This window comes from Nuphar pumila, chromosome 13 (genome assembly GCF_984573655.1).
Source record: "Nuphar pumila chromosome 13, dmNupPumi1.hap1.1, whole genome shotgun sequence".
NCBI classification, from domain to species: domain Eukaryota; kingdom Viridiplantae; phylum Streptophyta; class Magnoliopsida; order Nymphaeales; family Nymphaeaceae; genus Nuphar; species Nuphar pumila.
In genome coordinates, this window is record NC_143261.1 from 72,290,187 (window position 1) to 72,544,661 (window position 254,475).

Below are 254,475 nucleotides of genomic sequence, written 5' to 3' on the forward strand. Positions count from 1 at the left end.
ACGACTGGACCTCCCTGAGCGAGGCTGGGCTAATAATGCCACTAATAAAACAATGATATATATATATATATATATAATGTTGTGTGTGAGTGGCATGCATCGTGAGCTTGCAAGAGCATGACATAATAATAATAATAATGCAATGGAAACTCCTCCTTTGGGGATTTCTAATCCTTTTCGCTTCCAAACATTTCATAAAATGCTATGGAGCTCGACATCATGCTTAAACTCATGTTTTTCTTCAAAAAGGAGTGGCAGCGAGGGAGTCTTTCTCACCTTGCGATTTTACCAGAACGATGGAGAAGAGATGTTCTCCTCTTGCTTGGGGGTGTAGAGAGGAGTCCCACGGGGTACCAGCCCGACTCTACACTCTAGCAAGTAAGAGAGGAATATGAGGGATGTACAGTCAGCTAGGGTGAGAGAGAGCCCACGGTTGGGAGAGATAGGAGAGAGAGGAGAGAGAGGAGAGAGAAGGAAGAGAGAAAGAGAAAGGAGAGAAATGAGTTCTTTCTCTCTCTTTCTTAGTGTTTTATAGTTTTAGGGTTTTAATCCGATAGTTGGGACTTAATTTGAAAAATAAAGACTTGTAGTTCATTCACTTAAGTGTCACACCCGTATAGGTAGTGGCACTTTCGTAAATAAACCCTTCAGCCCAAAAACGCCTCTATAGGCTTCTTTCTTTTGATTTTTTTTGAAACTTCTTTCAAAAATACCCCTTACACAACCTACACGCCCCTCTAGGGTTGAAAATCTTTCAAAAATGCCCTTGAGTCCCATGCCCTCCCTATAGATCACTATTTTATACATTTCATCATATATTTTTTGAAATTACACTTCAGGTTTTTTGGAAATAATCTTTCTAAACTCTGGTAAAACTTAAAAATTTCTTAAGCCTCGATTCTTGTCCAAATTTCCTAGAATACATTGAGTTTAGGCATTTAAAATTTTCAGTGGTTTAATTAAAATGATTATATATATATTTTAAATAGAACTTAGAGACTCGATATAAAATTATTAAGACATATATATATTTGTTCTAGGGATCCGTGTCTATATACGAATATGTATATATATAGATCTACATAAGTATTTTTTTTTTGAAATGCCATCATGTTTTAGATTTTTTCAGAAAATTCATGGGTCTTACATCCTACCCTTCTTAAAAAGAATTTCGTCCGCAAAATCACATACCTCAATTGATAAAAAGGCCAGAGTATTTCTCCATCATACTCGCTTCAGGCTCCCATGTGAATTCTTCAATGGCATGATGTCGCCAACACACTTTGACCAACAGAATGGTCTTCGTATGCAAAACTTGATCTCGGTGATCAACGATCTTGATAGGTTTCTCGGTTATCGTCACGTCTTCTTGTACTTCTATGTCCTCATATCAGATGATGTGTGATGGATCAGAAATGTACTTCCTTAGCATCGATACAAGAAAAATGTTATAAATTTGGGCATATTGCTGAGGTAGCTCAACCCGATATGTTGCTTCCCCGATTCGTTCGAGAATCTTGAACGGTCCAACGTATTTAAGACTCAATTTTCTCTTCTTTCCAAATCAAAAAACACTCTTTGTCAGTGACACCTTCACGAAGACCATATCACCAACGTCAAAATGAAGATCTCATCGTCTCTGGTTGGCGTAACTCTTTTGTCTATCTTAAGGTGCCTTTAAATGCTCTTGAATCTTCTGCACTTGCTGAGTGTAGTGTTGAAGAATAATTGGTGATTCGCTGGATCTTTCAATGATATCATCCTAATATGACGGTGATTGGCAAGACCTCTCATACAAAGCTTCATACAGAGCCATTCTAATACTGGCGTGATAACTATTATCATAGGCAAACTTGACTAAACACAGGTGCATATCCTATTCACCTTTCCAATCGAGCATACAAGCTCGTAACATGTCTTCTAACGTCTGAATCGTTCTTCCAAATTGTCCATCAGTCTGAGGGTGAAAGACAATACTAAACTTCAACCTTGTCCCCAAAGCTGACTGCAATTGTCCCCAAGGTTGCAACGTAAATCTCTGATCATGATCCAAAATGATCGACATTGGTACACAATGCAGCCTTACGATCTCTCGAACATACAACTCGGCCAAACTCTCAAGCGATTAACTGACCCGGATAGTCGGGTCAGGTAGGGTTTTACATAGAATAGGGTTTTACACGGATCTATATTAGGGTTTTACATATACTAGGGTTTTATGCACGTGTACAGAAACCGATACGATGTTTAGACTTAGTAAATACAAATCGAGGTAACTTCATAAATACAAATCAATTTATAACTTGAGACCGATTTAAGTAATAGTTGCAAATCAATTTTATTGTTTCGTTCATAATATTTTAGTAACAGTTGCAAACCAATATAAGTAAATCACAATAGTTTAGGGTTTAGGGTTTAAGTTTTGCATCTATCTAAATTTCAAATGGATCCTATTTAATATAATATATGTGTGTGTGTGTGTGTGTGTATAAATGTGTCTCTCTCTATATATACATAGTAGTTTAGATTGTGTTTGGATTTGATGAGAGCTAAATGGGACCCATCCCACCAAATCTATTTGAATATTCTATTTGATCTTTGTCTATATGAACAATATGTTTGCTTTTACAGACTACCTATCACGATTTACACAATGATTGATAAAAAGTTTAAACAATTTGTACGTATGAAGGCTACGTGCTATCACGATTTGCTTTTATGGGCTATGCCTATGTGAACGATATGTTCTATCGTGATAGGTTTAGGTTTAGGGTTTTAGGCTTTTAGGGTTTAGGGTTTAGGGTTTTAAGTGTTTAGGGTTTTAGAATTTAGTGTTTAGGGTATATGGTTTATAGTTTAGGGTTTAGGGTTTAGGGTTCAGGGTTTTGGGTTTGTGGTTTAGGGATTAGGGATTTTGGGTTTAAGGTTTAGGGTTTAGGGTTTAGGGTTTAGGGTTTAGGTTTTGGGGTTCGGGCTTTATGGGTTTATGATTTAGGGATTTAGAATTTAGGGTTTAGGATTTAGGGTTTAGGGTTTTATGTTGTAGGGATTAGGGTTTGGGGTTTAGGTTTTAGGTTTAAGGATTTTGGGTTTTACGGGTTTATGATTTAGGGATTTAGAATTTAGGGTTTAGGGTTTAGGATTTAGGGTTTAGGATTTAGGGTTTAGGGTTTATGGTTTATGGTTTATGGTTTTAGGGTTTAGGTTTTGGGGTTTGGAGTTTAGGTTTTAGGTTTAAGGATTTTGGGTTTTACGGGTTTATGGTTTAGGGATTTAGAACTTAGGGTTTAGGATTTAGGCTTTAGGGTTTTATGTTGTAGGGATTAGGGTTTAGGGTTTATGGTTTTAGGGTTTAGGTTTTGGGGTTTGGGGTTTAGGTTTTAGGTTTAAGGATTTTAGGATTTTTGGGTTTATGGTTTAGGGATTTAGAATTTAGGGTTTAGGGTTTAGGGTTTAGTTGTAAATTGAGACGATATGTAAACTAGATAAAGTAAAAATCGAGGTAACTTCATAAATACAAATCGATTTACAACTTGATACTGATTTAAGTAACAGTTTCAAATCAATTTCAATCTAATGATTTGTCATATAGCGATTTACGTTGATGAGCTTTGTCTATGTTAACGATTTGTCCTATCGCAATTTACACAATGATTGCTAAAAATGAAAAAGAGAAAGAAAAAACAAATTGACAAGATGTTTATTGGAAAACTACAAATCTAGTTAACTTGATAAATATAAATCGACTTATAAGCAAAAGTTTTAAGTTTCATAATATAACAATATTTATCCTATCGCGATTTTTTGTTACGAGCTTTGTCAATGTGAACGATATGTCAAGAAAAACATGGGACAAATCGACATGATGTTTAGACTTAGTAAACTATAAATCGAGACCTAGTTGCAAATCGATTTCACTGTAACAATATGTGATATCACGATTTGCTTGATACATCCTATCATGTTGACTAGTTCTGTAAAAGGCAGATGAAACAATATTTTTTAATTTAGTTAATGCGCAATGTAATTTATTTGCGCATGGTTTTTTAAAAAGGGCAGTATGTGAAATGACATTTCCTTTATATATGAATGTCACATTGCACAAGTTTAGGAGGGTGTCACTTCGCTTTGCTTCATGATTAAGGAACAGATGAACCGACATTTCCTTTATAAATGACGTATTCGTGAATTGAGCATAAAACCTAAGTTGTATTTTGAAAAGGGGGTATCGATGTCGAGGTAGGAGACAACGATAACTACATAGCCAGTGATGACGAGAAAGTAGACAACGACAACTACACGGCCAACGATGGTGAGGAAAGAGACGACGACAACTACATGACCAACGATGGAGAGGAAGGCATATATTGTCTAAACCTAATGACGAGTTTCTTCAAAATTTATCTCTTTTATGGCATAAATTTGATTTGTGTTGTGTACTGTAGAAAGGAATTTTAATATAGTTTATTAAATATTTTGCTAATGTTAGTGAAACATCCAAAAAAATTGGTGTCCGAAAACTCAGCAAAGAGCTCAAAGATAACATCAAACAACTGCAAGATGAATTTACGGAAGGTAACACTATCAGTAATTTTGTATGTATGAAACCACTATCAGTTATATATTTACGTATGTCATGGGTATGTATGTTAACACATGCATATTTGTTGCAAACAAACTATATTCAATTTCATCATGTATATTCAAAGCAACACAAAAACCAATACTAGACGCATCATCACCCCTTATTTCATGGTATATCAGTTCTCTTATATGTTTATTTTCTTTTTTATTTACTCTTGTTGCTTTGTGTTTTAACCTTACTATTATCACTGTTTCGTTCAACAGAGTTTCGTCCACCGAATGCCATAATCCATTGAATTTCAAGATGGACTACCATGTTGGGGTAACGATGATCACTGCGGAAACCTTTTGTCAAGTCAAAAGGTAAGTGAAGAAACCTGTTGTCCAAGGTTTAGGCATAACAGTCCTAACACGATTTGTACTATCAATTTGTAAGATATTGTATTGGTTTACAGATATTGATTCATATACTCTGGCAAACTGCTCAACATTGGGTCTTATAGGTGATGGATTTATGAAAAAAACAATTATGGTGCTACAACGCATTGGACTTTCACACTGGTGTACAACGTAACGTTATACATTTGGTAAGTTTCCATCTATAAGTGTATCATATCTTGTACGGTAGCCCAGAATTTACTTGCTTTTGTATTAACCATAGAAGGGATTCGTCAAAGATGCTTTGGATGTCGACATTGGCGAGTGAACGTTTTTTTCAGCACAAAATAATGACGTCGATTATGATGTATTTGTAATGAAGTATATTGAAGCAATATATAATGGACGAGAACCTGATTTCGACGCTATATGCTCTACATTTAAACATGTTTTATTATCCTCTATTATTGGGAACCCAATTTATATATTGGTGTCACATTACCTTTTTGTTGCAGGATGATATACTTGGATTCTGCACAGAACTATGCAAAAAATTGACCGAGTTTTTAATTGCGAAAGAGAAAAAAACTCAGCCAACAAGAATACCTAGAAGGCAATGAACAACGCGACCCCCTAGGAGTAACATGATGTACAAAGACTTCTAACGTATTTTGTAGACTGTATATACAAATTTTGTAAGACTGTATATACAAATTATGTAAATCTCTCTGGGTTGAAATAAAATTTCAATTTTACTAAACACGCCAATAAGTTGGAACCATACAATTATAGCATATTTGTCATTGTTATATTCTGCGTAAACTTCGATATATTTCATGATAAATACACCACAGTCGTGGTCCCCTTGTTTGTTTTAGATTGAGCACATATAAGGCTTCGCATGTGTTCATGCCTGCGGGCTAGTGCAAAAAACTTTGAGGCAGAGCTGACAAAGCTGCATAAGGTATGGATCCCAATAGGCAGAGAAGATGAAGCCCGCATGACTGTATCATATTTCTTATAAAGTATATCAAAGAAAAGAGGAAGAGAGGTTAAATATATTAGGGTTTTAGGCCTGAAAAATGGGTCGGGTCGGTGATGGACAACCTGGACAATGTATTATTTTTTTAAAAAGCGTAAAATACTAGTACCACTGAACAAATCATTGTAATATTTGGCCTTCGTAAATGATAATCATAAAAGCGATTAATAAAAATTATAAAAGCGATTAACATTGTGTACAGTGTAAATTATGATTTGCTTTTACGATTTTCCTATCGCGATTTACACAATGATTGATTAAAGGTTGAAACAATTTGTACGTATGAAGGCTACATGCTATCACGATTTGCTTGACACTGATTGGCTTACAACCAATTGTAATTTATTGTCACGTAACATTCTATGATTATATAATTATTTCTATAATAGATCGCGAATTGTTTTTTATAGAGGAAGTGTTCGATCATGACATGTACATCCATGAACATAAAGCAGAAAAGATTTGTCCTATCGCGATTTGTTGTTACGGGCTTTGTCTATATCAATGATATGTTTTATAGTGATTTACACAATGACTGCTTCAATGGTACAAATCGATGTCCCGTTTGGAATTAACATACAAATCGAGCCAACTTCAACGATACAATTCAAGTTAACTTCTTAAATACAAATCGATTTCATTCACAAAGATAAACAAGGATATATCATTCTCGCTGTAACTTCGTAACTACAAATCCACATGATTTACAACCACATTCATATACAAAAAATATTAGTATTTAGTTATAATACATCATGACCAATGGTTTGACTTAGATACAATATATGACCATCATCATCAAAGAAAACAACTATCATCACCAGTATGAAACCCACGTCCAAATAGTGATATGCTTCTAATGCAATCCACGTCCAAATAGTGTTGTGCTTCTAATGCAATCCACATCCAAATAGTGATGTGATTCTTAGAGACTCTAGAAATGGTGCACTCTTACGAATATGCTTCATAAACTTTAGCTCAGGTACTGTCTCCTTAAAGGAGCCGATGGGCTACATGATAAATCACTTTTACAATGTAGGAACGAAGCTGCAGAATGTATGAGATACGAATATGTGGAAAAGATGAAGCTTGCACGACTATAGCATATTTGTCATGAAGTATATCGAAGATTAGGCAAATATTTTTCTAACTATGAAGTATAGTTTGCAAACGATGGAGGGTCCGACAGTAGGAATACATCAAATAGATGGTCATCAACATCACCCTCTGTCTATCATGCAAAATATTTGTGCTTGCTCTAATAAGCTTCGATATACTTCACAACAAATACGCTACAGTCATATGTGTCACAAATATATTGATGTATACACAAAAGATAACCAACATGATCATTACCAAATGAACACTATCTGTACAACAACGGACGAAGGCAGAGAAAAAGAAGAATACAAAGGTGGAGGAGAAAGAAGAAGAAGAAGAAGAAGAAGAAGAAGAAGAAGAAGAAAAAGTTGCGCTGCTGCAGAAAAGAGGAAGAGAGGTTAAATAGATTAGGGTTTTAGACTTGGACAACGGGTCAGGTAGGGTTTTACATAGATCTATATAAGGGTTTTACATTTGCAAGGTTTTATATTTGCAGAGTTTTATGCACGTGTACACAAATCAACACGATGTTTAAATTTAGTAAAGTACAAATCGATTTAGGTAGCAGTTGCAAACCGATATAAGTAAATCATTTTACGTATTTGTCCTATCGCGATTTGCTTTTACAAGCTTTGTCTATGTGAACAAATCGTTGTTATGTTCGCGGTAACTTCGTATTAGGGTTTACACAGATATTAGGATTTTACAAACATATCGATATCGTTGTCACAGTAACTTCATAAGTACAAATCGACGTCCTGATAATTATTTTTGGGATTCTATAATTCTTTATTGTAATTTTATATTTCTTTTCTGTAACATGACATTCTATAAGTATATAAATCTATTTTAATAAGTGTAGAACACAAATGCCACTAAACAAATCGTTGTAATGATCGACCTTCATAAAAAAAAATTGAACAAGTGTTTACCGTTGTGTATTGTGAAAATGCCACTGATTTGCTCTTATGAGTTGTGTTTCTATCATGATTTGTACAATGATTGATAAACAATTGAAACAATTTGCACTTGTAGTAAATGTAACAACTTTTTGCTTTTAAGACAGTTTATTTACATAATGACTTTTTGTGCAATGATTCAACTACAATATATGTATAACGATTTATATATGTGAAGGCTAGATGAGATAACGATTTTCACTAATTATATAAGAACTAAGCAACGACGATTTACCTACGGTATCAAAATTATAGCTCTATAGGCTAGATGAGACAACGATTTATACATGTGAATGATACATATTACAACGATTTATACATGTGAAGGATACATTATTAAACAGAATTCACACGCCATTCATATGTTTCATAGCTTTTTGGATGAAGCCATTTTCATGAATGGTGATATGCAAAAATACTAACAATTCTATTTTTGTGGCTCATGATTCATGAAAATGACTTCATCCAAAAACCCTTTCTTAATAAGATCATCCAGTGTATAAGCATATTCACCTTCTGTTTTGTTAAACTCTTAACAAATCTGTCAATGTGAAAATTTGGTCATGCAAAGAGACATAACAACTAACTTTATGGTAAGACTTAAATAGAATTCACATGCGATTCTTGTGTTTCATAACTCGCTTTCGAATTGATCTGAGCCTGTCATGAAACAGAACAATATAAGACATTATATTTAGTTTTACAAGAAATGCAAACATTCTCCCAACATTGATTATATACCAAAAGACAAGTAAAACTGAAGTTATCGTTCCAGAAAAACTAGTCGGGAGGATTGAAGGTTACAACATTATAGTACACGTATGTAGGGTATTGTTGCATGTTGAAAATTATACAAGTTAGATATTAATAAGCTGCACATAATACAATTTACATGAGAAACAATATAATGTATTACATACCTGTTCATGTGAAGGGTTTGGTTGCTTTTGCTTAGAGATTGGTTGTTTCTTAGACCTTTTTTTGCCAACCAATTCTAGTGCACTCTTTGTCCTCCGACGACTGTGATCAAAGGCAGATTTTCTTTTGATACCCTTCGCTAGGTGATTTTTTTATCATAATCTACAACGTTGACTTTTGATTTGTTGAAGATGATGTTTACGCTTTGGCACAACTTCTCATGAGTGTCAAGGAAAGCATGGTTTTCACCTTCGTTGTTCGCTCTCATTTTCTTGAACTGGTCTTCATGAGCTGCAACAAACTAATGGTAAATTAAATGCATGTTTTCAAGTAACTCCCTTGACACTTTTCTCATGCATACATAGGCTTCTTCACTTTTTGATGCCAAATCTGCAACATGCATAAGTGACCTACATAGTTGTTGGTAATGGGAGACTATGTGGCACTTTTCATCAATATCAGATTGACTAACATTATCTATATCCAGTAGTTCAATCTTTTCTTGTCTCATCCATCTTCGCATTAAATATGACTCAGGTATTTCTTGTATCTTCTCTTGATTAAATGCCTTTAATGCATGATGACATAAAATACCTTTGAATTCATATATTTTGCACGTACATTCAAATGTTTTGTTGTCAACATTATATGTAACATGTGTTTCTTGCCTTTTTGGATGTTTTTCACCCTCCCATACAATATGGTATTTGTGCATATTCTCGGTTTGCATGTGTCCTTTTATGTTGCAATTCATGACGTATATAACCTCCTTAATACATTAAAATACAGTTAGTGTATACATATCTGCAGGTTGCATCAATATTTTTACACCCAAAGTTACAAGGCATGTATTGAAGCATTTTAAATCTTGTTCAAGATCATTCTTTTTAAAACCGTATACAAATAATTCATATTGTTCTATGAAGCAAAACATTGTTAAACATGAATAAAAGGTTTTCTTCAGTGTGACATGCATAGATTCAACTCTTTGTGTGCTTATCATACCTGCATAAAAGTATTGTCTTTCATATACCAATGCCCACTTCTCTTTTTCTGTATATAAATTTTGTAACCACACACAATCTTCAAGGTCGTATATCTAATTCATTTCCTCTTAATCAGACATAAAAGTGACCTTGTCTACACTCTCAAGTACACACCTTATAAACTTTTTGTCAAATCTTGTCTTCTGATTAAATATGTGTCATATGTTCTTTGCTGCATTTTGAAAGATATGCCACAAACATCGACAATAAGGTGCATCTGGCCATACATGAGACACTGCAGTCGCAATTGCGTGATTACCATCTATAAGTACAACTTCAGGTTGCTTCCCATTTATTTCCTGTGTAAATACTCTGAACAATCACTCAAAGCTTTCCTTGGTCTGGTCATACAAAAAAGTGTTGCCTAATATACAACTCTGTGAGTGATGGTTCACTCTGACAAACTGCATAAATGGTCACTATTCAGTATTAATCTTCACTGTCGTATAAAAAATAAGCACATCATTGAAGCATTCATAATCAATTATTGACTTTGAATCTGCCCAAAACATATTCACAGTATATTCATCTTCATTCAATTGCATTACACTAAAGAAACCAGAGTCAATACTTGATTTCTTCTGTAAGTAATAAACCAAAGAATATATTTCTCCATTCTTTATGTTATCTGTCATCTTCTTTCTCAAGTTGTTTCTTAGATCTATAGGTGTAAATGGCACATTCTTGCGACCACCATCTATGTGCATAAACAAATTGTATGTCTTCCTTGGTGCAATGTCGGCATTATTAGTTATTTCAATAATTGTAGCATGTGCTTCAATTACTTTACGATGTGACCTTAATATATGAGTCATAAATGAAGCTTCTAAATCATGGTTATGATCACTGATTAAAGTACAAACTACATATTTCCCATTCAGAAGTCTTTTTAACAACATTCTCGTTGGACATTCATATCTTGAATCTGGCTTGCTCCTTGTTGGATTTCCACTTGACTTCTTCCAACCTTCCGTAGAACAAACATATGTCTTTCTCACCATGACACCATATGCATTTTTTGACCAAGAATACCTTCTAACACTGAAGCCAAGTTTTAAGGCATAATTATTGTAAAATTTATATGCACCTTCCTCATTATTAAACGACATTCCTTCTACGGGAACAAAGTCAAGTGTACTATCAAATACATTCTCAGTGCCTGCACCTTTATCAAGTATACTATCATGATCGTCTACCTCATTATCAAATTACATTTCTTTTGCTGGAACATTCAAGTCAAGAGTGAATCCAATGCCTGCACCCTTCTTATTATGTGCATCATTAGTGCACATGTTCACTTCTTCAGGTGCGTCATTAGTACAGGTGTTCACTTTTTCATAACTTTCCAATGATTGAGATAGATCATCTTCATTGTAACCAAATGATAAGCTCACCACTGTTATAAGCAAGATATCAATTTGTTTTAGCTAGCGCATACGTTTACTACGATTTAATCAAGATGCATATAACAACGGATACCGATAAGGTTAAGCAAGTCAAAGAGATGATTGAATGAATCACAGTATAAAAGCAACATCAATTTATTATTTGCTTATACTATGCATCGATTTGTTATTTACCATGCCAATAAAAGAAATGATTTGTCGTATATATGTGTTGACGATAGCGATTCATGTGACAACGATTTAATTATATCTACGACACTGTGAAGTGATTTCAATAGAAATCGCTAAATGAGCAACAATTTGAATACAAAAATCAGCACCACAAGCATGCAATAATGTATTTCCGCACACACACATTTTAAAATTCTTTCTATAAATATCTTACAAATCGATACTAGAAAATACATAATATCTTACAAATCGATATACATATCGCATAATATATTACAAATTGATACAACAATTCAACATAATAGCTTACAAATTGACACTACAAAATGCATAATATCTTATAAATCGATATACATATCACAAAATATATTACAAATCGATACAGAAAAACAGCATAATAGCTTACAAATTGATATTAACAAACAAATCAATATCTTATAAATCGATAGTATGTTACTACAACCGCGATTTGCGACACATTGCATATACTGAGTGAATGGACGATACCGGATGGGGTAGAGGCCCTTCTTCGCAAATGTAAACAAGCATTCTTGTCAATAGGTCCCAGCGTCTTACAAATATCTTTAATTTTCAAACCGTTGAAAATACAAGATCCATCTGCAATAACAAAATAACACCTTAATGGCACTCACGATGACATACGTTTTTCAACAATAGCATGATGACATGGAAAGGAACTCACAATGCCTTAATAATGGCACTTGCTGGAATGTTTGTGCATCATTGTTTTTTTTCATACTGCCTAACGAAAATGAAAAAGAAGAGAAGACTGTAAAAAGAGATGGCCAACAAATGCTCCTATGACGCCCACCAATGATCGAACCAGTCGATTGATTTATAGTTATCTCCAGGAGGTAGGAACGAACCCTGGAATGTTTTGTAACACAAGGCATGAACGAGAAGGCAACAATGTGTTGTAACACAAGCTGAAAACCAAGGCGAGAACCTGGACTTGAGACAACGACAAAGGGTGCTCCGGCAGCAGCAAACGACGGTAAAGAGTGCATCGTCAAAGGGAGCTCCTGTTACAGCAGATGGTGCAAACGAAACATTTGGACTTTGAAGAGTTAACATCATCCTCGACTTTCTGGATGAAAGACATTTTTGTCCTTTTCTCGAACCATCATTTCCCTTTTTTGGATGGAGGACATTTTTATCCTTTTCTTGAACCATCGTTTCATGGCAAAAATGGCGGGAAAGGGTACTTAAGTCTTTGCAACTGCACTAGACTCTGATGCTAAGTGATGCCGACACACACGGGGATAAGTTGGAAGCCATGATAGGATGAGAGAGTTTTCTTTGAAATTTAATATGAAGTGTATATTTTTTTTCTTATCACTCAAAGAATCGAAGATCGCGGTGTCTCAGTCTGCCATACATACGACTGTCATCCCAAAGGTGTAGGCTAGGAGCCTTATCCTCAGTACCCAGGGCTGGTAAACGAACAAAGCTCGTGTCTCGACTCGGTTTGGCTTGTCACAAACTCGTTCAAGATCGGTATGTATAGTTTGCGACCCGAGCCATGAGCAACTCGTTTAACTTAAACTAGTCGAGCCCGAACACAAGGTGTTCAACTCGGCTCGATAGTGTTCGTACAGATAATATATATATGGATAATATATATTTCGTGTAATATATAAAAGAAAGAATGCATAAAATATCTATAAAAAGAAGGATGAATAAAAAATATATACATAAAATATGGATTATTAAGTGTAATTTATAAAAAGTTATATATATTTTCAAGTATAATATATAAAAATATATATACTATGTATAAATAACATTAAATATTTTTACACAAGCCAGCTTGTGTTTTGCTCATCTCATTCAAGGATGAGCCAAGCTCGGGCTCGGCTCAGCCAGAAACAAACACGAGTCGAGCAACGAGCTCAATCCACTAGTAAATGAACTGAGCCTGAACATGCCCTATTCAGTTTGTTCGGTTCGTTTACCAGCCCTACCAGTACCTATTCTGGACGTTGCTTTGCACAAGGAAGTAACACTCTCAAAAATTGAACCTTAACCTCCCGTCTAACATCCTAGCCCCCCACCCTCACTACGCCAAACGACCTCGGGGTTAAGCATATGAAGTTTCTTGAAAAGAGAATTCTAATTTAGGGATGGCAGTGGATCAGGACGGGGACGGGGGACAAAGTCTCCACCCCCATCCCGTCTCAAAATTCTGCCCTCCATCCCCGCCTCCATTCCTGCACGGGTATTGATTTTAACCTCCATTCTTGTTTCATGTCCTCCATTCTCGGTACAAATGAGCTGAGGCAGGGCAGGGTCCTGTTTCCCTTCGGTCCACTGTCATTCTTAAAGAAGGAGAAGAAGAAGAAGAAGAAGGTTTACTATCGATGACCAGAGATGGGGCGGGGCGGGGAAAAGCTTAAGTCTATCCCCACCTCCATCCCCTCACAGGTTTTGATTTTAAACTCCATTCCCGTTTTATGTCCTCCATCTCCCGTCCAAACTGGGCGAGGTGGGGCGGGACCTGTTTACCTCAAGTCCACTGCCATCCCTATTATAATTGATGTGCATGGGATTCTTTTCTTTTTCAGCAAGTGGCCAATCGGGAAGACTTCACAAAACAAGTCACCAACTTCATTGTAGAGCCCACTTGGCTGTCACACATGCAAAGATGAATGCTCATTGGTCAAAAAATATTTGATCTCCTGTCCCTGCCCATTATCTAAAAATACAACAGGCAGGCTTTGCTTCTCACAAAGGAAAAAAAAGGAGGGTGAGACACACTTTATGATGGCTTTGCTTACAGTGAAAGGCTTGCTTTCTCTTTTAGTTTTGTTTTGGCTTGGCAAATCCTTGTCATGTTTTGTTTTCAACATAAAGTGCCTTTTGATTGCTTATGATGGAGGCGCTTTACTTTATGGTTACATTTATATCATGTTTATGTTATGTCAGGTTGGTGGTTTTATATGGATTCCATCCTTTCTTATCGGGTCGGGCTTTCAGAGCAAGGCATCGCTGTCCATATATATCCAAATTTCAAAATTTTTGGTTCACAACTTTTTTTTGTTCTGGTAAGTGCTGACCAGTCACAGATGTCAGCTGTGTTTCGAATTTATCGTGAGTTAATTGCAATAAATTCATAAAACATGTAAATATTGATAAAATCAAGATGGAAATTTATTGTCTGTTCCCGTGATATTTTGAAAAAATGAGAAAATTTTGAAAAAAAATACACATAGAGAGTATATAAGATATCTATAAAAATAAGAATAAAATATGAAAAATTATAAAAAATTACCTTAAAGTGTTCTTATCATGTTAATAATGTGATATTGAAGAAAAAAAGTTTTTTTTTTGTATAGACAAGCTGTGGTTATGCAGACTCCTAGTCATCTAACAAGGGGACCAATCAGAAAACTTAATTATCACATTATTCGGCATATCAGAGTTTGAAAACATTGTGCTAAAATCATTATATTTCGAAAGAGAAATTTGTGACTATGTTTCATTGAATGGACTTCTAGGAGAAGTTTCAGCTCAAGCCCATGCCATTCATAAAATGAATTAAGAGATACACAAAGGTGAAATAGCCAAGGTTATATATTACTCAGTTGAGTAACAGGACTGCAATTTTTTGAAGTAAAAATAAAAGAATATTTTAAGGTTCTTATTTTAAAAACCAGTCCTAGAATCCATAAAAAAACAGAGGAAATATTGTTATCAAGGGTCATGCTGTCTGCGAAAATATTACCAACTTTATATATATATATATATATATATATATATATATATATATATATATATATATATATATATATTGCAAGGAATGTAAACTAGGGTGGGCACAAATGCACAGTAAAAAAAATCAAAACCCTAAATTCTAACAACATGATTCATGGATATGTTAATTGAAAAAAAATATAAAACCTTTAAAATTTTAATCAAAATCAAACATGCATTCATGGAATCATGTTTAATGTTGATTAAAAAACAAAAATACCTAAGTAAATATTTATGACATTTAAGAAACCAAATAAAAAACTTAAATTCTAACAAAAATCAAAGATTTAGGGGTTTGATAAGTAATAACCAAAATCAAGCATTAATTAATAAAATATTGCTTAATGATATATAAAAGGAAAAAATAACACAAAAAGCTAAAAATTGTAATTAAACATTTGCTTTATTTAGAAAAATGCAAACCAATACCCTATTCTCTAAAAAAACATGAATTTACATTCATTAAAAAAAACACTGATATTCTAACCAAAATCAAACACTTATTATGTGCCTAATGCTAATTAAAAACCATACAAAGAAACCTTAAAATTCTAATTAAACATTTATACCATTTAAAACTAAACTAAATAAAAAAACAAAAAAACATATCATACATTATGCTTAAAAAAGCAAATAAAACCCTTAAAATCAAAGCATTCATGCTATTACCAGATAAATCCTAAGAAAAAGAACACAAACAAACTTAAACCCTTAATTAAACATTTTTGTCATTTGGAAAAGTCCAAATCAATACCTTAATTTCTTAAAAAAACTATAAATTTATGCTAACTAAAAACAAAAAAAAAACTACGTGTCTAACCAAAATCAAAGGAATAGAGAGTGAAAGAGCAGGGTGGGTATGTACTCCCCACTCTGCTAGGGGTTGCAAGAATGGTGCCCACCTAGACCCAGGGTACTGTCCACCTGCATTCTGGGTCATGGTGGGGACTTCCCACCTATGGTCTAGGTCAGGGTGCCCTGACCCATTATCCCTTGGAGTTTTTTTCTAGGTCAAGGTGGCAGGTGCCCACCTTACCTAGATCGTGGCTCCGCCCCTATATATATATATATATATATATATATATATATATATATATATATATATATATATATATATATATATATATATATATATATATATATATATATGGAAGTATGCACCTTCTTGGTCGCAAGCTGGAAAGTGAGGCCCCCCCTTTAGATTGTGGATGCCTCCACAGCGCCCTTGCTTTTGGATGACTTGGTGCGCGTCGGTGTGATTGAGATGATTTCCTCCTCAAAGAGGACTTGTGTTGCCTGCTGATGAGTCTTTGTTTGGTACTCTTTGAAAATAATTCTATTGTCTGGTTTGGATTTAGTTAACTTCAGGCAAATGAAAAAGTCCCATAAACCTAAGAGGAAAGAAGTTGAGATGTTAAATTTATAAATGAGTTGGAAGTTTAATTGGCTTGACCTTATGATTAGGGCTGGTAAACAAGCTGAACGAGCCAAGCTTGAAGTGTTTAAGCTTGGTTTATTCTTGTAGTGAGCCAAGCCAAGTTCGAGCTTATAAGAAGCCCGAGTTAGACAAGACGAGTTTGAGCTGTCTTGTTTATAGAAAAAATTCATTGGTTTAGAGATGGAAGAAATAAGATTAAAAAAAATACATGTAAAATATATTTTTTAATACCAAATGAGCTTATACAAGTCTAGCTGAGCCTACTGCCTATATTCATATTCAGCTCATCGAGCCTATTTTATGAGCCGAGCATTAGCGAAGTCACGAGCGGCTTGGCTTGTTTCCCAGCCCTACTTATATCTAAGCTATATACTCTATTTGGAGGGGTTTGTGGGGTGATTGCTTGCCCTCATGACACATTACACACTCTTTTTTTAATATAATGTTTCTGTTCGAAAAATAGAACAAAAGTTAACCTTGATGCGGAAACCCTAAGAACCATCTATCACCAAGATTTTAGAAATAAATTAAAATGCAATTTTACAAAACAAAAGACTTTTTTTTAAATAAATACAATTTAATGATTTTTGGTTACTTTTGCGTTCACAAATATGTGTTTAAATAGTGACCTAGGCAATAATAAAAGTATTCACAGTATACTCCAACGCTGCATGGTGGGCATGCAGCAAACTTTGAGCCAGATCCGATGATGTAAGATTCAGTAATGCCCAGATCCGAACCCAATCCAACACATTGACCTATACCCTGGCAAAAGCCACATATACCCAATTCAAACACCTTTCTGGTTTTGGTGCCCCGAAAGGGATTGGTGCAATAGATTGTGGCTTTGGCTGCTAGACGGACAGTCAAGGTTCGATTCTCATGAGTGTTGCCTTTCTGCGCAAGCCAACATGTAGCATAGGCTTTGGAGGCAAGGGGTCCTAGCCTCGGAGTTTTATGCTGCCGGCATGACAATCATAGGTATGGCAGGTTGAGCCGGAGTGACCCGGTATTCGTGTTAGGTGCGGGTTATAAATTAAAAAAACAAACAACAAACACCTTTTTGGTATAATAAAAGGGGAGGTGATTTTGAAAAAAAAAAAATCCATGCTTTAAGTGGTAGGAGGTGATTTTGAAAAAAAAATCATGCTTTAAGTGGTAGCAATGAACTTTCAAGAACCTCCTCTTTTTTAAAGAAAATTAAATATATACAAGATCAAGCAATCGATTGTCAACAAAAGAAAAAAAATTGAGATGCTCTGTTTTGATAAAGTTTCCTTGAAAGGACACGATTAGACCAACCACATTACTCGCTCACTGTGAGCCGTTCATTTTAAACCATTTTGATGCCGTACATCTGAAACACTAACAACATCAAAGCAAATTGTGGGACCCATCCAAGTGATGGTCATCTCATTCGTACAAGTTTTGGATGTTGTTCATCTTGAGATCAACGGCATCCAGATAAAATGCTGTCAAAGCACACTTTCACCTGATCTTGTCTCTTACTCTTTGTTGAGTGATCTGTTACATGCTTCCTTAAAAAAAAAAAAAACTGTGACATGCAATCCAATTTCCAAACAAACACACAAAAAGAAGAAGAAAAAAAAAGACTTATTTATCAAAAAAACTAAACTTGTTTTCTTTTCGACAGAGAAAGTTGGGTTAGGCATACCCCTACAAGTTATACAATCGTACCATTTTGGGGTTCAAACTTGCAACATCCCAACTTGCAACATCCCAACACAAGGTGACATGCACTAACTGCTCTTACCAGACAAGCGGAGTGCCCCGTTTTCCAAATATGGAAAACTCAGTTCCCAGCTGGTACCACTTTCGCTAGGCAGTACCAAGCTAACCATTTTCTAGCCGAAAATGGTCCATAAAACAGGAGCAAATGTGGGGGAAGAGGTCTCTACCCTTGCCCTGTCTCAAAATTCTGCCCTCCATCTTTGCCTTCATTTTTGCACGGGTTTTGATTTTAACCTCTATCACGTGTCCAAACTGGGCAAGGAGGGACGAAACCCCATTTTTTCCCGATTCACTACCATCCCTGAAAAAGGTCAAACTATCGAAAAATATTTTAATTAATTTACTAAATGAGATCGGGGACAAAGAGGGGCGAGGAAACACGTAAGTTCATCCCCACCCCCATCCTTGCACGGGTTTGGATTTTAACCTCCATCCCCATTTCATGTCCTTCATCCCCAGTCTAAATGGGGTGAGGCGGGGCGGGACCCCATTTTTCCCCAGTCTACTGCCATCCCTAGGCTTAGGCTCATTTGGCCTTCAATGGGCCGGGTTTGGGTAGCTGCAGCCCAAAGTAATAGTACCCAATTCAATTTAGGCTATGTTTGGGAGTCTTTCATTGGGATGGAAACACCGTTTCAAATGAATGGAAAACCAGATGCCCAAGGGCGTCACTGGTTTGGGTCAGTCATCTGACTGACCTAAATCCATTGAGTCAGGGTCCAATATAGATATCTGGATTCAATCGGTATTTACCGCAACAATCTAAATCTGACACTATTTTCAGATATGGATCCTCCAAATAAGATTTGAAATTTCATTCAACAAGTTTGGAGTTCGGGTCTGTTGCATAAGATTCTGATTCATGTTGGGATCAGACATGATCCAGACTGGACGTGATCCGTTTGCACCATGTCACACAAAAGTTTGGTTCTAAAGTTAGTATCCAATTCGAATCTAAAATCCCAACCCAATTGAAATCTGTTATGATTATGAACTAAAGAAGCTTCTAGATAAAGCGGGATAGATCCTTGTTAGTTTAGCCGTGATTGGGTTGGACTTGGATCTTGTGCAACAGAAGTTGGACCCCTATCCATGTCCGGAAAAGATGGCATCACGGACCTGTACCAATATTCCGATTCGAACACTGGCCGATCCGGGTCAGAACCGGCGGGCATTGCGCGCCCACAGTAAATGACTAAAACACCTATGCCTTAGCTGCATCAGTGTGGCGATTTGAAAAGGGTATTATGGTCATTTAGTCTTAGGAGGAAGACAAGACCTAACCTAGATTGCGTGTATAAATATCTCCCTTTGGGGGCAGCAGCTGGCCACCGAAGCAATCGGCAATCGGCAATCGCCAATCGCCAATCGCCATTGAAAGAGCTCTTCTTCTTCCTCCTCGCGGTAAGCCTCCCCCACTCTCTCCGAAATCCTGATTTCTTTCCCATCATGTTTTTAATCTGTCCATCGTTTCGGAGATCGCGATTAATCCGTCGATTGGCCGATTGGTGGTTGAAGATTGTTATCCGATGGCTCTGATTTTGATGATGAAGTCATCATGGATATCTTTTCTTTTCTTTATTTTTTGCTTTTTGATTGATTGTGTTGATTTTGGGCTTGAATATTTAGATCGATTGATGTGAATTGATGTTTGATGTTACGATATGGAAATCGGTGCTTTTTCTTTTCCATTGATGTTTGATTCATGCGATGATCGTGTTTTCCTTGATATCGGGATGTCAGTTCCCGATCGGTTCTATTATTTGGACTTTCTAAGGCTTTTGTATTTTCTGATATATGTTCTATGCTCGGTTAATTCCTGTTTAGATTGTTTTTCGGTTCTATAAATTGTTTGATCGTGTCTATGATTTTGCTAATCGTGTATTGGATTAGTATTTCTTGAGTTCGTTTATTTGATCCATTAATTTTCCCTTTATGTAATTCATATGATCACGTCTCAGTTGGTATCAGATAATCTTATGTTCCTATATATATATATATATATATATATATATATATATATATATATATATATATATATATATATATAGAGAGAGAGAGAGAGAGAGAGAGAGAGAGAGAGAGAGAGAGATCCATGGGGTCAGAATCACAAAAAAAGCATCGGGAAGCCAAAAAACCCATTAAGCACGTTTGCATCTCTCTCTCTATATACATACATACAATCGAGGTAGCTTTGATTAGATGAGCTTTGTGCTAATAGAAATGGTAGTTGATAGATGGGTTAGATAATTGTGGTGTAATTATTAGGTGCAGTTCAGAAGTAATATGGTTTGCGTTTTGAGATGGTTTTTTTGGGTAGAACTTTCTGGTATGGTAGTTTAGACAGACTTATTTTGGTATAAATTGTCCCTTAGGGCTATTGAATTTCAGGTAGCATGTTATCTACTCATAGATTTAGTAGGGTGAGGATGTCGTAGAACTTATCTTTTCATGAATTTTGCATCTAAATGATTGCCTTTATTGATCCTTTGGATATATTTTCTTTTCCTTGTCCTTTTTTTCTCCCTTGTCAAGTGTGCCTTAGCATTTAGATTTTAGTTGAATAAAAAAATGTGAATTGATCCTTCCAAAAAGAAAAAGAATACAGTAATGATATCTACTTTATTGCTAATTTTTTCACTAAATTAAGATGGAAATACACTATTATGAACAAGTCATGATGCACGTGATTTTCATGTCATCAATGACATAAGAAGGCACCAATTTTAGATTTTAGCTAATGGCACTAAATTTGGTGATGATAAATTTAGGGCTTATAAACTATCAGAATACTTCAATCTGCTGACATTAAAAATTATCAAAGAGAAAGGAGAAGGTTTACAGTCATGCTAGATCTCGCATTATTGACGCCCCCCAGGGGCGGCCCCCTGGACCCCACTCGCTGACTGTGCATCAGGACCCGTGCCCCCGGACCCCCTTCTCTCTCTCTCTCTCTCTCTCTCTCTATCTATATATATATATATATATATATATATATATATATATATATATATATATATATATATATATATATATATATATATATATATATATATATATGCTTTTTTGCTGCACCCCCGCACCCAAGGTTTTTGAAAGTGCCCCGCACCTGCACGTAACTGTGCTTCCTTCTTTACATAGCGAACTGGAGAAATGGCAAAAACTTCTATCCTTTTGTCCTGAGGGGGGCTAAAAATTGCAGCCAAAGCCACATTGGTTGCTTCATTTTTACACAACTGAACAGTGTGACTTAATGAGCTGCAGGAATGCCTCAAATGTTAGGATTCAGACTTTGAGTTAAGCAGGGTTATCTGTGTTGCACGATAGCTCTACTCAAGTTTCTAATATTCGTTGTGCAATATGAGTCAAAGGTGCCTGTCAAGGAATATAAATTTCCTTTAGGATAGTGATATAGATGAGCTGGTGAAGATTCAGGGCATGCAGACATATTTAATTTAGAACTTCATTATTATTTTGTCAAGATAGTATTGTTGTTAAGATCACCTTTTTATTCTTTAGTTTGTAAAGTTGGGAATATTGTTTTGAGGTTAAATTTATAAGTTTCAAACTGCACAGCCATGAAGATCTGAGTGAGGTTTATTGATTTTGGCTGGAGTAGAACTGTAGAAGTATGTTTGTTCTCTATAGTTTGGGTTGCTTGATATGGCTATGTTTCAAAAGGCGCTTATTCTTGCTAACAGCTTAGAACTGAACATTTTCTTTGGTATGTTTAAAAAATTAAATGCCAACATGCAGACCAAGATCAGGTTTATTAGGCACATCTTTAGTCTTCTTTCTTATCATGTTCTGGATGAGATTGTCATCTAGATGAAGTCCAAACTATGGTTAGTGATGGACTGCAGCATGGTGCTCTCATCTAAATGAAGCCCAAAAAATGGTTAGTGATAGACTTTTTGTTTGAATACGCTGCAGTTCGGAGACACATGCTTTATCAATAAGCAGGTAGCCAGTGCAAGTTCCCACTGGCTACCTACGAGGCTTTGTTATGTAAGCTGACCATGTTTGTAACATGTGATAGTCAAGACAGCCGGCAGCTTTGTAAGTGCCATATCTGAGGATACCTCTTTCCGCATGTTCTATGTTTGAACCAAGGTTACCGGAAGTGCCATAGGGCATGGGGAAGTGCATTTTGGAAATGTGAAACGTGACACTTTTGAAACGTGTTGGGAAGTGCCAAAAAAATTGAGAAGTGTGCTTCCCAATTTAGGGAAAGCTGACTTCCCTTTTTTTTTATTTTTTTTTTGTTTTTATTTTTATTTTGCTTTCTTTTTTCTCTTTTTTTGCTTCTTAAGTCGCCTCCGGTTTTCTTTTTAGATCGCTTCCGGTCTTAGTTCGCTTCTGGTTCACTTTCGAGATGATTCTTGGTTCGCTTCGGAGTCGTCTCGCGGTTTCCGCTTCCTAAAAATTTGAAAGTGTCTCGCTTCCTGCTTTTTCTCCTTGAATTGCTTCCCCACTCCTACTTTCTCGACTGGCTACTCTAGTTTGAACCGGAGTTACCGGAAGCTTCTTAGATAGGTCGGAAGCTCGCTTCCCAGAAACTCGATTTGGAAGCGTGATACTCCTCACTTCCGAAACATGATGAGAACCTCGATTCCCCCACACTTCTCTTATGCTTTCCCCACACTTTATCTATTCTTATTATACGTTTTCTTACTCAACTTTTCATATTTTTTGTGTTTTCTCTCTCTTCTTTCTCAGTGTCATGCCTTTTCTCTAAATTGGTAGTCATCATTTTTAGATTTTGTTAAAAATTTAATTCTTACGCTAAAAACCATGAAATTTATAATATTGGTCACTTTTATTTTAGTTTTTTTTGTGTTTCATTTTGATTCCCATTCAATTCTTATATTTTGTTTTTATTCTTTGCTTTCCGCTTTTTGTACATCTTAAAATGCATCACTTCTCGCTTCCAGTTCCTAGACTGACGACCTTGGTTTGAACACAACTAGGAGTAGCGATTCATTAGTTGCTTTACCCAAAATACCAATGTAATGAAGGAATGGCTATCTTGCAAAATATTTAGTTGTGTTCATTGTTTGTAGCTCATATTGATGAATGCTTGTCTTGGTTGTGTTATCAGTTTTTCTGAAAAGGATTTTTATTATAGGCATTGTGCAGTTTTGGCCTTTTTTGTTTTTAATTTTTTTCTTTTCGATCTTAGTTTTGGCATGTTGTCTTCCCTCGTTATTTGGTTTGCCCTTGATCCTGTTATCTAATGACTTCAAACTGAGAACTTCCATAAATTTATCAGTTTGTAGATGGAAATGCATGAAAAATATCTTGGGTTCTTGTAGTATTAGTTCTATCTCTATAATATCATAATTTGTGAAAAGTTGGCATTGAAGTAATATGTGCTTGGAGGTGCAATATCTGGTGTATTAATAGACAATGCCCAATATGCCATTATAGAAGCCTATAATCAAATATTTGAGGGGGAGGGGAAAGAGGTTGTGACCATATGGACTTGGGAAGCGTGCTTCTCTGAAATGCGTTTCGGAAGTGCGAAACACGGCACTTTTGAAATGCGCGGGGAAACACCCATTTTGATTGGGAAGCTCGCTTCCCACTTGCTTCCCCGATTGCTTCCCACTTGCTTTCCAATCGATTCTCACTCACTTCCCAATATTAAGACACATTTTTTTTCTTTATTTGGGGTTTGGAGCCTTTAACATTTTTTTGCTCAATATTAGGAAAATTCAATTCCTAGGTCGCTTCTTACTCGAATCTTAGGTCGTTTCTCTCTTCGTTTCTGGTTCGTTTCATAGGTCACTTCTGGTTTGCTTCTTTCTGCCACAATTCTCGGTTTGCTTCCTTATGAGACGATTTCCTGTCTGTTTTTAAGTTGCCTTTTGCTTCCCGCTTTCTAAAATTTTAGAAGTGCCTCGCTTTCTGCCTTCGTTTCCTGAATTGCTTCTCGCTCCCATTTTCTCAATTGACAACTCAGGTTGTGACAACTTGTTCTGGCTAAGTCTGTCACCTTCTCTGTTTTATGTTTGGTTTTTATTAATGAATTATGTTGATTCTCTTTTTTTCTCAAAAAAGATCGAATATGGGAAGCAAGAACTATGATAATTGATTGATGTCCCATACTTGGGAACTGCCTTGATTTCTGAATTTGATTTTGTTTTAATTTGTATTTTATTACCGTCTTGTTTATCTGTGTAGGGATTATATTTGGTTGGGCGGCTTGCTTTCCTTTCTACCCGGTTAAAAGTTGAGGGCGTTAAGCTTACAACTACTTTTATGTCTGAGGACGTTCTTTCCTATCTTGAATCAATTGGGTTGCCAAAGTTGAGGGCAAAGTACAAGCCTCATCGTCTACTTTTGCTTAGAGAACCTCGGTGGTTCTTGTGTTGCACTCTGTTGCCACCTCTCTTTGATGGTGATCCACTAAAAGTTGCTGGATGAAATTTCCTGTTTGTTGATTTCTGGCTTGTTTCATCGGAATAGAATCTTTTGTTGAAGAGTAGGAAAAGATGGCTTTGCAGAATATCGGTGCTGGAAACAGAGATGATGCCTTCTACCGTTATAAGATGCCAAAGATGATTACCAAGGTTGAAGGTCGGGGAAATGGCATCAAGACCAACATTGTCAATATGGTAGATGTAGCAAAGGCACTTGCCAGACCTGCTGCTTACACCACAAAGTACTTTGGTTGTGAACTTGGTGCTCAGTCCAGATTTGATGACAAGACAGGGGTCTCCCTTGTCAATGGGGCTCACGACACTGCTAAACTTGCAGGTCTTCTTGAGAATTTCATCAAGAAGTACGTGCAGTGCTATGGTTGTGGGAACCCTGAAACTGAGATTGTCATCACCAAGACACAGGTTATCAATTTGAAGTGTGCTGCTTGCGGGTTTGTGTCGGATGTTGATATGAGAGACAAGCTCACCACCTTCATTCTGAAGAACCCCCCTGAATCAAAGAAAGGAGGGAAGGATAAGAAGGCAATGAGGAGAGCGGAGAAGGAGCGGTTGAAAGAAGGGGAAGCTGCTGATGAGGTGCAGAAGGCAAAGAAAGATACCAAGAAGAAGGTGACCTCCAAGATTGCTGCTGCAAAAAAGAAGGCTGCTGGTTCTGATGAGGATCATGGTTCTCCCACGGGAAGTCATGCTGATGAAGAGGATGGTGATGAAGATGATGTCCAGTGGCAGACTGATACCTCCGCTGAGGCAGCACGACAGCGAATCCAGGAGCAGTTGAGTGCTGTGACTGCTGAAATGGTGATGCTCAATACCGATGACCCGAAGGAGAAGCCCAAGCATGCCAAAAAATCTGAAAGGCAGCCGGAGTCGCCTAAAAAAGGAAGCGATAAAGAGAATGGCACTGCAACAACTCATGAATCGTTGGTTTCAGAGATAAAGGGCAATCTGAAAAAGGGCTGCACTCCAAGCCAGTTGTACTCCTTCCTTGCATCACTCTCTGGTGATCGGCAGGATATCATGAACGCACTGTTTGAGGCCTTGTTTGAGGGTGCGGGTAAGGGTTTTGCAAAGGAGGTCGGCACAAAGAAGGCCTATCTTGCTGCTGTAACACAGGAGACTGGCTTGCAGCAGCTGATGCTGCTCCGAGCGTTGGAGTTCTGGGGCAAGTCTAGTGCTGATGTGTTGAAAAATGTGGCTCTGGCCCTGAAGTCCCTTTATGATGAAGATGTGGTGGAGGAAGAGTACGTGATGCAGTGGTACGAGGAAGGTCTGAAGAGGAGTGACGGCAACAATTCGGAAATATGGAAGAAGGTGAAGCCGTTCATAGAGTGGCTCCAGAGTGCAGAGTCCGAGTCAGATGAATAGAGGTAGTCACAGACTCACAGGCTCGGTCATTTAAGTTTTCTGTTGGGGCTGTTTGTGTGTGCTTACAGTCTGCGTACAATCTGTCCGTTTGGTATGTTTGTGTTCTAACGAAATGTAATGCTTTGGTGGTTTGCATATCCTATGTTGTTTGAGAACCGAAAAAAACAACTATGGTATTTGTTTTGGTGTTCTAAAAAATAAATTTGTCGGGTGTTAACGGTAGCATACTTGGTATTTAACCTGTGTGTGTGCTCACTCCTGCGCATAAACGTGCACTTGACTCACCGAGGGGTATCTAGCTCTTTGAGCGAGAAACAAGCTGCCTCTATACGGCTGGTGTTTGGGAACACTGCATCGGAGGTATTGGAGCTGGGTTGCTGGATACCTGATGCCCAGCTCCGTTTGGAAGCAGTGTTTTACCAAAAGGCTCGCAATGGGGAGGGTGTTAGGAGCTCCAACACCCTCCCCAATGCACAAGTTTGACTCCCACCTCGGGAGGTGGCTTTTGGGAACTCAATGGCCAATGCCTGCCTCTAAACACCAAGGAATCAGATCCCTCTTGGGCCCAACCACCCGTTGCTTAGTACAAGGAAATCAATCCAGCAACAACAAGAATGCCAACTTTTGTAGTTGCTCCCATTTGATTTTGAGATATCTAACCTCTCTATTAGGATATGTCCGACTCCCTATATGGTGATCAGATCCACCATTTTGCAACTGTCTTTTACATTCTCTATTCGAGAACGCCCTATCATGCGACATGTATTGTATTACTCATTTCAACATAGTGGATTGGTGTGTTGAGCCTTCGTTGACGTAGACGTTAACGGCCGAACCAAATTCAAATTCCTTATCTATGTGGCCCCATAGAGGGTTGGCCTAGTGGGGTTGGGCTTTAGCTATTAGATGGTGGTCAATGTTCCAATCGTGTGGGTGTCACCCTCTTGTACAATCAGACATCCAACATAGGCTCTAGGAGTGAGGGTCCTAGCCATGGAGTTTTTCTTTCTTTTTCTTGATGGGGTTCTATAATTTACTTGGTACTGGACTTTGGGATATTCTCCATGTAACTAAACCAAAAAAAAAAATCCTTATCTATGTTATGCCTTGTTTTTTATGCGTCACGCATGTCCGAATAGGGCATAATTGTTGTTACTGTCCCTTTTTCCAACTTCTTTGCTTTATTGGTCCTAGAGTTGTTGCTCAATTTATTGGGAAAGGATTCCACAGAGCCACTTGGTCTTGGAGGTCTTGTTCACTTTATTGGGGAAGGATGAAAAGGAACCGAAGAGAGAGAAAGAGAGAGAGAGTGAAAACTGGTCCTGTGAGTTGGACGGTGATCGGTGACCACAATTGAGATACAAAATCGAAAATCGTGCTGCAGCTTAACGGTTTTTGTCATCCACGGACTGTCACTGCAGTGCTGTTTGTGATGGTGGGCAACGGGCCAGGTTAGGCTGGGCCCGATATATATATATATATATATTATACAAAGTAGGTGGTAGCTGTCTAATACATTTCGAGCCTATCGCCAACTTACCAGGCTTTGAAACGATTTTTTTTTTATTTTTTCTAAAATCTGACCATACAGATGTGAATCGATTCTTTGATCACCTGATTCTGATAGGTTTTTATAAGATTTAAAAATCTACGGTCTAAAGTTTTTAAAAATATTCATTGCTGAAAAATCATCTTTTTTATCAAAAGATCTTGATGCAAATGTCATTTCCTATCAAATGGACCATGCCAAACACATCTAAATGGTCAGATTTGAGAAAAAACAACCAGAAAACTCTTATTCACCGGTGGTAGGCTCACGATAAACTCAAAAAGGATTACTTTTTCATATATATAGGCTGGGCTGGCAAGTGCCGAGCCAGGGTCAAATTTACCGGCACATGGCGACCAGTGCCCACCTTTAAACCTAAACAATTAAATCGTAATAATTTTTTTTTATGAATCAAAGACCTATTCGTATTGACTATGCCTACCGTACTTCGGATTTGTCCCGACGGTGTAAATCCATGCCTCCCGAGAGTAGCCTTGCGTGAACTCCAAGATATCAAGTTTGGTAAAAAAAATACTGCATATTCTCTTGTAGATTTCCGGTCGTCTGGGCACCCGACCCAATTGACATGAGAGGGTTGTGTATGTTCGCCCCCGATGATTCACTGAATCCCACGTCCATGTTCGGGGGATCGAATGAGCGCCACATATTCATGCACATGGGGCTCGTATTCCCGTGTATGTTGACATAACTTTGCATCGGACTCTGGTGCTGTTGCAAAGACTTAATCACCCTTACTTGCTTTTCTTGCCCTGAAATGACGGTTCGAGGAAATGACAAAAATATCCTCCATTCAAAAGTTGTGAAACGACGGGTGGGGAAAAGGACAAAAAAGTCCTCCTTCCAGAAAGTTTGATGTTAACCATTTAAAGTGGAGACGTTCGCCTGCACCATCTGCTGTAACAGTGCTCCCATTATCAACGTTCCAGTGTTACAAAACATTCCAGTGTCTTCTCTTCATTACTGCTGTCGTTAGGCATCATGGAAGAAAGCAATGATTCACAAACATTCCAACCAGTGCCATCAAGGCACAGTGAGTAGCTTTTCATCTCATCATGCTATCGATGAAGAAGGCATGTCGTCTTGTGTGCCATTAAGGCATTGTTTGGTTATTGCAGGTAGATCTTATTATTACGAATGTTGGAAACTTATCGATATTTGTAAGACGCTGGGACCTGTTGACAAGAACGCTTGTTTGCAGATGCTAGGAAGGGCCTCTACCCCATCAGGTATCCTACAGTCACTCATCATATGCATTGTATCTCAAACCGCTGTATTAGTAACAGACTCTCGTTTTTGTGAGATACATTTTTGTTAGTTAATATCGATTTGTTTGCTATTATGTTCAAGTTCTTCCTTATCGATTTGTAATTTATTGTGCGATATATTTATCGACCTTTTAGATAGTATGTTTTTGTATCGTCGAGTTATAAGTTATAAAAACTGAACTGCCGTATCGATTTTCAATATCTGACAAATCACTATATATATCGTTTTGTAAGATATTATATGTTTTGTAATATGTATTTGTAAGATATTTGTACATAGACTTTGAAAACGTTTGGGTGCAGAAACACATTTTGACACGCATGGCGGGGCGATTTTCGCATGCATATCGTTGCTCTCTCAGCGACTTCTATTGAACTCGCTTTAGAGCCTCGTGGATATTATGAGAGCGTTATCGTCAACACACATGTACGACATGTTTATTTTATTGGCATGGTAAGCAACACGTCGATGCTCAGCACAAGCAAACATCAAACCGCACTTGCTTTGATACTTTCATTCATTAAATCATTGCTTTGACTTGCGTAACCCTAGTGGTATCCGTTCTTATATGCATCCTGATTAAATCATAGTAAACCTATGCCGCTTGCTAACGGAAATTGATATATTGCTTACAAAACATTCCACTGTCTTCTTTTATTTGTCGTTGTTGTTAGGCATTAAGGAAGAAAGCAATGATGCACAAACATTCCAACCAGTTCCATCAAGGCGACATGAGTAGCTTCCCAGCATCATGCTATCGATGAAGAAGGCATGTCGTCTTGTGTGTCATTAAGGCTTTGTTTGGTTATTGCAGGTAGATCTTGTTCTTACAAAGGTTGGAAACTTATCGATATTTGTAAGACGCTGGGACCTGTTGACAGGAATGCTTGTTTGCAGATGCTAGGAAGGGCCTCTACCCCATCAGGTATCCTACATTCACTCATCATATGCATTGTATCTCAAACCGCTGTATTAGTAACAGACTCTCGTTTTTGTGAGATAATATCGACTTGTTTGCCATGTTACTGCAAACACAAATTGATATATTGCTTAAAACATTATTGAGCTTATCATCAGGTTGTAATAAAGACGATGTAGCTCAATCAATAGAAAGATCTGGAGAATTGAATATCTATACTTATGACCCAACTGAAGAATTGAACATCTGCACTAATGATGCACATGAAAAGAATGGTGCAGGCATTAGACCCACTATTGACTTGAATGTTCCAGTGGAAGAAATGCAATTCAATGATAAGGTAGACTACCATGACAGCGCACATAATAAAAGTGTATGTACCGGGAATGTACACGGAAGTACACCTGACTTCAATGTTCCAGGAGAAGAAATGCAATTCAATAATGATCCTGATTTTGATGTCAGTACACTTAATAAAACCGTAGGAACTGGGAATGTACATGGAATTGCACTTGATTATGTTCCTGTAGAAGGAATGCATTTTAATAACGAAGAAGATGCATATAAATTTTACAATGATTATGCCTTAAAAGTTGGCATCAGTGTGAGAAGGTTTTCTTGGTCAAAAAATGCACAGGGTGTCTTGGTTAGAAAGACATATGTCTGTTCCAAGCAAGGTTGGAAGAAATCAATGGGAAATCCAACTAGGAGCACGCCAAAATCAAGATGTGGATGTCAGGCGAGATTGGTTTTGAGAAGACATCCGAATGGGAAATTTGTCGTGCGTACTTTAACCAGTGATCATAATCATGATTTATCTGCATCATTTATGACTCCTATGCTAAGGTCACATCGTAAAGTAACTGTAGCTCATGCTACAATGGCTGAAATAGCCGATAGCGCCGGCATTGCACCAAGGAAGACATACAATTTGTTTACCCGCATAGATGGTGGTCGCGAATATGTGTCATTCACACCTTTGGATCTTAGAAACCACTTGAGCAGGAAGATGACAGATAACATGAAGAACGGAGAAATATGTTGTTTGGTTCGTTACTTACAGAATAAATCAAGCAATGAACATGGTTTCTTTAGTGCAATGCAAGTGGACGCAGATGGATATGCCGTGAATATGTTTTGGTCAGATTCAAGGTCTAGATTAGATTATGAATGCTTCAATGATGTGCTTGTGTTTGATACTACAGTAAAGATTAACACTGAACAGTGGGCATTTGCGCAGTTTGTGGGAGTGAACCATCACGCACAGAGTTGTATATTAGGCGGTGCTTTTGTGTATGACCAGACCAAGAAAATCTTTGAGTGGTTGTTCAGAGTATTTACACAGGCAATGAACGGGAAGCATCCTGAAACTGTACTCACAGATGGTGATCACGCAATTGCGGCTGCAGTGCTTCATGTGTGGCCAGATGCACATCATCGCCTGTGTTTGTGGCATATCTTTCAAAATGCAGCAAAGAACATAGGACACATATTTAATCAGAATACAGGGTTTGACAAACATTTTACAAGGTGTGTACTTCGTAGCGTAGACGAGGTCACCTTTAAGTCAGATTGGGACAAAATGATTAAGACATACGACCTTGCTGACTGTCTGTGGTTACAAAATTTATATGCAAAAAAAGAGAAGTGGGCATTGGCATATGAAAGACAATACTTTTGTGCAGGTATGATAAGCACACAAAGAGCCGAATCTATGCATGCCACGCTGAAGAAAACCCTGTATTCATGTTTAACAATATGAATTATTTGTAGACGGTCTAAGACAGAATGAGCTTGAACAAGACGTGAAATGCTTCAATACACGACCTCTAACTTTTGGCATGAAAATATTGATGCGACCTGCAGCTCTGTATACACTAACTGTATTTGAATAGATCAAGAAAGAGGTGTTGCATGTCATGAATTGCAGAATAGAAGAACTGGTGCAAACCGAGAATATGCACAAATACCATATTTTTTGTCAGGGCGAAAAGCATCAGGAAAGGCAAGAAGCGCATGTCACGTACAATGTCGACAACGGAAGGGTAGAATGTTCGTGCAAAATGTATGAATTCAAAGGTATCCTATGTTGTCATGCATTAAAGGCACTCAATCAAGAGAAGATACAAGAAATACTTGAGTCTTACGTAATGCGAAGATGGACGAGACGCGCGAAGATTGAAATGCTCGTTATGGACAATGTGAGTAAATCTGGTGTTGAAGAGAAGTGCCACATAGCCTCCCGTTACCAACAACTGTGTAGGTCATTCATGCATGTTGCTGATTTGGCATCGAGAAGCGAAGAAGGCTATGCATGTGCGAGAAAAGCTGCAACGGAGTTACTTGAAAACGTGAAGTTAATTCACATTAAGTCTTTTGCAGCGAATGAATACCAGCCGAAGATAATGGGATCGAACAACGTAGGTCAAAATCATGTCTCGCTTGACACTCCCGAGAAGTTGCGCCGAAGCGTAAACATTATCTTCAACAAGTCAGTAGTGAACGTTGTTGATTATGATGGACATATTCATGAAGCAAAGGGTATCAAAAGAAAACCTGCCTCTGATCGCAGTCGTCGGAGGGCAAAGGGTGCACTAGAATTGGTTGGCAAGAAAAGGACTAAGAAACAACCAACCTGTAATAAAAAACAACAAAGCCCTTCGAATGAACAGGTATGTAAAACATTATATTGCTCCCCATTGCGTGAAGCTTGTCAATTAGCTAACTCGTCTAATGTCCATCATGCAGCAATACCCTGCAGAAGTACCAGCAAACGTTCAAACCTACATTCCTCCCGACCAGATTTCCGGCAACGATCGCTACAGTTTTACAAGGCTTTTGGTATGTAATCGATGTTGCGAGGAGGTAGGCATTTCTTGTGAAACTTAATTCAGTGTCTAATATTTTCTCTTTCATGACAGACTACGATGCAGTCGACAAATAGGTTTGGGACACAGGAATCTCGTGTGGGCTATTAACTTAGTTGGCATGCCTCTTTGCATGACCCGATCTCCACAATGCCGGATTTTTGGAGAGTTTATAGTCGTTTGTCATTGACGACTTGCGGTTCGTGGTTGAATTTGTTCAAATCGATAGATAGCGGGTTTTTGCTTCTAGTTGTTTCAATAATATACCTATGTTTTCTTTCAGCTAGACTGTTTTTTTATGGTGTTTTTGGACAAGATCTATGATGAACTATTCTATGGTTTTCAAGATAGTTTTTAAAATCATTTGAAAGATACTCTCCTCCGGAATCAACTCTAAAGATTTTTGAAATTTTCATTAAATTGATTTTTAATCATCATATGATATGTCTTAAACGATGCAAAGACTTCATGCTTATATTTAAGGAAGTATATCCAACAAAATCTTGAATAATCATAAAAAAAATAACATAGTAAGCAAATCCTTCCTTAGATACTACGGGTGTCTTCGCCTCGAAAGAATAGCGCACAAAGTATTGGCGAAGACAAATACAGCGATTGTTTGCCATCGCTGATTACAGCGATGCAAATAATCAATAGATAAGGAAAGGATTTGTTGCCATCGCTGGATACTTCGTGCTTTGAGTCAGAGAGCGATCTGTGGCATCGCAGCATAAATCCGAGTGCACAAGTTCAAAAGATTTGTTTGTAAACGTAGATCTTTGTTCAAAAGTCAAGCTTCTCATTTTTCCAAAAATGCAATGATTACAATTGAAATTACTATTACAGAGATCTTTGTCTTCGCAATCGCTGTATTTGTCTTCGCCTCGAAAGAATAGCGCACAAAGTATTGGCAAAGACAAATACAGCGATTGTTTGCCATCGCTGATTACAGCGATGCAAATAATCAATAGATAAGGAAATGATTTGTTGCCATCGCTGGATACTTCGTGCTTTGAGTCGGAGAGCGATTTGTGGCATCGCAGCATAGTGATTTGTGGGTATTGTTCGAATGTCAAATCACACGTGGAAAACGTATTTTTGAATATTTAAAACTTAATGAGCGGCATGGAAAGACGTATTTTTGAATACTTCGAACGCAAACATTTAATTTGGCGCGATTATCAAAAAAAGGCGGCATGCGAAAAGCCGTATTTATATTTTTTTTAAACGCAATCAATTAATTAGCTTCGTGCTTTGAGTCGGAGAGCGATCTGTGGCATCGCAGCATGGTGATTTTTGGGTATTGTTCAAATGTCTAATCACACGTGGATAGCGATATGTGGCATCGCAGCGTAGAACGTTGTTGATTATTGTTGGACTGTCAATCTTAGCGTGATGCGAAGGATTGTTCAAGTGTGCTGCGATGTGTGGCATCGCAGCGTAGGACTGTCAATCACTGTGCTGCGATGCCACAGATCGCTATTCAACGATAACCACAAATCGCCATACACCTCAAGTGAACTTCTTCTCCAGCAAATCTTTCGCGTTCCCGACACCTCCACTTGCCTTTTGAAATCATTATTGTCAGTTCTCTATTTGAAAGCATTAGAACACATATATGCATGATTGAATCACTATGAAGTTTTTTTGACAAACTTAGAACATATATATGCTTGATTAAATCACTATGATTTTTTTTTGACAACCTTAGAAGACATATATGCTTGATTGAATCACTATGATTTTTTTTTGACAACATTACAACAAATATATGCAAGATTGAATCACTAGAATTTTTTTGACAACCGTAGAACACATATATGCATGATTCAATCACTATAATTTTTTTTTACAAACTTAGAACACATATATGCATAATTAAATCACTATAAATTTTTTTTGCAGCGGTAAAACACATATATGCATGATTGAATCACTATAAATTTTTTTTTCAAAAGCTTAGAACATATTTATGCATGATTGAATCACTATTATTTTTTTTTGACAACCTCAGAACACATATATTCAATATTGAACCACTATGATCAGAATAATGAACAAAACAATAAATTTCATATGATCAACTCACACGAGGAGTTGGCAAAACCCGAGCAGGACAAGTAGCAAGCGCATTAGAAACACTGATACTGAACTCCTTCGCATATTTGTCATTATTATAATCATTTAAAGAAACAACCTGCAAATGTAAAGAGTTAGCAGCAAGGACTACGGATCTTACTGGAGAAATCTCAACCCTCTAACTCTCTCTCTCTCCCTTCTATTTCTGCTTCTGTGCACATCCATCAGAAGATCCTACGTTGCTCCATCAAGCACCGACTGATCTGCACATTGACTGTTGTGGGTCCTTACTGATGAGCTGCCTCTAAATTTATTCAACTCTGGGTCCTTACTGCACTTGAAGTTGAGTCATTGTATTTTTTGTTATTCGGTGGGTGGTGATGCCCTCCTCTACTCTCTCAAGACTCTTAGCTTGGGCAATCTTTCTTTTGATGATTACATCAAAAGAAAGATTGCCCAAGCTAAGAGTCTTGAGAGAGTAGAGGAGGGCATCACCACCCACCGAATAACAAAAAATACAACGACTCAACTTCAAGTGCAGTAAGGACCCAGAGTCGAATAAATTTAGAGGCAGCTCATCAGTAAGGACCCACAACAGTCAATGTGCAGGTCAGTCGGTGCTTGATGGAGCAATGTATGATCTTCTGTTGGATGTGCATAGAAGCAGAAATAGAAGGGAGAGAGTGTGTGAAAGGGTTGATTTCTTTCTCGGATAATCCTGTAGTGCAGAGACTGGGTCTTAAATAATCATCTTCGGGGCACTTAAGTCTTTACAACCACTCCTTTTCAAGAACCGTCATTTTTTTTGCACCAATGGAGGAGAGGGTACTTAAGTCTTTGCAATCGCATCAAACTCCAACGCTAATTAATGCTGACAAACATGGGGATACGAGACGCACATGCTTACATACGTGGTGCTCTTTGGGACCCCCGATCATGAGATGTAGCTAACTACCCTGTTCGGGGGGGGGGGAACATATAACCTGCTTCGAATTGACATCTATGTAAACTGACAGAATAGGAACAATCATTTTCTTTAACTAGAGTCCACGATCTAGTGTGCTTTTAAGATATCTGAGAATCCTTTTTACTGCTGACCAGTGAAGATCTGTTGGAGCATGCACAAACTGACACACACGATTAACTTCAAATAATATATCAGGCTTAATCATAGTGATATACTGGAGTGCTCCTACTGTATTCCTGTACAAGGTAGGGTCCTTGAAGGCAAAACCCTGTTTAATGGATAGCTCAGAAGAAGTGGCCATAGGCGTGAAAATAGGTTTTGAACCTTCCATAGAAACACATAAACGTCTATCAATTATATGTTTTCTCCGGGATAGAAAAACTTCTTTTGAAAATGCTTCAATGCCAAGGAAATAATGAAGAGACCCTAAGTCTTTTATTGCAAATTCACAACCAAGTTTGTCATTCAATGTATGAACCTGCTTTTCAGAACTTTCAGTGACTATTATATCATATACATAAACCAAAACCATCACCACATAATGAGTCATTTTTAAGACAAATAAAGAAGCATTTGTTTTGGCCCCTTCAAAACCTATTGTTTGCAAAAATGAACTTAATTTGGAGTATTGAGCTCTTGGAGCCTATTTAAGGCCATAGAAGGCCTTCTTCAACTTACACACATGATTTGGATGCCATATACACATCTTCTTATAGAAATCCATGTAAAAAGACATTCACCAATTGTCTAATATCCCAATTTTTGAAACTGCTATAGATAACATTGTTCGAATAGTTATGGGTTTGACTACAGGACTGAAGATTTCGAAGTAATCTATACCTTTCATATGATTCTAACTTTAGCTACAAGATGTGCTTAATGCCGTTCAAGAGTACCATCAACCCTTCTTTTAATTTTGAAAATTCATTTGTAACCCACAACATGTGAAGCTTGTTTGATTGTGACTAATGACCATGTTTGATTCTTGATGAGAGCATCATACTTAGATTTCATGGTTGTACACCAATTTTGGTCTTGACATGCTTCCTTGAAATTAACGGGTTCACTATCTTAGAGGATCATAACTAAATAAACCATAGGTATGGGATATTTGGACGCGGTTATATTGTACACTTTTGGTTTTCAAGTTCCATTCTGATATCTAGTGGCCATATGGGGAGTTTTAGTGATTTGGGGAATACAGCCTATGGAGTAGAGTCACACAATAGCTATGTTTCCCTACAATTGGGATGATTAGGACAATGACTATTTTCAGTGGCTAGATCTTGCACGGTTTCTTGGTTAGACACTACGGGTTCACATGAGTCATGATGGTTCACAGGCAAAGTATGGATTGGTGTAGAGCAGTGTTATAAAAAATGTGCCTTGAGGCGTGGCCCTCTGTGCCTCAAGGCGCAATTTTTTTTTTACAACAAGACTTTTGAGACAATAAAAAATATTTTTGTAGGTTAATCTCATATATTTTCCAGTTATTTCAGTTATGCAATAAGTTTCTTAGTATATTACTATATTTTAACTTTTGTTGGTTAATCTCATATATTTTTCAGTTATTTCAATCATGTAATTAGTTTCTTAATATATTTTAACTTTTGTTGGTTAATCTCATATATATTTTCAGTTATGTAATCAGTTTTTTAGTTACTTTTATATGTTAATCTCATATTTTTTAGAATAATCTCATATATTTTAACTTTTGTAGGTTAATCTCATATATTTTTCAGTTATTTCAGTTATGTAATCAGTTTTTTAGTATATTTTAACTTTTGTTGGTTAATCTCATATATTTTCCAGTTATGTAATCAGTTTTTTTGTTACTTTTATATGTTAATCTCAAAATTTTTAGAATAATCTCATATGTTTTAACTTTTGTTGGTTAATTTCATATATTTTTCAGTTATTTCAGTTATGTAATAAGTTTCTTAGTATATTTTAACTTGTTTTGATTAATCTCATATATTTTCCAATTATATAATCAGTTTTTAGTTACCTTTATATGTTAATCTCATATTTTTAGTACTTATTTGAGATTTTCTATTTCTTATTGGTTATTATTTCATCAATAAAGCATTTCTTTATTTATTTGTATTTTTAGATATTTTTATAATTTTTTTAAAATTTTCAAATTTTTTTTGAGGCTTATGCTTTACGCCTCTCCTCGGTTTTTGGTGGAGCTCCTCGTTACGCCTCAATGCTTTTCACAATACTGGTGTAGATGTTATCCACACTTGGTTTGGGACTTTTTGAGACTCTTGAATTTTTGAAAACTAAGATTCACTTGTAGTTTTGAAAGGAAAATTTCTCTCATAAAAAATAACATGTCGAGATATATGTATTTTTCCAGTCTCCAAATGAAGGCAACAATATCCACAATGTTGTGAAGCATATCCCCAAAACACACATTTTCTTGACTTGTAATCCAATTTATGTAACATGTAGGCTCACAAATTTGGAAAGCATGCACACCCAAATACTTTTAAAAACAAATAATCTGGTATTTCCTTCAACAATATTTTTGTAGGAGTTTTAAAATTCCACACTTTAGTAGGTGTGCGATTTATCAAGAGCATTGTTGTACTAAACACATATAACCAATAAAGATAAGGTATATTGGCTTGTGCCATCATGGACAACCCTATATCCACAATATGTTTATGCCTTTGTTCTATCGTGCCATTCTGCTAATGCGTATGGAGGCACATTACATGATGCCCTATACCATGTTCAATCAAAAACTTTGAAAGAGCCTGAAACTCTCCTCCCCAGTCGGAATGATTTTTTTTAATGTTGTGACCCATAATATTTTCAACATATTTTTTAAATGCTTGAAATACTTGAAATACATCTGATTTTCTTTTGATTAAATAGATCTAGATGTATTTCGAGTAGGCATCTACAAAGGTCACATAATATCGAAAACCATTTTCACGTAACACAGATGTATAATCTTTAAAGGATTAATAATCATATAAAAGGACTTTTCAAAAGGTAAACTATGAGCTTTACCCTTTTGACAAGCCTCACACACACCATAATCTGCGTTCTTATAAAAAGGTAAATCATAAAAGTAAAGAGTCTTTTGAACTACTTTCAATGCAGGATGACCCAAGCGTTGATGCCACTTCTCCACTGAAGTCCATTATCCAAGATGTGCCTCTTTATTCTATGATTCAAGGTCCAATTTATAAAGCTCCTTGTCACTTGTTCCTTGCAGGAATACCTTCTCTATATGTTGATCCTTAACAAAGTAGTCATGACAGTGAAATTCAAACATGACATCATTATCAGAAGATTTTTTTTTAACAAATAACAAGTTCTTGGCAATCTTAGGTAAATGCAATATATTTTCAAGTAAAAAACCATTCTGTAGAGTAGTGGAACCAATATTTTTTATATTCAAACATGTTTCATCACCAATTTTTACTGCATTTGGTCCTTGATATTCGACATGAATAGAGAGATTATTGATGTCATTGGTCATATGATGGGTAGCCCTCGAGTCAAGATACCAACTTTCATCATTATAATTGACCTCTGACCCAAACTAACTTGCATGATACGCTTGAGGAGACACATTTTTTCAAGCAGAAGATTATTATACTATTAACATATTTTTGTTGTATACCCGTCTTCCCACATATTTGACATATCAGTATTTTCGATCTTTCACCTTGATTGTTATTTTTATTATTGAATCTACTTTTGCCATGGTTCTGACCTTTAGGTTGATTTAACCCACTGAAAGCACGACCACCACGACCCCTATTATTATCAAAGTATTGTCTGAATGCAAAATTGGCAGCAGGGGCAATCTGATCTGATTTGGATTCTTCTTCATCATTAAACTGTGTTTCTTGGATCAAGAGGAGACCATGAAGTTGATTCAAAAAAATTGGATCTTGACGTATCTCAATAGATGTTTTGAAAGCTGAGTACTCGATAGGAAAGCCCTTAAGAATTTGCATAATCATATATATCTTCTTTGAGAATTAGTTTCCCGACAATAACAAGTTGGTAAGCTATGTCCCTAGCTCTTTGAAAGAAGTCATCAATGGACTTTGACCCTTTTTTAAGATCTTGAAAATGAGATTTTAACTGCATGAGCCTTGATCTTGAATCAGGAAATGGCCTGATCATTGTTTGACTCATTGGTGGTTGTCTTCACTCATAGATCAACTTGCATACAACAAGGAGGCTAAGGACAAGGGAAAGTGCTGCAATCTCTTGACAGCATTAGCCAAGTGCTTGGGTATGGCTGCAAGAGCAATCAAAGTTGAGATGGTTTCCTATGCAAAGGATCTCATTGGTGACAAAATATCAAACTTGAATGTTGAGTGGTCAAAAAGGGCTGCAGCCACTTACATGCTAGGCTGTGTTTTGGCGCTTTCATTATCGTAAGAGGTTTGTTCTATCATCTGTTCTAATCTCCATCTCGCTCTCGATGCTGCAAAAGATGAGAATGTTCATATGAAGGAAGTCACTTTATGGACACTAGGGAGAACCATCAAGTACTATTTCGTGGCACCAGATGTGAAGGTCCTGAAGATTAAGGAGTGCTTTGATTCTGTGTTGCATGCATTGACAATTTGTACAGAAGACCGTACTATTGGCATTGCTATAAAAGTCTGTTACACACTAAGTCTCCTTGCACAAAGTCATCATGAACTAAATGATGACTCTGAATCCATCACCACTCTTATTGGAATTGTTTTTGCTCTTGTTCGTGCTGCTCGTAACAGAGGAGGACACACATGTGTGTAAGGGTGGTTGCTTGTGATGCACTGGATGCGGTTTTTTGCATTTACGCCAGTGCTTCCTCATGCTGATGGTGTAGTCATGTTGGTTAAGAACAATCTATTGGCAGATCTGAAAGAGGCCCTTGAGAAGGAGGTAGAAGCCTCTGAGAGTGAATCAACAACAAACATTATTTTTCGGTGTGTGTGGACTTGCTTTGAGAAGATTTCAGGATCCTATCCACATCATGTGCTACATTTGATTGCTATGCTTGCATTGTCATTGTCACTCTTCCAAAAGGCCTTTGCCTGTGAAAGAGGTGATGCAGTTCGCAAGGAGGCAATGCTTGAAATGGTTCCTTTGGCAAGAGGACTAGGATCTGATTTTAGCTTTTATAAGTAGGAAATCTTAGAGTACGTGGAACAATATCTTACAGAAATTGAACAACATAAAGTGTATGACTCAACGGTTCATTTAGTTCATGAGTTTTGCAGATCGCTGGTTGACGAAAGAAGCTTTGCGGGCGATGAAATCTATGTGGATGACAAATGCTTTGGTTAGTGTTCTACACAAGGATCATGAATAATCTTATCAACAACTTGGAGGATGGCTATTTGCATCATCCATCTTTCACGCCTTTGATATACTCATGCCTTGGAGACATTGTCTTGTTCGTAGGCAGTTATCTAAGTGCATATCATCACAGCTTTATGCCCCATGCGAAGTGGCTAGCATCAATATCCTTACATTCTCCATGAGATGATGATGAAACAGTCAGGTACAAAATTAAGCCAAGGGTTGGAGCCTGTGAAGCATATTATAAGTTATTGCAGGGGTACTTGATCTGTTGGTGTGATGAGGACTGCCAGAGGTGCAGTGCCAGAGACATCTTTCAAGTTCCGGATTATATGTATCAAGAAGAGGAGATGTGAGTTTGGGTTGAGATTGTCCTTCTGCCCTTTTCATTGCTTCATGCGCAATCTTGTAACATTCAGATTGTAATGCATCCTGCTATTATCATGCTTTATCATACATGAGTTACATGGTGCCAGATGTTGCAAATGATCTTGTGTGACTCTTAGTTCGGAATTTAGGAGAAAAAGATGTCCTTGATCTACACTATTTCTCTCGAGGTGTCTACCAGGTGCGAGCCTTATCGATCAAATATTACTCAAAGGAGGAGAGGGCTAAGTGGCTCGGCAAAATTCTAGAAGAGGTGGATTTAGTTTTAACAATCATTTCACATTCTATACATCTATCCATCTACTGTATGCTCATATTTGAGTGTATGTATTTGTTTTGCCTTATATCAGTAATTTGAGAAACATATATGAGATTAAGTTTTTATTTAATACAATGTTTGAAACATAATTTTTTTGATTATTTTAGAAAAGTTTTTCAAAGTCTCAAAACATTTGATTTTTAAAGATGTCCCATTAGCGGTTGAAACATATGAATAATTTGGGTTAATGTGGCATTCAGATGGAACAGACTCATTAGGAGTCATATGGAAAGAAGCACCGAAGTCAAGAATCCAAGTGGTCTTATCGAAATCTATGCATGTAGAAATGGCTGCACCGGAGAGAGAAGAGGTTCGATTATTGAGTAGTGGTTGTAGAGCTTTCACAAGTTGAGCAAGTGACATGTCTCCAATGCTTTTGCATCTTCTATCTACACTACCTTTCTCGAATGATTGCCTCATGAAAACCACTCTCTTTTCTTTTTTTCAATCTTCTCTTTTTTCTCTTTGGGCAAAATGGCTTGATGTAACTCGATTCATTACAAAAATGACAGTTTTCTTTTTGAAAACATAGTCATTTGTATTTCTTTCAAAATGAGGAGGCTTGTAGACTATTGTGTGATTTTTAAACCTTGACATAGCAAGTACCGATTCTTCATCTTTGGTGGTGGAGGATTTCTTCAATCTATTATCTTTTATAGTTCATTCTTCTAAGGTTTCTACTATGAAAGAAACACATCCTCTATGAATGAGGGCCGACTTGGTCTCCTCAAACTCAGGTCTAAGTTCATTTACAGATTGATAAAAATGTTTTTTTTTTAACTTGTTCCTCACGGTGCTTTATGTTTAAAGAACAATGACACTTAGACTCTAAAATGACTAACTCATCTCAAAGGATAGAAATAACATTATAATATTCTTTTATACTCATGTCTCCTTTGGTCATGGTTTTCACTTTATTTTGGAGGTTATATACATGGGCTATATCTTTTAAAGAATACATATTTTGGAGATATTTTCAAGCATCATCAATAAAATCAAAATTTGCCAAACTAGAGCACTTCTTTATGTCAACACTATTGATGAGTCATCCAATGATTTTAAAATGACTCATATTTCACTCTTTTCGTAGTCGACAATGACTTTATTAATATATTCTCCTTGAAACACTACTTCCTTGCCATTTTCATTCCTTATAAGCACAAGCTTAGGTTCTTTCTCGATGCCATCCACCAAACCCTATAGACTTTTTTTTTCAAAATGTGTGCTTTACTATGGATACCCACATCACATAGTTAGTGTCATTGAACCGCATAGGAATGAAAGCGATGACTTGTTCTCTTTCATAAATATAATAGAAGAGATAGAAAAAGAGGAGATATAAAGAAAAAATGAGAAAAAAGAAGCGGAGTTCTTTTAGATACCATGAGCCAACAATCACACGATTCACAATCTCATGTCCAGACGAACATGCTTCAACAAAGGTCACAACATTGATGACTCTGATACCATGTAATAAAATCAAGAAGTTTCCACACACATCAAATAAGAGGCAAATACAAACCCACAAAGGGTCTAAGCACAATAACTTCTTAAGGGCTTAGAAAAACACTCAAAACACATAAAAATTTATAGGCTTTATTGAGAAACACATGCACGTAAAAATGCATGAGATATAAGGAACAAGAGGTCCCATTTATAGAGAATACAAAAGAGAGAGAGAACACCTATAACTCCCCAAAACTAGAAACCTAGCTATTGGGGGACCTCCCAATGGCTATATGGCCAAGGGCTGCCCTTGGCCAAAACCTAAAACTACTAAAAAAAAAAACATAAATGGAAAAGAAAAATAAATTTGTCCTTAGTGGACAGTTCCCTATTACAAAGGAACATTTATGAAAATACCCCTTTTGGGTATTCCTATTGCATACATGAAAAAATACATATATAACATATATATGTATATATGAGAAGAACTATAACTATAACTATAACTATATATATATTCTAACAACATTGGCTAATTCTTCTTTTGTTCTTGGAAAAGTATTTTTGTGTGAGCAGGTATTTGTTATATCATTGTATTTATTACTGCTACCATCATCATGGTATACACTAGTTGGCTACAACATCAAGACTACTAGCACTTCCATTGTTGTTACAGTTTGAGGAGTTGGTATTTATAGCACACTCTTGTGTTGATAGTATTCATTTTCTCGTAAGACCACATTTCTTAACCAGATATATCTGACCAGTTTAGACTATTTAGTAGCTAACATGCCGCCCCAGAAGATGAAGGAAGGAGAGGAAAGAGGCTGAGGAAGGAGCAAAAGTTGATTGCAGAACATGGAGTAACAACTTCATCAAATGGATCTATTTATGCGAATGGGTTTTTTGGGTTTAACTTATTTTGATGGGTAGTCATATTTATGTGGAATAGGTTTTGTAGGGGGGCAGAGCTAGATGGGCTGCCCTCCCCCCCCCCCCCTAAATATTTACATTTTCATGCATTTTGTGTACCGCAAGGATGAAACTCTTTAGATGAAGATGAAACGGGTTCTGTTTTGCCCTTTTGGGCGTTTATGATTTTAAGCTCAGACTTTTGAATGCAGAATTAGCCACGATTTCATGAGTTTCGAGTGTGAGTTGGCTACTGAAATAAAGCTTCAGGTCCACAATGGCTCGAGTGTAATTTATTTTTCATTCATACATGATTTAGTTTGAACCAGGGTTACCGAAAGTGCCATAGCATATGAGGAAGTGTGTTTCTGAAGCGCGAAACATGGTGCTTTTGAAACATGCAGGAAAGCACCAAAACATTTGAAAAGCATGCTTTTCATTTAGGGAAAGCACACTTTTCATTTTTGGGGAAGCGTGCTTCCTCCCATTTAAGAGAAGCTCACTTTCCCCTCGCTTTTCATTATTTTTTTGTATTTTTGTATTTTCTTTACTTTTTTTTTCTTTTTTTGCTTCTCCCTCGCTTTTTAGGTCGCTTTCGGTTTGCTTATTAGGTCACTTTCAAGACGATTTCTTGTTCGCTTATAAGTCATCCCACACTTCCCACTTTCTAAAATTTTGAAAGTGCCTCACTTCTAGCTTCAGCTACTGAATCGCTTCCCCTTCTCCCATTGGCAACTCTGGTTTGGATGCGATTTTATTGGTGAGAAAAACAAAATTAAATATAGGAGTTTTGGAATTCATGGAATCATGAGGAATTGGAACCCATATTCTCTTTTTTGGATTCATAATCTAAAGCTGGAATCCTGGTCACACTTGGTGAGGGCTAGGCCTCCATGATTTATGGTGTCTGACACTGATTCACAATTGACTAAATTCATTGAAGATCCAATCTTAATAAGGTTTTGGTTCCAGTTGTAGATACTCATGTAACTATGTATAATGTTGACATACAACCTATTTATGCATTACAACAAAATCTTATTATAAATTACTAAAGACTTCACATTATATGTTGCATTGTGGGCATGCAGTGACCTATCCATCTTTGCATAACGTATTTATACATTGCAACAAAACCTTATTATAAATTACTAAAGACTTCAAATTATATGCAGCGTTGCTGCATGACAGGCATGCAGTAACCTACCCGACAGTCATCCATCTTTGCATTGCTTGAGATGGGTGCAATGTCCATCTTGAGAAATGTTGAGATAGATGGTTAGTAGAAGGGAGGTTGCATGTTAAGCATACAGTGCCTCTGCATGAAAAATGAATTGATCATTAAAATAATTGTTTGCCCTATTCCTGTATAGGAGACAGACCCAGGGATTTCAGTTCAGATGTATGCATTACTGAATCTGACATAATCAAGTGTGTCCTAAGAGGATATAGGGTTTACATTTATAACACAGTTGGAAGAAAAAAAAAACAACGGAAAATGATCATAATGTTCTTATAAAATTTTGCGATTTCAGAAATGCCTCACAATTTGTTAAAATTTTTCTCATATTCAAATTGTTCAATTCTAGACTTTTTTTTAGGACATTTTTACCTTTCACACAAGTGAACCTACTGAGGTTCATGCGATATATAGGTACACCATCCAAAGCTCACAATTACTCAATAAATAGGAGGTTCACATGAACATTTTGCAGAACTGATGATATTCAAATAAATAAATTTGAGAACTTAGCTAATTTTCATCCCAACAAAAGAGTTTCACATATCAAATGCACACATCTTCTCATGTTCGTAAGTCATATGCGAACCTTTCTTAATTAAAAGGTTCTAACTCAACAGGTTCGCCTGATACATTGTGGCAGTCTTGACATTCACGTAAACGTCATGTGAAGCTCCTTTAAGCAAAAACTCGCTACTTAGGTTCACAAATATTAAACTACCTTGGCAAATGATCTTTGTGAATGTCCCCAATGTTTGCATGTTTTCTGTTTTAAGCTCTTCAAGTTCATGTCTCATATTTGCAAACCTCACGACCTTTGTGTAGATACCATGCAAAACTCCTTTAATTATATACTCTTGACATACATATGCAAATGTGTTCTGACATTCTCAAATACATGTGAATGTTCTTACCTTCACATGTTTTCTGATTGAAGTTTGGCAAGTTTGCGTCACACATTTGTGGACCTCATGATCTTCGCTTATATACCATGTGAACCTCTTGTAATTAAAATCATATATGTTTTAGACGTATATCCGCAAAAGCCAGATATTAACAAAAGTCCCATATTCACAACCGTAATATGTGAAACTCTTGTTAATGCAAAACAAATATAAATAAGATGTGAATGTTTTGACCTTTGCATGCAAATGTCCTCACACATTTGCGGATGTCCTCTTGATGTTCGCTGGATGATTCATGAACATCTTCTGTATATGCGAAACTTCTAACCTCATTTGTGGATATTCTGAACATTTGCATATTCAACATGAGATTGACAAATATTCTCATGACTTTACTGTGAATCTTCTCATCCTCGCACGTAAAATTTGTGAATCTCAGTACGAACATTAAATGCGTTGAGCGCAATCATAAATCACTTCCTTTAAAGATTTTCCAGGACTATTTATCCTCTTGCCAACATTCTTAGGAATAGTGGGAAGTGAAGAAGATTAAAACGATATGCATACTATAACATGTTTTCATATCCTGCTTGATGGAACCATTAAGAAATGGAAATGACTTACAAAAATCAAGCTTTGGGAAGAGGAAACTTAAAGTATTTTGTTTCTTCTTCCTTACATATGCCCTGTATATTTGTAATTTGCACTTATTTTAGTTTAGTCGATATAAATGCGAGAAAAAATAAGATATTCAAAATCTCACAAGAAAAAAAGAACAAGTGATAAATTGTTGTCTTAAACTTTCGTAACTAGGGTAACGATTGGTTAATTAGATTTGCAGGACATATTTTCCAGATGCATGCTCAGGCCTTGTTGGGCTTGGATGTTAATCCAGGTTTTTGTATAATATCAGTTTCAGGTCAGAGTTGTCACCAAACAAACCTGCTTAAAACCCAAAGAATCATATAGATGTACTATCAATGGGGGCTCGGTTGTCTGGCAGGAGCAGCCAGTGCACATCACCTTGTGTTGGAAGTTGGAACGTTGCATGTTCGAATCCCAATGGTATCATTGTATAATTAGTAGGTGTCAGCCTAACCCCAGCTTGCCTTTCATATATATATATATATATATATATATATATATATATATATATATATATATATATATATATATATATATATATATATATATATATATATAAGTGTACTCGCTCTGGCATCACATATCATGCTAGATCAAGATATGCTTATTTTACCACCGATGGTATTCCATGTGGTAAGCGGGGTTCTGTGTCAAACTAAAGGCCCAGGATCGAATCCCTCTGCCATATGGGATTGTTGTTCTGGTAGGGGTCCCCCTAACCCCAGCTTGCCTTTCAAAAAAAAGATATGCTTATTTAACGAGAATAGTGACAAAAGTTAAAAATGGCAAAATCTCGGCAGGCAAAAAGCTCGGGTTGAAAATTTTCATGAATCTTGCATTTTTTCATCCAAATCAAGGGAATAAAAAATAATTTTAAAAATATAATTTTTTTTTTAAGAAAATATAAATAAAACACATTTAAAAATAAAAATATCTGAGGTTTTCATGATAAATATTTTTAAAAAATATAAATATCTCGATATTTGTCACGGTTTGAAAATCTCGCTAGAAATTGCCGTTTTAAACTTTCAGGCAAATTTCTCGCGATATATCAGCGATATTTTTATAAATATCATGATATTTGTCACAAAGCGAGAGAGACTAACACATATGCTAGATTTTAAGGTTGTAAACCATATCTATCTCCAGCATCTCTACACTTTTCTCTTCACTTTAAGTTAGTTTGAGGGGGAATTCTGCCAGAAGAAATTACCCACGTAAACACAACTATTACTGAGTTTGGTTAATGGGCCTGCACCCCTTAGATGGCGAGGCCCGAAATAGGGAGTGAATACAAGATTTGGTAAAAAACTACCAGAAGTTGGAATTCTAGAGATTGACCTATCCATGGTTGTCCATATTGATGGGGTCTAGTAGCCTGGCTCTTCTAATCCTCTGAAGTCAGCTTTCTTCACAGAATGATGCCCACCTAAAACCAGCTATGCTAATAAGAAAGCCCACCCACCATGTATTCTCAGAAGCCACCTCTACTTGCCTTTTTAAGGCATCCTACGAAATGTCCAATCTTTGAATTTTCCATACCACCTATTTGCAAAGGTAATAAGACAGGTTAAAAGTCACCCAATTCATTTTGAGCACAGTCAAGGTCTCTATTTATCCTCTTGTTTAACATTCTTAGGCATAGTGAAAAGGGAAGAAGATTAAAACGATATGCATACTAGAACATGTTTTCATATCCTGACTGGTGGAAAGATCTCTATGCCTAACAACTGTCTTACCTACTCTGTCCTCAATTGCATAGTGTGGTTTTTTTTTGAACGTTTATATGACGGAAACTAACACGTATTTTATGGGTATCTGTTAGACCATTTGGAATTTCTGAGGTAGGTGGTTCAGTAGAAGACCTCGAAGGTAGGTTTAGATCTTTAACTGATATAAATTGCAATTTGAGTTCAAAGGACTCAAAAGGATCAAACCTGTGATTTTTGAATTGTGAGACTTGTTGTACACTTGTTGGGGGAGCTGAACCCTTCTGGACACGGTGCAAAAGATGTTTGAGGTTTCTCATGGTTGTGGTTTGGCCGAAAGAGTGAAAACAAGGTCAAACAGTTAAACCTGGTAGGTGCAATTCGGGCTCAGTAAGTAATCATGCATAATTTCTATGCGTAATTTCATATATTTTCATGCATGATCATGTACGCTAATTGATTAAAGATGCTTGTTTGTGAAGGTTTTCATGATTTTTATCAAAAATATAATTTGAGTAAAGTGAGCTTTTTTGGAGTAATTTGGGAAAACTAATTAGGTTCTTAGAAAATATTTTTTAGAAAGAGGACTTTTGAAATATTGAAAATTTACAGACTCTTTTTGAAAGATTTTCTGAAAACCTAATTAGAAGACTATAAATAATTGTTTTTTAGAAAGATGGGACATTTTTTTTCTCTTGGATCCTACGCCCCCTTTCTCTCTCCTCTTCTTTTCCCCTTTTCTCATCTCAAACTGGTTTTCTTTCTTGTTCTTCCTTCTTCTTCTTTCTTTTCTTTTCTTTGTACCCTCATCATCGCCGATTCGTCTTGCCTTCATCATCAAAGAGATTGGAGGTTCGTATGATTGCAATGGAAAATCTACCTTCTTCTTCTCAACTCTTCTATCGAAGGTAAGCCACAAGGTATACTTCTTCTCCCCCTTCTCCGTAGTATTTAGGATCATGACATGCATTGTTTTTAATTTTTATTCATCTTCATTGCATATAGCATGAGTTGATTCCTATATTATATATATATTTTTTGCATATCAGAACTTATACATAAAAAAGAAAAGAGAAAAAAATTTAAATTTGTTTTGCTGATTTTTATTCAATTCTTGTGTGCTAGTTTTGTTTAGCATAGGATAAAAGTCGAAGTCTTGTGGAGTTAATATTATTTTATATAATTCATTTGTTGTTTTTTGCTTGCTTCGTCGTGTCAGCGATGCTGTGTTTTGATCGGGTCACACTCAGTGTGAGAAATAGCTGCAGGTCGTGAGCCAATGTTGCTGCATCATAATTTTTTATTGGGCATTAGCGTCACCCATAACCTGTGCGATTGATGTTAAACCTGATCTTCTTTCAACAAGTGTGACCCAGATTGATTACATCCCATGAGTGCATATTGTGCTGAATGACATGTGTTTTTATTTTAGTTTGTAATTAGGTTAGTGAAGTTTTTATTGTTATTATTCAGCATGTTTCATTCTAGTTAGTTTATGTTAAATTTTCAGTTGTCTTTCTTTATAGTTAATTAGCATTGCATTCACGTTTTCATTAGAATTAGTTTAGTTTATGTCATGCTAGAGATTGTTCACATTTTTTCTGGTGATTAATTAGACTAGTTTGTTTCATTCTTTTATTTGATCATAGCAGTATATAATATTTTATTAGTTAGTTCATATTTGATCTTAGTTTGTTTCATAATCTGTTTCTTGTTAATTGGTTAGTTTGTTTTGTTAATATGTCTTTTGGTTAGTCATTTTCATATTAGTTCATGTTAGTTACATAGTAAGTTATACTATTTTGTCTTGTAGTGGAGTCTGTCTTTTATGTTAGTTTATTTAGTGTTTTGTGATTTTTCTTCAAACTAACCTTTGATTTTCTCCTAATTTTCCTTCGTGTTTTTGTGTTTTGTATTTTTATTTTTATAGGAGAGCGTTTGGACGTGCGATGAACTCTCAAAAGTATCCTCGAAGTGCTCTCTAAAGTTTCCTCAAAAGGCCCTTCAAGTCCCTCAAAGAAACCAAGCAACCCTCCAAAGAAAGAGAAGGGCACAACCAAATGCAAGGAAGGGACTAAAAGCTCAAGCACTGAAGGCCTTTTCTTTTATTTTTAGATTAAGATTTATTTTATTTTATTTGATTCAATTCATTGGGTTTGTAATAAAGCCATTTTATTTTTATTTGTTTAAGCCCTATGCATAGGGCCATACTCTCATTTATTTAATTAATTATTTTTTATTTTCAAGGCAATAAAGAGTAGTTTAGCTTTTATGAAATATAAAGTGTTTCTCCCGTTCCCTGAGATTGACCCCAACTCCACCACTCGTGCGAGCCCGTTTTTATTATTTGGTGTCTGGCTTTCACATTGTTTTTATTTAAAATATTGTTTTAAAATCTATTTTATAAAAACTTACACCAATAAGCATTTCGGTTTAGAACTGAAAATACCTGGTCCAAAGGTTCTAAGGTCACATAATAACATGTGTAAGAGTCTGGTATATGTTTTAAACATAGGGAGAGGTTGTTGACGGTCAGGGGTTACTAGTTTAGGAAAATTAGGTATTTCAAATACCTAACAGGATGCAATTTTGGGTTTCCGGATCTAATAAATCAATAAAAGTTATTCTAAAGCTAAAGAAGGGTTGTAGGGTTACCTTGCAGGTCTTTAGCAGGTTGAGATAGAGTTCCTTACATTCTAAAACTCAAACACATGATATACAACACGGAGATGCCTCTTGGCTCGTTGAAGAGACAAAAATGCACAATCCAGGACACTGGGTGAGCTTGGGCTCCTAAAGGGGGATGGATGTCCAACCCTAGAAGGTCTAGTCCGCTAATAACCAGAGTGGTCGTGAGAGAGGAGAGAAGTAGAGAAAGAGAGGAGAGAGAGAAGGAGACGACTAGAGAGAGAAGTTATGAGAAACTCAATATTATTTCATGCATAAAAGAAAAACCCCATATCTCTATTTATAGATGAGAGGCTTGAAATAATCCATATTCAATCACCTAATCCATAAGCCATAAAGAATCTTACTGTGAAATAAAGACTAAACTAGATAAATGATTTCAGAGTCTGCTAACATGACTCATTCTCTAATTGGAAGTCCTAATTAATTAAGAGAGACAAGTGTAAGACTCTCATTTCTTCTAGTATGGAAACTTGTCCCTTGACTTTTTCACATGTGAGGAAGACACAACAACTGCCATATCATCCTTCTGAGACCCACCTAGGCCTGGATGACCCTCACTGCCTGCAGGAAAAGACATGTGAATCCTTGAGCTCGGATCTGCACCATCTTCTGAAATTCAGACAGTAACAGACCACCACGCTCCGCACCACTTTGCCCCCAAAGTAGAGACTACAACCCTTTGATTTTCTGTACCACTTGGGTCAAAAAGGATCGCCTATACATCCCCTAGTGAGTATTTGGGTCTTTGGCAACCAGAACACTCATCCCAATCAGTAGAGACGTCGATGAAATTTAGAGCAGAATGTGGTCCATCACTTGGGCGATAAAAAATAGGCACTTTGGGCATCTCACAATGACTTCAATACTCCTCTTGGTTGTACATTTTTTGTTGTTGGAGGTTTGATTATAGCAAGTACAACCTCCTTTCCATCTATACAGAATGATATATCCTTTGAGGGTAAGTTATAAGCTACTTCGCCCAATATCTGTAGCCACTGCATACCTAGGACTACGTTCACACCATGGATGGGCAGGATGTATATATTCAGTACGAACCTTGCTCCTTAGAGCTACAGACACGCACTCAAGGTGTGATCTATTTTTAACCATCACATCAAAATTGGGGTGCTCTTTAATTTGACACTTGATTTTTTGAACTGTACCCTTACGGATGATGTTGTGGGTGGTTCTAGTATCAATAAACATGACTATCTTCTGGGTGCCTAGCAAGCCATGTATCCATATAGTGTTGGGCATAGAGGCGCCCAAAAGTATAAGGTAGGATATGATGTGGCAATCCCCTTCCTCATCGAACAGATGGTCTTTTGATGGCTCATCTCCTTCAGAATACGATTCTACCACTTAGAAGATGTGGTATCACTTGCATGTGTGGCTCTTGAACCACTTCTCCTTGCAGTTGACGCATAAACCTTTCTTAAAGTGTTCTTCATGCTTGTGCACTCATGATTTTAAGAGTTGACATGACCTCCTTGGGTGGCTCGAGCTCAGACGATCCATCTAGAGAGTGATCACAGGAATCACTTGGCAGATTTGGCTTCTGTATCACTTGAAGCCAGCATTGATTTTCTTCATGGAGCTTGGCCACCTTATAAGCCTCCTCCAGACTTCTCATGGTTTTAGCTAAAACCTCTATACGAAGGTCCTCATGCAACTCATCGATGCAAGCCTCGAGCAAGGTCTCATTATCGACTTGGGGCAAAAGCGTGTATAAATTCTCAAATTTCGCTTGGTACTCATCCAAGTTGCCCCATTGCTTGAGATTTTTGAGTTCCACATGGTGATTAACCAACATTGTGAGCTCAAACCTCTCTATAATGCGCTTGACAAAGACCTTTCAAGAAGGCTTCCCGTGTACGATGTCCAACTATTCATATCATCTAAAGGTTACCTTCAAGGCGGTTGACCAGTTCAGCAAAGCATGCCTCAAGGAGCATGTTGTAATATGTAAAAAAGTATTTAAGCTTGAAAACGCACCCATACATGTTCTCACCAACAAAAGAAAGGACTTCAAATCAAGGTTTCTCACCTATGCCCCATCGGAAGTCATGAGGCAGATTCCCGAGAATTGAGTTATTTGGTCCCTCCATGCATCCACTGGCAAAAATAAGGCCCTGGTTGCCTCAGTGTATTAAGTGAGAGGGCATCAATGCAATCTACAAGGTCTACAATAGACCGCTCTATATGTTCCAAGTGGTTTCCTTGCTCTGTGCTCGCTTGCCATTCTAAAAAAAGTTTGCCTTGCATCTGTTCGACAATCACCTGAGCCTGTTCTGCATGCTTGCAGATTTCTTTTGTCTTATCAATGTAGGAGGGCAGCAACTGCTTCATTTGGACAAGTTCACTCTGATACAAATTTGTTAGACCCTCCAAAATTTATGAGGTAGGTGGTTTGGAAGAAGGCCTGAAAGGTTGGTTCATATTTTCAACAGACGAGAATTATAATTTGAGCCCGAAGGACTCAAGATGATCAAAATTGTGATTCTTAAATTGCGAGACTTGTGGTACAAGTGTTGGGAGTGTTGAACCCCATTGTTTATGGTGGAAAAGCGGTATGAGGTTTTTTGTGATTACAATTTTGGCAAAACAATGAAAGAACCTGGTCTAGGGGATTTAGGGTCACCTAAGAACATGTATAAGGGTTTGATATATATTTTAAACATAAGTTGAGGTTGTTGACAGTCAAGGGCTACCAGTTTAGGAAAATTAGGTATTTCGAGTACCCGACAAGAAGCGATTTTGGGTTTCAGGGTCTATTAAATCAATAAAAGTTATTCTAAGGCTAAGGAAGGGTTGTGGGGTACTTTGAAGGTTTGTAGTAGGTTGAGATGAAGTTTCCCACATTCTAAAACTCGGACACACAATCTGCAATGCGAAGATGCCTCTTGCCTCACTGGAGAAATGAAAATGCACAGTCCAGGACACTAGGGAGCTTGGGCTTCTCAAGGGGGATGGACGTTCAACCATAGAAGATTTGGTCCACTGAGAGCCAGAGAGGTCGTGAGAGAGGAGTGAGTAGAGAGAGGAGGGGATGACTAAAGAGAGAAGTTTTGAGAAACTCAATATTATTCCATGCATAAAAGGAGAACCTGATACCTCTATTCATAGATAGGAGGTCTGGGATAGAGTCCCTACTCAATCACCTAATCCATAAGCCATGAAAAATCTTACTGTAAAATAAAGATTGAACTTGAGAAAGGATTTTAGAGCCCTTCTTTTGACGTGACTCATTCTCTAATTGAAAGTCCTAATTAATTAAGAGTTAATAATTAATTAAAAGCTTCTTAATTAATCATGAGATACTTCTAGAGATAGGGGACATCCCACTATGCTCCTCCAGTGAACCCAGTGAGCCCCGTCAGGTGACTCTTTGGTTCTGGTACAGACAAGTGTCAAACTCTACTTCCTTCTGATAGACACGTGTCCCTTAAATTTTTCACATGCTGCCACATCATCCTCTTGGCTCCCACCTTGGCTTGGACGACCTGCACTACTGCAGCTCGGATCTACACCATCTTCTAAAATTTGGGTTGTAAGAGTATCCTAGAAGAAGATGGTGAATGCTAATTGCTTGCTATCTTCTTCAACAAAAAGCGAGACTACTTCACCGTCATTCTTGATTAATATCAGTTTTGTATCCGAGATCGGGTCAGATGTAAGATTTGAATTTTGATTTCAGTGAATCCGAGAAATAAATGAAAATTTATCAGAGATTAACCCAATTTATTCAAAAGCTGGAGGTCAGGGGCAAAAAGAGAATTTTTAGATTTTTTGAAAAATTTGGGGTGTTTACACTCCTCCATTGTTGGATTACCAAAATTTGTATCGTTTCGAGGGCAGTGTCAGTGGCCAAAATTTGAGGTGTTCACACTCCTTCACTGTTGGATTGCACACTTGTATAATCAACTTTGTCGTGCAAGTAAGGGTACAAAAGCCATCGCAGGGTTTTGGCCATTTGTTCACGTAATTGTTTATTACATATTTTGTAGTTGTAGACTAAGGTCGTTGAAGGTTATAGTCTTACTAATATATTGATTTTGTAGGCCGGGTTGTGGGAGCATATTGTCGCCTTACGTCCTCAGTGTGGCCCTGCGATTTGTGGTTTTCCAAAGATCGGTCGATGGGCTAGAATAAATGTCAAGGAAGATAATACTAAGTTCATTTTAGGTGGTCTGCAATTAAATAAGGTAAATGATTTAAAATCGTTTAAAATCGTTTCATCATTTATCATTCATTAGTATAAATCGTTGAAATGTTTATCATTCTTAAGTAGTCATCGCTGCAGGATTTTGTCTTCTTTAGTATAAATCATTCTAATGTTTAACATTCTTAAGTAATGATCGTTGTGGGATTTTATATTCCTTAGTACAAATCGTTATCGCTTTAGCATTTAACTTTCATTAGTGTAAATCATTGTAATCGTTAGCATTCTTAAGTAGTGATCATTGCGGAATTTTGTATTCTTTAATACAAATCGTTATCGCATGTAAATCATTGTAATTGTTAGCATTCTTAAGTAATTATCATTGCAGGATTTTTTTTCCATTAGTACAAAGCGTTATCGTTTTAGCATTTAGCATTCGTTATTGTAAATCGTTGTAATATGTAGCATTCATTAGTGTAAATCATTTTAATACAAAGCTCTCATTAGTAACAATCATTGTAATATATTTAGCACTCATTATTATAAATTATTTTAATATTTAGCATTCATTAACATGAATAATTATGTCTATACCTAAACCATAATCTCCAATGTGCAGGTTGTGTGGAGACTGTATGGAGATGGGGAGGATGAGGACCAAGAGGTTGTTGCTCAGGCTACGATATTTGGCTGTTTAGCAATTATGAAGCTGAGTTGTAGCATGGTAGTCGAGATCTCCTACAAGCTGGCTTGGGACAGTCTACCCCAAAGCAGTCTATAGAAGTGAGAAGGAAGATGAATAGTGGTGGGGACAGGAACGTGAATTGGCATGAACACTTCAGGGAACAATTGGATAGCTAAACATTCTATAAGTGTATAAATCTATTTTAATAAGTGTAGCACACAAATGCCACTGAACAAATCATTATAATGATCGGCCTTCATAAATAAAAATTGAACAAGCATTTAGCATTGTGTATTGTGAAAATTATGATTTGCTTTTATGAGTTGTGTTCCTATTGCGATTTACACATTGATTGATAAAAGACTGAAATGATTTGCACAAACATTGATAAAATGCTGAAACAATTTGTGCGTATAAAGGCTACGTGCTATCGTGATTTGCTTGATATAGTTTGGCTTGCAACCAGTTCTATAAGAGATCTCAATTTGTTTTTTATAGAAGGTGTTCTATCACGATCTGTACACCCATTTTTTATAGAATTTGGGGTTTAGGGTTTAGGGTTTAAAGTTTTAGGGGTTTATGTTGTAGAGATTAGGGTTTAGGGTTTAGGGTTTAGGGTTTAGGGTTTAGGGTTTAGGGTTTAGGGTTTGGGCTTTAGGTTTTAGGTTTTTTGGGTTTTATAGGTTTATGGTTTAGGGATTTAGAATTTAGGGTTTAGGGTTTAGTGTTTAGGTTTTTGGGTTTTACAGGTTTAGGGTTTAGAGATTTAGAATTTAGGGTTTAGGGTTTAGGTTTAAGGTTTTTGGGTTTAGAATTTAGGGTTTAGGGTTTAGATTGGGTTTGGATTTCATGAGAGCTAAATGGGTCTCATAACCAACCCAATCCAATCACCCCCACCTAAACCCATCACACAATCAGGATTTACGTTGATGAGCTTTATCTATGTGAACGATATATCCTATCGCGATTTACACAATGACTGATTCATAAAAGGAAGAAAATAAAAACAATAAACAAATCAAGACGATGTTTAGACTAGATAAAGTAAAAATCAAGGTAACTTTATAAATCTAAATCAATTTATAACTTGATACCAATTTAAGTAACAGTTGCAAATCGTTTTCACTATAACGATTTATCCTATCGCAATTTGTGTTGATGAGCTTTGTCTATGTTAACGATTTGTCCTATCACGATTTACACAATGACTGCTAAAAGATGAAAAAGAGAAAGAAAAAATAAATTGACACAATGTTTATTAGTAAACTACAAATCTAGCTAACTTGATAAATACAAATAAACTTATAACCAAAAGACTTTAAGTTTCATAATATAACAATATTTATCCTATCGTGATTTGCTATTACGAGCTTTGTCAATGTGAACGATATGTCCTATCGCGATTTACACAATGACTAATTCATAAAAGGCAGAAAAGAAAAACAATAAACAAATTAACATGATGTTTAGACTTAGTAAACTACAAATCGAGACTTAGTTGCAAATTGATTTTCATTGTAACAATACGTGCTATCGCGATTTGCTTGATACGTCCTATCACGTTGACTAGTTTTGTAAAAGGCAGATGAAGTGACATTTTTTTATTCAATTAATGCGTAATGCAATTTATTTCTGCATGGTTTTTGAAAATGGGTGGTATATGAAACAATGTTTCTTCTATATATGAATGACATATCGCACAAGTTCAGGAGGGTGTCGCTTCGCTTTGCTTCGTGATTAAAGAACAGACAAACCAACATTACCTTTGTAAACGATGTGTTCATGAATCGAACATATAACCTGCTCCATTGCAAAGGGGGTATTGATGTCGAGGAAGAAGACAATGATAGCTACATGGCCAGCGATGGCGAGGAAGGAGACGACAACAACTACATGACCAACGATGGCGAGGAAGGAAACGACGATAGCTACACGACCAGTGATAGCGAATCAGGCATATGTTGTCTAAATCTTATGACGAGTTTCTTCAAAATTTGTCTCTTTTATGGCGTATATTCGATTTGTGTTGTATACTATAGAAAGGAATTTCAATATCGTTTATTGAATATTTTGCTAATGTCAGTGGAACGTCCATAAAAAGCAGTGCCCGAAAACTCAACAAAGAGCTCCAAGATAACATCAATCGACTGTAAGATGAATTTGCAGAAGGAAACACTATGAGTAATTTTGTACGTATGAAATCACTATCAGTTATATATTTATGAATGACATGGGTATGTATGTTAACACATGCATATTTGTTGTAAACAGACTATATCTGATTTCGTCATGTATATTCAAAGCAACGCAACAACCAATACTAGATGCGTCGTCACCCCTTATTTCATGGTATATCAGTTCTCTTATATGTTTATTTTCTTTTTTGATTTACTCTTGTTACTTCGTGTTTTAACCTTACTATTATCACTATTTCGTTCAGCAGAGTTTCATTCGCCGAATGCCATACTTCATTGGATTTCAAGATGGACTACCATGCCGGGGTAATGATGATCACTGTGGAGACTTTCGATCAAGTGAAAAGATAAGTGAAGAAACCTCTTGTTCAAGGTTTAGGCATAACAGTCCTAACACGATTTGTACTATTGATTTGTAAGATATTGTATCAATTTATAGATATTGATTCCTACACTCTGGCAAACTTCTGAGCATTGGGTCTTATACGTGATGGATTTACGGAAAAAACAGCTATGATGTTACAACTCATTGAACTTTCACACTAGTATACAACATGACATTATGCATCTGGTAAGTTTCTATCTTTAAGTGTATCGTATCTTGTACGATGACCCAGAATTTACTTGCTTCTGCATTAACCACATGAGGGATTCGTCAAAGATGTTTTGGGTGTCGACATTGATAAGTGGAGGTTTCACTCAGCACACGATGCTCCTTTATAAATTAATGACATGATTGTGGCGTATTTGTAATGAAGTATATTGAAGCAATATATAATAGACAAGGACCTACTTTCGACGTTGTATGCTCTACATTTAAACATGTTTTATTATCCTCTATTATTGGGGACTCAATTTATATATTAGTGTCACATTACCTTTTTGTTGCAGGATGATATACCTAGATTCCGCACAAAACTATGCAAAAAATTAATGGAGTTTCTAATTGTGGAAGAGAAAAAAACTCAACCGTCAAGAATATCTAGAAGGCAACGAACTATGCGACCTCCCCAAGAGTAATATAATGTAAAGAGATTTGTAACAAATTTTGTAAACTGTATATATAAATTTTGTAAGACTGTGTATACAAATTATGTAAATCTCTCTGGGTTGAAATAAAATTTTAGTTTTACTAAACGCACCAATAAGTTGGACTATTATTTGTAGCAAAGGCAAATCGTTGTCTCTGACATAGACGTCATTTTGTAAATCGCTATAGGACACTATCTTGTATAACGATTCAAATAAAATATATGTACAAGGATTTGTCTTATTGCAATTTACACAATGACTGATAAAAGGCGAAAAAGATAAAGAAAAACTAATCGACATGATGTTTATTGATGAACTACAAATCTAGGTAACTTCATAAATACAATTCGACTTACAACCAATATTATTTAAGTTTCATAGAATAACAACATTTGTTCTATCACGATTTGCTTTTACAAGCTTTGTCTATGTGAACAAATTGTTGTTATATTCTTCCTTTATAAATGAAAATCTTAAAAGCGATTAGCGTTATGTATAGTAGAAATTATGATTTGCTTTTACGGTCTTCCTGTCATGATTTGCACAAAAATTGATAAAAGGCTTAAATGATTTATATGTATGAAGGCTACGTGCTATAGCAATTTGTACAATATGTTCTATAGTGATTTACACAATGACTGATTCAATGGTACAAATCGATGTCCCATTTAGAATTAGTAAAGTACAAATCAAGATAACTTCAATGATACAAATCAAGTTAACTTCTTAAATACAAATCGATTTCATTCACAAAGACATATCGTTGTCGCGATAACTTCATAACTACAAATCCACATGATTTACAACCATATTCATTTACAAGAAATATTAGTATTTAGTTACAATACATCATGACCAATGGTTTGGCTTAGATACAATACATGACCATCATCATCAAAGAAGACAAATATCATCACCAACATGAAACTCACGTCCAAATAGTGATGTGCTTCTAATGCAATCCAGGTGTGGAAAGTTATTTACAGGATACTCTCATTTTTACAGAAGAGATCACCAAAACATTCATATCGTTCATCGTCGAGTTCATTTTCTGCTGCAAAGCGATTCTATGTGCAGCTAATGATACATTCTCTCCAAGCAAATGAGCTCATTAATAATGGCAGCCCACTACACCATTTGGCAAATATTTTTTCAACTGTGAACTGTTGTGCACTACTTTAGAGAGAAGTATGGACCCCATCTATCAAGCACAGGTAAAAAGAACATAGAAGAACAAAAGAAGAAAGAAAAATACAAGGAATAAGAAGAAGAAGAAGTTGTGCTGCCACAGAAAAGAGGAAGAGAGGTTAAACAGATTAGGGTTTTAGACTTGAACAACGGGTCGGGTAGAATCAGGTCGGGTAGGATTTTACATAGAATAAGGTTTTACACAGATCTATATTAGGGTTTTACAAACATATCGATATCGTTATCGCGGTAACTTCATAAATACAAATTGACATCCTGATAATTATTTATTGGGATTCTATAATTCTTTATTGTAATTCTATAATTCTTTTCTGTAATATGACATTCTATAAGTGTATAAATCTATTTTAATAAGTGTAGCACACAAATGCCACTGAAAAAATCATTATAATGATCGACCTTCGTAAATAAAAATCGAACAAGCGTTTAGCGTTGTGTACTATGAAAATTATGATTTGCTTTTATGAGTTGTATTCTTATCGCAATTTATATAATGATTAATAAATGGCTGAAATGATTTGCACAAACATTGATAAAAGGCTGAAATGATTTATACGTATAAAGATTACGTACTATCACGATTTGCTTGTTTCTGATTGCCTTTTAACCAGTTTTTATAAGAGATTGCGATTTGTTTTTTATAGAAGGTGTTCCATCACGATCTGTACAACCATCCCACCAAAAACCATCAAATAATCGAACCAAATCCGTTTGAATATCCTATTGTGATTTTCTTTAATGAGCTTTGTCTAAGTGAACAATACCTACCATCGTGATTTACACAATGATTAATTCAAAAAAGGCAAAAAAGAAAAATAATAAACAAATGAAGACGATGTTTAGACTTAGTAAAGTACAAATTGACTTACAACCACAAGTCTTTAAGTTTTATAGTATAACAATATTTATCCTATCGTGATTTGCTTTTATGAGCTTTATCTATGTGAACGATATGTTTTATCACGATTTACACAATTCTGATTCATAAATAAGTAACCTTGATTTTTACTTTATCTATTCTAAACATTGTCTCAATTTTTTTATTGTTTTAGTTTTCCACCTTTTATTAATCAGTCATTGTGTAAATCGCGATAGGATATATCATTCAAATAGACAAAGCTCGTCAACCCTAAACCCTAAACCCCAATCCCTAAAACATAAAATCCTAAACCCTAAACCCCTAAAACCCTAGACCTAAACCCTAAACCCTAAACCCCTAAACCCCTAAACCTAAACCCTAAACCCTAAACCCCAATCCCTAAAACATAAAACCCAAAAACCTAAACCCTAAACCCCAATCCCTAAAACATAAAACCCAAAATCCTAAACCCTAAACCCTACACCCTACACCCTAAACCCTAAACCCTAAAACCCTAAAACCCTAAATCCTAAACTCTAAAATCTAAACCCTAAAACCTAAAACATAAACCCTAAACCCCTAAAACCCTAGACCCTAAACCCTAAACCCTAAACCCTAAAACCCTAAACCCTAAACCCTAAACCCCAAACCGCAAACCCCAAACCCCAAACCCCAAACCCTGAATCCTAAACCACAAAGCCTAACCCCCTAAAATCCTAAACCCTAATCGCGATTGGGCATATGATGATGTCTGTTTTCTTTGATGATGATGGACATATATTATATCTAAGCCAAACCATTGGTCATGATATATTGTAACTAAATACTCATATATTTTGTAAATGAATGTGGTTGTAAATCACGTCGATTTGTAATTATGAAGTTACCGCAGCAATGATATTCTTTGTTTGTCTTTATGAACGATGTCGATTTGTATTAATGAAGTTACGTCGATTTGTATTTATGAAGTTACCTCAATTTATAGTTTACTAGTCTAAACATCATGTCAATTTGTTTATTATTTTTCCTTTCTGCCTTTTATGAATCAGTTATTGTGTAAATCGTGATACAACATATCATTCATGTAGAAAATGCTTGTAAAAGCAAATCACGATAGGACAACAAACCCTAATCCTGATTCTTACTAATATAGCATTATTGTGTAAATCGCAATTTTTATTTATGAGTGCTAAACGTGAGATGACGATTTATAGTAACGGGTTCTTACTAATATAGCATTGTGTAAATCACGTTAGGACATCGTTCACATAGATAAAGCTCATAAACACAAATCACAATAGGACAAATCATTTCCGCTTTATGTCTATTGTTGTACAAATCATGATAAAACACCTTCTATAAAACAGTGATAGTGATTTGCAACTTTTACTTAAATATTTATATCAAGTTGTAAATCGATTTATACTTTACTAAATCTAAACGTTGTGTCAATTTGTGTATATGTGAGTAAAACCCTATTCTATGTAAAACCCTAATATAGATCTATGTAAAACTTTATTCTATGTAAAACCCTACCCGACCCAACCTGACCCGTTGTCCATGTCTAAAATCCTAATCTATTTAACCTCTCTTTCTCTTTTCTGCGACAAGACAACTTCTTCTTCTTCTTCTTCTTTTTTCTCCTCTGTCTTCTTCTTCTTCTTCTCTGTCCTTGTATTTTTCTTTCTTCTTTGTTCTTATGTGTTCCTTCTACCTGTGCTTGATAAATGGGGTTTGATGCTGACAACGTAGTTGTTTCACGCTGTGAGGAAAGATCTGTATAATCTTCGATGATGATTATGGTTGTTATCTTCTATGTATACATCAATATATTTATGACACATACAACTGTGACATATTTGTCATGAAGTATATCGAAGCTTATGTAGAATATAATGACCATAATCATCTTCAATTGTTGTCGGCATACCAGAGCAAGCACAAATATTCTGCATGATAGACACAGAGTGATGCTGATGTCCATCTATTTAATCTATTCTTACTGTCGGTCCCTCTATTGTTCGCAAACCATACTTTGCAATTGGAAAAATATTTGCCTAATCTTCGGTATACTTTATGACAAAATGGTGCAGTGGGAGTATCCTCAGCTGCACATAGAATCATTTTGAGCTCATTTTCTTGGAGAAGATGTATCCGCAGCTGCACATAGAATCATTTTGCAGTAGGAAATGAACTCGATGATGAACGATATGGATGTTTGGTGATCTCTTCTGTAAAAATGGGAGTCTTTAAAAGATAGATATACGTTTGACAGAAATGTCCTCCTATAAGTAGCCTTCCATGATGTATTGTAACTAAATACTCATTTGTTTTGATTGTTCTATGTGGGGTTCTATATGGGATAAGAATTTGGGAACTTTTGGAATAATTTGATTGAGTGTAAAATTCCCCCTTGGCTAGTGATAAATGCATGACCTGAAAGACCATTTGCTTTTGCAGTACATTCCTCCATCCTTTGCAAGGCGTATCAAGTTAGATAAATGTGCTAATGTCACCTTAAACAACCATACAAGTAGCCCTTGGCGTGTGAAATTGCACGGTAAAGATGGTGCCATGTTTCTCAAGAATGGTTGGCCAGCATTTGTCGCATGTCATTCCTTGCAATTTGGAGAACTTTTGGTGTTCAAGTATAATGGTAATTTTGATTTTGATGTTAAGATATTTGGTAGAAGTGGATGTCAAAAGGCAGCTGCATATCTTGGTATAAGTCTATGCATGGGAAAAGTCAAGCAACTCTTATACGTTAGGCGAAACACATGGGAACAAGTCTATGCATAATCAAGTGGTACAAATGTGCTGCAAAAAAAACTTACAAAGAGATAAGGACCTCCATTGGTAGATAGATTTGGTTGTAATGTATCGTTGAAGTTAATTCGATTTATAGTTTACTAAGTCTAAACATCGTGTCGATTTGTTTATTGTTTTTCCCTTCTGTCTTTTATGAATCAGTCATTGTATAAATCATGGTAGGACATGTTGTTCACATATACAAAGCTCGTAAAATTAATTCGCGAGAGGACAATTGGTATCAAGCAAATCGCTATAGCAAGTATCATTACAGTGAAATTGATTTGCTACTATTTCAGGATTTATAGTTTACTAAGTCTAAACATCGTGTCAATTTGTTTATTATTTTTCTTTCCCACCTTTTATGAATCAGTCATTGTGTAAATCGCGATAGACATATAGTTCACATAGACATAGCTCGTAAAAGCAAATCGCTAGAAAAAATATTATTATATCATGATACTTAAAAAATTGTGGTTCCAAGTAGATTTGTATTTATTCGCCTTTTATCAGTCAATGTAAATCGCGATAAGACAAATTGTTGTATATATAATGTATCTGAATCATTATATCAGATATTGTCTCAGAGCAATTTACATAATGATGCCTGTATCTTTGAAGTTAACTCGATTTGTTCTTTACTAAGTCTAAACATTGTGTCAATTTATGTAAATCGCGATGGAACATATCATTCGCTTAGACAAAGCTCGTAAAGGCAAATCGCAATAGGATATTCAAACAGATTTGGTTCGATTATTTGATGGGTTTTGGTGGCATGGCTATACAGATCATGATGTAGCAAATCGCGATAGTACATAATCTTTATACATACAAATCATTTCATCATTTTATCAATGTTTGTATAAATCACAATATGAAGAATACTCGTAAAAGCAATTCATAATTTGCGCAGTACACAATGCTAAATGCTTCTTCGATTTTTTTTTATGAAGGCTGGACATTACAATGATTTGTGCAGTGGTACTTATATATTACACTTATTAAAAAAAGAATTATATATTTATAGAATGTCACTTTACAAAAAAGAATTATAGAATTACAACAAAGAATTATAGAATTACAACAAATAAATATTGAGATAAAAAAATCATATAATATTTATTTAGTGGCACTTGACGACTCAGATGGACTTTGACATATAAATTGTCTCTTTCTTTTTCTTGGTGAACTCTCTTTCCTCGGTGGTTTCTTGGTTCCTGCGATCTTATTAAAACTACTGGTAATCAGCTCTACTAGTGACCGCATTTGTCTCTCCAAATTCTTCACCTGCTTTTGTAACTCCTTATTCTCCCCCTCCAGCATCTCAAACCTTGTGGTGGAGACTACCTTTTTTTTGTGAGTTGTGTTTGCTCCTCATCATGTACTGCAACTAAGAAAATCGTTGTTGTAGCTGGAGGGACATGATGAACATGTTTTCTATGCTGGGAGACGACATAATGGGGGACAGGAGGGATGCATGGGTTCCCAACATTTCCACATTGCTTATTCTCAATCTCTAGATTTTGACGCATGGGTTTCCAATATTTTTTGAAATAGTTGGGGTCATTATATCATTTTTTTTAATCATACGCTATGGCATTGAACATCTCCTTTGTTTCAGCTATCCAATTATTCTCTGAAGTGATCATGTCAATTCACATTCCTGGCCCCACCACTTTTCATCTTCCTTCTCACTTTCACATGCTGCTTTGGGGTAGACTGTCCCAAGCCAGCTTGTAGGAGAACTCGACTACCATGCTGCAACTCAGCTTCATAATTGCTAAATAGCTAAATATCACAGGTAGACAGTCTCACAGCCTTAGCAACAATCTTTTGGTCCTTGTCCTCCCCATCTTCATACGGTCTACACACAACCTGTACATTAGAGATTATGGTTTAGGTATAGACATAATTATTCATGCTAATGAATGCTAAATATTAAAATGATTTATAATATCGAGTGCTAAATATATTACGACTGTTACTAATGAGATCTTTGTATTAAAATGATTTACACTAATGAATGCTACATATTACTATGATTTACAATAACGAATGCTAAATGCTAAATGTTAAAAAGATAACGCTTTATACTAACGAAGAAATAATCCTGCAACAATCATTACTTAAGAAAGCTAACGATTACAATGATTTACACACGACAACAATTTGTACAAAGGAATACAAAATCCTGCAATGATCATTACTTAAGAATGCTAACAATTACAATGATTTACACTAATGAAAGTTAAATGCTAAGACAATAAAGATTTGTACTAAGGAATACAAAATCCTACAATGATCATTACTTAAGAATGCTAACAATTGCAACGACTTACACTAATGAAAGTTAAATGCTAAAGCGATAATGATTTGTACTAAGGAATACAAAATTTTGCAACGATCATTACTTAAGAATGCTAATGATTTACACTAACAAAAGTTAAATGCTAAAGCGATAACGATTTGTACTAAAGAATACAAAATCCTGCAATGATCATTACTTAAGAATGTCAAACATTAGAACGATTTGTACTAACGAAGTGAAAATCCTGTAGCGATGATTACTTAAGAATGCTAAACATTTCAATGATTTATACTAATAAATGATAAATGTTGAAACAATTATAAATGATTTTAAACCATTTACCTCATTTAATTGCAGACCATCTAAAATGAACTTAGCATTATCTTGCTTTACATTTATTCTTGCCCACCAACCAATCTTTGGAAAACTACAAATCGTAGGGTCACACTGAGGATGCAAGGCGACAATATGCTCCCACAACCATGCCTACAAAAACATATATATTAGTAAGACTCTAACCTTCAACTATTCTAGTCTACAACTACAAAATATGTAATAAACAATTACCTGGACAAATGGCCAAAACCCTGCGACAATTTTTGTACCATTACTTGCACAATAAAGTTGATTGTATAAGTGTGCGAGCATAGCAACACCCCATGCATAGTTGTCGACTTTATCTAAGTCTTCCAAGAATTGCAGCCACAGGTAACTTATTCTTGAACTAGACAAATCAGAAAATAAAGTAATTCCAAAAAAATAAAGAAGGAAGTCACGCAACTCTTGGTCAGCTCTTTCAGATGCACATATAGCGGACCGACCTTCCCATTTATTACAGAAAGAATAAACTTTCATCAATGTAGAATTTCTTCCACCAGAAATACATTGTCTCCATTCCTCCATCGACATTCCTAGAAGGGCCATGCACTTGTCCTTTATGGTATAGTTTGAATCCCGTAAAAGAACAAAAAATTCATGGCACTTAAGGCTCATAATTTACGTCATATCTTCTAGGGTCATGGTGATCTCAAAAGAATCAAACTAGAATGTGTTTATCTTATTATTTCACATATTTACCACGTAGGTCATGGTGTTCCAGCATGTTTCAAAAGAATGCTGGTCCAAAAGGCCGCCGAAGTGCATATTTCGTAATTGATCATTCTGATATTCACTTAGTTGTTCATACCATGACAGAACTATAGGCCACTGACACTGCCCTCTGAACTTTTCACCTGGTTCTTTACTCTTGTGACCTCCCTGTAAAACAAAATAGCATATTATTCGTATCAAATCAAAATTAGTCTCACGTATACTTCTACACGTCGATGTACACAGTAATCGCTATAAATAATAATTGTTGCACACTAGCTATACATAGTAATCACTATCACAATAATTGCTATACATAATCATACCTATAACAGTAAATTATTCACAGTAATCATTATCATAGTAAATCGTTCATAGTAATCGCTATCACAGTAATCGTTATACATAATCATACCTATAACAGTAAATCGTTCATAGTAATCGCTATCACATTAATTGTTATACATAGTAATAACTCTCACAGTAAATCGTGACAGACAAGATCAATTTACGTACCTTGGTCACACTTTTCTCCTATTCATCCTCTCCCTCCATCCTCTAACTTTCTTCTTCCGTCCTTCGCTCCTTCGGCTCCCTACTCTGCTTTTCAATTACCTTTCCATTTCCTTCTCTTCATCCTCCTGCTTTTTCCTTTCCCTTTCCTTCTCTCCCTCCTCCTGCTTCTTTATTTCCCTTTTTTTCTCTTCCTCCTGCTTTTTCCTTTTCCTTTTCCTTTTCCTTTCTTTCTTCTCATGCTTTTTCCTTTTCCTTTCTTTCTCTTCCTCCTCCTTTTTCCTTTCTCTTTCCTTCTCTTCCTTTTGCTTCTTCCTTTCTCTTTCCTTATCTTCCTCGTCATCTTTCTCCTTCCTTTGCCTTTCCTTTTCTTCCTCGTCCTCCTTCTCCTTCCTTTACCTTTCCTTATCTTCCTCGTCCTCCTTCTCCTTCCTTCTCCTTTCCTTCTCTTCCTCATCTTGATGCTTCTTCCTTTGTCTTTCCTCTTCCATCTTCATCATTTGTCTTTCCTTCTTTTCCTCCTCCTTCTTCTTCTTTAATTGCCTTTCTTTCTCTTCATTCTCCTCCTTATTCTTTCTTTGCCTTTCCCTCTCCTCCTTCTTCCTTTGCCTTTCTCTCTCCCTCTCCTCCTTCTTCTTCATTTGCCTTTGCTTTTCATTCTCCTCCTCCTTCTCTTGTTTTTCCTTCTCTTCGTCTTCAGTGATCGTTCTTCCTCATGCTTCCTTTGATCTTCATCCTCAATATCTGATGGATATTGCTCCGCATAATACAATTCCAACGCTTTGTCCCTTTCTTTATCATTCTCAATCTTTATTATATTTTGATACCCTTCTTAACGGTCATATAGATGGGAATGACGGATCATTTCATTAAGTCTTATGAAATCGAACGACAGAAGATTTTTTGTCTAACGAGCTTTAGACATTGCTAACCTGCACAACACATAAATTTAATTGTATCATTATATGTTACAATTGTCTTCCCAAGTATATAATATTACAAATTATCTCATTCGTTAAACAATCACCAACATTACATATCATCGCAATATTTGGCTTCATAAGTAAACATCGTTGTAAGATTTAGCAAACTTAAGTACAAATCGAGGTAACTTCATAAATATACATCGCTACTGCTTTAAATGTATAAATCATTGTTGCTTCAAACTTATAAATCGTTGTAGAAATCACAACCTTCATAAGTAAGTACATATCGTTGTAATGTTTGGGCTTCATGCATAAATATTGATGTACGATTTATCAAACTAAAGTACAAATCGTGGTAATTTTATTAAATCGTTACTGCTTTAAACGTATAAATCATTGCTGCTTCATAACAAATCGTGCTAACTATTTTTCGACGCCCAGAAGGTGGATAGGTACAAATTGATTTGTTTGAGTATGAAAATAAGTGTTATTTAGCATGAATAGTACAATCAGTTGTAAGATTTAGCATTCAGATTTACAAATCGATTTGTTTGCATAACGAAATCTTACGAAACTCACTGAAACAATACGAGTTTTGGTAACCTGACAGTGGAGGAGAAACACCTAGAAGGTAGACGCAGTCGATGGTGGCAACGATGCTACCACTGCGAAATTGTTGTCTCAAGGATGCTCCGGCGGTAGCAGACGATGGCAAAGGGTGCTCTGACGATAGTAGACGAAGACAAAGGTTGCTCTGACGGCAACAGACGACGGCAAATGGTGCTCTGGTGGCAGCAGACGATGGCAAAGGGTGCTTCGATAGAAGCAAACGACGGCAAAAGAGGGTCCAGTGGCAGCAGACGATGACAAAGGGTGCGTCGTCAAAGGGAGCTCTTGTTACAGCAGATGGTGCAAAAGTTTACTGCTTAGGGCAAAAATGAAACGTTTGGACTTTAAAGAGTTAACATCATTCTTGAACCGGCGTTTCACTTTTCTAGATGGAGGATCTCAAACCGTCGTTTCACATTTCTAGATGGAGGATATTTTTGTCCTTTTCTCGAACCATCGTTTCTTGGCGAAGATGGCGGAAAAGGGTACTTAAGTCTTTGCAATCACACCGAACTTTGATGCTAAGTGATGCCAACACAAATGGGGATACGAGCCCCATGAGCTTATAGCTTATATACGTGGCGCTCATTCAGACCCCCGAACATGCACTATAGCAAACAGTGGTTTTTTTTTTTGGGGGGGGGGGGGACATATAACCTGCTTCGTAACAAAAGCCATGAAAGATAAAGGAAGGAGAGGGAAGAGGCGGCGAAGGAGGAACAATTGACAGAAGAACATGGAGTAACAACTTTCATGTATTGTATCACTCATTTCAACGTGGTGGATTGGGGTGTTGAGCCTTTGTTGACTTAGACCTTAACCGCTGAACCACATTCAAATTCCTATCTATGTTGCCCAATAGGGGGTTGGGCTTTAGCTATTAGATGGGTGGTCAATGTTCGAATCCTGTGCACAAGTAGGCACCCAACATAAGCCCTAGGGTGAGGCCGTGAGGGTCTTAGCCATAGAGTTTTTCCTCGAGGGAGTTGTTCTATGATCTACTTGGTAGTTGGTATTGGACTTTGGGATTCTCTGCGTAACTAAACCTAAAAAAAAAAGAATTCCTAACTATTGAGATTGTTCTTTTATGCCTCAAGCATGCAATAATCTGAACATGGCATAATTGTTGTTCCTCGCCCATTTTATTGGGAAAGGATGAAAGGGAACCACTTGGTCTTAGTTCTAGCCCACTTTATTGAGGAATGATGAGAGAGAGAGAGAGAGAGAGAGAGATTGTTTGGAGTCATTGAACACAATTGAGATTGAAGAAGGGCAAAATCAAAATTCATGCTGCATCTTAACGGTCATTGCAGCGCTGTTCGTGATTTTTTTTAACCTAAATAGGGGTGGGCAACAGGTTGAGCCGACTTATCAATTGACGGGTTCGGCCAAAGGCCCGGTTCGTGTTGATCCATTGGGAAACCCAGGCCCACGGTCTGCCTATTAGGCCGGTGGGCCTAAACGGTTCAGGCCGGCCCCGCCCGGCCCGCTTCGAGCTAAGCCAGGTCAGGGACAAATTTATTGGCTCATGGCGGCCTGAGCTGAGCCGGCCCACAGGTTGCCTGGCCTAGTGCCCACCTCTAAACCTAAACAGTTAAATCATAATAGTGTGTTTTTTGGGAAATGATTGCACTGTACAGCAAAAATGGTGTGTTTTATCAAATGCCATAAAAAATTTTAAATCACAAATAGTATAGTAAATCCATATATTTTACACAAAAGTCACGAATATCCACGGGAACCTCATTTATCCTTATTGTAACCGTCAATTCAATATATATTCTCAGGTATTTTTTTATGGTCCTCAAGAAGCTTAAAAATAAATACGTGATTTATGCAGTCCTCACTACAAATCGTAAAATAGTAAATGCCATAGTAAAATCACATATTATACACAAAAGGCCATAATAACCATGCAAACCATCTTTATCCTTCTGGAAACCTCACTTATATGTATATTCACAAGTATTTTTTTGTAGTCCTCAAGAGGCACAAAAATAAATGTCATTTATGCGGTCCTCAGTGCCAATAATAAAATGGCAAATACAATTATTTTCGGTGAATAGTTTTCTACTATTTTTTTGGTAAAACATTTTTTGTAAATGGTTGTATGTGTCAATTACATCCCTCGGCGGGCTTGTTTTTGCATGTATATTATTTAGTTTAATTGGTGTTTTTTGGAGTTTTCGACGTGTAGAAAATTGCATGTGAGTTTTCTTGATTTTTTTTAGTTTTTTTGGGTTTTTTTCATATATATATTATCTAATTTATTGTTGTTTGAATTATGATTGTACCCCTCTTGTTATCGTAGGAATTAAGTTTTTTATTACGAGATGACACCAAAGAAGATAAAAAATACACAATTTACACATGTCATCACAAAAAAGGAAAAATAACACAGCCTGAAGGACTTGTAGGATTTGATGGTTATGTGGTGTATCATGAGACATTTCTTGACACATATAATAGGTTTGTCATTTCGATAGAAGGGGATTCTACTCTAGTACAAAAAATTTGATTGTGAGATCTTGTTTACAAAAAATACAACCTCAACGAGGTACATTAAAAAAATTTGTGCTCATCCAAGTAGTTTTATGTACTTTCAATAAATCAGCTGCTAAAATTTTCAGACAGGCCCATAAATCTTGTTGATTCTGCAAGAAAAGTTGATGATATTGTGGCCAAATATTTGTCTTCTATCCCGAAAGCATCGAAAGATGAAGAAAGAGACTCATTGGTGAAGAAGTTTAAGTCATTGGCTCACGGTGAGGTTGTTTCCAACCTCAATATCTGTCTTGAACAAGATGGAGATGTTGTCACTTATAGTAGTAGTGGCAAAATAGATCAGATGGAGTTGTGTGGAGGAGAGTGAGGCTGGGGTTGGGGCAATTGTAGAGAGCAAGGGATCTGTAGAGAGAGCAAGGGCTCGAAGGTAGATGAGAACCATGCTAGGCTATATAGTGCACAAGAGGTTCCTCCTCCCCTTCCTTCGGCGAGAGTGCATGCTTCGAGTAAGAAGTCACAATAGTAAAAAATGTCTGGTGCCGAGGGCCAGGTACTTTTCTACATTTATTTTGTATATTCATTATCAATTTTACATTCAATAATTGTTAAAATTGTCATTCGTAACTGCCACATGTTTTTGTGTGTAAACACTTGATATTTTTATTGTATAAGCATAATTCATGAACATAAGGTCTAAAATATCTTTAAGATGTCTTTCAAAAACAAAAGAAAGTCTTGGAGTCAACATTATAGTTATTCAATACTATAAGTTATGTAAATCAAGAGTATATCACCATAATTAATGAATATTTGGTACTGATTTCATTCATTCATTAGTACCAAATATAGACTACATATATAGTACTAATGAAGGTATAAAATTAAATGTTTATTCTATATTTCATATAATTATCACTAGTTTGTGTACATGCATCATGCATGCTATGCATAGCCATGTGTTTATTTGTTAATTTTTGCACTTACATTTTAATTAGTAAAAATGTCATAACTACTGAATATGTGCATGTTAGTGCAGCAGCTACATAAGCCTTCACCATCCTGTGTGCACCGATTCTTCTGACACAAAGCACACTTGTGGTTTCTAGCCCTTGTTGAATCAGATGAATTCAAGGATTTGGGTTGTGTCCTCATAGATGTAGATGATGAGGCGTGGGATGGTGCTGAGATCAAGTTATCATAGTTAAGGAATCACTATGACCCTATATTGACAGAGATCTTTTGAGAAGCTAGTGTCGACTTTTAGAGGAAAGGCTAAAAAGAAACTGCAAAACGACATCAGAGCATTCTTGCTCTACTTTTTTGGTGCATGCTTATTCATCAACTCGGGTGGAAAGACAAACCATGAATCATACTTGAAAATATTATAACCATTGATTTTCATCGATGAATATGCTTGAAGAGTTGTCATTCTTGTATACTTGTATGCAGGTTTGTCTGAGTGCAAGACTAGTAGAAAAAATATTGCAAGCATTTTGGTTTTGTTAAAGGTATTTATTCTTTCATGTTTTCTATTTGATATTTGTTTGCATTTGTTATCTATAAATTGTTGATATGGTACTGATCCTTGTATTGATCCTTATAGGTTTGGATATGAGATCACATATCCATTGAAAGACCCTTGAAACATAATCTTTTTCCTGAATTTTTACGTGTTGTAATGTGAAGACAGACAAGTGATAAAGATGATAGAAATAATCGAAGAGGGTTGGGTCCTAATATTAATAGGTCATCTTGCATAACACAATTACATAACATCATTGAAGCACATGTAAGTTTTCTTCAAATAATTTGTTAGAGGTGTTCATTCTTTTGTTTGAGGTATTCATGATGTTTGTTACGTTTTAGGTAATATGGTGCTCATAACTTAGATGTGACAGATGAAGACCGTGATGATGTAGTTGTGCACGTAAGAGACCTCACAAGGAGTGACATTTGGTTGCATATCATGAACGAAGTTGAGTAGCAACTAACCAATCAAGTGGTCTGATAGTTTGGCTTTGTTCAACGAACACCTCGTCGTCGTGAAGTAGTTAGTAAAACAATCCATGGTACAATGAAGGATAAGAAAAGTGATTACCCCACTTTGTTTGAATATGAATTGAAAGACTAGTACGATGGTGGGAAAGATATTTCCAAGAGGAAGTTTGGCTACAACAAGTGCTAGCGGATGTAGAAATAGCCCATTTAAGAAAAGAAGTTGTTTGATTCTTGTTTTTTGAGTACAATGAATTGTGTATATAACAGGAAATGAACTTGTTTGATTCTTGTTTTCTGAGTAGAATGAATTATTTATATAATAGTTGATTGGTTTGTTTATATGTTGTGTATGTAATAAGTGAATGATTTATTTATGAGAATGAATTGTATATATAATAGAGAATAAAGTTATTTGATCTTGTCTTTTGTTTGATATGTATTATTTATGTAATAAGTGATTCATTTGTTTATAAGAATCAATTGTGTATAATGTGTATATAATAAGGAATAAACATATGTTTGTAACTAGTGTTTTTTTGCTTTAAGAAAAAAATTCACAAGGTACATGCAAATTTTCGTTATTTTTTTTAATTCGAGAAAGGATTTCGCAAGGTATATGCAAATTTTTGTTCATTCTTTTTAAATTAGAAAGGAATCTACATTCATAGTAAAAAATTCTCAGTCATTCACAAATTTAAAATTTTATGTGCAATTTTTCACATATAGTCAATACATAATATTCGCCATAATATTTTCTTGAATGTCGTCGAAGTGTCATCTAAAAATCACTGAAAGAGTTGGGAACCATAAGAACCGTATGGTTGTAAAAACAGGGCATCTGAATGCAAAAAAGAGGTTGAAAAATGAACTGTCATTATTTCACAAAATTTCGAAAATATCAAACTTTCGCAAATATTTTAGAATTTTGCAATACTTCATGCAATACTCGTCCACAATTTTGCAATTATCAAACTTTCACAACTTTTATGATTTTCGCAGGTGATCGCGCGAAACTCATCATGAGTTTCTCAAATTTTTAGAATTTTGCAATCTTTTTTGAAATATCACAACCTCCGATCTGATTTTGTTGATATGTTTTGTAAGTGTATTATTTTAGCATCATGATGCGCAAAAATAAAAAATTTGCATTTGCGAGGGGTAAAAATGCTAAAAAATTTTGAAAACCTATGATACTATCTAATAATCGGATTTGGTAAATTCTAAGGCATTTTTTAAAATACGTCATTTTTGTCATATAGTAGCAAGCTGGAGTTGAGATACACCGATGAGTTCATTTCAATCTAAAAAGGTGTACTTTTGGACTTTTGAACAACTGAAATTTATCATTTTTAAATAAATAAAAAGAGTAGAGAAGATGGGAGGAGGTGGTGTGAAAGGCAAAACTGGTTTTTTCAAAAATTGCAAGAGTAGAATCAAGATTTGGCGTAAAAATATGAATGGTTAGGGTATGGAGGGAGGATCAGGTGCAATAGCACACTTTCAGTGTGCCACTTCACCTGAACGCCCTCCGATTATTTTTTTGGCCACAAACTGATGCCCTATCCCCAAGATGGAGGGTGATCAGGTGCAGCAGCACACCAAGAGTGTGAAATCACATTGTACCTGATCTTTTTTAGTTAGGGTATGGATTTTGATTGACCAATCTTTTCAGGAATGATCTTTGGAAATCTTAATGGATGGGAACATCTTTGGAAATCTTAATGGAGCCATCAGTGCCACCAGATCCAAATTGAGCTAACAGGCAACTGCACGTTGAACAAAATACACAGGCTGGAGAAATTGTCACCAAAGATCCTCGGGTGGTGATGAACTTAGGGATGTAAACGGGTCAATCTCAATTTAATCAGTCCGAATCTGTCCGATTCACAGTTGGCTTGGATTTGGATTTAGATGCAAAACTGCATAGCAAATTCAAAGCTGAACCCAAAAACCAGTGTTGTGAGAGGCGTACGCCTCAGTACTGAAGCGTACGCCTCAGAGGCGAGGCGCACGCTCAAGGTACTGAGGCGTTGCTGTGATGCGCCCCTCATCAACCTCCGACCAGTTGTGACCACCGACCACCAGAGTTGCTGTGCTGCAGCTGCTGCTCAGTCTTCTCCGACCACCGGACGACCGGCATATCACTCGCTTCCGTACCAGCTGGGCGCGTGGTCCTTCTCTTACTGCCTTCCCTCCCACCGCTTCACTTCCATACCAGTTGTGAGAGGCGTATGCGTACGCCTCAGAGGCGAAGCGCAGGCTCAACGCCTCGCTTCGCCTCATCGCATTTAACAACCTTGCCAAAAACAGACTAATTAGCAAATCCAAATCTGATCCATCGACATCCCTACACTCATGAAGCGACATTCTCATCTCAAGTGAAATTCAGAGCCTGCACATTTCAGCCTCCGAACTTGGTTTCAGATTTTTTTTTTTTTGAAAAAGAAAGCTGGGGCTAGGCAGACCCCCACCAGTTATACAACTGGTACCATTGGGTTTTGAACTTGCAACGTCCCAACACAAGGTGACGTGCACTGACTGCTGTAAAACAAGCGCAGCCCCCCGATGGTAACTTGGTTTCAGATTTTGGTGCGGCTACAACAATGTTTTTCAGGTCTCAAGAAAACTATCAGATCTAGAAAGCCACAGAACAAATATATTACAGCCCACCTAAACAGATGATCGAGGCGTAGTTAGCACGGACACCGATGGCTCAAGTCGAAATTCACGCCATTACCATGGTCTCCATTACTTTTTTGTTGGTTATGCAAGTCCAACTGAACATGCTCACAAGACTGCCAGTTCCATAATCAGGTCTATAGAGCATGTTCTTGGTAAAGGACTTACCTGCAAGTAACGTTGCCACACCGTAGAAAAATACCAGTTTCACATGCAAGACGAGCAGAAAGATTAGCAATTGAGTGAAGAAAATAGCCGTCCAGTTCTTTCAGGATAAACAAAACTACAAACCACCTTCAGGAAGAAAAATCACAATCTGATGAGCTGAGCATAATAAACATATGTACAGAAGGCCAAAGGCAGTTGCATCACTACTCTAGTCATTGATCCAACCACCAGATGAGCTTCGGTGTGGAAAATCACGGTAGGATCCCGCAGAATAGTTCATTGTGTCCCGTTGAAAACTGCTTTGGGATCCAGGCTCCATCATGGAACCAAAGGACCTACTACCTCTGTCAGATGCAGTTTCTGGAGTGTACATATTTGGTCTGCTGAAATTCATCTCATCAAGACAAGGCACATACCTCTGTATGGAAGATGGATTTAACGGATCATATGAAGGGACAGCTGAGACACCCGATGGTCCAAATGCGGAATATGGCCCCAAAGTGCCCATTCGTGACCTATCTTGATCCAATGGGTAGGCGCTTCTCTGTGGAGTAAAATCATCCAGACTCTGTTGGCCATAGAGCCTAACCTGCAACCTGGAATCCAAACCAGGTCGACCATACTTCTCAACCAAATCACCACCATAGGGTTTCGGCATGGCACCAGCTCGGAAAGTTTCATCATTGTTCTCCCTCAGAAAACTAGGGTTTCGGTCCTCCAAACTGTGATGCCTGTATTCTGGTTCCCTACTCATAAATCCATGAGTATTACCAGATAGGCAATTTGAAGTCCCTGTTGAAAACATGTCATCCCCGGTCCTAGAATAGCGTCTTTCTATGTCCAAAAACTCACCATCCGGTATACTGTTTGGTGGACCTCTAAATCTTGTGTCTGTGTCCATGAAAGAAGCAGTATTGTTGTGCTGCAATTCACACATCTCTTCATTGCCATCTATCATGGGAGACTTAAATGTTTCAGATGGCCTTTCTTTCAAGATGTTTGTTGGCTCCAAGACTTTGGTTTGGTGGCTGTCTTTCTGTCGCTTCTGTTTCTCAGTTCTGCCTTTAACATGCTTAATATAAACTTGGTCAGTTCTCTCAGTCACATTCTTGTTCCTCTGATCCACAACTCCATCCTTTTTTACCTTGTCCTCTCGTTCATACCTGCTAGAGCTTTTACACTTAGATGGAGAAGTAGGTATCCGCTTCTCAGGTTCCGTGACCATTTGTTCATTGCGAGTTTGAGTGAAATTGGCACCAGACTTCTCATTCTGATCAGCATGAGGCTTCTCATTTTGAGCATCAGCATCCTGAACCTTTTCCACATCATCGTTTGCAGCTTCAGTTTTATCCTCGGACGTGTGCCCTTGTTTTGTGGCTATACTCCGATGCTTTGATGTCCAATCAGGACGACTCCAGAGATAGAGAACAGGTGGCTTTGTGTTCCACTGACTAATATCATTGTCCTCCACGTTAACAGACCCTGGCAGGTAAAATGCCTAGAGAGAGAGAGGGAGAGAAAGAGAGAGAGAGAGATGAAATAGACTGCATTATGAACAAATGCAACAAAGATAAGTTGGCCAACAAACCTTTCCCTTGAACTTCCCCGTGTCCTCCCAAATTAGATCATATGGGCTCATTTTCTCATCTAACCTGTTAAAAGAAAGTCAACATTAACCTATATGACCTGTGCAACATATGATGTAGGTACATATGCCAAAGAAAGAGACCCTGCCTTTCTGTTTCTGGTGGAACGATAAGCACAATGAGCTTTGGCCGGAACTCAAGGGCTTTATCAATAAACTTGTTCGCCAGAGCCGCTTTAACCCCAAAAGGAGAATTAAGACCCATGACCTTAATGCCATCAAACAAGGGTCATCAAAATAATTTTTTTCATATTTTAATGACAACAAAATAAAAGACTGATTCAGAATTGCATAAGCTAGGTGAAATTACAAGGCAGGCTTTTACAACCATACCAGGCGTGATCCTGTTGGCAACTCGTCCCGGTGCACAGTCATCCAATCTCTCTTCTCAAACTCAAAGTCATTCTGCAAATTCAAACATTAGAGATCATATAAAGATCTATTTCTTTGACTGTATGGTGAAATTCAGAAAACTTGCATCACCATAAGAGAGCAGACTAATAGCATTTTTTTTCTGGTTGCAGCAGCATACTCTATTCGCGTTATTCTTGAAAAAAGAAACGAGTATAAATTGAAGATGAGAACCATCACAGTTAAAACATAGTTTTAAGGATGCCACATGATTTTCTTGCAATATTCGTGATGAAAAATGTTGCTTATACAATCGCTTGAGCAACTAACCAAGTAACCAATTACCAGAGCAACTAAAGCTGTAACACTTAAACTGAAATCATCTCAAATGCAAATTCCTGTCAACCACTCCCATAATACTAAACTCGCCAAGTGACCAGTTTCAAACCAGGTATGATGCCAGTCAATTGCAGATCTGCAGCTATTCTCTGAGAAAACCATCAAGATTAGGTTCATATCTATTCTTTAAAAAAAAAGTTCTCTACAGGTGTACTAGCTTGAACTCCAGCCCATATAATGACACATACACTAAGGAACAGATGGTAAGTGGCGGAAAATCTTATACATGCAATAGGGTACACAGATGGTAAGTGACTGCAAATCCTAAACACTATACAAGAAACTATTGGGTTCATAAGGGTTTAATACAGAAAAAAGTGGACGTCAAAGTCCTTCATAATTAGTGAACATGGTTTCCTTCTGCAAAAAACAACAAAATCTTTCCTTTTACAGTGTCATCTTCTAGCATTCTATGCACAAAAAAGTAACCGCAAAGAGAGAGTTGCCCTATTTCAAGTCTACCTAACCAAACCCAATTTAGCATATCACATATTTATCAAAATTTAAAGGAAATAAAGAACTGCATTGTTCTTTTCAATGTTTCAATTCTTAATTGACTACATTTTAAAACCTTCCTTTTTAAAAGTCACTTTACAACTAAAATTTTAATATTTATATTTCGGAGCTTCAGTCCCCTGAAAAACGTGATTGGCATATTTGGCATGCATGTGTGTGCTGATGCTCAGAGTGTAAAAGTATCTCCGACAAGATACTAAGATCAAGACCTTAATATTCTTGATAATAAACCCGGCACAAATGCACAATAAGAACACTTTAGAACACTTGTGTATAAAAGCACAACTCACAAAAACTCACAAATGCACAAAGGCATAAAAATAATGGAATCACTTTATTGAGCACTTGGGCTTTGACTCAAAGCCATGAAGAAATACAAAGGGGAGAACCCCTATTTATAACAACACAAAGGGGGCCTTGGAGGGGCTCCACTCATAGACGTTGGAGCCCCTCCAACGGTCACAAATGTGACCGTTGGAGGGGCCCAACATCTATGTTAGTGGCCCCCCCCAAGGTACCTTTTTGGTACTTTACATAAAAGAAATAAAGAAGCAAAAAGAAAGAAAAATAAAATAAATTTACAATCACATTCATAAAGTGAATCTGCGTAAAACAGAGGAAAAGACTAAACTACCCCTACGGCTAAACAAATAGAAATATATATTTTATATATATAATGAGTAGATACATATACATATATATTAATATATGTATATGTATTACCTTATATATATAAAATATATATATTACATTATATGATTATGTACATAATTTAACACCCCCCCTCAAACTTAGGAAAGGATGACCGAGAGTTTGCTAAGAAGGAAGTTGAAACGCGAAGCACACAAGGCTTTAGTGAAGAAATCCGCCAACTGATATTCAGACGTGACATATGAAAGGTCAATGCTTCCTTTGAGGTACACCTCCCGAACATAGTGACAATCCATCTCTATGTGTTTGGTCCGCTCATGAAAAGTGTGATTTTTAGCAATATAAATCGCACTTTTGTTGTCACAGCATAGCTTGGTAGGCCCTTCAATTATGATCCCCATGTCTTCCAGCAACTGATGAATCCAAACAATTTTCATGGTAGTAGTCGTCATGACACGATATTCAGCTTCAGTTGATGATAGAGACACCTTTTGTTGCTTCTTGCATCTCCATGAGATAAATGAGTCTCCTAAAAATACACAAAAACCAGTGGTAGAGTGACGGTTATTTGGGTCACCTCCCCAATCAGAGTCAGTATAAGCAATTAATTTTAACTCGGAAGAGGAAGATAGAAAAACTCCCTTATTAAGAGTGTGCTTTAGGTATCTTACGACACGTAAGATAGCACCCATGTGAACAGAAGTTGGTGCATGCTGAAACTGACTTGCAGTATGCACAGCATGTGAGATATCTGGTCTAGTAATACTTAGGTACATCAACGATCCTACTAGTTGTCTGTAGGGAGTAGGATCGGAGAGAAGAACACCATCATCGATCTTCATTTTAGCTCCTACTATAGCACAAGTTTCACAAATTTTGTCGTCTGTAATACCTGACCTGTCAATAATCTCAAATGCAAGCTTAGTTTGAGACAAAAAATATCCTCTATGAGAGTATGCTACCTCAATACCCAAAAAATAAGTTAAGAAACCCAAGTCAGACATTTCAAACTTATCATTTAAAATGAATTTTATGCTTTTAATCCCTTTAGAATCGCTTCCAGTTATAAGCATGTCATCCACATATAGCAGCAGAATAACAATCCCTGCATTAGATTTTCTAACAAACAAAGCAGTATCAGTGAAGCAGGATGAAAAACCATTTTCTAACACTACGGAGTTAAACCTATCATACCAAGCCTTGGGGGCTTGTTTCAAACCATAAAGTGTTTTTCGAAGGCGAAGCACTTTTCCTTTAGGAGACTCCATTCCAGGAGGAGCATCCATATATACTTCTTCGTTTAGATCTCCGTTTAAAAAAGCATTCTTAACATCCATCTGATAGATGTTCCACTTATTGATTGAGGCAACGGTTATAAGACATCGGACGGTGACCATCCGAGCTACTGGGGAAAAGGTCTCATCATAATCAATCCCATATTTTTGACCATATCCTCTTGCAACTAAACGGGCCTTGTATCTCTCAAGGGACCCATCACTCTTAGTCTTGACCTTAAACACCCATCTACACCATATTGCTTTCTTGTCTTTAGGGAGGTCTTGAAACTCCCATGTCTTTGCTTTTCTTAGAGCTTCAAGTTTATTATTCATAGCGACTATCCATTCTGAACATTTTCTTGCTTCCTCGAAGTTCCTAGGTTCTATGTAAGAGTGAATGGTGCTTAGACAGGCTCTATATTTAGGTGAAAAAGACTCATATGAGATGAACCTAGAAGGGGGTTTTCTTGGTCTTTCGGTCCTACGAAGGTTTTCCTCACTCGGAGGAGTAGTCTCACTATCATCATATCTTTCGAGGGCACTTCTGAAAGTATTCCTATCTCTATGAGAGTAGGTTATGGGATCTCTATGTGGTTCTTCGTTGATATGTTGATGAAGCGTTGAGGGCTCAACATGGGTTTCATTATTACTTAGGTCATTTTGATTTGATTCGTCATCACTAGAATCATCATCTTCTGTCAATAAATCAAACAGAAAGGAATAGTCTATATTTTCGTCATTAGATTCAAGTTTTTCGAAACCACTAATATTTTCCAAGAAACTAACATTTCTGGAAACATATAGTTTATCACTTTTAATATCATAGCAACGAAAGTCTTTTTGAGTTTCAGAATAACCAAGAAAGGCACAAGGAATGGCCTTAGGGAAAAGTTTGTCATTTTTATCAGTAAGGACAAAACACTTACATCCAAAAACCCTTAACCTGCTATAATCAGGTTCTTTTTCGTATAATTTTTCAAATGGGGAAATCTTGTTCAAGTTTTTAGATGGAAGTCTATTTATGAGATAGACAGATGTAAGGGCTGCCTCAGCCCAAAGTTTTTTCGGAATGTTTTGTGAAATGAGCAAAGTTCGTGTTGTTTCAATAATATGCCTATGTTTTCGTTCAGCCAACCCATTTTGTTGGGGAGTTTTCGGACAAGACTATTGATGAAGAATACCATGATTTTCAAGATAACTTTTGAATTCATTGGAAAGATATTCGCCACCCGAATCAGTTCTAAGGATTTTTAAATTTCCATTGAATTGATTTAAAACCATCATATGAAATGTTTTAAAAGTTGAAAAAACTTCATGTTTATGTTTAAGAAAGTATATCCAACTAAATCTAGTGAAATCGTCCACAAAGATAACATAGTATGAGAAACCTCCCTTAGATATCACCGGAGCCGAACCCCATACATCGAAGTGAACAATTTCAAAAGATCTTGTTGTAAACATGGATCTTTGAGAAAAATGAAGACTTTTCATTTTCCCAAGAATACATTCATTACAAACAAAATTTACATTACAAAGATGTTTAATAAAAGGCAAATAAGAGATTTTAACAATGTTGGGATGACCCAATCTCTTATGCCATACATGAATATCTTTGTTTTGAGCAACATTACAAAATTGATTCTTAGGAATTTTGATAAAATCAACATAGTAGAGGTCTCCTCTCCTAGAGCCTTCCCCAATCAACTTCCCGGACTGGCGATCATGTATCCAACATTTATCAGAAGAGAATTTTATATCACAACCATAGTCCAAGAGTTGAGAAACGGAAAGTAAATTCAAGTTTAGTTTTGGTATAAAACGATTTTTTGGAATAAAGAAGTCTTGTTTTTCAAAATTGCTCATTCCTTTAATTTCAAGAGGTGTTTCATCCGCCGTTGAGACAAAGATGGAAGAAAATTTTTAGAATAATCAGAAAGAAAACAAGAACTTGGAGTCATATGAAATGAGGCACCGGAATCTAGGAGCCAAGATGTCTTACCGAGAGAGGAGGAGGAGGACATAGCGGCTCCAGAAATGCCTACTTTGAGAAGAGGTTGAAGAGCATCTACAATTTGTTGAAGCGAAAGAGACTCATTTGATGAAGAAGATCATTCTTCTGGTTGGGATGCTAAAGTCGCAGCAAGAAACTTCTTCCATTTGGGACAAATGGGTTTGATATGCCCCGGTTCTTTACAAAAATGGCAAGTTAACTTGCTATAGTCCCTTTTTCCATATTGATCATTTCCTCCTTGTCCTTGATTTTTAAAGTGGGGCGGTTTGTAGGTCTTCAAATTATTTTCGGGTCTTGACACAACATTAACCGCTTCATAATCATTTGGAGAAGGTGTAGCAAGGATGCTCGGATTATTTTTACTAATCCCCATACAGGTTTCCTCACCACTTAGCTTGGTGATAACATCTTCAATAGAAGAAGATGTGAAGGCGGATAGAAGAGAGGACCAAATTTGCTCAAATTCGGGTCTAAGACCATTTAGAAAGTTGAAGAATCGATCTACCTCTGGTTGTTTGTGTCTTAATTCAATAGCTTCTCCGCTCCATTTTGGTTCAAGCATAGCAAGCTCGTCCCAAATAGATGATAGTTCGGCAAAATATTCCCGAATAGACAAATCGTTTTGTTGAAGGGTCAAAGTTTTCTTTTGGAGATAATATTTGTGAGATGAGTCCCTTGAAGTATACATTTTCTCAAAGTACAACCAAGCTTCAGAGGTCCTTTTAAACTTAATGATGTTAGCATTGATCTTGGTTTCAACGGATGAAAAAATCCAAGACAAGATTTTGAAGTTCTTCACCTCCTACTCATCATGCTTTTTGGAATATTCTTCTAGGGCCTTTTGTCTATCTTCACCTTCAAGAATCTTAATATCCCCTTTCTCTATGATAGTAAGTTTGGGTTCGGGTTCCGATATAGAACCTTGAACGTAACCCCAAAGGCCTTTCCCTTTAATATGGGTCTCCATATTGTCGGCCCAAACATGGTAATTCGAACCACTAAGTTTAAAACCAAGGGAGAAATGGGAGTCATTTTCACCCATTAGAGAGGAAGAAAGATAGAAAATAATGTGTACCTTAAAGGATTTTCAAACCTTTCTTGACAAAAGTTGCTTCTAAAATATAGCCCGAAGGAGATGGTTAACTTCAAAACTTCACCAACTTGAGAGCACGTTTTTCGAGGTACTTTGCAAGTGAGAAGATGCACGATCCTCCTTCTTCAATGAGGCTCTGATACCATGTAAAAGTATCTCCGACAAGATACTAAGATCAAGACCTTAATATTCTTGATAATAAACCCGGCACAAATGCACAATAAGAACACTTTAGAACACTTGTGCATAAAAGCACAACTCACAAAAACTCACAAATGCACAAAGGCATAAAAATAATGGAATCACTTTATTGAGCACTTGGGCTTTGACTCAAAGCCATGAAGAAATACAAAGGGGAGAACCCCTATTTATAACAACACAAAGGGGGCCTTGGAGGGGCTCCACTCATAGACGTTGGAGCCCCTCCAACGGTCACAAATGTGACCGTTGGAGGGGCCCAACATCTATGTTAGTGCCCCCCCCCCAAGGTACCTTTTTGGTACTTTACATAAAAGAAATAAAGAAGCAAAAAGAAAGAAAAATAAAATAAATTTACAATCACATTCATAAAGTGAATCTGCGTAAAATAGAGGAAAAGACTAAACTACCCCTACTGCTAAACAAATAGAAATATATATTTTATATATATAAGGTAATACATATACATATATTAATATATATGTATATGTATCTACTCATTATATATATTACATTATATGATTATGTACATAATTTAACACAGAGCACTGAATTTAGCATGAACAAAGTGGAAATAATGTTGTTCATGTCACGGAGAATAGGATTTGCAGAAAGCACGTCCAGCATTTGTTATTTCACAAGGCACAGATGATCAATGGATCTTTCCAATATTATTATTAAGGTGTGAATTATATTTCTGAGACAATTCTTATAAGCCCATGTATTCGATCTTTCCAATATTATTATTAAGGTGTGAATTATATTTCTGAGACAATTCTCATAAGCCCAGGTATTCAGGTTCGATACTAGATTCAGCAATGACCCTTCAAGTTATCTGACGTAGCATGAAATAGAACACCTTGAATACAAACATCCAGGCCAATGCACAATGATTAGTTTCACAAAACAATCACTAGCAGTTACTTTTACATGCATCAGTACAAGCAAGTGTAATGAAGAAACATGATTAATCACAAGTTATAGCCGTATAAGGTAGCACAGTGTCGGTATCCTGCTTTTATAGTTAATACTCCTCCCCTCCCTCCGCTTTCCCTCCAAGAAAAAAAATATATGCTACAAATAATCAATTTTAAAAGGGTCGAATTATATAGCTTGATGGTTAGGTCACACTCATAATCGAGGGGTTTTGAGTTCGGATCCCATGGGGGTTTCCCCCAGCTTGCATATTAAAAAAAATGATATTTTTTGTCACCATTCCACTCTCTTTTACAAGTGTAAGAAGAAAAGCAGCTGATCTGAGAGAGAGAGCTATACGGCAACAGCACCAACAAATCAAGATATATCTTCCACAGACCACAATGTACATATGCAAATGGAGACAAACAGAAAAGGTTATTCAGATGCATCATATAATATCTTCACAAAATCACTGAAATACTTGTGTGTGCTCTTTCATGAAAAACTAGACCAATCAAGGTCTACCTTTGGAGGAATAAGATCGTAATTTTTGAAAGAGCACTGTTTCCCTGTCTCTACAAGTTTGTCTTTCAACGAGCAGCTGAAGTCATTAGCTCCACAACAAAAATCAACAATCTGCAAACATCGAAAATAGATCAGATCTTGAAAAAAGCTATTATTCCAAAAGTGGCTAAATATATTTTACTGAAAGATCATCCAAATGTAAATTTCATTAACAGTATCAGGCTTCATCCAAAAGAAAGTATGCAACAGAGATACTATCAATTATCAAGCCCAAGTCATAGACAAAAACAAAAATTATGAGCTGCTACAACTACCATCATCAAACGTATATTGAGATATATGGACAATACATGAGAGCAACCAAGCAATCATAATACAAATATTCAGGATTGAACCTTCAAAAGGCAGGGTTGATACCAACAGGTTTGAATAAAGATAATTTGACAAGATAGAAAAATCACCCCTAAGTTCAGCGCTTGTCAACATCAACCTCAACTCCCCATATTTGGCAGAGGTGCTGCCATTGGCATCATTTGCTTGGTCTTTTAAGCTAGGCAAGTAGTACAAACGGGTCCAACAGAATTATGCTTCCTCCGGCAGAGGCTAGATTTTATTTTCATAAACACTTTACTTTTGTTGTCTATATTCTATAAACAAATTTGATTTTTAAAAATACCAAGCAGGGTACATATAGAGTTATATACCTATATTATTTTCAAATAAACACAAAGAGACACAAAGAAATGCGAAGAGTTGCGATGACTTTTAGACTGCAGATATACTGGATGAATAAGCGAAAGAGGAGCATGGGATGGATGATGATGCCGATTCAAGGCAAATGGAAGCTAAAAAGGAACAAATAAATGATGAATCCAATGATTATGCAAGACCCAAGCTAGATGATGAATAGAGTAGTGATAAAAGAATAAGATACCTCACTTCAGTATTGTTTTTGTCGTGATTGATGAAAAATTTAAAACTGAATAACACAAGTTTTTTTTTCTTTCTTATTTGGTGGGTCATATTGTAAAAATCCACGTTAAAAAAAGTGTTGGGCCCAGGTCGGATCCGGATCCAAAACCCGATTAAGGTTGGGGCACTGCCCCGTGCCTTTACAAGGCAACACAGGGGGAGGGGCGAGGGTCTCATTCAAAACCCTCCTCCCTTGCACCGCAGCCCATCTCTCTCTCACTCTCGCCTCCCATCTCCCTCTCTCTGTTGTCGGCAACGACAACACCGCCGACCCTCCCCTCTGTCTCTTTCCCTCTCCGTTGTTTTTCCCGATGGACGTCGGGCCCCCAAACCCAGCTGATGCCACCCACATTCCCATCTCGCTCATTTTTTCCCAACTGCCGCCGGCGTCCCCTCAAGTGAAGACCCCTCCCCCCCCCCCCCCTCTCTCCGTCTGTCTTCTTCCTCTTCGTTCCTCCCAACAGGCAAGGGCCTCGGCCCCTGCCACTCGGGTTTTTCCAGCAGGCAGGGCGAGGCCCTGCCTCCTTCAGTCAGGCAAGGGACTCGGCCCCTGCCGTTCGAACTTTTCGGTAGGCAGGGCGAGGCCCTGTCTCCTCCCGTCTGGCCCCTGCCGCTCGGGTTTTCCGTCAGGTGGGGGGCGGAGCCCCCTGCCTCTGTGTGTTTCCGTTAGGCAGGGGGATGAGGGCTCCGTGAGGTTCCAGCAGGCAACTTGGGCTTTTATGGGCCAACAGGCAACCTGGGCTTTTATGGGCCAGCAGGGGCCGAGCCCCAGCTGCCTCCTGTTCTTCTTGTTGGCAAGTTGGTAGGGGTCGAGCCCCTGCTGTCTTCTAATTTCTTCGGCAAGTCGGCACGGGCCGAGCCCCTGTCCCTGTCTGTTTTTTTTTTCAGAAAGTCGGTGGGGGGCTAAGCCCCTGTCGCTGATTGTCTTCCCTGCAGGTCGGCAGGGGCCAAGCTCCTGCCACCCTTGGCGTTTCCAGCGCGCAGACAGGGGCAAAGCCCCTGCTTCTGCCTCCTTTAAGCATTCAAGCAGGGTTGGGCTCGGCCTGGCAGCGGGATACCCCTGACTCCCTGTTGCCTGCAAGCAGGGCCGGACTCACTCTGGTAGCTGACCCTCGCCTCCCCCCTTGCTAGTTTTGTTCTTATTTTCTTTGAACTTTAACCTGTTTACTAACCTTTGGTACTTCGTAGTTTACGCAACAGAGCATGCTCGCACCTCGTGGCCCGAGCCCGTCCTCACTTACGCTCGCAGGCGTACGCAGAACCGCAACCCCCAAAGGTAGGAACAAGTTGCGTGAAAGGACTATGAACGAACAAAATGCTAAAACAAATGAAAGATAATTAAAAAATGAAAAAGCGAAGGACAAATATATATATGTATGTATGTATACGTATAAGTATATACATATGTTTTTAACTCAAGGACGTGGTTTCACAATCCTTGTCCTATTTATTTTTCTGCATTTACTTTCTGTTGCCGTCGCGCTTCATTTGCCCAGGCTTACTTTCTGTATTTAGTTTTCTGCACTTACTTTTTGTCTTTACTTTTCTGCATTTACTTTATTGTTGTCGTCGTGCTTTATGTGCCCAGGCTTATTTTTCTTTGCATTTATTTTTTGTTGCCGCAGTGCTTCATGTGCCCAGGCTTACTTTCTGTATTTACTTTTCTGCACTTACTTTTTGTCTCTGTTTCTGCTTTTACTTTCTGTCGCTGTCGCGCTTGATGTGCACAGGCTTATTTTCTGCATTTACTTCTGTCTTTACTTTTCTGCATTTACTTTTCTGTTGTCGTCGTGCTTTATGTGCCCAGACTTTGCTATCACATTTTCTGTTGTTCGGTGATTTTGTTCTGAGCTGCCATACCTAGTGCAAGGTATTGCTTCTTCTGTCCGTCCAATGCAAGCCTTGCAGGGTGTGCGGGTGCGCGTACCAATTTTCGCTCTTTTCGAAGAGACGCGAAATTGTGTACCGACACTCCAGTCTCGAGAAGGGGGTGTCCTTATGTGGATTACAGACTTCTCGAGTGCGCAGCCATGCATAGCAAAGCTAGCATTTCCCTTTATGTTGTTAGATGCAGCTAGCTTCAAACCGAGCCGGGTTACTTGGGAAGAATGTTTGGATCTGCGTCGATCCTAAGCCTTGCATGATACTTCTATGGTGAAGACTAAGCATGAACTTACATTATGCAAAGCTCTGTATTGGGTTATCTTTTGAGAAACCAATGCCTACCATTGTAGTTGTACCTTTAGAGAAGGGCGGCATGTTGTACTACGATGAGTAACGCGAGAGGTCGAGGAAACCTCGAAGCTTGCAACAAGCATATTTGTTTAAACACACCAAATGGTAATGTTACGCCTTTACAGGCAAGATGCTCGACTGGGTCTAAAGGATCAGAGCATGTAGAATGGGGAAGCAGTTAACTAACCCTTGTCAAGATCATTCACCTCTTGCGGTTCATTAAGAGTAAGGATGGATGGTACAAAAACTCTGATAGACAGGTTCTTAACAACCACCCCACGAGCAAATTACTTGGCTTCCCCAGTCAGGAGTTAGGGGAAAGGGACTACCAGAAGTTATCCTAGGTGGTAGCTCTCATGGATTTTTGCAGAAGTAGGATGTATCTGTGACCACGAATGCCTTCGGGGAATTCTCTCTTGGTCACTGACCGTCCCCTTAGGAGCGGACTCAGTCAGCTATCTGACATAATGAACCCCCGGATCGGTCTCGGTTGTTTCTACATTTCACGTTTGTGTGTACCCACAAGCCAGCAAATATCGAAACTAAAGATATCATGTTCACATTACTGAATGTTATGCACTTTTAAGTTTCATGAACTGCTTACTGTGTTGGCTCAAATCTTGGGTTGGTTATATGCTTTACTTAACTGTTCTCCGCATGTGAAATCAATTGTACATAAATTACTTGCATGCGTAGTTATGGGCACAGGTGACGAGTAGGTCTACCAGACAACCGATGGCAGGATGCAAAATGGCCTGAGACTTCACTCTCTTGCTCGCAATTTTAAACCCTGGTCACCTATTTGGGTTTTGAGTTTATAAAAAGGGAAACCCTAACTTTTGTACAATGGATAGTTTTCATAATGAATATTTTGGCTAACTGATTTGCTTGTTAAAATGTTTTTGATAATGATGGCTCCATGATGGATTTTTATGGTAACGTGCCCAAAGTTGTCAACTTGTTTTGCCTTTCAAAAAAAATCATTTCCGCTGATAAAAACTCTGAAAACTGAAAGGTTTTCTAAGTATTTTTAAAAGTTTACAAGTTCAAAATTTTGGGGCGTTGCACATATAGCTATGAAGTTACCTATAAATGGGTACTGAACCTGGCAACTGTCTAATCATTTACAATTTCCTATGTGGTTTTCCTTTTCTCTAACGCTATTTTGATAAATATGGTTGTTTTTATTGTTGGTATAATGTATTATTTGCAAGTTGTTACATATCATATCCATGGAATTCAATTTTTATCTATTCCATATTCAGGAAACTAGGTTGACTTGCTTTTTTAGTTTTAACACTTTTTATCATTTTTCATTTGTGAATAAATTTCTCAAACAAATGATGTTTTTTATTTCTATAATGTTTGTATATTTTTATTTTTATTTGTTTATATACCACATGATACAATGTGGTACCATAAAACCGCATCCTACATCCTTGTGATACACCTTAAAATATGCAGTCCATGATATTGCTGGATGCATGTACTACATATCACCATAAGTGCCTTTCCAAACAGAGTACTTGTAGCATGCGTAATGGACAATCTCATCAAATATCCAAATCAGTTAATAACATGTCATGATTTAACAGCACCCACCACAGAACGAACTGCATGGAAAACATCTGAGTTCAAAAATAGATTACTATAAATTGCTTTAATTCAATTCCCAAAAAATAATTTTAGAAAAATACACTGCCACAGGAAAATCAAACAAGCTTAAAATGCAGTGTCACTAAAAGTAACCAACCACATGCAGGTAAACATAGATTAGAGATATAACAGGAATAACACTATATATTCACAACGTGAAAGAAGAAAAGAGTATATCGGTCTCGATGGACAACTCAAGCTATATTTGCCTTTTCTGCATGCATGGACACAAGCCATTAGGAACATATATGTTGTCTTTTATAAATCATTTATCTGAAAATTTGCATGCTTTTGAGATCTCCCTCATATGTTCATACTTCATAGTACCACATAATTTGCACATCCAGTTTGTAGATATTACAACTTCCAATTTTAAATTACAATAATATCTGTATCATGTTATAAGTTAATGAATTACATGCATGCATGCACAAGTAGATGTGTTTTTTATATGATGCTAACTTTGTAAATGATGTTTCCACGCTCATGCTCACCACTACTCAAATCTTCAAATAGTCCTATAGGCAAAACTTTGTGCACTAACAAGAGTATGTGATATCAGTTGGACATGATCATAAGTAAAACAGGGTGCAGAATATCCAGAAATATGATTCAGGCTTACACACACTATTCTACAATTTTACAGCCATATTCACATAGAAAAGATGATAAATTAGATAAAATGGGGAAATAAAACATCAACCACACAAGCATTTTCTTACCATATCACCAGCGTTGATGTACCAATGGAGCATCTCCACAATCTGCATGTGGTTAACTCTTCTAATTATTTTATATAAAAAAAGAAAGCACAATTCAAGAAAAAATATGCAGAAAAGCACAAAACAGTGAAGCAAAAACCTTTTGAAGAAACTCTATATGCATACCAGGACATTTCCCTTCAGCTTACTTATTGTCGTGCTATATATTCATTTTCACACACAAATACAATTAATACCAAAACACATACAGATTGTCTTCTTAGATTGACCCTAGCCTCATTGGAGCTTCTCTATGCCATGACACCATGCAAACAACAATGAGATGAAGAAAGAAGAAAAGGAAACAGTCACCTGTATACAACAACAACAACAACTACGCCTTCATCCCAAAACAATTGGGGTCAGCGATATGAACCAAAAAAGAAATTCATTTTGGGTCTTCCACATGAATCCTTTTCCTCCAATCATTTCTATCCAACGCCATGTCCTCGGTGAGGTTCAAAGCATTCATATCCTTTCCTATCATCTCCATCCAAGTCTTCCTAGGCCTACCCCGACCTCTTTTAACTAATATATTTTCCCATTTCTCCAACCTTCTAACTGGAGCATCATTAGGCCTTCGCCGAATATGTCCAAACCACCGTAAACGATTCTCTCGCATCTTATTTTCAATGGGTGCAACACCTACCTTCTTACGTATCTCTTCGTTCCGAATCTTATCTTTTATTGTATTTCCACACATCCATCTAAGCATCCGCATCTCAGCTACACTCATTTTTTGAATATGATGTCTCTTGGCAGCCCAACATTCCGTACCATATAGTAAAGCGGGTCTAATAGTCGTCCTATAAAACTTTCCCTTCAACCGCAATGGCATTCTACGATCGCACAGCACTCCAGTAGCACTTTTCCATTTCATCCACCCAACCTTTATCCTATGATTTACATCTCCATCAATTTCTCCATACTTTTGAATGATGGATCCCAAATATTTGAAATAATCATTCACCGGTATATCTTGCTCACCAAGCTTCACTACACTCCCATCACTACTTCGTTGCTTACTAAACCGACATTCCATATATTCAGTCTTACTCTTACTCAACTTAAAACCTCTAGCTTCCAATGTCTGTCTCCATAATTCTAACTTAGCATTAACCCCAGCTCTAGACTCATCAATCAAAACAATATCATCAGCAAACAACATACACCACGGTACATTTTCTTGAATTGATCTCGTAAGCTCATCCATCACTATCGCAAATAGGAAAGGGCTTAAAGCAGATCCTTGATGTAACCCAACCGTTATCGGGAAATTGGTTGTCACCCCTCCACAAGTGCGGACATTGGTTACTACTCCTTCATACATATCTTTAATTATACTAATGTACTTGAGAGAAACACCTTTCTTCATCATTGTCCACCAGAGAACGTCCCTAGGTACTCTATCGTATGCCTTCTCTAAATCAATAAAAACCATATGCAAATCTTTGTTCCTCTCTCTATATCTTTCAATAAGTTGTCTAAGAAGATGTATAGCTTCCATAGTTGATCTTCCAGGCATAAAACCAAATTGATTCTCCGATATCATGACAACCTTCCTCAACCTAGACTCAATCACCCTCTCCCAAAGTTTCATAGTATGACTCATGAGTTTTATACCACGATAGTTTGTGCAATCTTGTATATCACCCTTATTCTTATATAAAGGCACCAAAGTACTCTTCCTCCACTCATTAGGCATCTTATTTGTTCGCCAAATCAAGTTAAAAAGATTTGTCAACCATTCTAAACTTTTCTCTCCCAAGCATTTCCAAGCCTCGATAGGTATACCATCTGGGCCAACTGGCCTTCTTGATTTCATTTTCTTCAAAGCCTCTGCAATTTCTTTCTTTTGAATCTTGCGCATGAAGTCACGATTTATCTCATGAAAAGGAATGGAGAAGTCTCCAAGATCTTGAGCATGACTATCATTAAATAGCTTATCAAAATAATCTTTCCATCTCTCCTTAATCTCCTCATCTTTGACTAAAACCCTTTGCGTTTCATCTTTGATACATCTAACCATACCCAAATCCTTCGATTTCCTATCTCTCATCTTTGCAAGCCTATAAATATCCTTCTCGCCTTCTTTGGTATCCAACTTGTCATAAACCTCCTTATATACCTTAGCCCTCGCGTTTCGAACAACTTTTTTAGCTTCCTTCTTTGCTATCATATACTTCTCCAAATTCTCATTATCACGACTCTTACTTAGATTTCTATAACACTCTCTTTTAACCTTAATAGCTAATTTGACATCCTCGTTCCACCATGATGTATCCTTACCTAGTGGTGCACCGCCTTTAGACTTACCCAATACCTCCTTAGCTACTTTTCTCATACCACCCGCTATCTTATTCCACATTGATTCTGAATCCTCCTCGAGACACCAATCAACTTCCTTAACTACCTGCTCTACAAACATTCCTTGTTTAGCTCCTTTCAGTGCCCACCACTTAATTCTAGGATCTATCCTATGTCTATCCCTTTTGCGGCATTGTCTAATTCTAAGATCTAAAATTAAGACTCTATGTTGTGTAGCTACACTTTCTCCTGGTATAACCTTACAATCGATGCAACAACCCCTATCTCTCTTTCTAAGTAGGAAAAAATCTATCTGACTCGTATTAACCCCACTTTTAAATGTTACTAGGTGAGACTCCCTCTTCCTAAACCAAGTGTTTGCTAAGATCATATCATAGGACAAACAAAAATCTAAAATCCTTTCTCCAATTTCATTTCTTTCTCCTATACCATAGCCTCCATAGATATTCTCAAATCCATCCCTACTAATGCCTACATGTCCATTAAGGTCACCGCCGATGAAAAGCTTTTCTCCATAAGATGTCTCTTGTACTACTCCATCTAAATCTTCCCAAAATTGATGCTTAATGGAATCATCTAAACCTACTTGAGGTGCATAAACACTAATAATATTAATAATATCCGTACCTAATACTAATTTAATAAGTAAAATTCTATCACCCTTCCTACGGACCTCAACTACATTATCTATAAACTGACGACTCATAACAATCCCTACTCCATTCCTATTCCTATTTATTCATGTATACCAAATCTTATATCCCCAAGGTTCTATCACTTTAGCTTTCTCACCTACCCATTTGGTCTCTTGAAGACATAAAATATCAATCTTTCTCCTACACATAACATCTACTAACTCTACCAACTTACCAGTTAAAGACCCTATGTTCCAAGTGGCTAACCTAATTTTATGGTCTTGAACTAACTTCTTTACCCCCACCCGTCCAACAAAGTGAGGGAACCCTTGCCTATTTGACACCACACCCGGGCGCCGGTGTGACGCGTCGCTTCTGGACGACGACCTAGCAACCCTTGCACATTTATCACTGCCTCCGGGCCTAGAGAGTACAGCGCGTCGCTCAGTAGGGAACGCCCCAACGAAATTCTCATATTGGTTCATTTTCATAGGATATGACAAAGTTTTTATGCTGGCTGTCACAGGCCTACCGCAACCCTCCTCCTTTATCCGGGCTTGGGACCGGCAGTGTATAACTACACAGGCGGAGTCACCTGTATCATTCAACTTAAATTCTCGCCAAGATTTTCAATAAGTGGTTTTAATTAGGAAAATGTCGAGAGCTTTAAAATTAAAAATCATAAAAATAATATATAAGAAAAATAATAGGTTTTGTATTTGTTTCTTGTAAAAATATATGGAAATAAGTTTGAAAAGCTTCTAGAATACAAAAGAAATAAAAAATACAAAAACTAGGTTTTAAATGTATAAAACAAGGTTGTAAGTATCGTATCGTTACCCATATCGGTTAGGCCCAAAGTAACACCGTATCATATTGTATTATAAACGTATCGTAAAATTTTAATAAAAAAATTCCAAAAAATTATAAAAAATCATATCACATGAAACAATGATGAATTGCACAAAATACAACAATAAAATCACATATGAAGCATTTATGTCTCTATAAGCCACATAAGACATCATCAAACATCAACTAATATAGAATCATAGATAATATTGCATGCATAACTCACAAGAACAATGCAAAATATTAAATATCTTGCAATTAAGAAAATGACACAAGTCTCATACTTTCATATTACATAAACAAAAACATTATGGCAATAGTTGCACTCGATTTTCAATCGGATTTCACTCATTACTTGAGTGTGCCATTGTCAAGTCGGATCATCTTATGCCATCTTTGTGGGATGAGTACGATACATACTTGTATCGCGATACGAGTGTATCGTATCACAAACCCCAAAAGTAACGATATGTATTGTACTACATCGTACGAGACAGTACAATACTTACAACACTGGTATAAAATAAGTTTTTCAACTTGTCATATGGACTCGCCAAATAGGCCGCCGCACTCGCGTTGTGTCGACGCGATGCGGGTGCAGGTGCAACACCCAGTGCGGTCAACCCACACCTAGAATTTTGTCCAAATTGGACTCGGTCACGAGTCGGGTTCGAGCTCAACCTGAGCCTAACTTGGCCTGGCTTGTTAGCTCGTAATGGCTCCACACAACGGACCAAGCTGAGCCCAGGCTTGGTCCGGGCTCAACAGGCACACACAGAGAGACTTCCCCTCTCTCCCACCTTAATCGAGAAGAACGAGAGAGAGAGAGAGGAAAAGAGAGAGAGAGAGAGAGAGAGAGAGAGAGAGAGAGTCTTCCCCTCTCTCCCCTCAATCGGAAAGAACGAGAAAGAGAGAGAGAAAGAGTCTTCCCCTTTCTCCCCTCAATCGAGAAAGAGAGAGGGAAAGAGAGAGAAAGTCTTCTCCTCTCTCCCCTCATTCAGGAAGAACAAGAGTGGGAAAGAACGAGAGAGAGTGAGAAAGGACCTCCTCTGTCGCACTCTGTCGCCGCCCAGCGAGAGAGGGGGGGAAGGGGAAGAGAGAGAGGGGATGGGTTGGGTTGGGCCTATCGAACCTATATATATATATAAGTATATATATACATATATGTATATACATACATATTTTATTTCTTTTTATTTTTCTGTAAAACCAAAACCCGATAGGGGTGTTTTGGTAAATTACCATGTATCTTTTTTCTTTTTTGTATTTTTCTCTTTTCTTTCTTTTTACCTTTTTCTTTTCCTTTTTTTGTTTTTTAATTTTCATTATGAAGGACCATAAGGGGCCCCACCCATCTAGTCGTTGGGGCCCCAACAGTCATATTTATGACCGTTGGGGCTCCCAACGACTAGAAGGGAGCCCCCCTTGTGGTCCCTCTTTTTAGTTCTCCTCCTCTATAAATAGAAGAGGCTCACACTTGTATATGTATGGGTTTTTCACCCACCTTCTCTCTTGAATAATATCAATCTTATGCCTTATAGGTACTTTACCCCTTAGTGGGTTACGTATGCACTCTTAGTGCTTGTGTTGTTGGCTTCTTCAAAGTGTGTCTTGCATTATTAGTGTTTCCCCCTTTCTCAATACATGGTATCAGAGCAAGGAAGGTGATTGGGATTCTAAGCAAGGAAGGTGATCGGGATTCTCTTCTTGTTGGTGTCTTGGGACGTCTGCCTCTCAATTTTTTCTTGAAGAAAAGAAGGTTATTTGGTACCTATGAAGCACGAATCTAAAGTGGAGCTCTCTTTTAAGCTCAATGGGTCCAATTACCTTATGTGGGCCTCCGCTATGGAAAATCATCTAAGAGGTAAGAAACTTTGGGGTTTTGTTATGGGAACTACTCACGAACCCTCTCTTATTCTCACTAAAATTAAAAGTGGGATTGAAAAAGCTTTAGATGGTGATGAGCGCATCAAAGCTATCAATGATCATCAATCCAAAATTGAGGATTGGGAAAGTAATATGGTTTATGAACAATGTTGACCTCAAAAATTATGCCAACATTGCTAAGTTTAGAAGAGCCAATAAAGCATGGTTCTTTCTTAAGGGTATGTATACCCAAAAGGATCTAGCTAGACAATTTTTTGTCAAGAAAAAATTAGATCTACTAGACAAGTGAATATGAGTGTTCGTGACTACTTTAGTACTTTAACTCTCCTTTGGGATGAGCTTGTTCTTCTTGAGCCCAAGTGGGTAGCTCCGGAAGATGTTGAGATAAGAAGAGAACAAATTGAAAATGAACATTTCTTCCAATTCCTCCATGGTCTTCGACCGAAATTTGAACAAGTTAGGGCATCCCTTCTTCATAGAAGTAAAGCCTTACCCATTAAAGACGCTCTTGCCGAAGTATGCCAAGAAGAAACTCGTCTTGGCATAAGTATTAAGAGTGATGAAATTTTGGTCGTTACTAGGCCCGAATCAAATGTAAAAACATATAGACCTCCCCACTTTAACAAAAAAAATTGGTATAGAAAGGGAGTGATTTGTCACTATTGCAACAAACTGGGACATATCAAGTTGGTTTGCCCAAAGCTTAAAGGAAAAGTGGTCGTGGTTAGAGAAATTTTACCAAAGAAGGAAGAAGAAAGTGTCAAAGAAGGAGATATCAAAGAAACTCTTAACCATATTTCCGAAGTTCTCCAACATCTTCTCAAGACTTCTTCTCCTTCAACATCAGGAGCCGCCATCGCCTATTCTTCATCACCTCTAGGCATGTGGATACTAGACTCTGGTGCTTCTTTTCATATGACATCTCATAAAAACTCTCTTTCTAATGTTTTTTCTGAACCCATATCTTCTAATGTTTCAACGGCCGATGGGACATCTTTAAAAATTGAAAGTGTTGGAACACTTGATTTTAAATCCTCTTAAAACTTTTTTGTTCCTAAAGTAAGAGTCGTTCCAAAAATCAATCTAAATCTTTTTTTCGTTTCCCAAATTATGGAGGTTTTTCATACTACATGGTCTTTATTGATGATTTCACTCGATTTACATGGATTTACTTCTTAAGTCGCAAATCCGAAGTTTTCTCCTTTTTTAAAGAATTTCATGCAATGGTTAAAAATCAATTTTTAGAAAACCTATCCATTCTTAGGTCTGATTCAGGAGGCGAATATATGTCCAATGAATTTCAAATCTACTTGAAAGAAAATGGAATGTGTCATCAACGTTCTTGTCCAAACACTCCGCAACAAAATGGTCTTGCGGAAAGAAAGCATAGACACATAATAGAAACCACAAGAACTTTACTTGTTTCCAAGAATATTCCTAAATACTTTTGGGCCGAAGTGGTTCTAACCTCAACATATTTAATCAATAGAACACCATCTTCGGCTTTGAAAAATATTTCTCCATTTGAAAAACTTTATAACATGTCTCCCGACTACAAAAGACTAAGAATTTTTTAATGTAAATGTTATGTCCTAACTCACAAAAACAATAAGCTTTCCTCAAGGGCAATTGAATGCATTTTTTTAGGATATGGCAAAAAACAAAAAGGCTATCGATGTTTTGATCTATTAAATAACAAACTTTATATCTCAAAAGATGTTACTTTCTTAGAAAAAAAAATGGTTTTTCGCATAAACTAAATGAACATGTTGATTATTCATTTTTTTTGACTTATTACCTCAAGAAAAAGATATAGATAATCATGTTAATATTGAACCTTGTGAGGAATATATTGAACCTACGGTTAATGAGCAATGGAACTTGAACTTAATGCACTTAAAAGAGCACAAACATGGAAAATCATTGATCTCCCAAATGGCAAGAAACCCATAGGGTGTAGATGGGTTTTCAAAGTGAAAACTAGAAGTGATGGTTCGTTAGAAAGATTTAAGGATCGTTTAGTAGCCAAAGGCTATGCCCAAGAATATGGGGTGGATTATGATGAGACATTTGCCCCTGTTGCTCGCATGACTAGTGTACGAGCACTTATTGCAATAGCATCTATTAAAAAATGGCTTATCTTTTAACTTGACGTTAAGAATGCCTTTTTAAATGGAAATTTGAGTGAAGAAGTTTATATGGAACCACCTCCAGGTATGAATTTAAATGGTAAGATTTTAAAATTAAAAAAGGCTTTATATGGACTTAAGCAAGCTCCTAAAGCTTGGTAGGACAAGTTTAGTAATGTATTAATCAATTTAAGATTTATTTCTTGCTATACTGACACTGCTCTTTTTATTAAGAAAACAGGTGACTCCATTGTTATTTTACTTTTGTATGTTGATGATATGATCATCACTGAGAGTGACAAAAAGGGAGTAAATGATGTTAAGTCCATGTTAAAGAAAACTTTTGATATGTCTGACCTTGAATTTTTTAGATATTTTTTAGGTATTAAAGTGGCATACTCTTCCCGAGGATACATTCTATCTCAAATGAAATTAGCAGTAGACATTTGTATCAAGTCAGGAGTATCCGATGAAAAGAAAGTTGAAACTCCCAAAGTTATCAATGCAAAACTGAGACTTGAGGATGGTGTTCTACTTGAGGATCCAACCCCCTATCGTCAATTAATTGGATCTCTCACCCATTTATCCATCACCCCTCCAGATATAGCTAATGTGATTCATACTGCAAGTCAGTTTCAGCATGCACCTACTTCAATTCATATGACAGCCGTATTGGGAATTCTGCGATACATCAAAAATACCATCTCCAAAGGGCTCTTCTTATCCTCTTCCTCATCTCTTGAATTAACTGCTTTTACTGATGCTGATTGGGGAGGAAATCTCAATGATCGTGTCTCAACCACTGGTTTTTGCATCTTTTTAGGTGAATCTCTCATTTCGTGGAGATGCAAGAAGCAGCAAAAGGTCCCACTATCATCTACTGAAGTTGAATATCAGGTCATGGCAATGACAACTATAGAAATCGTATGGCTTACAAGTCTCCTTTGTGATATAGGCGTTCTCGTTTCTTCTTCCACCAAGTTGTGCTGTGATAACAAAAGTGTGATCTACATCGCAAACAATCATACTTTTCACGAGCGGACCAAGCATATCGAAATGGACTGCCACTATGTTCAAGACGAATATCTCAGAGGAACTATCACATTACCATATGTTACTTCAGAATATCAGTTGGCTGACTTCTTCACCAAAGCGCTCCCAACTCCACGATTTATGTTTCTTCTTAGCAAACTTTCGGTCCTCTCCCTGTAAAGTTTGAGGAGGCGTGTTAAAATATGTATATATATACATATACTTATATATATATATATATGTGTATATATATAAGTATATATATACATATATGTATATACATACATATTTTATTTCTTTTTATTTTTCTGTAAAACCAAAAACCCGATAGGGGTGTTTTGGTAAATTACCATGTATCTTATTTCTTTTTTTTATTTTTCTCGTTTATTTCTTTTTACCTTTTTCTTTCCCTTTTTTTGTTTTTTAATTTTCATTATGAAGGACCATAAGGGGCCCCACCCATCTAGTGATTGGGGCCCCAACAGTCATATTTATGATCGTTGGGGCTCCCAACAACTAGAAGGGAGCCCCCCTTGTGGTCCCTCTTTTTAGCACTCCTCCTCTATAAATAAAGGAGGCTCACACTTGTATATGTATGGGTTTTTCACTCACCTTCTCTCTTGAATAATATCAAACTTATGCCTTATAGGCACTTTACCCCTTAGTGGGCTACGTATGCACTCTTAGTGCTTGTGTTCTTGGCTTCTTCAAAGTGTGTTTTGCATTATTAGTGTTTCCGCCTTTCTTATTACAATACATACACTCACACGCACCCCCGCACCCAAGTTTTTTTCAAAGTGACGCATCGCCGCACCTGCACCCGCATCCACACCTATGTGACAATTTTTTAGAAATATCATGATAAAATCACAATATTTTCATTTTTGACAATAGTTTGAAAATATCGCAATATTTTTAAAATATCAACAATATCGTTGACAGTGGGAGGAAATAAAAGCTGGCAACCGAATCGAAAACCCCTATTATGTGATAGTGTTGAACATTCCATTGAGATGCCTTTATATGTTAGGTTACATGTGATAAATTATAGAATCACAAGGGACAAAAATAATAAAATATAATTCTTATTACAACTGTACCATACCAAGGCATGTCACGTGGTACATAAATCCATGTTCCTCATTATGAATCGTGGAACCAATCTACATCATGGTTCGTGAATCCGCAACATCAATTTGATGCAAGATCCACTTAACGGATCAATCGAGAGTGACAAACAGGCACAATTTATGTGTTAGAAGTAATGCAATAAGCATAAACAATTTACATCCAACAAAGTGAAATCTTGCCCCCTGCTGACCAATGTAGCATTGTGGCAATGTTCCACTTAAGCATAAGAAACAATGCACAATATAGGTTATAAATAGGGCTACTAAACAAACTGAATGAACTGGAACTTGAGGTGCTCAAGCTCAGACTCATTTTTTTACGGAGTCAAGCCAAGCTCAAGTTCATGAGGACCTTTAGCTAAATGAACTGACCTCGAGCTGGCTAGTTATAAAAAAAATTACTTTGAATTCAAAGCTGGAAATAATAGGATTTCAACTCTAGCCTATTGAACTAAGCTCAAGCTGGCTCATTTACAAAAAGAATACATTTTCAATGTTGGAAGCTATGTCACATGGGTGCGGGTGCGGGGATGTGGCACTTTCAAAAAACTTGGGTGCGGGGGTGCGGCAAAAATATAAAAAATTATATATATATATATATATATATATATATATATATATATATATATATATATATATATAGTCCAAAAGTTGGACATAAATGACCCTGGGTGTGTTGACTGCACCCAGGGTCAGGTTGACCGCATCGAGTGCGATGCGGGTGTGGCACCTAGTTGGAGAGTCCCTGTGACATAGGTTGGAAGAAATAGAATTTGAACTCCAACCTACTGCTTGCAAGCTAAACACATCGACCATTTATTTTAAACTATATTATGTGATACAAAACATACCTAAAATTTATTATTACTACTTAGCAAGCACATACAAGCCGAGCCAAACCGAACACCTGTTTCTTCTGCACAGTTTGCCGAGCCTATTTATGAGCTTGAACAAAGCGCTTTACTAGCCAAGCATGAGCAGAACCGTGAGCGGCTCATCTCATTTCACAGCCCTACTCATAAAGAAAGATTTGGAATAAATATTGAAACAAAATAGAACCAAAATCAGTGGGCAGTGGGCAATGGAAAGGGGAAAAATAGGTAAGAAACAAAGGGTGACAATCCATAATCACATCTTTACAGATATCTATCCCTACTTGTAAAGAAAGATTTTGGAATAAGTATTAAAAAAAAATATAATCAAAGTCAGTGGGCAGTAGGCAGTGGAAAGGGGAAAAAAAGGTAAGTCTTTACACAGATATCTATCATAAACAATAAAAAGAAATTTCTCTTTTTCATGTCATTGCACTGCATACATGGTTGTTTCCATAATTCATTCATTTCCTTATGTATTAATCGAGTATGAGTAGAGCAACAGAAAACAATGATGACGAGATTAGTAGTAGACCTTGTCATCAACTCAGAAAACACAACACAGAGAATGCAGCTCGTACGGATCAGAGAAAATAAGAATACACTAAGATGGACATGGAACTAGAATAAAAGGACTTGCAAGTTAAATGGGATAAAAAGTAACTACCTCTTAAAGCTTTGTCACCTTTGTGAAGTGACGACCAAAAGATGTATAACGAACACCATGAAGAAAAGGTGCAAGATACACTCTAAACCTCGTCTGTCAAAAACAAGTATTATGAGCAAAAACACTTTCAAATATTATCAATCCAAGCTATCAACTTTTTCATTCCTAGAAACTTGCTTGATCATGAGCATGTCAAGTCCAAATAAGACCATGATGCACCAATACAATCCAACGATCTTTGCAATGATATCTACATTTGGTTGCCATCAATTACATGGTATGCACACACAGATTTTATATATATTAGGGTGCAAGTGAAAGGAAACAAGGTCCGAAGATATTCACCAAAATAACAAAGTGGACACTCAAAGAGTTCCACCAAAGCACCAAAAGAACATACACAAGCCACAAAATGGGCTCACACACAAACACCCACTAAAGGGGCAAACACAAGAAATAAAAAAAATAATATTTGATTGATCAACACTATGCAAGAAAGCATGCATTTTAGTGGGGCTTTGCCCCATATTTATACACAGAGGAAGGGGCTCATAGAGAGTCAATGGGCCCATATTTATACACAAAGAAGAAGGGGCTCATAGAGAGTCGTTGGGAGCCCAACGACTCCCTATGTTAACCAGTCAACTTATGTTGACCAGTCAACTTATGTTGACTAGTTCAAAACCAAAAGAAAAAAATAAAAAACCTAATCCTAGTTATTATTTCTAGTTCCTATCTAGTTATATTAGATATGACTATATATTGTACACTTATTTTTAACACTCCCCCTCAAACTTACAGCTAGATAACCGAAAGTTTGTCTAGGAGAATGGAATCTAGGAGCAGCGAGAGGTTTGGTAAAAAAATCTGCCAATTGATCTTCTTAAGTAACGTAGGGAAGATCAATAGTGTCGTGTAGGAATTCCTCTGTACATAGTGACAATCTATCTCAATGTATTTGGTTCATTTGTGGAAGGTCCGGTTGCTGGCAATGTAGATGAAACTTTTGTTGTCACAGCACAGTTGTGATGCTCCTTTACTCTTAATACCCATGTCAACCAACACTCTCCTTAGCCAGACCACCTCGATAGTGGTTGTAATCATGATTCGGTTATTTTGCTTCAGTTGAAGAGAGGAAAACTTCATGTTGCTTCTTACACCTTCATGAAATCAACGAGTCACCTAAAAACACATAAAAACCAATGGTTGAGTGTCGGTTATTTGGATCACCTCCTCAGTCAGCATCAGTATAAGCAATTAAATCTAAAGAGGAAAAAAAACACATAAGAAAAGTCCTTAAAAAATAGAAGTTTTGATATATCTAATAATACGCAAAACAACTCCTATATGAACAATGGTAGGAGCATGCTGAAACTGGCACGTTGTGTGAACTGCATGTGCAATATCAGGTATTGTAATTGAGAAATATGACATAGCTCCGACAAGTTGTCTGTATGGTGTTGGATTTTCAAGTGGTTCCCCATTATCAATCTTCATTTTGACATTTACAACTTTGGGAGTGTCAACCTTCTTATTATCTGAAATACCTGACCTGGCAACAGTATCTAAAGCAAATTTAAATTGAGTCAGTAAATAACCTCTAGAGAAATAAGCAACTTTTATACTAAGAAAATACTTTAAAAATCTCAAATTCATCATTTCAAAATGTGTTTTGAGAAATCTTTTAATGTTTTCAAATCCTTGTGCGTCACCTCCTTCGATGATCATATCGTCCACATAAAGGAGAAGAATAATAGTACCTGCATCAGAAATCTTAACAAACAAAGTTGTGTCAATTAAACAAGAATAAAATCCAACATCAAGTATAATTGACTAAACTTGTCATATCAAGCCTTTGACGCTGGTTTAAAGGCATATAGAGCCTTATCTAAACGAAGAGACTTTCTCTTAGAAATAACTATACCAAGTGGTGTTTCCATATAGACTTCTTCAACTAATTTTTCATTGAGAAACACATTCTTAGCATCCATTTGATATATAGGTCATTTCTTTACAGAAGCAAGGGCTACAACGGTTCTAAATGTGGTTATTCTAGCAACTAGGGCAAAGGTTTCCTCATAATCTATTCCATACACTTGGGAGTATCTCTTGACAACTAATCTACCCTTGTACCTTTCAAGAGTTTCATCACTCTTAGTTTTTATCTTGAATGCCTATCAACAACCTATGGGTTTCTTTCCTAGGAGTGTATCTTGAACAGTCCAGGTATTCCCCTTTTTTAAAGCATCTAATTCTACACTCATTGCTTCTACCCATTCAGGATGTTTCTTTGCTTCAGTATAGTTTGAAGGTTCTATGTAGGAAAATATTAACACATTGTAAGTTTGATACTTAGGTGAAAAGGACTCATAGGACACGAATTTCTCAGAGGGTTTTGATATTTTGAATGACCTTCTAGTTTGTATCTCTGCATGGTCTTCATTATTAGTATATTTTCAAGGGCACATAGATGTTCAGAATTACTATGCCTGAAATATTGGATACAGTTTTGATCTCGAGATTGTTCTTTACTTATCTCATTACCATGAGATTCTTCTTCACTCACTATATCATTTTTTATTTCCTGATCAACATCATAATAATCAAACTTTGGAATTAGATCCAACAGAAAGGAATACTCGGTTACTCTCTCGGAATTTTTAAATTCAATTTTTCTTTTCTAAGAAAGATACATTTTTTGAAACATATAATTTTTTATTTTGAAAGTCAAAGCATCAATAGCCTTATTTGCATATCCCAAAAAAATACAAGGAATAGCATGAGGAGAATGCTTATCATTTTTATCAATGAAAACAAAACATTTGCACCCAAAAACTCTTAATCTAGAATAATCAAGGGCAGGTTTAAAAAGTTTTTCAACTTGTGATATATTTTTCAAAGAAACATACGACATTCTGTGAATAAGATAAATTCTTTAGGTACTTGGTTTAAAATAAAGAAAGTTCTTATGGTTTCTATGATATGCCTATGTTTTATTTCGGCCAAGCCATTTTGTCATGGAGTGTAGGACAGGATTTTTGATGTGTAATACCATTGGATTTTAGATAAAATTTTAAATTCTTTTGATAAAAATTTTCTCCTTGAATAGAAACATCTTTTTGAAATTTATTTTTAACCAACAACAACAGCAACAACAACTATGCCTTCATCCCAAAACAATTGGGGTTGGCGATATGAACCAAAAAAGAAAATCATTCTGGGTCTTCCACATGAATCCTTCTCCTCCAATCATTTTAACCAAATTATAAAATATTTGAAAGTACGAAAAAACTTCTGATTTATGTTTAAGGAAATAAATCCACGTGTGTCTAGTAAAATCATCAATAAAGATTACATAATATGCAAACCCACTCTGAGATATAATAGGTGTCGGGCCCCAAACATCCGAATATACTAACTCAAGAGGTTGTCTATAGACAAAAAATCTTTCTTAGAATAACAATCCTTTCATTTTGCCAAGAATACAGTCTTCACATATAAAATTTTCAAGATTACAAAATATTTCTATATTTGAAAAGTGTTGGATTTTGGATACATAAGGATGGCCAAGTCTTTTATGTCATAAATCCAAATCTTCTAAACATTATAACAAAAAGTATTCTTTGGTATTTAAAAAAAAACCATGTAGTATAAGTCTCCTTCTCTATGACCTTCCCCAATCAGCTTCCTTGACTGACGATCCTGCACTCGACAACCAATAGAAGAGAAGTAAAAATTATACTCATGATTAGATAATTGAGAAACATATAAGAGATTTAAATTTAACTTGGGAATATATCTAATTTTTGGAATAAAAAACCTTTTTGAAATATTTTCAAAATTTTTTATTCTTTTTATCTCAAGGGATGTTTCATCAGCAATAAATATGTTTCACCTGCTTGAGTTACGACATTCAGATAAAATATCACCATTTGGTGTCATATGAAATGAGATACCTGAATCAAGAAGCCAAAGAGATTCATCGGAATCGAAGATGCCAACAGAAGAGATCACGACTCTGGTTGATGAAGCTCCTTTGAATAGAGGTTGAAGAGCTAATTATAAGTTCAAAGACATGCTCCCAATGGTTGATTATTGTGTAGCTTTACGCTCACTTGACTCTTGAGCAACAAAGGTTACCTTTTTATCATAGTGACAATATGTCTTGACATGGCCCGGTTCACGACAATAGTAGCAAATAATTTTTTCCTTTTCAAACTCATTACCTTGATTTCTATAGTTATCATTGTTTGGTCTCTCATAATGTGGTGGTTTGTAAGCATGGACATGGTTTCCCAGCCTAGACATGGCTAGGACAGAATCGTCATCATCTTTAGATGTCTTCTTTTTTAGTTTATTTTCTTTCGTACTTGGATCTTCAATAGTATCTTCAATAGAAGGGGCCTTTCCTCTATGAAGAAGAGTTGATTTAGTGGAATCAAACTCTGGTCTTAGACCATTGATGAATTGATAGAAATGCTCTGCATCAATTTGTCTTTGACGGAGTTCTATGCCTTTGGGACAATGTCATTGTGGTTCAAGAAGAGCCAACTCATTCCAAAGGTCAGACAACTTACTAAAGTATTCTCTAATACTTTTTTGTCCTTGAATCATAGTGCTTACTTTGTCTTGCAAGTTGCAAATGTGGGCAATATCTTTAAGATAATATATTTTCTTAAGATAGTCTCATGCTTTATTTGCATGTTCAAACTGTAACCACAACACAAATATCGGTATTGATATATCTTGGGAGGCTATTTCTCGCGATATTAAAGGTTTGGTGATAAATCTCAAAAATATCTTGAGAAAATATTGGGGCTTAAAAAATATATAAAATAACAAAAATAAGTAAAAAAATATCATGTTTAGAAAAAAAGATACATAAATAATAAAGGAAATAAGCAAAAAATGTAAAAGAAAGAAGAAAAACGTATTTAAAATGTAAAAAATAAGTAAAAATAATTGATAATATCATGATATTATCAAATTGGCGATATTTTACCTATATTATAGTTTGTTGAATTTACAGCGATAATATCATGATATTTTCAAAATATCGCCAATATCTGTGACTATGGTTCAAACTTAGCTAGACTCGAGCACTTCTTGATATCAACACTACTAATGAGCCAAGACATAATCTTGGCATGCCCCATTCACTATTTTTTCTCAGCACTGGTAATAGACTTGGTCTTTTCCGCCTCTATAAGAGGTACTCTTTTTTTCTCTTTCTATCTTAGTAAGAATTAGTTTGGGTTCCAAATCTGACCCATCCACTAATCCCCACAATCCCTTAGCCATATGAAGTGTTTCATGATTAAAGCCCATGTTACAAAGTTTGTGTTATTCAGCTTGATGGGTTTTAGGGTGACATTATTATTGGCATCCATGTTTACAAGGGCTAAAAGAAAGAATAAAAGATAGAGAGGAGAAAGAAACAGAGAAGATAATCAAAAGGATCACGAGCACTCCACCATTAAGAGAGCATCTCTAATGAAAAGCACGAACACACAAGCACTCCACCACCAAGAGAGCTCTTCCAATGAAGAGCACGGACACACGAGCACTCTACCACCAAGAGGGCACAACAATCTCACAAGCACTTAAATGAATTTTGCAAAAGAGGCTTCATCTCTTCCAAATCTTGAGTGGCACGCTTCCCAATGCACCAAAAATCAGCTTGCTTTCCAAGCTCTAATACCATGAAAGGAAACAAGGTCCTCCAAAGATATTCACCAAAATAACAAAGTGAACACTCAAAGAGTTCCACCAAAGCACCAAAATAACATACACAAGCCACAAAATGGGCTCACACACAAACACCCACTAAAGGCGCAAATACAAAGAATAAAAAATAATATTTTATTGATCAACACTATGCAAGAAAGCATGCATTGTAGTGGAGCTTTACCCCATATTTATACACAAAGAGGAAGGCGCTCATAGAGAGTTGTTGGGAGCCAGAGTCCAGACTCCCTATCAGTCACAGTTGAACATACATAGATAGATGCTACCTACACATGCACACATATACAAATAATATGAATGGGTTTATGCATAACGCATGGATGCACATTCTCTATAACAAAACACTACACGTGTGAAGGTTTAATTCAAAAGATATTTTTATACAACGAATAGCTGGTGCACTTGGTTCAAAAATCAGTAGTCCAAATTGCATGTTTACCAGCAACAACCAAATGAACAGAAAAAGAAATTTGAAAGTCAAAACAGCTAGTCTAGTCTACCTTCCATTTTATTATTTGATTGAGTATCTGAGGTTCACAAACAGCTTTGGCATCCTCGATGCTGCCACCTTCCTCCAATTTCTTCAATGCTGCCTTAATGGCCTGGATATATTTCAAATAAAGTAATGCTTAAAATTCCCTGAAGAACAAAGAGCATACAAGATCACATTCACTCACCATCTAAAAAACAATTCATACCTCAATTGAACCTTCTACCTTTCCATGGGTAACAGACTTATCAAGTTGTCTGGAGCTGTGTGAGTAGATTGATGGCACCTTCTGCTTTCTCATAATATCTTCTAATATCAAAGAAGATTTGCATCTTTCTGGTAAAGTTGTCACTCTGCACAGATTGGAAAATTGTGAATATGTTTAGGCACCATTTGGGCATTCTCATTAGAGCAGGAAAACTTTTTCTCATGAAAAAGGAGATAGCATTCTGTATCTCATGCTGGTATCACATTTAAAATCCATCTGGGAGGAGAGGCGAGGTGTACAACTGTCTTAACTTTGGAGTGACTTTCAAGCCATGTTACCTAGATATGGGCATGGACACAAAGTGCCAAATATATCAAGTTTTAAAAAAAATAGAAATGCAAACTGATACGGATCCAATTGAACCCAGATCCACAACAGCACTAATTGGTACAGATTCTATAGAATCCAGACCCACATTGGCCAAGCATGAAGAATCCAGATCCAATGAGGCCCCGGACAGATCGGAGAATGAAGGAAGAACCGGACCTCACTTGGGAGGACCCGGATCCAAGGAAGCCAAGGAGGGGACAGCTGGCCCTGGTGGGGCCCACATGGGGGCGTACTCCTCTAAATCTGGAAAAGAGAAGATGGAGATGATCCTAAATCTGGATGAGCAGCTTAAATTAGCTTGGCTAATTCTAGCCAAGTCAAAGGGATCTTCCTAGAAGTCCTAATAAGCTTATTCAAAAATAGCCTAAGTCTAAAGTAGGAATTGTTTTCTTTAGATTTCATTTACTTGTCATCTTGAAAATTGGTTTTTGGCATTTACTTTTCTTGAAGTTGTAAAGGGGTTGTAAATGCCTCTTGGATGCCTATATATAGCCTTGTATTCCTTTGAAATGAACTTAGCAAATGAATGAATTTTTGAAGTCTCTCACTCTCCTCACAATTCTCTCTCTCTCTCTCTCTCTCTCTCTCTCTCTCTCTCTCTCTCTCTCTCTCTCTCTCTCTCTCTCTCTCTCTCTCAGCCTCTAGGCTCTCGTCCAACTCTCTCTCTCTTCTTTTGGCCCCTAGACCCTCATCTGTAAAACCCGCATATAAAAAAAAATTTGTTTTGGACCCGGGCCGGGTCGGGTCCGGACCCGACCCGGGACCCCTTTTTTTTTTAGGGTTTTAATAACCCGACACAGGAGAAAGGGTTTTGTTAAAACCCTTTCCCTGTGCGCCGCACCCTCCACCCCGCCTGTGACCCGATAAGGGAAACCCATCGGGGTTTCCCCATTTATCGTCCCCCTAGCTCTTTAAGAGCATCGTAGGAGGGCGAGGGGAGGCACGCCTCCCCTCTCGAGCTTCCTCCCCCGCGCCGGTCTCCTTACCTGCTGCGCCCGCCGCCGACGCCGGGAACCCCCCCCCCCCCCAGGTACGCCGTTCTTCTCTTCTCCTCCCTCTTTTCTTCCTCACCCCCCTCCTTGTCACCTCGCCGGGAGGCCGGCAGGCTCACAGCCGCTGCCGCAGGCCTCCCACTGCCTCCCTGTACCATCGGGGCCCCGATAGGTGGCTTACGCAGCCCCTGTTGTCCCCTTCTCTCGCTGGGGATCGCCGGAGTGCCGGCAGGGGACCTGAGGCCCCTGCGACCCCCCTCCCTGTCACCTCGCCGGGAGGCCGGCAGGTGGTTCACAGCCACTGCCGCGGCCTCCCACCGCCTCTCTGTGTCGCCAGGGCCCCGACAGGTGGCCTACGCGGCCCCTGTCGTCCCCGTCTCCCTCTGAGATTCGCCGGAGTGCCGGCCGGGGACCGGTGGCCCCTGCGGCACCCCTTTTTGCTGCCACTTCGTGCTGTCGGCAGGGGTTGGCCCCTGCCGACCTGTGCTTTCGGCAGGGGCTGGGCTCCCTGCCGTCTGGTGCTGTCGGCAAGGGTGGTCCTTGCCGACCTGTGTTGTCGGCAGGGGCTCAGCCCCTGCCACTTCGTGCTGTCGGCAGGGGTTGGCCCCTGCCGACCTGTGCTTTCGGCAGGGGCCGGGCCCCCTGCCGTCTGGTGCTGTCGGCAGGGGTGGCCCTTGCCGACCTGTGTTGTCGGCAGGGGCTCAGCCCCTGCCACTTCGTGCTGACGGCAGGGGTTGGCCCCTGCCGACCTGTGCTTTCGGCAGGGGGCTGGCCCCCTGCCATCCTTGTGCTTCTGGCAGGGGTTGGCCCCCTGCGATCCTTATGCTTCCGGCAGGGGCTGGCCCCCTGCCATCCATTGTTTCGGGCAGGGGCTGGCCCCCTGCCATCCATTGTTGTCGGCAGGGGCTCAGCCCCTGCCACTGTGCGCCGTTGGCAGGGGCTCAGCCCCTGCCACTTGGTGGCTGTCGGCAGGGGTTGGCCCCTGCCGCTACGCTATGTTTAGGCAGGGGCTTGTTCCCCCGCCGCTTGTCTGTTTTCGGCCAGCAGGGGCACACATCTGCTGCCTCTCTTTTCCTATAGGCAGGTTTGTCTTTCTTTTGCTCCGCATGATAATTAATGTAGCACTGTTGCAGACTTCGTATCGGACCCCCGCTCTGGCTCCGCGGCCCGAGCCTCGTATCATCTACACGCGTAGACGCACGCAGCTGCACGACATCCCGAGGTAGGGGAAAGTCGCACGAAGGGTTTGTGTGAATGAAATAAATTATAAGGATTCTGTGATAGAATAGTTTATTTGACATGCATTCTTACTCGTAGAATTTCTTAACTGGTGATTGTCTGTATGGTGTTCCCGCTCCCGTATTTGTTTTGAAATTACATGCTTATTGTGAGCTCTACGAGTAGACTCCTTACTAGAAAGATCTTATTATTGTATTTCCGCCTTGCTCACTGTTATAAGTTACTATAGATGCATTATTGGTTATTGCCTGATGAATCTTGTATGAGACTTCTTGCTTCTTAGTATTCGAGCATGCCAAGTATAATACAGATTTTTACAAAACTTTGTGATGGGTTATCTATCGAGAAACCCACAAATTACTATCATTAGAACTGAAGACAGGTATGATACAAATAGTACTGGGGGTCATTGAGTACCTCGAAGTGATCAAGCAACTCTTTATTGATATCAATGAGATAATACCGGCCTCCACAGGCCCATTTGCTCATAAGGCAATACATGCATGAACCAAAAGTATCATAGAACATTTTATGTTGCCCTCTCATCGTAGTCGTATCTCTAGGGAGGTACAACCATACTTTTGGACAAGTACGTCCCATGTGGGTTACGATGGTTGGGGGATGAGGTTGTAGCAACCTCGATGCGTGCAATTGGCACAATGCTGAGATCACATAAATGGTGACCTTTCGCCTTCACAAGCAAGAGACTCGAGTGGGTCTAATAGACCAGAGCATGTAGGATGGGGCGGCGGTTAAGAAAACCCCGTCGTACCCATTCGATCTTCACGGTTTATCAAGGGAGAGGATGGATGGTACAAAGACTCCGATGGACAGGTTGTTAACAACCACCCCACGGGCAAAAGACTCGGTTTCCCCAGTCATCGGAGTTAGGGGAATTGGGATTACCATAAATTATCCTAGGTGGTAACTCCCAGGCACTTCTGCAGAAGTTGGATGCATCCATGGGTCACGAATGCCTTTGGGGATTTACTATCTTGGTCACTGACCGTCCCCTTAGGAGCGGACTCAGTCAGCCATCCAGGTTAATGAAAACACCTGACGTAATAAACCCTCGGATCGGTCTCGGCTGTTTCTACGTTTCGCGTCTGTGCGTACCCATAGGCCAGTTAATATCAGAACTTAAAGAATATATTCAGGAATAGATATAGAGGACTGAGACTTACACTGTTTCTCTTTGCACTTATTACATTTGCTAGAATAGACTACAACTGCTTTAATTGCTTAAATATCATAACTGCTGATCTCATGAATGTCCTGTTTTATTTTCATTCTACTTATCTGTTCGTGCACCTACTAGTTTGTTATGAAACTGACCCATTTCATGGGCAGGTGAGGAGTAAGATTTCACTGGCGGCCGATGGCGTGGTGCAAACGTGATCAAGATTCATTTTCTTTCTGTTGGCGGCTTGGCTCTGAGACTTTTTGGAGTTTTTCTTAGATTTATTTAACTTTGGAATAAAAGGCTCATTTTGTAATAAACTGCAGATTTTAATCGATTGCCTTATTTCTTAAATTTCTTTAAGATGTTGTACATGTGAATGATGGTTTTTCAGCTAACGTACCCAGGATTGTTGACTTGTGTTCCTTTCTAAATGCCTTCCGCTGTTGTTTTTAAATATTAAACTTTAAATTTTTGAAAGGGTTTTTCGATAAGGTTTTCGAAATCACAAGTCGAAATTTTGGGGCGTTACATCATCTCTCTTCCCTTGGCCCCTAGGCCCTCTTTTTCTCTCATACGAGTGTCTCTCTTGACTCGTGTTGCCTTGAGTGATTGATCCTTGTGGTTAACTCACTCCAAGGGGACCAAGGCTGCTGCCAAGGCCCATCATCAACGTGGTTTGAGCTCAATACCAGCCGATTTCAACCCTCCACAGCCCCGTTCATGAAGCACCGACCTTCCCAGCAATACCAACATCGTAGCAGCCAGCCGCCCAGCCCACTCGGTTAGGTCCAGCAGTCGAGCTGATCCTCTGCCCTGCCCTGCTCAAGTCATTCAACATATACCTAAGTTCATTTTTTGTCTGTTGTAAACTGCAGAAACTGACCTGACTTCCCTGAACCGTATCTCCCTAACCCGGCCTCATCTAGACCTCAAATTTTAACCATAAGTGCACTCACATGTCCCCAACAAAGCCTCCAAAAATCAGCCCCAAACTCTAACTCAATTAGGAGAATCCACCTCTTTACTGAACCTTGACACCCCTGAAACCCCTTCCTGAACCTATTTCCTGTCTCCTGTTCCCGACCTTATAACTCCAAACCCCGTAGAGTTAGACCCAAAAATTTTAACCAGATCTTCCCTAACGTGTCAAAATCAATGTCATGAAAAGCATTGAGGTGTAGCATAGCGCTCAAACAAAAGCATAGGTGAGGTGCAAGCCTCGAGCCGAAAGGCGTAAGCCTCAAATTTTTTTTTTGAAAACTTAAAAAAAAAACTTTAAAAATATTTAAAAATACAATTAAATAAAAAAAAGTGCCAAAAATTCCATTTATCTTAACCAAACACTATATCAAAATGGTCAGCCAACACATTTTTGCACATATATACGCAATAGAATGCCAAAAAATTAACATACAAAAGAATGTAAGAAAATTCACACACACAAAAGCCCCTAATTTAAAACCCTAAAATCCATTTATTTTCACCAAACACAATATCAAAATGGTCAGCCAACACATTTTTGCATGTATATACGCAATGAAATGCCAAAAAATTATCAAATAAACAAAAGAATGCAACTATTAACAAACACACAAAAGCCCCTAATTTAAAGCCCTAAAATCCATTACAATGTCAAAAGGGTTGGCCAATAACTATAGAAGAAATGAAGAGGGGGAGAAAGTGTGAAAGTATCTCCAAAGAAGTCACTATGATCAAGACACTAAGTTCTTGATGAATAAAGTGTGCACAAAGGCACCACCCACAATGTCTCACAAATGCACAAAGGCATAAAAGAATATGAAAAGCTTTATTAAACAAAAAAGGCTTTGACTCAAAGCCCTTAACAAAATACAAGGGGATGAGCCCCTTTTATAGAGCAACTAAGTGGGCCTTGTAAGGGCTCCACTTCTAGTTGTTGGAGCCCCTCCGACGGTCACAAATGTGACCGTTGGAGGGGCCCAACGACTAGAGTGTGGCCCCCCCCCCAAGGTACACAACTTAAAATAAAAGAAAAAGGAAAAATAAAAATAAAAAATAAAAAATGAAGAATTACAATCATACTCAAAAACATGAATATGCGTAAAATGTAAAAATGACTAAAATACCCCTATGACTAATACAAGAAAGAAATATATATTTCATATATATATAAGTAGATGGATACATGTACATATATATGAAATATACATGTATATGTATCTTCTTTTATACATATAAAATATATATATAATACATTATCTTATGAATTACAATTTAAAACCCTCCCTCAAACTTAGGGCATAATGACCGAAAGTTTGCCAAGAAGGAAGTTGAATCGCAGAGAGCACATCGCTTTGGTGAAGAAATCTGCCAACTGATAAAGTTACATATGGAAGATCTATAACTCCTTTCAGATATGCTTCTCGAACATAGTGGCAGTCCATCTCGATGTGTTTGGTCCGCTCATAAAATGTGTGGTTTTTGGTAATATAAATTGCACTCTTGTTATCACAATATAGCTTGGTGGGCCCTTCTATATTAATCCCCATATCTTCTAATAGCTGATGTGTAATACCCATGAACTTTATCAGATAAATAAACTTAAAATTTATGTCCTTAAGCTGGTACAAAGATATTTATTGTTTATTCGTACTTGGATCTCGGATATCCCATTTGGATCTTAGATATCGGGTCATTAAATTGATATTTAAAAATAGATTGCGGTCAAATGGATTGGATCTCTGGTATCGGATCCTTAATATCATGGTCAAAGTTGATATTGGATCCAGGTCAAATTGAGTGGATCCACGAAGTTTAAATCAGATTCTTAATAAGAAAATTTCTATATCGGACTTATAACACCTTATGGGGATTCGTAATACCCTATGCGATGTTTGGATCCACATTACTTCGTTTGGATCCTGGACGTCGGAGATTTAAATATAGTATGGATCCAATTAAAATTTTAATGTTGGATCTATAATAATTTGTTGGAATCCATGATTCGGATCCAGGACCCATATCAAATAGGGTCCATATATATAATATTGTATACATATATTAGAAAAAAGAAATAATAATAATAAATAGTGATATAATAATAATAATAATGTATTAATTACATATTTAAATAAGTTTAATGAATGGATCCATATGGATCCAACCTGCGAATTCATATCCCAGGCAAGTTGCAGATCCAACTCATGGTTGGATCCTAGGTCTCGGACCCGTACCTGAGCCGCGCCCCGTGTAAGGAGTTAAGTAAAAAAAACATAACAGTGCTGCCCGATAAAATGGGCGTTAGGGTTCTGAGTGAACCCTAACGCGAGCCGATAGAGTAAGAGGAGGAGGGGGGAGTGCGCAGCCGCCGGGGAGGAGAGGGTAACTGCCTCCTTCCTTTCTGAGGGAGGGGCTACCCTCCTACAAAAAAAACCCTCCCACGCCCCTCTTCCTCTTGAGCTCTCTCTTTCCCTCTCGGTTTCCCCAACTGCCTCCTTTACCCGTGCTCTCTCTTCCTCTTCTCCCGGCTCCGCCATCCCAGTGTGTGATTGAGTTGATGTCGTCGGCCGCCCATCGACACTGGCTCCCTCGCAGGTAAGCTTCCACGATCTCTTCCCTCTGTCTTCCTCTTCCTCCCTCTCACGCCCTCTGACTTCTTCCTCTCATCGTCTCTCTCACGATTCAAGGAAAGGAATAGGGTTCACATGAAACGGCAGCACAAGAGCGTCAGAGACAGAGAGAAAAAGCTTCAAACAAGGTAGGTTTACTGTGATTTCACATATTTACTAAGTTTTCAAGCATGCTTTGGGTTTGTCGTGAATCCCCAAATCAAAAAATTGTGAGATGTAGGGTTTATTGTGATTTCCGGGTGTATATGGTTCAAGTATGTGAAATAGGGCAGCATAACCCATGTCATGGGGGTTAAATCGTGCGAAAGTGGAATCCCATATCCGTGAAAGTGATTAAACCCGATTAATGGGTTTCTCATGCACTGGGTTTGGGAAATCCCATCTTGAAATTTATGTTCACTATGTTTAAGTAAATAGGGCTACTTATGCCTTTGCTGTATTCCATGCACAGGGTGTTAATTTGGGGGTTTTGGGTAATACCAATACCCCTGCTAAGCCCTTGCTCAGATCAGACTTCACTGCCTTTAATCTCTGTAGGTAATAAGAGATGAAAACAGTGTAGACACGAAAACCCTGTCGGTGTGTATTACAATATACGAGTTGTTTGCTAAGCGTGTTTCCACGTGGGACTTTATATGAGAACTCTTTGGCCTGCATAAGTGTAAAGTTTTGTAGTTTAGCATAATGGATTCTTTTGTTATTATATATCTTTTATTGAGTAAAATTTGTGTGAGCATATCTGTGTGTTTTAGAATCATGTTAACCGGAATCGTGATGGTATTTGATGAACTGCAAATTTATGGTTTAGAGTCAAATCCAGAGACTAATATGCATAAATGGAATTGACATGCTTGTTTTGAATTTCTTTATGAAATGCTTTTGTTGGTGCGATAAAGACAGATTGGTGGTACATGTCTAGATCCAGAAAATAGCCCGTCAATTATACATTGTCAAGTTACAATCTGACTGAATGCATTAGTCCTTGGACACAATCCCGAGTTGTATAATCACTTTTGATATGCCTAGATAAGCTTGTGTATATCAATATAAATATACTTGAGACTTGTTTTGGCATTTGGCGTACACGTTAAAATCTAGGGTGCTGCAGTATAGTTATTAGCAGAAGTGAATATAGATTAAGCTCAATTACAAACTGAGAATTTTTGTGTAAAAACATTGAATGTATTCAATTTCTGTTGAGTACGCAAGAATACAAGGAGTTTTTTTCGGTTAAGTACAGGACTGAACTCATTTTGTAGCTGAGCTATGATTGTTTACGTAACTCAATAATTACTTGTATGCTAGTGAGTGTCTTCTGGTTTTTTTTTGTTAAATAGCTATTGTATTGTAAATAGTAGAAAGATGATGGTTCGGTTTTATCAGGACATATGGTCAATTATGTATCATCCTTTAAATATATATATATATATATATATATATATATATATATGTGTGTGTGTGTGTGTGTGTGGTTGAAAGTGTTAGTTTGGCTACATCATTAGGTGACATTATTAGGTGGTTAGTGTTAGATGATTTTCGATTCTTCTTTTAGGTTATGAAAATCTTGCTTTACTCAATCATTAAACTGTTACTGTTTATTCCCTGCTGAAAATCATGACTCGTAGATTTTTGAGAATATGTGTTTTTGTCTGAAAATCAAATGCCTTGTAAGTGTGGCAGCATGGACTGTCTGGCTGAGACAGAAAGACAAAATTTGTTTGGTTTGAGAAATTGTCCAGCCGGTGTGTATTGGTAGGGCACCCAGGAAAATTTTGACATGTGAACACCCACATCATACATGTATCCTGCTGTTTTGTTATGCAGTTTTTACACTTATGAATAACAACAACCTAGTCGTATTCAACAGATTTGATGGGTATTTGATCTGTCTGCATGTGGATGCCAACAATATGAGTGTATTATGCATAGAGATTAGTATTTCTTCTGTTAAAATATTGTTGATCTTGACATATGAATGCTCAAGATATGCCATGTTCGGAGTATGGTTCCATGATCACACTACCACATGTTCTGACAGGTTAATACTCAGATCACAGTGTATGTTGAGAAACTTTGGGTTTTGGCACAAGTCAGTGCCTAAGCATGTACGGGTCATACATAAGTTAATTCAATAAATATAAGTTGATAGCTCTATTTGTCATATATATATATATATAGCTGAGTTTTGAATATTTAATGGCACATGTTAGCATGCTTGTAGACTGCATTTTCTACGTAAACTCGGTATGCAATTGGTTCTGAAATATTGATCATGCATGTGATGCTTTTACTTGTTAAGCTGCACAATTTTGAAGCTTACATACCTATTAAGCTGCATATTCTCCTATGCTATGCCTATTAGGCTACAGATGCTTTAATGCTCAATGCTTATTTAGTTGTATATCAAGTTGCTATTCAATTTAATAGTTAGTTACATATTCAGTTGTGGTTCAAATGCATAAATGCTTGTAATTAAACAAACCCCTTGCATACTTGTTACTTAGTATATTTGCCAAATTCACAGTATTTACCTACTTAGACAGTTGTAGTCTAATTCCAATTATCTTACTGTTTTCCAAGTAAAAAGTATAATACAATAAGCGACTGCGGGATGGGGTGTTGATCGAGATATTGATTTATTGTGTTCCCGAGAAGTCTCAAATTAAATTTTAATTTATTATTATTCCTATTATTTGGAAACACTGATGTCATTATTTATTTAAAATAAAATAAGTGTTGTTGCTTGATCACTCCTGCAATGAAATGGTTGTTTCTGTTGTTCTAAAAAAAAATCCTCTAAAAATTTGGGTTAAATTTTGTAGTGTTACATGATGAATCCACACAATCTTCATGATAGTAGTTGTCATAGATCGGTATTCAGCTTCGATAGAGGATAACGATACATTTTGTTGTTTCTTACATCTCCATGAGATTAGTTAGTCTCCTAAAAACACACAAAAGCCAGTGGTGGAGTCGATTATTTGGATCACCTCCCCAATCAAAGTCAATATAAACTATTAAATTTAATTCAAAGGAAGAGGATAAGAATACTCCCTTATTCAACGATCCCTTTATATATTTGATGATCCGCAGAATTGCACTCATATGAACGGATGTTGGTGCATGTTGAAATTGGCTTGCAGTATGAACTGCATGTTGTAATGAAAAGGGGCGGAAGCACCAATAAAGCAAACCACTCTTCAAGAGTGATCTCAAGAGCCAAGAACACAAACACTAAAAGTGTATACAAAAACCCACTAAAGGGAAAAATGATTAAAAGTCATAAGTTGGATATTACTGAAGAAAGAAAGAAAGAAGAGGGTGAAAAACCCTTGCACATACAAGAGAAAGCTTCCTCTATTTATAGAGAAGGAAACCAAAGAGAAGGGACCACAAGGGGGCTCCCATCTAGTCATTGGGAGCCCCAACGGTCATAAATATAACCGTTGGGGCCCCAACGACAAGATGAGTGAGGCCCTTGTGGTCTTACAAAAAGCAAAAGAAAAAAAGAGAAAACAAAAAGAAAAAGAAAAAGTAAAAAAGGAGAGAAAAGAAAAGGGGGAGAGATTACATGGGGATTTACCAAAATACCCCTATTGGGTATTTAGAGAATAAGAAAACAAAAAAAAAATATGTATATATACATAAATGTATATATATATTTATATATATACGTATGTATATATATAAGTATATCTATATATATATATTTATATTTATATATACATAATTTAACATGCCCCCTCAAACTTTACAGAGAGAAGATCGAAAGTTTGCTAAGAAGAAACATAAATCGTGGAGTTGGGAGCGCTTTGGTGAAGAAGTCGGCCAGTTGATATTCTGAAGTATCGTATGGTAATATGATAGTTCCTCTGAGATATTCGTCTCGAACATAATGGCAATCCATTTCGATATGCTTTGTCCGCTCGTGAAAAGTATGATTGCTTGCAATGTAGATCGCACTTTTGTTATCACAGCAGAGCTTGGTGGGAGAGAAAATGAGGATGCCCATGTCACCAAGGAGACTTTTGAGCCATACGATTTACATAGTTGTCATTGCCCTGGCCCGATATTCAGCTTCAATAGATGATAGTGAGACCTTTTGTTGCTTGTTGCATCTCCACGAAATGAGAGATTCACCTAAAAAAATGCAAAGACCAGTAGTTGAGATACGATCATTGGGATTTCCTCCCCAGTCAGCATCAGTAAAAGCAGTTAATTCAAGAGATGAGGAAGAGGATAAGAAGAGCCCTTTGGAGATGGTATTTTTGATGTATCGCACAATTCCCAATACGGCTGTCATATGAATTGAAGTAGGTGCATGCTGAAACTGGCTTGCAGCATAAATCGCATTAGCTATATCTGGAGGGGTGATGGATAAATAGGTGAGAGATCCAATTAATTGACGATAGAGGGTTGGATCCTCAAGTAGAACACCATCCTCAAGTCTCAGTTTTTCATTGATAACTTTGGGAGTCTCAACTTTCTTTTCATGAGATATTTCTGACTTGGTACAAATGTTGGCTACTAATTTCATTTGAGATAGAATGTATCCTCTGGAGGAGTAAGCCACTTCAATTCCTAAAAAATATCTCAAGAATCCAAGGTCAGACATATCAAAGGTTTCCTTTAACATAGACTTCACATCATTTACCCCCTTTTTGTCACTCCCAGTGATGATCATATCATCAACATACAACAGAAAAATAACAATGGAGTCACCTGTTTTCTTAACAAAAAGAGCAGTGTCAGTATAGCAAGAAGTAAATCCCAAATTGATTAATACATTACTAAACTTGTCATACCAAGCTTTAGGAGCTTGCTTAAGACCATATAAGGCCTTTTTTAATTTTAAAATTTTACCATTTAAATTCATACCCGGAGGTGGTTCCATATAAACTTCTTCATTTAAACTTTCATTTAAAAAGACATTTTTAACATCAAGTTGAAAAATTGGTCATTTTTTAATAGAGGCTATTGCAACAAGAGATCGAACACTAGTCATTCGAGCAAATGGGACAAAAGTTTCATCATAATCCACCCCATATTCTTGGGCATACCCTTTGGCTACTAACCTAGCCTTATATATTTCTAAAGAGTCATCACTATTAGTTTTTACTTTAAAAACCCATCTACATCCAATGGGTTTCTTGCCATTGGGTGGATCAATGATTTCTCAAGTTTGTGCCCTTTTAAGTGCATTAAGTTTCAGTTCCATTGCTTCATTCCAATGAGCATATTGTTTAGCATCATTATAATGAGACGGTTCATGAAATGAGTGAAGAGCTAGCAGACATGCTCAAAAATTTGGAGAAAAAGAATCATAAGATACAAATCTATTTGGTATTTTAGAAATACGATTTGATCTTCTTTGATAGGATTGTTCAATCGACTCATTTTGAGAGAATTTTTCAAGGGCACAAGGAGGATTACTTTCATTCCTTCTAGAGTAGACTTGCGTTTCGCTTGTATATTTTCTTCTAAATTTTGGTCATCATTTGAAGGTTCAAAATGATCCTCTACGAGAGTTTCACTAGATTCAACATGATCATCTATGACCTTTTCTTCAGGTAATAAGTCAAATAAAAAAGAATAATCAATATTTTCATTTGGTTTATGCGAAAAAACATTTTCTTATTCTAAGAATGTGACATCTTTTGAGATATAAAGTTTGTTTTTGAATATGTCAAAACATCGATAACCTTTTTGTTTTTCGCCATATCCTAAGAAAATACATTCAATTGCCCTTGAAGAAAGTTTATCATTTTTGTGAGTTAGAACAAAGCATTTACATCCAAAAATTCTTAGTCTTTTATAATCGGGAGACATATTGTAAAGTTTTTCAAATGAAGAAAGATTTTTCAAAGAAGATGAAGAAGTTCTATTGATAAAATATGTTGAGGTTAGAACCGCTTCGGCCCAAAAGGATTTTGGAATATTTTTTAAAATTAATAAAGTTCTTGTGGTTTCTATTATGTGTCTATGCTTTCTTTTCGCAAGATCATTTTGTTGCGGAGTTTTTGGACAAGAATGTTGATGGCAAATTCCATTTTCTTTCAAATAGATTTAAAATTCATTAGACATATATTCTCCTCCCAAATCGGATCTAAGAATTGATAGATTTCCTAAAAATTGATTTTTAACCATTGCATGAAATTTTTTAAAGAAGGAGAAAACTTTGGATTTGCGACTTAAGAAGTAAATCCATGTAAATCGAGTGAAGTTATCAATAAAGACCACATAGTACGAAAATCCTCCTTTGGATAAAATAGGGGAAGGTCCCCATACATCGAAATGAACAAGTTCAAAAGGTCGAGTGGTGACATAATTTCTTTGAGGAAATGGAATATCTTTAGATTTCCCAAAAATGCAATCTTTACAAGTCATGTGTTTGTCTTTACAAGTATTGTTCTAAAAAGGAAAAAGAGACATCTTTACAAAATTTGGATGACCAAGTCTCTCATGCCAAATTCCAATACTTTTATCCTTTATAAGATTGCAAAAAGACTTTGATGGAAGAGTCAAAAAAGTCCATAAATCAAAGCTCACCCTTTCTATGGCCTTGCCCAATCAGCTTCCCTGACTGGAGATCCTGCACGGTGCAATCTTTAGGTGAGAAAGAGACTTAGCATCCATGATCGGTGATTTGGGAAACGGAAAAAAGATTTAGATTAATTTTTGGAACAACTCTTACTTTAGGAACGAAGAAGTTTTGAAAAGTTTTAAAATCAAGTGTTCTAATACTTTCAATTTTTAAAGATGTCCCATCAGCCGTTGAAACATAAGAAGATATGGGTTCGGAAGAAACATTAGAAAGAGAGTTTTTATGAGATGTCATATGAAAAGAAGCATCGGAGTCTAGTATCCACATACCTGGAGGTGATGAAGAATAGGCGATGGCGGCTCCTGATGTTGAAGATGAAGAAGTCTTGAGAAGATGTTGGAGGACTTCGGAGATATGATTAAGAGTTTCTTTGATATCTCCTTCTTTGACACTTTCTTCTTCCTTCTTTAGAGAATTTTATCCAACCGCGGCCACTTTTCCCTTAAGATTTGGGCAAACCGGTTTAATATGTCCCGGTTCATTACAATAGTGATAAATCACCCCCTTTCTATATCTATTATTTTTGTTAAAGTGGGGAGGTCTATATGCTTTTACATTTGATCTCGGCCTAGTAACGGCCAAAACTTCATCACTCTTAATACTTAGGCCAAGTCGAGTTTCTTCTTGGCATACTTCGGCAAGGGCGTCTTCAATGGTAAGGCTTTACTTCTATGGAGAAGGGATGCCCTAACTTGTTCAAATTCCGACAGAAGACCATGGAGAAATTGGAAAAAATGCTCCTTTTCGATTTGTTCTCTTCTCAACTCAATATCTTCCGGAGCCACCCAATTGGGCTCAAGAAGAACAAGTTCATCCCAAAGAGGGGTTAAAGAACTAAAGTAATCACGGACACTCATATCCGCTTGTCTAGTAAAATGAAATTTTTTTGACAAAAAAATTGTCTAGCTAGATCCTTTTGGGTATACATACCCTTAAGAAAGAACCATGCCTCATTGGCTCTTCTAAATTTTGCAATGTTGGCACAATTTTTGAGGTCTACATTGTTTATAAACCATGCCAAAATTTTGGCATGGTTATTTTCCCAATCCTCAACTTTGAATTGATGATCATTGATAGCTTTGATGCGCTCATCGCCATCTAAAGCTTTTTCAATCCCACTTTCAATTTTAGTGAGAACAAGAGAGGGTTCGGAAGTAGTTCCCATAACAAAACCCCAAAGTTTCTTACCTCTTAGATGATTTTCCATAGCAGAGGCCCACATAAGGTAATTGGATCCATTGAGCTTAAAAGAAAGCTTTACTTAGAATCGTGTTCCATAGGTACCGAATAGTCTTCCTTTCTTCAAAAGTTTGAGAGGCACACGTCCCAAGATAACAAAAAGAAGAGAAGCCCGATCACCAACCTCGCTCTGATACCATGTAATGAAAAGGGTCGGAAGCACCAATAAAGCAAACCACTCTTCAAGAGTGATCTCAAGAGCCAAGAACACAAACACTAAAAGTGTATACAAAAACCCGCTAAAGGGGAAAATGACTAAAAGTCATAAGTTGGATATTATTGAAGAAAGAAAGAAGAGGGTGAAAAACCCTTGCACATACAAGAGAAAGCCTCATCTATTTATAGAGGAGGAAACCAAAGAGAAGGGACCACAAGGGGGCTCCCATCTAGTCGTTGGGAGCCCCAACGGTCATAAATATGACCGTTGGGGCCCCAATGACAAGATGAGTGGGGCCCCTTGTGGTCTTACAAAAAGCAAAAGAAAAAAAGAGAAAAGAAAAAGTAAAAAAGGAGAGAAAAGAAAAGGGGGAGAGATTACATTGGGATTTACCAAAATACCCCTATTGGGTATTTGGAGAATAAGAAAACAAAAAAAATATGTATATATATACATATATGTATATATATATACATATATGTATATATATACTTATATATATACGTATGTATATATATATATATAAATATATGTATATATATATATATATATATATATATATATATTTATATATACATAATTTAACACATGTGAAATATTTGGTCTAGTAATACTCAACTACATCAAGGAGCCTACAAGTTGTCTATAGGGAGTGGGGTCTTTGAGAAGAATTCCATCATCAATTTTTATTTTGGTTCTTACTATATCAGGAGTTTTACAAATTTTATCATCTGTAATACCTGACCTGTCAAGAAGCTCAGAAGCAAGTTTAGTTTGAGATAAAAAATAACCTCTATGTGAATATGCAACTTCTATTCCCAGAAAGTAGGTCAGAAATCCTAAGTCAAACATTTCAAATTTATCTTTTAAAATAGATTTTATGCTCTTAATTCCTTTAGAATCGCTTTCAGTTATTAGCATATCATCGACATATAGAAGCAATATTACTATTCTTGCGTTGGATTTTCTGACAAATAAAGTTGTGTCAGTAAAACATGAGGAGAAGTCATTTTTCAACATTATAAAGTTAAATTTGTCATACCAAGCCTTGGGGGCTTGTTTTAATCCATAAAGTGCTTTCTAGAGACGAAGTACTTTTTTTTAGGAGTATTCATTCCTAGAGGAGCATCCATATACACTTCTTCATTAAGATCACCACATAAAAAGGCGCTTTTAACATCCATTTGGTAGATGTTCCATTTTTTAATAGAAGTGATGGTAATAAGGCATCTGACAGTAATCATTTGTGCAATTGGGGCAAATGTTTCTTCATAGTCAATCTCGTATTCTTGACTATATCTTTTGGCTACTAGACGAACTTATATCTTTCAAGAGATCCATCGCTCTTGGTTTTGACCTTAAACATCCATCTACACCCTATGGTTTTCTTATCCTTAGAAAGATCTTGAAATTCCCAGGTATTCGCTTTTCTAAGAGCTCTAAGTTCATTATCCATAGCTTATATCCATTCAATATTTTTTTTTGCTTCTTCAAAGTTTTTGGGTTCTATATATAATTGAATGGCACTAAGGCAAGCTCTATGTTTAGGTGTGAATGAATCATAAGAAATGAACCTAGAAGGAACTTTTCTATCTCTCAGTTCTTCGTAGATTTTCCTCATTTGAAGAGGTAGTTTCACTAGATTCGTTATATTTTTCTATTGCACTTCTAAAACTATTTTTATCTCTATGAGAATATGTGATAGGATCTCTAGATGTTCCTTCATCAATATGTTGATAGGTAGGTGGGTGTAATAAAGAGTTATTTTCCTCAACTTCATTATCACTAGTCATTATATGGGAACTCATCATCACTAGCATCATCATTTCTAGATAATAACTCAAATAAAAAGGAATAATCCATTATTGCTTCATGAGGTTCACATCTTTCAAAACCACTAACATTTTCCAGAAAACTCACATTTCTGAATACATATAATTTATCGTTTTTAATATCGTAACATCCAAACCCCTTTTGAGTTTCGGAGTAACCAATAAAAGCACATGTGATAGCTTTTGGTGAAAGCTTGTCATTCTTGTTCGTAAGAACAAAATATTTGCATCCAAAAATTCTTAACCTATTATAATCAGGTTCTTTTGTATACAACATTTTAAAAGGCGAAATTTTGTTTAAATTTTTGGATGGAAGCCAATTTATGAGATAGACAAATGTGAGAGCCGCCTCGGCCCAAAAATTTTTTGGTATATTTTGCGAAATGAGAAGGGTTCGAATAGTTTCAATAATATGTCTATGTTTTCTTTCGTCTAATCCATTTTGTTGAGGTGTTTTTAGACAAGATTTTTTATGAAGAATACCATAACTCTCAAGATATGTTTTGAATTCATTTGATAGGTATTCTCCTTCAGAGTCAGTTCTAAGAATTTTCAAGTTACCATTAAATTGGTTTTTGATCATCATATGATATGTTTTGAATGTTGTAAAACCCTCATGTTTGTGCTTAAAAAAATATCCAACAATATCTAGTGTAATCATCAACAAAAATCACATAATACGAAAACCCCCCTTTTGATAAAACAAGTGTCAGTCCCCATACGTCCGAATGAACAATTTCAAATGGTCTTGTTGTAAACATAGATCTTTAATTAAAAGATAAACTTTTCATCTTTCCAATAGTATAATCATTCCAAGTGAAATCACTTTTACAAAGACGTTTAACAAAAGGTCAATAAAAAATTTTAACAATATTGGGATATCCAAGCCTTTTGTGTCATACATTAATATCTTTATATTTGACAACATTAAAAAAAGTGTTCTTTGGAATTTGAAGGAAGTCAACATAGTATAGATCTCCCTTCCTAGAGCCTTCCCCAATCAACCCTCTGGACCGGGATCTTATAACGAACATTTATCATATGAGAATTTTATATCACATCCATGGTCCGAGAGTTGAGGGATCGAAAACAAATTTAAGTTTAATTTTGGTATAAATCTAACTTTTGGGATAAAATATTCAAAAAAATTCCAAGAGAAATTTTTTGAATATTCGAAAAATGAATCAATACTTGGAGACATATGAAAAGAGGCACCTGAATCTAAAAGCCAAGAAGTCTTACCGAGATGAGAGAAAGTTGACATGGCGACTCCGAAAAGTGCTTCCACAATTTGATGCAAAGAGAGAGCCCCATTGGAAGAAGATGAACTTTCTTCTGTTTGGGGTTGGGATGTGGTAGCCATGGCTAGCAACTTCTTCAATTTTGGACAAACCGGTTTGATGGGTCCCGGTTCCTTACAAAAGTGGCACACAACTTTGCTATAATCTCTTTTTCCGCCTTACCCACTATTTTCCCTTTCTCCTTGATTTTGATTTTTGAAGTGGGGAGGTTTGTAGGTTCTCAAATTGTTTTTTGGTCTTGAAACAGCATTAGCACCTTCGCCTTCTTCTTGGTTGGAAGGTGTTGCAAGAACACTTGGGCTATTTGTGCTTATACCCATACGAGTCTCTTCTCCACTTAATTTTGTAATTACATCTTCAAGAGAAGGGGAAGTAAAGGCGGATAGAAGAGAGGATCGTATTTGTTCAAATTCGGGTCTAAGCCTATTTAGAAAGTTGAAAAAGTGATCATCTTCTAATTGTGTATGCCTAAGCTTAATGGCTTCACCACTCCATTTGAGCTCAAGCATGGCAAGCTCATCCCAAATAGAGGACAACTCCGCGAAATACTCTCTAATAGTCATTTCGCCTTGTTGGAGGGTCAAGGCCCTTTTTTGAAGATAGTACTTGTGGGACAAGTATCTTAAAGTGTACATTTTTTCAAGATATTGCCATGCTTGAGAGGCTTTTTTGAATTTGATAATGTTGGCATTGATTCTTGTCTCAACGGATGAGAAGATCCATAATAGGATTTTAAAATTTCTCATCTCTCATTCCTCATGTTTCTTACTATAGTCTTCAAGCGCTTTGATTCTCTCTTCACCTTCAAGAATCTTTATTTCTCCTCTTTCTACCAAAGTAATCTTTGGTTCCGGTATTGAGCCTTGGACATATCCCCAAAGCCTTTTACCCTTGATATGGGCTTCCATATTACCGGCCAAAATATGATAATTTGAGCCATTGAGTTTGAACCTAAGAGAGAAGTGAGTCTTTTTCCCCCACTTTGAGAAGGAATATAGAGTGAAGATCTTACCATAAGTGAGTCTTTAGAGCTTACTTGATGTGGTATTATTCTCTCAAAATATATTGCAAGGAGTCTCTATGCCGAAAATCAAGAGAAAGATAGGTGCACGTCTTTCGAGGCACATGATCTTCTTCAATAATAACCTTGCTCTGATACCATGTGAAAGTATCTCCAAAGAAGTCATTATGATCAAGACACTAAGTTCTTGATGAATAAAGTGTGCACAAAGGCACACTTAGAACACTTTGTGCACAAAGGCACCACCCACAATGTCTCACAAATGCACAAAGGCATAAAAGAATATGGAAAGCTTTATTAAACAAGAATGGCTTTGACTCAAAGCCCTTAACAAAATACAAGGGGATGAGCCCCTTTTATAGAGGGGCTAAGTGGGGCTTGGAGGGGCTCCACTTCTAGTCGTTGGAGCCCCTCCAACGGTCACAAAATGTGACCGTTGGAGTGTCCCAAAGACTAGAGTGTGCCCCCCCCCCCAAAGGTACACAACTTAAAATAAAAGAAAAAGGAAAAATAAAAATTGAAGAATTACAATCATATTCAAAAACATGAATATGCGTAAAATATAGAAATGACTAAAATACCTCTAGAACTAATACAAGAAAGAAATATATATTTTATATATACAAGTAGATGGATACATGTACATATATATGAAATATATATGTATATGTATCTTCTTTTATACATATAAAATATATATAGAAAATACATTGTCTTATGAATTACAATTTAACAGAAAGAAGAGAGGAAGAAGAGACGAGAGAGTGAGCATCAAAGAGAGGGAAAGAAGAAATACCTTTTTCTTCTTCTTCTCTTACTTTTGCTTCTTCCTTTTTTTCGGTTGTGTACACGAGAGACGAGAGAGGAGGATCAAGCACCGAGAGAGGAGGGAGAGACGAGAGAGAGGGAGGATGGAGCAGCCAGAGAGGAGAGACAAACGAGAGATGAAAGAGAGGGAGGATGGAGCGGCGAGAGAAGAGGGAGAGATGAGAGACAAGAGAGCGAGAGGAATGAGAGACGAGAGAGGAGGATGGAGCACCAATAGAGGCAAAGAAGAGAGGGTCCGACCCTAATAAGGGTTGGGCCAACCCCAAATTTGGGTCAAATAGGAATTTTGACCCCCATTTGACCTTAATCAAATGAGGCACACGCCTCAGGGTAAGGTGTGCCTCGCCCTAAGACGTACGTCTCATAACGCATGAGGTGTGCACTATGGGTAAGTTGTGCTATTTAAGTGTGCCGCAAGGCATAGAGGGCCTCGCCTCGAGGTGGGACGTGCCCTTTGCGCCTTGAGGCGCGTTTTTAACAACCCTGATCTAGATCAATCCCTGAAAATTTGGGATTTTTCTGCAAAGCCAATTGGAAGTTCTGAATTTTTTAGTGAAATCTATAAGAACCCGACTGAACCTGTTTTTTGTTTTAACCGGTTTTGACCTACTTGATCTAAGTTTGAACCTAGCCTGAATCTGTGGGCCCAGGAACGTAATACAAACACAGGCCACATGCACACACAAATACATATATACACAGAAAAGAAGACATGTTTGAACTTCATAAACAGCAACCGGTATATGAAACTAAAATGTCAAAAAATATTGGTGTTTTATTCCATAAACTTTTCTTGGTAATTCAAACAAAACCATGAACAAAATGCAAACACAAACCATTAGGATGCATGACATTTTACATAATTAATAGAAATGAAAGAAAAAAGGCATTTCCAGACAGGGAAAGTCTAAAGGTACAACTACAAAATAGACTTGAACACTAGATGAACTAAAACTGGAGTATCCAGAAGTGTTGGTGTTGAACATTAAATGAACTAAAACTAGAGTATCTAGAAGTGTTGGCATCGATGCTGATTGCACCAAGTATTATAATGAACATAGCTGCTGGTAAGAGTGTAAAGTAACACAGTGACACAGGTTTCTAAAGAAGATGCTGAGGTTGGACTCTGGGGATTGGGAAAAGGTAGTTGCCTATTTCTGAAAGAAAAAATGCAGGGGCATCTCCAACATTGAAATGTTCAATTAAATTTTTCCAACTAATAAGGACTCAATTTTTAATACATATTATTTGAAGATGTAAGTGAAAAGGGCAAGCTTGACCTGAACCACTGAACTGACCAAACTAGACCCGACTATCCAATTAGGTTTGATTAATGGGTTCAGGTCCAAATTTAACATCCAGCCATAAAACTGGATGCTATTGTACCCCTTGTCTAAACCTGATTCTGTTGAACCGAACTTAGCAAATTATCTCAACCTTGTTTTTGTACCCATCGACTACACCTGACTGGCATGAACTCAATTAGCAAACCCAAACTTGGACAGTATTTATACACAATGTGTACCTGATTCATATGTTAACTAGTTTCATCTGATTGAAATTTTACCCAGCCTAACTGTATGAACTTATTGTTGAAAAAACTACATGAACTTATATTATAGCTATATACATCATTACTGTCTTCATGCATAGCTATTGTACTTTTCAAAAATGAAGTTATTACCAAGTAATAAGGCCTCCCATGACCCAACCCAACTGAGATCAGAACTATTGTTGACCATCCTGCCTGTTACCTGAAATGCTATATACATGGACCTGAACCATTGAAACCTGAACCACATACAAAAAGCCTATACTGGTCTAATATGAATTTTGGACCAGAATTGGATCGGATCAATCCAAACAAGTTTAGGTTTGCATCCAATGCCTAGACCTAATGCAAGATCAGGTCCCATGGAACATGAACAAAACCTGACCAGCTCTAGGCCACTTACACTCCTAAAACTAATACACCGGAAAGGACAAGCAGACATGCCACAAATTTTTCTTTCATTTTTTAACAAAGAAAGGAGAATTCTAAGATCACTAAATTGCATAATGTTGCAATCTAAGGATGTATTTAGATCCGTAATTTTCAAACATAGGCCAAAAAAAATGCAAGATATAATGTGGCTATACTTTATGACCCTAGAAAATTAAACTGGCACAAGAGTTTGCAGCAAAGAGACAACAAACCTCTTTTCTACTTCGCTGTCCACTAGAGGTTGTGAAGCACTTGCTTTCTTCACAGTAGGCTTCCAGCTAGATTTGCTCAATGGCCTCATCTCTTTCAACTTGGACTGCTCTAAGGGCTTAACTGTTAATGAGTTGGCCACTTTATCCTCATGGTCTGAAGTGGAAGACTTCACTTTCATGGCAGAAGTTCTGTTTGACTTGGTGACATTGGTCATTTTGGATTTCACACCAACATCAGCTCCTTTCACTGGAAGTTTTTTTCCACTACTCTTAGCAGATTCAGTTTCTTTTACAGTTGATTCCACTACCTCTTTTTTTTTAGGTGGCTTCACTGTTGGTTTCTCTTGATTGATGCCTTCAGACGAAACCTTTTTTTTCTTCAGTAGGGGCTTTTCCTTGATTTGATCATGTGATCCTGGCTGCAGTTTCCTCTTCATAGGTTCTTCTGAAAATATGATATGATTTCTTATGGGAGTTTTCAAATCTTTATCAATATTGTGCTTCCTGATCAAAGAATAAACAAAATCTTCAGGTTGTTCTGATAAATGGAGGAATATGAGGCCATTTGCAACACGCAAAGGAAAACTTACAGGCAGTATATTAAGATTCTATCTGGAATTAGATTCTCCCATGCCCTTTGAATTAAGCCTTCGTCATCAATATCCTCAAAAGCTATTTTCCTGTTCAGCACAGAAAATGACAAGGATACTATAGACATTTCTTTCGGACCATTTCAAGGGGAAAAAGAAATAGATTCATAAAGATGGGATCAACAATAACCTCTCAAATATGAAGCAAAGATCAGTAATACCTTGGCAAGCACTTTCTATGATATGCCTTGGGACAACGTCTACAAACTGCAAACTGCATCCCTTGCTTCTCTTTATCCTCTCCCTGTTTACAGATAAAACATTTGTGAACAGGGCATGTAAATGGCTCCCCAGCTGCAATCTTTTTCTCATACTCTCGTGACACAGCTTCAGTTTCTGGATAAAGTAATCCTACAACACATCCTGGATGATAGAAATGACCACAAGTTGCAGAAACACATCGAAAGACCTGGGAGGGAGAAAAACAAGAGGAAAGAAAAGTCTCAATACATGAAAGAGCAATTATAGGGAAAAAAAGCACAGTTATCCAGTAACAAAACAAAAAACCAAGACAAACACTGAATCCATTAAAGACAATGCAGCATTACCAGAAAAAATGAAAATTGTCATACTAACCTTTAATTAAAATCAGGTACCTTAGGTTTCTTTAATGCACACAAAGTTCAATTGTTATTTGACAGCCAAATTCTACTCCCCTGAATCCTAAATGTACCCACTCTTAAATAATGACCATACCATTCCATCCGGCACCTTCCGGCCCAGATTCATGATCAACTACCTCCCACTTAGAAACAATAATTGAACAATTTGGATAATGCATGATGGGAAAAGGGTGAAATAATTTCTAGTGGCAGCAGTATATTCTGAAAGTTAGATCAAGCGTTCAAAATCTGGATGGTTAATGTTTCTATACAGTTGGATTTATTGATAAGTCGCATAAACAAGAATTGAATCCTCTCAACCAGCATCCCTACCACCTGCAAATCCAAGGTTTTGTGCCTATTATCAAGCTGAACAACTTCTATACAATAACATAAACAATTTTCAATAGGGTCATCCATGCTAACCTAAGTGCTTTGTGATCATGAGATAACTGTCACAATTCTACCAACACCTCAATCTCAATATTCAACTAAACCTCATAACTTTTTAGTTTCTTCTGCAAATGGTTATAAAATGTGTAGTAGAGGCATAGACAATTTTTTTCTGTTTGCTGTAAGATGAAAAAATTCGGCTAAGTCTGGTAGGAAAATCGTTTGAGGATCGAGTTTTAGACCAATGTCTTAAAGTTTGGGTTTGACCCAAGTCTCATCGACAAGGTCAAGACGAACCAATCGAAACGTAGTAAACAGTTTTAATTTCGACTTTTAAATTCAAGAGAAATTCGAGCGAAATTCGGATTATTTTCGGGCGAAATTCAGAATTTGATATTCGAGTAATATATCATTGGATGCGTCTCGAAATTCTGAGCGCGATGGTATTTTACTTTCCTAAATTTGAGTTCCGGTTGGCCCGAAAATTGCGTTTTTCTAAAATTTTAGCAATTTTTCGAAACGGATCCAGAATTGGATCGGATTGGATCCAAGGCCTAGGATCAGAATTTTTTATGGATTTGGGTCCTAGTTAGGTCCTATAAAAATCTGGACTTGATCCAGGTCTTGCTCCAAATTTTGTATGGGTATGGGTTTGGATCTTGGATCCAGATCCAAATCCAAGCCCAACATTTTATGACTTTAAATTCAGCTAGGAGCTTTAAATTGAGGTTAATCTCATATAAAAAGTCTCCATGGTCAATATGACCAATTTTGGAAGCTTTTAAACATTTAAGAATAAATAAATTCAAAAAAATAAATTAATTGATTTATTAATTTTGCTAATTTCGGGATTTGGTTTAAGGGGTTTAGGGTTAACCCTCTTCCTTAACTAATTAGGAAATTAGAGGTTTCCAAATCTTTTAAAAAAAAGTCAAAAGTCAAACAAAAAAGGGGGGGGGGAGGGAGTTTAATAAAATCTGGAAACTCCCCTAGAGAGAGAGAGAGAGACCTAGAGAGTTTCCAGCTATTAAAAGAGAGGAGGGGGGCATCCCTTCTCCCTCATTTGCCTTAGAAAAAAAAATAGGAGAGAGAAAGAGAGAGAGAGAGAGAGGAGAGAAAGAAAGGGAGAGAGAAGAGGAGGAGGTAGAAGGAGAGTGGAGGCACTGTTGCTAAGCCAATAACCTTCCATAGCCTTTTTTTCGCATTCTTGGTCAAGGTACGGGTACCTCTTCTTGAAACGGATGAGAAATCGGGTAGAGATTGGATTTCCATACATCTTTTGATGGAAATCCATGGAGGAGCAGTGGATCCATGATTTCCACCATTACCCATTTGTATATTATGTATTTTCATTGTTTTTCAACAAAAAAAGGGGTATATAATAATAAATATCACAAAGTTTTTGCGTTGACACTTATGCTGTCGTTTCTGACAGCATACACAGGCTCAAACTGGGCCTGTGTATATGTTGTTGGACCCAGCCGATCGGCTGGGCTGGGTGTATTCTTTTCAAAAAGAAATAATATGTGGTTTTGATGTGCTGATCACCAGTACGCTGGTAGGGGGCGACAGGCCCAGCCGACCTAGTCGGCTGGGTGCTGTGTTAGCAAGGCCCCAGCCGACCTAGTCGGCCGGGAGCTGTGCATCTTTTGGGCCAGGCCATAGCAGGCCCAGCCGACCCAGACAGCTGGGTGCTGGCCTGTGGCACATGTGATTTCAAAAAAACAAAATGGGTATATAGCATAATGAGTAAATAGTTTTTTTTTATCCTTATTGTTGTTGTACCCTGACAGCATACACAGACCCAAACTGGGCCTGTGTGAATGCCTTTGGACCCAGCCGACAGGCCTGTAGGCTGGGCTGGGCATGTGCCTTTCAAAAAATAAAAAGAGGGGTTTTTATTTCTAGGTTCAATACCCTGCAATTTCTTATTGATAATCACATTGACAGCACACTGACCCGTGTATTAGTCCAATTAAGAGAATCATCTTATATTGGAATCATATTATGTTAATGACATAATGCTGTTAGCTTATGTAAACAGTGCTTGGTTATGTGATTAGTGAAATCTGGAATTCTAATCTCTCGATGCATGATAAATTTTGAGAATGAGTTATGTACTTGCACTTTGATTTCCCTATATGTTAGGATTTGAAGTTGCTTATATGTTTGTTGGGACATGCTTAAACATTATTCCATGATAAAGTTTGTTTCAAGTGCTTGCACATAGATGGACTTGACGTGTATTGTTGTATATACAAAAATGCATGAATGCTCTCTTGTCCAGCCCAAAGCGATTCATGGTTAGGAGCATGTTTGGCAATGGTCGCATAAAGATGTGTGCATGTGCATACCAAGCATACGCACATGATAAGGGTATAACATGCGCAGTTCAAGTTGCATATGGGAATGTCATATTTCGTGCTCATTGTTAATGGATTAATTCGCTACATATATGACGGTACATTGGAGGCATGTTAATATCATTGCATACATTACACGTGGTTATTATTCTTGCATTTGGTGCTTCGGTGATCGAAATGAATCATCGAGAGTTTGGTAAGCCCGAGCTGTGGGATTGCTTTTCCTTATTCATTTCAATGCATCGCAAAAATCATGTTTGATTAACATTTCCTTTTATTGCACTGTTCTATTTGTTCCCACAGGCCGGAGTCCTGTGATGGCTCTCGCTAGGTAGGTGCGAGCTTTTACCTTTATTTTTGCATATGGTGTTGCAAAACTTAAGAAATTAATTTTCAATAAAAGATAATAATAAAGAACAGTGTAATATACGTTCTGGGATCTCCCATCTGGAGAATGGGGATCTTAGAGTTTCGGTCTTGGGGAGACTGTGAGGATACAAAAACTCTGTGTGCTTTATTTTGTCCCCTAAACCCGATATTGAGGTTCCTTCTCCTCGCCACGATTTTAGGGAGAGTCTATCACTTTACCTAGAGGTGGTGTATTTTGACACAGCTATTGTTTTTTGTACCAAGAAAGTGACATTTGTGGGCGTGAGGTGTCTCTTGTGTCCCCGACATTAGATGTGGATGTCTAATGTTCTGAAGGTGATTCGGTTGAGGGCTAAGTTTGGAACACAGTAATAAATTACAAATAGTGCGCTAAGCTACCCTGGAAACCTAACTTGACCTCGGGGATTATACCCATTTGGTGTATCCGCGGGCAACGATAATTAAAAAGAGGAACTTAAAGTTGTATGCATTTAATAGGGCATGCATATGGAAAAAAAAAAGAAAAATTTAAATGAAAGATAACAAAATGAATCATGCATTTTCCTGTTGTGCATTAGATCATGCATATTTTAATTATTCCCTCAATCAATATATAATGGTGAATGTGAAATGTTTACTCCTTATTGCATGCTGAAGTTTTATTACTTGCTACTGCTTTAATGTTTCTGCATGCTTAACATTATAATTGTTGCATAGAAATTTCTTAAATGTTATAAACTATCCTGTATGTATTCCCTCAAATGTTGTATGATATCTTATCTTAACCCTTTGTCTCACATGTTTCACTAAGAAGTAGTTGTACTCAGGATTTCGATTCTGACACCCTACTTTATTGGTTTTTCGCAGAAACAAGTGATCAGTGAAGTCGACAGCTACTGGGAGGGCGCGAGAGTCACACTGGGTTTTTGAATGTTTCATTGGTAGACAGAGTGGCTATTTCTTTTTGGTCTTTCAGTTCTAGTGTTTTTTTCATTTACTTGTTTCAGTCAGTTGTTACGTTACTTTCTGTTGAGTAGAACACTGTCTTTGAGATTGATTCTTGATTCATTAATAAATAATTTGTTTTGGTTCTTGTGGATGATGATTGTAAGTTCGTTTGTGGTGTTTGGCTATCCAGTTGAAATTGGAACTGTGAGGACCCCGGGTCTCTGGGAAGTTTTTCGCACTGCTTAAAAAAAATCGCATTTTCAAAGGGTATGAGTTGGGATCGTTACATTTGCTATGTACATAGATATAATTTTCTAAGAAGAGTGGACATTTTTGTCTTTTTCTTCTTCTCATTGTAATCCTAATAAAGGGCATTGATGTTAAACTTTGGATTATAACTTATAAAACATAAATGCAATAGATGGAGAACTTGCCTCACACAAAATCCAAGTCTTGATCTTCAAATAACGTGCAGACATCTCAAAAATAAGCATAGTCTGGTACGTCATAGTACTCGACCATACTGCCTCCATCTCGCTTTGTTTTTTGTAATTTGTTTTTTGCTTAACACCAAGCTTTTTTTTTTCTTTGATTCATTCCTATATTGAACCTAACTCATGTCATGAAGATGTGTCTAAACCTGAGTAACAGAAAGCTATGGTTGAGGAACTTGTTAGACTAAAAATAATGCTCAAACTGCCAACTTGAAAGACTACCATGGAATGTAGATGGGTGTATGAAATCAAAACCAAGGCGGATGGGAAAACTAAGAATCACGAGGCAAGATTGGTAGCAAAAGGTTACAATCATTAGTTTGGGAGTGACTTGAGGTATTTGCTCATGCAACGCATATGACAAGCATCCTCAATCTGCTTATAGTGACTTCAAGTCAAAGATATGATTTGTGGCAATTGCATGTAAAGAATGTACTCAATGGTGATTTGAAGGTTATATGCAGTTGCCCCCATGCATGACAGATCATGAGGGGAGAGTATGACGGATTCAAAGAGCTTTTCATTCTTGAGATTAACAAAGCCCTACATAGATGTTTTCCTCTCCCTCTCCCTAGCTCACTTGACCATTCTTGAGAGGGTCCATTTACATTTGAAACTAAGAGAATAGCTAGTCTTTATGGTTTACATCACAAGACCAAACAAATGATAAAAGCTTTCAAAATCAGACATGCGACTACTGCTATGCATCAGCCAATTTCCATCGTCTAGAAGAAATTGTGTGTTAAAATTCCACCTCTGCACTAGAGAACCTACAGGTCAGTTCTCATCAACCTAGTATCACATAATCTCCTTTCCTTCCCACCATTATAAGAGTTAGCCCCTGTAAACAATTCACATAAAGAATATAACGACAAACTAAGCTCTCTTTGTAGGAAAAAACCTTATAACGAGCATTTTCACAATGCTATCATGCTATGTCACATAGGTGCGGGTGGGGCGATGAGGCACTTTAAAAAAAACTTGGGTGCAGGGGTCCGGGAGGGTATATATATATATATATATATATATATATATATATATATTCAAAAGACTCAAAGCAGACTCAGATTGATTCAAACCTGGGTTTGCTTTGAACCAGGTCTGAATTAGGCGGAGTCAAGGCAGACCCAACAGACCCAGGTCTAAATCTCACTCAAGTCAAAAGACTCAAAACAGACCCAGTTACGGGCTACCCTTCCCCATGTCAGTGTTGGCAATAGGACTTATATACATAAATTTTGTTTTCATTGGTATGATGATGCAAGAATGGTGGGGGATTGATTGTTTGATTCTTTTTTGTTTGTTTTGAAATAATAAAAAAACTTGTGGTGATTTTTACAAGGTTTTTCTTTCAATAATTTCGAGGATTTTTTTTGTTCTTTCCATGGTTGAATGTTGAATCATTGAATGGTTGGTGAGAGCATTGGTGGTGTAGCCATGTGGGGATGTAAATTGGATCGGATTCGATTTGGACATTCAACGGACTGGCAGTCAGATTCAGTTCCAAATCCAATAACCTAATGGGTCGGATTTGGATTTAGATTCTCACATCCAAACCAGAATCTAAATCCGATTAGTATCCGTCCACTGGAAATGCATAAGACGCGGACAACTGAAGCAGCGGGGATGCAAATGGGTCGGATCCAGGACGAAAGTTTTGCAATTTTTGGCTGTTTCGGATTCAATCAGATCTGAATAGTTTGCATCCCTATGATGTTGCATTGAAGAAGGATTAGTCCAGAATGGACCTAAAAGGATTGAGCCAATTGACCATATTGGGCATGTTTGTAAGAAATAGTTTGGCATAGGAGCACACCCCGGGGCATCACTTGGTTGGATCTTGACTGGTATCGGACCGGATTTGACTCAACAAAGCCAGGCATGAACCAAGGCTCTTGTTGGGTCAGATAGGGAGGATCCCCATCTGGATCAGAACCTGGTTCAGGTATCTTTATTCAATTTGCATATGACATGAGACATGGAAACTTATTGAATTTATATGTGACACAGGGAGAAGCAGGAATTTAATCCATAATGCTCAAGCTGGATATAGTAACTGGGTCAGACTCGGGTTGAATATAGTCATGTAAGATAATCCTTATATTGAACCCAGATCCAATTTGACTTTTGAGAATATATCCCTATATAGTAAATTGGTTTTGGTTACCCTTTTATTATAAAAGGGAAAGGGTACCTCGTGACCCCATCCCCTTTTATCAGTCATCCCCACCGCCTCTCCCTCTCTCTACGAAAGAGAACAAGGAGGAGAATAGGAAGACTAAGAAGATGGAGGAGCCAGGGAGGACCCAGCCCCATTGTCTCCCTCTCTCTCTCTGTGTTTGTGGGAATGAAGAAGGAAAACGAGGAGAAGAAGACGAAGGAGGACAACCACAACTCTCTCTCTCTCTCTCTCTCTCTCTCTCTCTCTCTCTCTCTCTCTCTCTCTCTCTCTCTCTCTCTCTCTCTCTCTCTCTCTCTCTGGCGTGTTTGCCGCACTGAGTGCGGCACCGGCCAGCTGCTGGAAATAGGCTGACTATCGGAGATGAAGTAGGTGTGACGGCCCTTTTGCCAAGTCCCTATCACATAGCTAGCACGTATGCTAATCTCCTATTGGTTGGAGATAATCATAGTTGTGTTAAAATATATATATGTTTGTATATATATACTCATGTATATATATAATCTGTTTTGTATTAGTTTACCCAATAGGGGCATTTTTGTCTTTTCACATGTAATTATAGTTGTTTTTTAGAAACAACTATATTCTAGTTTTTCTTATTTTTTCTAGCTTCTTTTCTTTTTTTATTTTATTTTCATTGCCATTAGGGGCCCCACTCATAGAGTCGTTGGGGCCCCAACAGTCATAAATATGACTGTTGGGAGCCCCCCAACGACTCTACGAGGGGAGCTCCCAATGGCCTCCGCTTTCTTGCATTTATAAATAGGGGTGTGTTCCTCCTATTTCTCTCATTTGCTTTCCAAGCACTTCATTAATAATATTTTTATTCTTTTACTTGTTGGTGTTGCCCTTTGTAGGCTTTTTGTATTGTCCCATCGTGGACTTCTTGCTTATGCACTTTTGTGCCTTTATATTTGTCCACTATTGGACTTGTTTGGTGCTTTTGCATCTTATTTTTGTAATTCTGCATAATTCATTACATGGTATCAGAGCAAGGTTGTGCTCTTGGTCTCTTGAAGAGTGACCATTGAAAGATCGAGATTCAAGGATCGACATGCTTGTGGTAACTCAAGTGGAGGAGCTCTTCCGTGTTATTCCATACTCCTCTCTTCTCTCTAAGCCACAATGGAGAATGAGCAAAAGATTGATCTTTCTTTCAAGTTGAATGGTACCAATTACATGATGTGGGCATCCACCATAGAAAATAACCGCAAAAGCAAGAAGCCTTGGGGATATGTGATGGGCTCTATTCTTGAACCTCAACTCAAACTCACCAAGATGGAAGGAGGGCAAGAAAAAGTTTTAGAAGAAAATGCTCGCATAAAAGCTATTGAGGACCATCAATCCAAGATAGAATATTGGGAAAGTAAACATGGCAAGATTCTCACATGATTTATGAACAATGTTGATTTCAAAATATGTAGCAACATCACTAAATTTTGCAAGGCAAACAAGGCACGGTTTTTTATGAAAGGTATGTACACACAAAAAGATCTTGCAAGGCAATTCTTTCTTCAAGAAAAAATGTGAACCACCAAACAAGGGGACATGAGTGTCCGTAATTACTTTAGCACTCTTAATCCCTTATGGTATGAATTATCTCTTCTTGAACCCAAGTGGGTTGCTAGTGAAGATGTTGAACTAAAAAGAGAGCAAATGGGAAAAGAGCATTTTTTTTAAATTCATGGTCTTAGGCCTGAATATGAACAAGTTAGATCTTCTCTTCTTCATAAATCTAAGCATCTTCCTTTGGAGGATGTTGTTGCCAAAATATGCCAAGAGAAAACCCGTCTTGGTATGATAAAAGGAGGAGAAGAAGTGTTAGCCGTGTCCAAGCCCGACAATCATGTAAAAATCTACAAGCCTCCACACTTTGGGAGGCAAAATAGCTATAATGGTGGCTACAATAAGGCTATTTGTCATCATTGCCATGAACTGAGTCATATATGACCTAATTGTCCCAACTTATATGACAACCTAAAGAATAAAGTAGCTTCTGTTGAAGAAACCACACCAAGGAAGGAAGAACCAATCAAAGGAAAATATTTTTTTTCTTGCTCAGTTATCGAAGGCACTTCAAATGTTACTCAAATCTCCATCTACATCGGATGCCGCAATAGCCTCATCTTCTTCTCCAGGTATGTCTTCTTGGATCCTTGATTCTGAAACCTCCTTTCATATGACACCTCATGAGAATAGTTTATCTGATTTATGCACTAATTCAAAAACCTCCTATGTTTCAACTGCCAATGGAATATCTTTGCAAATTAAAAGTATTGGAACCTTAAACTCTTCTCAAAAAAATTTTGTGTCAAAAGTAAGGGTTGTTCCTCAACTAAGTTTAAACCTTCTTTTCGTTTCATAAATTTTCGATCATGGATGTCGAATCTCCTCATCTAAGGGTTGCTCCGTGCAGGATCTTCCGTCTGGGAAGCAGATTGGGCAAGGCCATAGGAAGGGAGATCTTTATTTCATGAACTACCTAAACCTTCCTCCAAATTCTTTTTGTAATTATGTCCAATATAAAGATATTAAAACTTGGCAGAAAAGACTTGGACACCCAAGCTTCTCAAAGATGTATCTTCTTCCTTTTAGGGAAAAATTTTGCAGTGGAAAAAAATTAGTTTGCAAAGATTGTATTTTTTGGAAAGATGAAATCTACTACCTTTTTTAATAGAACTTTTGTCTCTAAGAGACCTTTTGAATTAGTGCATTCGGATGTTTGGGGACCTTCTCCCATCGTATCAAGAGGATATTCATATTATGTTACCTTTATTGATGATTTCACTAGATATGTATGGATATACTTTCTTAATTTTAAATGAGATGTATTCTCTTTCTTTAAAAAAAATCATATGATTGTCAAAAATCAATTTCAAAGCAACATCTCTATTCTTAGATCTGATTCGGGTGGTGAATACTCAACAAATGAGTTTTAAAATTATCTAGAACTAAATGAGATTTGTCACCAAAAGTCATGTCCTAGAACCCTCAACAAAAATGGATTAGCCGAAAGAAAACATATACATATTTTAAAAACCACTATAAAACTACTTATTTCTAAAGATATTTCAAAAAGTTTTTGGGCTGAGGCCGCTCTAACATCAACTTATTTGATAAATAGAATGGCCTCATCATCCTTATAAAGCACATCTTTATGAAAAAATATTTGAAAGAACACCTGATTTCAAGCGGTTGTGAATTTTTGGTTGTAAGTGTTTTGTACTCTTGCATAAAAGAGATAAGTTGTCTCCAAAAGCCGTTGAATATGTATTCATGGGTTATGGAGAAAACCAAAAAGGAAATAGATGTTTTGACCCTAAGAGTAACAAGGTATATGTTTATAGATGTAACCTTTTTGAAGAATGAAAATGGTTTTGAGAGAACCAAGAAAAATAATGAAGTCAATTATACTTTTCTATTTGATCTCTTGCCAAAAGAAGGATTGACTTCTTATGATGATTCCTTGAATGACATCGAGTATAATATATTAAATGACAATGAAAATGGTGATGATAATGTGCATTCAATTAATGAGAATGAGGAATCATCTATAAGAAATAATGATACCGTTGATAAACCTATTCAAATTTATACTCGGCATGAACAAAGGAATCCTTTCAATGCTTTAGAAAAATATTCATAAAATTCATCGTTAGAAGAAACCTCCCTTAGAAGATCCAATTGTATCTCTAACCCACTAAGTAGGTTTATATCTTATGACACATTAACACCAAAATATAAGTCATGACTAATAGCTTTTCATTCCTATCATGAACCATCAAACTATAATGAAGCCAAAAATCTTCCACAATGGGTCGAAGCTATCAATATAGAACTTAAAGCTCTTGAAAAAACTAAAACATGGGAAATAACTTCATTACCCATAGAAAAAAATCTATAAGATGTAGATGGGTTTTTAAGGTTAAAACCAAGAGTGATGGGTCTCTAGAATGATACAAAGCTAAGTTAGTGGGTCAAAGGGTACTCTCAAGAAAATTGTATTGATTATGAAGAAAGATTTGCTCTGGTAGCTAGAATGACTAGTGTTTCATAGCAGTTGCATCTATTAAAAAATGTCTCATCTACCAACTAGATGTGAAAAATGTTTTTCTAAATGGTGAATTAAATGAAGAGGTTTACATGGATCCTCCGCCAGCGTCTTGTATTAAAAAAGGTAAAATTCTTAAACTTAAAAAGGCTTTATATGGATCCTCCGCTAAGAAAAATGTCTTGTTCCCTTAACTGTTAAATGTTGGTGAATGTATAATTTATTTTTTATGCATGTTAAATGTCTTTAATGCTCATATTTAATTTCTCGCAAATTACAAATGTTATTACTGCTTTAAATGAAATATATGTCTATTTGTGCACCTATCAGTTTGTTATGAAACTGACTCATTTTATGGGCAAGTGACGAGTAGGACTTTACAGACAGTCGCTGGCGCGATGCAACATGGCTCGAGATCACCCTCTTTTTGTTGGCATCCTGGCTATTCTTTGTAAGTAAGATTGGTTTGTAAGTTAACGTGCCCATAATTGTCAATTTGTTTTTCTCTCTAAAAGAAAATTTCTTCTGCTTATGATTTGAAAGATCAAAATCCTAAACTTTGAAAGGTTTTCTCTAAATGATTTCAAAATTTACAAGTTGAAATTTTGGGGCGTTACAACTTGGTATAAGAGCAGTTAAGAAAGAGGTAAATCTTGACCGTCGAGCATCCCATCACGATGTAAGTCTTTTAAGTTTGATTTGCATGCTTGAACTAAAAGTAATATACTTTTTTTGTCTGTCTACTTGACCAAATGGTAGTCACAACGAGAAGTGGCGGACCGTGTCTATTTCACCATAACAGATTAGGTAGAAAATAAGTGAATAGACACCCTGATAGTCTTTAATTATACTAATGTACTTGAGAGAAACCCCTTTCTTCATCATTGTCGACCAAAGAACGTCCCTAGGTACTCTATCATATGCCTTCTCCAAATCAATAAAAACCATATGCAAATCTTTGTTTCTCTCTTTATTTCTCTCATTAAGTTGTCTAAGAAGATGTATAGCTTCAATAGTTGATCTTCCAGGCATAAAACCAAATTGATTCTCCAATATCATAACAACCTTCCTCAACATAGACTCAATCACCCTCTCCCAAAGTTTCATAGTATGACTCATGAGTTTTATACCATGATAGTTTGTGCAATCTTGTATATCACCCTTATTCTTATATAGAGGCACCAAAGTACTCTTCCTCCACTCATTAGGCATCTTATTTGTCCGCCAAATCTTGTTAAAAAGAATTGTCAACCATTCTAAATGTTTCTCTCCCAAGCATTTTCAAGCCTCGATAGGTATACCATCTGGGCCAACTGCCCTTCCCGATTTCATTTTCTTCAAAGCCTCTGCAAATTCTTTCTTTTGAATCTTGCGCATGAAGTCACAATTCATCTCATGAAAAGGAATGGAGAGGTCTCCAAGATCCTGAGCATGACTTTCATTAAATAGCTTATCAAAATAATCTTTTCATCTCTTCTTAATCTCCTCATCTTTGACTAAAACCCTTTGTGTTTCATCTTTGATACATCTAACCATACCCTGATCCCTCGATTTTCTATCTCTCATCTTTACAAGCCTATAAATATCCTTCTCGCCCTCTTTGGTATCCAACTTGTCATAAACCTCCTTATATACCTTATCTCTCGCGTTCCGAACTACTTTTTTAGCTTCCTTCTTTGCTATCATATACTTCTCCAAATTCTCATTATCACGACTCTTAGATTTTTATAACACTCTCTTTTAACCTTAATAGCTGATTTGACATCCTCGTTCCACCACGATGTATCCTTACCTAGCAGTGCACCGCCTTTAGACTCACCCAATACCTCCTTAGTCACCTTTCTCATGCCCCCTGCTATCTTATTCCGCATTGATTCTGAATCCTCCTCGAGACACCAATCAGCTTCCTTAACTACCTGCTCTACAAACATTCCTTGTTTAGCTCCTTTGAGTGCCCACCACTTAATTCTAGGATTTATCCTATGTCTATCCCTTTTGCGGCATTGTCTAATTCTAAGATCTAAATTTAAGACTCTATGCAAAATAAATCTATAGTTGTAAAAAAACAATCTATAAATGGCACAAATCTTAGGAGATCGGATCGTATATCTAGAGCCCCTAGTAGATTTGTCTTTCTCCCCTAGATATAAATCGTTTATTAGTGATTCATGTCTTATTTGAACCATCTATATACAAAGAAGTCAAATACCTCCCATTGGATAGAAGCTATGAAGGTTGAGTTAGATGCCCTCTATAGAGCTAAACCTTGGGATATTGTGGACATTCCCAGGATGTAGATGGGTATTCAAAGTTAAACCCATAAGTAATGAAACTTTAGAAAGGTTCAAAGCTAGACTGCTAGCCAAAAGGTATGTTCAAGAATATGGGATCGACCAGAGTTACCTAAAGTGCCATAGGGCATGGGGAAGCGCATTTCGGAAGCACGAAATGTGGTGCTTCCGAAATGTGCTGAGAAGCGCCAAAAATTTTTGGAAAGCATGCTTCCCCTTTTTTTATTTTTTTGTGTTTTCATTTTTATTTTTATTTCTATTTTTTGTGTTTTCATTTTTTTATTTTTTTTTTCTCATTTTTCGCTTCTCCCTCGCTTCCTAAGTCGCTTCCGATTCACTTCCTTGGCCACTTTCGAGACGATTCCGGTTCGCATCTAAGTCGTCCCGCATTTCCCGCTTCCTTAAATTTTGGAAGTGCCTCGCTTCCCGCTCCCGCTTCTCAGACTGACAACTCTGGGATTGACTATGAAGAAACATTGGCACTTGCAGCTAGAATGACCAGTGTTAGGACTCTTATAGCAGTAGCCTCAATTAAAAAGTGTCAATTTACCAATTAGATCCTCAATTAAGAAGTGTCAATTTACCAATTAGATGTAAAATTTGTTTTTCTTAATGTGGATCTCAATGAAGAAGTGCTCATAGACCCTCCACCATATTTGATATTGAAAGGGGTAAGGTTCTTAAACTTAAAAAAAAAGTCCCTAGGGTCTAAAACAGGCCCCAAAAGCTTGGTATGATCATTTTAGTAGAGTTATTATTGACAATGAATTTGTTTTTTTGTTATACTGGCATTGCTCTCTTTATTAGGAATACAAGAACATGTATAATTGTCTTATTATTATATGTTGATGATATGATTACCACCGAAACTGATATTAAGGGTATTGGCAAGGTTAAAAATGTTCTTAAAAGAAACTTTGATATGTCTGACCATGGTTTTCTGAGGTATTTCTTAGGTATCGAGGTTGCGTACTCCCCAAGAGGATATGTACTTTCTCAAATGAACAAATGAATTTGGTTACTAAATATCAAATATAACAGATTTCTTTACCAAGGCCTTATCGATGCCTCATTTTTTGTTTCTCCTTGAAAAACTTTCGATGATCTCGCCATCAGTTTAAGAGGGGTGGTGTTAAATATATGTGTATATGTTGACATATACATAGTACATATATATACACACACACAAATATATATATATATAGATATATGTTTCTTCTCTTGTAAAAAACAATATCCTCTAGGGGCATTTTTATAATATTGTAGGTGTAATAGGTCCTGCCCATTGGGCACATTTGATATTTTTATTTTTTATTTTTATTTTTGTCTTTCCTTTTTTATGTAAAGGGCATTATGGTCTTTAGGACAAATAGCTATTGGGCCTCCCCAACAGCTATAATGGCCCTCCCTATAGTCCCTCTCTTTAGCTTATATAAGGGACATCTTGTCCCCTTTGTTGGAATGCTTCTCTTGAGCATTTGTTAATATAATACATTTATATTTTTGTCTTTGTGTTATGCCCATTAGCAGCTTGTGAGTTCTTGAGTGTTGGTTCTAGCCCTTAGTGGCTTATGTGCACCATCCCATAGTGGATTTGTGTGTGTGCACCTTTCTTTCTATTTCATTACATACCGCATCCGCAACACCACGATGCTCAACAAGTCCTTTGTCTACATCACCATTGTCACAATGAAGCTTTTTCGCATAATGCTTGAGTAGACTCAATCACCACCCGTGTCACTTTCATCACTGTGGCGAGTTAATTTTGTATTGTTCAGTGTGTTGCAAGGACTTGTTTCAGCTGGGTCTATGGTTATGTCATCTTCCCGTTGAAAACCAACCATCAAGTTGCATAGTGCTTGGCTTCACACTCAAAGAAGGTATTGAGACCAACACTCACAATCAGGCTTTTCTTTATGTTGGTACTGATCCTGATGGCTAAACCCGCTCAGCTTCACCACAGTCTATTGCTGCCAAAAAAAAACTAGGGTTGCATGCAAGCAGCCCTTGACTTCCTTAAACCATGTGACCAGATTGGGTTGGTCTTGTGGACGTAATGCCAGCCTTAGCCTTTCTTGCTGCTCGTTTTAGGAAAACACAAAAAACGTTAACAAAGTAGGGAAAGTGCTCCTTAATAAGGCCGAGCACCCAGCTTCACGTGAATTTCAACTTGGAAATCACAGCCTCCCAAGGTACTGCAAGTCTTTGTTTATCCAAGGTTGAACAAAGAAGAGAATGTGAGTAAGAGGGAGAGAGGAGCTAGTTGATGCTATCTTGTCTAAGGCAGCCACTATAGAAAGTAGAATGTCAACCTTGGTGGTTCTTTAACTAAAAGGAGATATGTCAAAGCAAATGAAGTGCAGAGGAAAATTAGAGAGAAAGAGAGAGACTTCGCGTGAAGGAATAGAGATAGAAAAAGACAAAATGTGATAAAGTCGGTGACAAGGGGAAAATGACAAACAAGTAGGCGAGAGAAGAGAGTGAGGGAAGTGTTAAATTGTATGTGTGTGTGTCTATATATATATATATATATATATATATATATATATATATATATATATATATTTCTGTTCATGTAAAATGAAATACCCATCAGGGGTATTTCAATCATTTCACTTATGTAATAGGTGCCAGCCTAGTAGAGGCTGACTGGTTTTCTTTTTTCTTTTCTTTCCTTTTTTATTGTATTCACAATATAGCTGTTGGGGTAGCAGCCCCACTAGTCGTTCCATGACGGTGGCCGCATTCAAGCTAAACAACTCCACTTATTTGATGTGGGTCGCCGCTATGGAGCACCATATTAAGGGCAAGAAGTTATGGGGACATGTGAGTGAAACTACATGCGAACCACAACTAACTCTCACCAAAATAGATGGTGACCAAGAAAGAGAGAAAGCACTCAAAAATCATCTCATCAAGGTGGAAGATTGGGAAGCCAAAAAATGCCCAAATTCTCTCCTAGTTCCTTCATAGCATAGAACTCAAAATTGCAGCAAGTATAGTTAAATTCAAAAAGGCAAGTGAAGCTTGGATTTTTCTCAAGAAAATGTTCGTGCAAAAAGATTTGGTGAAAAATTTTGAATCGTTAAACAAGGCGATAAGAGTGAGAGATTACTATGGTATCCTCTTACCTCTTTGGGTAGCATTGTTTGAGCCTAAGTGGGATGGTCCCGCTAATGAGTTGAGGCAAAAGCAACTTGAAGAGGAACACTTGTTTACGTTCAAGTTAGACCTAACATTTTACATAGGACCACTATCACCTCCCTTGATGATACTCTTGGAGAGGTGTACCAAGCCGAGACCCCACATGGCATGACTAAAGAAAGTGAGGAGGTTTTCGTAGTGTCAAGACCCGGCAACAATATTAAAACGTATAAACCTCCTTATTTTTGGAAAAATAATGAAGAAAATTATAACAAACGAGGGAGAAAAGTTATTTGTCATTTTTGCCAAGAGTCTGGACATATCAAACCGGAATGTCCTAAGCTCAATAAAAAGGTAGCAATCGTCGAAGAAACTCCCAAAAAGGGTTATAAAGCTATCATAAAAGGAGGAGATCTTAAGGATTTTATTTACCATCTAAAGGAGGCATTGCAACTATCCCTTAACATTTTCTCTATATCTACTTCCGTTGTAGTATCTGCTTCCTCTCCTCCAGGTACGCTTTCTTGGATTCTTTACTCTGGTACCTCCTTTCACATGACTCCTTTAGAATCTCTGTATCTGAATACACAAAATCTTTTTATAATTTTTGTGTCTCTACGGTCGATAGAACTAATTTTAAAAATTAATAGTCGAACTTTTTCAAACATTTCAAAAAAAAAAATCAAGTACCTAAAATTAGAGTTGTTCCAAAACTCAATTTAAATTTATTAGCAGTTTCTCAAATTTTGGATTATGGGTATGAGGTCTCCTTCTCATCAAAAAAATGTTGGGTGCAGGATCGCCAGTCAGAGAAGCTGATTAGAGAAGGCAATAGGAAGAAAAATCTCTACTACATAGATTTTTTTTTATCTTCCTAAAGAATCTTTTTTGTAATCTTGTCAAGGAAAAAAATATTTTTGTCTGGCATCAAAGATTAGGTCACCCTAATTTATCTAACTTATCTCTTTTTCTATTTTTGAAAGACTATTTTATTAAAGAATTCATATGTAATGATTGTATTCTTGAAAAAATGAAGAAAATTCCTTCTGGCTCTAGAACTTTTATTTCTGCTAAACCTTTTGAACTTCTGCATTCGGATGTATGGGGACCGGCTTCAGTCATGTTAAAAGGAGGGCTCTCTTATTTTTATTAATGATTATACTAGGTATACTTGGATCTATTTTCTTAGGCAAAAAAATGATGTATTCTCATGTTTCAAAGAATTTCATAATATTTTGAAAAACCAATTTCAAACAAATATAGTCATTTTTCGATCGGACTTAGGTGGAGAATACTTGTTTAATAATTTCAAAAATTATTTGAAAGAAAAAGGGATCTCACATCAAAAATCTTGTCCAAATACCCCTCAACAAAGCTTTGTCATATCATTGAAACTACGAGAACTTTGCTTATCTTAAAAAATGTTCCAAAAAAGTTTTGGGTTGAAGGTGCCCTAACTGTGATATACATTATTAACCGTATGCCTTCATCCTCTTTACAAAACATATCTCCAGGTGAAAAAATTTATCAATCTTCTCCATATTTAGGTAGACTAAGAATTTTTTGATGTAAATGTTTTGTTCTTATTGAAAAAAAGAGATAAATTATCTCCCAAAGCCATTGAATGTGTGTTTCTTGATTATGCCAATGACCAAAAAGGGTATAAAGGATATGATAAGAAAAATGACAAATGATATGTTTCAAGAAATGTAAATTTTCTCGAAAATGAAAATGGTTTTGATTTTGATATGCCTAAAAATGACCATGAATATTCCTTTTTATTTGACTTATTGCCAAAAAAGGCATCATATGAAATTATACATGTCAATGATGATCTTGATGATATGCATATTAATGACTTCGGTGTTCCCATGCAGGATACCCATAATTGTGATATTCAAATTTATTCCATAAGAATTAAGGAACACCCTCCATGTGCACTTGATAGGTATTCTCAAGACCCAAGTCTAGGAGAAACTAGCGTTAGGAAATCTAATAGAACTTCTAGACTCCCTGAAATATTTGTGTGATACAAAAAATTTACCTAGAGATAGAGTTTGTCTTATGTCAATCCACTTCTTTTATAAACCCTCCACCTACAAAGAGGCCAAAGAAAAATGGATTGATGCCATGAACCTAGAGTTAGGAACCCATGAAAAGGCCAAGACATGGGAAATTCAACCATTACCTATAGGAAAAAGACTAGGATTTAAGTGGATATATAAAGTCAAAACCAAAGGAGATGGATCATTAGAAAGATATAAGGCTAGGTTGGTGGCTAAAGGTTATTTCCAAGAGTATGGGATAGACTATACAGAGACGCTTGCTCTCGTAACTCGCATGACTAGTGTTACAACACTCATTGCCTTAGCATCCACTAGAAAGTGGCATATTTACCATCTTGGTGTTAAGAATGCCTTTTTGAATGGCGACCTAAATGAGGTAGTGTAGATGGATCCTACTCCTGGTCTTAAGATCAAGAGAAGAAAAGTTCTTCGGTTAAGAAAATCTTTGTATGGGCTTAAGCAAGCCCCCAAAGCTTGATATGATAGGTTTAGCAATGTTATGTTAAACTTTAGATATAAGTCATGTTATATTGACACTGCTCTCTTTGTGAAATATATAGGTACTGATATCGTCATACTTCTCTTATATGTTTGATGATATGATCATCAAAGGGAGTGATAAAAAGGAAATTGATGAAATTAAAAATATTCTTAAAAAACATTTTGATATGTTTGACCTTGGTATTCTAAGATATTTTCTAGGTATTGAAGTGGCTTATTCGCCTAGATTATACATATTGTCTGAAATGAAGCTAAATATTATTGCCAAATCTTGAATTTCTTATGATAAGAAGGTTGACACGTCGAAAGTTATAAATGCAAAATTAAGATTGGAGCAACTGATTGGACACTTGACCTACTTATCCATCATCAGACCAGACATTTATCATGTGGTTCACTCAGCTAGTCAGTTTCAGCATGCACCATCTATGCTGCATATGAGTGTTGTTCTACGAATTATCAGATATATCAAGAATTCTATAACCAAAGAGCTATTTTTATCTTCATCTTCGTCTTTAAATTTAATTGCTTATATTGATGCAGATTGGGGAGATAATCAAACGTGACCATTGCAGCTAGCTCAACAACCAGTTGAGTTGACCCCACTTCCTCTCCATTGTATTATAAATAGGGGTTCTCCCCTTTGTATTTCTCAATACTTTCTTAAGCATTTGTTAATCTAATTATATAATTTTACCTTTTATGTTGGTCCTTTGTGCCTATTATGTGTATGCGTTGTGCTATTGAGTTTATTCTCATTTTGTGATTGTATTATCCCTTGGTGGATTAGTGCTTGTGCACTTCTTTTGTATTCTCGTTGAACCTTATTAGATTCTTTATTGTATTTCTGCTTGTTTCATTACAGGAAGAACGTGAGAAACTCAGTTTGTGTTGTCTTCAAGTTAAAGTCAGTCACACTCTACAATGATCAGTGCCGCAACTAAGGCTACAACTCCCCAATTAAGAAACGAAACAAAAAATGATAAGTGAAAGATTGTGAAGATGTTAAACCTTTTAACTTTCAATGAATGCCGGTTGTCCAAGAATTGATGCTCTAATACCAATTATTATGATCTCAAAAGAGAAGAAGAAAGAATTAGAGTTTCCGAGGAACCCTAGCCTCCATAACTCTGGAATTTTCCAGCCTAAAAGAAAATGCTGCATTTATTGATTAAAACCTTTTACAGTGCTAGCATTTTATAGTCATGAATCCTAACCTCAATTGAACTTGGATATTTAATAGACCTAAACTGATTGAGACTCCACTGAACACAACCTAGACAGAAAAATGGACCTAATTACAATAAAAGTCCCATACTCATAACCAAGACATAGACAAAAATCCAAAAGACTTAAAATTGTACAAGTTTGCAGCACGAGCTCGTACCTTTCAAATCACTTTCATTCGTGAACTCCTACACCTACTTTACATCTAATCGAAGGCTCACCATAAAAATAGGGAGATTAAGGATGGCATATGGCAGAGCTCTAATTGAATTGGAAGGCAGAGAGAGTCTCAACTCAATCCATAAAAGTCAGGATTTTAAATAGTGAGAATATTCACAACTGCACTGTTCCGAAAGAATGGCTCAAAAACAGCAAAAGATATGTAAAGGGAACTCTTAAGAAAATATCAAACCTCAGGATTTGAAGATTTATCTGAGGATCCCAATTTCCCACAAACAAAGCACTGGTGCCGCTTATATTCACAATTGGGACAATAGAAATTTTGAATGGCCTGCAAATCAAAAGCCAAACAATACCAGATAATCAATCGCAAAATGAGAGCATGAAAAATCTACCATGATCATTGGAAATTCCAAAAAAAAAATCAAGAGTACCTTTACTTGAGCATTGGATAACCCTAATGATTTGCAATCAGAATCAGAACCAGTTGCAACAGTAGCATGAAATGACCTCAAGCAACATCCATCACAACTGCAAAAGAATAGCATACCATGCTTCCCATGAAGTAGGTGGCAACCAGTAAACTAATGCTTACACATTGCATTCCTTCACAATGTCTTACTAATATAACACATGCACATATGCACTCAAGAACATGAATGCACGCAGACATGAGCATAGTGAATAAGCATGCATGCAGTGTCACCAGACAAGGGGAAATACAATGATAAACCCACCAAGGGGTAAACAAGAAACAATAGAGAGTCCACAAGCACTAGTCCACCAAGGGCACAATAAGTGCACACAAGAGCCACTATGGGCATACAACACACACAATCCACTAAGGGCACACACAACAAATAAAAACTATATAAATTCACTATGAAAATGCTTAGAAAGCATTGAGGTTACAAGGGGTTTGAACCCCAATTTATATACAAATGAAAGGGAAAGAGAGGCACCCAACTAGGCATTGGGCTGACCCCCAACGGTCATAAATATGACCATTGGGAGCAGCCCAATGCCCAGTTGGGCTGCCCAACAGCCATATTGTAAAAAATATAAAAAAGAAAATAAACTAAAATAAAAAAGGGGGCAAGCCTCAAATAGGCTGACACCTACCCCACCTGACGGGTATTTCAGTTTATATAGAACATAAATAAATATATATATATATGTACATTGACATATAATTTAACACTTCCTTTCAAACTTATGGTGTGATCACTGAAAGTTTGCTAAGAAGAGATAAAAATCTAGGTGAAGGCAAGGCCTTAGTGAAGAAATTTGTCGGCCGACATTCCGAAATCACATAAGGCAATTGAATGGTCCCTCACAAAAATTTATCTTGAACATAGTGGTGGTCCATCTCTATATTGCTTGGTTCGATCGTGGAATGTGTAGTTACTTGTAATATAGATAGCACTCTTATTGTCATAGCACAACTTCGAAGGACCAAAGATAACTACGCCCATATCTTTGACAAGACACTTATGCCAAATAATTTTCATAGTTGTTGTTGTCATGGCTAGATATTCAGCTTCGATGGATGATAGAGAGACCTTATGTTGTTTCTTACACCTCCAAGATATAAGTGAGTCTCTTAAAAATACACAGAGACCGGTACTTGAGACTCTATCATTAGGATTATTTTCCCAATCTGCATCAGTATAAGCAATTAAATTTAAAGGCTAAGATAAGGATAAAAATAGCTCTTTGATTATAGAATTCCTAAAATATTTGATAATTTGTAAAACACTCATGTGCACCGTAGTTGGTGCATGCTGAAACTAACTGGTTGAGTGAACTGCATGAAAGATGGCTGGTCTGGTGATGGATAAGTAGGTCAAGGATCCAATCAGTTGTCGGTATGGAGTTGGATCTTCAAGCGGAGTTCCATCTTTTAATCTTAATTTTGCATTTACATTTTTTGACATATCAACCTTCTTATTATCAGAAATTCCAGATTTGACAATAATATTTGCAGTCAGCTTCATTTGAGATAATATATATCGTTTAGGTGAATAGACCACTTCAATACCTAGAAAATATCTTAGAAAATCAAGATTAGACATATCAAAATGTTTCTTAGGGATATTTTTAATTTAATCAATTCCCTCCTTGTCACTGCCTATGATGATCATATCATCAACATATAACAAAAGAATAACAATAACAGGTCATGTATCTTTGACAAAAAGAGCAGTGTCAGTATAACAAGATTTATAATCGAAGTTTAACATAACATTGCTTAACTTGTCATACCAAGCTTTGGGGGCTTGCTTAAGCCCATGCAAAGCTTTCCTTAACCAAAAAACTTTTTCCCGTTCGATCTCAAGACTGAGAGGAGGATCCATGTACACTAACTCATTTAGGTCACCATTCAAAAAAGTGTTTTTAACATCAAGTTGGTAAATAGGTCATTTTCTAATAGATGTTAAGGCAATGAGTGTTCTAACACTAGTCATACGAGCTACAGGAGCAAAGGTCTCTTCATAGTCTATTTCATACTCTGGAAAATAACATTTAGTTACTAACCTAGCTTTATATTTTTCTAAAGATTCATCTCCTTTTGTTTTGACCTTATAGACCCAACTATACCTTATGATTTTTTTCTCTATATACTCTTGGGAATAACCTTTTGGCTACTAACCTAGCTTTATATCTTTTTAAAGATTCATCCCCCTTTTTTTTACCTTATAGACCCAGCTATATCCTATGGTTTTTTCTCTATAGGTAACGGTTGAATTTTGCAGGTCTTAGCTTTCTCGAGGGCCCCTAGTTATAAGCTCATGGCATCAATCCATTCAAGAATTTTTTTAGCATTATTGTAGGTTGAGGGTTCATGAAAAGAGTGAATAGACAAAAGGCAGGCTCTATATCTGGATAAAAAAGTCTCATATAACACAAACCTTTCAGGATGTCTAGAGGATCTACTAGATTTCCTAACACTAGATTCTCCTAGATTTTGGTCTTGTAAATACCTATCAAGTGCACATGAGGGATGTTCAAAAGTTCTTCTAGAATAAATTTGAATATCACTATTATGATTATCCTCCATGGGAACACCAGAATCATCAACATGCACATCATTATCATGCATAATTTCATCAAAGGTATTCTTTGGCAATAAGTCAAGCAAAAAAGAATACTTGAAATTATCCTTAGGCTTATCAAAGTCAAAACGTACCCATGTCATCACTAGAGTGTTGCATTATTAAGGCATATTTTCAGTTCACATTTTTCACAAATGTTTGAGTATAAGGCCTTTGTTTCTCTTGATTACGAAATCTTATCTTAGAATTTCACTCCGTAGACCGTCTCCCATCATTTTTTTCGCGTGTTCCTTCGACCAGTACATCCCAAAACTGACCTTGTGATCATCAAAACTTCGAGGATGCGAACGATCCTCTCAATCTCGCGAATCCAAGTTTTTACGGCTCCTGGGTCTTTCTTTCCCGTGAATGTTGGGGCATCCATGTCCATGAATCGTTTGTAGGTGATCCCCTTGTAAAGAGGGGTTGAACACCTTCAAGCAACACAAATCATTCACCACCAAGTGCAATACACAAAGTGCTACGAAGAGCACAATCACAAGTGTCACTAAGGGCATACACAAAAGATAAAAAAATAAATCTTTTATTGAAGAACAAGTATGCAAGAAGCATGCATTTACAAGTGGGATAGACCCTTATTTATACACATAAGATAGAAAGAGGAGAGCCAAGAGAGAGCATAGAGAGAGGGGACAAAGGCCCCAATGGTTGGATTTCTAGTTGTTGGGCCTTAGTCTAACAGTTGGAAATCCAGTTGTTGGGCCTCCAAGTCCACAAAGTTGACTTGGTCCAATGTTGTCCAACCTCCCATATACATACATAGTACATACATATGTATACTATATTATATATATATACAATTTAACACCCCTCACCTATTGTCTGTCTCTCCTGTGTGACATGTTGCTAGTTGTCCCCCATGGCTTGCATAATCGCAGCCTGGCGAGTCACGACTCCCGCCAGATTATCTGGCATGTTTATAATGTTGTTGTAGCGCCTTGACCACGCCATCTATTATACGAAAAATCAATGTAAGTGTTTAGATTTTGTGGTCATGATTTGTGATGTCCCTAGCATTTTTTTGTTTCTAGGTTCTCGTTTTTACACTAAGTTTTTCACAAACAATTCACATGTTCGAGTGAAAACACACCACATCCAAATTGTAACTACTTGAGTTAGACATACTTACTTACAATGTTGGATGCTTGGACAGGCCATGAACCAATGCTTTTATCCTATGGCTCTGATACCAATTGTCTTTCCCAAAGACAAAATTGTATCCCAAGGAATCATATCTCTAAGCTCTTATACCAATTTTGTCTTTACCAAAGACAAAATGGTATCCCAATGAATCATATCCCTAAGCTTTGATACCATTATAGCTGATTCTGAGCAATCAGTTCAAGTTTAAGGTACTTCTCCCTCCTCTTCCTTGCTTTCATCTTCTCCTCAAGTACATCGCAGTTCACGAATCTTTGTTCCATGTACTCCATTTGTATCATATAAATCTTTTTCTCAAAAACATCATGCATGTCTAGCATTAATACATACATATGTTGATCCTACTTCTTATGCAAAAGACGCTTCCAAGAATGGAAATAGGCAATGGTTGAAGAGCTTAATGCATTGGAGAGGATGCAAAATTAGGGCTAGTGAAACTTCAAACTAGAAAGAATGTAGTAGGTTGCAAGTAGGTCTTTAAGATAAAGACCAAGGCAGATAGCTACATTGAACAATACAAAGCAAGATTGGTGGCAAAGGGTATAGCCAGCAATTTGGGAATGATTATGTTGAGACCTTGGCTCTTATTGCTCACATGACTACCATAAGAACTTTATTAGTTATGGCAGCAATAAAGGAGTGGAATTTGTGGCAGTTAGATGTGAAAAAGGCCTTCTTAAATAAAGACTTTGATGAGGAAGTGTATATAAAACTACCTCAGATCCCAAAGGCAGAGTTTGCAGACTAACGAAGGTGTTCTATGGCTTTAAACAAGCACCAAGGGCATGGTTTGAGAAATTTAATTCGGTTGTGAAAGCATTGGGGTTTGAACCAAGTTTTCATGATCCAACTTTATTTGTCTCATCCTCGTATCAAGGAAAGTGCAACTTTCGTTATATGTGGATGACATGATGATCATCACTGATGAGGAATTACAAAAAATTGAGGATACGAAGAAGAAGCTACCTTGTATACTTGAGATGAAAGACCTAGGATAGTTGAAGTCTTTTCTTGGACTCAAAGTTGCATATTTAAGAAGAGGATTATACCTAGCATAAGCATACAACGAACCTTGTTACAAGAGCTAGATTGGCAGATGACTTAAAGCATGTGGATCACCTATGGAGGCAAATGTGAAGCTAGGATCCACGGATGGAGAAGAGTTGTTATTTTTAGGTAATTAGTTGGGAGTTTGATATGATTGACTATTTCTAGACCTGGCATTGCCTATGCAATTCATGTAGTGAGCCAATTCATGAGCTCTCCTAGGACAGTTTATCTTGTTGCTATTATGAGAATTATTCAATATGTGAGAGACACCATGCGTTTTGGTATGTTTTTCTCATCTTCATCCTCTATAAAGATTAGACTCTTAGAGCATATTGTGATGATGATTTTGAAGGATCTACACGTGATAGATTATCCACCATTGGCTTTTGCATGTTCCTTGGGAGCTCTATGATATCATGGATGAGCAAGAAGCAACAGAGGGTTACACCGTCCACTGCAGAGGCAGAATATAGGGTTATGGCACAAGTTACAACAAAAATAATTTGGATTAGATAGTTATTAAAAGAATTTGGAATACATGTGCATGGCAAAACTTCTTTGTATTGTGATAGTACGAGTGCTATCCATATAGCAAAGAATCCTAAGTTCCATGAACGAACTAAACATATATAGATCTATGTCACAGGGATTCGGCCAGACAGGTGCCGCACCTGCATCGACGCAACGCAATGCGATGCGGGTGCGAGTGCGGCACCCTGTGCGGTCAACCCGACCCGGGGTGCGGTCAATGCACTTAGGGTCATTTTGGTCCATATTTGGATTTTTTAAAAATTTTGCCCTATGAAATGGGCTGCGGAATTTTTTAAAAAAAATCTTGGGGGGGCGCTGCCCCCTATAACCCCCCGCCAGGGGCGGCCCCCCCTGGACCCCTGTCCACTGACCGCGCAACGGGACCCGTGCCGAGGGGAACCCCCAAACCCCCATTCTATATATATATATATATATATATATATATATATATATATATTTTTTTTTTTTTTTTTGCCGCAGCCCCGCACCCAAGGTTTTTGAAAGTGCCGCACCCGCACCCGAACCCGAACCCGCACCCATGTGACATAGATAGAGATAGATTGTCACTTTACAAAGAAGGCATATGAAAATAGAATTATCTCACTTGAACATGTGCGGTGTAAAGAGAAAATTGCAAATGTGTATACTAAAAGCCCTTGCACCTTCTCACTTCAAAACAATCCTCTCCAAACTTGGAATGATTCCACTTGCATCATCTCAAATTTAAGGGGGAGTATTAAGAAGTGTGAAACTTTATATTACTTGTCACATTGCCCTTCTTGTGTATTTCATTTATTTATGAAGGGTGTTTTTGTACATTTGTAAAAGTCAAAAAAGTTTTGGGTCTTTTATGTTCAATTCTCATAGTGTATTTAGAAAAGAGACGCTGCCCCTATATAGGGATTGTAACAAATTCTTTTTAAGTTGAAGGAAGTTTTCTCATGCCTCCCTTGGTTCTTTCTCTTCTACTTCAGTTCTTGCTCTAATAGTCCATGCATCCAGAAGATTTTATGCCATGCTGGTAAATATCAACATAAGACACATTTGGAATCCAAAGCTACACTTGTTGATAATGAAGCTGAAGTTTATACATTAGTCAGCCATCATCCAATATCAAAAGACTTTAAAGATAGTGATTGAAAGGATAAACAATTAGGATCTTGCAGTATTGATATCAAAATGTGCTCCAAAACAGTTATGTACTGCAGTATGTTGCACTTTGTTGGTAGTAGAATTGTGACATGTAGATTGCAAAGAACATACATTACAGAATTTAGGTATATCCCAACTTAGAATGAAAAAATAAACAAGAAAATCCTTTTAAAAATATAATAATAATATTTATTATGAGAAAAGTGGTAGGGCAACAAATTGTAACCAAAAATAACCATGCCTTAAAAAATCAAACGCCAGAAAACAAATTCAATTTTTAATAGAATAAAGATGAACTTTGGAATCTATATAAAGTTTATAACAGCACCATTACCACCGCTAGGGCTGCGGCAGTCTTTAATCTAGCAAATTGGACTCCAGATGAGCTTTCTCACCAAAGATCGGACCTGTAATATCGCGTATTTTCACACTTAGTTAAGTTTGAGATTTTCGAAATTTAGCTAAGTATAGAAGAAAAATCGGTAGATTCACGATTTTAGGCCAATGCTTTTGAGTCTGGGCTTGGACCAAGTCTCATCGGCAAGACCTTAAAGAGCCATTTAAAACATGAGAAAAAGTTTTATTATCAACCTTTAAATTTCGAGCGAAATTCGGGTTATTTTCGAACGAATTTTAGAGGCGAAATTTGAATTATATATCGTTGGATGTGTCCCAAAATTCTGAGCGTAACAATATTTTACTTTTCTGGATTCAGGTTACGGTTGACCCAAAAATCGCGTTTTTCGAAAAAAGGAGTAGTTTGTCGGTTTGAATCTGGATTTGGATCGGACTGGATCCAATGGATTTAATCCAAATTAATATGAATCTGGACTCTATCCAAGACCCATATTAATTTGGATTTGATCCAGCCCAAGACCCATTTGAATTTTTGGAGATGAATTTGGATCTTGAATTCGGATCCAGATCCAAATCCATGCCCAACGATTTTTCAACTTTAAATTCATTAGATATCTTTAAATTGAAGTTAATTAATGTTAAAAAGTCTTCCAAGTTAATATGACAACTTTTGAAAGCTCCTGAAAATTTATTTATTATTTAATAATTAATAATTATTTATTTATTTTAATTCCAAAATTTTATTTTGGTATTTGTTTAGGACTCTTAGTAGAGTCCTTAAACCCTTGTGAAGAACTAAGAAAGCTTTAGAAAATCTGTTTAAAATGAAGCTTTGAAAAGTCAACACTTTAGAATTTAAAAAATTTCGAAACTCTAGTGAGTGAGAGTCCCATATGGGGCTGCACTCTCTTCTCCAGCCCATCTAGAAGGGGCTGAAGAAGGGGGGGTATCACCCCTTACTTCCCTATATAAAGATCAAAAAAAAAAAGAGCAAGAGAAGGAAAAAAGGGAGGAAGAGAGAGAGAGAGAGAGAGAGAGAGAGAGAGAGAGAGAGAAAAGGGAAGAAAAGGAGGAAGGAGAGGAGAAGGCGATCTTCGCCGGCCTTCCATGTTTTTTACCATACAACCTTATTTTTCTTTGATCTACATTCATAGTACGGATTTTCTCTCTTGATTCAAGTGAGAAATTGAATATAAATGGGATTTCCATGCAATATTTTGGTGAAAATCCATGAAAAAAGAGTAAATCTAGGTGTTTACTCTAAAATACAAAGATAAGGATTTATGGATCCACTTTTATGGATGTATTTTTATTTTATACATCGTGCCAAAAATAAATTTATGTACATGTATATTTCAATGCCAAAACAGAATTTTATTCCATGATAAATATGGCATCTCATGTGTTTGCTTCATCGTAGATTTGACCCCCACGATTTGCCAATGTATAAGTTGTTGGATGCATGTAGGCAAGTGACAGAATACTTAATACATATGCAGGTCTCAATAAAAATCCATATAGTTGTACCCTTGTTATACATATTTTTCTGTTCATGACTATTCCCATGGTAAAACAGAATTTTGACCATGATGGAACAATACGTTGAGTTGCATATTCGATGACAAACTGTTTAGTAAATGATGCATGTGAAAGTTGAATGCAAATTCAGCATGTGCATGCATTATTGCAAGTTAATATGGTACACATGCACACTTAGGCGAAAATCTGCATATGTATGACTATTGAGGCAATACTTATATACATACCTGAACATAAAAATCTGAACGTGTATGCATACTAGCCATATGAATCGGTTTATTCATGCATCTCTGAAATTGAATATGGTCAGTCCCTGCACTCTTGAAGTATTTTTTTTTTGTTTTTGTGTTTGCTGGGTTGGGCTGGCAGCCCAGCCTAGATGAGCTCGGCTGGGCAGGTACATTGCCTGCCAGGCCCAGCCGAGCAGTCGGTTGGGCAGATGCTTACAAAAAAAAACTAAAACTAAACTTTTTGTTTAGTTTGCTGGGCTGTGACACTCGGCTGGCTGCCAGGCCCTGGCAGGGTGCCCACAGGCCCGGTTTGGGCCTGTGTAGTGACTGCCAGGCCCAGCCGACTGAGTCAGCTAGGCTGGAGACGAGCTCCAACCGGCTGGGTCGGTTGGGTGATGAAAAAAAAGAAAAAAAATTATGTGTTATTGCTTAGTATTCCATATTTTGTTCAATGTGTTTGGATTGATTGAGACATCCTACAAATGAAATTGTTCTCATGCCTAATTGTCATGACATGCTTATTCAAGGTGCCGTTCCAAAGATGTCTCATGTGCTTACTAGAAATTAATGTGTGTTTCACATGTACGTTATTGCATAAATGCCCATATGTTCTAATGAAGATGATTCATGAGTGCAAGGATGTATTTGGCATGGTAAGCACATCCACGTGAATAGTGAACACATGCTTATAAAGGTTGTGTTCTATGTACATGACTAAACTTGCATATATGAATGTGCATACATGAGACAGTTGTGTTTTGCATGTAAATGATTGCATGTGTGTTCACATGTATTAATTGAAGAGATTCATGAGTGAAAGCATGCATTTGATATGAACATGTGAATTAAATGAAAGCAAACATTTAACGTGAATATGTGAACTCATGCGCATGCATATGAATATTGTCGATTCATGCACATCCTTAAATTGGCATAAATAAATGCGCATTGAGAAGCATTTGAAAGGAATGAATAATGGCATGTTATTGATGTTTTTTGCATATGAATGCATTGATGATAAAAAATTATCATCGTAGGCCGAGTGAGCCTTAAGCATGTTTTGCTATTTGTTTTAGTTGTTCTATGCATTGCAAAAATCAAATGTGATATTATTGTTCTAATTGCACTGTTCTATGTTGCATGTTGATTTATGAGCTTGTGTTATTAATTCTGTATGTTGAATTGCAAATTAAAAAAGATAAATTATTAACAAGATAAAAGAAATTAAAAGAACAGTGTAATCTACATTTTCTTGGTGTCCCTTCTATAGTATGGGAATCTTGGAAATTACGATTTTGAGGAATCGTAAAGATACTAAAACTTCGTGTGTGTTGTTACCCTTGAACCCGATATTGAGGTTTTTTTCCTTGCCACAGTTTTAAGAAGAATCTGTCACTTTACCTGGAGGTGGTGTGTTGACACAGCTGTTGTTTTGGTATAGCAAGAAGTGGCACTTACGGATTTGAATGTCTCTGGTGCCCCGACATTAGATTTAGATGTCTAATGTTCCGAAGGTTGTTTCGGTCGAAGGCTAAATTTGGAACCCAGTAATAAAATATAACTTGTGTGTTAAGTTACTCGGAGAACAACTTAACTTGACCTCGGAAAATTTTACCTATTTGGAGTATCGGCAGGCAAAGGTAATAAAAAGAGACTTAAATTGTGTGCATCTAATAAGAGCATGCATGTGAAAAGAAAACTTTGATAAAAGATAATAATTTATTTATGCATTTTATAGAAATCATGCATATTCCAGCTATGCATTAGATCTTGCATATTCACTTATTCCCTTAATTGCTATATATTGGTGAATGCGTGTTAAATGTCTTTATTGCTTAATTTGTGGTCTCTTTTGTTTATTAAATTGTTTCCTCATGCTTAATAATTATTCTTTGTTGCATAAATAGTTAATTGAGTTATGAATTTGTTATAATTGCATTCCTCTAAAATATTGCATGAATTTTGTTTATGTTCCTTTTACTTATTTGTTTTATTAGAGCGATTCATACACAAAATTCTTTGGATTTTAACACCCCTACTTTTGTGTTTTTTGCTGCGTCAAAAGCCCGGTGAAGCGACTTGCTTTTGAGAGAAGCTACGAAAGGACTGCACGACTTCTTGGCAAATTCCTTTGAACAACGTGGCTCTTCTTTCAGAAGATATGCACTTTAATAAATAAAGTTTAGTTTGGTTTAAAAGATAAGTATAAGATCCCTTATGGTTGCGGATGTGTTGTAACTATAAAGGCTCCGGGTTTCTGAGAATGTTTCCGCATTTTAAAAAAAATTGCTACTTTTTCATGGATACGAGTTGGGGTCGTTACAGGTTTGGTACCAGAGCACACCACAAAATCTTATATTCTATCATCTTTTTGTATCAAAAGTCTATGTTGGTAATTGAGCCTTATCCAAGAATGTCAGCAAGTCGTGCCTCGTGCTCCAGAGCAGTCTCCTTCACTGGTAAGGCTATTAGATACTTTTATGAAAGTAGGTGAATTTCTCATGTATTCATGGTTTAATTCTTAATTTTTGCAATATGAATTAAGAAATTGTGATGTGCTTGTATAATTGTATTTATTGTAAGTGTACATGATCAATCCTAAGAGACTAGGATAGATGAAGGTATGACTCTAAAAAATTTCATGTTTTAGATGTATTGATGCAACCGCACTTCGACTTCTGCTAGTGCTTCTGCGGATTGGCAGGAGCATAGGGATTTCATGATGAATGCCCTCCACACTGACAGAGACTGTGACGATGCAGGCGACGCAGATACCTAGGTGTGTCCATCCCACCGAGGTTGCTCTGAACCCCGATGGCATTACTTACGAGCGATTCCTAAAGTTGGATCCACCAACTTTCACATGGAAGTCCGACCTAAAGGCAGTCGAGAGCAGGCGTTCGACGTCCTACCAGTCCTCGAGGACAGGAAGTCCGCTTTTGACACGTATCGTTTAAAGGACGATGCCAAAAAGTGGTGGGACACCCTCAGAAGGGTGAAGTACGCTGGAGTGTATGTGATTCCCTGGGAGGTGTTTAGGGAGAAGACCTATTTTCCCTCCTTCGCTCGGGAGTAGATGCAACAGTGGTTCCTCAAGCTGACTCAGAGAAACATGAGTTTGGTGGACTACGCCACCAAATTCAAGAGTTTGGAGCGTTACTGCCTGAACATTTTTGTTGATGATAAGGCGAGGGCGACCAAGTTCGTGCATGGATTGAAGGACGGACTTCGAGTCCGTGTGATGATGAGCCAACTTACTTCTTTGGCCGATGTTATAGAGTCAACGACAGTCCTGACCAAAGAATGAGAGAAGTCCAGAAATGGATCTCAGAAGAAGGGCGGCAACGACGGTAGCACTTCGGGCGGAGTGAGGAAGAACCCACCTGTGGGCGGCAAGACGTAGGGGGGGTAAGAAACAGTGGACTCAGCAGAGTCGACCCCAGCAAAGGCAACAGCAGCAGGGGAAGGCTCAATCAATGTGTCGCGGGTGCAACAAAAGCCATCCTTCAGGCTTTTGTCTGATGTTCAAAGGAGTCTGCAACCTATGCCAGCAGCCTGGGCACGTTGCGACTTATTGTCCAAACAGTCCGATGACTCAAGGAAGACAGCAGCAACAAAGGCCTCAGCAACAGGGTCAGCGTACGACCAACAAGCAAGTTTACGTTGCTCCAGCAACCACACAGGGCGATGAGACTGACCTGATCAAAGGTATCTTTTTAGTTGCCGATCATTATGCTCGTGTGATGTTTGGCTCTAGTGCTACTCACAGTTTTATATCTTCATCGTTTGCAAGTTTAGTTGATTTAGTTTCATCTAACGTTGAAAAGGCTCTCGATGTGATGTCACCTATGGGTGCATCATCTTGTGGAAAGTATTTTCCTGCTGTTTGCATGGTGATCGAGGGGCATGAGTTGTCTGCTGACTTAGTCATACTAAATATGACTTTTTACGATGTCATTCTGGGTATGGAGTAGTTGTCCAGACATAATGCTACCCTCTAGTGTCGAGGCAAAAAAGTCATTTTGGAGCATTCAGATTTGTCTGCGTTGTTATTTCATTCGACTAGACCAGCGAGTGAGGTGAAGATAGTCTCAACTTTGAAGATCTTCAAGTACCACAAGCAGGGTTGCATGGTGTTCTTGGCCAGTGTATCCGCGCAGAACAGTCAGGCGACACCCTTAGAGGTGTTAGACGTTGTTCGTGAGTTCCCAAATATCTTTTCTGAGGGCTTGCCAGGATTACCACCGCGCAGAGAGATTGAGTTCTCGATCGAGTTAGTGCCTGGTACGGTACCTGTTTCTCGAGCACTGTATCGCATGGCACCTGCAGAGTTAGTGAAGCTGAAGAAGCAGTTGCAGAAGCTTCTTGACAAAGGCTTTATTAGGCCGAGTGTATCTCCCTGAGGTACACCGGTCCTCTTTGTCAAGAAAAATGATGGTTCGATGCGGCTTTGTATTGATTATTGCATGTTGAACCAGGTGACGGTGAAAAACAAGTACCTATTGCCTAGGATCGATGACTTGTCCAATTAGCTAAGGAAGGCAAAGGTCTTCTCAAAGATCAACCTTCGTTCTGGGTATCATCAATTGCGGATCAGGGCGGAGGATATTCCGAAGATCGCATTTAGGTCCAGACAGAGACATTATGAGTTTTTGGTGATGTCTTTTGGACTCACCAATGCCCCTGCAACGTTTATAGACCTCATGAATCGGGTCTTTAGTTTGTGGCTGGATTCTTTTGTCATCGTGTTCATCGATGATATTCTTATATACTCGGAGAGCGTGGAGGAGCATCGAGAGCATCTATGGATCATATTGCAGACGCTAAGAGAACATCAGCTTTATGCTAAGTTCTCCAAGTGCGAGTTCCGGCTCGATAGAATGATGTTTCTTGGCCACATGATTTCTGCGAAAGGCGTGAAGGTCGATCCAGCCAAGGTGGAGGTTGTTTTGTATTAGAAGCAGTTGAAGACGGTGTCAGACATCAGGAGTTTCTTGGGATTGGCAGGCTACTACCGTCGATTCATCCAAGACATTTCCCGTATAGCTGCCCTGATGACTCGACTATTGCATAAGGTGGTGAAGTTCGAACGATCACCTCGGTGTGAGGAGAGCTGAAGAGGAAGTTGACTACGACTTCGATTTTGACGTTGCCTTTTGGGACGAGTGGATTCGTAGTGTACAGCAATGCTTCGGGAATCGAACTGGGTTGTGTTCTTATGCAACACGGAAAAATCATCGTGTACGCTTCTCGGCAGCGGAAGGTGCACAAGAAGAATTACCCCACGCATGACTTGGAGTTAGCGACAGTGGTCTCCAAGTTGAAGATCTAGCGCCAATACCTTTATGGGAGCAGTTTGAGGTCATGTCCGATCACAAGAGCCTCAAGTACATATTCACTCAGCGGGATTTGAATTTGAGGCAGCGTAGGTGGTTGGAGTTCCTTAAGGACTACGACTTCTCTATCGCCTACCATCCTGGTAAGGCGAATGTGGTGGCAGATACACTTAGCAGGAAGGCGTCGGTCACGACAGCTAGTCTGATAGGGCGTAGTTGAGATTTGATCGAGGAGTTCATCAAATGACAGCCTTTTTCAGATGACTCAGGATGCATCATTTGTGTAGGGATGCAGGCATGGCCGAAGATCTTAGATCGGATCGAGGAGCTTCAGTCAGTCGAGAAGTTATGCGTGAGTGCCTAGAAGTCAGATGCACAGTTTCGTCGAGAGGAGGATGGGACCATGTTCGGAGACAGATGGTGGGTTCTGAAGGCGTTGCGGGAGGAGCTAATGAGTGAGACCCACATGTCTAGATATTCTATTCACCCTGGTTCCACCAAGATGTTTAAAGATCTTCAAAGGACTTATTGGTGGAATGGGATGAAGCGGGACATCGCGGAGTTTTAATCTCTGTATCTCACCTGTCAGCAGGTAAAGATCAAACACCAGAGAACTGGTGGACTTCTACAACTGCTAGATATCCCAGAGTGGAAGTAGGACGATATATCCATGAATTTCATCGTAAGGTTGCCAAGGACTCGATGGCAGCACGATGCTATCTAGGTGATAGTGGGCAGACTGACGAAGAGTGTCCACTTCCTTCCTATCAGGATCAGTCAGAGCTTGGAGAGTTTGGCCGATCTCTATGTGGATGAGATTGTTAGACTTTACGGGGTGCCGTGTTCGATAGTGTCAGATTGAGATCCTCGTTTTACGTCTCGATTCTGGTCCCAGCTTCAGAAGGCCTTTGGCACTACGTTAAAGTTTAGCACAGCTTTTCATCTACATGCGGAAGGACAGACGGAACCTACGATCTAGACGCTCGAGGACATGTTGAGAGCCTGTGCTTTGGATTGGGCAGGTGATTGAGACAAGCATGTGAAGCTTGCGAATTTTTCGTACAACTTTCATGCCAGTATTGGTATGGCCCTATACGAAGCTCTGTATGGCAGACCATGCAGATCCTCCGTGCGCTGGAATGAGGTTGGAGTGAGAGCAATGGAGTCTTTAGAGATCATCCAGCATTATGCGGATCAGGTGCGTTTGATCCAGCAAAGATTGGTTGCAGTGCAGAGCAGGCAGAAAAGTTATGCCGATCAGCGGTGTAGAGAGCCCAGTTTTTAGGTAGGCGATCACGTGTTCGTGCGGATCTTTCCTACGAAGAGTGTCTTCCGGTTCGGAAAGAAGAGAAAGTTGAGTCCTCAGTATGTGGGATCCTTTGAGATCCTTGAGCAGATTGGGGAGACTGTGTACCGAGAAGCACTTCCACCTCAGTTCTCGCAGATCCACGACGTGTTTCGTGTGTCAATGTTGAGGAAGTATGTACCTGACCCCTCACATATGATTCACTACGAGACGATCGAGGTACAGCCTGACTTGACGACAGATGAGAGGCCAGTGGAAATTATGGATCGTCAGGAGAAGACGATGCGAAGTAGGACGATTATGTTGGTGAAGGTGTGTTGGCAGCATCACAGACTGGATGAGTACACTTGGGAGCCTGAGGCGGATATGCATCAACACTACCCACACTTATTGAGTACGTTCAAATTTCGTGAACGAAATTCTTTTAAGGGGGTAGAAATATAATATCGCGTATTTTCACACTTAGTTAAATTTGAGATTTTCGAAATTTGGCTAAGTATAGAGGAAAAATCAGTAAATTCTCGATTTTAGGCCAATGCTTTTGAGTCTGGGCTTGGCCCAGGTCTCATTGGCAAGGCCTTAACGAGCAACTTAAAATGTGAGAAAAAAGTTTTATTTTCAACCTTTAAATTCAAGCGAAATTCGGGTTATTTTTTAACAAACTTCAGAGAATAAATTCAAGTTATATATCGTTGGATGCGTCTCAAAATTCTGAGTGTAAAATTATTTTACTTTTCCAGATTCGGGTTACGGTTGACCTGAAAATCACTTTTTTTGAAAAAGGAACTGTTTGTCGATTCGGATCCGAATTTGGATCAAACTGGATCCAATGGATTTAATCCAAATTAATATGGATTGAGACTCTATCCAAAACACATATTAATCTGGATTTGATCCACCCCAAGGCCCATTTGGATTTTTGGAGATGGAATTGGATCTTGGATCTGAATCCAGATCCAAATCCATGCCCAACAATTTCCAACTTTAAATTCATTAGATACCTTTAAATTGAAGTTAATTTATATCAAGAAGTCTCCCAAGTTAATATGGCAACTTTTAGAAGCTTCTGAAAATTTATTTATTATTTAATATTTAATAATTAATTAATTAATTTAATTCTGAAATTTTATTTGGGTATTTGTTTAGGACTCTTAGTAGAGTCCTTAAACACTTGAGAAGAATTAAGAAGGCTTTAGAAAATCTATTTAAAATGAAACTTTGAAAAGTCAACACTTTAGAATTTCAAAAATTTTGAAACTCTAATGGGTGAGAGAGTCCCATATAGGGTTGCACTCGCTTCTCCAGCCCATCTAGAAGGGGCTAGAGAAAGGGGGGGGGGGGGGGGGTCACCCCTTGCTTCTCTATATAAAGATAATAAAAAAAGAAAAGAGAAGGAAAAATAGAGGAAGAAAGAGAAAGAGAGAAAGAAGGGGAGAAGAAGCCTATCTTCTCCCGCCATCCACATTTTTCACCATCCAACCTTATTTTTCTTTGTTCTACATTCATGGTACGGGTTTCCTCTCTTGCTTCAAGTGAGAAATTGAATATAGATGGGATTTCAATGCAATATTTTGGTGGAAATCCATGGAAAAAGAGTAAATCTAGGTGTTTACTCTAAAATACATGAATGAGGATTTATGGATGTATTTTTTATTTTATACATCTTGCCAAAAATAAATTTTTGTACGTACTTATTTCAATGCCAAACTATGTCACATGGGTGCAGGTGCAGGTGCGGGTGCGGGGATGTGGCACTTCCAAAAAACCCGGGTGCAGGGTTGCGGCAAAAAAAAATAATATATATATATAGGACTTATAACCAGTTTTTTTTTGCTGGTGTGTTTGTTTGAAGACTTGTTACCCACGTTCTGCTTGTTGTGTACTTTGGCGCAACGGGACAAAATTAATGAACCGAAAGGATTGGCAATATGATCGACTCAGCCTGCTGTGTTCTGCTGACTGTCATGATTCAATCATGTCTGAAACTCCCTGGTCTTCACGAAAAAAAATATAAGCGAAAGGTTTGATGTGGTTTGTTGGAGAGAGAGTCTTCACGAGGCCTACAGTTCCACCGTCACTGCCTAGGGTTCTTCAAATTTCATTTTATATATAGTTGCACACAGATCTCCGGTCTGGACTCTGGATGACAGCTAAAAGAAATTTATTGGATTTGACATGTGAAAAAGAGAGGTCTACACCAGGCTACGGCTAGAGCACCCATCTCGTCAGGAGAAAAGTGAATACTAATAGCCACCAAGGCTACCACCACCATTATCATTTATTATGGAGAGAGAAAATCTTTGACGAAGAAAGATCTGGATGGTTGAAGGATAAAGACTTCAAAAGGCTCTTGAATTTTGGTTTTAATTTTTGAGGAAGATGGATCATCATTTCCAAGTTAACAGTATATTTTCCAACGCTGTGAATTCATTGTTTGGAGGCAGGAATAGCATGGGATGCCAACAAAGGTCGTCAGATGTTGTGGACACAAGTGCCCCTTTATAAAACAAGAGCAGCAACAGCAAGCAGGCATTCACGCTTCGGTTGTTCTGTCTTTTCATTCTCTCATCACTACCTGCAGGGATCCAGCAAGGGGTGGGGAGAGGTGAAGAATCTGGAAGTCCTCGTCAAGGAATAGGCAACTCTAAAGAGACTGAAGCTATCAAGGCCAAAATCAAAATCAAAATCCAGCAAGGGGCGGGTCTTGCTGCACGGTCAGCTGTCAGCAGAATTTTTTTTTTTTTGAAATTCCGCAGCCCATTTCACAAGGCAAAATTTTTAAAAAAAAATCAAAAAATTGGACCAAATTGACCCTGGGTGCGGTCAATGCACCCAGAGTCGGGTTGACCGCACCCGGTGCCGCACGCACACCCGCATTGCGTCGACAATGGTGCGGCGCCTGTCTGGCCGAATCCCTGTGACATAGATGCCAAAACAGAATTTTATTCCATGATAAATATGGCATCTCATGTGTTTGCTTCATAATAGATTTGAAACCCACGATTTGCCAATGTATAAGTTGTTGGATGCATGCAGGCAAGTGAAAGAATACTTAATACATATGCAGGTCTCAATAAAAATCCATATAGGCGTACCCTTGTTATACATATTTTTTGTTCATGACTATTCTCATGTTAAAACAGAATTTTGACCGTGATGAAACAAAACGTTGAGTTGCATATTCTATGGCAAACTGTTTAGTATATGATGCATGTGAAAGTTGAATGCAAAATCAGCATGTGCATGCATTATTGCAAGTTAATATGGTACACATGCACACTTAGGCGAAAATCTGCATATGTATGACTATTGAGGAAATACTTATATATATACTTGAACATAAAAATCTGAACGTGTATGCATACTAGCCATATGAATTGGTTTATGCATGCATCTCTGAAATTGAATATGGTCAGTCCCTGCACTCTTGAAGTACTCTGATTTTGTTTTTGTGTTTGCTGGGTTGGGCTGGCAGCCCAGCCTAGCTGAGCTCAGCTAGGCAGGTACATTGCCTGCCAGGCCCAGTCGACTGCTCGGCTGGGCAGATGCTTACAAAAAAAAAACTAAAACTAAATTTTTAGTTTAGTTTGCTGGGTTGGCTGTCAGGCCCTGGCAGGGTGCCCACAGGCCCAGTCTGGGCCTGGGTAGTGACTGCAAGCCCAGCCAACTAAGTCGGCTGGGCTGGAGACTAGCTTCAGCTCGACTGGGTCGGCTGGGTGCTGAAAAAAAAAACAAAAAAAAATTGTGTTATTGCTTAGTGTTCCAGATTTTGTTCAATGTGTTTGGATTGATTGAGACATCCTATGAATCAAATTGTTTTCATGCCTAATTGTTATGACATGCTTATTCAAGGTGTTATTCCAAAGATGTCTCATGTGCTTACTAGAAATCAACGTGTGTTTCACATGTTCGTTATTGCATAAATGCCCATATGTTCTAATGAAGATGACTCATGAGTGCAAGGATGTATTTGGCATGGTCAGATAAGCACATGCACGTGAATAGTGAAGACATGCTTATAAAGGTTGTGTTCCATGTCGTCACTAAACTTGCATATATGAATGTGCAAAAAATGAGATAGATGTGTTTTGCATGTAAATGATTGCATGCATGTTCACATATTTTTATTGAAGAGATTCATGAGTGAAAGCATGCATTTGATATGAACATGTAAATTAAATGAAAGCATGCATTTAACATGAATATGTGAACTCATGTGCATGCATATGAATATTGTTGGTTCATGCACATCCTTAAATTGACATAAATGAATGTGCATTTAGAAGCATTTAAAAGGAATGCATGATGACATATTATTGATGATTTTTGCATATGAATGCATTGATGATCAAAAGAGATCAGTGTAGGTCATGTGAGTTTTAGCATGTGTAGCTCTTTGTTTTAATTATTCTATGCATTGTAAAAATTAAATGTTATATTATTATTCTAATTGCACTCTTCTATGTTGTCACGGGTTGTGGTCCCGTGAAGAGCTTCGCATGTTGATTTATGAGCTTGTGTTATTAATTTTGCATGTTAAATTACAAATTATAAGAAATGAATTAATAACAAGATAAAAGAAATTAAAAGAACAGTGTACTCTACGTTTACTTGGTGTCCCTTCTATAGTATGAGAATTTTGAACATTATGATTTTAAGAAACCGTGAAGATACTAAAACTCTGTGTGTGTTGTTACCCATGAACCCGATATTGAAATTCTTCTCCTAACCACGGTTTTAGGAAGAATCTGTTACTTTACCTGGGGGGTGGGGTGTTGACACAGCTGTTGTTTTGGTATAGCAAGTGACACTTGTGGATTTAGATGTCCCTGGTGCCCCGACATTAAATTTAGATGTCTAATGTTCCGAAGGCTTATTCGGTCGAGGGCTAAGTTTGGAACCTAGTAATAAAATATAACTTGTGTGTTAAGTTACCTTTAGAACCTAACTTGACCTCGAAAAATTTTACCTGTTTGGAGTATCCGCAAGCAAAGGAAATAAAAAAAGAAACTTAAATTGTGTGCATTTAATAGGGACATGCATATGAAAAGAAAACTCTGATAAAAGATAATAATTTATTCATGCATTTGCATAGAAATCATCAATATTTCTGCTATGCATTAGATCATGCATATTCACTTGTTCCCTTAATTGTTATATATTGGTGAATGCATGATGTTTGTTGCCTAATGCATGTTAAATATTTTTATTGCTTAATTTGTGGTCTCTTTTGTTTATTAAATGGTTCCTTCATGCTTAATAATTGTTCTCTATTGCATAAATAGTTAATTGAGTTATGAATTTGTTATAATTACATCCCTCTAAAATATTGCATGAATTTTGTTTATGTTCATTTTACTTATTTGTTTCAGTAGAGTGATTTGTAAACAGAATTCTTTAGATTCTAACACCCCTACTTTTGTATTTTTCGCAGCGTCAAAGGCCCAGTGAGGCGATTTTCTTTTGAGAGGAGCTACGAATGGACTACACGACTGCTTGGCAAATTCCTTTGAACAGCGTGGCTCTTCTTTCTGTTTTATTTATATTTTATTTGCTTATTTCTCAGAAGATATGCACTTCAATAAATAAAGTTTAGTTTGGTTTGAAAGATGAATATAAGATCCCTTGTGGTTGCGGATATATTGTAACTGTAAAGGCTCTGGGTTTCTGAGAATGTTTCTTCATCTGAAAAAAAAAATCACTTTTTCATGGGTACGAGTTGGGGTCATTACAAGACCTACTAACTTTCTTAATTTAAACTGCATCAGAAATAATATGGAAGTGGAAGGGCTTTTGGGGGCTATGAATATGATAGACTTAATTATGAAACACTGTTGTTGCAAAATGCAAATATTACCAACAGGCTAATTCTGATACTTAGTTGGGACCACCTTTTTACTTAAACTATTGAAGAGCAACATAGAGTAGATTTCTTCGCTATTCATTTTCATGCTCTCTCTCTTGTCATCAAACTCCCAATGATTTGTATGGACATGTTTAGAGTTCAAGAGAAGTATGAAAGTGGTTGTCTGCGTTGAATATTAATACAACCAATATATGGACAGGCATTATTGTATTTCTTTTATATAAACAACAGCATATTGGGGTATTTCCATATTTAGAGTATGCTCAATGAATTGATTCATATTCTACTAAACAATAATGAGGTATGTACAAGATCTCTCCTCCAAAGACTTTCAGCATTATGCTTTCCTGCTGAACTATGGATGTAAACAGGTCAGATTCAGTTCTGATGTGCTTCGTAACAAATCCGCTTAATCGAGTTTCGTTCAATCAGATTCAAAGTCCCACATAAATTTTCTTAAACCAAATCTGAATCCGATTAAAAAAATAAATACTGAATGTGATCTGAAATCCCATTCCACCCAAATTCAAGCACAAGACCTCTCAGAATTTGTAACATTTTCCAATATGTGAAACCATGCACAAGGCCTTTGATAATGCTGCTGTGCATTTACTGCAGCTACACAGTAGACTCATAAGCATAAGGGTTTTTAGACTTGTTTCAGGCATTTATCACATTTAAGAAAATGAACATGCTGCAACACTTCATAAAAATGAGTATTAAATGTAAATACGTTGTATGTTGTGTTAAAAAATATGCCGTATAAACATCCGTTTTGATCCCTATACGTAATTGAATTCAACTCCAAATTCGATCAGATGACCGGAATCCGACCAATTATAAATCAGATGCATAATTTCTTATCAAATCTAAGTAAACGGTTTCGGGTTGGTTGGTATCCAACCCAAAACACGAAATGCTGACATCCCTATGAAGAACATAAGTTTAGATATGTTCCCATCTGTCTCTTCACAATCGTCTCTCTTTTCTTATAGATTTGTTGGCTATTGGGCTAGCAAAAGGTAGTGTTGTGTAATCTAGCGCCAAGGCTAAATATTGGGATTGTGGAATCCAGAGTTCAGGTTATATGCCAATGGTTGCAATATCTAATATGAAATTTTCAATGGCAAGAAGACAAGATAGGCTGTCATACTCAGAAGTATATAATCCCAACTATTTCTATATGCAAAGGAAACATGGGTGGAGAGTGACATCAAATGGAGCAGGATGAGCAGGTTGGGTTTCACTCCAAATGTTACTATTATGTTTCCTTTGACTTTGTGGCTTCATTTACAATTATCATTTCAAATTTAAGATTTTTTGCCCCAGTCTCTTTAGCTGGATGACATCTCAACAACAGCTTCACTAAAGACTCAGCTTTTAATCTGTTTTATTTCTTAAAAAAAGAATATGAACAAAGAAAAAAACATTCATAATTTCATACAAGGGACTTCTAACGCCCCAAATTTCAAACTTGCAAACCTTTTCAGAAAAAACAGGCAAGAGACTAGAAATATATCTTTCCTTCAGAGTTTGTTTATGAAATCAGCGAAAGATTTTTCTTTGATAAATCAGAAGGCAAGCTGACAAATTTGGGCACGTTAGCTAAAAGAACCAAAAACTCACAAGATTCAGATATCCCAAGAAAAATCTGATACAAATCCATAGCGTCCAGGACGCGAGCTAAGAGCTGGAAGAAGAAGTCTTGAAGTCATCTTGCAATCGCGCCATCGCCCGTAGAGTACCTAATCATCACCAGTACCCATAGAATGGGTTAGTTTCGCGAAAAAACTAGTAGGTGCACAAGAGAGACTACAAGAAACCAAATTAAGTACATTTAATTCAGTAGGTTACGCAGTTTAAAGCAGATATGCAATTAAACAGGTAAGCAATGCAAGCAAGTAAATAGTGCAAACGCGTAAGTAGTACAAGCGAATAAGTAGTGCGAGCGAGTAAGTAGTGCAAGCGAGTAAGCAGTTCAAAGCAAGTAAGCAGTGCAACTGACAAACGCAGCATATGATTCAATTGATCGTAGGCTGTGAACCACCACGCAACTAGCTTGTTCTCGTTCCTAGAACGAGATCTCTGCATCTAATCACCATCAGGACATCGTTTGTCGCTCACTACTTCTAACAAACGCTTTGTCCTGAACAACCTTAATCTATTCTCATCTCTCAAAATTTTACGCAGCTAACTGTCACCGGTTATGACGCACTAAGGCGTCATACTTCCTCAAAAAAGCCCACCCTTCCGTAGAAGGTCCAAAACATAATCACTAACTCAAATCACTAACAATATGATTCTCACATCTGAGTCCTGCATGTAATCATGCTAAAACAGAAAGCCGAAACTATGAATTCATAGTTGCCTATCACAAACAATCTCAGAAGATCGTCACAGCTCACCATAACTTTTTATGGTAAGCAAAAACACAAGATCCACGTCGGATCGCTCGGTCCGGAAAATATATGACCTGACAAGGAATTACCGCCCTAGAGGGTATACTTGGTCTTGGACCATACACTTCCTCACAGGAGTTCACCGTCTTTGCGACTACCCGTTCGTGGACAGTGTACATCCTCACAGAGATCTTACCGTTCTAGCCGAATTATCCAATATGGGAAAAGTATAACCTCACAGCGAAACCTTTGGGAAGTCGGTCCCCCAACAAATGTCATATCTAATGAAAATCATTGGATACACGCATCAACACAAATGACCACTCTCAGGGTCGATATCCACCATTACAATCAACAAGATCAACGTCGGCTCACCTTGTCTGGGAAATATATAACCTCACAAGAAATTCTGCCCTAGATGGTATACCTGGTCTTGGACCACACACTTCCTCACAAGAGTTCACCGTCTTTGCGGCTACCCGTTCGTGGACAGTGTACATGCTAGTCGGGTCACCTGATCTTGGTGATACACGCCCTCGCAGATAATCCTTTGGAGATCAAGTGCTCGACAGACACCCCACTCAGTGATACATGCATCAATAATTGACTACTCTGAACCATTGACCGCCTCGGGGTCAGTAGCCACAATATGGGCACAAGCATGTATATCAGCGTTATACATCGTATCACTTCACATAAAAGCATATAATCCTACGCATCGTGTTATTGTCACGAGGAACATTATAATCCTCAAGTAAGACCTCAAAGCATGCGTAAATGGCATATGAGAACACGCAGATATGGCAATCCAGTTGATTCTATGGGCGAAGAGTAACTAACTCTACCCATCAGCCAAACAAAACAACTGAATAAGACAAGCACTCATAACAATGCTCGTAAAACATACAATTACCATCAAATGGCTCAGTCCATCAACAAGTAATTAAATTAATCGTAAGGCATAAACCATTGCATCACAAGTCATTCATAAGCAATCATACAGCAGCAGTTATATCACAATATGTAAGTAGCTTATAAGACAAGCGGTCACATCAATCCTAGTTGCCACCAGTTCGTAGATTACGAGTTGTATGCAATCACATCAATAATAAAAGATGCAAGTCAACAAGTGTTATGCTACAATAAGCACCAAATAGTTCGACCAAGGGATAAAGCAAGTCACATGATAATATGTAGATACTGGCATAATGTTATTATTATAAGCATTTAACTAGTATGAGAAGTTCCTTATTACTCCGCAAAGAACTGTGTAAGCAGTTTAACCAACTAGAGTAACGCCTTGACAGGCATGCACAGCTCAACAAGTAGCATACTGAACTACCGAGCAAGCAAGTGATTCAGTAGTGCAAGCGAATCAAGAGTGCAAGCGAATCTCACGACCCAACGACCAGTGGGAACAGACCTTATGTTTCGATAATTACTGGCCTGCGGGTACGCACAGGCAAAACGTAGAAACAACTGAGACTAGTTCGGGCGTCTATTATTCTATATATTTTCAATAACCCGAATAGCTAGTTGAGTCCACTCCATAGGGGACGGCTTTAGCCGAGAGAGGATTCTCCAGAGGCTGAAAAGTAGTGTCACGGATGCATCCAACTTCTGCAGAAGTGTTGAGTTAACTTGTGCAGCCTCTTTCCCCTTAACTCCAATGACTGGGGAGGCTGGATCATTGCCCGAGGGTGGTTGTTAACAACCTGTCCATTGGAGTTTTGTACCGCTCTGTCCTCTCCCTTGACAGAACAACCAGAAGCGAATGGGTGCGTTAGGGGTTGCTTAACTAACGACTCATCCTATGTTGTGGTCTTTAAACCACTGGAGCATCTTGCCTGTGAAGGCGAATGTGAGGTCATTTATGTGATAAAAGCATTTTGCATTTAGCGTTGTTCGAGGTTGCACGACCGTCTCATCTGATCATCGCAGTACTAGACGTGTCGTGCACGACTACAAGTACTCTAGGATGAAGGGGGTATAGCTGCTCAATAGAAGCCTCAACAAGAGTGTTTCATAAAGATGTAAAGTTTATCAACTTTACTTTATCTTTTGAAACAGCAGTACATTGTGCCAACATTATGCATGTGATTATCTCGAATCACCTCCGCTATTGGAGTATCTACATGTCTCGCATGACTCGATACCGGCCTCGATAGACAGGATACAGGTGTTAGATTTGCAACCTGCAGATCGTTCCACGCGAGAGAGCTGCGAAACAGAGAGAGATAGAGAAAGGGAGAGAGAGGTTTGGGAAAAACCGATACCCTGCAGTGTTAGGGTCGGCTGCTGTGTATTCCTTTATATTAAAACATGTGATTACAAAATTAGGGTACTAAAATACCCTCATTACAATAATCAATATTACATAATGCCATTAATGAAGAAGTGGATGTCACGGGTCTGGATCTTCAGATCCATGACCCGTAACCAGAGAAAACACTTTTTTTCACCCTCCCTCAAGTTGTGCATGATCTTGAATCATGAACAACTTGCCTTTTAACGTCCAAAATCTGTCTTTTGTCAATCCTTTTGTAAATATATCCGCCACTTGATCTGTAGTTCGAACAAATTCAGGCTCAATCTCTTTCTCTTCTACCTTTTGTCTCACAGAATGCTGGTTTATTTCAATATGTTTGGCACGACTGTGATGGATTGGATTAAAAGACATACTAATGGCACTCTGGTTGTCACACAAAAGAAGTGATCGAGATATCGATTCTCCGACTTCTGTCAGTAGATGTCTAACCCAAGTAGCCTCAGCAGTGGCGGCTGCCATTGACCTGTATTCAGCCTCTGTACTGGATCTGGTAACAACCTTTTGTTTCTTACTACTCCAAGAAACTAAATTCATCCCAACAAATACAAAATAGCCGGATACTGATCTGCATTCATCTATATCTCCCGCCCAGTCCGCATCAGAATAAATAGTGATCTCATGTGCACTTTGCCCATTTGTCTTTCGCTTATATATGAGATCATCCCCAATCGTTCCCTTCAGATATCGTAGTATCCGTTTAACTGCTTCCATATGCCCTTCACATGGGGCATGCATAAACTGAGAAACTTGATTCACCGAGTAGACTATATCAGGGCGAGTAAAAGTGAGGTATTGTAACATACCCACTATGCTACGGTACTGTGTGAGATTATCAAATAGATCTCTGTCTTGAGAGTTAAGCCTTTGATGAAGAACGCTAGGAGTGCTCAAGGGCTTGCAGTCTTTCATACCCGCTTTATTGAGAACATCAATGGTATACTTATGTTGAGTGAGAGTCATTTCTTCAGAAGAACTGTCGACTTCAACTCCAAGAAAGTACCGTAGTTTGCCAAGATCCTTCATTTTGAACCTCTGATTCAAGAGATGTTTGACTTCTTCAATGTGCTCATTGGAATTGCCAGTGATGATGATATCATCCACATATATCAACAACAGAGTAATTGTGTCTTGGTTCTTAAATATAAATAAGGAGTGGTCAAGAAGAGATTTCTTAAAACCATATTTTTGTATTTCAAGAGAAAAGAGGTCAAACCAAGATCGAGATGCCTGCTTCAATCCATATATCGCCCTTTTTAGTCTGCAGACATATTTTGTAGGATTACCTTCTGCGTAACCAGTGGGTTGTTCCATGTAAACTTCTTCTCTCAAATCTCCATGAAGAAAAGCATTCTTCACATCAAGTTGGCTAATGGTCCATTGGTGTTCAATAGCTAAAGAAAGTATGACTCGGATTGTCCCCATCCTCACCACTGGACTAAAAGTTTCATCATAATCTTGTCCTTGCTCCTGTGTAAAACCTTTGGCTACAAGTCTCGCCTTGTATCGCTCTATAGTCCCATCTGGTTTATACTTTATTTTGTACACCCATTTTGAACCAACAACATTTCTGTCAGGTGGTCTTGATACGACATCCCACGTACCACATTCATGTAGAGCTTCCATCTCCTCATTCATTGCTTCAATCCATCTTCTGGAATTTGATGCTTGAGAGAACGTTGTGTGTTCATCTTCTTTATTCAAGGCTGTTAGAAAGAGTTGAAAATCTAATGAGAAATTTTCATAACTGACCCACCTTTCAATTGGATGGCGAGAACGTGTGGATCTTCTAGTATCAACAATGTTGGATGTTGAGGATGTGTCCATGTCTGAATCAACTATGGTGGGTGATTCTCTTTCTCGTCGAGTGTAGACAAGGCCTTTATACCTTCCTGGATTAAAAGTTGAGTCTGTATTTTCATGATCAATCATTCCATCAGTAGACACAGGTTTCTTATCCTTTTGAGTGCAATTTGAGCAAGCATCGCTAGCTCCTGAGAGAAGTTCATAATTCAACCAAGGATAATAAGCCTCAACTTTATGTTTTGATTCTGAAGAACTAGTACATCGACAATCAAAATTCAATTCATCGAAGATGACATTTCTTGATATTTTGATGCGCTTGCTCACCGGATCATAGCACTTGTACCCTTTATAGTCATCAGCATAACCCACAAACCTGCACTTCAAAGCCTTGTCCTGAAACTTATGTCTCCTTGAACTGTCAACATGAACATAGCATAAACAACCAAACACATGCAAATCATAGTAGTTGGGGTGGATACCAAAAAGAGACAAGTAAGGAGACTTGTTTTCCAAAATAGTCATGGGCAATCGATTTATCACATAAACTGCAAAATGAAAAGCCTCTGTCCATAAAGTGATCGGAAGATTACTGTCATGCATCATGCTCATCGGACTCTCAACAATATGGCGATGCTTCCTTTCAGCAATCCCATTATGCTGAGGTATGTGTGGGCAAGACACCTTTTTCCTTATCCCATTACTTTGAAGAAAGTTAGTAAAGTCAATGGAAGAAAATTCACCTCCACCGTCACATTGAAAACTTAGGATGTTTTCAGAAAATTGGTTTTTGACAAAGGAATGGAAGTTACGAAACAACTTGAAAGTCTCAGATTTATGTTTCATGAAAAATATCCAGGAATAGCGAGAATAACTATCAACAAATAAAAGATAATATCTAGTTTCAGACATAGAAGCAACTGGAGCAGGCCCCCAAACATCAGAACAGATAGTCTCAAAAGGTCTTGAAGCTCTTTTATTGATAGAATGAAATGGTAAAACATGACTCTTACATAAGAGACAACTAGAACATTTGTTGTCATTGACATTTATTCCTAAACTTGACTTGGGAATGAGGTTATTTGAAACAAGCTTTTCAATGAAACTATTACTGCAGTGACCTAGACGACCATGCCAAAGGTTTGGCTTATTGATTTCAGAGACACTAAAAACGCAGGTAGGATTTTCAGAAGACAACGATGATTGGAGCTTCAAGTTTGGGTCTGCAGAGCGAATATGTGCTGAAGAATCTTCTTGAAAAACATACATATTGTCTTGCCGTTTTTCTCTAGCGAACGTCTCCTTCGTGCAGAGATCCTTAACAAGAACAGAAGAGGGAGTAAATTCAACTGAGGCTTTGATATCATCAACAAGTTTAGAAACTGAAACAATGTTTTTCTTGATATTAGAAGCATAAAGAACATTTGAAAGATTGATGGAAGATTCGGGCAAGGGTATGATGGAGTTTCCAATATGCGAGACAGAGTGGTGTGATCCATCTCCAGTAACTATACTACTTCTACCAATGTAAGGAACAAGTTTTAGGAGCTTACCTGCATCACCAGTAATGTGAGTCGTTGCGCCAGAGTCCACATACCAAGTACCTTGCTCATTTTGTTTCAGATTCAATTCTGCTAAGGCTGACAACAACAACTCTTTTACTTCTTCGTTGGTCCTTGTACTGTCTGCGACTCTTTTTGCTTCAGTTTGTGTTGATTTTCCTTTATTTAGGGGATTGAACCAGCAGTTAGCTTTGATATGCCCCCTTTTATTACACAGAAAGCAAGTAGGAATTGGCCTCTGTCTTTGTAGGTTGGTATATGAGTTGGGTGTAGGCAATAATCCACGACCTCCATGACCACTTCTCCCTTGTGCTCCTTTTCCCTTGATATCATAGCTTCCTCGTCCTCGTGCATAAGTAACCCCTGTAGAAAGAACTTCTTGTGCCCCAGTATGCATAGATGATTCTTCAGAAAATCCCTTTAGATTCATCTCATATTGTAACAATTTTGCGCGCAGATCTTCAAAGTTGGGCAGCTCAGGTAAACATAACAGGGAAGTGACAATCATATGATAGTCGTGTCCCAATCCACTGAGGGTTTGTTGTACCAAATCTTTATCAGAAACTGTACTTCCAACAACTGCTAACTGATCTGTGATAACCTTCATTTTGTTCAAATATTCCATGATGGTCATGGAATCCTTTCTTAACATTTGAAATTCTCTTTTAAGAAACATAATCCTGGCCTGAGAAACGTGTGAGTATGTCTGAACAAGTCTGTTCCAAAGTTGCATGGCAGTGCAGTCATCTGGAATGGCTACAAGAACCTCTTGTGACAGTGTTGATGTAATATAAGCAACAAGCGCTTGGTCTATTTTCATCCAAGCCACAAATTCAGGATTTCTAACATATACGGTAGTAGATTCCCCTTTGTTGTCCCTTTCTTCTTGTGATATGAACTCAGGAGGAACTGGAATAGATCCATCCAGATGTCCAGAAAGATCCTGACTCCTAATGAAAGGTATGATTTGTCTCTTCCAAGTCAAAAAGTTACCATTATTTAATTTTTCAGATACGAGTTGGCTGAGGAAACTTGAAGAAAGAACTGACTGGCTAGGAAGTGAATTCATGTTTCACAGAATTAAGAATGTATTCAGCACAATCTGCTTACACCTGCAGTTTTTGTAACCCTTTTTTTTTTGCAGGAACTAATTCAGATTGTTGATATGAAACAGAAATTGAATATCAATCAGATTTCTGATTTGTATATGAAATGGAATATCGGATATGAAAATCCCAAAAAATATCAATGTGAATGTGTATTCCTACTATGTATTGACACAATGAGAATGTATCGGCTTGATCAGATTTGATCAAGGATGCAGCTGAATCAAAAATTTGGGCTTGTTAGTGTCTGAATGAGGAAAGTGTAGGGATGAATAAAAGGTATTTTCAACTAGGGATTTGGGTCGAAAATCTGGGCTGAGTCACTCAAGAGACAGAAAGAAAACTGTGGAGAAACCAAGGTTCGGTCACCACCGAAGTAAGAGAAAAGGAAACTGTAAGGAGAAAAGGAAAGAATGAATGAGACGTGAACCCCAGAAAAATCTGAGTTGGCTGGGTGAGAAAAGGAAAGAATGAATGAGACGTGAACCCCAGAAAAATCTGAGTTGGCTGGGTCAATCGTGAACCCCAGAAACCAGAAAAATCTGAGTTGGTTGGGTCAGTCGTGAACCCCAGAAAAAATCGAGAAACAGACGTGGGATGAAAAGAATGAGACTGGTTGGGTCAGTCGTGATCCCAAAAAAAAACGAGAAACAGACGTACCTTTTTGGAGGAAATAGAGAAGAAATAGATCTTCAGACGTGCCTTTTTGGATCGATTCCAGTTTCAACTGAAGCGTGGCTCTGATACCATGTTAGATTTGCAACCTGCAGATCGTTCCACGCGAGAGAACTGCGAAACAGAGAGAGATAGAGAAAGGGAGAGAGAGGTTTGGGAAAAACTGATACCCTGCAGTGTTAGGGTCGACTGTTGTGTATTCCTTTATATTAAAACATGTGATTACAAAATTAGGGTACTAAAATACCCTCATTACAATAATCAATATTACATAATGCCATTAATGAAGAAGTGGATGTCACGGGTCTGGATCTTCAGATCCATGACCCGTAACCAGAGAAAACACTTCTTTTCATGGGTTTCTCAACAGAACACCCGCTAAGAAGTTCGCTCGAACCCCCAATTCGGGATCACCCGAGATATGCCAAAAAGGCGAGCAGAACCAGCCAGTCACATCCTTCCAAATGCTTCGATTTGGAGCAGTCTTTGATGCTTTTGCGTAGCTCCCTAAAATCTCAAGTCGACTCTGCAGGACTGCGCACACGAAGAGCCAGGATCCTTGCGAGTTATCCCTCTCCTTAGACGAGGATGTGTCGCTCGCTCCCGACTGAACTCTTGTCGCAAGAGGGAGAGTGGTAAATGCCTCTTGCATCCTCCACGAGGATGCCTTTAAGGCATACGCAAAGAGCAAGAACTTGCACGTCATCTGCAATAGCAAGACAATACCAACAGATGCAAAAGCAAGAGCCTAGGCGCAAAGCACGACGGCAAAGTAAATGCGGTAAGCAGAAGTGCAACGAAAACCCTCGGCACAACGTGCAACGGCAAGTAAAGACTGTAAACAGGAGTGCAACGCCAAACCTTTGCGCGATGCGCAACGGCAAAGTAAAGACCGTAAGCAGGAGTGCAACGCAAAACCTTTGCGCGATGCGCAACGACAAAGTAAAGGATAAGGATCGCGAAATCACGTCCTTGAGTTAAATGCGTACTCGTATAAATATATATTTATTTAATTGTCCTTTTTAGTTAATTTAACTCAATTCAATTGTCCAAGTCTTCTGTGTAATCTTCCCCTACCTTTTGGAGTTTGCAAGCTTGTTGGCGTCTGCGAGTGTAAGCGGTGGACGGCTTGGGTCGCGAACCACGATCAGAATCCGTCGCACGAGCTGCAAAAGTAACGATCTTAGCAAGCTACCACTAAAAATAAAAGGTCAGGGGCACAGTCGTCGTCCTGACGTAAAGGAAGCAGAGGCAGGGGTATCGTGCACATGCGCACCTGCTATAAGCGCAAGAAGCAGGAGTAGGGGTTGCGAGCCTCTGCTGACTTGCTGTCAGCGGACTCCGAGGAGGCAGGGGGGTCGCACCCTTGCCCGAAGAAGACAACGAGGGAGGCTTCGCCCTGCCCGCCGAAAGAGCAAAGAGGTCAGGGCTTGGTCCCTGCTTGACGAACACGCAAACAAGCAGGGGTGAAGCCCCTGCCTAATGCCAGGGAAGAGGGAGCAAGGAGGGGGCTCGATCACTCTCCGCCTACCAAAACGCAGAGAAAAGATAGGGGATGGCCCCTACCGACCTATCCGGACATAGGGAGGTGGCAGGGGCTCGACCCCTGCCCACCCAATTAAGAAAAAGAGAGGGAGACGGCGAGAGGGCTCAGCCCCTGCCATCGTTCCCGAACTCAGGGAGGTGGCAAGGGCTCGACCCTTGCCAACCTACCGAGAACCCAAAGAAAGGAGGTGGCATGGGTTCGGCCCCTGCCGACCTGCCTGATCAAGAGGCAGGCAGAGGGCCCTGCCACCCTGCCAACCATAGCACAAGGGCCACCCGAGAGCCCTCCCTCGGGAGCCCTCTGCCCGCGAGGAAGCGACGCAGGCGACAGCCCTGCCGCCTGCCGAAAAAGAGAGCGGGGGCGGCAGGGGCTTGATTCCTGCCGGCCTGCTGGAGCAGGCTGACGACAGGGTCTCACCCTTGTCGTCCCTCCGAAGAGGAGATAGACCAGGAGGGGTGCTCGGCACCACCCTCCTGGTAGACCTAGAGCGAGAGAGGTAGGGGAAGGCACGACAGGGGCCACTGGCCTCCTGTCAGCCTTCCAGCGAACGCAGAGAACGAGAGAGAGAGAGGGGCAGGGGTTGGGAACCCCTGCTGACCGAGCAAAAACAGGTGGCAGGGGGGCGTCGCCCCCTGCCGGCTCTCCGAAAGGCGAGAGGCAGGGGCAAAAGCCCCTGCCAACCAGTCAGACACAGGCGGTAGGGGGTGTCGCCCCTTGTCGGCCTGCCGATTGAAAAGGAGAAGAAAAGGGGGAGAGGAGAGAAAGCAGGAGAAAGAGAGAGAAGGGGCGTACCTGGAAGTCATCGACGGCGGCAGCGGCGACGACGGAAGGAGGTCGCAGGTGGCGGCAGGTTATCGGGGTCTCCAACGAGAGAGAGGGTGTAGAGACGAGTCGGGGGGAAGAAGGGAAGAGAGATGGGCGTCGGGAGAGAGACGGTGAGGGGGATTTCGTGTTTGAAACCCCCCTGCCTCGCTGTCTATCGAAGACCCGAGGTAGAGAGGCGGTTGGGGGGAAAACCGCAGAGACTGAGAGACGAGAGGGGGAAGGAGGTTTCGAGAACCTCCCCCCTTCGTCGCTGCGTGCTTTTAAAAGCATGCAACCGCCTTATTTACCCGGGTCTGGATCCGGCCCGGATCCAAACATTTTTCTTTTTTGTCGAGTTATTACAGGACCAATGCCACAAAAATGATGATATCCATTTTTAACCCACACTATAAGTTATATAGTCAAAAGTCCTAGTTGTTGACTAGGTACCAAGACAGCAAAAGCCTGATTTATGCCTAGTCGACTAGGCCATCAAGCATACTTTTTCAAACATGTAAAAACAAAACGTACAAAATAAAGGGAGGAGGAGGAAGGCTGAAAGGAAGGAAGAGGAAGAAGAGGAGAAGGAGAGAAAGAGAGACATAGGGATGGGTGTAGAAGTTCAATTCCCCCTCTTCTTAATTACAAGAGATCTTAAAAAGAAAAAGAAATGTGTCAATCCTAGTCAACATCATAAACTAGGTCATCTAGGAAGGACTAGATGCCGTGTAAAATCCAATCAATTACGAGCCCATGACTAGCTCAACTAGGCAACTAGTCAATCAATTGAGTTTTGACCATAACTGTGTGAGAGAGAAGAGAGAGAGAGAAGCATAGGTCACAAGTGCATCACATCATATTAAAAGGGGTCTAGAGGGATTTCATTTTCCAAAATAAGTCCTCTAATAAACACAAACAAGAGACACATAAGCTAAGCTAACATCATTAAGTACTTTCTAAAAAGGTTGAGAAGAACAAAAGAAAAGCTTTAGACCCAAATACAGATGTATCCAGATCTGGCCTTATCTGACCTAACAGGCCTTCAAGATGAGGTTGTTCAAGGTTTATACATGTTTTGCCAAACTCGAATGAGAATGACCAAAAGATTGACCTACTCTTAGGAAGAACCAACTTACCACATTGATCGCATGCACTAGTACTTTTAAAGACATGTCACCAAAAAGATGCTCTTAAGGCATTTCTATTCATGTAGATGTGTTGGTGCTTGTGTATATTTATGTGGATAACATGCCACAACAATCCCAAGATCAAAAGACTTTTGTAATGCAAATGCAACATAGCTTAGGTTTTTCCTTTTATAATTATTGGTAAAGATACATAGAGAAAAACACTATGTTTCATCTAAAACAACATAAAGATCTGGGAAAAGTATCAAACTGACAAACTTCAAAACACAATATATAAATAAATACCAAGAAATGCCAATGGACCATACCATAAAAGTTCACCACCATTATCGCAAATTGCACAAACAGGGTCGAACAAGTCTGCTTCTTCCTCCGAGTCATCTGAATCACCATCTGCCTCTCCTAAACTCTCATCTGTATCCTTGTTGTCATCATCATCATCATTATCATCAACATCATCAACTATAAATTTACACTTCTTAGGACCAGATCTAGCCAGAACATCCTACAAACAGAAACCCCATGAAATGAAGAGTTTTGGGTCATGTACTCAAAAAAACATATCAACAATTGAAAGGAACTCAAATAAGGGAAGTGCTACCAACCTCACTTGACGATTTCCTCTTCTTAGAAGTATCCTCAACAAGTAGTTGTGCCACCTATTTAAGAGACAAAAAAGCAATGTAATACCCAAAAAATTTGAGTCATTCTATATGATTTGGGCCTAGGACCCGTTACCCGGATCCATAAGAAACCTACAAGATGGGTATTAAAGTATATATAATAATAATTCTAAATAAATAAATAAATAATTTTGGGTAGGATCTACCGTTGGACCCATTTGGATCCAACCTATGGATCCATAATTATAACTAGACCCAGAATCCAATTCATGTTGGATCTCAAGTCGCGGGTCGCGGGTTTTGGACCCAAACCTGGATGTATCTAAAGGTCTCAGATAAAAAATCGTGCCCTAGCACGATTCTTGATCTGTTGGGAGGGCGCGTAACCATCGGGGAGAGGGTTATCCCCTCCTCCCTTTCCGGAAGAGGGAGGGGGTCGCCTCTCGTTAAGTGGGGGAGAGGGTCTCGCCCCTTTTCCTCCCGCTGCCTCGTCTCTCACTCTCTTCCCGGTCGACGACTCCGACCACCTGTTGTCGCCGTCACCAGCAACCAGGGCCGTCGGTGACATCCTTCTCGCAGCAGCGTCAGCCACCTTCTCCTCTCATTGTAGCCTCCTCAAATCACTGGAACAAGTAGGATCTGGTATTTTTTCCGTAGGTATCGACTGATGTGATTGGGTCGGTCAAGGGAAGGGAACCGAGTGTCTGACGAAATTCTTGGCTGCCGGAAAACCCAAGTCTATGAGTTGAGGGTTTCGGTAGCTACGATATCCGATGCATAAGAACCATTGAAGTATTTCTTGATCGGTGGGTCTTGGGTCGGCATGCTATGTTGGATGTCTGAAACCCCAAATCGATCCTCTAATTTGGGGATTTCTGGTGTTGCGGAAAGAAACCACAACCGATCTTGCAAATTGGGGATTTCCGGTGGACCTAAAACTGTATTTGATTAATGAGTGTTGGGATTTTTCTCGGACCTCCAAATGAGAGCATTCTGATTTTTCTCTTAGGGACAGATGCTCAGAAATCTTGGAATCAAAATGTACCTGTCTGATTGCCCTGTGTTGGGGTTTCGGTTGAGTACTTGATGTTAGCTGATTCGTGTTTGTTTTACGCTGTGAAATGAAGTATACCTATATTAAATCATGTTATCTGATTTTGTATCTGCTTCCTTTAAATGTACATAAGCATGTTTATGTGCTTTACTATTAGCCATGTGTGTCTAATACCTTTAGGTGAACACAGCATGTATGTGTTAATTCCCTGTTATTTGATTTGGCGTATGTTTCAATAAGTAGTACATAGCATGTTTGTGTACTCTCATGTTAGTTTTAATTTGAGTCTGTTGCATTTAACAAAACATTAATCTTTGTTAACCGATTAATATATGTTTCATTTATTAAAACATAGCATGTTTACTTAAATTCCTGTTAGCCACCTAGGTACGTTTCATTTAGCAAACCTACTATGTTAAGTTAATTTATGTTAGCCAAATGGGTCTGTTGTTAGCCTATTGTGCATCGGTATCATTTATGTTCATGTTAACACCTGTTAGTCGATCTTTTGTGTATGTTTCATTTAATAGTACATAGCATGTTTATGTAACCTCTTGTTAGCCTAATCTTAGTTTGATTCATTTAGTAAAACATACCATGTTTAAGTGAATTTTTGTTAGCCGAATGGGTCGGTTCATTCTGAAAATTATACAGAGGCTTATGTTAGCAGATTGAGTCTGGTTCATTATGTACAACATGGCATTTTTATATTAAATTCTGGTTAGCATAATGGTGTATATTTCGACCAGCCTTATGAACTGAAATCATTGATCGATTCTGATGGAAAATGATCGAAACTACACATAAACTGGTTTAGACTATGGTTGCCAGTTGAGGAAGCGGGAGCAGGAAGCGAGGCACTTTCAATATTTTAGGAAGCGAGGAAGCGTGGGACCACTTAGGACCGATTCGGGAAGTGTCTCGGAAGCGACCTAGGAAGCGTCTCGAAAGCGACCTAGGAAGCGTCTCGGAAGTGAGGGGGAAGCAAAAAAAAATAAAAATAAAAAATAAAAAATACAAAAAAATTGAAAAAAACAGGGGAAGCGAGGGGGAAGCGTGGGGGAAGCGTGATGGGAAGCGTGCTTCCCATTAAAGGGAAGTGTGTCCCCCATTAAAGGGAAACGCGTCCCCCATTAAAGGGAAGCGTGCTTCCCAAAAAAGGGGGACGCTTCCCCCCACGCTTCGGAAGCGCGACGTTTCGCGCTTCCGAAGCAGGCTTCGGGGAAGCGCGCTTCCCCTTTTAGCTAGGCGCTTCCGGTAACCCTGGTTTAGACTCTAGTTTGCCTCAAACACACTCAGCAACATATACTGCTATTGTTATCATTGATTAGACTGCAATGGATTATTTGAATTGCTTGTATGCAGCCTGTTATGTGTGTTTGAGGAATGAGGTTGTTACATTGAGTTTAAATTATGAATCTGATCCACATAACTTATAGTTATGTTATGTATGTTCAAATTATAAATATGATCCAATCAGCCTATGGTTCTGGCATACTGTGTATTTGAGAATGTTCAAATTATGCATCGGATCCACACAACTTATGGTTCTGTTATGTTTACCTACATATTTGAAAATGTTCAAATTATAAAACCGGATTCAAACAGATTGTGGTTTTGTAATTATGCTACATGGCTTTTAAGAAAAACTAAGATTTGGTTTGCGTGTTTTCAAGGTTGAAACAGCAGATCAGACTTGGTAATATGTTTAAACAGTAAATTGCATACTTCCAGGTTTCTCTAGTGTTGTAACTGATTTACATGAAATACCATGTGCTTAAACTGCTTTTTTGTCAGAAAATGTATAATTTGAATTGCTTGCATGCAGCTTATTATCTGTGTTTGAAGAATGAGGTTGTTATATTGGTTACAAATATATGATGGTGCACTTAGTGACATATGGATATGTGCTTTGCCTAATGGGCAATATGAATAGATTACCCGATGCGGGTACTTGGGCTATTAGCTTGTGTACTATGACAATAAAAATAATGAAAACTTGATCGTAAATGTTGTGTACCCGCCCGGTTTAAAGGTATTGAGGTCTAGGTGCTTGACGGTTTAAAGGTACCGAAGTATTCTGGATAATGATCATAATACTGATGAAAAACTTCAATTTAATTTCTATGGCCTGACTGGTTTCAAGGTACCGGGCTTGCGTGTTTGACTGGTTTAAAGGCACCGGAGCACTTTGAGTGGGTTTATACAATCAATATGACAAAGAATTGGGACTGTTTTATACACCTTGGTAAAATGACTAAGATTGAGAATTCTACTGCTATGGTAGTAGAAGGAAGTTGGGGAAATGTCGTGTACTTCGAGAAATTAATTAAATGAAAAGATTAACCCACTCAGATTCAGGCTTACCTTTGAGAGGGTAGGTGGTACAAAACTTCGAGGACATGTGTTTATCCGTTTTGAGCTAAAGTGACTCGTTAGACCCCAGTCCTCGGAGTTGAAGGGGACCCAGACTACCAATATGTCTTAGGTGGTAGCTTTATGTTTTTCTGCAGAAGTTAGGGATGCATCTTGTTTTGGTTTTGGCCTTTGGGAGGTTCTCTCGATCACTGGCCGCTCCTTTAGGATTTACAGTTTCGGTTAAAATGTTCGGGTTAATAAAACATTCATGAATAATAAACTCCCGAATGTTCTCTTCCATTACAGATGATTCGGCCCGCGTGTACCCGCGGAATAAGATAATAAAAACACTATTTAGAATAGTTAGGTATCACAGTGAGTGGAGTTACTAGAGAGATAATTTCATATTCTTTCAAGCATGCTTTATATTCTGAGCTTGTGATGAAATGCAAATCCTGAAATGCGTAAATATGAGATATTGAATTCATATAGTTACTGTTATATGAAAATTATGCATGCTACTGTTATTGTTGTTGCAAAATATGTTTTACTTGTTTAATTATAATTGTTGCATAATCTGCTTACTTGCTTAAATATATGTCTGTTATTGTTGTGGCATAGTCTGTTTTACGTGCTTCTGTATATGCTGAAAATCACACATGACACTCACATCATATACTAGATTCATGATATACGTGCATTAAAAGTTACAGATTTCCTACTTAGACAGTTGTAGTCTAATTCTTATAATTTTACTATTTTCAGGTGAATAATAGCATTTACGAGCGACTGTAGGATGAGGCATTGGATCGAGATTTTTGATTTATTGTTCCAGGGATTGCTTGGGTCTATTGTAATTTAATTGTTCATATCATGTAAAACTCTAATGTTAATTTTCATTGATAATGAAATGAAATAAATGGTTTGGGTTCTCTCTCCACTATAATGTTCTGAAATGCTTAACCCTATAGTATTTCTTGTTTCCGCTGTTATAAAAAAAATCTTCAAAAGTTGGGTTAAAATTTTGGGGCGTTACAAGCAATGTCAAAAAAGAGAAAAAGTTGTTTAGATGATTGCTCTCTCTTTGGTCCAAGGGGTGCTGGGTTTGCAAAAGTTTTGGTTTTGAAACAATAACGCTAAAACTCTATCAAATGTCACCAAAACCATTACCTACATGTGGCAAATGCAGTTCCGGAGTAACCACTTATAAAATATAAATCTGATTATTTGCAAAACCATGGGAAACACCATCTGAATTAACGTGTTTCCCTTAGACGTGAAACATGCTTCCTCTATAAGAAAGAGCTGAGATGCAGTTGCCTTTCAGAATTTCTATTCACTCATTGTCGCCAAATCTTATACTTTTTACATTTTCTAATGTAAAAAAGTATGTAATATGCAAAATGCAAGGTCGGGATTTGTTTTCATAACCTAAAACTAACCATGTGACTTTTACTTTATCCCTTGAATCAGTCCCTTATAAAATGTAAATATTTATTATGAATTTGAAAACTTTATTTATTATACTTATTCATAGAAGTATATTGCTAAGAATTTTATTTGTGTGAAGCATAATCAACTTGTGTGAATTCTCAGATTGTTGCAGTATGTATTCATATATTTTATGAAAATATTCATTAATAATAGTTGTAACAAGTTTGAATAGATGTATAACCTTATGTACAAGTTCGAATAAATGTATAACCTTATGTGCATATTACTATCACATTTGTACTTGTGTTATATTTGTAAAAATCTATATTATCATATATCGAGCTAGAGATTAGAGTCTTCAAACAATAAAAAGACTGCAAGCCTGCAAATTAATGCATTACACAATTAGTTCTAAATATTTTTAATTTGCAATTTAAAGTGAAAAACTTTTACTCTTCCTACATATTTCCCATATGTTTCCTAATTGGTTTCAACTTTGTAATCTGATTCATTTCTTGCTTCTCATTTAGCATGAGCCTGAAAACCCCTTGTTTCCAGTTTTTTATTACCCAAGACATTTCTGTTTCCATTTCCCTTCCTGGAAACCTTCCCTGACCCATGTCTAATGATGAAACTCTCAAAAGTGGAGTGGAGATGATTCAAACCAATGATAAGCTTCTTTGTCCAACCAGATCTAACCACTTCAGCCATGCATGCTAGCTGAAAATCATTGCCCTATTTTGGAGTGGTTTCAAGCAAAACGAAGAGAGCATGAATAGTTATCTAAATTATCTATGAGGTTACAAGAAATTGGAAGAAATTTTGGAAGCTACAGTCATGTAGAAATCATGTGTAACTTAATGGCCTTATGCAATGCTGTCAGTATCGGTATCTGCCCTGAATAGTTGGGCAGCCGATTCATCTGTATCGGTCGATACCGGTACTCAGGTGAATCGTTCTGTATCGGCTCAAAAATAATAATAAACTATTACGTGTCAATCATAACGTGACACATGTTAAAACCATTAAAATAATTTAAAATTAATAAAATATATATATATTTTTGGTATTTTTTGACATTTATTACAAATTAGCTGAATCGGCCCTGAATACCGATACAGGTCAGGCCGATACACACTGATACTGATAACACTGGCCTTATGACCTAAGTAAATCTAGTCCACATTCTTATATCAGCACCTTCAAGCGGAATTTTCCAGACCAACCTTAGCTTTAGCAAGCACTTCATGTCTTTTGACCACCTCATGAATCAGGGATCGATGTTCCCGCAAATCATCATCAGATGGCTCAGGCTGATACATACTGCCAATTACATAAACACATTAAGAACGTCTCATCCGACATAAAAAAAAAAGTTACTAAATAAGTCGTCAAAATAAGATGGCTAGAGGTGCAACAGGAGTAATAAGTTAAAAAGTTAAGTTGTGAGAAACGCAAACAAACACATTATTAAAAAAAAAATGCATTTCTAGGGCCAAGGAACTATGACACACCTGAATGTCTTCCGTAAATGTTCCCACAGATCTTTTACTGAAGCGTTTGGATTTGTATAAGCAAAATGAAGTGTCTGCACCATGATCATTGCTGACCTTATCATTTCCTCGTAGCACGACCTTGGCTTGGATAGCTCTATCCTGAGAAACCATGGAACCCAAATAAATAAAGGCGCTCAATACTTCTAATAACTGGGGAAAATTAAGGAAATTAAGCCAAAAAGATCCGAAAGCGCATGAGTAAAGCAATACGGTCTGCATGCATCACTACAGGCCAAGGCAAGGGAATCATACCACTTCTCATCTTTGGTTAGAACGGACATGGTAGGCTTCTTCTCCGATAGCTCCAGCTTCCAGGCGACGACCGGCTTGTACACCTTCTGTTGCCCGCTGTCAGCAATCCCGTGCAAGACGACCCTCTCGTCGCCGCCGCCGGTCCTCTGCCCATCGCTCCATTGCAGAGGCAACACCGCAAACGAGATGGGATCCTCGTTCTCGTCCACGAAGTAATACTTGGACACCTGGTCCGGTACAAACTCTTCGTCCTCGTCTGATGACGCCATTGCCTATCTACGAGGGCAGAACCAAATTAAGAGCACGAAAGGGGCATCGTTCAAAGACGGTACCCAAGAGAAAGACAAAGACGAAAACGCAAAGATTGTAGAAAAAGCGGGGGGGGGGGGGGGGGGGGGGGGGAGGGGGGTTGAGGAAAACGAAAGGGTCAGGGATTTAAATGAGAAAATTTTAGGGTTTCGTCTCGATCGTCAAAGATAGAAAGAAAGAGGCGTTCGAATTGTTTTTACCCTGAAAGAAGGAGCAAGCGTGGCCGAGGAGTTTGGATTGACTGTATGGGACAACGTTTCAGCTCGCCCTTCTAACTTCTTCTTCTCTCGTGAAAGACGGATATTAGAAACTGGCACAGCACAAGAATCACGGAGTCTCTAACAATATTACTAAGGCTGAATGAGGATTTGTGCTTTTCAAGGTTTACGTGACGTGTTCGTGGGCTTGTTGATATTTCTTTTCTTTAAGGGTACACGTTATTCATTTTTTTAAATGTTATCGATTTTGATTAAGAGAGGGCATACTCCATACTTATCGTCTTTCTTTTCATTTTTTTGAAAATGGCGCTTTTTAAAGGTTTATTCATTTACAGATGATATTTTTTAATATTTAGAGGATATGCGTGCTCGTTGTCATGTGTCAGGTACATCTTTTTTTTTTATGGCAACACATGTTTATGTGTATCTAGTGACGTCTTTTGTTTTTTTTTTATAGTCGAATATTCGAAAGTGTACTTATATTTGTTTTGTGAGACTGCTTTTTAAGGTTTTGTAGAGGGTGTATTTTAATGTTTAGAAGATACATGTGTTTGTTGCTTTGTGTTAGGTACCTTGTGGTAAAATCACCGGATATCGTTTTATACGTTCTCTCCCCCTCAAAGATGGGGTCCAATGAGCGCCCTGTACATAAGTATGTTAAGAAAAGAATAAAAATATCCTTCATCCAGAAAAAAGAAACTATGGTTCGAGAAAATGACAAAAATGTTCTTCATCTAAAAAAAGAGAGGATGATGTTAACTCTTCAAAGTCCAAATGTTTCATTTTTTGCCCTAAGCAGTAAATGTTTGCACCATCTGTTGTAACATGAGCTTCCGTTGACGACGCATCATTTGCCATCGTCTGCTATCGTCGAAACACTTTTTGTCATCATCTGTTCCCACCAGAGCAACCTTTGACATTGTTTGCGCAGTGGGAGCATTGTTGCCACCATCGGCTGCATCTACCTTCTGGGTGTTTCTCCTTCACTGTCAGATTACCAAAACTTATGTCATTTCAGTGAGTTTCGTTTAATGTTTCATTATGTAAATAAATCCATTTGTAAATCTGAATGTTAAATCTTACAACTGATTGTACTATTCATGTTAAATAGCACCTAATTTCATACTAAAACAAATTGATTTGTACATATCCACCTTCTGCGCTTCGAAAAATAGTTTACACGATTTGTTCTTATGAAGACCAAATATTACAACGATATGTACTTATGAAGGCTAAATTTCTACAATGATTTGTACGTTGAAATGCAAAAATGATTTATACATTTAATGCAGTAGCGATTTGTATGTTCGATGCACAAACGATTTAAACGTTTGAAGCAAAAATGATGTGTATTTATGAAGTTACCACGATTTGTACTTAAATTTGTTAAATCATACAATAATGTTTACTTATGAAGCTCAAACGTTACAACGATGTGTACTTATAAAGGGTGCATTTTCTACAATGATTTGTAAGTTTAAAGCATGAATGATTTGTAACATTTAAATCAATAGTGATTTGTACGTTTGAAACATCAACGATTTATATGTTTGATGCAGTAGTGATGTGTATTTATGAAGTTACCTCAATTTGTACTTAAGTTTGCTAAATCTTATAACGATGTTTACTTATAAAGCCAAATATTGTGACGATTTGTAATATTGGTGATTGTATAACGAATATGATAATTTGTAATAATATATACTTGGGGAGGCGATTTTAACAAATAATGATGCGGTTAAATTTATGTGTTCTACAGGTTAGCAATGACTAAAATTCATAAGACAAGAAAGTTTCGTCATTCGATGGGATGACTATTGGAGAAATTATCCGTCAGTCTGATATATATGAGCGTTATGAAACGTACTAAAATATATTGAAGATTGAGAATGATAAAGATAGGGACAAAGCGATGGAATTGTATAATATGAAGCATTATCCATCAGATATTGAAGATGAAGAGCAAAGGAAGAAGGGTGAGGAAGAACTAAAGATAAAGAAGAATAAGAATGACGAAGAGAATGAAAAGTAAATGAAGAAGGAGGAGGAGAATGAAAAGCAAAAGAATAAAAGGCAAATGAAGAATGAGGAAGAAGAGGAGAGGGAAAGGCAAAGGAAGAAGAAGGAGGAGAATAAAAAGCAAACAAAGAAAAGGCAAATGAAGAACAAGGAGGAAGAGAGGGAAAGGCAAAGAAAGAATAAGGAGAGGGAGGAAGAGAAGGAAAGGCAATTGAAAAAGAGGAAGAATGAGAAGAAAGTGGATGAGAGGGAAAGGCAAAGAAAGAATAAGGAGAAGAAGGAAGAGAAGGAAAGACAATTGAAGAAGAAGAAGAAGGAAGAGAAGGAAAGGCAACTGATGAAAATGGAAGAGGAAATGCAAAGGAAGAAGCATCAGAATGAGAAAGAGAAGAAAAGGCAAAGGAAGGAGAAGGAGGACGAGGAAGAGAAGGAAAGGTAAAGGAAGAAGAAGGAGGACGAGGAAGAGAATGAATAACAAAGGAAGGAGAAAGAGGACGAAGAAAGGAAGGAAAGGCAAAGGAAGGAGAATGAGGAGGAGGAAGATAAGGAAAGGGAAATGAATAAGTTGGAGGAGGAAGAGAAGGAAAGAGAAAGGAAAAAGCAGAAGAATGAAGAGAAGGAAATAGAAATGAAAGAAGCAGTATAAAAGCAAAGGAGAGAGGCGAAGGAGCGAAGGAAGGAAGAAGTAGAAAAGCAGATATGGGAGCTGGCAGAGCGAAGGAGCAACAAGAAAAGCCGAGGAAGAGAGGAGTATGAGAGAATGAATGGGAAACAAGATAGACAAAGGAGGAGGAGTGAATGATGGAGCAACAAAAAAGTCAGAGGAGGAAGGGGATGAAGAAGAAAAAAGTGTGACCAAGGTACGTAAATCGATAATGTCTATTATGATTTACAGTGATAGGTATTATTATGTATAGTGATTATTGTAATAGAGATTACTATGTATAGCGATTACTGTGATAATGATTACTATATATAGCGATTATTATGACCTATGTATAACGATTAGTACGTATAGCAATTTCTTTGATGTCGATTATTGTGTATACAATTATAGTGATAGCGAGTGTGCAACGATTATTATATATAGTGATTACTGTGTACAATGATGTGTAGAAGTACAAATAGGACTAATTTTGATTTGATACGAATAATATGCTATTTTGTGTTATAGAAAGGTCAAAAGAGAAGTAGATCACCAGGTGAAAAGCTTAGAGGGCGGTGACAGTAGCTTGTAGTTCTGTCGTGGTATAGACAACTGAGTGAATATCAGAATGACTGATTACGAAATATGCACTTTGGCGGCCTTCTAAACAAACATTATTTTGAAACATGCTCGAACACCATGACCCACTTGGTCAATAAGTGAAATTATAAGACGAACACATTCAGTCTGATTGTTTTTGAGATCACCATGACCCTATAAGATGTGGCACGAATTACGGGTCTTAAGTGCCATGGAAGTGTTGTTCTAGCATGGGATTCAAACTATAACGCAAGGGACAAGTGCACGACCCTTATAGGAATGTCGATGGAGGACTGGGGTCAATGTATTTCTGGTGGAAGCAATTCCACATTGATAAAAGTTTCTTCTTTCCGTAATAAATGGGAGGGATGATTCGCTACATGTGCATCTGAAAGAGCTGACCAAGAGTTGTGCAGCTTCCTTCTTTATTTTTTTGGACTTCCTTTATTTTTGGATTTGTCTGGTTCGATGTTAAGTTGTTTGTGGTTGTAGTTCTTGGAAGTCTTAGTTGAAGTCGACAACAATGCATGTGATGTTGCTATGCTTGCACACTTGTACAGTCAACTTTACCGTACGAGTAAGAGTATAAAAAAACGTGAAAGGGTTTTGGCCATTTGTCTAGGTAATTGTTTATTACATATTTGGTAGTTTTCAACTAAAATCGCTAGAGGTTATAGCCTTACTAATAGATTATTTTTGTAGATCTGGGCGTGAAAGCATATTGTCACTTTGCGTCCTCAGTGTGGCCCTGTGATTTGTGGTTTTCTCAAGATAAGCCGGTGGGCTACAATAAATGTCAATGAGGATAATGCTAAGTTCATTTTAGATGATCTGCAATTAAATGAGGTAAATGAATTAAAATCGTTTATAATTGTTTTAGTATTTATCATTCATTAGTATAAATCATTAAAATGTTAAGCATTCTTAAGTAATCATCACTGCATGATTTTATCTTTGTTAGTACAAATCGTTATCACATTAGCATTTAACATTCATTAGTATAAATTGTTCTAATGTTTAGCATTTTAAAGTAATGATCATTGGAGGATTTTGTATTCCTTAGTACAAATCATGATCGCTTTACTATTTAACTTTCATTAGTGTAAATCTTTGGAATGTTAATCATTCTTAAGTAATCATCGCTACAAGATTTTATCTTTGCTAGTACAAATCGTTATCGTATTAACATTTAGCATTCATTAGTATAAATCGTTCTAATGGTTAACATTCTTAAGTAATGATCGTTGCAGGATTTTGTATTCCTTAGTATAAATCGTTATCACTTTAGCATTTAACTTTCATTAGTGTAAATCGTTGTAATCTTTAGCATTCTTAAGTAATGATCATTGCAGGATTTTGCCTTCGTTAGTATAAAGCGTTCTCGCTTCAACATTTAGCTTTCATTATTGTAAATCGTTGTAATATGTAGCATTCATTAGTATAAATCATTTTAATACAAAGCACTCATTAGTAACAATCATTATAATATATTTAGCACTCATTATTATAAATTATTTTAATATTTAGCATTCACTAGCATGAATAATTATGTCTATACCTAAACCACAATCTCTAATGTATAGGTTGTGTGGAGACTGTATGGAGATGGGGAGGACGAGGACCAAGATGTTGTTGCTGAGGCTACGAGACTGTTTAGCAAATATGGAGCTAAATTGCAACATGGTAGTCGAGTTCTCCTACAAGCTGGCTTGGGACAATTTACCCCAAAGCAGTCTGTGGAAGTGAGATGGAAGATGAATAGTGGTGGGGTCAGGAACGTGAATTGGCACAAATGCTTCAGGAAACAATTGGATAGCTGAAACAAAGGAGGTGTTCGTGCCACAACATATGATTATAAAGAACGACAATATGACCCCGACTATTTCAAAAAATATTGGGAACCCATGTGTTAAAATCTGGAGATTGAGAAGAAGCAACGTGGAAATATTGGAAACCCATGCATCCCTCCTGTCCCCCAGCATGTCGTCTCACAACATAAAAAAAAATGTCTATCATGTCCGTCCGGCTACAACTAAGATTCTCTCTGTTGCAGTACACGATGAGGAGCCAATACAGCTCACAAAAAAGAAGGTAGTCTTTGCCACAAGGTTAGAGTTGTTGGAGAGGAAGAATAAGGAGTTACGGAAGCAGGTGCAGAATTTAGAGGGACAAATGCGGTCATAATATGGTACGCTGATAGAGATGATTACCAGTGGTTTTAATAAGATCCAGGGAACCACGAGGTGATCAAGGAAAGAGAGTCCACCAAGGAAAAGAAAGAAATAATTTGTATGTCATAGTTCATCTGAGTCGTCAAGTGCTACGGAATAAACATTATGTAATTTTTGTATCATGATAATTATTTATTGTAATTTTATAATTTTTTTTTGTAACGTGATATTCTATAAATATATAATTATTTTTTTAATAAGTGTAATAAGTGTCACTGAACAAATCGTTGTAATGTTCGACCTTCATAAAAAAAATTGAAGAAGCGTTTAGCATTGTGTGTTGTGGAAATTATAATTTGCTTTTACGAGTTGTCTTCCTATCGTGATTTACACAATGATTGATAAAAGGCTGAAATGATTTGTACGTATGAAGGCTACGTGCTATCGCCATTTACTTGATACCGATTGACTTGCAGTCAGTTATAATTCTTTGTTGTAACATAACATTCAATAATTATATAGTTTTTTATATAAGAGATCGTCATTTGTTTTTTATAGAAGAAGTGTTCTCTGATTCATAAAAGGCATTAAAAAAATAAACAATTTGACATGATGTTTAGACTTAGTAAATTACAAATCGAGGTAACTTTAACTATACAAATCTATTTTGTTCACAAAGACAAACAAAGACATATCGTTGTCGCGGTAACTTCTTAACTACAAATTATTGTAATTTACAACCATATTCATTTACAAAAAATATTGTATTTAGTTATAATACATCATGACCAATGGTTTGGTTTAGATACAATATATGACCATAATGGATATGGAAAGAGTTTAGACTTAGATCAGGGTTTGGACCATACCTATAAGAGATTTGGATCCATTTAAGACCCAAATAAATATAATCTAATGTAAAAAATATTTTAGATCCATTTAGAGACCAAATTGAATCCTACTAAGAAAATAAGATATTGAATCTACTTGAACACTCAATTAGATCCCATTATGTAAATTAACATTTGGACCCAATTGGATTCCAATAAGTAAATAAGGCTTTTGAATCTACTTGAGACCTAAATGGATCTCATGAAGGTAAAATGAATTTGTTTGGATCTGAATTCAATTTGAGACCCAAATAGATCCTACTTAATAAAAAAAGATTTGGATTCGCTTATGATCTAAATGAATCTTTTTAGTGTACTGTAAATTTCACTAGAATATAAGAAGATTTGGATCTATCTAAATTTCAAATGGATCCTACTTAAACAAATAGAATTTGGGTTCATTTGAGACACAAATAATTTTAATTAACACACACACACACACACACACACACACACACACACACACACACACACACACATATATATATATATATATATATATATATATATATATAATAGTTTAGATTAGGTTTGGATTTAAAGAGAGCTAAATGGGTCTCATAACCAAGCCAATCCAATCACTCTTCACCTAAACCCATCAATTCAATCAAATATATCCCATCCCACCAAATCTGTTTGATTATTCTATCGAGATTTGCCTTTACGAGCATTGTCTATGTGAACGATATGTTCTATCACGATTTACACAATGACTGATTCATAAAAGGTAGAAAAAAAACAATAAACAAATCAACATGATGTTTAGACTTAGTAAAGTATAAATCGAGGTAACTTTAACGATACAAATCAATTTACAACTTGATACCGATTTAAGTAACAATTGCAAATCGATATCACTGTTTCGTTCACAATATTTTAATAACAGTTGCAAATCAATATGAGTAAATGAAACAACATTTTTTAATTCATGTGCAATGTAATTTATTTGTTTATTATATACTTTGCATGCGATTTTTGAAAATGAGTGGTATGTGAAACGATGTTTCCTTTATAAATGAATGACACGTCGCACAAGTTCAGGAGGGTGTTGTTTCACTTTGCTTTGTGAGTAAGGAACAAATGAAATGACATTTCTTTTATAAACGATGTGTTTGTGGGGCAAACATATAACCTGCTTCATCGCAAAGGGGGTATTGATGGCAAAGAAGGAGACGACGGCAGCTACACAACCAGCGATGATGAATCAGGCATATATTTTCTAAACCATGTGACGAGTTTCTTCAAAATTTGTCTCTTTTATATCGTATAATTGATTTGTTTTTTGTACTGTAGAAAGGAAATGCAATATAATGCGACAAACCGTTTATTAAATATTTTGCTAATGTTAGTGGAATATCCACAAAAAAAGGTGTCCAAAAACTCAGAAAAGAGCTCCAAGAGAACATCAACCGACTGCAAGATGAATTTGCAGAAGGAAACACTATCAATAATTTTATACATATGAAACCACTATCATTTATACATTTACGTATGTCATGGGTAGGTATGTTAACACATGCATATTTGTTGCAAACAGACTATATACAATTTCGTCATGTATATTCAAAGTAACGCAACAACCAATACTAGATGCATCATCAACCCTTATTTCATGGTATATCGGTTCTCTTATATGTTTATTATATTTTTTTATTTACTCTTGTTGCTTCGTGTTTTAACCTTACTATTATCACTGTTTCGTTCAACAGAGTTTCGTCCACAGATTGCCATATGCCATTGGATTTCAAAATAGACTACAATGGTGGGGTAACGATGATCACTGCAGAGACTTTTGGTCAAGTGAAAAGGTAAGTTAATAAACATGTTGTCTAAGGTTTATGACGCATAACAGTCCTAACACGATTTGTACTATCGATTTGTAAGATATTATATCAATTTAAGACAGTGTTTTGATTCTTAATATCAATTTGTATGTTGATTCTTAATATCGATTTCTAAGCTATCAATAAGAATTTTCATATCGATTTGTAAGATATTTTATTATCAATTTACAGATATTGATTCCTACATTGTGGCAATCTTCTAAGCATTGAGTCTTATACATGATGGATTTACGAAAATAAAAACTATGGTGCTACAACTCAATGGACTTTCACACTTGTATACCACGTGACATTATGCATTTGGTAAGTTCATATTTATAAGTGCATCGTATCTTATATGGTGGCCTAGAATTTACTTGCTTTTGCATTAATTACTGATGAGATTCGCCAAAGACATCTTGGGTGTCGACATTGGTGAGTGGAGGTTTCACTGCGCACATGATGCTCCTTTGTAAAATAATGACATCGATTGTGGCATACTTGTAATGAAGTATATTGAAGCAATATCCAATGGACAAGAACCTGATTTCAATGTTGTATGCTCTACACTTAAATATGTCTTATTATCCTATATTATTGGGGACTTAATTTATATATTGGTCTCACATTGCCTTTTTGTTGCATGATGATATACCTGGATTCTGCACAACACTATGCAAAAACTTGATAGAGTTTCTAATTGCGGAAGAGAAAAAACTCAGACAACAAGAATACCTAGAAGGCAATGAACGATGCAATCTCCCCAGAAGTAATATAATGTATAAAGATTTGTAACAGATTTGTAGACTATATATACAAATTTTGTAAGACTGTGTATACAAATTATGTAAATCTCTCTGGGTTAAAATAAAAATTCAACAATTACCCTAATTTGATTAAACACGTCAATAGGTTAGACTGTTATTTGTAGCAAACGCAAATTGTTGTCTCCGACATAGATGATATTATGTAAATCGCTATAGGACACTATCTGGTATAACGATTCAAATATAATATATGTACAATGATTTATCTTATCGCGATTTACATAATGACTGATAAAAGGTGAAAAAGAGAAAAAAATTAAATTGACATGATGTTTTATTGTGATTTGCTTTTACGAGCTTTGTCTATGTGAACGATATGTCCAATCGCGATTTACACAATGACTGATTTATAAAAGGTGGAAAAGAAAAACAATAAAAAATTAACACGATGTTTAGACTTAGTAAACTACAAATCGAGGTAACTTCAATGATACAAATCGAGGTAACCTCATAAATACAAATCGATTTCGTTCACAAAGATAAACAAAGACATATTGTTGTCGCGGTAACTTCATAACTACAAATTGACTTGATTTACAACCACATTCATTTATAAAAAATATGAGTATTTAGTTGCAATACATCATGACCAATGGTTTGGCTTAGATACAATACATGACCATCATCATCAAAGAAAATATACATCATCATCAACATCACCCCCACATCCAAATAGTGATATGCTTCGAATGCAATCCAGGTCCCCGTGAAATCCAGCTTGCTAGTGTAGAAAGCTTCACGGCAAAGTTGACGAAGCTGCATAATGTATGGGATCCCATCATCATTGATATGTTTCTACAACAGAGAAGATGGAACTGCACGATTGTAACATATTTGTTATTGTTATATTATGTGTAAACTTTGATATACTTCATGACAAATACGCCACAGTCGTGGTCTCATAAATAAAAATCGAAGAAGCGTTTAGCATTGTGTATTATGAAAATTATGATTTTTTTATGAGTTGTCTTCCTATCGTGATTTATACAATGATTGATAAAAGGCTGAAATGATTTGTACGTATAAAGGTTACATGCTATCGCGATTTGCTTGATACCGATTGTCTTGCAAACAATTATAATTCTTTTTTGTAACATAACTTTCTATAATTATATAATTCTTTCTATAACTGATCGACTTGCAACCATTTTTTTTTCTGAAAACTTATCGGTTGACTAATTTGCAAATTCATTATCGTAACATTTTAGAATTTATTCAAGTTATTTAATGTTTAATTAAAAAAGTTATGAGATCTTTGCAGAGTATTTGGGTCGACCCAAATGGATATGGAAAGAGTTTTGAATCAGATCAGGGTTCAGACTAGACCTATAAGAGATTTGGATCAATTTAAGACATAAATATATATCCTTTAATGTAAAAAGTATTTTAGATCCATTTAGAGACCAAATTGGATCCTACTAAGAAAATAAGATATCAAATTTATTTGAAGACTCAATTAGATCCCATTATGTAAATAAACATTTGGACCCATTTGGAGTTCCAATTGGATTCCAATAAGTATGTATGAAGGCTAGATGAGACAACGATTTTTACTTTTAATACAGTTTATTCATAAAACAACTTTTTGTGCAATAATTTAAATACAGTATATGTACAACGATTTGTATATATAAAGGTTAGATGAGACAATGATTTTTACTTTTAATATAATTTATTTACAGAATTATATAGCTGAAGAATTCACACATGATTCCTGTGTTCTATTGCTTACTTTTGAATTGAACTGAGTCAATCATGAAACAGAACAATATGAGACACTATATTAAGTTTAACAAGAAATACAAACATCCTCCCAACATTGATTACATACCAAAAGACTTGTAATACTGATGCCCTCATTCCACTCAAACTGGTGAAGAGGATTGAAGGTTTCAATATTGTAGTGCACGTCTGTAGGGTATTGCTGCATGTAGGAAATTACATAAGTTAGATATTGATAAGCTGCATGTAATGCAATTTACATGAAAAGCAATATAATGTATTACATACCTATTCATGCGAATGACTTGGTTGCTTCTTAGATCTTTTCTTGCCAACCAATTCTAGTGCACCCTTTGTCCTTTGATGGCTGCGATTAGAGGCGGGTTTCCTTTTGATACCCTTCGTTAGGTGAATTTATCTATCATAATCAATAACATTGACTCCTGACTTGTTAAAGATGATGTTTATGCTTTGACGCAACTTCTCATGTGGGTCAGAAGAAGCATGATTTTTACCTTCGTTGTTCACTCCCATTTTCCTAGGCTGGTTTTCATGAGCTGCAACAGACTGATAGTGAATTAAATGCATGTTTTCAAGTATTTCTCTTAACACTTTTCTCATGCATACATAGGCTTCTTCACTTTTCGATGCCAAATTTGCAATGTGCATAAGTGACCTACATATTTGTTGGTAACGGAAGGCTATGTGACACTTCTCATCAACATCAGATGCACTGACATTATCTGTATCTAGCAGTTCAATCTTTGCTTGTTTCGTTCATCTTCACATTAAATATAACTCAGGTATTTCTTGTATCTTTTTTTGATTAAGTGCCTTTAATGCATGATGACATAAAATACCTTTTAATTTATATATTTTACACATACATTCAACAGTTCTGTTGTCAACATTGTATACATGTGCTTTTTGCCTTTTCGGATGCTCTTCGCCCTCCCATACAATATAGTATTTGTGCATATTCTCGGTTTGCATACGTCCTTTTATGTTGCAATTCATGACCTGTATAACATCTTTCTTAATTCATTCAAATATAGTTAGTGTATACAGATCTGCAGGTTGCATCAATGTTTGCATGCCCAAAGTTACAGGGCGTGTGTTGAAGTATTTCATATCTTGTTCAAGCTCATTCTGTCTAAGACCGTTTACAAATAATTCATATTGTTCCATGAAGCAAAACATTGTTAAATATGAATACAAGGTTTTCTTTAGTGTAGCATACATAGATTCAACTCTTTGTGTGCTTATCATATATGCACAAAAGTATTGCCTTCCATATGCCAATGCACACTTCTTTTTATCTGTGTATAAATTTTATAACCACACAGTCTTTAAGCTCGTATATCTGAATCATTTTCTCTCAATCAGACATAAAGGTGACCTCATCTATGCTCTCAAATACACACCTTGTAAACTTCTTATCAAAACCTGTCTCTTGATTAAATATATGTCCTATGTTCTTTGTTGCATTTTGAAAGATATGCCACAAACATGGGTGATGATATGCATATGGCAATACATGAGACACTCCAGTCGTAATTATGTGATCACCATCTGTAAGTACAGCTTAAGGTTGCTTCCCATTCATTGCTTGTGTAAATACTTTGAACAACCACTCAAAGGTTTTCTTGGTTTGGTCATACAAAAAAGTGCCACCGAATATGCAACTTTGTGAGTGATGGTTCACTCCGACAAACTGCGCAAATGGCCACAGTTCAATATTAATCTTCACTGTCATATAAAAAACAAGTACATCATTGAAGCATTCACAATCTACTATTGACTTTGAATCCGCCCAAAACATATTCATAGCATATCCATCTTCATTCAGTTGCATTGCACTAAAGAAACTAGTGTGATTGCTTGATTTCTTCTGTAAGTAATCAACCAAAGAACATATTTCTTCATTCTTCATGTTATTTGTCATCTTCCTTCTCAAGTGGTTTCTTAGATCCATAGGTGTGAATGACACATTCTCGCAACCACCATCTATGTGCACACATAAATTGTATGTCTTCCTTGGTGCAATGCAGGCGCTATCAACTATTTCAGTAATTATAGCATGCACTTCAGTTACTTTATGATGTAACCTTAACATAGGAGTCATAAATGAAGTTGTTAATTCATGGTTATGATCACTGATTAAAGTATGAACTACATATTTCTCCTTCAGAAGTCTTCTTAACACCATTCTTGCTGGACAACCACATCTTGAATCTGACTTGCTCTTTGTTGGATTTTCACTTGACATCTTCCAACCTTAGAACAAACATATGTCTTTCTCACCACGACACCCTATGCATTTTTTGACCAAGAATACCTTTTAACACTGAAGCCAAGTTTGAAGACATAATCATTGTAAAATTTGTTTGCAACTTCCTCATTATTAAACTGCATTCCTTCTATGGGAACTGAGTCAAGTGTACTATCATGATCGTCTACCTCATTATCGAATTGCATTTTTTTTGCTGGAACATTCAAGTCAAGAATGAATCCAATGTTTGCACCCTTCTTATCATGTGCATCATTAGTACACATGTTCACTTCATTAGGTGCATCATTAGTACAAATGTTCACTTCTCCATGACTTTTCAATGATTAAGATACATCATCTTCATTGGAACCAGATGATAAGCTCACCACTGTCATAAGCAAGATATTAATTTGTGTTAGCCAGCACATACGTTTACTATGATTTATTCAAGATGTATATAACAATGGATACCGATTAGTTAAGCAAGTCAAAGAAACAATTAAATTAATTATAATATAAAAGCAACAACGATTTGTTATTTGCTTATACTATGCATCGAGTTATTATTCACCATGCCAATAAAAGAAACAATTTATCGTATATGTGCGTTGACGATAGCAATTTACGTGACATCGATTTGATTATATATGTGATGTTGTGAAGCGATTTCAATAGAAATCGCTAAATGAGCAGCGATTTGAATATGCAAATCACCACCGCAAATGCGCAACAATATAAATTCCGCACACACACATTATAAAATCATACTACAAATATCTTATAAATCGCTATAGAAAACACATAATATCTTACAAATCGATATATATATATATATATATTATAAATCAATATGACAACTCAACATAATAGCTTATAAATCAATATTAACAAATAAAACAATATCTCATAAATCGGTAGTATGTTACTACAACCATGATTTGCGATACATTGCATATACTAAGTGAATGGACGATACCGGATGAGGTAGAGCCCCTTCCTCACATCTGTAACCATGCATTCTTGTCAACATGTCCCAACATCCTACAAATATCTTTAATTTTCCAACCGTCGAAAAGTCAACATCCACCTGCAATAACAAAACAACACCTTAATGGCACTCATGATGACATATGTTCTTCAACAATAGCATGAGGAATGGAAAGATACACACGATGCCTTAATAACACTTGTTGGAATGTTTGTGCATCATTGTTTTTTTTTCATACTGCATAACGAAAATGAAGAAGAAGAGAAGACTGCAAAAAAAGATGGCTGAGAAATCCCCCTATGATGCCCAACAATGATCGAACCAGTTGATCAATTTATAGTTATCTCCATGAGGTAAGAACGAACCCGAGAATGCTTTGTAACACAAGGGAGGAACGAGAAGACGACAATGTGTTGTAACACAAGCTAAAAACCAAGGCGATAACTTGGACTCACAGGAATGTGCAAAGCTATTTACTGGAGGACTTTTTTCTCAAATGCATATCTATCTTACGGGAGGACACTTTTGTCAAACGCATATCTATTTTTTTATATGTTATTTATCCTTTTTAAATGTTATTTTATTATAAAATCATCATGGATAACATTGGCATATGAATTGTTGCGGGTCCCAAGATATTCCTCCATACACCCCAAAACACACGAATTTGTCTTCGGGGGAGAACACACAACCCCCTCTTGTGTTTCATGTATTAATGTATACACCGACAATAATGAAATTTTATGCATAGTCAATGGTGTAATGTGTCAATGGGAATGAGAATGACATGTAATGTGGTGAAATGATATGCATAGTATTTTAAGAATGTTAATGGATATGTGCACTTCATGTTGATGGATGTGTAATGGATGCATGAATGATAATGTCATATGCATGAGTGTGGATGATGTCGTAATTCATTGATAAGAAGAAGAAAACATACGTCAACTTAAATTGTCATGGTATTGTATTTCTTCAAACACAAATTTATCACTACTTAATCTCAGATACTCACTTGTTACAATGAAGGTTGCATGTAATTTTGTCATTTGGGAAACACTATAAGAAGAATGAATAAATGAATTTGAATTGATGTTTCTTCTTCTTATGGCTTACGAAGGTTCATGAAAAAGGAAAAGTCCAGGAGAGAAAATGTTGGGATCGTCCTACAACTTTGTTGTTCAGTATTTATTTTCTTTTATTTATAATTTTTTTTTATTGTGTTGCATTTGGTTTGTTTTCAGGATCTGTTCAACTCATATATGTTGTTTGTTTGTTGTTTCTTTGATTTGGATTTAATGTAAGATTTGTTTTTTTTTTCGGTATTGCATTTATTGTTGAAGTTAATGTATTGCTATTTATTTTGTTCAAAGTTAATGTAGCATTTGTTGTTTACACCTTGGTTTGCAACCCATTGTGTAATGCACCAAAATTTTAATTAAAAAGCATATCATTTTTTTAAATCAATTAATATGAGGCATTATCTGTGGCATTGCTTCAATCGGGCTAAGCTTTAGAGGGTCAGCTTGTGTGCAAATGCTAGCATTTAATATCACAATAAAACCAAGTTCGAGAAAGAGACAATTAAGAACAAAATCGTTATCTATGGCATTGTTTTAACTGAACTAAGCTCAGAGGGTTAGTTTGTCTGCAATGACTATGAATAGCGTAATAAAACAAAGTACGAGGAATAAGCAACCAAATACAATAACATTTTTCATCAAAAAAACAAAAATATAATATAAACATTTATTTTTGGTTTTCTGTTAGAAATATTGGATGGGTTACAGGTAATTGAACACAATATGGGACTATGTCCAAATGTTGTTTTAAACTTGGGTCCAAGTCCAACTCGTAATTTGTTTCCAACTAAAGAATCTAAATGTGAAACATAAAAGATAACATACAATTCATAAACTATATTTCAAATAATTCATTAAGCAAACATAAATGTTTAATTCCAAATTAAAAATTAATAGTCCTAATACATCAAAGTAAAATTAATGGTCCAAAAAACACAACTAAATACTAAAGCAAATCCTGGGATCTAAAAATGATTGGTTCTTGACACCGCTTGTCTCATTCTGTCATAACTCCAAAAACTACTCATTACCTGAATGATTAAAATATGAGGAGACTTATCTAATCTCAGTAGGATAAAACTAACATTGCATATTTGTACATAATTAAGAGTACAAAAAATTCTACCTCCATTCAGGATATATGCATATTATAATGTATTAGTTAAGCAATTATAATGGATATGCATCAATTTGCAATTATGAAGATATAACGATGACTAAGCATATGAATCATCAATTTCATGCTTTCAACACATAGTTCAAAATTGACACATGCTATAATAGCTTTAACCAAAGTCAATCTATAATTTCACATGTAGTTTTCTCAATAGTTTCATATTCTCATTTAATGTCGTGCAACATCTTGCAAATATTCATAATTGAGTATTTTCACTATTAGGACATGATTTAAATACATGTTTAATACAAACCAAATGTACTAAAGTATAAGGTCTTTGTTTCTCTTGTTTACCACTCCCATAGGATACTCGTGGGAAATCATCCAAACAAGATGTTTATTATGCTATATATTTTAATTTTTTTGAGTGACTTACTAAATCAGATCCCTAAGTGGGCAGTGCGAGACCCTAAAAAAATAGTATAAACTAGGATGCATCATATACTATTGTGGCAATCGTGAGACCTACTGTAATATCCAAAAAAATCCTAAGTCCTTTTTCTATAATACTGTAAATTTTCTTGAATTTTGTACCAATATAATGTCCTGATTTCTTTAAAAATGAATGCTTGAGTATATTCGTAAGGTTTAGGGGTTTTAATTATGTTAAAATATAGTAAATATAAACCCTACACATTTTGGATATTAGAGAAAGTCTAAAGTGATGGCTAATTGAAAATGTTTATCTTAAAAAAAAATCGATTTTTCTTTAAGGAAATTTATTGAAATGAAGAGAATTAACAAAAGTAGATTGTAAAAATATACATATTAACATGCTTAATAAGTTGGAATTAGCTTATACTTAATGACTTTACTTTTTCACATGAATTGTGGTTATATAGAAAAAAAATGATCTTAATTGGAATTTAACAATTATTTAATATAATAGGTTTTTCATAAACTAACCATATTTTGTAGTTCAGTAGGAGTCCATAGGTGGGTCGTCCCATCCTATGTGACATCCTACTTCAAGCTTTAAATTGAAAAAAAAATGGTGAAATTCAAGCTTAATTAAAACTTGACTAGTCAAAGTGGAGATCAAGGGCTCCAATGACTTCTCTTATTTTGATCAAGGGCTAGGATTTATTCCATCCCATGACTGAACTCAAGAAGGGCTATAAAGCCCTCTCTTAGTTCCCCCCCCCATTTGGATGGATTTTTTTTAGAGCTTCTTCTCTCTCTCTCCCCTCCCCCCCCCCCCCCCCAAAAAAAAAAAAAAAAAAAACCCTCTTCTCTTTCCCTCTTTCTTTAGTTTTTTTTTTCTTTCTTGAGTACAAGATCTAGACCTCAAGTGTGTCTTGAGGTTATCTAAGGCCCTCATCTTGCTGGAAGAAGGAGCTGATCGGTCGAATCATTCAAAAAGATTCATTGATCCATCAAAAGATGTTTTCTTCAACAAGAGGTAGGGTATCTATGCTTTTCTTGCAAGAACGAAGTTCTTGGCATAATTTTTTATGTTTTTTCAAGATTTTAGACCATGATTAGACCCTCCTAACTGTGGGTTTGAATCATATCTATAAATTGATTTCTCAGAAAATAAATTTGTGAAATTAGTTAATATTTGATCTATGCCATGATTTTCTTGCAAATATTGGTTTGGGTTGGTAGAATATGTTATTGTAGGCATATTGTAAAAAAATTTAGGGTTTTTATGGTCAAAATTTTTGGGATATTTCTATTTTAGCAAAATTAGTTTTCTCAGAAAAGAAAACGGTAAATTTATCAAGAAAGTAAATTTCGTGGGTTGATTCATGCAAAATTTAATAATTTCTGATAGTTTATGATTTGTTCAACCTTCTGTGAATATTGTGGATTTTTCTGAATTTTATTTCATGTATATTGCCTATTTTTTATTATTATTTTGAGATTCGGGTGACTCGGTTTGGCTCACCCAAATACAAAATCTCAGAATTTTAGGTTTTTGGTTTGACCTCAGACCAGTAAAATGGTTGTTTCTCCCTCGTCTGGAAGATTTTTGATGAACAGATTGTTGCGTTAAAACGAAAACAAAAATTTTACATCTACTGTAAATTTTTGGGCTCGATTCATGGACTGAGCACATCCCTGTGACAGTCGGAACAAAAGATGATAGGTCTATAGTAAAATTTTCGTAACTCCCTCATACGAATAAGTTTTTACTAACGGTTTGTGGCTACGGAAAACTAACAAAATTTTCTATATACTGAAAAAATTTCAACTTTGTTCACAGAACCAAAAAATTTTTGTGAGCTCTGTACCAGTCGGACAGAGTTAAGAATTTGGTAAATTCAAGACCGATATTTAGACTGAGGTTCAAAAGATGCATAGTTCGCATGTTTTTATGAAATTTTCTTCGTTGAAAATAACTTGCAATATGTGAATTGTTATGCAGGTCTGATTTTATGCAAAAGTTTATGTTTTAATTCTGAAAATGTGTTTGATACAAGTATGCTCATGTTAGCTTGATGATATGACTGTTTTATTTATATGGATGTTCATATACCTGCTCTTTATTGCATTGGCTCTGTACATGTGCTATATGGTATGTGAAATGAGTAAGATATTCATACCATACATGTGCTCAATTTTTCGTTATAAGTTTGATTAAGTAAATTTTTTTCCAATGCTTTATAAGAATGCACCCATGACCATAAAGTGGTTTAAGCTTGATGTTGCATGAAAGTAAGATTGTAATCAAGTAATCATGTGACTTTAAAACTTAAGATACTTGTTGGGAGAGTAGTAGGTGATACAAAACTTTGTAGAGCAAGTCTGTTAAAGGCACGAAAGGTTGCTCCTCCACTCACATGATTTTATGGGAAAACCTTTGCATTAGACTGCAGCATAGAGGTTCTGGTACTTATGAGGAAAAACTGGTGCATCGAGTTGAATGGTGTTGAAAACCTCTCTCATATTAACGTCCCTCACTCCATCTTGGTGAATGGACCTGGCCACGGTAAAGCCACTCCTGTATGTAAAACACGTCCTGAGCCATGGTCCTTATATGAAAATGTTTGCCTATGTCATATCAACAGGGCTAAAAAGTGATAATATATGTTTGTGCACTAAATAGGCATCACATGCATTATCTAAGTAAGAAAATATAACTAAAGATAAGAAAATACACATGCATTGAAGGGCTTCTGCACATGGTAAGTCATGCATATTAACTTCTCATGCATTTTATATTTCAAATGTATGAATTGATGTCCTTTTGTTAAATATGTAAATTGTGAACATGTGTGATTAGTTGTATGAATGCTTCAGTTAATTTCAATGCTAAACGATGAAATCTCTATTGAAATTTTTGCTTTGTAATTCTGTCTTACAAGCTTAGCATATTTCACTCTACTAAGACATGTGTGTCTGGCCCTATATGGTTTAATGATTTTCAGGTGAAGAGTAGGTACTTACGTGTGAAGGCGGAAGGTTGCGACGAGAACTGAGCCAACCTTTCATCTGCTTCATGGATTTTGAACTCTGATTTTATTTTAATTCAATTCAAGGACAAATGTGATTAATTTTGGATATTGTGGAACTTTGATTTTATTTCATGCATGGTTAATTAGTTGTTAAATTTTAAATTATATAATTATATGTTTGCAAGCATTCATGTGAAGTAGCACGCCAAGTTTTATACCCAACGTGTTTTTTCGTTGTTAATTGCTAAAAGATTTAAATGTATTTCAAAAAAAAAAATTCTACCATTTTTCGAGTTATAAAATTTGGGGTGTTACATCTACCACTTAGGTCATATTGGTAGTACATGTCTCCTACCACCCGAGGACCGAAAATCAAATGAGATGCCTCGATCTCACAAAAACATCTTATGTGGTCACTTGAGAGTTATACCACCTACTTTTTCCAAGGTAAGTCAAGGATTACCGGTAGCATACACCCTCCATGTATACCCAAAATCTCAGGATATCCGGTATCATACACTCTCCAAGCATACCCATAATCCGTCAAATAAGGTTATATTTATTAAGAGCAATAGGGCAAGGCATATATATATATATATATACCATTTATAATTTGGCCCACAGTTGATTATCCACGCATCTGCTATGAGGTAATTTTCAAACATGGCCAAGTGTCCCCGCATCTACTTTGAGGTAACTTCGCAAAGTTGCCTTTTTAGCAAAGACATTCTACCCCCCATATCACTATTAGGTAGTTCTATAGTTTTATATGCTCATTTGTTTGCATTCTACCCTCGTTTACCGCTTCAAGGTAGTTGCACAGTTTTATATGCTCATTTATGTGCATCCTACCTTCGCTTACCACTCTTAGGTAGTTGCATAGTTTTATATGGTCATTTATGTGCATCTTACCCTCGCTTACATAGGTAGTTACACAATTTTACATGCTCATTTATGCACATCCTATCACCGCTTACCGCTCTGAGGTAGCTACACAATTTTATATGCTAATTTTTTGTGCATCGTAATTCTGCTTACCACTTTGAGTTAATTACACAGTTTTATATGCTCATTTATTTACAATTTTCTCGGTATGTACCCCCGCATCCACTCTGAAGTGACCTAGAGCAATTATACTCCTGCATCCACTCTGAAATATTTACATAAGTTTTTATTTACTAATTTATGTTGATAACCCATTTAGAATGCTCTTGGTATGCATCCCTACATTCGCTTTGGGGTATCTTTATGTTAAGTGTGTGTATATTCATTTTACAACTTGGTGCATTTTTAGCACCCAATGGGTTCTCTTAAACCCTTGTTCATTCATAAGCAATTTCATGTGTATGCATATTTTTCAAGCCTTATAACACATGAACATAATCACATGCAACATATCATATTCAAGTACTTATGACACTACATTGGTTCTTTGAACCACAAGTTGGTTCATAAGCATCAACAAGTTCATGCATTCATTTCATGTCTTATAGCATTACATAACAACATATAACATCATGATAATAAATTAACTGTATGCTTAACATCATGTCATCACATTAATATCATGCTTAACATTATAACAATATTTTAATATCATGTCATCATATTAACATCATGGAAATATTATAATATCATGACAACATATTAATATCATGTTTAACATCATGAAAGTATTTTAATAGTATGACAACACATTAACATCATGTTTAACTTCATGAAAGCATTATAATATCATGACAACATATTAATATCATGCTTACATAAATTCATCATAGTCATAATATTTAAAATATTTTTTTATACACATAACTTCAACATAATTATGATATTTAAAAACCGTTTTTCTGTACACATAATCTCTGTATGTATATCTTGCTTAAACCAGATTTTTTGTGCACCATAAGTATAATACAAACACATGTATGTAATCAGATTTTCTGTGCCAAAAAATATAGCACAAACACATGTATATAATCTAATTTTTTATGCATGAAAATTGTAACACCAACACGTGTATAATCAAAATTTATATACCTAAAAACATAACACAAACACATGTATATAATTAGATTTTTTGTGTATAAAAACACACCACCAAAACATAAATTTCAATGCTCATAACATACCTCTAAAACAGAATTTTCTATGCACATAAGCATATCGTTAAAATAAGAATTTTTGTGTACATATACACACCATTAAAACTGAATTTTCTATGTGCATATGCACATCATTAGAATAGAACTTTTTGTGCACATATATACTATTAAAATAAATTTTGTTGTGCACATAAACAAGCCATTGAAACAAAATTTTATATTCACATATACAACCCATTGAAACAAAATTTTCTTTGCATGTGAGCACTCTATTCAAACTGAATTTTTCCATGCACATATGCACACTTGAAACTAAAATTTATGTATACATATGACACCATTGAAAATAAAATTTCAATGCACATATGCACACCATTGAAACTTAATTTTTTGTGCACATATGCAACCCATTAAAACAAAACTTTCTTTATATATGAGCATTCCATTAAAACTGAAACGTCTATATACATATACACACCATTAAAACATAATTTTTTGTATACATATGTACACCATTAAAACTAAAATTTTTGTGTATATATGCGACTCATTGAAAAAAAACTGCATATGAATTTTTCCATGCACATATGCACACTTGAAACTAAAATTTATGTATACATATGACACCATTGAAAATAAAATTTCAATGCACATATGCACACCATTGAAACTTAATTTTTTGTGCACATATGCAACCCATTAAAACAAAACTTTCTTTATATATGAGCATTTCATTAAAACTGAAACGTCTATATACATATACACACCATTCAAATTTTTGTATACATATGTACACCATTAAAACTAAAATTTTTGTGTATATATGCGACTCATTGAAAAAAAATTGCATATGATCACTTTATTAAAATTACATTTTTTGTGCACATATGCACACCATTAAAACTATTTTTTTGTGCACATATGTAACCCATTGAAAAATAACTTTCTTTATATACGAGAACTCTGTTAAAAATAAAATTTCTGTGTACAAATACAAATTTCCAAAACAGAATTTCTATACACCATTTTTTTTTTATAAAATCAAAATTTATGTGCACATAAACTTAATTGCAATAAAGACATGCTCTGCTTGGGTTTTCTTCTGGGTCTCTCATCGATTTTCTTATGATCGATGGCCTCTGGCTAGCTGATTGGTCACCACCAATAACATCTGCCTTGTGTTGTGCGGGTTGTTTCCCTCCCACTTGGGTGCTGGTGTGCCCGAATAGGGTGGTGTGGTTGCTGATGGATTCTCATTTTCTCCTACGTTTAGTTCTGAGAGGTGGTTGAGGAAATGTGACCAGAGGAAGGATGACTCAATCTCCCTCTCCCCTCCATGGGTGGCTTTTGGAGAATATAATATGCACTCTCATGCAAGGTTTTTGCGGTCGAGAAATTTTCCCTTTGATCCAAACGTTGAGATGGGAAATAAGATTGTGGATTCTTTGCTCGAGAAAAGTCTGATCTTTGTGGATCTTAATGTTGTGTTGGTCCCACGTACGACTCTTGTGGGATAAACGATTGATCCACAAGGCGATGGAGAGGCAATCGATCTTTGTAGGTATGTTGCATGGAGGTTGTGAGAATATATCTCCATTGATAGTCATAGGAGACCCATCAACTACAAGTATGAAGGAGGCTACGATTATTGCAAAAGATAGTCTGATCAACGATGTGCAGGTGCAGATCTCTGCACAAGGGCTGGGTTCATATCAAAGCAAGGACAATGATGCACCACGTAACGTGATAGTTATTGACTACTGGGATGGATCTGGATCACAGCGTGCAGTGAAGTCTTGGGCACAGATAGTGGGGTGCAACTCCATTGCGATGAATCCTCATTGGCCCAAGCCAAGTGATATCGATGGTAAGAAGGTTCTTCAAAATTTTCAAAATATTTATTTAGAGCGGATTCAATCATATGCTTTATCTTTGGTCGGTAAGTGGGACACTGAGCCAATGCAACACGTTTACATTACAGAATTATGTAAGCAATGGAAACTTACTTCCAAACCCTTGTTCTCATCGCTACCTGATAGCGAGTTTTTAGTTCATTTTGAAAATAAAGAGAATATGATGTCGGTGCTCCAAAGAGGACCTTGGACCCTTGTTGGTAGGACTTTGCTCATGGAAGCGTGGGATGATGTTGGTTTTCTCAAATTTCATGGCCCAAACACTATTGTTGTTTGGGTGCATGTTATTGGTCTTCCTCCTACTATGTGGTGCAATGACATGTTTGTGATGGTTGTGAAAGCTATGGAGGGTAAGTTCATCGCTGTTGACGAGCGCACGTCATAGAAAGGTTCGTATACATTTTGCCATCGTCTGCTGTTGTGGGAGCACCCTTTGCCGTCGTCTGTTGTCGGAGCACCTTTTACCATTGTCTGTTGTTGGCAGTGTTGTGAGAGGCATACGCCTCAGTACCTGAAGCATACGCCTCAGAGGCGAAGCGCACACTCAAGGTACTGAGGTGTTGCAGTGAGGCGTTTACCACTTTGTGATTTTTGTAACATTCAGATTATCCGTGCATCATCCATATTTTCCTGTTAAAGCAAATATTTTTGGGATATGCACTTGCTGATGTACGAATAAGATGAAATAACATAACATGGAGGAAATTCAGGAGCTAGCTGATTTATGTATTGTATCTGTTCTTACAGCCAACAATCCTGTGAGTTCAGTTTAATTTTTTAGTTATTTTTTTTACACTTTGTAGTGGTACTTTGGTTGTGAAATTGGTGTGACCTTTTTTATTGGCAGCAAACCATATTTTAAGAATTCTGCCATAACCTTTGCTGTTTGAATGATTTTAACTGTATTTTGAAATTATACACCTTGTTGCATTGATAATTTGCTTTAGAACCATGCATTATCATGGATCTGTTGTAGTATTGGATGGGTGTCTGCAAGTATCACTTATTGTGAATGCCATCTTTCTGTTATAGAACACTTTTTCCCTTGTATATTGTTTTTATTTTTTCCTCACATGCTCTGCTTGTGCTTGTAATCATCTTTCTTGAGGTTTGGATGAGTTATCTAGATACAACCTTAACAGTTTGTGTCCTATAATAGAAGGCCACCATGCATGTTGGCGTAATGTTTCTTGTCATCTCAATGTTTTCATTGAACCATCAGACATGGAATAGATAATTTGAACTAATTCTCTGTTGAGACTCTGATCAGAGCCATAAGTAATCTGGATGATGAGAAACCCTAGAAAGGACAACCAATTACTCATGAATGAAGTGGTGTGTAGAAATGAGAGTCTGATTAATATGTTATTGTTGGAAGTCGATAAGATTGAAAAAGCTGGACTTAATAAAAAAATATTGCCAACTTAATCTTCTTGCCAAATGACCTTATAGATCGCCAATCGAGCTCACGGAGCTATTGACGCCACGCACGCCAAGTGTTTGATGGTATGTGTGAGAGGACAATGGTCTTGAAGCTTATTTTATTATTTTGATCATGAAGCTTACGCTCCAATGCCTCGAGGCTTACGCCTCGCTTCATAACATGCTCAATGCCTCGCTTCGCCATATCGCATTTAACATCTTTGGCTGTCGGACCACCTTTTACCGTCATCTGTTGTCGGACCACCCTTTATCGTGCAGCTAAGGCTCTATCAGATATTAAATCAACAAGAGCAGATTCAAAAGTATACTCTGCAGCTGGTAGCTCAATGTTCTTTTGCAGAAGTTCTGACAACAACTCTGTATCAGGGGTCAAATCCCACATATCCTTTGCAAGCAAACAAGATCATTCGTAATGGCAGTCCACTGCACCATTCAAATCGATACCGTTTTTGAGATGTTTATGTTCAATATTGTTTCAATTGGTGGTTGTACATACTCATCGAAGAGAAATAATTGAAGATCTTTACAAAGAATGGGTTGACTCTGCCAAAGGAAAGGTGATTCAGTTATTTGTATTGATCTTCGAGTTATTATTTATCATGCCAATAAAAGTAACAATTTATAGTATTAGCATATTTTGACACGATTCATATGACAAATATCGTAATAATTGACACTAGAAAACACATAATATCTATTTACAATGATTCATACTTCAAATAATATGCAACGAGTTTAATAGAAATCGTTAACTAAGCAACCATTTGAACACACACATCGATGTACATATCTCATAATATACTATAAATCAATATGATAATTCAACATAATCGCTTATTCATATTATAAATCAATACAATAAACGTAAATATTGTTATGCCGCACAAACCCTGGACAACAACAATCATGGTAACTTCATAAATCATAAATACAAATCGTGAAGACTGATCCATCAGATATTGAATGACACATATTTTGGTAACAAAGCCAAATCGACATGATTTATGATTTATGATTTATGAGTTATGATTTATACGTTTAAAGCAACAATGATTTATATATTTAACGCAGTAGCGATTTATGATATATAAAGTTACCAAGATTTGTACTCAAGTTTGCTAAATCATATAACGGGGTTTATTGTTAAAGCTCCAACATTATAATGATATGTACTTATGAAGGGTAAGATTTATACATCGATTTGTAAGTTTGAAGCAACGATTTGTACGTTTCAATTAGAAATATATTATATGTTTGATGCAATAGTGATTTATATATGTTGATGATAGTGATTCACGTGACAACGATTTAATTAAAGGTACAACGCTTTAAAGCAATTTTCATTAAAATCGCTAAAGGAGCAACGATTTGAACACACAAATGACCACCTCATGTCCCTATAATTATTATTCCTCACGCACAGGTTTCAATTACATACTACAAGTATCTAACCCTAAAACCTAAACCCTAAACCATATACCATAAACCATAAACCATAAACCATAAACCATAAACCATAAACCATAAACCATAAACCATAAACCATAAACCATAAACCATAAACCATAAACCATAAACCATAAACCATAAACCATAAACCATAAACCACAAACCATAAACCATAAACCATAAACCATAAACCATAAACCCTAAACCCTAAACCCTAAACCCTAAACCCTAAATATCTTACTAAACCCTAACGGCAAACACTTAACCCTTAATATATTACTAAACCCTAAACCTTAAACCCTAAACCCTAAACCCTAAACCCTAAACCCTAAACCCTAAATATCTTACTAAACCCTAACGGCTAACACTTAACCCTTAATATATTACTAAACCCTAAACCTTAAACCCTAAACCCTAAATCCTAAACCATAAACTAAACCCTAAACCCTAACCAATATTTTTTAAAATAGTTGGGGTCATATTGTCGTTCTTTATAATCATATGCTATAGCACAAATAACTCCAGCTATCCAATTGTTCCCTGAAGCGTTCGTACCAATTCGCGTTCCTGACCTCACCACTATTCATCTTCATTCTCAATTCCACAGGCTGCTTTGGGGTAGACTGTCCTAAGCCAGCTTGTAGGAGAACTCGACTACCATGTTGTAACTCGACTTTATAATTACTAAATAACCAAATATCGCAGCCAGACAGTCTCGCAGCCTGAGCAACAACCTCTTGGTCCTCGTCCTCCCCATATCCATATGGTCTCCACATAACCTACACATTGAAGATTATGGTTTAGGTATAGAAATAATTATGCATGCTAATGAATGCTAAATATTAAAATAATTTATACTAATGAATGCTACATATTACAACGATTTACAATAACGAGTGCTGAATATATTACAATGACTGTTACTAATGAGAGATTTGTATTAAAATAATTTACACTAATGAATGTTATATATTATAATGATTTACAATAACGAATGCTAAATGCTAAAATGATAACGCTTTGTACTAACGAAGAAAAAAATCTTGCAATGATCATTACTTTCGAATGCTAATGATTATAATGATTTACACGTGATAACGATTTATACTAAGGAATACAAAATCCTGCAATGATCATTACTTAAGAATGTTAACGATTACAACAATTTACACTAATGAAAGTTAAATGCTAAAGTGATAATGATTTGTACTAAGGAATACAAAATCCTGCAACGATTATTACTTAAGAATATTAAACATTAGAACGATTTGTATTAACGAAGACAAAATCTTGCAACGATGATTACTTAAGAATGCTAAACATTTCAACGATTTATACCAATGAATGATAAATGCTGAGACGATTGTAAATGATTTTAAACCATTTTCCTCATTTAATTGCAAACCATCTAAAATGAACTTAACATCATCTTCCTTGACATTTATTCTAGCCCACCGGCCGATCTTTGGAAAAACACAAATCATAGAGCCACATTGAGGATGCAAGGCGACAATATGCTTCCACAACCAGGCCTACAAAATCAATATATTAGTAAGACTATAACCTTCAACGATCTTAGTCTACAACTACAAAATATGTAATAAATAATTATCTGGACAAATGGCCAAAACCCTGTGACGGTTTTTGTACCCTTACTCACACGGTAAAGTTGACTATATAAGTATGCGAGCATAGCAGCACCCCATGCATAGTTATTGACTTTATCTAAGTCTTCCAAGAATTGCAGCCACAAGTAACTTATCCTCGAACCAGACAAATCAGAAAATAAAGTAAGTCAAAAAAATAAAGAAGGAAGTCGTGCAACTCTTGGTCAGCTCTTTCATATACACATGTAGTGGATTGACCTTCCCATTTATTACGAAAAGAATAAACTTTCATCAATGTGGAATTGCTTCCACCAGAAATACATTGACTCTAGTCCTCCATCGATATTCCTAAAAGGGTCGTACATTTGTCCCTTGCGTTATAGTTTGAATCTCATAATTGGACAACAATTTCATGGCACTTAAGGCTCGTAATCCGCACCATATCTTCTAGAGTGATGATGATCTCAAAAGAATCAAATTGAAAGATTGTTTGTCTTATGACTCCACTTATTTACCAGATGGGTCATGGTGTTACAGTGCGTTTTAAAATAATGTTGGTCTAAAAGGCCACCAAAGTGCATATTTTGTAATCGATCATTTTGATATTCGCTTAGATGTTTATACCACGACAGAACTACAGGTCACTGACACTGCCCTCTAAGCATTTCACTTGGTGCTCTATTTCTCTTCTGACTTATTTGTAACACAAAATAAATATTATTCGTATCAAATCAAAATTAGTCTCACTTGTACTTCTACACGTTGTTGTACACAAAACCGCTATAAATAATAATCATTGAACACTCGCTATCACAGTAATCGCTATACATAGTAATCGCTGTCATAGTAATTATTATACATAATCATACCTATAATAGTAAATCGTTCACAGTAATCACTATACATTGTAGTCGCTATCACAATAATCACTATACATAATAATACATATCACACTAATCGCTATCATAGTAATCGCTATACATAGTAATCGCTATCACAGTAATCACTATACATAGTAATCGCTATCACAATAAATCGTGACAGACATGATCAATTTATGTATCTTGGTCACACTTTTCTCCTCTTCATCCCCTCCCTCCATCCTCTGCCTTTCTTCTTCCTTCTTTCACTCATTCGCCTCCCTCCTCTGCTTTTTAATTTCTTCCTTCCTTTTCATTTCCTTCTATTCCTCCTCCTACTTCTTCCTTTCTCTTTCCTTATCTTCCTCACCCTCTACCCTCCTTTGCCTTTTATTCTCTTACTCATCCTCCTTCTCCTTCTTTTGCCTTTCCTTCTCTTCTTTGTCCTCCTTCTCCTTCCTTCGCATTTCCTTCTCTTCCTCATATGCTTCTTCCTTTGTTTTTACTTTTCTGTCTTCATCATTTGCCTTTCATTCTCTTCCTCCTTCTTCTTCTTCAATTGCCTTTCCTTCTCTTCCTCCTCCTTATTCTTTCTTTGCCTTTCCCTCTCCTCTGCCTTCTTCCTTTGTCTTTCACTCTCCTCCTCCTCCTCTTTCTTCATTTGCCTTTTCTTCCTTTGCTTTTCATTATCCTCCTCCTTCTTCCTTTGTTTTTACTTCTCTTCATCATCCATCTTCTTCTTCATCTTTAGTTCTTTCTCATGTTTCCTTTGCTCTTCAGCTTCAATATCTGATGGATAATGCTCTGCATTATACAATTCCAATGCTTTGTCCCTGTCTTTATCATTCTCAATCTTCATTATATTTGGTACCTTTTATAATGCTCATATAGATGAGACTGGTGGATAATTTCTCTAATAGTCATCCCATCGAACGACGGGGGATTTCTTGTCTGATGAGCTTTAGACATTGCTAACATGCACAACACATAAATTTCACTCCATCATTAAATATTACAACCGCCTCCCCAAGTATATAATAATATAAATTATCACATTCATTAAATAATCACCAACATTACAAATCGTCACAATATTTGGCTTCATAAGTAAACATCATTGTAAGATTTAGCAACCTTAAGTATAAATCGAAGTAACTTCATAAATACACATCGATACTGCTTTAAACATATAAATCGTTGATGCTTCAAACTTATAAATTGTTGTAGAAATCACAACCTTCATAAGTACATATCGTTGTAACACTTGGGCTTCATACGTAAACATTGATGTATGATTATCAAACTTAAGTAAAAATTGTGGTAATTTCATTAAATCATTACTGCTTCAAACATATAAATCATTGTTGCTTCATAAGAACAAATTATGCTAATTGTTTTTCGATGCCCAGAAGGTGGATATGTACAAATCAATTTGTTTCAGTATGAAAATAGGTGTTATTTAGCATAAATAGTACAACCAATTGTAAGTTTTAGCATTCAGATTTAAAAATTGATTTATTTGTATAATGAAACCTTACACGAAACTCATTGAAATGATACGAGTTTTGGTAATCCGACAGTGGAGGAGAAATACCTAGAAGGTAGACGCAACCAAGGGTGGCAATGATGCTGCCACTGCACAGACGATGACAAAGGATGCTCCGACAACAACAGACGATGGCAAACAATGCTTCGACGATAGTAGACGACGACAAATGTTGCTCCGACAGTAGTAGACGATGAAAAAGGGTGTTCCATTGGCAACAGATAATGGCAAAGGAGGGTCCAGTGGCAACAGACAACAAAAAGGGTGCATTGTCAAAGGGTACTCCTATTACAACAGATGGTGCAAAAGTTTACTGCTTAGGGCAAAAATGAAATGTTTGGACTTTGAAGAGTTAACATCATCCTCAACTTTCTAGATGGAGTACATTTTTGTTCTTTTTTTGAACTGTTGTTTCCCTTTTTTGGATAAAGGACATTTTTGTCCTTTTCTTGAACCATCATTTCATGGCAAGAATGACAGAAAAGGGTACTTAAGTCTTTGCAATCGCACCAGACTTCGATGCTAAGTGATGCTGACACACATGGGGATATGAGCCCCACGTGCTTATATATGTGGCACTCATTCGGACCCCCAAACACGCACTGTAGCAAACAATGCATCTTCGGGGGGGGGGGGGGAACATATAACCTGCTTCACATTTTGGGGGTATAGTTGTCTTCTTTTTTCTCTGCCTCCTTGTCATGCATGGGTACATAAATGGTCATAAGCTTATGTATGGAGTTCTCGTAGGGTGAGTGGTCAATTCATGTAGATGAATGTGTAATGAATATATGGATGGTGATGTTTTGGATATTTCTTCTTCTTTTTGAAAGGAGGGAGAATGGTATGTGTACATAATCGATCATACCACATGCTTCATGTGCTTAGGTGGTGATGTGTTGGATGGTCTTCTTCGTCTTTTCTTCAGTAGGAAGAAAGGGGAAATGGTATGAGTAGGTAATCGGCCATAAACCATGTTTGTCAGTTGTTGGCAAGTAAAAAGGGGGCACACATTAACTTAAGCTAACATCACACTGTATTTCCTTAACCACAAATTCAATACCACATAATTTTAGCCACAAATCGATCAAAGACCCAAGCTCGAGGGAGTTAGCATGTGCGCAAGCACTAGCATTTAATAGCTAACTAAAACTAAGTTTGAGAAGACAACAACCAAGGATAAGAACCCTTTATCAAAGAAAATTGAGATACAATAAACATGTTAATTTTGAATTGGTTAAAATTTTAGGCGAGTTGCGGGTAATTTAAACATAGCATGGGACTGAATCCAATTCTCGTTTTGGAACATGGGTTCAAGTCCAACTCATAATTTAGTTTCAACTAAAGAATCTTAATCTAAAACATAAAAGATGTATATAGTTCATAAATCAATTTAAAATAATTCATCAATCTAAATAAATTCTTTTTAAATATTTTTTGATAAATTAAGAAGCCTTTAAATTAAGACTAATCGCATATCCAAATTGTTGGCTCTTGGTCACTACCCACAGCATTCCACCATCGCTTCAACTAATTCATTCGTTACCTGAAAAATTATAATATAGAGATCAGACTCATCAAGTCTTAGTAGGAACACAATAACCACACATGCATATATGAAAGCTAAGTATACATGAGATCAAGCATTATTTAGAACAGGTATATTGCAACATAATCATCACATGGCATTCAACTTAGCCAATACTTTTATGCAACATGTCATTAAACTATAACGAGTTCATGAATATGCATATAAATTATTGGGGCATATTTTTAATACAAGTTTTCACTGAATAAATATGCTCGAGTGTAAGTTTTTTCTTTTCTTTTCTTACCACTTTTGCGGTCATGCATGAGATAAGTCATCACAACAGAGGAGATCACTCAGGTGTTTATTATGCTATAGATTTTAATTCTTCGAGTGACTTACTAAAGCGGGTTTTCACTAAGGGTGATATAATGATCGCGAGAGACCCCACCACTGACAACAAATAGGATGCATCCTAATACTTCTGTACAAGACATAGACATATCACCTAGGATACTTTGGTAGTCTGGCCTTTTAAATCTGATAACCTAGGGACCAATGAAATGTTCTTGCTCTCAAAATATAATAATGACCCAATGAAGTTTATACCACCTACCCTCTCCAAAGCAAGCCAAGTATAAATAGATTATTAGGTGTTCTTATTAACACAGAGTTCTCCAGGTTCAATAACTGAAGTACCCTTTCAGGGTAGCTTTTCATGTTGCTATACGTGCCATGAGCACCATATTACCCATTCTTGGTAGTTATACAATTATATTAGCTCATACATGTTAATAATCCATTTAGAATGTCCAGGTACATTTAAATCAGTCGAGCATCTTGCATGTGAAGGCAATCCCATAATTATTATGTGTGTATATTATTTTTTATAACTTGATGCACATTTAGCACCCTATGGGTTCTCATCAACCCCTTGCTTGTTCACGAGTGATCATTTACACATGCATATTTTTCATGTCTAACAGCACAATATCATCACATGTCACACACATATTTGTAAACTCATGGCACTATATTGGTTCCTTTGAACCACAAACTCATTCATGAGTATCAACAAGTGATGCTTGAATTTTATGTTTTATAGCACTACATAACAATGCATACCATCATATTGTATATCATAACATATCATGATGCATATCATTACATTATGTTATACATTAACATTTCATACAACTCATTAAAGCATTATTGCATAAATTTACAACATAGAATTAAAAATATGTTTACAAGTAATGGCACAGACATACAGTCTCAATAGACTCACATACAGTACGCCAACAAATTGTGTACCCATCTAGTTCACCTCTAGAACCAAGCCATGTCCAACCAGTTCATTTTTTAAAACCATGACATGATTTCAAACATGTTTCAAATTTAGAACTGTATTGACATAATTTCTGAGTCTGTAGAAATTTTGTCATAACTTGTATAAAATGAATTTAAATCTAATTTTTTTACTATAGATGCACATACATGTTACCTGTCTACAGGTAAAAACCTAGACCTATTCGGATCAGAGAATAAAAATCATGCAAATGCAGTATGTTTTTTGTTCATAAAACAATTTTGTTCAGTTCAGTATTTTTGAAGAATCATTAGCCATGCATTACACATAGTGAAATAAATCCTTGGATTTTTATTGTAGTTAGTTTGGTGTGTCTGACATAAGCATTAAAAAATCAGAACTAAACTCCTTCCTAGCAGAGAATTAAATATCACACATCACAGTCTTTTATGTTATTTAACAGAGAATTAAATTTCGAGTTCTCGACCAAAATTTTATGATTTTTAATTTCTAAACCGTAACAAATCAATAAATAAGTTTTTTTGTTATTTAATATAAAAATTAACGCACATAAAAATTTAAAACATAAATGCTAAACATTTTGAGAGTTATGAATTTTACAAAAATGTGTAGCCTACATAGATTTTTTGTTGAGACAGAAAATCTGTGTCAACTTGCAGAGGTCGTATTTGCTAACCCGTAACTCAAACAAGCCCATTTTTTTTCTAAGATTGCTTCCATATGTCTCAAACAACCTTTAAATTTTTTCAAGATTTATGGATTCACCATTTTGGAGAACTGGATTTATTTTTAAGGATGGTCAAAATAAAAATACATAACAACATGTAGTTTTCAAAAAACACATAAATAAATTCATATTTTTCACCAAAAATATCAAGAACATGCATCAAATGAATTTGATTCAACATAAATACATTATATACATGCATATACACATCTAAACATACTAAAATTGCATAAATATAACTCATATCATTGATTAAATATTCAAATCTAATGTTTTCTATAAAAAAATGCATTTTCCACAAACACGATCTTCATAAAAATGATTTGGAGTTTTAAGTCCTACATGGACAATATAATATCAGTCTCACATGAATCTTGGTTGAATACATGCTGCTCATATATAAAACTAAAACAAAACATAAATCAAGAATCATATAAAACATTTTTCAAGTAAAACAACTAGATTTATGCTACATCTCCAAAAATGTTTTTCTCAAAAACCATATTGGAGTTTTTAAAACCTTCATCCTCAATATAATATTAGACATTGCATGAACTATGGCTGATATTCATATTGATATGCATATGAGAATACTCTCATACAATGCACATGCACCTTAGCACCATAGACACATTTTTCGTTAGAGTGCACCAACCTCTAAAACAGAAAAATAACTGGAAAAAAAGGCTCTCCCGCAAGCATGAACACCAATCAAATATTTTTCAACGTATGTTCACAACTAAGATGCACACACACCAACTTTCAAGAGAGGGGTGCATGGGAGGAAGAAGGAAGAGAGAAGGGAGAGAGGGAGAAAACTCCAAGGGGCACATGGGAGGGGGTAGAAAAACCTCTCATTTATAAGTTTCTTATGGGGTTTCCTAATCCCACAAGAAAACTCTGTTTTTAACTTATCTAATTTAAATCCTCTCTAAAAATTTATGTAATTTAAAATCCTAAGCTAATTTGGACTCTAAAGCAATTAGGAAATAAATATACACATTAGATAACTAGGTCTTTTTAAGGATATGGACACTAATTGGCTACTTTGACTTTAACAAAAGTAAGAGATTTCTAGCTAATTAAGAGGGGCCTGTATAGGGGGGGGGGGGCATCCCACCCTATGGCTCTAATTTACCTTAATTGATTACAAATTAATTCTTAATGTGTTTCCAAATCTTAATTTAAATTAAATTCAAATTTAAATTAATTTTCTAATCCAAACTCACATTGTAATTCAAATTCTATTAAATCTTAAATTCAAATTCTCATTCAATTCAAGTCCAAATTAAATTAAAACTCAAATTCAAATTCATATTCAACTCAAATCCAAATTAAATTGAAACTTAAATTCAAATTGAAAATTCAAACAAAAATTTGAGACATAAATTCAGCTTTATCTATTGAAAGATTATGAAAATTTTGCAGGTATTACACAACTGCATTCTAGAAATTGTAAATTCAGAGGTTGGTCTGATCGTAGAACTTCTCAATACATGGGACATCGTGACTCGAGTAGCTAGACATCAAAGGTCCCAACCAATTAAGAGTTGTGCATCATACGCTGCCTAAGATGCCCAATTAGATACCCTTTGCATTCATTCAGTTCAGTAACCTGTCCCAAAAAGATTAGTCGGAACTAACCATGCTCACAAGGTTGTTGTCCTCTTAAAGGGTGGTGATGGCCATGAGCCTACTCATGTTGAACTTATGGGACCTAGAATGCTAATAGCTGCATTAGGCGATCACTTAAGTTTTTGTTTGTCCACGAAAGACTTGAGTTTGTATTTTAATGAAAGCATTGACAAAGATGAGACCATCTTGGGAGTATGGTTCATAGTGTTTTGATTAAACCCATTCACTATTTTTGGTCTCGTTGAAAACCACAAGTGGATCCACCATAGGTGAAGTGAGCTCCTCCCTCTAGAGGCTCACAAGTGCAGATGACTTGTGTGTTGGAAGAACACATGGGTGCCTCGTGGTGTTCAAGGCTGGAAGACAGTCTACCAAAAACTATGAAGGGGTGTGCCAACCTTCATGTTTGCCTACAACCTTTGAAGTAGAAACTTACTTAGTGGACTAGGCAATCTTCAAGTGAGTAGAGATGATGTAGACTTAATTACAGAGGAACCCAATCCACATCCGTTGTCCCAAGATTTCAAAATGAATCTGAATATTGCAAGCACAAATTCAAAATAGATGCACCAATTACCCAAAGCAAATCCATTTTGTGGTTCTCCAGATCCAAGCTCCAAGCTCTATCCAGTTGTGGGACCTATGTCTAGGTCGTCACCTTATTTCAACATTGAAGGCACAAGTGAGATGTCCCTCTTGGTCTAAGCAAAGAGACAAGTGGGCCCACCAGGGGGGGTCCACTTTCTCTAATTTTGGATGCTAGGATATGTGGGCTGCTTTATGAAGGGCCTAAAAGTAGCTTGGCTAATTTTTGTGAAGTCAAGGAGGACTCTACTGGTTTTAGCTTAAGCCAAAATTAGGTAATCCAAGTTTAGCTTTAGTTCAAGTATGCTTATATATTTTTAGCTTAGGTCTAGTAGGTTTTATCTCAGATTAGATTCATCTTTAACTTTAACCTTAGTAACTTGTGAGGGTGTAAAATCGTTGTGAGCATGAAGAAAAAAAGAAGGAAATTCTCTACCTCACTCAAATTCTTCTTTCTCTCTCTCTCTAGATAACTCTCTCTCTCTCTATATCAAGTGGACCTAGTCATTCTCTCTATCTTCTCTATTTCTCTATTTCTCTAAGGCATTGTGGTTCTGGCCTCTAGTAGGTCTTGGATTCCTTGGACCTTGGTTGTTGCATAAGCTTCAAGGGTTGATCGTGTGGACACATCTATGCAAGAACCGATGTTTCACCTCTTCCTGATCCAACTTCCATCAAAGTCGACCTTCTAAGCCCTTCAACTAGTAGTAGACACTTTTTAGCAAGTCTTTTGAACCCTAGTAAATTGAGTCCTTACCTTAACCCAAACCTACCCTTGAACTCACCTAAATTGAGTGAAGCTAGTTTTGAGCTAGTTTTGTGTTCTGCAAAAACTTGTCTAACTTGACGTAGTTGTATCTCCCAAACCAGAGTTGATTCAAGGCAGGAATTTCAACCTTAGGCTCTCCCATGTGTCCCCAAAAATCATATTTTTTAACTAACCCACCAGATTTTATATTTGAACATGTTAGAGTCAAAACAGAGTCTTGACCTTGTTAAACCCTAATCCCATTGGCCTTATCTCAAGTTCATATCTCTTGAACCCAGTGGAGTTAGGCCCTAAAATTTTGTAAGTACCTTATTCTTCGTGTCTAGAGTCTTGTCCTAAATTTTGGCATTTTTTTGTACATCCATTTGAGAAAACTGATTTTTTACCAAACCCTGTCAGAACCAAACATAACTTGTCTACCCTGTTTACCATTTTGACCTATTGACTTGGACCTAAACCTAACCGAGCTTACCCCTGCCTAAAAATTCTTAACCCAAGCCCCACCACATATCAAAAACATATCAACTCCAAAGCCCCTAGACACGCACTTGGTCATACCCTAAGGCATGAGGAACCCAACATCGACCTATGCACCTTGATGACATTGGATAGAAGTAAACAAATTATAGAATTGTAATGGGTCAAGTACCATTAGAGAATACCATAACTCACCCAAATAACAAATTTTCCCATTTAGGTTTTCGAGATTTGTCGGATCACAAAAATGAAATCCCAAACTGAGACCTACATAATTTTAGAAATTTATTTTTATTAAAAATAATATAAAATACTCGAGTCGGTTTGAGTATCTGACAAGAAAGCTAGGTCGGTTCGCTCAACAAAAATCAGGACCCAAACCCATCCTCCTTATTGCTCGGGTGGGGTTTGGGTCGACCCAAGGCACTTTCCATGCTCATACCCGACAATTCTGGTTTGGGTCGTTTTGGGTACCCAATACAAACCGGACCCCTTGACAACCCTAGAAGTAGATCAAAGCACTTATTCGAGCAATTCGTAAATAAGTTGGCCGTTGATTGATATTTTCTCTCCGTACAAGTAGTTAAAATAGACAAAATTAAGGCAATCATATGTGATTTTTTTTTTCCAAAAAAAGGGGATTTTCAGGGTCGGGAGCTGCGGCATCAGCACCATCACAATCGCTACGACAGGTTGGGGAGGAGGAGGAAGGAGAGGGTCGATCGATCGATCGAAGCAGGTGATGGCGGAAGACTTGGTGCTGGACACGGCCATCAGAGATTGGGTGCTCATCCCTCTCTCCCTTGTCATGGTCCTCATCGGCGTCCTCCGCCACTTCGTCTCCAAGCTCCTTCGCTCCTCCCAGCCCCCTGACCTCAAGATCCTCAAGGAAGGGTACGCCTTCTCCTCCAACCCTTCTTCATTTTCGTCGATTCGATTTGATTTTTTTTTATTCAGTCGTTTTTTCCTCCTTCATTTTCGATCTTCCTCTCCTAACCCATCTGTCTGAAAAACGCTGCATACAACCGAAGCGAAGCTCCTCGTATTGCTTTTCTCTTGTACGAATTCCAACCCTTCTCTGCTTGGGTGGTTTTTCCAGGCAGGTTGTTGTTAGAGCGAGGAATCTGAGAGCGGCCGCGAACTTCATCCCCGCGAGCTCATTTCGCGCTCGAAGGGCCTATTACACCAACGAGGTGGGTAACCATTCCTTTTTTTCCTTTTTGGATTTCGGATATTTTGTCTATTTTGATGCGTATTCATGTTTTCTTCTTTGGGTTTCATGACCTTGCGTGGTTAAATGATCTGGAGTTACTGAGTTTGGGATTGTGGGTTGGTGTTGATTTAGTGTTTCTATTGTTTTGGGGCCCTTGAATTTGGATTTTTGCCTCCTTGGTTGCTCGAGAGAAGTGTTTGGTGAGCCTATTGATTCTCATTTTGTTAGTTTTCTTAGGTAGGGCAGAGGTTAACGATAATGGTTCTTTTAATCTAATGATGCAAGTTGCTGAACTATTGGCACCGTTATAGTGCCCTAAGTTTCTAGCAGTGGTAGTAGTGGCTGCAGTAGTGGTAGTAGTGGCTGCAGTAGTAGTAGTAGTAGCAGCAGCAACAACAAAAACAAACAAACAAGCAATAATAGTAGCATGGGCAACAACACGTGGATGTGTCGACATGCATACTTAAAACTAATCGACATACTAAAACGTGCATCTTTTTTGGAGTTTGCATTAGGTTCTCATGAGATTTTCCTTTCCAATGTATAGGTCTGCCATCAACTTGACAATCCTACGCAAGGTTGTTAAATGCGATAAGGCGAAGCGAGGCATTGAGCCTGTTATGAAGCAAGGCGTTGAAGCGTAAGCTTCATGATTAAAATAATAAAATATATAATATTAATAAAATAATAAAAAAATTAAATAAGAACTACTAATAAACGAGAGTATAAAATAAATACTACGTTCCTATAATTAACTTGTATTATTCATTTTCTTATATGCATGCACATGTAAACCACAATTAAGTTAGACTCATAGTGCAAGATAAAACAAGTTATATCTACAATCATGAAATCATATTGAATACATGTGGGGCCATCTCTAAATTGACCTTTTCTAGAAATACCTTCTATGCACAAAATTTTTGTTGTAATAATAGAGTTCAAATGCACAATTAATATAAAATAAGTTAATTCCTCAACTATTATACAAAACTAACATTCACAAAATCACAAATGAATAAATAAAATTAAAAATATCTCTTTAAATATTTAACAAAATGTAAACAAGACACCTCTTCAAGTCAAATAACATCAAATATTTAACAAGTCATAAGTCTTAAATGTCTCCTTAAAGGCAAATAAGGAAAAGAAGGAAAGGGAGGCAGGAGGTTGGCGACCTCCGGCCGACGTCTCCAATGAGAAAAACAGCGAGAGAGGTGAGAGTACAGGGAAGAGATATACCTGGGAACCACCGGCGTCGGGGTTCATGCGAGGTGCTGCGTCGAACGAGGAGTGCCGAGAAGGATTCTGGTGAGGTAGTGCCAGCCAAAGACAAAGAGAGCAACTCCGGATGGTCGGAGGGCACATAGAAGAAGAAGAAGGCTGGTGATGCTGTCGCCGGTCACCAACGGAAGTAGAGAAGGGGAAAGGGAAATCGGGGGTGGTTGGTGACAGCAGGAATACCCAGCAAAGGGGAAAGGGGGGTTAGGGTGCCTAACGGGAGGGTGTCGATGCTAGCAGAGAGGGGGGGGGGGGGGAGATAAAGAGAAGAAGAGGGAGGGGGACGACGATGTTGTCGTTGATGTCTTCTTGCCACCGGCCACTGGTGGTCGCTGAGGTGGATGCCGGCGAACACAGAGAGAAGGGAGCGACGGGGCCTGTCAGCAGAGGGGTGGCTCACCGTAGCTCCGGTGAGGGATGCTGCGGGTGAAGGTCATCAGCACGATCGTTGGCAGTTGCGGAGAAAGGGGAGGAGACGGGAGTCAGAGAGACGGAAGGGAGGAGGAGAGAGAGTGTGGCGAGGGTTTTACCCCTCGCCCCTCTCAGCCTGCATCTTTTAAAGACGCAGGCTTGATTATTCGAGAACCCGGGCCCCGGGGCGGGTTCGGGCCAGGCTTGGATCCAATCTGGGTCTGCCACTGCAGAACGACCTTGGATGCGTGTCTGACACGTGTTCAATACAGGTTTTTTTTTGCTTTACATGATGCGTACACCTTAGAAGCGAAGCTCGCCTCGACACGAGGCGTGCGCTTCACCCATGTGAAGCGTGCACATCAAGCCTGCAAACGCCTCCCTAAAACACCTCAGTTCCTTGAGTTTGCGCTTCGCCTTTGAGGCATACGCTTCAGGTACTGAGGCGTTCGCCTCTAGCAACACTGATCCTACGCTCCTCATGAGACCTTGCAGTTTTTCTTTTTTCCTTTTACCCTCTTGACTCCCTTTGGTTTTTTCTTATTCTTGTTTTTACTCTTTTTCATGAGAATTAAAATTTTCTCAAGTACTTAAGGATTTCTTCTTTTTGAGGACCTCATATTAAGTTGGGGATTTCTATTGGCTTTCGAGGGCAATTTGAGTTTTGAACTCTCTATCATAGAACCATGTACTATTAGCATCCCCTTTATATGAAAGTTTTAGGTTCCACTTGTTTGTGAACCATCCCAAGCCTAATAAAATTCTTTTAATCGAATGACTGCTAGTGACCGTATAAAAAATAATTGCAACTATTGGTTTATTGCTAAATAGTGCAATAATCTTTGCATCTCAAGAAACTATGACACACCAACACGCTATGTCACAAGGATACTCCAACTTACTCCTGTGTCATATCTCCCTATATACTATTAGTGAAAATATATCCAAAAACAGCATATCTGGAGTCCTTTTAGCCTTATTTATTGATGTAATGTGTGTGTGTGTGTGTGTGTGTGTGTGTGTGCTAATATATTGTGAGATTTGTCAGGAGAATGGGTTTCTTTATGTTCCCAAAGGGCAGGCACAGAATGCACAGGCTCAAATGTTTTCAGATCCAAACATGGCGATGGATATGATGAAGAAGAACCTCTCAATGATCATACCACAGGTATCTATATCTTATTTTAACAGAGAAGTAACCTTTTTTACTTTTTCATTCAAAATTGTCTAACCTTTATATTTCATTTTGCTCCTTCAGACACTTACTTTTGCATGGGTGAACTTCTTTTTTTCTGGTTTTGTAGCAGGTATTTTTTTCAGTCTGATTATGCTTTTCTGCAGCAGATTTGTCTCTCCATTTATGCATTGTCAAATGATGTTCCTTTCCTTTAAACTTATTAACAATGCTCTCTCTCTCTCTCTCTCTCTCTCTCTCTCTCTCTCTCTCGCGCGCGCGCGCGCTCACATACCCATACCCATCCATCCACCCCCACACACACAGACACACCCTATTGCATTTACCGTTTTGATTGAGAACAGATTAAAAGCATCTGTATAACCCCAATAGTTAATTCTAGTTGATTGCATCCTATAGGATTGTCAAATCAATAGAAATAATCACCATTTGAATACAGATACAGGTCATAATCAATGACTCATTTGGGAAGTTCAATTAACCAATATAAGGAAGAAAACTTAAAGAAAATAGAGAAACAAAAACAACTTCAAATGCAAAAAAATAGATCAGCATTAAGAGGGACCTATAGAAGACTTCTCCATTTGTTTGGAAGAAAGTAAATCCCTTAGAAGATGTACAAGATATACTAGAGGGAGGGAGCAGACTTGAGTGACATAAATAGGTTGTTGATGCTGTATTTGAGATTCAAGAACAGGTGGTGGTGGAACAAAAAAAAATTAGAAATGTATCAAGAAGAGATTCAAAAGGGAGAAAGACAATAAGCATATCTGATGTCAAGAGATAAATAACAAAAAGGAAGCTAAAAAGATTATGAGACTACTACCAATGTATAGGAAACTTTATATCTGATCAATTTGAAAGAAGCTTAAAAGAAAACCTGCAAACATGCCATAATCATGAGAGAAAAAATTAATGAGCTTAACCATGTCAATTTTATTAAGGATGAACGTTAACAAGGCTAGTGAGGCAAACTAAGCAGGTGAACCTAATCAAAGAATGATAGACTGAGTGAGTATTTCCTAAAACTAAAATTGCATTAAAATAGTTGAGAAGAAACAGTTGATTGTGGACAATTATATCCTTATAGAGGCATAGACTTTGTTTGGTAAGATGAGACCTATATGGTTGGTGTAACTTTTTGTGATGCTAAATTTATTTAAGCTTTGGAAGAGATTTGTGGGTAAACATTGTAGAAGTAAATAAAATACCTAAGAACGTAGTTGTTTTCATGTGAAGAAAAAGAAAAAAATTTCCTTCTTGCAGGGAAAATGAATAACAAAAACTTTTTTCTTGTTTGTGTAAACTTATTGAAGAATTTAGGGTAAGTTTGGTTTGCTGGGCTACATGTGATTTTAAATCAAATTTGATTTGGAATCATATGAATAAGGATAACATGAGGCTCCTTGTGATTTTGATTCTCATTTAAATGAGAAAGCAATTCTCATTTGTAAAGGCAAATGAGAGTCCATTTCTCACTGCTCATTTTCTGATGTGTATTTGGCCAATGCTAACGAGATTCATTCTCTTATTTGTATGAGAGTCCAAATCTCACGAGACACAACCAAACATCTTCTTAGGTAAAATCACATATGATTCTCATCAATATGAAGAAAGCTCATGATAATGAGGAGAAGCAAGTATTTTTGCTTATGATTAAGGAGGAAAATGCATTATAATATTAAAGGCATATATGATGGAGTTGAAACTAGTATAAGAGCATTAACTGGGAAGACAAAGTGTATTAAGGGCATCTTTGCTTTGGTCACAGGTGGGGAATGAACAATCACGATTGAGAAAGTGGAAGCTGTGATTGTTGGTCACAAGGTCAATCTTGTGACCAACTTTCACAAGATTCAAGGCAAAACAATCATAGCTGGCAATCCAAATCACAACTTGTGTTTTTCTCATGTTCCACTAACCTTGAGAATGGTGTTGTGATTGTGATTTACATTCATAGTATTTTGAAAGAAACCAAGAGTCACATGACATTGCACACATGCCCTAAAAATCAAGCAGAGTTATGTCAAGGATTTTCATTAAATGCATACTTGTTGTGGAGGGGTGACAACCAATTTTCCTATAACGGTTGGGTTACATCAAGGATCTGCTTTAAGCCCTTTCCTATTTGCTATAGTGATGGATGAGCTTACGAGATCAATTCAAGAAAATGTGCCGTGGTGTATGTTGTTTGCTGATGATATTATTTTGATTGATGAGTCTAGAGTTGGGGTTAATGCTAAGTTAGAATTATGGAGACAGACATTGGAAGCAAGAGGTTTTAAGTTGAGTAAGAGTACGACAGAATACATGGAATGTCGATTTAGTAAGCAACGAAATAGAGATGAGAGTGTAGTGAAGCTTGGTGAGCAAGAAATACCGGTGGATGATTCTTTCAAATATTTGGGATCTATCATTCAAAAGTATGGAGAAATTGATGGAGATGTAAATCATAGGATAAAGGTTGGGTGGATGAAATGGAAGAGTGCAACTGGAGTGTTGTGCGATCGTAGAATGCCATTGCGGTTGAAGGGAAAGTTTTATAGGACGACTATTAGGCCCGCTTTACTATATGGTACGGAATGTTGGGCTGCCAAGAGACATCATATTCAAAAAATGAGTGTAGCTGAGATGCGTATGCTGAGATGGATGTGTGGAAATACAATAAAAGATAAGATTCGGAACGAGGAGATACGTAAGAAGGTAGGCGTTGCACCCATTGAAAATAAGATGAGAGAGAATCGTTTACGGTGGTTTGGACATATTTGACAAAGGCCTAATGATGCTCCAGTTAGAAGGATGGAGAAATGGGAAAATATATTAGTTAAAAGAGGTCGGGGTAGGCCTAGGAAGACATGGATGGAGGTGATAGGAAAGGATATGAATGCTTTGAACCTCACCGAGGACATGGCATTGGATAGAAATGAATGGAGGAGAAGGATTCATGTGGAAGACCCAAAATGATTTTCTTTGTTGGTTCATATCGCCAACCCCAATTGTTTTGGGATGAAGGCGTAGTTGTTGTTGTTGTTGTTGCATACCTGTTGTGGAAGTTCTAGATGAAGTGACATTATAGAAGAACTATAGTCTATATTTTCACATATGAATTAGTTCGAATAAACAAGATGCAACCAAAGAACTTCATCTATGGGAGGGGACTTTGGAAAATAAAGATGAGTTAATGGAACAAAAATGAGTCTATGGAGTGAATGTTTAGTATGAAAGCTAGTGAAATTATGTTTAAGATAAAAGACCTTGTTGTGGACCTGTGTGATAAGTTTAGATACATTGGATCTAGTATACATTGTAGTTGATATAATGATCAAATTGCTAGTATGATTATTGCTGAATGGATGAAGTGGACACAAACAAATAAGGCTTAAACAAGTTCCCTCCATGCACAAACAAGCCATAAAAATGATGTGGTCTTTCATGCCTTTTTTATTTAATTAAGTCAATGACATTGATGTTAATTACTTGTTCTTGTGCATATTCATTTGAGTTACTGGAGTATATTGAATGCCTGTCATACACGTTATTTCAGTATGTGTTTATGTGTACACTACTTACCTACACTTGCTTTCTGTTGTCTATGCTTTCCTTTTCTTGTTCCTTTTTGGTTTTGCTTGCCAGCCATATATTAGTCTGTTTATCACTGCTGGTGGCTTGATAGACTGAGAACTTGAGGGATTATTTCTCTCTCTTGTGCACTTCCCTCTTCCCATTCTTCCAGAAACTGATGGACTTATGATATTCTGAGTTCTTTGCCTTCAGTTTGTGAAAACATTTGATCCTGAGTTTGAGCACTGGCCCTACACAGTTTGATAGTCCACTCTTATAAGGGGTTGTATGCTAGGGTGAGCTAGACTCACTTTCAAAGAAAGGTGGCCTTCACCTTTTAATCGAAAGGCAGCATTGTTCTCTTTTTCCAACTCCTGTGTCATTTATGAATGACTTCCACCTCTGTCATTCTACAACAAGTGCAGATACTGCCAGTGCCAATTACTCCATGATTTAGATCACTGATATTAGTGGTTTATTTGCCCATCATCCACTTGTTTTTATAGGTGAAACTTGTTGTGACATAATCCGGGATGTTGCACTGGCTGTGTGACCTTAGAGACATATTTTGAAGAATTATTGAAATCACAATCTTTCTCTATGAAATTAAAATCAGACAATCTTGTAAGGTAGGTGAATGGTTATTGCATTAAAATGGGTCATGGTCAGGTTGGTGGTAGCCGTCACCATGTGGGTTTCACAATGACTTTGTTTGAACCATTGTTTATGGTATGTAATGGGATCGTGTTGACTTGAAACCAATAACCAACTGTTTCATTAGCAGGGTGTGGGAAATGCAACCAGACCATTATTATCTGTTTCATACTTTTGACTTAAGTGCACATTGAGACCCATTATTGACCCATGCTGCCTGAAATACTCTACAGAAATTAATGGTCCAATGGTTTGTGCTTAACTCTTGTACTGATAGATAAACCTAGAGCTAGTTGGATGCATAGTTGTGGGTTTGGCTTCATTTGGCTAGCCATCTATGAGAAAACTTGTTATAATAATAAATTGGTATAAGAATGATGATGTGCGTTCTGTAGAACATTGTAGGCGTGACTCAAGATCGAGTTATTCATGGTCACAATTTGTTGGAAGAATGTAAATTAATTTCAAAAGTTATGAAGAGCTTTTCTTAAAAGTTTCTCAAAGCTTTGTTTACAGAAAGATAACTATTTAATTACATCTTGAGCTTTTGGTTATTGTGTTTTATTTCATATACAAAGTTCAAATATATTTGGACTTAAGATTTGCATGCATCTGGATCAATATAAACCATAGTCACCTGTATCGTTAAAGGTAACTTCTCATCAAGGGTATTCTCGGAGAGATTTTCAAAAGTTGATAAATCTCGGGAATATAAATAATAACAAAAACTAAGAAAATAATAAGTTTTGCATTATTTTTCTTTTAAAAATATAAAGAAACATGTTTTAAAGGTTTCAAAATATAAAAGAAACAAAAAAACAGGAAATGCAAACTTAAAATAAAAAAAATCCCAAAAATATTGTGATATTATCGCGATAATATCACGATGTTTTGTCTTCTGGTGATATTTTGAAAATATTGCTAGATATTACCTTTAATATCGGCTACCTTAAAATATTGGTATTTCTCGCGATATTTTCAAAATATCGCTGATATGTTTACAGTGATATAAACTAAAATGGTGCAGATCCATCATGTTGCATCCAGATTTCTTTTCATGGTATTCACATTGGGTTGGATCTTTTTAGCGTAAGTTATGATTTTAAATAATAAAATACTGTCAAATCTATCATTTGGTGTTGATCTAAATGTATTTTCTGTTGATGCAGAGCAGCACCTAAATATAGGATTCAATGTAGCTGCCCTTTTTAAATACATCATATTTTCATGTAAAAACCATTTGGTTTTGTTTATTAAATAGCCTAGAATATTTTTTGTCGTTTTGGTAAATTTTATGACATTCTAGAACATTTGTAATGCTTGTAGTATGCATTAGCATAGTAGCTTTTGAATAATGTCATCTACTCCTAAAGTTTCTTCTTATTGTCTTTGGAGTCCAACTTGGTATGGTTATCCTTGACAATCTTAAAGCCCTAATTGATGACTAGGAAAGAACTTGCCTAGTTGTTGACTAGGTTGACTAACAGGGTGTGTCGGTCAACTAGTGTCTGGTTGCCTAGGAGGCCTATGGCTAGTCACAGTCCAGTGCTTAGGTCGAGTCATAGTTGCTTGTTTGACTACTAAGCTTGTAAGCTTTTTCCAGTGGGTGACTTAATGAAAGCTTTGTTAGGAAGATAAAAAAAATATCCTTTTACTAGGTCTTAGCATGCTGAATTATATCTTTCTTTTGGGTTTTAAACTGTAGTGATCACTGTGCTATTTCTTCGCAGCCAAGATACCCTTCCCACTCACTCAAAGGTTCAGATCCATGTTGCAGAACGGAATCGACTTGAGCACTGTTGATGTCAGCTACGTAAGCAGTCGTTCATGGTAAAGCGCTTTTTGTTTTCTCAGGCCTTTTTTTTTCAATGGATTAATATCATTGGAGATATCTCTATTTTCAGTGGTCAGCCTCATGAAACACTAATTTTTTTTGCATTACTTTTGCACTAATTTTTTCAGGTATTTTCTAAACCTCTTTGGTTTGCGAGGTCTATTCAGTCTCATTCTTGGAGAGGAAAATGGTCAGTATTGTTCCATCATTTTTCTTTCCACATAATTTCTTTATGTTTTCTATTAGTGAAGCTCGAATTTATTATATGTAAGGATCTTATGTGCTCTTAATTTGTGTGAAATATGAAGTAACAAGAAATTATTTATGTCATTGATTCTCATAATCATAGTATTTACTATTAAAATTGTTTTGTTGGAATTTCAGCCACCGATGACACACAGCGGATGATGCAAATGAGTGGGTTTGGTTTTGATCCAACAAGGGTATTTCTGTTTTTCCCTTTTCTGTTGCTTTTTTCCCTTATGATGTTTGTCTAAGTTCCAACAAACTATTTTTGTGCAAGCAAACTTCTTTCAGGTTATTTAATACTAATATATGTTTTGGTGCCAAGGCATTATGCTTATGAATTTAGTAATGGATTGGCCTAAATTCCTTAGGTTTAGCTTTCTCTCTTCGATAATTAGAAAACAAATTGCAAATGGGGGAATGGGGATTAATGAGTGAGAGCCTTTTATGACCATGTAGTGAACTGATGTTACCTAAACAAGACAAATATGTTTGGTACTCCTAAATTCTTTGATACTGATAACTTGTGTAATCAAATGCACAACTTGCTTTCCATTCTTAAGCTGACAAAAATTGGCACTATGCACAGTTTGTGGTCCTGCTCAGCCTTCCAATCACTCAGATTATGCATGCTCAAACTTTAAGTGGGCTTTTTCCAATTGAAAGTTGTATTCGACATCTTTTAATTGGCCCAAAAGAAGTTCAAAAGGGAAAAATGGATATATACCTGGACATGGGGGCTGCTCTCAATGTGGAATTGTGGATATAGGATGTCAGTTCATAAGGCTGATGAGAGCATTTATTTGGAATGGGTCTACCTCGGTCTCTTGGCTGCAAATTTGTAACCTACCTATTGAATTTGGTGGACTGGTATCAAGAGGGTTTCTCGGCTGAACAAAGCATTGATGGGCAAATGGTGGCGGGGAATTTTACAGTGGACAAGCCATGGTCTTGATTGCTTTTCAACAAATAGAAGATGAATTCTATTCGTGGATTTGGACAACATCGACTTGCTTGAAACGAGGCTTAGTTCTATGGAAAGATTGGCACTTTGTAGTTTGCACATTTTGTGATCTTGTTCAGCCTTCCAATCACTCAGATTCTGCATGGCCAAATTTTTAGTGGGACTTTTTCCAATTGAAAGTTGTATTCAACATCTTTTAATTGACACAAAAGAAGTGCAAAAGTGCTTAGTTATCAAAGGCATCGTCTAGGTGCCGCATAGGTGGGATAGGCTTAGGGCCACCACCTAGGCTTATGGGTCTCGGTGGTAGGGCCCTGTGTCCTCGCCTAGGTTATGGGAATATGGTTGCCCTTTTCTTCCCTTCTTCCTACAAGCTTTTTTTTTTCTTCCCTCTTCTTTCTTTCTTTTTTTTTGCTCCTTTTGCCCCCTCCACCTTCTTCTCTTTTTTTACCTCTTCTTTTTCTTTTTTTTCCTCTTTCCTCTTTTCTTTTTCCTTCTTAGTTTTTGTCTTATTTTTTTCTCTTTTTCTTCTTCTACCTCCTCTCACCCCTTCACTCTCCTTTTCTTCTTCTTCCTTCTTCCTTCTTTTTCTTCCTTTTTTTCTTCTGTTCTATTTTTGTTCCTTACATGTATGCTTATGTTTTATGTTCCTTACATGTAATACAATTTTACGAATTTTGCAATATGTTACACTTACATATTTCATTTATACACAATCATATGTTAGTTACTAAATTTAACTATTTATTGTAATATTTCTGCTTTTCTTTGTTTTATTTTTTTGCTCCCACCTAGGGTGATTGGTCCTGCCTAAGGCCCTGACTAGTCCTTTTGGGGCCCTTCCGCCTAGGCCTCGACTAGCGCCTTTGACAACTAAGCAAAAGGAAAAAATGGAGATGGGGGCTGCTCTCAATGTAGCGGTCCTTGTGGCTGGAAATGAACAATTGGATTTTTAAGGGAGTTTCTTTTCATGTCAATAACATTAATAAATCTGTTTGAAGGGAGGCACTTGCTTGTGCTGGATAAAATGGTGAATAGTGACCTATGTTACATTTGGGGTTCTTAGAGCCAGCCAATTATAGTTTTTTTTCCTTCTTGCTCAATTGTTTAGTGACTTCTTGTTGCCTTTCTTTGGTTACTTTCATAAAAATGTTTTACCTCTTTTCAAAAATATATAAAGTAGCATGTTAGGTTCTAAATAGTTTTTATCTCCTAAACCGTCCTAAATGGCTTAAGGCATATGTACAAGTGTTGCTTAATTTGAACTTTCTGACGTATCTCATATAATGTACTTAGTAGATGACACGCTTCACATGATCTACTTTTCATGTTTAGAAGTGTTTTTAGATTTATCAGAAAATCAATGGCTCGTATTGCACTAGAACTTGATAATGAAAAAATGATTTTTCTGATTAGATTAGTTCGATCTAAGTCACGGGTTTTAGTAAATAAACAGTAATAAATGCATCTACTAGTTTAGATTAAGCAGAAAAAAAAAAGAAAAAACCTGTAAAAATGTTTCTTTGGAAGTCTTTAGGACATTTAGGAGATAAAACGTTTTTCTGTCTAGGAGATACACGCTCCTCTCTCTCTCTCAATGTAAATAATTGCCTTAAAAGTCTCAAATTCATACATGATGCTGACAGGTATGATGGCATTACAAAAATCTTAGAAATGCTTTGTTTTATTTTTTATTTGTTACGATTTCCATCAATCATCAATTGTTCACTTGCATCTTATGTTACCACACACCACAACATTCCCTGTAACTTGTTAAGATGATAAAAATATTCCGGAGTTCAGAATCTGAACTATCTTTTTCCTTGTTCATCACCCAGAAGTTAATAGAATTGTTTCTGTTGCTTCCCAATGGTGGGTAATATTTTGTGATCTGTTATGTGCCAGAGTTTGAGTGCTGAGAAGGATAGTCTCGACATAGTTCAGCATGAGTGGATGTTACCCCAGATGGAGCAACGTGCTGAAGCTGTTTTAAGAAAATTAGTCGGATAGCTGATTGGTGCTATTGTTAATGACGTCCTTATTTAGGAGTTTGATGTAATGTTATTTTTTGCTGCTTACATGTCCAGGCATGTAAAACAAAAGCATTTTTGAGTGACTAAACGGATCATGGCATTGTATATTGCTTGGATGTGTTTGTACCACAAAGCTAGTAACTGATTGAACCATCTGGGCAGATGAGGCCCGTGAGATTTATCATCATTCAGTTCGGCAGTGTTTGACTGGAATGTGCTGATTGATATCCACGTTTGAGTGTGAGTGCGGCCTTATTTCTTGCTAAAAAATTCTGTATCTATTATCCATGGAACTATGATCTGCAAAAGCCCCAAAATAGTGATTTTTGAAGTTTTCACAATGCTCCTTGCTTCCCCATACATCAAGATCTGTGTATTCTTTCATTGGATAATCTGCACGTCAACTGTTGGAATGATGATAATGTGGGCTTTGCAGATCAATCACTCAACTACGAAGATGGCTAATGAGGTTATTGTTAAAATACAATGCATATATATATATATATATATATATATATATATATATATACAGTCCAATAGGGACTGTATTATATCCTTTATTCTCTTTTTAGTCTTTTTGTTTTTGTTTTTTGTTTTTTTGTTTTTTATTTTTGAACTTTAGTTGACTGTTGTAAAGCAGTCCCTAACCGTTGGAGGACTGTTTGGACTGCCTCCCTTTTTCACTCCTTTGTGTTGTGTGTATTGCTCTGTAAATAGAGCCCATTGTAAAGAGTTAAATTTGCTTTTTAGCATATGAGTTGTGAATATAAAAAAGCTCTTATTTTTATTGTGTTCTTGTGAGATTTATTCTCTTTGTGAGATTGTATTCAGTCCATTAGAGGTCATATTGTGATTGTTGCACTTGTCTAGCCCTTTGTTGGCATTGTGATTGCGTACTTTTTGTTTCATTTCATAGTATCATAGCTTTGAGCTCTTACATTATTGAAAATTGTCTTGTGCTCGCTTTGTTCTAGTGGTCTTTTTCAAACTTTGTTTTTCAACCATAAGTTTTATTTTCCAACAAAGGTGAAAGAGAATCTGCCTCCGTTATCTCTTACAAGCTCAACGAAAATAATTATTTGATGTGGGCTACCGCAGTGAAAAATCATATCAAAGGAAAAAAACTTTGTGGTTTTATTAGTATAACTACTAATGAACAACTAAAGCTAACGAGAAGAGAAGGAGATCAAGACAAAGTCTTCTCCAAAGAAGAAAAAAAGAAGGCCTTGCAAGAATATTAAGAAAAAATAAAAGATTAGGAGGCCAATAATGTTCAAATACTTTCATGGTTTATGAATATCATAGAGTTTAAGATTTCAACTATCATCAAGTTCAAAAAGTCTTGTGACTTCTTAAGAAGCACATTCATCCAAAAACATATGGCGAGACTATATTATCTCCAAAACAAGTTACGTACTACCAAACACGAAGATAAGAGCATAAGAGATTATTATGGTCTCTTATCTCCTATTTAAGATGAGTTGACTATGTCGAAACTAAAATGGGAAGGTTCGGCTATTGAAGTTAGAAAACAAGTTGAAAAAAAAAATCTTTTCTTTCTTATATGGTCTTTGATAAAAAATTGAACAAGTTCAGTCCTCTTTACTTCACAGGACCTCTTCTTCTATAAGTGATGCTCTTGCTCAAATATGTCAAGAAGAAACTAGACTTGGAATGCACAAGTCTAGTGATGAGGTGCTTGTCGTATCAAGACCCAAAAGTTTTGTAAAAACCTATAAACCTCCCCACTTTAAGAAGATATAAAGGAAGATATAGGGGAGAAAAGATTATTTGTTACTATTATAAAGAACCGAGACACACAAGACCGGATTGTCTCAAACTCAAAAAAGTGGTCACGGTAAGTGAAGAGTCAAAGAAATAAAACAATTTCAATGATTTATCAATTGCTCAAATTGCAAAGGCCGTTTTTCAAATATTAAAAACCACTCTCTCTATATCTGGTATCATGATCTCTTCCTCTTCTCCTTTAAGTAAGTCCACTTGAATTTTGGATTCGGGAGCATTTTTTCATGACTTATAATGTGTCTCTAATATTCGATTGCACTAAATTATATTTTTCACGTGTGCCAACCGCCAATGGTACTTCTTTAAAAGTTAAAAGTATAAAAAATCTTAGCAATGATTCAAAAGAAAATTGTTTTAAATATTAGGGTTACTTCAAAACTTGATTTAATCTTTTTTCAGTTTCTCAAATTTTTTTTATTATGGGTGTAAAGTAGTCTTCTCATCTAAGGTTTGTTGAGTGCTGGATCTCCAGTCAAAGAAGCTAATTGGGCAATGCCATAGAAGATGAGACCTTTACTACACGGACTCTATGTCTACCTAAGAAATCATTTTGTAACCATATCCAAAAAATTAACTTGGATCTTTGGCATAAAAAACTGGGACATCCAAGTGTATCCAAACTGTCTTTTTTTTGTTTTTGAAAAACTATTGTAAGGAAAAAGAATTTGTATGTAAAGATTGTATACTTGGAAAAATACAAATGATACCTTTTGGATCTAGAACTTCCTTAACTAATGAAAATTTTGAATTAGTGCATTAGGATGTATGGAGTCTCACTCCCATTATGTCAAAAGATAGTTATTTATACTATGTTACATTCATAGTTGATTTTAGTAAGCACACTTAGATCCACTTTCTTAGACTCAAATCCAAAGTTTTTGTGTTTAAAATTTTTTATAATCTTGTTCAAAATCAATTCGACACAAATATTAAAACCTTCTTCTCTAACTCAGGGGAAGAGTTGCTTTCAAATGATTTTCAATCATATTTAAAAACTCATGCTATTCTACATCAAAAATCTTGTCCAAGGACTCCTCAACAAAATTGAATTTAAAAAAAAAACATCATCATATTATTAAAACTATTAGAACTTTGCTTATTTCAAAATAAGTTTCGAAGAAGTTTTGGGTCAAAGTCGCCCTCATCGCGGTTTATTTAATAAATAGAATGTCTTCTCAAATTATAGAAAAAAATCTCTAATTGAAAAACTCTTTAAAATTTTAGCCAATTTGAAAAGATTAAGAGTTTTCGGATGCCAGTGTTTTGTACTTCTTGAGAAATACAACAAACTCCCTCCTAAAGCTATCAAATGTGTGTTTCTTGGGTATGTTGAAAATAAAAAAGGCTATCAATGTTATGATTCTAAAAATGATAAACTTTATGTATCTAAAAATGTTACATTTCTAGATAAAGAAAAGGGGTTTGATTTTTAGAAAACTATGGAAGAATCCGATTATATTTTCTTGTTTGATTTATTGCCTAAATTCATCATTGAAAATGATGGTGAAGATAATGATAATGTTGAGTCAAATAATGAACCAAGTGAATAAAGAGAACCAACTCATAACATTATATAATACTCTAGACGTGATAATGAAGAACATCCATGTGCTTTTGAGAAGTATAGTCAACCAACAAATATAGAAGAATTTAGTATTAGAAGATCTGAACGAATACCTAGATCGTCAAATAAGTTTGTCGCCTATGGATTCTTCTCACCAAATTATAGGACGTATATTCTAGTAATTCACTCATACCATGAACCATCTAACTATAGAGAAGCCAAAGATATAAGAGAATGGGTAGAAGCTATGAAAATAAAATTAGATGTTCTACATAAGGCCTATACTTGAGAAGTCCAACACCTTCTTAAGAGAAATAAGATGATAGGATACAGATGGGTATTTAAGGTCAAAACAAAGAGTGATGGATCTCTAGAAAGATATAAAGCAAAATTAGTTGCAAAAGAGTACTCCCAAGAATATGGTATAGACTGAGGAAACATTTGCCTCAGTTGCTCGCATGACTACCGTTAGGACTTTAGTTGCAATTGCATCTATTAGAAAATTGCCTACATATCAGTTAGATGTCAATAATGCTTTTTTAAATAAAAATTTAAATGAATAAGTTTACATGGATCACCCCCCTGGTCTGACTATTGAAAATGAAATGGTTCTTCGTCTTAAAAAACCTTTATATGTGCTTAAATAAGCCCCTAAAGCATGGTATGATCGATTTAGTGAAACTATAATAAATTTTGGATTTAAATCTTATTTTACTGACACTGCACTTTTGTAAGATCTACAGGTACTTCACTTATCATTTTGCTCTTGTATATTGATGATATGATCACCACTGAGAATGATCTGAGAAAACTTGAAGAAATTTAAATTATGCTTAAAAATTTTTTTATATGTCTGATCTTGATTTTTTGAGATATTTTCTAGATATTGAAGTAACATACTCATCAAGAGGATACATTTTGTCTCAAATAAAGTTTGCAGTTAATATTGTTGTACGATAAAAAATCACAGACACAAAATATGCTAACACTTATGAAATAATAAATGCTAAAATGAGAGCTAAAAATGGAGTTTTACTAGATGATCTGACTCTTTATCAGCAACTTATTGGGTCACTAATGTACTTATCCATTACTGGGCCAGATATTGCGCATGCAATTCATACTGCAAGTTAGTTGCAACATGCGCCCGCATTTGTTCATATGAGCATTGTGTTGAGAATAATTCAATACATTAATAAGACTATCTCTAAAGGGTTATTTTTATTCTCTCCATCATCTTTAAATCTTATTACTTATATTGAGTCTAACTGAGGAGGAGATCCTAATAACTGACACTTAACTACAGGTTTTTATATGTTTTTAGGTGATTCTATCATTTCTTGGAGGTGAAAAAATAACAGAAAGTATATTTATCCTCCACGAAAACTGAATACAGAGCAATGGCTACAACAACAACCAAAGTCGTGTGGATAAGATCTTTACTCTCAGACATGAGTTTTGATATTTCAGAATCTTCAAAATTATGCTGCGACAACAAAAGTGTCATATATATCGTCAGCAACCATACATTTCATGAAAGAACAAAATATATCGAGATGAATTGCCACTATGTTTGAGAAGAATCCTTGAAGAGGATGATTACTTTACCATATGTTAATCCGAGTTCTAGATTGCGGACTTCTTCACCAAAGTTCTTTCTCTACTTCAATTTTTGTTTCTTCTTAACAAACTTTTGGTGATCTCACCATAAGTTTGAGAGGGAGTGTTAAAATACATTATATATATATATATATATATATATATATATAACTGATATACATATATTGTATAAATATATGTATATCAAAGGTATTTTGGTCTTTGTGTATATACAGTCTAATAGGGGGTTGTACTATACCCTTTATTATCTTTTTGTCTTTTTGTTTTTTTTTTAAATTTAGTTGACTGTTGGAAAGCAGTCAAATGACCATTGGAGGCCGTCCAACAACAGTCGGTACCTTCCTTTTTTGCCCTTTTATGTTGTGTGTATTGCTCTACAAATAGAGCCCATTGTAAAGAGTTAAATATGCTTTTTAGTATATGAGTTGTAATATAAAAAAGCTCTTATTTCTGTTGTGTTCTTGTGAAATTTATTTTCTTTGTGATATTGTATTTGATCCATTAGAGTTTATATTGTGATCATGCACTTGTGTAGCTCTTTGTTGGCATTGTGATTGTGCACTTGTTTCATTTCAGTTAATAAGGCTGGATTGGATTCTATAGCGGATAACGCTGGGTGAGATTAGCATACCTCCACCCTGTACTGGAGTTCAGTACAAGTGGGACTCATAGAGGGGTGGGTTTTGTGGTTGTAAATGGTGGGTGAGATTGTTACAGGATTTGCTCGTTTGGATTCTTTGGTCGTTATGATCCATTGGTATTGTTTATGTCACACTTGAAGTGGAGGCAGTCTGCCTCAAACTTTGCTTCTGTTCTCTATTACTATTATTTTGAGTTAGGGTTATTTGCATGCTTTTAACTATGCAGAGAGAGTCCAGTTACTTGAGAACAAAGTGTTGTATCTTTAAAAAATATCATTGTTTTAAGAGATTTTAGTCATTTTAATAAAATTGAATTTATTTAATGTTATACGCAATTAGTTTAGTTTAATGTTATATATATAGAAAAAATCCATATGTTGGAACGAGTTTTTCTTTGAACTCGGTCGAACGGGCGGCATAACGCCACACATTCTTTT

At 37.0% G+C, this 254,475-nt stretch overlaps 3 protein-coding genes across 4 annotated transcripts; 2 read left to right on the forward strand and 1 right to left on the reverse strand.

The window, feature by feature from the left end:
- Positions 1 to 19,894: 19,894 nt before the first annotated feature.
- On the forward strand, positions 19,895 to 26,582 carry LOC149818687 (eukaryotic translation initiation factor 5-like). The gene is made up of 2 exons (XM_089985959.1): positions 19,895 to 19,973; positions 24,756 to 26,582. Exon 2 carries the CDS (start codon positions 25,067 to 25,069, stop codon positions 26,378 to 26,380), a length of 1,314 nt encoding a protein of 437 aa, XP_089842085.1. The 5' UTR covers positions 19,895 to 19,973; positions 24,756 to 25,066; the 3' UTR covers positions 26,381 to 26,582.
- Positions 26,583 to 77,429: 50,847 nt separating this feature from the next.
- LOC149818688 (protein ENHANCED DOWNY MILDEW 2-like) lies at positions 77,430 to 197,535 on the reverse strand. Of its 2 annotated transcripts, none has more exons than XM_089985337.1 (19): positions 197,409 to 197,535; positions 196,900 to 197,175; positions 196,606 to 196,746; positions 196,318 to 196,414; positions 190,228 to 190,281; positions 189,931 to 190,127; positions 155,044 to 155,140; positions 154,842 to 154,940; positions 133,963 to 134,210; positions 133,742 to 133,831; positions 133,152 to 133,655; positions 110,562 to 110,706; positions 110,364 to 110,465; positions 92,545 to 92,586; positions 86,960 to 87,070; positions 79,354 to 79,425; positions 79,110 to 79,228; positions 78,964 to 79,027; positions 77,430 to 78,873 (listed from the first exon to the last, which is right to left on the reverse strand). In XM_089985337.1, the coding sequence occupies exons 2-19, from the start codon at positions 197,166 to 197,168 to the stop codon at positions 77,584 to 77,586; spliced, it is 3,741 nt and encodes a 1,246-aa protein (XP_089841463.1). In that variant the 5' UTR covers positions 197,169 to 197,175; positions 197,409 to 197,535; the 3' UTR covers positions 77,430 to 77,583. The 2 variants fall into 2 exon arrangements, with proteins under 2 accessions (XP_089841463.1, XP_089841462.1); XM_089985336.1 differs by having other exon boundaries at positions 196,900 to 197,171; positions 197,409 to 197,519.
- Positions 197,536 to 235,631: 38,096 nt separating this feature from the next.
- On the forward strand, positions 235,632 to 248,620 carry LOC149818689 (uncharacterized). The gene is made up of 8 exons (XM_089985190.1): positions 235,632 to 235,909; positions 236,115 to 236,208; positions 238,969 to 239,088; positions 239,179 to 239,227; positions 245,061 to 245,160; positions 245,293 to 245,354; positions 245,549 to 245,607; positions 248,280 to 248,620. Exons 1-8 carry the CDS (start codon positions 235,758 to 235,760, stop codon positions 248,382 to 248,384), a joined length of 741 nt encoding a protein of 246 aa, XP_089841316.1. The 5' UTR covers positions 235,632 to 235,757; the 3' UTR covers positions 248,385 to 248,620.
- The last annotated feature ends 5,855 nt before the right edge of the window (positions 248,621 to 254,475 follow it).

Bases quoted from the DNA above. Each gene is read 5' to 3' on its own strand.
- LOC149818687 (XM_089985959.1), top strand. From the start codon at position 25,067: ATGGCTTTGCAGAATATCGGTGCTGGAAACAGAGATGATGCCTTCTAC.
- LOC149818688 (XM_089985337.1), bottom strand. From the start codon at position 197,168: ATGGCGTCATCAGACGAGGACGAAGAGTTTGTACCGGACCAGGTGTCC. The intron at 154,941-155,043 runs GTACTCTTGATT...TTTGATTTGCAG, and splicing joins TATCCAATGCTCAAGTAAAG to GCCATTCAAAATTTCTATTG. The intron at 87,071-92,544 runs GTAAGAAAATGC...CGATGTTTGCAG, and splicing joins ACATCAACGCTGGTGATATG to ATTGTTGATTTTTGTTGTGG.
- LOC149818689 (XM_089985190.1), top strand. From the start codon at position 235,758: ATGGCGGAAGACTTGGTGCTGGACACGGCCATCAGAGATTGGGTGCTC. The intron at 245,355-245,548 runs GTCAGTATTGTT...TTGGAATTTCAG, and splicing joins CATTCTTGGAGAGGAAAATG to CCACCGATGACACACAGCGG. The intron at 245,608-248,279 runs GTATTTCTGTTT...GTTATGTGCCAG, and splicing joins TTGGTTTTGATCCAACAAGG to AGTTTGAGTGCTGAGAAGGA.